The following is a 229019-nucleotide window of genomic DNA, read 5'->3' on the forward strand; positions in this document are numbered from 1 at the left end:
TAGTGATGTGTACCTTGGATGTAATGAAGGATGCATTTGGCGGCTTTCCAATGAAGCTCATGTGGTTCCTGCATGAAGCGAGAAACCATGCCAACTACAAATGAAATATTAGGGCGTGTATGGGTCAAGTAGATGAGACTACCCACAAGCTAACGATACAAAGTGGCATCAACTAGTGGAGAAGAACATTGAGCCTCAAGCTTGACTTCAGAAAGAAAGGGAGTCGGTGCAGGCTTATAATCAGCCATATGAAAGCGTGCAAGTAGATCAAGAGCATACTTGGGTTGCGATAGTGTAATCCCGAAAGGTGACTGTGAAATCTCTATCTTGAGAAAGTAGTACAAAAGACCCAAGTCAGTCATAGCAAATCTGTCATGCAAAGCAGATTTGGCCCTACTAATGATGGATGCGGTACTCCCTGTAATAATCAAATCATCAACATAGAGCACAAGTATCAAGTGAGAGTCATCCTGTCGCAAAATGTAGACATTCGGATCAGAATGACACCTGGTGAACCCTGTTGAGAGAAGAAAGGAATCCATCTTGGCATACCAAGCCCTGGGGGCCTGCTTAAGTCCATTGAGAGATTTCCTTAGTCTGCAAAACAAAGAAGTATCCTGGATGAAACCTTGTGGCTACTCCATATAAATCTCCTCATCAAGATCACCATGAAAAAAAACACTCTTCACATCCATCTAATGTACAACCCAACTATGAGCTGCAGCAATAGCAAGTGTCAAGCGAATGGAGTTCATCTTGGCTATGGGCACAAAGGTCTCAGTATAGTCAACACTTGCTACCTGAGAGAAACCTTTCACAACAAGCCGAGTCTTATACTTATCCACACTACCATCCGCAACATATTTGGTCTGATAGATCCACTTACATTGAACCATATTTCTCCCCTTAGGGAGATGGACTAAATCCCATGTGTTGTTCCTCAACAAGGAACTATACTCTTCCTCCATAGCTTGGTCCCACTCAGGAACCCCTGATGCTTCCCTAAATGTCTATGGATCGGAAGCGGTAGCAATGAATGCATGTGGAAGATCCTAATGTTGTGATCGAGTTCTCTGTGTATCTGAAGGATCCCCAACAAGAGAACTTGTGGACTCAAGTGTATGTCGAGCCCAACGAGGTCTAGGGGGAGGTGGAGAATGAGGCTCCTCAACAACAAGTGGACCCTGCGGAGGTGTAACCCTATGAGTCGGAGTTGAAGAAGTCTCATCATCTGAATCACTAGCATCACTATCCACAATGGGGAGAGGTGGAGGAGGTAGAGAGGCTAAGCTAGGAGAGCTTTCCTCAAAGTGAACACTCCTCTCAATGAACACCTCATGTGTCTCAGGATCCATCAATCTATATGCCTTAACACACTCAGGATATCCAACAAATATGCAAGACCGACTCTGAGGTTCCAATGCCTTGCGTTTCTGCAGAGGTATGCGAGCCCATGCTGGACACCCAAAGACTCTGAAATGTCTAACAATCGGTTTCCTATCAACCCAAGCTTCAAAAGGAGTAATACCTTGCAAAGCTTTGTGAGTGTTGGTGTAAATAATTATTCATCATGGATATTATTACACTTACTTGAGTTTACTTAGGATAAGGCATTTTCATAGTAGTTTGGGTATGAGACACTTGGGTGTTTGTGCCACATTGGGATAGTGTGTGTAGGAGAAATTCCACCTTTTATGGTGTTGATCTTGTTGTTACACTCCACTCTTGTTGTTACACTCCACATTCAGTGGGTGATCCACCTCATGTGGACTATTATATTATTTCTCCTACCTACCCACACTTATTTCCTACCTACCCTTGTTTCTTATTGAGCCACATGTCATGTTTGCGTGCTCACATATCCCTAGCCTTGCCTATATAAGCAAGCTCATCTACATTGTATGTAACTATGTAATTTGATTATTGATCATTTTCTATTGATGAGAATATAGTTTATTCTTGTCCCATATTATGTCTCTATTTTGTACATTTCATTGAGCTCTTGATCTTGGCAAAATCTCACATGGTATCAGAGCCATTGGGGCTTCATTGATTCGTCTTGAAGAGGCATTATTGCAACGTCAAGAGGCAGATCTGAGGAGCAGCATCTTTTGGAGGCGTCCTAGACCAGATCCGACCCCGCCATTGCGTCCAGAAGGCTGTTTCCATGAATTTTGGTTATAAAGTCGGCCTATTTTGGTGAGAAATTTTTTTTCTCCAATCTTGCTAGTATTGTACGGATTTCAAAAAAAAATTCTATATTTTTCAAAAAAAAAAAAATTATTTTCGAAAAAATTGTTCAAAAAAATCAAAAATCAAAAAAATTTCGAAAAAATTCAGAAAAATAAATTAAAAAAAAAAAAAATCAATTTTTGGGGGGTCCGCAGACCCCCCCCCGTGACTTGTCGTACTTGCAGGTCTGCGCGTGCAGGTCTGCAGACAGATCCGTACCTGTCGCCCGGGTCCACGCGTCGCCGCCCATGCAGGTCCACCGTCCTCCCGTCCCGTCGGTCTCTGCACTTGCTGCCGGTCTCCACGCCCAGCTCGCTCCCTGCCGCGCCCAGCTCGCTCCTTGCCGTGCCACCCATCGGGAACCTCCCAGTGCCTTCCACCGCCACGTCCCGTCCCGTTTCGGCTCCGCACGCAGACCGTCACCACCGCCACCGCACCGGACGCTCCCGCTGGCCACTCTGCATCTCTGCTCGACCGCCGGTCTCCACCCAGCGGCACCCTCAGCCTTCAGTGCCGCCTCTAGGAAGCACCTCTAGACGCCAACGCCGCCTCTCCGGCCATAGACCCTGCCACGCGGACAGCTAACCAGTCACCCAGACCGGCGAATCCCGCGTCCGCCACGTGGCAGGCGGCCACTGGCCCGCGGGCACAACCCATACACAGTCTTCCGTACGGCCACCACATCATCAGCTGAGTCATCCGCCGCGTCAGATTTCCATACAATGCCACGTAGACTTCCATACACACAGTCACAGTGCCACATCATCCGTACAGCCTGCACAGTCATCCGCCCAGTCAGTAGTCCGTACAGTACGGACGCCCAGTTAGCAGATAGGCGAAGTTTTTGCGACGGTAATACGGCCATCAAATTTAACATAGTGACTTGCTGACATCAGCGCCACATCGGCAAGGTTTGAAAATTTTGCAGGCCCCTCTCATTTGCATTTTTAATTTTGCAGTTCAACTTCAAATGGCCATAACTTGCTCATTTTTGCTCCTTTTTGGGTGCAATTTTTTTTGAAATGGGCTAGAATTTCATGCTCTCCGCAGTGGTGGAGAAAGTTTTTAATTTTGATGCACGGATTTTTCAGAAAATGCAGTTTTTGGTCACTGTACCTGAGTAATCCCAGTTTTTGCAACTTCAGAGGCTTCGTTTGGGGTCATACGACCTCCTTTTCAGGTGCCATTTTTTTTGAAAGTGCGTATTTTTTCGTCTACTTTCACATGATGCTATTAGATTGATTCCATTGTAAGTATAAATTGTACTTTCAGATTTTGGCCATTTTTGGCTCTCTTGGTACTTGTATATTTGCTTGAATCTCAGTTAGATTCATTGCACTATTGATTGAAGTCTCTTGTATCTCATTTGAGAAGTTGTAAAATTTTCATCATAAGTCCACTTTGCCTTGTTTTGCAAGTGGCTCATTGTAATCACACTAAGTATAAAGTGCCAAAATCATCACTTTGGGGGGGTACTTGATTGAGTGAATTTGGGGGGTGTCTCTTGTGCTCTTGTGTTCCTTCCTTTTTGCTGCTATGGGTTCTTCTAAGTTTCCTCTTTTAACTTCACATAATTATGCTACTTGGAAAATTGATGCATGGAGTAAACTTATGGAAAAAGGACTCACTCATTACATTGATGGAACTATTTTTGCTCTCGCTGATCCTAAAGCTGATCCAGTTGGTCACTTAGATTGGCTCACTAAAAATATCATGGCAATTGGTACCTTAAGAAAGTATGTATCAAAGGAGCTCATTTTTCATATTCAGAAATGTACTCTAATCAAGGATACTTGGCAAAAGTTTCAAGACTTGTATGGTCAAGTTGATGAGATTAGGGGATATCAAATTGATAGTGATCTCACCATGTTAGATCCCAAGAATTTTGATACTATACAAGATTATGTCACTAAGGCAAATGAGTTGAGGGCACAACTCAAAGATTGTGGCATTGATAAGAAGGATACTCAATTGACATTCAACTTGATAGGCAAGCTTCCACAAGAATATGCAGCATTTGTTTCTAGTTTCCAAACCCATAGGATGACAATGGGTTCAAGCTACAAAATGCCTACATTTGATGCTTTCAATGAAATGTTGATGATGGAACAAACTAAGTTGATAAGCATGGGCATTCTTAAGGCTTCTAAGTCTCAAGTATTAGTGGTAAATCAAGGGAACAAAGGAAATCAAGGAAAGGACAACTCAAACAAGAAGAAATGGCAATCAAAGCCTAAGGACAAAGCACCATCTTCTCCAAAACAAGGAGATTCATCCTCTTCCAAGAGAGATAATTCACCAAAGAGGGAGAGACCTACTTGTGCTTATTGTAAAAAGATTGGTCATGAGGAACATCGTTGCCATTCTAAGAAGATTGATGAGCTTACACATATCATCAAAAAGCATAACATTGATTTGCCTAAAGTCTACAAGAAGGATGATTCATCAACTTCCACTTCCTCACATTCAAAAGGAAAAGGGCAAGCATTCATGGCTTCTACAAGTGGAAAGACTCACTCTTTTGGAACAAGAAAAGGAAAAGCTCTATGTGCTACTATCAGTCATAATTCAGAGAGATGGCTTCTAGATTCAGGGGCTTCTCATCATATGGCATCTTCGTAGTCTATGTTCTCTACATTTGAGCCTTGCACCATGCCGCAGATTTTGATGGGCAATCATACATACATGGATGTGATTGGGAAAGGATCTATTGACATTGGGGATAACTCCTTCAATGATGTGTTGTGTGTACCCCACTTGACAAACAATCTTCTTTCTATCTATCAAATCACACATGGCGCAACTAAGAGAGTTGTGGAGTTCACACCTAACTCGGTTTTCATTAGAGACATGGAGACTAGAGCTATCATTGCGACTGGGGTGGTTGATCATGCATCTCGATTATACTCCTTTTCAGATTTTGTTGATGATGATGATTTCACATTTGATGATTCTACACATTATGATCACACTTATTGTGATGATTCAGATTTTGAGGAGAACTTTGGACACTTGAACATGGGGATTCTCACATGTGACCCCATTCTTGAGTCTTGTATTTCATCTCCTCATATTGATATCACATCACCTATTGAACCTGATGATGCAGATAGTGCGATAGTTTTTCCTTCATGTGATTCAGTGCAGCAGGATATTCATTGTCTTCCAGCTTCAGATTCATGGGATGATTACTTGACATACATTGCAGGTTTATTTATGGAATCCTACATTGCAGATTTGGGAGACATCATTGATGACATTCATCTTCTCTTTGATGAAGGTGATCCTTCTTCGATTGTTGCGAGGGCACACTCTGACCCTCTTGTTCATTCTCTACATGATCATTCTTTCGAGGTTGACATGATTGTGGATACTTATGTACAGTAGTTGGAGGAGGTCTCTTTATTTTTTGAGGAGACATGTGAGTCTTTGGGACATGTTCTACATCCATCTCCACTAGATCTTGGAGTTCCTTTTTCAGCAGTGTGGCACAGTTTACCACCTTTGGAGGGGGTATCTTTCAGCATCGACATGGGGACACTTGAGCAGTTTTCAGAGATTCCTTTCATCATGAGTTTTCTTCATACATCTTCCCTTCATGATTGGGGAGACTTCATGGATACACCTTTGGTTTTGTTTCTTCCTAAGGGGAGGAATGTTGTTCGACGTTCGTGGAGCAGTTTCTTCATACATCAAGCTTCTATCACTGGTGATGCTTTCTCCATTGAGGGGGGGTCACAGTTTGACTTCTCTTCTTCTCTCATATGGGGGGGACTTTTTCCTCACATGGGGTTTTGTTCTTCACATTCTTCTATGAGAGTTCTCTTGTATGTTTTCATCTCTCTTTTGGGGGAGGGTTTTTTTCCATTGGGTTTTTCTCTCTTTCCCCACTTTGTGAGAGATTTCATTGCATTGGTTTGCATGCATGTGCATTTGTACATGGGTACCTAACATGGCCTCATAGCTGGGACCCATCTTGCATTTCTTAGTTGCATTGTAGACTTAAGTGCATTCCCCTAAGTTGCACTTAAGGGGGGGTGTTGGTGTAAATAATTATTCATCATGGATATTATTACACTTACTTAAGTTTACTTAGGATAATGCATTTTCATAGTAGTTTGGGTATGAGACACTTGGGTGTTTGTGCCACATTGGGATAGTGTGTGTAGGAGAAATTCCACCTTTTATGGTGTTGATCTTGTTGTTACACTCCTCTCTTGTTGTTACACTCCACATTCAGTGGGTGATCCACCTCATGTGGACTATTATATTATTTCTCCTACCTACCCACACCTATTTCCTACCTACCCTTGTTTCTTATTGAGCCACATGTCATGTTTGCGTGCTCACATATCCCTAGCCTTGCCTATATAAGCAAGCTCATCTACATTGTATGTAACTATGCAATTTGATTATTGATCATTTTCTATTGATGAGAATACAGTTTATTCTTGTCCCATATTATGTCTCTATTTTGTACATTTCATTGAGCTCTTGATCTTGGCAAAATCTCACAGTGAGGAACCTGGTTTTGGAGGTGTGTGGTGCAAATGATAGCCTCTGCCCAAAAGGTGGGATCAAGAGAACATGCATGTATCATACATCTAGCCATTTCTTTGAGAGTTCTATTCTTGTGTTCTGCAACTCCGTTCTACTATGGAGTGTATGCGACAAAATGTTGAAGATCAATCCCCTCAAATGTACAAAAATCCTCAAGTCTTTTGTTCACATATTCCCTTCCATTATCTGTGCGAAGAATCTTCACCACTTTCCTGGATTGCTTCTCCACACAAGTCTTGAAGTCCTGATATCTGTCAAATACTTCACTCTTATGAATAAGAAAGTAGACCTAAGTGAAGCGGGAGTAGTCATCAATGAAGGTGAGGACATAACGGGCCTTACTAAATGAAGATGCTGGAAATGGACCTGCTACATCGCTGTGAACAAGTTGAAGAACTTCCAAAGCTCTCCAAGCTTTCCCTTTATCAAACTTTTGCTCAGGATGCTTGCCCATGGAACAACTTGACCATACACCCTCTGAAAAATTGATTCAAGGTAGATGTGTGACCATATTTTTAGTGCTGAGCTGCTGAAGCTAGCAGTAGTTGAGGTGACCAAACCGCTCATGCCATAGCTTACTTTCTGAATTTGAATGAGTAAGCAAGGCCCTAGAAGGTGAACTTGGCACAAAGTGGGAGAATGAATAAAGCCTTGAGTTGTCATTGACTTGTCCCACTGCTACCAAGGCATCATCATCAAGTTCCTTTACCACAACTGAATCTGGTGTAAACTCAACTTTTTTCCCATTCCCATAGTGAGTGATTTGGTAGATAGAGAGAAGGTTGGTAGACAAGTTAGGAACATAGAGAACATTCTCAAATGTTCCATCATCCATGTCAACTGAACCTTTCCCTTCAACCTCTACTTGTGTATCATCAACTATGTAAATGTGAGGTACCTTAGATGGCTCCAATGAAGAAAATTGCTCCTTTGTAGAACCCATGTGATATGAGGCACCTAAGTCAAGTATCCACTGTTGTGAAGAACTTGTTGTAGCCACATATGCTTGCCCTTTTCCCTTAGACTGCGAGGAAAAGGAAGGAGATGAATCCTTCTTTGTGTAGGCGGATGGCAAGTTGATGTTGTTTTTCTTAAGAAGATTAGTTAACTCATCAACTTGCTTTGTGTGACATCGATGCTCATCATGACCATACTTCTTGCAATATGCACAAGTTGGCTTATCCTTCTTAGGTGGTGTCCCCTTCTTGGAAGAGGATGAAAAATTGCCTTGTGATGGAGAGGATGATTGTCCTTTTTCCTGTTGTGGTTGTGACTTAGATTGCTTCTTCTTCTTTTTGGAATCTTTGCCTTGACTTCCTTGATTCCCTTGATTAGCCACCAAAGCCTTGGACTTTGAATACTTGAGAAACCCCATGTTCAACAACTTAGATTGTTCCAATATCAACATTTCTACGAATGCATCAAATGAAGGCATAACATAGGAACTCCCCACTGTCAAATGATGAGTTCGGAAGCTAGACACAAATGCTGCATATTCTGGTGCAAGCTTGTCCAACAAGTTGAATATCAACTGAGCATCCTTTTTGTCAATTCCACAATCCTTAAGCTTTTCTCTTAGCTCATTTGCTTTGGTGACATAATCTTGGATTTTATCAAAACTCTTGGGATCCAAGTTGGTGAGCTCATTGTCAATCTTATAACCTCTGATTTCATCAACTTGACCATACAATTTCTGAAACATATCCCAAGCATCTTTGATTGTAGTACACTTTTCAATATGAAAGATGAGGTCATCTGATACATACTTGCACAAAGTTCCAAGAGCCATGCAATTCTTAGTGAGCCATTCTAACTGAGCATTAGGATCAGGTGGTGCTGCTATTGTTCCATCTATGTAATGCGTGAGACCTTTTTCCATTAATTTGCTCCATACTTTAATTTTCCATGATGCATAATTATGTGGAGTTAAAGGTGGAAATTTATGAGGACTCATTGAAGCAAAAATGAAAGAGCACAAGGAAAGAGAGGCACAATCACACAAGACACCCCCCCAAAAGTGATGATTTGACACTTTATACTTAGTGCATGTACAATGGGCCACTTGCAAAAAATGGCAAAGTGGACTTCTGATTTCAATTTTATAAATGCCTCAATAAGGCAAAAAGAGACTCAAACTAATAATGCAAGAGATCTAAACTAAGATCCAAGCAATTTACAAGTACCAAATAGGCCAAATAAGACCAATATCTGAAAGTACAATTTCTACTTAAAATCTCTGAAATCTGATCATAGATTATGAAATTAAATGAAAAAACATGCACTTTCAAAAAAAATGGCACCTAAAAAGGAGGTCGTGTGAGCTCAAATGAGGCCTTTGAAGTTGTAGAATTGAGGATTGGACAGGTACAGCTGAGAGAATCTGAAAATTCTAAAAATCCTGTGCACCAAAACCAGAAAATAACCACACCACTACGAAGAGCATGAAAAATTAGCCCAAATCAAAAAAAATTGCACCCAAAAAGTGTTGGTATTTTGGTATGGTTTTGTCATTGATGTCAACACCTACTGAATACACCTACTTTGGAGATCCAGCAACATTCACCGACAAGCAGTAATTTGTGCAACAGTTACTGGTATATGGTTAACTGGCAGGATATAATGTTCACCGGTACCTGTAATGACATGGAAGACACTTGGTAATGTCGAAGACATCATGTGGACACTTTATTTTGAAGTAATAATCATTGGTATATTCATATTTGCATATTTGCTTTTACCGACAAATAGGTCCAGGTTATCTAGGGTTACACTGGCAGGTTTATCTTTTCCAGATCAACATGGCACGCTATGGTGATGATTTATTATTGTTGTAAATGCATTAAGCCGACATGTTTAATCGGTTATTGCATCAGATATTATATTATTTGTAAAATGTTTTTATTGTAATATCTTGTAGAGCCGACCTACTAAAATTGGTCTTAGGGTATGGTATAAATATAAGATCTTATTTGTAAGATCAAGTGTGGAATGCAAAAAAGATTTAAGTGAAGGTATATGCGAGATCAAGCAGAGGCATACATGAAGACATCATTTGAAGGTGAAGTTAGGTTTTTGTAGAAGCATATCAGCATTACACCGGTACTGAATCCAACATATGAAGATGCAATTTTGTGCAGTATATTCTTATTGGATTTAACCATCCAACTGTAGTTAGTGTGACTCCCATTTGTGATTGAGCAGTGAGCTCTAGGCTGTTGGCCTTTCTGCATGTGCAGACCCCTTTTTGTACACTTACTATCTGCAATAGTATCATCTGATTGTGGGTAAGGTTTCCCACCGTGGTTTTTCCCCTTACAGGGTTTCCATGTACAAATATTGGTGTCATGTGTTGTGGATGACTTTGTGTTTACGTTTCATGCATTAATTCTTACCGGTATAGCAATTTACTGTTAACACTGTCTACCGGTATACTTAACTGATTCACCGGTATTAAGCATTAAGTTTGTTAATAAGTTTTTGGTTTGAATTTATTAGACAACTAATTCACCCCCCCACTCTTAGTTGTCTTCGGGACCTAACAATTGGTATTAAAGCTTAGTCCTCTTTTTGCAGAAGTTTAACAACTTGAGGAGGTCCAATGTTTACTAATTATTTCAGGAAGGATAGTCCTAAACTTGATGGAAATAACTATGGGATATGGAAGATCAGAATGGAGACACATCTGAATTGCATCAGTAAAGACATCTGGGAAGTTACTAAGAATGGTTATATTGCTGTTGTAGCTGGTCAGACTGCTCCAACTACCCTAGCCAAAGATGAAGAAAATGATTGCAAAGAAAGAGAAGCACTCTTGAGCGCATTATCAGATCAACAAATCATGGGATTATCAGATAGGTCTACTGCTAAAGCTATTTGGGATCATTTGGAAACACTGAATGAAGGAGATTCCATAGTCAAAATTGCAAAACTTGAAAGTTTCTGAGTCAGGTATGAACATCTGAAAATGGAAGAAGATGAAAGGATTTTTGCTTTTATGGAAAGAGTAAATGAAATTGTTTTGGGTATCAAGTGTTGTGGAGGAACCTTGAGTGAGGATGAGATTGTTTCAAAAATCTTAAGAGGTTTGCCACCGGCATATAAAATGAAGGTTACTGCTATAAATGAGTTGAGAACAATGCCTAATACATCAGTAACTAGGGATACATTGATTGGAAAACTTTCAGCTTTTGAAATTGAGGAATTTGGTCCTGTTGCTACTATTAAGACTGATTTGGCCTTCAAAGCATCAGTATCATATGCTTCATCTTTTGACAAATCAGACTGGAGAACCTTTTATGCAAGAGAACTTGAAGAAACCAAGAAGGAAAATGAAGAGCTTGAAGAACTTGAAGCACTATTTGCAAGGAAAATGCCAAAAAGTCCAATTGGAAGTAAGTATGAAGGTAAAGCACCTTTTAAATGTTTTAACTGCAATAAGATTGGTCATATGGCTTCAAGATGCCCTGATAGACATGCTAGACTAAGAGAAGAAGCTAGAAGAACATACAAGCCTAATCCTGAATATCAGAGATACAGATTTAAGAAAAACAAAGATAAATCTTGTTACATTGCTGATGAAGGTGTGACTGATGATTCTGATGAGGATTCAATAGACAATGGATGGGTTTTTGTTGCTATAATAGAAGATCAATCGACACCTACTACTCAACCGGTAGAACAAGCCCTAGCAGCTAAAGTTGAATCAAAGGATGAATGGATTATTGACTCAGGATGCTCACATCATATGACTGGAGACAAAGGTAAATTCTTGAACTTTCAAGAATACAATGGAGGTTTAGTAAGATTTGGAGATGACAAAGCCTGTTCAATCAAAGGTAAGGGTTCAATTTCTCTTGATGGTAAACATAACACTGACAATGTCTACTATGTTGAAGGATTAAAGCATAATCTTTTAAGTGTTGGTCAATTAGTTGAGAAAGGTTTTCAGTTACAATTTAAAAATGGAAAATGCAAAATCATGAATAGAACTGGTTTGGAAATTGCAATTGGTAATCAAACTAGAGGTAATATCTTTCATTTGAATAACAATGAAAAGGCATGCTTAATTGCACATATAGATGAAATTTGGTTATGGCATAAAAGACTATGTCATGTAAATTTTGATTGCATGGTAAAAATCAGTACTTCTAAGGCAGTTAGAGATCTACCTAAAATTGTGAAACCTCAGAATACAATTTGCAAGGAATGTCAATTTGGAAAACAAGTTAGAGCTAGTTTCAAGAGTATTCCAGAAAAATCCAATAATGCTCTTGATTTATGTGGTCCAACTAATTATATTTCATGCTTACAAGGTGATAGATATTTCATGCTAATTATTAAAGATTATTCTAGAATGTGTTGGGTTACTTTTCTCAGAGAAAAATCAGAAGCACTTGGGAAGTTCAAACTATTCAAAGCAATGGTTGAAAATGAAACCGGTAAGAAAATCAAATGTTTAAGATCAGATCAAGGAGGAGAATTCACATCTAAAGATTTTAATACATTCTGTGAAGTGAATGGAATCAAAAGACAGTTATCAGCACCTCAGACACTACAACAGAATGGAGTTGTTGAAAGGAAAAATAGAACTATCTTGGATGCAACAAGAAGTATGTTATCAGAAGCAAATCTACCACATGTGTACTAGAGAGAGGCAGTAAGAACTGCTATCTATACATTCAACAAAGTTCACATCAAAGGTGAAACTGGTAAGACCCCTCATGAACTATGGTTTGGTAATATTCCTACTCTTAAGTATTTCAGAATTTTTGAAAGTAAATGTTATATTAGAAGAGATGAGTATATTGGCAAATTTGATCCTAGAAGTGATGAAGGAATATTTCTTGGTTATTCATCTAAGAGCAAGGCATATAGATGTTTTAATAAAAGATTACAGAAAATTGTTGAGAGTACAAATGTAAAGATTGATGAACAATTCAGAGGAACTTCAAGGTATATGGACTCTAAACCGAAAACAAAAGTTATGACAAATGAACCTACAATGAATCCACCAGTACAGAATGATGATCCAGTTACTCTGGTATCATCAGAGGATTCCATAGTAATTGAAGAACAACAACAGACTAAGACACCCCGGTATGTAAGACTGAATCATTCTGAAGATCAGATAATTGGAAACAAATTTAAAGGAGTTATGACAAGAGGAAGATTGGCAAATGAAGAGGTATGTCTTATTTCTCAAATTGAACCATTATCTATCAATGAGGCATGTGAAGATAAATTTTGGATTAAAGCTATGGAAGAAGAATTAGGACAAATTGAGAAAAATAATACTTGGACATTAGTTCCCTGGCCTAAAGATAAAAATGTAATTGGAACCAAATGGGTATTTAGAAACAAACTTAATGAAGATGGTAAGGTTGTTAGAAATAAAGCAAGACTAGTGTGTAAGGGATATTCTCAGAAAGAAGGAGTTGATTACAATGAAACCTTTGCACCGGTAGCCAGAATTGAGGCAGTTAGATTATTCTTGGCTTTTGTAGCTCACAAGGATTACAAAGTTTATCAAATGGATATTAAATGTGCATTTCTGAATGGAGATCTTGAAGAGGAAGTTTATATTGAACAACCTGATGGATTTTCTTTGATAGATGACAATAATATGGTTTGCAGATTAAGAAAAGCCCTGTATGGATTGAAACAAGCCCCAAGAGCTTGGCATGCAAGATTGGATAAGTATCTTTTAAAGATTGGTTTTACTAAAGGAAATGCAGATAGCAATTTATATTACAAAGTAACTAATGATGACATCTTGATTATTGAAGTATTTGTTGATGATATAATCTTTGGAGGAGAAGATGGATTATGTAAAGAATTTTCTCTTGAAATGCAGCAAGAATTTGAAATGTCTATGATTGGAGAAATAAAATTCTTTTTAAGATGGCAGATTTTACAAACTAATAAAGGTATATTTTTGAGTCAATCTAAGTACTTGAAAGAACTACTTAAGAAATTTGGGATGGAGAACTCTAAACCGGTAAGCACACCTATGACTACAAATGAAAAATTATCTCAAAGGGATGAATCTACACCTGTTAATCCAACTAGATACAAATCTATGATAGGAGGTTTACTGTATTTGACACAAACCAGACCTGATATTATGAATGCAGTATGTATAGTTTCTAGATTTCAAAGTAATCCTAGGGAAAATCATGAATCAACAGTGAAAAGGATTTTTCGGTACTTACAATGCACAACAAATCTTGGATTATGGTATCCTAAAGATGAAATTTTTGATTTATGTGCATATACAGATGCAAATTGGGTAGGAGATGTGGATGATAGAAAAAGAACCATTGGAGGAGCATTCTTTCTTGGAAAGAGATTAGTTTCTTGGTTAAGTAAGAAACAGAGTTGTACATCTTTATCAATAGCAGAATCAGAATATGTTGCAGCAGCAACAAACTGTACATAGGTACTTTGGCTTAAGCAAATGTTGAAAGACATAAAGGTAAAATGCAAGGAACCTATTACTATATACTGTGATAACACTGCAACAACTGATATATCTAAAAATCCGGTATTACATTCTAAAACAAAACATGTTTCTATCAAACTGAATTTTCTAAGGGAAAAAGTTGAAGAAAAAGAGATAAAACTGGTTTATGTGAACACTAAAGAACAACTTGCAGATATTTTCACAAAACCTTTGCCTAAGGAAACTTTTGAGTATCTCAGAGATCAGCTCGGAGTCATACCACCACCGATAGAGACTTAGATAGTTGATGATTGTCATCAACCAGCAGAATTAAATGGACAAATCTTTATTCCAGTATTTGATGAGGAAGCTACTTCAAAGGGGGAGTAGTTGGTATATTGAATTGGTTGGTATTTTGTATGAACTTGACCTTTTGTGACTTTGGCATTTGATGTCAAAGGGGGAGAGATATCTATGGAAAAACACATTATCTTTTAGTAAAAGAAATTTTTAAGGAAGAAGTTTTGAAAAATACATCTAAGGAGAAATTGGTATTGTTACTCCCAGGGGGAGAAATGGAGATATTATTTGGCATTTCTGTTCTGGCACTGTGATGGTTTTTCCATCTTGTGTTGCCATCAATGCCAAAGGGGGAGATTGTTGGTATTTTGGTATGGTTTTGTCATTGATGTCAACACCTACAGAATACACCTACTTTGGAGATCCAACAACATTCACCAACAAGCAGTAATCTGTGCAACAGTTACTGGTATATGGTTAACCGGCAGGATATAATGTTCACCGGTACCTAGAATGACATGGAAGACACTTGGTAATGTCGAAGACATCATGTGGACACTTTATTTTGAAGTAATAATCATTAGTATATTCATAATTGCATATTTATTTTTATCGACAAATAGGTCCAGGTTATCTAGGGTTACACCGGTAGGTTTATCTTTTCCAGATCAGCATGGCACGCTATGGAGATGATTTATTATTGTTGTAAATGCATTAAGCCGACATGTTTAATTGGTTATTGCATCAGATATTATATTATTTGTAAAATATTTTTATTGTAATATCTTGTAGAGCCGACCTACTAAAATTGGTCTTAGGTATAAATGTAAGATCTTATTTGTAAGATCAAGTGTGGAATGCAAAAAAGATTTAAGTGAAGGTATATGCAAGATCAAGTAGAGGCATACACGAAGACATCATTTGAAGGTGAAGTTAGGTTTTTGTAGAAGCATATCAGCATTACACCAGTACTGAATCCAACATATGAAGATGCAATTTTGTGCAGTATATTCTTATTGGATTTAACCATCCAACTATAGTCAGTGTGACTCCCATTTGTGATTGAGCAGTGAGCTCTAGGCTGTTGGCCTTTCTGCATGTGCAGACCCCTTTTTGTACAATTACTATCTGCAGTAGTATCATCTGATTGTGGGTAAGGTTTCCCACCGTGGTTTTTCCCCTTACAGGGTTTCCACGTACAAATATTGGTGTCATGTGTTGTGGATGACTTTGTGTTTATGTTTCATGCATTAATTCTTACCGGTATAACAATTTACTGTTAACACTGTCTACCGGTATACTTAACTGATTCACCGGTATTAAGCATTAAGTCTGTTAATAAGTTTTTGGTTTGAATTTATTAGACAACTGATTCACCCCCCCAGCCCCCCCTCTCAGTTGTCTCCGGGACCTAACAAAAAGGAGCAAAATTGAGCAAGTTATGGGCCTCCAAAGTTGACCCAAAAATCCAAACTACTCAATGGAGAGGGGTCTAAAAATTTCCAAAGAAAATGCTGACTGGGCAGAAGGTATGGATCCCAAAAATAATTTTCAATTTTTTTTTTTTTGAAAAAAATCCGAAAACTTCATACCGTACCCACTTGAATTGGGCAGAAAATTTCCTCCACACCCAAAAATCGATTTTCGCCAAAATAGGTCGAATTTATACTCAATTTTTATGGAAACGGCCTCCCGAACGCAATGGTGAGGTTGAAAATGCTCCAAGATGCCTCCAAAAAGCGCAGTTCCTCAGATCCAAAAATAGAAGCCTTCCATGATGTCTCCAAAAACCAATCAATGAAGCCCCAATGGCTCTGATACCATGTGAGATTTTGCCAAAATCAAGGACACAATGAAAAGTATAAAAATAGAGACAAAAGAATGACAAGAACAAACTGTATTCTCATCAATATGAGAATGATCAACTGAATTCACCAATACAATGAATATAGGCCTTCTTATATAGGCAAGGCCATATGGATGTACGAGCACACAATCATGACATGTGGCTCAATGAGAAACAAGGGTAGGTAAGAAATACTAGGGGTAGGTAGGAGAAATAATATAATATTCCACAAGAGGTGAATGATCCACCGAATGTGGAGTGTAACAACAAAACAAGACCACAAAAGGTGGAATTTCTCCTACAAGCTCTATCCCTATGTGCACACTTCCCTAAGTGTCTCAAATCCAAACTACGAAGAAATGCATTATCCCAAGTTAACTTAAGTAAAGTGTAATAATATCCATAATGAATATGTATTTACACCAACAACAACCCACATCATTCTTGACAAGTCATCTACAAATAACATGAAATATCGGTCCCTATAGAAACTCTTTGTCCTCACAGGATCACATAAGTCTGTATGAACTAAGTCCAACACATTCTCAGATGAATAAGATTTTCTACTAAAACTAGACCCGAACAACTTTCCCAGTTGGCATTCTTTACACATAGCATTTTTAGGTTTCATAATATCAGGTATGCCTCTGACAAACTTCATTTTACTGACTTTTGTTATGCTATCAAAGTTAACATGACACAGTCTTTTGTGCCACAACCAACTATCTTTTACCTTTGCCATTAGACAACTACCTACAATGGTGTCTAGGTGAAACAGATTACCTCTAGATTGTTTACTAGTAGCAATCAAACTTCCTGATTTGTCATTTATTTTGCATATTCCTTCATTGAATTCTAACTATTAACCCTCATTGTTAAGTTGTCAAACACTTAACAGACTATATTTTAGTCCTTCTACCCAATAAACATCTTCACAATTTGTTTTATCATTTAGGGCTATAGATCCCTTACCTTTTACTGCACAAGGAGCATCATTGTCGAATCTCACCGTTCCTTCATTATAGTCCTCCATGCTGAGGAATTTGTTTCTATCACCGGTCATGTGGTGAGTGCAACCACTGTCAATTACCCAGTCTCCACACCGGTTTGAACTAGAGATCAATTCCATATCACTTTCCTCTATTTTATCTTCCTTTACCACTACAAATGAAATTCCATCTCCATAAAATCCTTCTGATTCTTTACTGATAACTCCTCCTTCTGCAAGATAGCACTCCTTCTTGCTCTTGTCTTTGTAGCTTCTAAAATCATCATTTCTATCATTGTCAGGACATCTGGATGCAATATGACCCATTTTATTGCAAGAGAAACACTTCAAGGGAATTTTAACTTTATACTTTCCTTTTCCTCTTGGCAACCTTCTTGCTAATAGAGCTTCAATCTCATCGTGTTCCTGTTCGTCAAATAACAGGTTGTCACATTCATGAGAATGACCGGTTCTTGTAGTAGAACTGTTTCCAGTTTCTTTTCTTCTCCTTGTTGGTGCAGATATCATGGAAGCTTTGAAGGCAACATCAATCTTTGGTACACTATTATCATAGTTGCTCAGTTCGAAGGCAGTCAACTTACCGATCATTGAGTCAAGCGAAACACTAACTATTCCCAAGGATCTGAGTTCCTGAATTGTAGAAATCCTTATTCTAATGGAATTTACCACATCCTTTATTATTTTTCTATACTATTCTATATTTTATCTTTCTTGTATCCTCATCTCATCAAATTTGCCTGTTAAGTTGTCCACCTTGGCCTTTTGTACATGAGGATGTCCTCCATAGACAGTCTTCAGCTTATTCCACAGCTCATAGGTTGTTTTTAGATCTTGAACCTCATCATACTCATTATTGGATAGTGTGCAAGCAATCATATCCATAGTTGTAATGTTGTCTTGCCTTTCTTTGATCTGATCAGCAGTGAGAACCCCTATAGGTTCATTGTACTCTATGCTTATATGATTTCAGTATTGAACTCCTAGGGTTTTTTAGGTAGAGCTTCATTCTACCACACCATAAAGTGCAATCCTCCTTAGAGAACTTAGGACCCTCCTCTCACATTATCTTGGATCTTTCCTTAGGTTGTTAAGCTCTTCTAAGGACCAAGGCTCTGATACCAATTGTTAGTCCCAACCGGTGCTGAGAGGGGATGGGTGAATCAACACTTTATAGTTTTACAAAATTAAAACCTTTTTACGCAAGTCTGCACTAACTTAATATTCATGAATACAAATAGATATTGTAGGAGAACATGCATGCATGAAAAGATACACAATAACACCAAGATTTATCTTGTGGAAACCCAAATAGGAGAAAACCACGATGTGAGTAGAAACTCACAAAATTTTCACTCTTCTGGAGTACGCCTGGTGAGGAACCATCCCTGTTAGGAGATTACAAAGACACTATTAGGTGCCACTTAGTTAAGGGATTTTATTTAAGGATTGTTAGTGCCTTTACCCTGTTAGAGGTAGCCTTGTTGAAGGACTTAAGATCATCAATTAAGATGTCACCCGGTTAAGGGATTTTACAAAGGGACCTGTTAAAGTCCACTTGGTTAAGGAATTTTGAGTTGCAATGGTTACAAAGCAACAAGAATTTGATCTGCTAGAATAGCTACTAATAGCTTGATCAGATCACAATGAAATTCATACTCTATCTGGACCGGTTGTGTCTTCTCTGCACTACACCCATCCTCTACTCATACCCTGGGCTCTGCACTCTACCAGTCTACTTCACACACACATTGTTCTGCTAAATCATTTATCACTTCCTCACTCTTCACTTTGCACTTTGGATCGCCTCTCACAGGATTTGCACTTTGCAAATTTTTTGATTGAATTGTTTTGTATGAACTCAAAACACTTTATACACTCTCTGTCATCACCTTTAGGTGTTTCCTTAATCAATGCAATCACAGATATCAATAGATTTCAAATTCAAATCTTCTCGCTCTTTCTTTGCGTGCCCTGCAACAATCTTGCCAACTACTCATCCAAATCTGCCACTGCATCCCCCAAAAATAGTGACTTCTGGGTTGAGTTCAGTCTTTTAAAAGCGAACGAGAAAATCCGCAAGTAATCATGGCTTAACTGCATGATGAATGAGGTTGAATTCACCAACCTTTAGTTTGGCGTTAAAACAAACTCACCAACTCACCTTTTGCCATCGCAACTATGTAACCAATCATCTCTCTAAGATTTACGGTGACAACCTATCTTCCTTCTGCTTCACCAGTCTACCGATTCATCCTTTGATACCAGTTTGAATACTTCCATCAAGCCTCTTTTCTTGTTTGCCAATGAGGTTCCAGTTTGCATAGGACTTCAAGCCTTCTTGCCTAAGTCACCTTCTGTGACTTCATCATCATCAGAATAGCCAACTTGAAGATCTGACCTTAACACCGATCTTCTTGAATGACAGACCAGTTAGCTTAGTCTGTCTTCCCTTGATCCGATTGAACCTTGATCATCTATCTCTGATGCTTCTTCCATGTAGTTTGCCAACCATCACCTTTGCTACTGAGATACACCACTCCACCGGTCAGTGCTATTCATTAATGACAAATTTCAACTAATATATCGGTTCACTGGATTAACCAGTTTCTTCAATATTAGTAATGCCAACAGGAACTTGCTTATGTTGGAATCCTTTCTCTTAAAACCTACAAAATATTCCTTCTTACCCTTGGGCTTAAGTTTCTCTTCAATATTCATTGTATACCAACAAGAAATCCCTAAGGTTTCAATTATAAAATAATGTCATTTTTGTTCAAATATCATGTTGAAAATTGTTGGTGTACTAGAGGACTCAATGCTTCTTTAGATTTATTTATGCCACGCTTTACAAATAATACATAAAATGTGTTGATGTAGCTTTATACCAATCGATTCTTCTTTTGACGAAGTAATTTCCATTGAATGTAATTTCCTTTATATGTATCCTCAAGAAAATATTGTGCCTTTGTGTCCACAAAGTCTCCCTATATGGAATTCACCTCCATCACATCATCAAAGTAAATTTCCCCTCATTCTTCCTTGGCTAATAAGCTAGCCTCCCAACATGGTTGAACATAGGGTTTAACTTTTAAGAGGGGAAATGTGATTTAAAATATCTCATATATTGTTTATAGTATTTTCTTTTTTTAATTTTTGTCAACACTATTTTTTATGGTGGGGATGTCAAGGTTTACCCAGACTTTGAAGAGTCATACTACTAAACAATATTTAGAGCATTTTGGATCATCTACATGAATTTACTCATACTCTGATAATTTTCTTTATAGTTTATTATTAAGCAACTCCTTAAAGGGAGATGAGGTTTCAACAACTCATTCTTCATCAACCGTCAAACAATTGATGGATCTCTTTTCTTCAATGCAAGTCTATTATACCTTGTTTTACAAAGTAAAATTAATTAGACAATATCAAACCATTCAAATTTGTAACATTTTCACTTTAAAAAGAACAAGCCAACAAGTGATGTTTTCTACATATAAACTATTTAATTGAAGATTTGTGCTCTCCCTTTGTTGTGGATCATTGACATAGGTTACACAAAGTATTTAAGATTATTGTATAATAACTAACAAATAATGTGTTCCCATCTTAGAGTATAGAGATTTATAGGCAATCTCACATCGCCATAAATCGTAGTGATTTATGCTTTCAATTTTTTATTTTAATTTTGGGAGCTTTTTTTTCTTGTTGTCTTCTTGCCTTCTTGCCTTCTCAAAGAGTGTTCTATAAAGGATTTAGATTTATTCTTTTTCTTTTTACCTTTTGCAGCTATGCTACATGCCATCCTTATGTTGCTATAGTCTTAAACCAAGTTGTAGAAGAGCCTTTCGTATTTGTACAATTATAAAAAAATGTTGAAGGAGGCATGCATTTTGCAACAAGGACTATATAGTTTGTTTTTTATTAAAAAAGCAGTGAGAACAAGGGCACTAACCCTTTACATACCTGAACTATCAAAAATCATAGTACAGAGACAACACTATAACAACAAATAACAACAACTATCATAAAAAAGGAACCACTTCTTTTTAGTAATAAAAAAAAACAACAAGAAAGAAAAACAAACTACAGAGGTGTCTTGTGCACACCCGAGGCCTCCATAGTACTACTCCATTCATTAGATAGGAATCTGTAGAGGTCCCTACCCTCCATCTCATCCTCCTCGGTGTCATCATGGTGTTCCCTCAACAGAGAGAGGGTGAGTGCGAAGTTGTGAATAACCTACATATGAAATTTGTTCAGGCCCACCATTTGGGCTTCCCAAGCCGCCATTTTGTTCTTTAGCTGATTGACCTCCTGCTTGATAGACTGTAGATCGAGAATAGGGCCAAGATTTTCAATTCTCTGTGTAATATCTGAAACCTTTGTGCTCAAATTTTCCATTTGTTTTATAGTGGGGGCTTCCTGGGGGTTCTCAGCAGCCAAATCATCAGTAGTTTCAGTGGTCTCATTGTGCTCGCCGCCATCAATGGAGTTATCAATATCTTTAACTAGGTCCATCAGCGGGATAAAATGCATCACCTACTCAGCCAATTTTAGATCTACCTCCTAATTTCCAAGATCCAGAGTATTGTTATTAGGGATTTCCACACCCATAAAGCCCATAGTATCTATATCCATAGGGGTCATATCTTCAGTGGGTTCCTGGGTTTTCCTTTCAGGAGTAGTTATGTCAACAACACTAGCAGTGGTCGGGACAATGGGGTCCCTAGACATATTATCATTGTCAGCGTCCCCATCAGGGCCCCCCATATTTTTAGGGCCCTCCTCCTTGCTGTCCCCAATGGGGTCCTCCTTAGAGTCCAGATTTTCAATAACCGGGGTCTTCTTTCTGCAGCCTTTGGAAGCAATTCTAGAGGATCTCCTCTTAACCTCTGAATCCAGGGAGGGGTTATCGTTCTCAGCATCTTCAAAGGAAGAATTGTCGTCATAGACAATGCATTTGCATTTAGCGGGGGTTTTACTCTTGCCCTTGGCCAGGGAGCGAGAAACACTGTGGGAGGCAGGGAGAGTTAAACTAGGGGAGGCCCCCGATAGAGAAATGACCGAGGCATAGGCAGGAAGGGACATGGTGGCCATAGAAAAGCCCTCCTGGTGATATTGGAAGAATCTAGGGAAAGCCAAAGACAGGGCTGTGAGCTGCTGGGGAGTCGACATGGGGGCTGACAGAGCGAGAGATTCCTTGGGGGGCAGAGGGCCTCATGAAATTTATACAACCTGTATATAAGACCCTGGTGGAGGAGGAATGAAGGTTTATCCCAATGCTTTGGGTCCAAAGTATCCTTAACAAAGCACTCCAAGGAGTGCAGTAAATAAAATAGCAAGCAAAGCAAATCATTGTTGCAGAAGTGATTGAGGAGGGGAAAATGGTAATAGTAGAATACCTTATACCTGCCTTCGAGGGTGAAATATTTCATGATCATGAGGCAGATCATGTTCCATGGGTGCTTGAGCTCCTCTCAAGAAAACCCGCCTTGCAACTTGATAGGTTCCTCACGGTTACATAATAACCGCTTCAAACCCTCACTGTTAGCAACGTGACTGGTGCGCTTCCAGCGACGACCATCCAGGGTCAGCTCGGTAGCATGGGAAATAGTCTCCTCAGAGACATCAAAGGAAATGCCACCAACCGAGACCTGCCTTCCAGACCACGAGGAGGCGAAAGTAGCCGAGAGCTACTTGTTATGGCTCTTCAGACAATCTAGAAAATCAGCAATTCCAACCTCAACACAGAAATTCCAGACAAGTGGGTCATTTTTAAAAGCATTCGAGTTATCCGGTTCATATCTCACTCTGTTGCCCCCATTTCATCCACCAATAATGCTTCCTTAGTCATGAAATAGAGGAAATTGCAGAGACTCTTCGTGAAGCTAGCCCAGAAGAGAAAATGGGGAATGTACAAGCCCAGTTTCAATAAATGGGGAATGTGTGAGCCCAGTTTCAAAAAATGAGAAATTAAGTTGGGCACATGGGAAAACAAGAAGTCACTTTTAGTAATGATTTGCTGGAAACAAGGCAATAAGCACCAGCAGAAACTGGCGACAGCTAACATGTTTCCAAACCAGTTGTACTTCATCATGGCTTTCCAAGCCCTAGTGAAGTGCCAGCACAACAACACGTGCATCATCACCAGCCAGGCTGAACAAGTCACCACCTCATCAGAAGGGATCTGAGGAATATTCTCGTTATTTGAATTGAAACCACCACCGCCAGATAATCTCGAGGGAAAATAAGAGGGGAGAGGGAAGCATTTAGCAGGCATTCAATCATTAGTGGGGATTCTGGATTTCTCTTCCTGGAGGAGGAAGTTGACATGGTTTGGGAGAGATTTGTGACTCCTCCAACATCTCAGCCTTGAGAGGTTTAGGCCAATGGCAGTCATGGCATCTGCCACACGATTGCCTTCCCTGTAGATATGCATAACTCTAAATGAGTCAAGCCCGAAGATGAGCCTCAAGGTGTCCCTAATTGTTCCCTCAATTGACCATTCAGGTTGCCTGCATAAGCAGCAACGAGGACCCCCAGGTGCGATCTGATCACCCCACCACCAGCAACAAGGCCCCACCTGGTAGCCCCATCAAAATTAGTAGTCAAGGGGAACCAAATCGTGCATTGTCTTAGAAGTCTCTTAGAGGAGTCAACAAAGGAGAACGAGGGGGGGAGGTTCCAGCATCTGGAAATTCCCTAGTCTCAGGTAGAGGGGGGCTTGGAAACCATTCAGTTTTTAGAGACCAAGATGTTCTCAAGAATCAGATTTAGGAACCGAGCAAACACCTTTTCCACAGAGGTCTCTTTGTCTCTGAATATCCTATCATTTCGTTCCTTCCAAATACACCAGCAAACGTGGGGGGGAGGTCTGCTTCCACATCTGTTGGATAAGAGGGTTGGAAGAGGGGGCCCGGAACTCCTGACATAGATTACCCAAGTTATCGCTCATTACCCAACTGATATTGAGTTTGTTATAGACCATCCCCCAAAGATTCCAGGTGAAGGCACAGTGGAGGAAGAGGTGGGCAGTACTTTCTCCATCATCTTTACAAAGAATGCATTTGTTAGGGAGATGAAATCCCCTCTTGACCAAGTTGTCTTGGGTCAAAATTTTGTTGAGAAGGGCAGTCCACCAGAAGAAATTGACCTTGGGGAGGAGTTGGGGATTTCAGACCTCTTTCCAGATAAAGGAGACAACAGGTTCCTTGAGTAGACTTATATAGGCGGTCTTGATAGAAAAGTCTCCAGAGGAGTCCCATTTCCAAATAAGTCTGTCATCCCTAGGGAACAGGGGGAGGAAAATACCAGCCAAAAGCTTCTAGAGTTCTCTAGCAGTAGGAAGGAGCAAGGGGAGGTCAGTACAACAGTCCTCCAAGGCTTTCCAAGTGCAATTGCTGAAGTAGTCACTGACCCTTTCACCAAAGAAGCCTTTAGTAGCATCCTGTAACCGTCTCAGGGAGGGGGGAGAAGCCAGGGGTCCCTCTCCAAGCCAACAATCTTCCCAAAAAATAATGTTCCTGCCATTTCCAATAATCCACCTCAAACCATGAGATAAAGGGTCCCTGCAACTCAAGATGTTATTCCAAATTTTAGAACCCCTGGGAAGGCCCTCCATTTTCAAGACAGAGGAAAAATTCGCATTACCCAAGTACTTAGCCCTAATGATCCTACTCCAATCCGTATCCTTGTTCAGAAGTTTCCAGACAATTTTAGTCATAAGGGCCTTGTTGAATTTTGAGATCCTATGGGTTCCCAAGCCTCCCATGCCCTTGGGAAGACAAACTTTGTCCCAGTCCACCAAGGCGAGCCTCTTCTTTTCTTCCACTCCCGTCCAGAGGAAAGTATTTTGAATGTTTTCTAGCTTAGCAGCCATAGTCGCAGAAATCTTGAACGGGGAGAGAAAGTACATGGGGATCCCCTGGAGGGAGGAGGAAAGTAGTTGCAACTTACCAGCACTACTTAGGAATCTACCTTTCCAGCTAGCCAACTTTTTCTGCATTCTTTCAATGATAGAGATCCAAAAGGAATTAGAGACATCCTTAGCAGTCAAAGGGAGACCAAGATAGGTGCCAGGGAGGGAGGCCTTTTGACAACCAAGAATTCTGCAGAATTTATCCTGGAGTTGTGCATTAGTGTGGAAGAAGTAAATGCTTCTCTTATCATAGTTAATGTGTTGACCAGAAGCTAGAGCATAGGCGTTAAGAAAGGATTTCCAGGCCTTAGCTTCCCAAACAGAGGAGACACCAAAATGGATCATATCATCAACAAACTGTTGTAGAACATTGGGGGGCATCGTAGAAGCAGGCTTGATACCCAGAAGACTACCCCTACGAACCAAAGAATTTAAGTTAGAGGCCAACACTTCAACAAGGATGATGAAAAGGTAAGGGGATAGAGGATCCCCTTGTCGTAGCCCTCTGGAGGCCCTGAACTTCTCCAGGGGGTTTCCATTTAGCAGCACAACATAGGTGATAGTGGATATGCATCCCCTAATAAGTTTGTATCCAAACCCCATAGCTCTGAGAACTTTTAAGAGGAAGTTCCAATTGACCCTATCGTAAGACTTGGAGATGTCAAGCTTGAGAACCATCCCCACCTGATTACATTTATCCATGGAGTGTATAATCTCATGAGTAGAGATGACCGCATCTAGAATGTGTCGGCCAGGAACGAAACCCTTCTGGGATGGGCTAATCAAAAGATCCAAAAAAGGTTTGGCCTATTGACAAGAACTTTGCTAAAGATTTTATAAATAGTGTTGCAAAGACTGATGGGACAGAAGTCCTTGAGAGAAGATGGCTCTTAAGTTTTGGGAACAAGAGCAATGAAGGTGTGATTGAGTTTATTGAGGAGCCTTCCTGATCTAAAAAATCTCTGGTAGCTAAAACAACATCTGGGCCCACCACTTCCCAGAATTCTTGAAAAAAAACTTGGGGGAAACCGTTAGGACCCGGGGCTTTGAAGGGGCCCATAGCAAAAACAACAGACTTGACTTCCTCCTGAGAGACAGGCGCCAAGATGAGGTTATTATCTTCCATTGAGAGGGGTGGTGGGAGGCAGTTAAGAAGGTCCTCCCCAGAAGGGTCCCCCCGGTTAACATCCTCTCGAAGTAAGGTGGCAAAGTAATTGATAGTCAAATGACCCAAACTATCAACGTTGTTGACTACCATATTATTGTCAACTATGAGGGAAGAGATGTGGTTTCTACGCCTGTGGATAGAAGCAAATCTGTGAAAGAAAGTAGTATTTGTATCCCCCTCTTTGAGCCATTGAACTCTGGATTTCTGTTTCCAATATAGTTCCTCTTTGTGGGAGTTTTCCTTCCATTTCTATGGAGGGCAGCCTCCTCCATATGGGTGGCTTCCACGGAGTCACCTTGGTCAATACGCTCTTGTATAGCAGCCAGTTTGTTGTTGAGCTCCTTTTTTTGCTTGAAGATATCCCCAAAGGTGTACTTGTTCCAACCCCAGACGTTTCTTTTGATCAAGTCAAGCTTCCGGGCAATCCTGAACATAGGAATACTAGATATGTTGGTGCTCCACCAACATTTAATACAATCCTTGAACTCTGGATGAGAGTTCCACATAATTTCATACCAAAAAAGGATATTTCATCCTAGCAGCATTAGTGGTATTCCATAGGAGTAGGGGGATGTGGTCAAAGACCGTTCTGGGGAGGGTAGTGAGCTTCAAGGCTGGACCAATTTGTTAGAGTTATCTTGTATTAGCTAATAATTATTTATTTAATTATTAGTCTATTAAACTCTACGCTTAAGCTAAACTTAGGCATTTAATAAATATTGTAGGTATTTAATAATTATTAAATACACATTATCCCTTTAGGGTTTATTTAGGGTTGCACGCCTTTAGGGTTGCTATTATCCTTTTATAAAGATTGTATTGTACTTTTTCAAAAAATTGATTCTCTTTCTGAATGATAATCTTCTTCTTCAGAGCATTTATGCTTTTTTGCTTTATGTGTCTCCATTCTTCTCTTGTGACAGGTATTTGCATGCAGGTGTTCTTGGGATCTCTGAAGTTGTATTTCCTCAACTTCTTCATGGTATCAGAGCCTACATTTTTTGCTTCTTGTTCCTGATTTTTCAGAAGATTTTTTGGAAGAGGGTATCAAGTTTTTTTCAAAGTTTTTTATTGGATCTGGGGTAGTTGTTTTGTTTTTGATCATTTTGGGCTCAAACGAACCTCACTGTTGAGCTCAGAATGCCCCAAAACCCCCATTTCCATATAAAATTTGTCAATTTTTGACAAATTTGGGTTCTAAAATTTTTTCTTTGGTTTTGCCTTTTTTTGGCACGAATTTCAAGAAATTCGTCAAAAAAATCATTAAAAAAATCAAAGCAGTTTGGGCCAAAACAAACCTCACAGTTGGCTTCCAAAGAGTGTTTCCATTCATTTTGATATATAATTCGACCTATTTCGGTGATAAGTGCAGCTGGATTTGAGGGTTATGAAGTTAGGAAGGTTCATCCTCACAGTAGCTTGAACATAGAAGTGAGCATAGACCAGGCACGATTTGGATCTGGTGATTTCATCCACACCTACAAAGTGGCCAAAAGAGTTCCTAATCCATTTGAAGATGGATTTGTCCCAGTATTCAAGGGCAATCCCCGAGAGATGAACCCATACCGACGTCGTTTTTTGCAAGTTGGCCGCATGGTCAAAGCTAGTCTTCCAACGACAGAGGGAGAGGTTGTGACCAGCAACCAGAGAGGATGAGGGCAACATCCTCCTCGGTAGTGAATTTGAAGAGGAAGAGGGCGCCAATCATAGCATTGACAGAAACACTCCCCTTCAGCTTCCATTTGTCCTTGACCCATTTTCGGACCATCTCCACCGTGGGGCGCAGGGAGAAGAACTTCCCCACCAGGGTGTTAGCCATGTTCTATAAGATGCGGTCCAAAACAACGTCAAGGAGCTCAAGAGACATTCCCTCCTCAGATTGTGAGTAGACTGGGACTAATTTGGGGTCCACAGTATCTGACTTTCCAACCAACACGCTCTTCCATCCTTTGAGATTCGCATTAATAGCCGGAGGCTTCGAGGATGGAACAACCGACACAACAAGAAAGGGACGAAATCAGAAACCACGCCCGTGTCCTGAGGGCTCACCAAAGGAGAACTGTTAAATTGAGGCACCGCTAGAACGGAAGGAGGAACCGCAGTGGGACCAAGAGAAGATGTGGCAAGTATTGTCAACAACGTAGGGTCCAGAATGGGGACCATGGGTGGTGAGGGGAGATCCCCACCAGTAGCCACCACCATAAATGGTGAAGGTTTAAAATTTGAAATTGCAGAGCGAGATACTACATGGAGACAACATGCTTGTTTGAGTATTTTTAGATTTAATGTCTCTTACCTCAATGTTGTGACAATAATTCAATGGCTTCTAATGTTGAGTTGTGTATTGGGTTGACTAGATTTTGTGATTGTTATTGCCTTATGCAATATATCACCATCATTTTGTTTTCTCTTTGATTTGTGCTAGTTGTCAGATCCCCTTTTGAAATATTTGTCTTCTTATTTGATATCCTTGGCAATGCCAAACCTTCTAGTTTGGGTGTTATTTATTGGCTACAAAACATGCTATTTTTTTAAATTGTTGTTGACCTCCCAACTAATGACAGAGGATTAACATATTTTTATAGTCAATTCAAATCAATTAGTGTGCTACCTTCAACCTCATGTCTCTCCTTCTATAGTGTTTGATATTCATTTCTAAAACTAATTTAAATTATTAAGCATTTTCTTATGTTTCATTTAGTTGTTTGTGTCATTTCTAATTTTTATTGGTTGTTTAAGATGATGATGATAATGATTGGAAGATCTACTTTTCTTGACAACTTGACATGGCAATTTGCATATTCTTGACTATTTTAAGTCACATTGGGAATAGTTTCCTTGATTGAGCCATGTGTATCCAATGATGAGGCTAGCAACCATTGCTCCTATAATGTGTGGATTTGGTTTCAATCCTTTTTGGTGAAATTAGACAATGAGGGATTCTAGGGGAAATGGTATATTTGGCTAGTTGAAATAGCAAGAAGAATAGATGAATGATTAGGGAATCAATCTATTATTTTTCTTCCAAAGAATTTGGTTTACTGTAGCAACCCATACTAATTGTTGAGAAGCAGGTTACTAAAAATGCTTACAACTTTTTTAGCCTTACGTATTTTTTTAAAGAAGTTTGTATTAAGTTATAAGAAATGATACCTTATTTTTTACATCTTTCCATACCGTGTATGAGAGTCTTGTTTTAATGTGTAGGCTACTAGATTGGTATGTATTTCATTAAATCACCTAATCTAGTTTGCATCAATTTCTTAGCATGGTCTACATACAATAACCATCTAATCTAAGCCATTTTCTTAAAATAATGTTTTCATTAAACCATTTCAAAAGAATAAAATCATGTGAGTAAACAAAGACAGTTTGAACTAATTTGACAAGTCCAGCTAAAAATATATTTTGTGAACATTATGTATCTATATATGTGAAAATGTTATATTACATACAATTAAATTGTTCGTGATATAAATATCTATATTGTTTGTATGTGCTCTTGACATGATTTTTCAAGTGGCTTGATGAAATAATCAAGTACACATATTTCTATAGATGCTTATGAAAGCAATTCAAAAAGATCACATATAAAACCTCGTTCTATTTGAATGTTGTATATTAAAATCAATAACAATAAAATCTATACATTTAAAAATTCTCGTTCTTCTAAAAAAATTATTATTTTTCTAAAAAATAATTTAATAAAATTTGTAATTCAACATCTTCACAATTAATACATGTAATCAATGTGCAACTTCTAATTTTAGCACCACTTTCCCATTAACTATTAATGATACATAAGGGAAAATATTAATTTATTATTTATTAAATTATGTTATTCATTATTTATTTATTTATTTGTAAATATTATTTGTTAATCAATACATCTGAAGATGACCTATCTACAACTAATCCATCTAAAAGATACCTCTTTACATTTTTGAGTCTTCTTATAGATCTCTACTACACAATTGTAATATCTCATACCAAGTATTTATATAAGATTCATTTATAACCATAATACAAGGGTAGAATAAAGTTGCTTTATTATTGTATATTCAAAAGAATCTTGACATTCTTATTTATAAGCAACAAAGAATAGTTTAATTGCCACATAAATAAAAACCACCAAAACTAAGAATTGAATAGGTTAACCTAATTAACCCATAAAGATTAATGTTACATTCTTCTCCTTAATTTGAAGGGGTTATGGTTAAACCAATCAATTGCCTGAACTACTCAAACACCTCTTGGCCAATTATTTTAGTGAAAATATTTGTTGGTTAATCTAAAGCATCTTCTAAAGGAGCCAGTTCTAAGTCTTCCATTATATTGATTTTAGTAATACACTCAAGTTAACTCTTTGATTGGATTGAGATTGTTGCCTTGACAATTCTCAAATTTTAAGACATTGTTTGTCTAGACTTTTGAGGCCTACTACCTTGATATGCTCAATTTTTTGAACTTTTTTGTCAATTTTGGGGAAGAGTCAAGTAGAACCCTTTTTTTCATTTCTAGCTTTTAACCCAATGCACGACTAATATATCTTCAAATATGATGACTCAAGTTCTATCATTGGCCATCACACAAAACAATGAATTTGCATTCTTTAATCATCATTGCAATCACTCTATCTATAACACTAACAAAGTTATAACCAACAAGAGGCAAAATCCATAGATTCAAGTAATTTTGTTTGATCTACATATTTGGTAGTCTTAGCATGCTTATTATCAAATGGAAAATGGGCATATACAAATATCAATATTTGCAATGCCCTGATACCCCGACTCATCATCACTTGGATTGACAACAACTACATTATGAATAGACAAGCTTAAAAAACTCTCATACCAAAGCTCATCAATATCTACCATGTTGAGTTTATTATCAACTAGATCAATAACAACATCAACATCAAGATTGGGGCGTCTCTCCCCTTCCTTGAGGTGGGTTTGAGGGGTTGTTGATTTGACAGGTTTTTCCTTTTCGCTTATCCAATCTAGTTTTTTCTGGGGCTTGCTCCCTTTTTTTTTTGTATCTCTTACTGCCTGAGGGCTATTGTATAAGGGTCAACGCCTTTGTTATTGTTGCTATTTTAATCAAAAACATCATCAAGAGGAGACAAGCCACCATTTGAAATGGTTGATTAGATTCTCCTATATGCTTCTAAAAATAGTCAAGCCTTGGTTTGCCATATTGAGTGATTTGTCCGTCCAAAATGCATATCTCGTTGATTTGGTAAGCAAATCTTTAACATAACATTTTTTTGTAGAATGTGTTGACTACATGATAAACATGAATGAGGATCAAAACAATCACTAAAGATATGGTTTCAATTTCCAAAATGACAATACGTTTAGACTTAATGAGTTTTAATGCAAATTGATTTTGATTGATTTAACTTGTCAATTTCACAAGGCTAACAACCAACATGTGAAGACTTGACTATTATTTTGGATACCTCCGGAGACATTCAATTGAGTTTGAATAATTTTGGTATATAAAAATTCATAACACATATATACCCTAAACCAATACGATGTTTTTTAAGTTTTTTAACAAACAAATTAACACAAATATAGATTCAAGAATAGAAGAAGTAACAAATATTGTATCCTTGATGAATTTTGACAAGTCTAGACATGACACTATTATAATTATAATGTAGAAGAGAACTTAACATTTTCATATATATACACACCCATACACCTAGAGGTTGGTATTCTCTCCAACATTCTAATATCGATTCTCCCTATTTTTTATGCTTACATAAATTTATAAAAACAATAAACAATTAAACCATTAGTGTACAATGTAGACATGGTTGCACGTAAAAATTTGAATTTAAAATAATACACAAATTTATGTCCTTAAAAAAAATACCTTCTTTAAGCTAATTTAATTTCTTCAGAGTAATCTCATGCACACAATAACATTTCAATCTAAACTGCTTACATATTTCCTTCTTTCATGTCGTATTGAATGTTCCACACGAATCCTTCTGTCACGCAATCATTTCATGCAGACCATCTAATTCCAGAAGATGGCCCACTAACATGCAAACATTCATCTTTGCATGCGAACCTGACAAACATATTATATAGAATTGCAACCGGAATACTTAAACAGTCTCGGAGCACCATGTGAAATTTTGACTATAAATTATGAAACAAGTGTTATACAACCATATCCAGCTGTGCTAACCGCATAAAACCATCGGCTGCTTCACAGATTTTGTATTGGCGGACAACAATCCCAATATATTTACAAATGTACGGTTGGACATGAATGTTTTTGGAACGATCTTCAAATAACTATTGTACTTTGATGCCCTTGATAAGACCGCCTTTTAAGCCCCTTTCATCGCAGGCTTAGAGGTAGCATTTCATAATAAGAATCAAGGCTTTTTCAAAGTTCTTAAAAATAATTTTAAACCAAGTTCATGCGTGACACCTGGCAGGTTAAATGGTATGCACTCCACACTCTCTGGAAGGAATCCGCTTCCTTATGCCACCGCAGGATAAACAATGGCGCCGATTGTACAAGCCTTTAAACAAAGAATCGGAAAGAAAGAAGTAGCCAGCATGAGCAACGGCACAGAAATGAAGCATAGTCTGCCGAAATATATGGGTAACTATCAATTCAATATAAGACAGAATTAAACACTCATTTAATTGCACTCGCCACATTTTGATCATGATATGATTGAAATTGATCATGATTAAACTTTGGAATTACTGTGCTCTGATAGTATAGTTAGGCCAGGGAATGAAATGAGAGGGCAGAATAGAATTGCTTTATTATTATATATATCTGTATATTCAAAGGCAGCGAACAACAGTTTTACAGTCACATAAAGGAATATTATCTAATCTAACATTGGATAGGTTAACCTAATTAATGCATAAAGATTACTATTTGACAATGAAACCTCTCTTTCATAAAATTATATTGACACCGACTCGTAGAAAGGTTATCCCTAGCAGATTTATACATTTTTGAGAAAATACTGTGTCAATTAATAAAAACCATGTGATTACTAGCAGATCTAAAGATTTTTGTGAAAATGTTATGTTATGTGAAAAATCTGTTTCCCTAGCAAATTTAAAGATTTTTGAGAAAAAAACACCATGTCAAGTAACGAAACCATGTTATTCTAGCAGATTTAAAGATTTTTAAGAAAATGCCATGTCGAGAGACAAAACTGTTATTCCTCGCAGATTTAAAAATTTCTTAGAAAATGTTCTGTTGAGTGACAAAATCTGTTGTTCCTAGCAAATTTAAATTTTTATGAGAAAACAATCTCAGGTAACACAAGCTATGTTATTACTAGCAGATTTAAAGATTTTTGAGAAAATGTCATGTCGAGTGACAAAAACAGGTATTCCTGTCACATTATTTTTGATAAAATGCTATGTCAAATGTCAAACTAAATTATTTGACTCTTCGTAAACAATAGCAATTGGGGAGATAATAATCAAAACTAGATACATCTTACAGAAGCATGATCTTTGTATCATGCAATGATGAATAAGCTACATCTAAGGCAACATTTTTGTGACTCCATTACATGCAATTGTGCTTGCAATTGCAATGTTGACAATCATGCACCAGACATCATCATTACAAATGCATGCAACAGTAAAGCCCATCATGAAGGTGTGTACATTCTACATCACCAACATTGAATAGACAATAAAGATCCCAATCACGACAGGAGAAGATCATGACCAGCCATGGATGAGAAATTATCTCAATGGTCATTTATCAAATGCAGCTATGCATTAGACCATTGTCTCCTCTCTGCTTCCCCATTTTCATTTCTTCAATAAATATAACATTCTTCTGATTGGAAAGGAGGCATTAAGAAATATAGACTACATGCTTTTAGGAGTGCACTGAGTTATGGCTACATATGATTATACATTGTGCTGTACAAAAAATAGTGCATAATAACGTGGAGTATCTCAAACTAATCTATGTCCTTAAAAAAAGATACCTTCTTTAAGCTAATTTAATTTCTTCAGAGTAATCTCATGCACACAATAACATTTCAATCTAAACTCCTTACATATTTCCTTCTTTGATGTCGTATTGAATGTTCCACACAAATCCTTCTGTCACGCAATCATTTCATGCAGACCATCTAATTCCAGAAGATGGCCCACTAACATGCAAACATTCATCTTTGCATGCGAACCTGACAAACATATTATATAGAATTGCAACCGGCATACTTATACAGTCTCGGAGCACCATGTGAAATTTTGACTATAAATTATGAAACAAGTGTTATACAACCATATCCAGCTGTGCTAACCGCATAAAACCATCGGCTGCTTCACAAATTTTGTAATGGCAGACAACAATCCCAATATATTTACAAATGTACGGTTGGACATGAATGTTTTTGGAACGATCTTCAAATAACTATTGTACTTTGATGCCCTTGATAAGACCGCCTTTTAAGCCCCTTTCATCACAGGCTTAGAGGTAGTATTTCATAATAAGAATCAAGGCTTTTTCAAAGTTCTTAAAAATAATTTTAAACCAAGTTCATGCGTGACACCTGGCAGGTTAAATGGTATGCACTCCACACTCTCTGGAAGGAATCTGCTTCCTTATGCCACCGCAGAATAAACAATGGCGCCGATTGTACAAGCCTTTAAACAAAGCATCGGAAAGAAAGAATTAGCCAGCATGAGCAACGGCACAGAAATGAAGCATAGTCTGCCGAAATATATGGGTAACTATCAATTCAATATAAGACAGAATTAAACACTCATTTAATTGCATTCGCCATATTTTGATCATGATATGATTGAAATTGATCATGATTAAACTTTGGAATTACTGTGCTCTGATAGTATAGTTAGGCCAGGGAATGAAATGAGGGCAGAATAGAATTGCTTTATTATTATATATATCTGTATATTCAAAGGCAGCGAACAACAGTTTTACAGTCACATAAAGGAATATTATCTAATCTAACATTGAATAGGTTAACCTAATTAATACATAAAGATTACTATTTGACAATGAAACCTGTCTTTCATAAAATTATATTGACACCGACTCGTAGAAAGGTTATCCCTAGCAGATTTATACATTTTTGAGAAAATACTGTGTCAATTAATAAAAACCATGTGATTACTAGCAGATCTAAAGATTTTTGTGAAAATGTTATGTCATGTGAAAAATCTGTTTCCCTAGCAAATTTAAAGATTTTTGAGAAAAAAACACCATGTCAAGTAACGAAACCATGTTATTCTAGCAGATTTAAAGATTTTTAAGAAAATGCCATGTTGAGAGACAAAACTGTTATTCCTCGCAGATTTAAAAATTTCTTAGAAAATGTTCTGTTGAGTGACAAAATCTGTTGTTCCTAGCAAATTTAAATTTTTATGAGAAAACAATCTCAGGTAACACAAACTATGTTATTACTAGCAGATTTAAAGATTTTTGAGAAAATGTCATGTCGAGTGACAAAAACAGGTATTCCTGTCACATTATTTTTGATAAAATGCTATGTCAAATGTCAAACTAAATTATTTGACTCTTCGTAAACAATAGCAATTGGGGAGATAATAATCAAAACTAGATACATCTTACAGAAGTATGATCTTTGTATCATGCAATGATGAATCAGCTACATCTAAGGCAACATTTTTGTGACTCCATTACATGCAATTGTGCTTGCAATTGCAATGTTGACAATCATGCACCAGACATCATCATTACAAATGCATGCAACAGTAAAGCGCATCATGAGGGTGTGTACATTCTACATCACCAACATTGAATAGACAATAAAGATCCCAATCACAACAGGAGAAGATCATGACCAGCCATGGATGAGAAATTATCTCAATGGTCATTTATCAAATGCAGCTATGCATTAGACCATTGTCTCCTCTCTGCTTCCCCATTTTCATTTCTTCAATAAATATAACATTCTTCTGATTGGAAAGGAGGCATTAAGAAATATAGACTACATGCTTTTAGGAGTGCACTGAGTTATGGCTACATATGATTATACATTTTGCTGTACAAAAAATAGTGCATAATAACGTGGAGTATCTCAAACCAATCTATAACTCTCCATTCTACAACTCTTCTATCTTCCTATCCAAGAAGTTGTATTCTAGGACAAAGATAAAATAATATGGGATACAAGCAACCGGAAATAAAGATTAACCACTCATAACGGCCGTAAAAGTGGGTAATCTTGCAATAACTCATTTTCCATTAGTGTATCATATTCATTTTGGGGAGTCCATAGTACTTCCACTGCCTGTATTAAGCATACATACGAGACAATTAAAAATATCAGTGTATTAAAAAATGAAGATTAGAATTCAATAACTGATCAAACATGTTTCTAAGCTATGAAATGAAAAACAATTTATGTAACATAATTACCAATACTTGGCGTGATGGTATGGAACCCAATTTCTTCAAGGCCTCTTTCAGATCTGCACTACTCTTGATGATTGGTAACTTGTGCTCCCCCTCAGCAGCAACGAGGATGGTGACCTGTGATGTGAAGTCCAAACATAAATTCTTTCACTGAGCTAACTGATTAATGGTAGAAATTAAAACGCTAAGAACTTAATGTTAGCATACTGGACTTTTTGATTAATGCGCAGGTTCATTATAAGGAAATCTTGAGATACTAATTCAAATTAACGATGCTGGTAAGCAAGCCAGAAAAGAAATATTTGAAAAGAGAAAAACAACCAGTTGATGCTTCTTTACTCTTCTTACAAAATGCTACAAGGCTCTTGAGACCTCAGGCTGCATAAGGACTAAAACCAAAACATAAAACGCTTAGGATATCCTTTAATACACTTCTCTATTTGGAAGGTATTGGAAGGAAACTGCGAGTGTATGTATGGAGCCAGAAAATGCTACTTGAAATGGAAGAGGATACAGAATGCTAAAAACATTAATTGTGTCATCATTCCATGAAGAACATAAATTATATAAGATTTTATTTTATTTCATTGGGATATATTAGAAAGTATTAAGCAAATGCTTATAAAGCATTATATTTCCAGATAACCTCCCAAAACTTCTCTACGGGAAACTAACCTCCAAACAACTAACACAAAACTGACAAAACATTATAATTATTAATACTAAATCACTAAGGCGACTTTACTAAAAAAATTTAAACATTAGTTTTCAAAAAAATGTATACAAAAGAAAAAACTTTCACGAACACTTTTTTAATGTTTGGTATGAAAATTCTCCACTAAACAATAGACATAATATAAATCTAGAACAAGGCAAGGTAGAAATCCAAAGGTAATTGGCTCTTCCGGTAGGGAAAATGCAGCTGCGTATGGCTTTTCGTAATGTGAGACTAATGCCATAAATAGATATAACAATAAACATGTCTAGGGTTTGTTTGAGACCATAGTGTGAACAAAGAAGCCTACAAACAAGTGAAGAGTCCTTAAGAAAACTGAGGCTGATCCACATGTATCTCCTCACGAAGATCACCATATAAAAAGGTGCTCTTCACATCCATCTAATAAACTAACCATCCTTGGGATGTAATAAGAGAAAACAACTTAGAAACAAGACATGCCTTGTACTTGGCTGTTGACCCATGCGTTGGGTATTTGGTTCTATACACCAACTTACAATGAACCACCTTTCTTCCCTTATGGAGAGGTACAAGATCTTGTGTCATGCTTCAACATAGACTAATACTCAACTACCGTAGCATTGTTCTACTCAAAAATACCTGTAGCGTTTGCAAATATTTAGGATTATTTGAAAGGGCATTAAATACTGACTCTTGCTATCTACGAACAAGTGTGATGAGAATCTGTAGGATCCAATAGGGAAAAGACTATTCACCAAGAGGTCGTGTGGATGAGGAATGTCATCAACATAATCCTTAAGAATCAAAGAGTCTTCAAGTGATGAATATGGAGAAGTGAGAGAAAAGAAAGTAATGTTGTATCCATCTATGTGTAGTGCTCATCAATTTGGACATTTCATTGAAAAAGACATCTTGAGTCATGGGATCAATCAAACTCATAGGCCTTCACATCTTCATAATAGCCAACAAAAATTGAAGCTCGACTCTTATTCTCCATGGCCTTTGTAATGTCCCCATTTTGAAATAGGATTTAATAATAAATACTAACAATAAAATTAAAATATAAAAAAACAAAAATAAAATTAAAATTAGAATAATTAAAATTTAGTTAAGTTTAATTAATGGTCAAAAGGCATGAAATGAAAAGTTGTGACTCCCTCAAACATAATACAGATGCAAAAGCATATGGATTTCAAAGAATCGATGTTGTTCAATTAATCAAGGAGACAAAGCTCCTTTAAATAGAGTTACAAAGATGATGTTTCTAAAAGAAATAATTATTAACTAGAGACGAAATTAGAAACAACTTAAATGACCATTAATAACACAGAGAAAGATATTATTCTAATACCCTCCCTTAATGGTCATCGTTCTAACTACCAAGAGAAATAACAGAGAAGGTCTGGTTAAAAAGAAATCCGCCACAAAAAACACAAAGAACAGTAGAAAAAACCGCCTGAAAGAAAACCCTTTAGAAAAAAAAATTGAATTTCGAATTCTGAAAAAATCACAGGCCCTAGATTTGTTTTTGCAGTGATGAAAAATTTAATTCGAAATTTTTTAAAAAAAACAAATTTTTTCTTTCTGCTCTGATACCATAATACAGATGCAAAAGCATATGGATTTCAAAGAATCGATGTTGTTCAATTAAACAAGGAGACAAAGCTCCTTTAAATAGAGTTACAAAGATGATGTTTCTAAAAGAAACAATCATTAACTAGAGGCGAAATTAGAAACAACTTAAATGACCATTAATAACACAAAGAGAAAGATATTATTCTAATAAAACATGAGGTATAAAAGGGAGAAGAGAACTTCATTTGAAGAGGCATTTTTAATCAATAATCAGAAGTGCAGATCGATCTGATCTGAATAAGTAGTGCAGATCTGATTTGAATAATAAGACAACAATAAGGAGACACGACCCTTTAAATGGATGTCTCTTTCCAAAGAGATGTGTCTCCTTAATAAAATAGGACAGTATAAAAGGATATGGAAGGAAGGAGGAAGGAAGGAGGAAGGGAATTAAGGAAGGATTAATGGAAGAAGAAAGGAATGAGAAGAAAATAAGGAAGTGATTCTTTCAAAGGGGAGACCTGATGAAGGGTTGTTCCTCTTTTGAAGGGTGGTGGTAATTGTGAAAGGCTGTGACTATTGCAAAGGGCAGACATAGTGAAGAGGTCTGACTCTTCCTCACATTGGGAGATATATAATGAAGGTTTCATTTAAGGAGGACATCCAAGGGAGATCAATTTGGAGAATAAATTATTCTCATAGACAACAATGAAAAGTGGTGACTCAAATCTTCTGAAAGGTTATGACCCTTTCACCTATAAAGTATAAAGGGGAGATCACTCCAAGCAAAGCTCAATACATCATCACTCATCAATGCATCAAGATATCAAGCAATCTATGAATCAGCAAAGGTCAAATCAAACAATCTATCAATTTGCAAAGATCAATTCAACAAAATGGACGAACAAGCAATCAAAACAACATCAATCATCAATTCACATCTTGAAATCAGAAATCAATCATCAAATGTGTTTTAAAGAATCAATCAATCTATCAAATCAATCAATTTGTCATTCAAGCATCACTCTATCAAATCAACATTTGTTGAATCAATCACTCATTCGAATATCAATCATTCAACAACAATCCATCAATCAAGGAAAGCAATTGAATTAGTATCGATGCTCATAACGAGCAGATAAATCCATAATATAACAGCAATCAGGCCATAGATCAGATCAGATATTACTATTTGTTGTAGGCAGTAACATTCTTGTTCATTGTGTGATGCATGAATATATGTTTAAATATGTATGCCTGATATATGCAGCAATATAATTCTTTACATATTAATATAGGACAATATATTGGGCACATAATATCATATATATTGGACATAAGTAATAATATGAATTTCTAAATAGCAACCTTCAATCATGGAAGGTGAGGAAGGGAATACAAGGAGGGGGAATGGCTATGTATCCCTCACTAAGCACACCACCTCATATGAGATGGAAAAAAGCCACATGAGGCCAAGAGGGATAGGGTATCCGCCCTTGGGCCTAGGGTAGAGGTTCATTTTGGGGCACCCTATTGCAGTTTCCCCTACAACCCCCTGCACCAATTGATTGTTGGGATTAACTCAAGGGATCTTCAATTATAAGAGGGCAAGGAAGGAAAGCATGATGGGGTGAACGGCTATGGAGGCCCCATAGGGTACACCACCTTATATGAGATGGGGGAAGGCCACACAAGGCCAAGAGGGACAAGGAATCCGCTCTTGTGTAATGTACCCATTTTTCCATTGATCACTCAAGAATCCTAGATTTGCCTGTTGGTCATCTCTGCAGACAAATGATGGGGTTAAGAGATGTTTAGCTCACCAAGAGGAGCTATACTTAGTCAATTTTGGAGCCTGGTGAAGAATTATTCAATAAAGTTTATAATTTAATAGAAAAATTTAATAAAAGTAACTTTAGAAAGTTATAACTTTATTTACCCCTTGGCTCACTTTCCTAGGCAAGTGTTATAACTTAAAAGGTGGTCAAGTTAATCATGAGAAAGCAACCCTCAAGGTGGGCGTACTTTTATGAGGGGAGAAGATTCCATGGAATTTTTGGAAGATGCCAAGAGAAGTCGAATTAGGGTTGAGGAGGCTAAAAAGGCTTTGTACGTACAATTTGGCATTATTGGAGTTTTATTGTTTTGAGAGCATTTTGCACCTGCAGGTCTACAACGTCTATTGCAGGTGTCTGAACCAAATTGGAGACGAAAACCTTCAATTTTAGGCAGGTTGGACGATACCCCAGCCATTCATCCTTCTTCAGCACTCAGGAAAGATCAGTTTTCAGGCCATTCAAGGGTCAAATCAGGTTGATTTTTGTATCAGATTACTGGGATTGCAATGTCAATCAGATCTGAGCAGTTTGGTCACATTTTTCAGCAAGTTTAATACACATTTAAGCCAGCCGTACCTTCCCTAGGTCAGTCGTACCATCTTTGGGAGCTTGGGGTTGCAAATAAATAAATAAGGAGGTTTTTGGAGCAACTCTTGCTTGTGAAATCATTGTTAGGAGGTAACTAAGGCATATTGGTGGTCTGTTTGGTGAAACCCCAACATATTTGAATGATATCAGCAAATTAGAAAGGAAAAGGAAGCAATTTTGGTGATCTTTTCTGGCAAGATTTCAGAATAAGTTCCAGATCAACTATTCATCCATTCAATTGTTTTTGATAATTATTGTTTTGAAGAATAAAACCCTTTGGAGCAGTTGGAACACCTTGGGAGCTCCTATAGCAGCATTTCTCTTCAATAAAGTCAATAAAGAAGCCCTCCAGGCAAGGCATTGGACCCTTGGTAGGCCAATTTGGCATGTTAGTGTTGAAATTCAATTATTCTTTGCATTTGTTAATTGCTGTTAATAAATCAGACATTCTGAAATTGAGTTTCAGTAGTCATTTGTTATTGCTTGCATTTCCACACTGCCTTATACATTCTATCATCAAAAAAACCCCAAAACTACAATACACTCAAACTTCCTCAAGAAAACTCCTAGCTTCAATTCACTGGTCAAAGATTGATTTTGAAACAATACAAATCAGAATTGTGCCATTCCTAGTTGGCATCTTTCATCTTGGGCCAAGGATAGGGGATCATTTTTGGGCACCCAATCATGTTGCCTTGCCTCATGCCCATTATGGTTGAACTCCACATAATAGATTAGATTTATTACATGTTTATGAGTGTATGTTTTTAATCCTACTGATGGATTTATCTTTAGGATTGTATTTACAATATTTTTCTAACGTGATTGCAGGTTTCCAACAGAGATTTATCTTATCCTATCCTTGGGAGAAAATTATATCTCTAACTATATTATGTTCCTTGTTTATTTGGATTTTTTAGTTTAGGGCAAAATATAATGTGATCCAAAAAAGGGACATTACAGCCTTATACCAACCATATAGAGTGAATGCCCAAGTGTCACTATAAAACATTGTCAAGAAAGATACATTAGGACTGGCCAAATGCATAAGTACGATATAATCTAAACAAAACATAGTAGCCAAATTACGAAGGACAATATTGATATAAATGTCAATCAGCAGCCAACTTGAAGAGGATCATAGGAGTGAAAGCACTCAGTTTTGTTGAAGTATAGTGTCGGTCGGTATTTTACCGATCTGACTTAGACAACTAAGTTGTCTAATTGGCCTAAAACAATTTTGTTTCACCGATTAGTTATATTATGTTGTGATAAAATAATAATTAAAATATATTGTAAATGAATCGATTAAGATATGCATCGATTCTATGATAAAACGTATTAACTAACTCATAATAATAAGACGTGTTGATCAATGCTTAACCGATCTGAGGGAAAAGGCGTGATGTTTGGAGTAAGTCGTGATGTTTAAAAGACATCTTGTCGAGTATATAGAAACAGTCTCTCCCTCCATAAGCAGATTGTATGGCAGAAGACATAAGAATATAAAAAATACATTCACACATCTAGCATATCAGATTTATCCATCACCTACAGCAGTTCGTATTAGCAATACATCAAATTGAAGACACGAGCAGATCACGTATTGTTCAGTAGATCGTGTTCCTTATTCGGTGAATCTACTGTCATCTTCAAGTCTACATTATACAAACAACAATCAGTTTGAGTTCCTTCTTGTGATGTGATATCTCTATCTCCAGCATATCATCATTCATATAGCAGATCGAACTTATAGTTTGAACTGACAAATAATTTCGTAAACATAATCTGATCATTGAAAACTTAACATGGTATCAGAGTAGGCTTAAGCAATGACCAGATAAGATTTATAGAAGCAAGGTTATCTTCTACTATTGTCTTCAAGTTCAACTACCTCTATCAACGTCAAGATGGTGAATGGAATTAGAGTTGAAGACAGACTTGAGGGAGCATCAAACTTTGTATCTTGGAAGTTTAGAATTATGCTTGCCTTGGGGGAAAATGAATTAGATGAATTCGCGAAGAAAGCCATACAAAACCAACCGAAGAGGATGAGAAGCTTCAATGGAAGAGAAAGAACCATAAAGCAATGAAGATGTTGGTTGACTCGGTGAAAGATCACATCGTGCCAATTATCTCCAAGTTGGAGACAGCATATGGCATGTTCAAAGCATTAGAGGAGATCTATGAGATAAACAACACAAGTCGAGCTCTTGCACTAAAGCAACAACTTCACCTTGTCAAAATGACAAAAGGCAAATCCATCACCCCATACTTCATGAGAATTACAAAATTGAAAGATCAACTCTCTACCATTGGACACACTATAGAGAGCAAAGAGTTGACCGTGTTGGCACTCAATGGTCTCCCTTCTTCATGGGAATCATTTATTCAAGGGATAAGCGCAAGATCAAAACTTCCTAAGTTTGATCGATTGAAGATAGACTGCATTCAAGAATAGTCAAGATTGGTTACAGGAGGCATTGGTCAAAGTTCTACAAATGAAAATATTCATGTTCTTGCCTCGCACTCCTCAAAGAAGAAGGGTAAGAAAGGACACTCCAAAAGGAAGAAAGATAAGGAATCAAATGGTGCTCCTACATTCAAAACAAGGAAGGACGTTTCAAAAATCCAATGCTTTAGATGTGACAAATATGGTCACTATGCAATGAAGTGTCCAACTAGGACTATGCCTCAAGCTTCCATAGTGGATGTTGGTGAGACTCTTACACAAAAGGATTCAGATGGATTCATATTCTATTCAACCCTTTCAAGTAATGTGCCTATCGACCACAATACTTGGACAATTGATAATGGTGCATCTCGCCACATTACCAAATTTAGAGAACGTCTAAATAATTTAGAGGAGAGAATTTCAAATGAACAAGTGACCATTGGAGATGACACTAGTTACTCCGTGAAAGGAGTTGGTGTTAATGTATGGTAGTTTCGGTAAGATAAATGATTGAATGAGAGATAAATGAAGTCGCTCATTCAATCATTTATCCTATCGATAAACTATCAGGAAAACTTCAAGCTATTTCATTTGATGATCATTCTTCAGTTGTATATGTCCAATCTACTTAATCGATCAATATCGATAATCATATCATAGCATAGTATATCGGTTCGCATTATAACAGTGATCATCGATTATTATCGGGTTAACCATGTATCTTGATTTATATTGGATATCTTCATAGCAGTAAACAAATGATGATTATCGGATTGTTATCGGGTGGCAAAGTATGCACCACTTGGTTTATAACTATTAGTTAGTGATTGGTATCGGTCAACTTAGACATCGATTGACATCGATTAACATGTCACGCAAACACCGATTGGCATCGGTTAACATGCCACGTGAATACCGATTGGCATTGAACACTAAGTTACGTAGACCCCGATTAGTATCGGGCTGTTGATTAGAATAAACACCGATTGATAATTATATATCAAAGGGAGCGATCAAGTAATGTCTTGATCGGTCATGTCCATAAGACATGACCGGTCAAGGCATTGCTTGATAAGCACCTCTTGCATATATATATCAATCGATATTTGTGAGAAGGATATTGAAATTGATAAATACTCCTCTCACTTGCCATACAAAAGAAGATAGTCAAATATATAATATAAATAGATAATACATAGATAGAGAGAACACAAATTAGAATACATCTTGCATATCGAATTGTAAATTGAACATCATTTACATGGTATCAGAGCTATAGTTAAATCGAACCTGAGGCTGTTCAATTTTGCGGAAAATTCAAATCAAGCATATATTCAACATCACAATTCTTTCAATGGCTAGCGCTATCAGATTTGAAGACAAACTCGGAGGAGGTGATGACTTCTCAGCATGGAAGTTCAGAATTCAAATGATTCTATAAGAAAATAAAGTCGAATCATTTGTAAAAACTAAAACTGTAGAACCTGAGACTGAACCTGACAAAACAACTTGGAGAGAGGGAAATGAAAAGGCAATCAAAATCATAGTTGATGGGGTAAGAAATAATATTATGCCCATCATAAGGAAACATGAAACAGCCTTCAACATGTTCAAAGCACTTGAAGATGCATTTGAGATATCTAATGCCAGTAGAACCTTGGCTTTAAAAAGAGAAATAAATCACATAGCCATGATCAAAGAAGAATCAGTCAATGCCTACTTCATGCGAATATCTGCCCTAAGGGATGAACTGGCAACCCTTGGATATGAGATCCAAAGCAAAGAATTACACTCATTGCTCTAGATGGGTTGCCTAGCATATGGGAAACATTCGTCCAAGGCATCAGTGCAAGGGATGAATTTCCAAAATTCGATAGGCTAAAGGCTGATTGTCTCCAAGAGGAATCAAGGCAAAATAAGAAAGGGATCAAGCAAAAGAATATAGATGAAGATCTCCAAGTTCTAAATACGAACTCAAACAAGAAAAGCAAGAAGAAACAATTCAGAAAGAGAAAAAGTCGTCATGGCAAGAACACCTTCAAGAAGGACCTTTCTTAGATTCAATGTTACAGATGTGATAAATTTGGGTACTATGTTGCCAAATGTCCAGAAAGGGCTAAGAAAGCCACATTTGCCAAAACACGAAAATCTAAAAGGGAAGAGGACCTTGAGAAGTATGTACTCTATTCAACACTCACAAACCAAGCATCAAACAAAGTTAACTCCTGGGTGATCGACAGTGGCTCATCCAAACACATTATAGGATTCAGAGATGACTCTACACATCCAGTCAAAGGAGTTGGAACCTGCACCATCAAACTAAAGTCAGGTGTATCATTACAACTGAAAGGAGTACTATATGTTCCAGGCATCAAGAGAAATCTAGTCTCAATATCAGCACTGGAGGACAATGGATACAAAGTGACCTTCATGGACAACAGAGTATTGGCTTGGCCAACGAATTCATCCATCAAGAAAGCTAAAACGATTGGTCAAAGACAAGGCTACTTGTATGAGCTATGCATAGAGCCCAACTTAGTCCTAATACATGAAACTACAGATGCTAATGAAGTCTGACATAGAAGACTAGGCTACCTAAATTTTAGAGCTTTATCATCAATGGGAGACCTTGTCACAGGTCTACCTAAGTTAAAGCAATATCATTCAGGGGCATGCAAAGGATGTGCCCTAGGTAAAAATACTAAGGGTGTTTTTCAAAATAGTACTAGGAAAACAAGTAAAATTTTAGAGTTAGTTCATTCTAATGTATGTGGACCCATGTCCATACCTTCATTGGGGGGATTTCTGTATTATGTAATATTTGTTGATGACTACTCTAGGAAAACTTGGACCTACTTTCTGAAATATAAAGAATCAGAAGAGATCCTTAATAGGTTTAAAGAATTCAAATCACTAACAGAGAACTACTCAAGAAATAAAATTAAAACCCTAAGAACTGATAATGGGGAGGAATACACATCAGAATTATTTAAAGAGTTTTGTAAAAATTCAGGGATTAAGAGGGAGTTAACAATACCTTATAACCCTCAACAAAATGGGATAGCTGAGAGATAAAATAGGACAATCGTTGAAGCTGCCAAAGCTATGATTCTTGATCAGAATCTAAATGTCAATCTTTGGGCAGAAGCAACTAGCACTATTGTATATATACAAAACAGATGTCCTGACTCCCATCTTGAAGTAAGACCCCTGAGGAAGTCTTTACTAAATCAAAACCTGATATTAGCCACCTTATGATATTTGGATGCCTTGTCTATATTCATGTACCTAAGGAGAAAAGATTAAAATTAGAGCCTTCTGGAAAAAGGGGAATCCTTGTAGGATATAGTGAAACCTCCAAAGCCTACAGGATCTATATACCTGGTCAAAAGAATATTGAACTAAGTAGGGATGTGATCTTTGAAAAAGACTCAGCCTTCAAAAGAGCCCAAAGCTCTCTAGACCCTGAAGTCTATATCCCTACCCCTAGCATAGATAAAGATCCTACTCCTGAGCTTCAGAGGGAGAATCCTGAGGAAACTATAAATGAAACTAAGTGAAACTCAAAGTCCACCTAGAGAAAACCTCAAGAAAAGACCACTATGGGCCACCAAGACTGTAGCAGAAGCTCAGAAGTTTGTTGTTCCTTCAGGGACCTTCAGGGAAAGCAAAAGGCCTAATAAATTCACTAGCTATGTTGCCCTTATGAATGATCTCTCTAAAGCCGAACCAAACAATGTATTAGATGCACTTGAACATCAAGTATGGAAGGATGCCATGTCTGAAGAGTATCAGTCCATTATGAAAAATGATGTTTGGGAGATTGTTCCTAGGCCAACTAAGAAATCAATTGTTTCATCTAAATGGCTCTTTAAGATCAAACATGCTACAGATGGCAGTATTGAAAAACACAAGGCTAGATTTGTAGCTAGAGGGTTCTCACAAAGGGAAGGAATAGATTATGAAAAAACTTTTGCACCTGTTGCCAGGTATACATCAGTAAGAGTTGTATTAGCCATTGCAGCAGCAAAGGGGTGGAAGGTACACCAGATAGATGTTAAGACAACATTTCTAAATGGTGAGATCTCAGAAGAAGTCTACCTAGAGCAACTTGAAGGGTTTGAAATTCATGATGCAGAGTCTCATGTGTGTAGACTCAAGAAAGCTCTCTATGGGCTTAAACAAGCTCCCAGGGCCTGGTATGAAAAAATTGACACCTATCTCTCAGGACTAGGCTTCTCTAAGAATGATGTAGATCCTAATCTCTACTACAAAAGAAATAAAAGTGATATGCTAATATTGATTTTATATGTTGATGACTTATTAATCATAGGAAATGATCACCTTATAAATCAATGCAAGAAGATCTATCCAAAGAATTTGATATGAAGGACTTGGGACTTGTTGGTGTCTGTTTTATCATCTACCAAACATTAGGATAGGATACCCGAAGGCATTCTATCCTCTCCTGAAAAATCACTACTGATTCCAAGGTCTATATGTGCGAACAAGCGACTTTAGTGGAATAGCTTCTTGGGTAGTGTATGCTGAAATTTCAAGGGGGACTTACGTTTGACAAGTATCTTGAACTGCTGGACTTAGATGGATTTAGCAATTTTAGGCTCTTCTTCTCTTTTTTTGGGGGGGGATTTTCCGGGATTTAGACTTTCAAAAGAAAGGGGGAAAAGGAGATAGGGTTTGAGAAGGCTAATCTAAACCTACGAACTCTGGAGACGGTATCAACTGGGTGCTCTCGAGAAACCAAACCTTGCATCGCCACACTAGGGACAACTACACAAGGCCAGTGCAATCTTCAATGGGTTGTGCTTATGATCGAGATGTTGGGATGCACAAGGGATAGGCTCAGACTAACTTTGCACGGTAGAATGGAAATCATCCATTTATCAAAAGTATGAGCGGAGATACACCATCAATTGATACTTATCAGATCCTTCAATCAAATTAACAACGATGAAAGCAAATCTAGATTAATTTTAACTAAGTGTTGAGGCAATTGAAACCATGCAAATCATTCAAATAATAGAGATTACAAAGCAGCACACATGTAATATATTATCTGGAAATGACCTTAAGCAACAATACATCAAAAACCTCACACTCTCCAAATGAGAGGAGGTAGCCTTATATAGTTTTCAAAAATAAATGAACGTCTGAGACAAACAGTGATCAAGGGCCCAGATTGAAAGCTACAAACCCTAATTAGGGTTTCCCAAAACTAACTACCCTCGACCAATGAGAAAATTACATTTGGGACACTTGTCCTTCTTGCTAAAAATGAACCATCAATGAAAATAGAAGGTTGTTGCATTGTGAAGTGTGCCCTTCTAGAAGCTTCTGGATAAGTCAGGTTCATCGAATCTGGACATGCTGATTTGGAGCGATCTGATTGGTTGGAAGATGACGAGGCACCACCTCAACGTGTTGAATGTCTTCCTTGAATTTTCCAATTTGTGTCAAGAAATTGTCTAAGTATGGAAATTGGATTCCTTCATGTCACCATTTGATTATGCTTGGGAGCTTGTCTTTTTTTAATTTCTTCAGGAGATGAAATCCTTTAAGAAGTTGGAAATTTATTTAACTTTTCCATATTTTCACTACGTCTAAGAACTTTTCTTTCTTAATACCTTGAGATTCTTTCAAGTGCCTCGAATTTGGAGAAGCAATCTCTTCGCGAAGTATTTCTCATACTTAGCCAAATTTTGTCCCTCTCTATGCTCGGACGAACCTTGCTCGTGGTTCCGTCTTCAATTCTGAATTTGGCTTGAAACTCCATTTGTGTTTTCTGTGACGATCCTGCCTTTAGCTGCCAATTTATGTTGCGTGGGAGGAGGGTTAAAAAGCTCTGGGTAACCCCTTGCAAATATGAAATGATGGGATCAAGCTGTTCAGGCATACGCTGTGATCATGTCCTTCTTCTCGATACCCTGACATGCCCTCATCATAATTGAGGAAATTGGAATTTTCTTTGTGAAACATTTCCCATACTTAGCCAAATTTTGGCTATCTTCACACTCGAATGAACCTTGCCTGTGAACTTGTCCTCAATCTTTCGTTTGGCTTGAAACTCTAGCTGCGATCTCTATGATGATCCCGCTTCTATTTTCTCCTGCGACTTGTAAAACCAAAGGAAATCAAGTTAGAAATCTATCTTGGATTAAAGAAAATCGAGGTTGCAAATGGCTAAGTGTTTGGAAAATTTCACTTCATTTTCATACTTAGCCATAAAAATCGAATTTTCACCTTAAAACCCTCAGTCTTAAGGCTGGTTGTGGTTACCACCAAGTGTCAAAACTTAAAAAAAAAATTCATACTTAGCCAAAAAAATGATTTTCTTCCTCAAAAATTTTCGAAAAAATCATTTATTAAATTCTGGAAAATATTCAGAAAATTCACAATTTTAATTTCACCTCTGACTTGGATAGAAGTAAGGCTAGAATTTTCTCCAAAATATTCAGAAAATTCAGAAAAGTTTGGATGATTCTTCCTCATACTAGTTGCCTTTCTCCAGAAATCTGTAAACCTTTTGCCAAAAATATTATCCAACTTCCAGCAATATCTAGAATTTTCTCCAGATGATCTCCAAACTGACATACTTTACTAAACTCTCCTTAGTAACTTTGAACTTCTTGGTGTAATAATGAAGTTGATAATGAAGTATTTGTAGACAAGGTTAAATCTTCAAGTAAAACCCCTAAAATCATCCAACTCATACTTCTAATTTTAAAAAAAAACTTTCCATTTTGATTTAAGTTTGAAGATATTCATCAATTCTCCAATATTCCCTTTAAACAAAACTTTCCATTTTGGATTTATTTTGAGGATTTTTAAATAATCCTTAGATATTTTCTTCATTTTGGATTTAATTTTGAAATCTCAGTGGATTTTGTGACATCACTGGTATCTTGTTGATTTTGTTTGACTTTTCCATGCGTAGGTGGACTTTTGAAATTTATCTCCATCTTCTCCAAGGTATGGCGGACTTTGGAGACCTCTCCTCATGGCTCTCTTCAAGGCAAATTTTTTTGGCTAAGGCATGGGGCGGACTTTAGCCTTTGCTCCTACATGGTGAAATTTTGGCTAAGGCATGGGGCGAGCTTTGAAGGTCTCTCCTCATGGCTCTCCATCAAGGTGAAATTTTGGCTAAGGCATGGGGCGGACTTTGAAGGTCCCTTCTCATAGCTCTCTTTACCCTTGGTGGACTTTAAACTTGGCACCTCCTACCTTGCTTTCTTACTTTAGCGGACTTGGGAGAGGGCTCCTACATGACCTCCATCTTGGGCGGACTTTGGTGGTGTCCCCAACTTGGGCGGACTTCTATCACTCCTCCTCCTTAGCCTCCCAACCTTGGCGGACTTTGGAGGGCTCTCCTCCTTGGGAGACTTTAGGCTAGGCTCCCACCTTGGCGGACTTTAAACCCATCCCCTAAGCGGACTTCAAGCAACCTCCCCTTGGGCGGACTTTGGTGTTAGCTCCCCCATGACCTCTCTAGCCTTGGCGGACTTTAGACAAGGCTCCTTCATGAACTCTCTAGCCTTGGCGGACTTTGGTGGCTTCTCCACATGCTTGGGCGGACTTTGAGGCGCTCTCCACATGCTTGGGCGGACTTTGAAGAGTGCTCCCACATGACCTCCCAACCCATGGCGGACTTTGGAGGTCTCTCAAGAGGGCGGACTATATATGAAATATAACATTTAAGTATAAGTGGTATTTAAGTTATATTTCCTATATATTGTCAGGATGTTTGAGAGTGGTTTCGGGCCTCTAGGACTAATACTGCAAAATCTGGTTTTTGGAGGATTCTCCAATTTTCCAGACTTAGTCAAATTGCAAGATCAAGATGACATTCCAAACTTAGCCAAATTTCAAGACATTTGAGGATCAAGATGATTTTTCGAGCTGATTATCCTTTGAAGGTGCCATGACCCCCTAAAATATAGGAACTTAGCTTTTTGGGTCAAAACTTGAAAATTTTGGATCGCGGTCGAAGCAGGTTAGTGGTACAAGTGTAAACCCTAGGTTTGCATCCCAAAAAAGCAAAAAGCCTAAAATCTAGGGATTTAACTTTTTTAGGTCAAAACTTGGAATTTTCGAGTTTCGGTCGAAGCTGGTCAGTGGTGCAAGTGTAAACCCTAGGTTTGCATCCCGAAAAAGCAAAAAGCCTAAAATCTAGGGATTTAGCTTTTTTAGGTCAAAACTTGGAATTTTTGAGTTCCGGTCGAAACAGGTCAATGGTGCAAGTGTAAACCCTAGGTTCCCATTCCGAAAAAGCAAAAGCAGACATCCCTAAAAAATAGGGAAAACTTTCTAAAAATAGCCATACCGGAGATTGGGCTAAAAAGGCCAAAAACGAAACTTCCTAAAAAATAGGAAAAAGCAAAAAAGCAAACTTTCTAAAAATAGAAAGTTGTCCAAATTCGTCCAAATCAATTGCAATCTTCGTCCTTTGGCCTCTCTAAGCACTCTGGTGGTGTTCGCATTTCGGAATCACATAACTTGCAAAAACTAACTTTCAATCGTCAGGGCCTGAAATGCTCTGAACTGGACAAGGCTTGGTGAAACTGCAGCAAAAGGTCATAGGACACTAACAAAACCCTAGAAAGCAAGAAAAGAGAGGGTCCCCATTTGCAATGGGGCGATGTGTGAAAAAAAGTCACAACAGGACTCCTTCATTACTTCCTAGGATTGGAAGTATGGCAGAATTCTGACAACATTATACTAAACCAAGGAAAGTATACCTTGGATATTTTGAAGAGATTCGGAATGCTAAACTGTAGGCCCATGACCTCTCCTATGGAAACCAACTTACACAAACTTAAAGAAGCAGCAACAGAGTCACAACCCACTAACCCTACTCAATACAGACAGATAATTAGGTCCCTGATGTACCTAGTGAATACAAGGCCAAATATCTGTTATGCAGTTAATGCTTTAAGTCAGTTTATGTGTGAACCTAAGGAGATACAACTGGTTGTAGTAGAAAACATCATGAGATACCTACAAGGTACCCTAAACCTTGGTCTCAAATATGAGAAAGTTGATATAGACCTACATGGATTTACAGACTCAAATTGGGCTGGAAGTGTAACTGACAGAAAAAGCACTTCAGGGTGTTGCTTCAATCTAGGTTCAGCTATGATATCTTGGATCAGCAGGAAGCAATCCTCTGTAGCTCAATGCTCCACCGAGGCAGAATACATTGTAGCTTCTATGGCTGCTTGAGAGGCAGTATGGCTTAGGAAGTTGCTTGTGGGGTTGTTTGGAGAACCTATGAAACACATTGTTATACATTGTGACAATCAGAGCTGTATAAAACTTTCAGTAAATCCAGTGTTCCATGACAGATCCAAGCATATTGAGATTCCATACCACTATGTGCGAGATATGGTAGACAGAAATGCAATTCAATTAGAATATGTTTGTACAAGAGATCAAACGACAGATATTCTGACCAAACCTCTTTCTAGAGTGAAGGTTGATCACTTCAAAAAAGGTTTAGGTATGATAGAAAGGTAATTTGCTTTGTACTCTGTATTTACATATCAATAAGATGTTTAGTGTGTAAACTTCTTTGTCATGATAGGACATTTTAGATTTTATCCCCTGGGTTCATATCTAAGAGGTGACGATCTCTCAAGATAATGAACACCTATATGGAGACATTATAAGGTGACGATCTTATGATGTCCAAACCAGTTATCATGTTGGATCTCTGGTGTGTCATGGATGTGCCATGATTGTGTTGTGGTAAAACATTTGTATAAGATGTTAGTGCACATACCACAACTTGGATAAAGATGAGAATTGAATCTTTTCTCATATGATTATCCTTAAGTATTGTGTGTTTAGGCAATACTGATATCACATGCTTAGGTGATATCCTGTCATCGCAAGATTGACGTGATGGACATTTTGTATCACGTGTTTAGGTGATACTTCATATCATGTGATTAGGTGATATGATTTCCTAGAAAGTTAGATTGTGTAAAGAATACTAACCATCATTTGAATTGTGATGCTTGATATATTGTTTTCATTTATCTTACCTAGCTAAGAGGGAGTGTTAATGTATGGTAGCTTCAGTAAGATAAATGATTGAATGAGAGATAAATGAAGTCTCTCATTCAATCATTTATCCTATCGATAAACTATCAGGAAAACTTCAAGCTATTTCATTTGATGATCATTCTTCAGTTGTATATGTCCAATCTACTTAATCGATCAATATCGATAATCATATCATAGCATAGTATATCGGTTTGCATTATAACAGTGATCACCGATTATTATCGAATTAACCATGTATCTCGATTTATATCGGATATCTTCACAGCAGTAACAAATGATGATTATCGGATTGTTATCGGGTGGCAAAGTATGCACCGCTTGGTTTATAACTATTAGTTAGTGATTGGTATCGGTCAACTTAGACACCGATTGACATTGGTTAACATGTCACGCAAACACCGATTGGCATCGGTTAACATGCCACGTGAATACCGATGGGCATTGAACACGAAGTTACGTAGACCCCGATTAGTATCGAGCTGTTTATTAGAATAAACACCGATTGATAATTATATATCAAAGGGTGTGATCAAGTAATGTCTTGATCGGTCATGTCCATAAGACATGACCGGTCAAGGCATTGCTTGATCCTCCCCTCTTGCATATATATATCAATTGATATTTGTGAGAAGGATATTGAAATCGATAAATACTCCTCTCACCTGCCATACAAAAGAAGATAGTCAGATATATAATATAAATAGATAATACATAGATAGAGAGAATACAAATTAGAATACATCTTGCATATTGAATTGTAAATTGAACATCATTTACAGTTGGGACCTCCTCTCTTCAACTAAATTCAAGCATTTCCTTGAAATTGAATGATGTACTATTCGTTCCGGGAATTAAGGGAAATCATGTCTCCATATCAGCCTTGGAAGACAAAGGTTATTGAATCGCATTCATGGATGGCAAAGTCCTTGCATGGCCAAAGAAATCAAATATCAAGATAGCTCAAGTTATTGGAGTTCATCATGGATGTCTTTATAGACTTTGCACTCTTCGTCCTCAATCCTTACTTCATGATTCATCAAGTACTTGTGAGATTTGGCATAGAAGATTGGGTCACCTTCATTTTTGTGCACTACTACAATGGAGAGATGGTTACAAGCCTTCCAAAACTCAACCAAGAGCATGGAGGAACTTGCAAAAGTTGTGCATTGGGTAAGAACACTAAAGGTACATTTCATAGAAGTGAAAGTAGATCCAAATGTATTTTAGAGCTCATTCATTCAGATTTATGTGGTCCTATGTCTGTTGCTTCTTTGAGTGGTTTCTTGTATTATGTTATTTTTATTGATGACTACTCTAGGAAAACATGGATCTATTTTGTAGAAAGTAAAGAATCTAATGAAGTACTTATGAGATTTAAAGAATTCAAAGCTCTAGTAGAAAACATATCAAGAAAGAGCATCAAAGTCTTGAGATCTGATAATTAAGGAGAGTATACCTCCAATAATTTCCACAATTTTTGCATTGAAGCTGGGATTACGAGGGAGTTTTGTGTTCCCTATAATCCTCAACAGAATGGTGTGGCAGAAAGGAAAAATAGAACTATTGTGGAAGCAACCAAAGCCATGATCCATGACCAAAATCTTCAATCCTCCTTTTGGGCTGAGGCTTCTAGAACTACTGTCTATGTTCAAAACAGATGTAAGCCCTTCTCCTTGAGAGAGACTTGAGGTGTAAGCCCTTATCTCCACCCTTTGATATGGTTCACAGTGGAAGTCATGTGTGTGACACCATGACAACACCACGTGAGAGAGTCCGTGGTGATTTTCTTGTACTTGTGTGTTTACCTTTTGGATGAGCTATGGTGAATATCATTGTGAGGTGACGATCTCACAATGATAAACACTTGTACATCTTACCATCATTGTGAGGTGACGATCTCACAATAATGGTTGATATCTCGTGAGGTGATATCTATGGATATGCCATAATGGTGGATATCATGTGAGGTGATATCTATGGATAAGCCATAATAGTGGATATTACACGAGGAGATATTTATGGTGGATATCACGTGAGGTGATATCCGTGGATAAGCCATAATGGTGGATATCACATGAGGTGATGTCTATGGATAAGACATGATGTTTGTTATCACGGTGAAGTGATACCTACTCGTTCACCATCCATGGGAGTAGCCATGGTATTTATGTTCACTTGCATTCCCACTCATGGGTGTAGCCATGATGGATCCACCCTCTAGGAGTAGCCATGGTGAATGTCACTATGTGACTCAGATCTTGAGTAGGATTCCTCCCTAGCTAAGAGGGACAATTGAAGTATAGCGTCAGCCAGTATTTTACTGATCTGACTTAGACAACTAAAGACAATTTAGTTTCACCGATTAGTTATATTATGTTGTGATAAAATAATAATTAAAATATATTGTAAATGAATTGATTCTATGATAAAACGTATTAACTAACTCATAATAATAAGACGTGTTGATCAATGCTTAACCTATCTGAGGGAAGAGGCGTGATGTTTGGAGTAAGTCGTAATGTTTAAAAGACATCTTGTCAAGTATATAGAATCAGTCTCTCCCTCCATAAGCAGATCGTATAGCAGAAGACATAAGAATATAAAAAATACATTCACACATGTAGCATATCGGATTTATCCATCACCTACAGCAGTTCGCATTAGCAATACATCAAATTGAAGACACAAGAAGATCACGTATTGTTCAGCAGATCGTGTTCCTTATTCTGTGAATCTACTGTCATCTTCAAGTCTGCATTATACAAACATCAATCAGTTTGAGTTCCTTCTTGTGACGTGATATCTCTGTCTCCAGCATATCATCATTCATATAGCAGATCGAACTTATAGTTTGAACTGTCAAATTATTTTGTAAACATAATCTGATCACTGAAAACTTAACAAGTTTTAATATTTCTGCTAAAGTGGAGTTTGGTAAGAAAGGTTAATTCATAACATTGTGCCATTTTATGATAGAGACGAAGAGGTTTATTTAAGATCCCACTAAATATCAAGTTATACAAAATCAACAACACTTCCTTTTGAGGCCTAAACCACTTAGGTTGAAGATTTGGAAGTTATCAATTCCAAGCTTCACAAACTGAATCCCATTTGAGGGCTAAAACTCTAGCAATGAGTATTAGCTTTGTAAACAAATGCATGATGAAGCCTCAAACCAACTATTACCTATCTGGAAAAATTAGTTGAGCAAGTAGATAATGAAATACTAATTGAAGACAAGAAAATTAAAAAACATACTTGAAAACTGAGGAAAAGCTACAGTGGAAATGGGTTACAGAAGAGGTAATTGTGGGGAAGCTATAAGGAGAAGCTGGAGGACCTTGCCAGTAATTTGGAATTACAAAGAACCAAATTATTATTTGAATGCTCACACACCTGATAGGAGCAGAATGCAATATAAATCCAGTAGAAATGTCAACAAAGATGCTAAAACAGGACCGAAATACTCAGACGCTTAAGGAGATGCATCAAACAAGGGAGGAAGTAAATCAGACAAGCAGTTAAAAGAGGGTTCTTTTCATCTCACAGATCATGCCGCTTCAACTGAATGCATGGATACTACCTAGCTGTATATTGTCAATGAGATTGGAAACCAAATTGAGGCTATTCTAGCTGTCAATGATTCTGATCTGATACAATCAAAACTGAAATTTCTGCATATTGTCCTCTTGTTCCATACCATTTTAGTTTCCCTAAGGGCATTCCCTTGGTAGTTGGGGCTATAGTGTTTATGGGAAGCAATAGTGTACCAAATATGTCAACAGTATTCTGACTAGTGTAGGTTTCAAATATAAAATTTTAAAAAAACCTGTTTTAGAGTACCTACAACGGAATATGTTAATATATTTTGTTGTGGTATATTCTAAAGTTACAATGTCTAATACAATGGGTTATTTTTGGTCTAATGATAGACAGACTTCTTGTCTTTAGGGTGAAAGTGCCCAACTACTTGCTGGTATCTGGTTTTAGATTCTAAAGTTTCTATATATTTTGACATAATTGTATATGCAAATTTAACTCTGAGCCAGGAAACAAGACTACCAAATATAAGATGCAATTAATCAAACCAAAGAAATATAGTGATTTCTAATTGAACCTTGAATAATACGTAAGCATGTTGTTAAGAGAGGCACTTAAGATTACATTAAACTATTTCAGAATTGGAATTACCACAATATACTCATTTGCAAATACATCTGATCCCTTCCAAACTCTACTTGGCTGACGCTTCAACATCCTGTTGACATTGACCATTGTCTCTTCATCAAATTTTCCTCGCTCCTCTATTGACAGTTGATTGAAGCGCTCCTCACCAGCATCCATATTCCGCTTTATATCTGCCTGTAAAATCAAGAAAAGGAATTCAGCGCAGAGCTCACCCGCCATTAACACAACTTAATTCTCAAAACAACGAGAAACAACATTATATAAATTGTAAATACAACCCACAAATATATTTTTTTTTCTTATTCCTAACATTAATATAATCATCATTTATTCCAAAAAATTGACTGTCAGCACATGGTTCCTTTGTAAGTCATCATTTCTGTATATAAGCTCAGATATTTGGTGTAATAGAAATTATCAATCTCAAAGAAATTCAGCAATTGTCAGTCAGATACGATGCTAATGCAGTTGAGGACAAAAATGGGCTCTACTGCCTTTTGTAAAGCTAAGATCGGCTTGAAGAATAAGTAACGATTTCATATGTTCAACAGGTAAATATGTATTTCCTTTAAACACTAATGGTAGTTGAAACTAATAATCAGACACAAGTTATTGTAATGTCCCCAATTGGGACTTACTCTAATTTATCGTAGAATCCCCAAATAAGGTGTGGATTATATTTAGGAATGTAAATTGACAACTTTATATCTTGAATTAGAGCCACAATATTTCATAAGTATATAAACTGCTGTTTAATATATTTTATTCCGAGTCTGCAAACTTGGGTTTGATCGAATGCTTCTGATTCTCTTTCTTCCATGCCTCTCCCAAAGGCCAAAGTGCTGTTAATTTTAGTACTTTCAGATTAGATAACACTCAGAAAATTAGAATTTGTTTCTAACAAGGTTTAATTAGACTTATTGATTTTCAGATTTAAGCATAGTAAGAAATGAATGCATAAAGACAAGACCAAAATACCCTGGGAAAACCTCCTAAGAGGAAAAACCCAGCCAGAAAAGATCCTCAGATCTGATTATGGTTTTGATTCAATTGATAGTTACACACTTATCTGAAGTATAGAAGTTGCAGTCATAGAGAAGATGCTACAGAGAACTACACAGCTTGCTGGCAGTGATTATGATTTGCAGCCCTTTGTCTTGCTGTGATCTAGTTGATGATCTGCTGCACTTAAGTGGAGTTCGCTGCCACCTAACTGGTAATCTGCTGTGCCAAATGGAGTTCGCTGTGATCTGCTGTGCATAAATGAAGTTCGCTGCTATCTGCTGTGCATAAATGAAGTTCGCTGTGTTCTACTACAACAAGAGTTCGCTTGCCTTGCATTTGTATTTTCGCCCTTTTTCTTGAACTGCTTGATCATGTTATGAAGAATGTATGCTTTATTTATAGGAGATCAAACACCCCTAACCAAGTCGGCTTTACCCAATTAATTTGCAAATTAGTTTATTTAATTTCCTTTGTTGTAGAGGATAGGTCGGCCCTATCAAGGAGTGGTGTGAGGACCTTTAGGTGTAGCGTGGGGTCTTTTGGAGTGGCTGAAGAGTATAGGACCTGGCCCCATATATTGGAGAAGGGGCTGGTCCCCTTAGGCGGATTCCAATGTTGCCCAAGGCAATTGGAATCCGCCGGGCCCTAATTATAAACAACACTCCCTCTTAATTAGGGCAAAGAATCATAACCATAATCTTCCGTTTAGCACACAAGCATAGACTGGATCCACCTTGCATTGCCCGCAGAGGGTGGAGAGGATCTTTTTCTACCATCTTACATTGCCCGCAGAGGATGGTCAACAATTACACAAATACCATCTTACATTGCCCGCAGAGGATGGTTTAACAATTACACTTCTCCCTGAGAAGTTTTTACAATACCAACTTACATTGCCCACAGAGGATGGTTAATAATTACACTTCTCCCTGAGAAGTTTACAATACCACCTTACATTGCCCGCAGAGGGTGGTTAACATTTACAATACCATCTTACATTGCCCGCAGAGGATGGTTAATAATTATACTTCTCCCTGAGAAGTTTACAATACCACCTTGCATTGCCTGCAGAGGGTGGTTTGATACAACACAAAGTATCACTGAGATTGAGACTCCCTCTCAATTAGGATTTCATTTTCCACAATACCAAGTCTATCCCTGAAGTACACAAACTTCACTTTGGATAGAAGCTTGGTAAGAATATCTGCAACCTGCTCATCGGTGTTGACATACTTCAACTGAATAGCACCTCTTTGCACCATATCTCGAATGAAATGATAATGGGTTTCCACATGTTTTGACCTGTCATGAAACACTGGATTGATAAACATTTTAATACAACTCTGGTTATCACAGTGAATAACTGTAGGATCCCATGGCTGACCAAACAGCCCAGCAAGAAGCTTACGAAGCCACACTGCTTCTCTGGAAGCTACACTTGCTGCTATATACTCATCTTCAGCAGTACTCAATGCCACTGAGGATTGTTTTCTGCAAGCCCAAGAGATCACTGCAGAACCCAAGCTAAAACAAATACCGGAGGTGCTTTTCCTGTCTTTGACGCTTCCAGCCCAGTCTGCATCAGAATAACCTTCCAAGGTTATTGGAGTGTTAAGTGGATACTTCAGCCCAAAACCAACAGTGCCTCACAAGTATCTTAGGATATGCTTGGCTGCAACAAGATGAACATGTTTGGGAAAGCTCATGAACTGGCTAAGAGCATTCACAGCAAAACATATATCTGGTCTAGTGTTAACTAGATACATCAGTGAACCAATCAACTGTCGGTACTCGGATGGATCTGCAAATTCAGAGTTAGTTGCAAAAACACTTAACTTCTTTAAGTTAGATTCCATAGGAGTAGACATGGGTTTACAATCCATCATTCTAAATCTTTTCAAAATGTCAATAGTATACTTTCCTTGACTTAGAAAAATTTCGTTAGATCTTTGCCATACTTCTAGACCTAGGAAATAATGCATTAGACCTAAATCTTTCATTTCAAATTCTGAAGCTAGTTCTTTCTTGCATCTAATAATAAGTTCATCTTTACTAGTAAGAAATAAGTCATCCACATAAAGAACTAGAATTAGCATTTCATCATTGGCTACCTTAAAGTATATGTTAGAGTCAGCATCATTTTTACAAAACCCTAGACTTAGCAAGTATTTATCAATTCTTTCATACCATGCACGAGGAGCTTGTTTAAGACCATACAGAGCTTTCTTTAACCTGCACACATAGGTTAATCTATCCTGAATCTCATATCCCTCAGGTTTCTCAATATAGACTTCTTCCTCAATGACACCATTGAGGAAGGCAGTCTTTACATCCATCTGATGTAGTTTCCAACCCCTAGCAACAACAATGGCTATTATCGTTCTAATGGAAGTATATCTAGCAACAGGAGCAAATGTTTATTCATAGTCTATGCCTTCCTTTTGAGAAAATCCACGAGCTACAAATCCAGCCTTATATTTTTCAATACTACCATCAGCATTATGTTTAATTTTAAATAACCATTTAGAGGAAACAACAGATTTACCTTTGGGTTTGGGCACAATGTCCCACACATCATTCTTGATGATTGACTGATATTCTTAATCCATAGCAAGCTTCCAGACGTGATGACTTAAGGCTTCTTCAACGCTACAAGGTTCAGTTTCAATGAGATTACACATCAAAGAAACGTAGTTGGAGAATACCTGAGGTCTCTTAGTTTCACGGAAGGTGCCTCTGGGAGCAGCAAATCTTTCAGCTTCTTGAATGGTGTTCCTTACCCAGAGAGGCCTCTTTTTGGTAATGACAATGTCACTAGGAATATCAGTGGGATTCATGGGTTCTGGAGGGTCATCATGATCATCTTGAGGAGGAGGTTCAACTTGCTCCCTCTGAATCTCAGGGTTAGAATCAACATTTATATTTTGATTGTCATTAGCTTCATCAATAACACAAGAACCTTTCGATTTCTTAAAAGCAATGTCTTCTTCAAATGTAACATCCTTACTTACCTCAACGTACCTTTGACCTGGGATGAGAATCCTGAATGCCTTGGAGGATTCACTGTATCCAACTAGCATGCCTTTCTTTCCGAAGGGTTCCAACTTTGATCACTTTTCCTCGAGCACATGAACATACATGGGACTTCCAAAGATTCTGAGGTGACTAATGTCTGGTTTGGATCCTGTGAAGGCTTCTTCCGGGGTCATGTTCTTTAGGACACGATGAGGACATCTATTATGGATATACACTGCTGTTCTAGAAGCCTCAGCCCATAGAAAGATTTGCAAGTCTTGATCGTGGATCATAGCCTTTGCAGCTTCCATAATAGTCTTATTCTTTCTTTTAGCAACACCATTTTGTTGAGGGTTGTATGGTACACAAAACTCCCTCTTAATTCCTGACTCAACACAAAAATCATAAAAGCTATCGGAGGTGTACTCACCTCCATTGTCAGATCTTAAGCATTTAATTCTTTTACCAGAGGAGTTTTCTGTTAATGCTTTAAACTCTTTAAATTTACTTAAGACTTCATCAGATTCTTTAGATTTCAAGAAGTAGATCCAAGTTTTCCTAGAAAAATCATCTATGAAGATTACGTAATACAGAAATCCACTAGGAGATGCTATAGACATAGGACCACACAAATCAGAGTGAACAAGTTCTAGTTTGTCTTTAGCTCTATTTTCACTTTTATGAAATGGACTTTTAACATTTTTGCCTATAGCACAACCTTTACAAGTGTTATCATGAATTTGACTAAGTTTAGGCATACCTTTGACTAATCTTTCAAAGGGATGGAAGGGCTTGATAATGCAAATGTCCAAGTCTTCTATGCCATAACTCACAAGATTCTGGAGCCTCATTAATGAGGGCTTGAATAGGGTTAGTAGAGAGCTTATAAAGACTATAATATCTATGACCAATTATACAAGCAGATTTAAAATTAGCTTTCTTAGGCCAAGCAAGAACTTTTCCCTCAGAAATGCAATTTGATAACCTTTATCTTCTAAAGCAGAAATGGAAATTAGATTTCTTTTAATTCCAGGAACAAACAAGATATCACTGAGGTGCAAGGAAATACCAGAATCTAAATTCAGGGAAGTAGAGCCAAAACCTCTTACCAAATAACGAGCGTCATCACCAATTACCACGTGAAGGCTGGTATCCTTTTCAACTAAGCCTGAAAGGTGATCACAGTAACCTGTAATGTGTCTGGAGGCACCACTGTCAATCAACCATGTATTGCTATCTGAAGGAACACTGCTAGATAGAGCGGAGATGAATAAGAAGTCATCATTTTGTTCTGAGACTTCATTTAGGTTGGTTTCACTTTGGTTAGGGTTATTCTGACATTCTTTAGCATAGTGACCAAATTTGTCACATCTAAAGCATCGGACACATGAGGTATCTCTTGGTTTCTTCCAAGGGTGTTGGGAACTAAATAGTTTGAAATCCCTATTTCTTTTTGGATAAGGTTTCTTCCAATTTCCCCCTTTCTTGCATTGAGCTGCAAGCATGTGATGATCATCTACATGGGGACTTTTGGTTTGCCCCCTTGTGATGAGGCGAGACTCTTCTTGAATGCAATCATTCTTAAGACGATCAAGGGTAGGCAACTCAGTCCTGCCACTGATAGTTTGGATAAATGACTCCCATGAGTGAGGTAGACCATTTAGGGCAATCATGACAAGGTTTTTGTCTTCCAGGTTATGGCCAATTAAACCTAGCTAATTCTTTAATTCTGAAATTCTCATGAAGTAGGAAATAACAGAATCTTCTTTAGCCATTTTGATATTAAGTAGTTGTTGTCTTAAAGTAATTGCCCTACTGAGATTGTTAATTTCATATGTACCTTGTAAATGGCTGAACATTTCTCTTGCAGTGGTAAATGAGGCAATAGAGGTGACTAGGTGGTCTTTGACTAAATCAATGAGAATCTTCTTGGCCTTGACAGCATCCTTTTTGAATTGTTTTAGTTCAACAGCATCCGTAGGCTCAGTTAGCTCTTTCGCTTCTATGAATTGGAGAAGATCTTCTTCCTCTAGGGCCAACTTGATTCGAACTTTCCATGCAATGAAATTGAGATTCCCATCAAGCCTATCTTCAACTTTCAGCCCCATTGACCTGACCTGCAAAAACTACAGCAATCTGGAAATAAAGGCGTACCGAATTTTAAATCTAAAGATTGATCTAACCTATAGCTCTGATACCATGTTAATTTTAGTACTTTCAGATTAGATAACACTCAGAAAATTAGAATTTGTTTCTAACTAGGTTTAATTAGAATTATTGATTTTCAGATTTAAGCATAGTAAGAAATGAATGCATAAAGACAAGACCAAAATACCCTGGGAAAACCTCCTAAGAGGAAAAACCCAACCAGAAAAGATCCTCAAATCTGATTATGGTTTTGATTCAATTGATAGTTACACACTTATCTGAAGTATGGAAGTTGCAGTCATAGAGAAGATGCTACAGAGAACTACACAGCTTGCTGGCAGTGATTATGATTTGCAGCCCTTTGTCTTGCTGTGATCTAGTTGATGATATGCTGCACTTAAGTGGAGTTCGCTGCCACCTAACTAGTAATCTGCTGTGCCAAATGGAGTTCAATGTGATCTGCTGTGCATAAATGAAGTTCGCTGCTATCTGTTGTGCATAAATGAAGTTCGTTGTGTTCTGCTACAACAGGAGTTCACTTGCCTTGCATTTGTATTTTCGCCCTTTTTCTTGAACTGTTTGATCATGTTATGATGAATGTATGCTTTATTTATAGGAGATCAAACACCCCTAACCAAGTCGGCTTTACCCAATTAATTTGCAAATTAGTTTATTTAATTTCCTTTGTTGTAGAGGATAGGTCGGCCCTATCAAGGAGTGGCGTGGGGACCTTTAGGTGTAGCATGGGGTCTTTTGGAGTGGCCGAAGAGTATAGGACCTAGCCCCATATATTGGAGAAGGGGCTGGTCCCCTAGGCGGATTCCAATGTTGCCCAAGGCAATTGGAATCCGCCGGGCCCTAATTATAAACAACAAGTGCTGCATATATATCCCTTCAATATGAATGGGAGGTTATGTCTCTCCCAGCAGTCACCATCATTGCAAAGGTGGTGACTCTTTGTAACTAATTAAGTTGCTGTTGTTATCGCACCTGATCCCACATTAATAGCCTGTATTGATGCTGCATAAGGATCACTGTATGTAGGTTTTTGTGCTCTGTAATAATTTAATGCCTTTTGTATATTCCTTGTTTTTTCTAAATTGTCCTATGCATCAGCTATATATATGCTTTTGTTCAAGGCTGGGATACAGTTGGCCCTTAAATCTTTTATCTCAAGGCTAGATCAGCCCTAATTTAGACTTCTATAATGTTTATCTTGTCAAAAACCTAGGTCGGCTCTTACAAGCAATTTACCTTTTTGTCTTACTTTGTATTGTCTTTTCTTCCTTGGGTCAGCCCCATGCATTTATTCGCCTATATTTGATTAAATAAAGTAGTGACTAGGGTTTTTGAATGCTGCAACTAGGGTTTTGATGGGGCATGACAGTCTGCCCTTCCCAAAATTGCTTGACCTCAACCAGTGATCACAGGAGGAGTGATTAAGATGACTCCTATTATGAAAGAGCTTGGGTTTTGAAACTTCTAAGTTTCCTTTTATGAAAATCTATAACACATTCACTTTCATTGCGCTCCTTTGACATTATCACAAGTTGCCAACTTAAACAACTTAACCAAGGCATTGGAAATTTGGAAGGTTTGTAAATTTTAGACAAGTTTTCCTTTAGATTCACCCAATGTATGCACAATATCCTAGATATCTCTCTGTGTTAAATATATTAAGATGAGGATTAGAAGCGTGACACACATCTATGACCTCAAATGCAATTCATATCTTCTTGGTTTACTCTAGTTATTCTCATATCCAAAACATATCAGGTATGAACCAAACAAGGAGCAGAGACATAAAATCACAAAGTTTACACATAAAACACAAATTGTTAGATTCCTTTTCTTTGACTAGAATGTATCCATAGATTTACCCTAGTACTCCAACACATTAAGATTTGGAGAAGGAAGCATGATAGGTCCACCCAAAGCCATCCCAACACTAAGCTCAAAAGTGGACATTCACCCTCTTGGCCCTAGCGGCAGGCACATTGGACATCCACTTGGAGTGATCTACCTAGTGGGGTGCTTGTATCTACTTTTCCTATTCATGCATTATCCCTTCAATTCAATAGTCAATCATCGTAGAGTTGGGAGAGGAGGTTGAAATAGGGGGCCCAACCTCTCCTTATTGCTCCCATGAGTCAAGAAGGGGGGCTAAACCTACCTTGCTACTCATAAGCCACTTAGAGCTAGAAAGTGGACCTAACCCCATCTTGCTGCTCATAAGCCATTTAAAGCCACAAAGTGGGCCCAACCCCATCTTGTTGTTCATAAGTCATGTAGAGCCAAAAAGTGGGCCTAACCCCATCTTGCTGCTCATACGCCATCTAGAGCCAAAAAGTGAGCCTAACCCCATCTTGCTGCTCATAAGCCATCTAGATCCAAAAAGTGGGCCTAACCCTATCGTGCTGCTCATAAGCCATCTAGAGCCAAAAAGTTGGGCTAATGCCATCTTGTTGCTCACAAGTACATGAATTGCCTTTATTGTTATCATATTCATTTGCCTTCACAACTGTGTTCTTTATAGACCCATGCATTTCATGCACCTCTCCCCTTAAAAGACCTATGAGATCTTTGCATAGGTCACTGTGCTGACTGCAATTTGATGAAGACCTCTCATGGTGCCACCTCATTCACTGTTATGAAGCTCACCCTTAGCATTTGTCACTGTGTCATCAATGTCTTGATCACTGTCGTCAAGACCTTGTGTTATCATCATGTATGGTCCTTAGCAATATCTATGTTCACTTTCCTGCCACTGAATTTTCACTGTCATATTGTCATTCTTTGCTTTAACTGTCCTTGAAACTTTGCCTCTCAGCCATTCACTATTTTGACTGTCATAAATTGTCTTTTGTCCTTACTTGTTCATATCTTAGCCTCTAGAAGACCTATCTAATTGTCCTTTGTTCTTTCTATAGGACTGTCAACTCTTGAATACTATCTCCTTTGCAAATGCGGCTATTAAACACTGTCATAACAGATGCAAACCCTTAACATAATGTTGACTCTTCATTTCTCATATAACACCTCTCCTGTAGCATTTTGAACTCTGAATCCAAGCCTGCCTTGTAATTCTTCAACTGTGACTGTCATGTTTACTCATCACATGATGTTCTTTATACTTTTGAGAATAAACGCATGTGATGAAGATTAAAGGAATAAACACCTTCATAAGACATCATTCAAAACTTTTGTAATCTCCCCTCAAGCCGGCAAGAACAGTGCTTTGATACCATTTGTGAATCCCCAAATAAGGTGTGGATTATATTTAGGAATGTAAATAGACAACTTTATATATTGAATTAGAGCCACACAATTTGATAAGTGTATAAATTGTTGTTTAATGTATTTTATTCTGAGTCCGCAAACTCCGGTGTAATGTCCCCTTCTCATTAGTTCACGGACATTCACAGGATTGGCCTATCATTTGACCCTCGTAGGCCAAAGAGATTGATTAGGGGGTCGACTAGCAGTGATTTGCGGCTTCACATTTTTAGTCTACTCGACTTATGGCGAAATAAGGAGATTACACGTATTGTGAGATGTGTGCACTTTAATTATAATGTAATAATATTTTTAAGTGCAATTAAATTAATTAATGTGTAATAAAATAATAAAAGTGTAACAAAAGGATAAGAGAAGAATCTTCTAGAAGGAACCAATTGATTGGATATGTAAAGAATAAATAGAGGAGGTTGGTTCATTGTTCATCATCAGTTGTTTGGATATCTTCTCTTGTGTAGACTTGTGGAGCCAAGGGTTTCTGTAGATTAATCATTTGGGAACGAAAACTCCCTATGATTCGCATAACTAAGGAGGTGAAAGATCTTCCGAGGGGCTGCAGCTGAGAGTGGGATATACTCAGTCTTCCATATTGTGCCTATCGAGTTATTTGTAATTTTCATGGCAGTTGGGATTCATGATTTTTTCAGATTATCACTTTGGTTGTCCCAAATGCATCGATTCCTATTGAAGTAAGAGGGCGATTTTATTTGTAGATCATTGGAAGTGAAATTGGGTGAGAGCTGATCGATTTGCAGGTCTGAGATAAAAATCGACTTCTCCCTACATACCCTCGATTTTGCCATTATCTCCCTATTTGAGCATTGAAGTTCACTTTGGAAGACATCGCTAGCCTTAGAAGCATAAGGCGATTCTAATTGGGAATGCTTAAAGGGAGAAATAAGTAGAATATTGCATCCATTTCAGATCTGAGACAATTCGAATTAGACTATCAAGTTCCCACGATTTTGCTTACAGCTTTCCATATTGGCATCGAATCACATCAAGGAGGATAGCGCCATATTTGAGGGGTAAAGGCAATCAATTTGGGAGAAGAGTTGAAGGCTAGCAGCAGTCCATCAATTATTATCAGTCCATTTTCATTGCAGCGGGGGCGACTTCTGAAGACAAGTTCGATTTACAGATTGGAGGCTTCATAATCCATGATATTGCTTGCTTCTTCAAGAATCGAGTTAGGCGATCTTTTCCAGGTTCAATGTCAAACATTTATGCACTTATTTCAGTTAGTTGTAATAATCATGGCTGTCATTAGTCTTCAGAACTTCTGAGTGATAAGTGGGTAGAGTTTGGTCATGATATTGCTATTGTAAGAAGTCATTTGATAGTCATTTGAATAAGAAGGGAGGAATAAGGCAGCATTTTGATTATATGATTGTCTGAGCTTTCCTGCAAACTGTTTGATGTAATGTCAGCTAGCTGTAGGAGAATGATTGTGTGTCTAATTTAAGTAAATCAGTTGAATATGCATTCTTGGCAATCATACTATCATTCGTAGTTGTTCTTTCATGAGAAATGTGTGGTTGATTAACCTCTACTCCAATCTGAAAAATTCTGAGACACCCTATCAGCATAACACGCAAACATAAACCGCATAACACACAGATTGGAAAGTTAGTTATCAGCAAATATTCCTTGTATTTTCAATCAATCCACTGCAGGGGATATTTCATCTGGTTTGATCGAATGCTTCTGATTCTCTTTCTTCCATGCCTCTCTCAATGGCTGAAGTGCTGCATATATATCCCTTCAATATGAATGCGAAGTTATGTCTCTCCCAATGGACACCATCCTTCCAAAGGCGGTGACTCTTCGTAACTAATTAAGTTGATGTTATTGCACCTGACCCCACATTAATAGTCTGTATTAACGCTGCATAAGGATCGTTATATGTAGGTTTTTGGAATAATCGCTGCTCTGTAATAATTTAATGTGTCTTTTGTATATTCCTTCTTGTTTCTAAATTGTCCTATGCATCAGCTATATATATGCTTTTGGTTAGGGCTGAGTTTGAGGCAGGCCTTAAATATTTTATCTCAAGGCTAGGTCAGCACTAATTTAGACTTCTATAAAGTTTGTTTTGTCAAACCCTAAGTTGGCTCTTACAAGCAATTTATGTCATTATATTCTTTTTTGTCTTACTTTCTGTTGTCTTTTCTTCCTTAGGTTCAGCCCCATGCATTTATTCGCCAATATTTGATTATATAAAGTAGTGACTAGGGTTTTTGAATGCTGCAACTACTATTGATGACGGGGCATGATAGTTATCCATATCTACTGTTTTCACCATTAAGTGTTCATTTTCTATGTAACTCAATATAATGGTAACTCGCACCAAAGGCCTTTTCTTTTAAAAGGAATAGATTGTTCAAAACAAGAGATAAATGCAAACTATCTTCAAAACCAATTATGTGATGCTATTGAGAAGATGGGGCATCACATGTCTAAATTTTGCAAATGTTATCCCTGTTAAACCAGCAATCTTTTTGGCAAAGAAGAAAATGCAAGAATATATTGCCATGTTGTGTGCATTCACTGAATAATGCACTTAAAGAGATTGAAAAGTTCCAATGGATTTCAAAGCTCATTGAAAACAGCAAGAAAATACAAATGTTCATATGCAATCATCAGCACTCAAGCATTTCTTGAAATTTGGCCACTGTGGAACTTCTCAAACCTACTAACATGCAGCTTGCTTGCTTGTTCCTTCATTCTTCTTCACTTATGCAGACAAAGGGGATTTGTGTTCCACAATAGTTAGTTATGCATAGCCAACATATGATTTTTATTCTAAATTTAAATTTATATACATATTATTTTTATTTTTTTCATTACTGAGTAGTTGTCTCCCATTTTTCTGAAAAATAATACACCAGTATTCATGACTGTCTCCTGTACCACTACCCATTTGCTAGTAACTGATATATATGTTTATGTGTTAGCCCCTATTTTTGCATTCACGGGTCTTATTTTGTATTGGAATATTCATGCCATGATGGTATGTGTGCTAATTTTAGCATAGTTGGTGTGTCTCAGCCGAAATATTCTTATGTCTAAAGTATTCGAGTCTTTGAACCTTCATGTTTGAACCCAAAGTTTAGTTCATTAGTTCATTGAGTCTTTATGTATATACTATGTCTTGGTTTCGCCAAGCCTAACTTGTGCAGAAAGCTCGAGCGGGAAGTGAACTTGAACCACTAAACCTTCCTTGGTTCGTGAGTTCATTGGTTCAATGGTTCAGCTGTTCTTCATTTAAAGAGGGCACTTTGCAAGGCGGAGGTCGAGAAAGGGAAAAGACTGAAGTCACATAAGGAATATTCCAGGAATCTCGGTGATTTATTTGAAAAGTTTTTTCACAAGGTGGTAATCATTTTTCTGATAAGAGATTGCGCAAAGTATTATGTAATAAAAGCGGGTGTCAAAAGTGTCATCTCCGTCGTCACTCAACATGAGCAAATGAGTTGTGGTAATCATGATCGGATGTTTAGCCATTTATATCGTCTTTGTACAAGAAGATTTGTATCTTTATAAAAAAGGGCTTAATTAAGAAAGGCGGAGGTTCAATGCTGGGGGTAATTTTATCAGAATTAGCAGACACACAGTCGTATGAAAAGTGAGTAGAAAATCTTCGCCATCTCTGTTATTTTCATCCTACATGGAAGAAACTAGTAATTTTGTTGTAATAACTGTAGAGGGTGCAATTGCTTCTTGTTTTAATTTTGAAAATGAGACCTGTCCCACCAAAACCAGGGCCAAAATCTGGTCTAGGTTGTTCTCTTCCGGAATTTTGGGATACCTCCCTAGCTCATGCAGAATTAGATGAATTTATGGTTTGCGACTGTAGACACCCATTTCTGTCCACTTAATTAAATAGATATTTGGTATTTATTTGATTATTTAACCATTGTTCAACTATTATTTAACTTTAAATTTTATTAATTCACCCTAGCTATGTCCTTCCATTAATTAAATAAATTATTCAGTTTATTTGATTTTTCATTTGACCATGTTCTCACTATTAATTAAACTAGCAATTGCACCTTGGTGTGCAATGGGTACATCGGATAGATGCGGAAGATCAAGCAAAGAAAATTTTGGTCTTTTTTTTTTAACATTTGTGCGATACATCAAAGAGATAGATAAAGTGGTATTAGAATAGGATGATTGGGAGAGATGTGTTTAGAAATAGAGAGGGAGAGAAGATAGAGTTAGAGATGAAGATAGAAAAAGACAAGAAGAGGGAGAGGAAGAGGGAGAGAAATGGAATTATTAAATATTTTTTAATTGCATATGAAATTTTAAAATCAACCATTAATTGAAACAAAAATAATGGAAAATTATTTAGTATTTTTTCTTTCAATTATCACAATTATTCTAAGTTACCGGGTTCGCCCCTGGGACGCCCTGGTACGGGTCCGGTTCGACCAGGGTTCGAAAAACCCAGGGTGGGTTCGACCAGGGTCGAACCCAGTCGAACCCGGGGTCGAACCCAGTCGAACCCGGGCGGACCCAGTCGAACCCGGGCGGCTGGGCGGCCCATAAAGCTAAAAAACAAAGCAAATTTTAATTTTTTTTCAGTTCCGCCTTTTAAAAAGTGAAAATTATAACCTAAAAAACACTTCTAAAACACTTTATTGACACATTTCACCTCATTTGTGTTGCAAACAAATTTTTTATGAGAGCAAGTTGAAGAAAGGTTGAACAAAATTTGGCTTCCAAGATCAAAGAGGAGGAGTTGAAGACTGATTTTAGAAGCTTCAACAAGTGTTGCAGCATCATTTCCATACATTTTCAAGCTTCCATTGGCTGCAAGAGGTAGGTTTTCAAACATTTTTTTCCAACTTTTTTTGTTCACAAATTGTCAAACATGAAACTTGAATTTTTTTTCATTATTTAGTTTTTGTTTTTGAATATGTTTATTTTATTTCTTGCCATAGGAACTAGAATGGCATCTACATCTTCCTCCATTGGCAATGAACAAATAATTGCAAAACAAAGAAATGATCCAAATTCTCCCTTATGGAAATATGTGGACATTATAAAACAACTTCCGGGAGGTGGGGGATTCCGTTGGAAATGCCATGGATGTGATATTGAACGTAATAGTTCATATTATCGGGTGGTAGGCCATTTGTGTGGAATAAAAGGAAGAGGCATCAAAAAAATGCCCTGGAAAAAATGGTAAACCTATGCCAGATGAGATAGTGATGAAATATATTAGGGAGCATGAAGCGGCAGAAGAGAGGGAAGCTCGTAGATTGAACCAAACCGCATCAAAGAAAACAAGGGGAATGCAAGGCCCTTCTAATCCCAGTATTGTAGTAGAAGACCACCCCTTCTTTGCCACAAATGAACCTCAAAGTGAACCACCCTTGACACGTAAAAGAACAAAGGGGCCTTTAGAAACCGCATTCCAAAATGAGAGTAGAGACAATGCTGATCAAGATATAGTAAGGTGCATTTATGCAAATGGGTTGTCATTCAATGTTGTTCGCTCCCCATATTGGAAGCAAATGATAAAAAGTGTTAATGAGGCACCAAGAGGGTATAAGGGCCCCAGTTATGAGAAGGTACGTGGCACATTATTGGAGAAAGAGGTGAAGAGGGTTGAAGATGCATTGAAACCCATAAGGGATTCATGGGTTGAGACAGGTGTAACAATTGTTTCAGATGGGTGGAAAGATGCTAAAAACCGTCCCTTGATCAATGTCATAGCAGTGTCCCCTAAAGGGGCAATGTTTTTGAGAGCTGTGGATTGTGAGGGTCAAATAAAAGATGGCCAATTTATTGCAGAAATTCTCATCTCTGCCATTGAGTCTGTGGGACCTCGCAATGTTGTCCAAGTCATAACAGACAATGCAAAAAATTGTAGAGCTGCTGGTTTGTTGGTTGAGCAATGCTATGATCACATCTTTTGGACACCTTGTGCGGTACATTCACTCAATCTTATGCTACAAAGGATTGGGCAAAAAATAAAATGGATCAGAGATGTGTATGCAGAGGCTGAGGACATCCAGATGTTCATCACAAACCACCACATGTCTCAAGGGATTTTTAGAACCTATTCGAATTTGGAGCTATTGAAGGTAAGTGAAATAGTAATTTAATTTTACATTTTCTAATTTTTTTGAATTTTCAATGTTAATAATATCATTGTGTAAGCTATATTGTGTATTCTTCTTTAAAGTTTGGCTTTATTTTTTAATCATTTGGCATTAATTTGTGTTATAGGTTGCTGAGACCCGTTTTGCATCAAACACAATCGTCTTAAGACGACTTGTGAAAGTTAGAGTGGCACTATGCAATATGGTGATCAGCACCAATTGGACTGTATGGAAGCAAAGTAGCACTGAGAGGGCAGAAAAAATTAGGGATAGAATATTGAATGAGAAATGGTGGGATCTTGTTACATATCTCCTAAGTATCACTAAGCCCATCATGAGCATGATTTGCTATACAGACATGGATAGGCCTTGCATAGGTGAGATTTATGATGGCATTGATTCAATGCTTGAAAAAATAAAGGTCACTATAAATGAAAAAGAGAATGATCCTCAAGAGAAATTCTTCAAAGAACTGGAAGTAATTATTGTAGAGAGGTGGAATAAGATGACCACTCCTTTGCACCTTCTTGCCTATGCCTTGACACCTAAGTACTATAGCAATCAGTTTCTTGATAAACCAGGAAGGATTCCACCATGGAGAGATCTAGAGGTATCTGATGGGTATAAGGCAGCATTTCTTAGACTATATCTCGATGATGATTTGCGAGATGTTGTTACAAATGAGTTCATAGAATTCGCAAATGGGAATGGTCTAAGTGTTGATGCACTTCGTCATAGATCCAAGAAAGATGCTCATAGCTGAAGGTACTTCCATGGCACATGCTTCCAACACCTACAACCCCTCGCTATAAAAGTTTTATCACAAGTAAGTTTAATTAATTAAAATTTTAAATTTACAAGTTTTAGTTTATTTATAGTTTACTTTGTCTTCATAGGTTGCTAGTAATTTTATTTTTATTAATGTATAACTTTAATTGTTTACTTTTTCTTCATAGGTTGCTAGTTCATCTGCTTCAGAAAGAAATTGGAGCACATACTCTTTCATCCACTCAGTAAAGCGCAATAGGCTGCTATCAAAAAGAGCGGAGAATTTAGTATATGTGCATTCCAACCTACATCTTCTTTCACACAAACAACATGACTACACACAAGGGGAAACAAAGATGTGGGATATAGAGCCAGAGCATACTGATTTGGATGCTCGTGCTTCTCAGCTTCTTGCATTGACACTTGATGACTCGAAAATTGAGCCAACTTATAGTGCAAGTGCAAGTCGCATTGGCTCATGTAATGTCAATGTCAATGAGGAGGAGGAGGAGGAGGAGGAGGATGAAGAATGTCAATGAGGAGGATGATGATTAAACTTTAAGTTTATATTGTTGAAAGTTGAAACAATGATACTTGAATATTTTGTCATTTTGATATTAAACTTGATGTATATGATGCTATTATCAATTATGGTATGATCATGATGCTATGATTACAAGTTTATGTTTGTTTTGTTGTTCATATGATGCTATGTGACATGCATATTTTAATTCATGCTTATAGGCTTCACAAATATCAAAATATATATATATATATATAAAAAATTTACATGTTTTTGTACTAACGAACCCAAACGAACCCAAACCCCTTTTCAAAATTTTGCCGTACCAGCGTACCGGGTTCTTCAAACCCGAACCCGAACCCGAACCCGAACCGGCAACTTAGCAATTATTTTATATGAATTAAAAAACCATCTTTCAATTTAATTTTAATGTATTATTATGTGTAAAAAGATTACTTTATAATATAAAATAGGAAACAAAATATAATTGAAAATAAATGCATTTAAATTAATTAAATTTCTCAATACTAATGTAAAACAAAAAAAACTTAAATATAATCAAAGGTATATTAAAATTATTATCCATCATTTTCATCATACATTAACTTTGTCTTCATTTTCATCACATGTTCTCTTTCTCAATTCGTTTTGTGTGTATCTTGGAAGGATACTTATTATTTTTGTCTTACTGCAAGAAAAAAATACTGTTGGTGATGGGTCAGTCCCCGCCATTTGCTAAAAAATGAAAACTTGGAGCAATGTTGGAGCAAAGGACACATATGATACTAGTAGGATGCATTGTTGATATTTCATAAAGGTAAAAAATGTTGGTTTAATGAGGAGCAATTTTTTTTAATAGACTCCGCCTTTAATTTGCATATGCAACATGCAATAGATATAGTGAACCATGCATGCTTACAAAATGTTGAAGTTACTGATATGTGAATAACTAACTCACATAAAAGCACTTAACATTGTGCACATTAAAGATACTAAATATAAACTCTTATAAATAATCATTCCATTTAGATATCATTTTCGGCTAAGCCAAAATAAGCCAAGCCTATCAAAGTAATGAACACAATAGCATTAAAATTTCCTCACAACACTATTTGGGTAGATAATTGTGATCCTATGAGACATCCAATTGAGCATGATAGATTTTGTAAGGGGGTTTTAGAAGGCATGAGATTATAGCTACAAAATTACTGTTGTTTTTTGTATTAGTTATAATTGTAATTATTTCATAGAATGGTTATTATATTGTTTTTGTTTGTTGAGGTGTACTGTCCTCAAAGTTTTGTTCTCTATTTTGCCCAAAGAAACGGGACTCGGACTCGGCTCGGACTCAGCAAGGCCGAATCAGACTCGGAGTCAAACTCGGCTTCAGACTCGGATGGACTCGGGAAAGTGAAAAACTCAAGAAATTTAGAGATTTTTAAAGATTTAAAACTTGTTTCAAGCACCCTTTATTCGAATACACCTTAAAGACACAATAACATCATCAAACTCAGCTCATTTGATTACATACACAAGTATACATCAATCACATAAGCATAAACGCAAATTGTAGCTGAAGGAAATAACAAACATAGATATATAAATATTGTCAAATGTATACAATATTACAAAACTCATGGAATAAAAAATCCATGTCATCATATGATCATCATCAAATGTTTCATACAAATACCAAAGGTAAATACAACTACAAGCCTATGGCTCAGAGGAGCCAGCACGGCTGCACCCTCCGGCCCCGACCCCCTGCGAAGGCGTCTAAGGTAGGTCCTGGATGATTCGATAGCCATAGCCGCTCCCCGTGACACCATGCCATGCTCACCAACGTCAAGAACATCCGTGTCACTATCTGCCTCTGAATCTCCTATCTGTGCTCGTGCTCTTTGCTCCTCCTTTGCCATGGCTACAGTCTTAGGCTCTATATCTACCTGGTCGATCCAATCAGTGTCAAACTCGAAGGTTAAATTTTCCCTACTTCTATCGATGCAGTTTCCCCCCATATTTTTCGACGGGAGTTTGGGGGCAGCGCCCCCAAGGTGGGGTCAAGGGGCATACAGGGTGGGTCGAGGGGCAGTGCCCTGCAAGGCCAAAAAAACTTATTATTTAATAAAGGGGTTGGGTGTTATTTTTCTATTAGCTGACATGTTGTAACTCTAATTTTTCTCATTCTCAGGCAGAGGTTGTAGTGAACAAAGAGGAGACCATTGATTTTAAAAAAACTTTTTAAAATGTTTTTTTTGGTCATTTTACGTAACCCAACCAGTAGCCAAGTTTCAAGCACTGGACTTGCCGAGTTTGGCGAGTTTTTGCCAAACCGCCAACTCGGCAAGTCTGAGTCCAAGTCCCAGAGACTCGGCGAGCATGTCTCGGACTCGGACTCGTCGAGTCTGGCGATTTTCTGGTGATTTTCGTTTCTCTGCTCAAGAGTAGGCCTCACCTAAATAAGATACCCAATACACCTCACAAAATTGATTTCCAAGAAGAATTCAAAGATTTGATAACCATGCTTAATTGAATTGTAGGTGCCTCTCAAGCCTGCTTTTTTGACAAGTGGATGTTCTTCTTTATACAGGTGATTGTTCAAGGAAAGGGAATGTTCAATTGGGCTAGGGTTATCAGTAACAACCTAGATGTGCGGTTGAGGAGGCTAGTTCCTACTAAGTCATTCCACATGAGTTCATATGTTATATATTCTTTAGCCAGATGTTTTGAGTATGTAGGACTACCACACAAAGGAGTTGTTAGGAGAGGGCCCAGAGAGATAAGAGTATATGATTCTTATGCTCAATTGCATCATCCGCATAAGAATTACTACAAGCTAGTCAACGATACCTTCACAATGCATATCACCAGGACACTACAAGGAGGAATTCACCAAAGATTGTCTCCAGAAGCACAAGAACTTGTGAAGAAACATGGTGCATGGTTCATTCAATTTCCTAAATTCACCTACATTAGGATCTATTGATGTCCTTCACCACCTTACATGTTGCCAAGGTATCCTATGGATAGAGTAGTACTACTTGAAATGACTAGACAGTTGGCAACTTGTGCTAAAGCATCAAGACATAAGCATGGGAATGGTATCCCCATACCTATTTCACTGGGAAATTCAATTGAAGTATGTCCTAATTCTCAAGCAGCTGAAGATGCAAAAAAGGAACTATCTCTCTACTCATTCACATCTTTTGCCTTGAGAGAAAATTTTGATCCTAATGGTCATATGGAAGAAACAGTTGGGAAGAAGTACAAGCATGTATTTCAAGTAGAAGACTTTGTAATGTCCCCTTATGGGTTTAGGGATGCTTTAGCCATAATTAATCAATTTCAAGATACTTATGACTCAGACTGAATATATTAGGAGACAACTCCACCTTAGCATGCATCAAATCAATGATATTTCGCAAATCAATCAATTAAATATTCATAAATAAATTATTCGTCTATCAAACATCCCTAGTTCTTAATGTAAGTATCAAACCAATTGTAATGTCCCCTATTAGGAACATCTCCTTCCCCACTTCTTTAAACACAGACAGTCATAACAGAAAACATATTCTTCTTCCTGATATTAACTTAAGAGTTCTTTTGATTTATATTATAATATTTATTTGTCTGATCAAATCATTACTATATATATATATATATATTATGTATTTATATACTATTATTATTACATTCGTCTATAGAGCATTCCTCAGTTAATATCATAATAATAGTTATTATACAATTATCAACATTTATTTGTTTATTATAATTATTAGATTATTATCAGTATTTATTTATTTATTTATTATAATTTATTAATATTTTATTCATTAAATTCTGCATAAGAACATTATCGCACTTCATATATTAAGCATACGTATTAAGCATATCCCTGTGCATACTACCGAGAACAAAGATGTTACTGATAGAAATGTTGTCATTGATGTCAAAGGAATTTGGAGGATGATGAACATATTGGATGAAGCTTAGATGATTGTTAACTTATACAAGAGGTCAATGCATGCAAACATAGATCATCATTCGTGCTGCTACTTGTACACAAAATGCTCTTGGACAGAGCAAGACACATTAAACATTGCAATCTTATCAAATATAGACGCAGTTATGGAGCAAATCGAATTAAGGAAGACAGTGATTAAAGTAATCTCTATATGATACTTTGGTCAGTAGTTAATCCTATTAACTATATACAGCAAACAGTAAACAACATTGAGGACAGGATGTGATTCATATTAATCAAATATGCTATGCAAGACATCGACTAAAAAGTATGAAGACACCCGAACATGTGTTAAGGAAGCGACTCAATCCTTATGATTATATGGTCAGAGATCTTGGTAAAGACAGAAGGTCAGAGAATAAGACAAAACGTGGGACCCAGCAAGTGAATAAGACAAAAAATTAATATTGGCATATGTTTATTAAAAGTATTAAGGTATTATAGCACTATACAAATCAATGACGGCAAGGGTAGTAATAAGGCAACAAAAGATTTAAATAAGTCAAATATTCTCAAAGGTGGCAGCTATATATAAGACAAGATTTGTAGGGCCCACCTCCTTATTCCCCACTAAAAGGCAAAATAATCCCACGTATAAAGCAGTGGTCAATTCATTCAGTCTGAAATAAAGGTGAATACGTGGCAAATATCAAATCAACATTATAAATTATCAGAAGATGCACACTTGTTGTGATGGCAGCGATCTATTGAAGACAAAATGAAATGAAAATATAGTGGCCAAAGAATTCAATAGTATAAGTAGTCGATATGGTGAAAATGGAAACATTACGCAGCATGGCAAAGTGTATACACAGCAAATAGAGTGACTATGAAATAATTGAAGATGTGGTTCGTATTAAAAAGACAGAGGGCATGTCACAAAACAATACATTGGAGAGTTAATAATAAAGTTGTGATAGCAGCCACATGTTACGTATTACATGACAGAACGTAAGGCAAGGATGTGATTTGGTTATTTCAAATCAAATACGTGTTAAAGATTATATCTTAATGAAATGATACGATATGTCAAAGAGTTTTATGAAGTCGATTATAATATGATTTGTGTAATAAAAGTCAACTACAAATATTAACGAATCTGATAAATATATGATGAAAGGGTGAGATTGGTAATAAATGGTTAATATGAAAAGTTTCAGTTAATTTGTGACATCTCCAAAAAGGAGCAATAAGAGCTGTCCATGTTAAAACGGCTTCTAAGAAAAGTGACTCTTCATTGTGAAAATCACGTCTTGTAAAAGGTTATATTTAAAATCAAGGGACACATCCCTTTGTGAAGGGGCATAACAAAAGATATATATGCCATATTAAATCGGTGTTGAAGTGTGCGTAGAGTATCGAAAAAACAGAAGATCCTTGAGCTGTAAGTGCGTTGAGTGTCGAGTAAAATTATGAGAATATAAAATCAGTAAAAAGGAAGTTGTGTGGAGTAGGGAGTGAATAAAGAAATGTGAAAAAAAAAAGGGAAAGCGAGTAGTAGTGGAAAGTACGTAAGGAATAGATATTTTAATATCTATTCAGATCTGCAATTGAAGGATTAAAAGAAGATTACTAAAGGAGTTGGGATGCAGATATAAGAGAAGGTAAAGAGCAGACCTGTGGACAAAAACTGAAGGAATTATTATCAGATTTTATGAGGAGATTATATTGCAGATTTAAAGTAAATTAATGTGCAGATATATATATCAGAATTATTGTCTGATCTGAAAGAGATGTGAGAGCAGAATTGTAGCAGATTTGAGGAAGATATTATAGCAGATTTATATGAGTTTAGTGAAGATATTGTAATCAGTTGTGTAACAGATTTGTTGTTCATCATAGCAGTTTGAAGAAAGAAATTAAGTGTCCATCATCAATTGAGAGAGCAACATTGTTAAGGTGGAAATTCATGTTTATATCAAGTGGGTTGGTGCTCACTAATTCAAATTAGGAATTTAGTGCTTCCAGTGAGTTGGTGCTCACAAAATCAGGTTGGGGAGTTGGTGCTCACGCAATCAGATTGGGGAGTTGGTGCTTCCAGTGAGTTGGTGCTCACAAACAGAGTTAGGGGTTGGTGCCTCTAGTAGGCTGGTGCCTACAAATATTGTAAAAGAAGATTTATATAAAAGCATTTATTGCCATGGTTTTCTCCCGTAAGGGTTTCCACGTATATATCTTGTGTTCTACTTGTGTTCATATTAGTTAGATCACATATGAATGTTGGTATGCAATGAATATGTTAATGAGATAAGCTATATAATTGTGATTGAAGTTGAAAGAGTTTAAATTGGTAAAATTTGTTGTTATACTGATTCACCCCCCCCCCCCCTCTCAGTATAACCGTGTGCTCTTCAGTTACTGCCTGTAGCTTTATAACAGTTCTGTTCTCATTATTACAGCCTTCCGTATTGGTAATATTCCTTCCTTTTCGATCCCCATAGAATATGATAAACAAAAGTAAATTCCCCCCACCCTTTTGAAATGGAGTTGATCCTCATTAAATATATTGGTATCAAATGGTTGCATTCTTTGGGAGTAGACATATCTTTGTCAAGGACTAATTAATCTTTCTTAAGATCATACTCTTAAGATCATACCTTTTCATTATTCATGAGTATTTGTTATTTATACAGAATGACTTTTCCTCTTAATTGCTGCCTTGAATCACTATTATAACCGTTGTCTAAAGAGTAATCATCTTTTGAATAACTAATCGGTTGTTAGCTAATATATGTAACAAATCCCTTCATGGGTGGTGATATCAACAATATTTTGCTGATTACTATGTACGTGGTAATCTATGAATTTTATTGCTGACGGTAGTCATCCCTTGGCGAAAGCTAATATATTTGTATCGCTTAATATTCGTATCTTTCGGTTATGTGAATCACTGGCTTTAATGGCTTGTTATCACTGCTATCGTTGGCTCCATCAACCTATTAATAGAACCAATGTCTAATCAACTCTATAACCGATTCTTATATTTATCTTTATATTTATTAATTTATTATTTTATTATTTATTAAGAAAGAGATTAATACATATGATAGTTTAAAGGAAAGTTAGTTTCAAAAGTAGAAGGTTTATATAGAGAAGAGAAAGTTTTTGAGGCAAGGATTTGTTTGTTATTGCTGACGATTAACATTTAACCAATTTATTGACTAATTATCATTGTCTACAGCTTAGGGGACAACTCTGACACCCGCAGTCCCCTTACTCTTTATTTATTCTGCTGGTTATTGACGAGGATGAAGGCAGTTTTAATATTAGTTTTGTTACATATATTTCTGACTTTATTTATTATTATATTTGTTTATAATATTTCTAAATGTTTATGATAGAATAATTATTTATTTTATTTGGATATTTCAAAAATATATTTTATTAATAAATATTAATAATAATATTTAATAATTAAATATTAATAATTACAAATAATCATTTGTTGATTATATTAATTTATAATAATAATTGTTTCATTTAGATTATAAATAACGATCAAGGAGGGGACATGACAGTCCGCCCTTCCCGAATTTGCTTGTCCTCAAGCAAATGTTTATTTTAATTTCCTCAACTAAGTCATCTACCAACATGAGTTAAACAACACACCGCATATACATGGGAAACACGAAGCATACACATGGAAGGCACAGAGCATACACATGGAAAACACGAAGCATACATATATGCAAACACGGAGTATACATGTGAATACACACATTGTGAAATTTCTTTCTTGTTATGAGTAGAAACACAAATCAACACCAGCTTGATGCAAAAACATAAACACTCAATCTAGTTTGTGATCTCAGGTAGAGTATTTAAGAATTTCAAATGGAGTAAATATAATGAGTCTGATTAGCCATATCGACAAAGAGGATAGATAGCACAATGTTTGGATACTTTCCTCAAGTATTAATTAAATGGACATGGCTTAACTCCCTATTCGCCATTAATGAAAGAGAAAAGATTTAGACACAACGAGACATCCGTAGCGCTTATCAGGCCCAATAGCGGTACACTCCCCCTTGGCCCAACTGATGGCAAACTTTCAGTCATCCACAGCGGGTTGCCTTGACAGAGGCCTAGTTTCTGCTGACCTCATTGCTCTATCTCTCTCCCACACTAGTGGTGAATGTGAAGTATACATCTATTATTAGTCAATTTCTTTAAGATTATACTATTATCAATGAGATAATTCGATACTCATTCCCTAGTGAGACCAAGGAAAAGTAGGTGCAATAGGATGCCCATAGCGCTTATCAAGCCCAAGAGCAGTACACTCCCCCTTGGCCCAACTTGTGGTAGATCTTCAGTCATCCACAGTGGGTTGCCTACTTGACAGAGGCCTAGTTCCTGCTATCCCATGGCCCTATTCCCTTGTATCTTATTGGGTTTGGTATGCAATTTATCCATTCATCATTACTTACTAATTAATCCATGGTTTCTTTATGGGACTAATCCTTGTCATCTTAAAATCACATTAATAATGCAATTCAATAATGACTTGTAATTTCAATAAATATTTGTGTATGCATTAGCCTTCTCCGTATTCACTTCCTCAATGAGGTCAAAAGGATTTAGACGCAATGAGATGCCCGTAGCGCTTGTCAAGCCCAAGAGTGGTTTACTCCCCCTTGGCCTCAATAATGGCAGACCTACAGTTGCCATAGCGGTTGATGTACCTAACAAAGGCCTAACATCTGCTGACCTCATTGCTCTACCACATTTCCTCCCTAATGGTCCATATGGAATTTATGATTAATTTATTCTCAATTTAAATGCCAGCTTATTTGTTATTTTTTTTGTCATTATTATATATATATATATATATATATATATATATATATATATATATATTAAGTATTTTAAATGCCACATGGATATGCCTAGTTATCCGCTATTCTAATTTGAATTACTCTGAAGTCATACCCATTCAATATTTTATTTGGCTGATAATAATATATTTTAAATTTATCTTATGAGATGGAACCCTCGTTGCTTATCGGTCATGGTATTTGCCTCTGTTTATTGAGTAGAATAATTCGTTGATTCAATCTTAGCCTACAGGATGGCAAGATCATAGCTCTGATACCATTTGTAATGTCCCCTTATGGGTTTAGGGATGCTTTAGCCATAATTAATCAATTTCAAGATACTTATGACTCAGACTGAATATATTAGGAGACAACTCCACCTTAACATGCATCAAATCAATGATATTTCGCAAATCAATCAATTAAATATTCATAAATAAATTATTCGTCTATCAAACATCCCTAGTTCTTAATGTAAGTATCAAACCAATTGTAATGTCCCCTATTAGGAACATCTCCTTCCCCACTTCTTTAAACACAGACAGTCATAACAAAAAACATATTCTTCTTCCTGATATTAACTTAAGAGTTCTTTTGATTTATATTATAATATTTATTTGTCTGATCAAATCATTACTCTCTCTCTCTCTCTCTCTCTCTCTCTCTCTCTCTCTCTCTCTATCTATCTATCTATCTATCTATCTATATATATATATTATGTATATACTATTATTATTACATTCGTCTGTAGAGAACTCCTCAGTTAATATCATAATAATAGTTATTATACAATTATCAACATTTATTTGTTTATTATAATTATTATATTATTATCAGTATTTATTTATTTATTTATTATAATTTATTAATATTTTATTCATTAAATTCTGCATAAGAACATTATCGCACTTCATATATTAAGCATATGTATTAAGCATATCCCTGTGCATACTACCGAGAACAAAGATGTTACTGCCTGTAGCTTTATAACAGTTCTGTTCTCATTATTACAGCCTTCCGTATTGGTAATATTCCTTCCTTTTCAATCCCCATAGAATATAATAAACAAAAGTAAATTCCCCCCCCCCCTTTGAAATGGAGTTGATCCTCATTAAATATATTGGTATCAAATGGTTGCATTCTTTGGGAGTAGACATATCTTTGTCAAGGACTAATTAATCTTTCTTAAGATCATACCTTTTCATTATTCATGAGTATTTGTTATTTATACAAAATGACTTTTCCTCTTAATTGCTGCCTTGAATCACTATTATAACCGTTGTCTAAAGAGTAATCATCTTTTGAATAACTAATCGGTTGTTAGTAACAAATCCCTTCATGGGTGGTGATATCAATAATATTTTGCTGATTACTATGTACATGGTAATCTATGAATTTTATTGCTGATGGTAGTCATCCCTTGGCGAAAGCTAATATATTTGTATCGCTTAATATTCGTATCTTCCGGTTATGTGAATCGCTGGCTTTAATGGCTCGTTATCACTGCTATCGTTGGCTCCATCAACCTAGTAATAGAACCAATGTCTAATCAACTCTATAACCGATTCTTATATTCATCTTTATATTTATTATTTTATTATTTTATTATTTATTAAGAAAGAGATTAATACATATGATAGTTTAAAGGAAAGTTAGTTTCAAAAGTAGAAGGTTTATATAGAGGAGAAAGTTTTTGAGGCAAGGATTTGTTTGTTATTGCTGACGATTAACATTTAACCAATTTATTGACTAATTATCATTGTCTACAGCTTAGGGGACAACTCTGACACCTGCAGTCCCCTTAGTCTTTATTTATTCTGTTGGTTATTGATGAGGATGAAGGCAGTTTTAATATTAGTTTTGTTACATATATTTCTGAATTTATTTATTATTATATTTGTTTATAATATTTCTAAATGTTTATGATAGAATAATTATTTATTTTATTTGGATATTTCAAAAATATTATTTATTAATAAATATTAATAATAATATTTAATAATTAAATATTAATAATTTCAAATAATCATTTGTTGATTATATTAATTTATAATAATAATTGTTTCATTTAGATTATAAATAACGATCAAGGAGGGGACATGACAGACTTCTGGATGAATGTTCAGGATGATGTAGAGGTAAAAAGAAAGATGCACTCTAAATTGCCTTTGGATCTTATCAGGAAATGCAAAGTTTATAGAGTAGCAGATCAAGCACAAGACAGTGGTAGATATCTTCAATCTTCCTATGAGAAGGAAGACAAAGAAGTGAAGATAGATTGGGATGAGCAAGAAGTCGCAGACTTAAGAGCATTGATGGACCCAATCTTGAGTTGTACTCGTAGATGCATGGATGTCCAGCATCAAAAGTTGAAGGAACAAAACATAGCTATGACATTTAGCTTAGAAACAAGAACAGAAGGAGGAGAGACGAGTGCAAGTGAGAACACTTCTCATTCTAAGGGGTCAGAGAGAAAGGAGGGACCTAAAAAGAGAGAATCATCCAAGAAGAGACAAAAGGTGAATCTTGATAATCCCTCGAGTGCTTCTTCCAGACATGAACAGGAGATAAGTCAAGGAGAGGATCAAAGAGAGAAGGTGTATGAGATAGATGAGTCCATGGAGTCCATGGTACAGAATGATAAACAAAACAAAGGAAGGACACCTCAGCATTCGTCAAGTCAGCCTCTTCCTCTCCAACTTGATGTTAATGAGCAACAAAGAGAAAGAGATGACGATGAAGCGACATCTCCTTTTAGAGCCGAGAGGCTATTGCCTGAAGAAGTGCAGGTAAGAGAGGGAAAGTCTTCCATTCCAGATTGGCTTAGAGAAAGACTTACAAAGATAGTTGTGGTTGAAGATGAAGAGCAAGTATTTGATTTGGAAAGCCTTCTAGGCAATTCTCAAGAGGAGATTGAAAGGAAGAAAGCTACAAAGATGTCTAAGGTAATCAGAGAAGATACAGGATCCAGGAAGATACAGATAGCTACACCAGCAATGGACAAGTACGATGATGAGATCATGGCAGAAGAATATGATTTAGAGACATTTGACCTTGGTCCACTTACCTCCGAGCAAGCCATGGAAGATGCGACTGATTTAGTGAGGGCAGTCAATGATAAACAAAGAGAAGAAATAGAAAAGAATAAAAGGTTGGAAAAGGAGATTAATGCTTGGAGGAATTATTTTAGCCACCTTAATGAGCCATTGAGGCGACAGGATCCAGTAATCTCACCCTTCCAGGCACTCGCTCTTGAGTCAATAAATCAGGCAGAAAAGATGAAGAACTCAACCTGACTCATGGATACATGGATTGATAGATCCTACATGGTAGCCAAGGAATTTGTAGGAAGAATGATGAAAACAGTCAACAGGGCTATCCAGGTCCTTGAGATCATTCATAATCTAGTGGTAACTGTCGACGCATTCACTCACACTAGAGACATTGTCATCCCAATATTGCAAGTGGTAAGAAGGACATCAAGACAGGTTTTAGCACAAGAGAGGATAATTGATGGTGGAACCCATAATCTCCTACAATGGTCAACTTTGCTCCAAATTAAAGAAGCTCTATTCAAGGACATCAATAGTAGGTGCAGCCAAGTTGAGGACACTATTCTTCCTATTCAAGATAAGTTGTTTGATGTATTATGTGCAATCCTTGATAGAAGGATAGAGATTGAAATAGATGTGGATGTCCAAGAATTGGAGGATAGGGTCAAGGTCATTTTTTGTAGAGAGGAAGATATGATCACAGAAGAGCAGCGAGATCAGATGTATGCTACTATGTTCTTGATCAAGAAAACAAAAGAGCTAGAGCATGGATGGGAGATGACTCTTCTTGCGGCCTTTGATGAGGTCCTTCACTTGGAAAAGCAAATGAAGAACCTGCTCGAGACTCCCATTGCAAAGATTGAAGGGATTACATCCAGATTCATTGAATATGCCAGAAAGGAGCATGGAAAAGGGAACAAAATTCTAGAAGAGAAGTTGTTATGAAATGATGTGGCGATTCAATTCCTATTGGACGATGTTTGCTCGTTATTTGTGCCAATTTCTATTGGCTATGATATGATAATGCTTATCTAAATAGGGTTATTTTTGTAACAAACCCTTATTAGGGTTTAGGTGTCAAAATCTCAGCCTTTGATCTTTAAATCCAGGCCATTCATTGTATTTGAGAGTGCTATATAAGCTCTCACTCAATTCATTTCAGAAGTTAAGAGAAGAAGAAGAAGTTTATTAGCAGCAGAGAGAAAAGTAGTTATTCATAGAGAGTACAAATTTGGTGAAGAGAGAAAGTTGAACAATTGTTGTTATATTTTGCTATGAGATCAATGAAATATTGAAGTTATGGTGTTTTATTGCAATCTTTGTGGCTTCTTACATGGTTGTTTATCTTCTTGAATCACTCTTACTGAAGATAGTACTTAAATTTAGGAATTAGATTGAGTGATAAATGTTGTGTTTGATCTTTTAGTGAACCTCATAGTCCAAACCACTAGCCCCTTACTGATTGTAAGTGTGCCTTGTGTGGTCAACTGAAGATATTGAAATTGTTTAGGGTTCAATCATTACTTGAATATTGATATGTATCTATTTTCATTAATGATTCGAAAATCATAGAATTCCCTTAGAAGATCACACCGATTCCAGTAGAGTTGTTGTTCTATGGCGATATTGAGATTGGTAGAGTTTCACTAAGATCACCCTCCATTTAGTCATTTGTAGGCTCAGTTTAGCATAGCCCTCTCGAATCCCTTATCTTTTGCCTTTTTTTGAAACATTGGTTAGTATTAGGAAAATCTAGTTCCTCATTGGTAAATTTATAGAAAGTACATAAGGCCCCTTGATGAAACAACAAACACAACGAACATTGGTGCTTATCCACACATAGAGAACCTACACATTAGAACCTTGGAGTTGCCTCGATTGATCCATAAGCGAAATCTTCAGCATTTGGGGAAGCTTTGTTCAAGAGAGGATAAGGTACCTTTGGGTATTTTATTCTCTGTTTCATCGTGTATAAAAGACACATCAACAGTACCCAGGAAGAACCCAAGCCACACCTAGGAAGAACTCAAGCCGCACCTAGCAAGAAAACGAACCGTACCAATACCAGGACCCAAGCTAAACTAGAAGAACCTGGTAACTTAGTTTTAAAGGTTAAAATGACATAACGAATTAATCTACATAATCTAAATTGTAGATTAATTTAACAAAACCTCAATTGGTAAACTCTAGTGTAATACCATGAGATCATGTAATATTCCCACAAATTTTATTTTGTTTTTGATCACAACAAATACTACAATGCACCCATTAAAGTTAGAAAATATAATCTCAATACTGCTGAAAGTAACCCTTCCACTTTCTGATCACCAAGAGCCCAATGTGGGAAGGTGAGAGCATACGGTGATAAGGGGTTCGTTAGCTCATTGATCTTCGGAAATTACAATGCAACTACAATACTGGGCGGCAAGCCAGCCCCTTCCACTTTTCAACGGGATAAAGACCAAGAACTTAGCGGTAAACTAGACAAGAGAACAAAGAGCATAACCAGAACCAAATCACTCTATCGCTTATGCAGCGGGAGGACTTATACATAAAACTATCACTCAACCGCGTATTTCAGCAGGAGGACAATATCACTCCACCACTTACTCAGTGGGAGGACAGAAGTACAAATGAAATTACAAACACTAAGGCGGCCTAGCCAGCCTCTTCCACTTATGCAGTGGGGATTACAATGAGCACCTCAAGTCCAATAAGAGGTTAGTACTACTAACCAATGACACAAGATGATTACAATGAAGTACTACAAACATTCAATCATAGACTAAAACTGATTTCAGGCTAAAACATAAAACAACAATTCTGATATAAATACCAGCCGCTCCAGAAGGGCCAGCAACATCGAAATGCACACAACTCTTCCAAATCAAATCCAAAATGCTCACGAACTCAAGCGAACAACTGCTAAGACCAAGGCGAACAAACAAGAAGCACAAACCAGCATCAAAATCACCACACACTGATGGCACACAAACCAAGTCAACTCCAAAAAGGTAATGCCAACTGGGAATTTCGGTTTTCTCTCAAAACTTCCAACCAACACCAAATCAAACGCCCTATATTGCAAGTACAAAATTGTTCTAGCTAGGAAGCCTCAACTCTGAAGCTCAGTTTTGCTATTCATTTCGGCAGCATAACAATGCAAATTCTTTAGATGATCCAAATGAGAGCCCAAGGCTCTTATTTATAACTTTTTGCTCTCCCAAATTCAAATGCAAATGCACACAAATACGCCCAAATTACATGTCGCTTCATTACACCCCAAGGGCGCCCAAACACATTTGAAATATATTAAATATGTCCCCTCAAAGATGGCGTCCCCTTCCACTTAGGCAAGTTCGAACTTTGCCTAAGACAAAAACTTGCAAACAAAACATATAGTGATGCTCATGAAATAAGCTCGATTTCTCTTATGCCATTGACTTAGGAAAAAATGATAAAATCACTTGAATAAAATAAACTTCTATTTCCCAAAGTCGTCCAAAATATAATAATTAAATATTAACCTTAGAATGCATTGTTAATATTTAATAAATCATTTTGCACGCCAAATGCTCCTCAAAACCCAAATGAATTGAGGACTGAAGTACCGAACCATCCGCTGGACTGAACTGAATCTCTAAACTGCCCTGCTATAAATAGAACCACTTGAACTGATACTTACTAAAAATAGTAAGTCATGCAATACTGCTCTGAAAAACATAATCTTCACACCCAGTGACAAAATATGGAAAACTCAGTAAGAAAACATCATCCAAACAACCAACCACTAACTTACTAACAATAGTAAGTTCATGTTGCACCAACGTTTGAAACCCTAATACTTCATTCCACATAGCCTACGGGTCACTCAATAGGCCAATGGACCACTAAAAGCACATCATTGAGAAGGGGGCTTTACAGTCCGCCCTCCCCAAAATTGCTTGTCCTCAAGCAACTGTAAGACTGGATGCAATAAAATCTCATTTTCCCACCTAGCATCCTTTGCTGGCAAATTTTTCCACTTGATCAAGTATTCCTTGATCACCCTTCTCCTCAAAGAACGCTCCCTGAAATCAAGGATAGCTTCAAGAATCAAAACTAGCTCTCCCTCCTCATCAGGCAGAGGTAAATCCAAGAGCCTTCTTAAGACGAGACACATGAAATACATTATGAATCCTGTTGCTCGCCGGTAGATCCAAATCATATGCCACTTCTCCAATCCTCCTGTTGACTTTGAAAGGGCCATAGAATCGTGGCTTCAATTTCTCAACTACACTCTTCTTGAGAGTAGACTGTCTGTAGGGTTGGAGCCTTAAATAAACCATGTCACCCACCTCAAAGGTGCACTCAATTCGCTGCTGATCACCATACAACTTCTGCTGATTCTGCATATGCTCGAGATTGTCCCTTAGAATCCTCAAAATATCTTGACTCTGTTGCATCATGTCCTTCGCCTGAGTGGTTCTGCTATCACCAAATACCAAGTCAGTGAAGCTAGGAGCTTCATAACCAGATAGTGCCATGAACGGTGACATCTGGATGGACATGTGATAGGAGTTGTAGCAATACTCTCCTAGGTGAAGCCATCTCACCCATGCATTCTGCTACTCCAAGACATAGTTTTTAAGATATCCTTCCAACCACTTATTCACTATCTCGATCTGTCCATCAGTTTGTGGGTGATAACTTGTGCTTGGAGTGAGCACAGTACCACATAATCTAAAAATCTCCTGCCAATAATCACTTAGGAACTTGTTGTCCCTATCACTCACAATGTTCTTCGGTAACCCATGTAACCTGAACACCTCCCGAAAGAACACCTCAGTAACCTGAGCTGCTGTTAAAGAACTGGTGATGGCGAAAAAGTGAGCAAACTTAGTTAGTCTATCCACCACCAGATAAATGATATCCTTCCCCTGGGCCCGTGTCAACCCAGTGATGAAGTTAATGGATATACTTTCCCATTCTTGACAGGGAATGGGCAAGGGTTGTAACAAACCAACTGGCAGAGTGTGCTCATCTTTGTTTCTTTGGCATGTATGACACTCCTTGATGTACCTCAAGACATCATTTTTAAGTCCCTTCCAAAAAAACCTCTCTCGGATCTGCCTATATGTTTTGAGGTAACCTTGGTGACCAGCAAGGGGAATGTCATGGAAAGTCTTCAAAATCTTCTCCTTCAGCTTAGATTCAATCACAATGAAAATCCTTCCTCTGTATAGAATCAACCCCTCAACTGATTTGTACTTTTCATCATAAAAAATGCCCTCTATAATGCTGGTTGCAAACTGATTTTTGGCATAATCAGCAAGCAACAACTCCCTCCAATCAGCAGTGAGCTCGCACAGTGAGCACAAATGGGGCCTTCTAGATAAGGCATCAACCACTATGTTATTCTTCCCTTTAACATACTCAATATCAAAGTTGTAAGTCTGTAGCTTACTCACGCACTTCTGCTGCCTTTTGTTCAATTCTTTCTGATGCATGATGTGTTTAAGACTATTATGATCAATCTTAACAATGAACTTACTCCCCACAAGGTACTACCTGAACTTTGCAAGGGCATGCATTATGGCAAGCATCTCCTTGTCATATATCGAATATAGCCTTTCAGGCAACTTCCTACTCTCGAAGACTATACGATGCTTATCTTGCATGAGGACTGCACCAACCCCTTCTCCAGATGCATCACACTGCAATTCAAAAGGTTTGGTGAAATCAAATAGAGCCAAAGCAGGGCAAGAACTCATGATCCCCTTAAACTGATCAAATATTGTCTGTGCCTTTTCGGACCATTCAAAAACTCATTTCCTTGTAAGATCTGTGAGGGGGGCAGCCAACTGAGTGTATCCCTTCACAAACCTCCGATAAAAGCCACAAAGACCCAAGAATCCCTTTAAGTGTGTTATGTTCTCAAGAGGAGGCCAATCAATGATAGCTCTAATATTTTCAGGGTCTACCTTCACACCACCTGCACTGATAATGTGACCAAGGTAGAGCAATTCTTCCATTCCAAATTCACATTTGGATTCCAGTATGCTTAACACATCATCCAAGTGTTGTAAGTGCTCCTTCCAAGATTTGTTGAATATGAGTACGAACTTCCTCAGCTGTTTCTGGAAGATTTCATTCCTGCATGATTTTTTTTCAAAATGTGTCAGAGCCACCCTTCCAAGAGCATGTTGATAATCTCTTAGGGCAGAAAAATTGTTGTCATTCCTCCTTCCTCGCTTCATTTTTTGATTCATGAACTGATCCAGAGTGAGTATATCTCGGATCTCTCCAGGGAGAATAGCATACTCCATATAGTTGTTCCTTATTTCATCTGTTGTAGGTATCTCCATTTCAGTTGCTTGTGCTTCTCTTGGCAAGAAGACAGGTTTCAGAGGTCTTGGGGCTGAACCTCCACTGTTGCTCCCATTGTTAGTCCCATTTCCATTTCCTACAAGAGGATTAGAAGTGTTGGCTTCCGGTCCATTGTTAGGTTGCTTAGCGGTGCCAACAACATTCTGGTTAATTTTGGCCAGCAATTGAGACAACATATCCATCATGGCATTGAATTGTCTCTCAGCCTTCTTATCAGTAGCCTTATTTGCCATTGAATCCATTGAATCTACAGAATCCAATTCTTTCCCTCTGTTTCTCAATACCTCTGAAAAGGTATCTACTTCCGGCACTACAGGAATCTGAAACTGTTCTCTTATGTTCTCTGTTGTAGTAACAAACGTCTCTATCACTCATGGAGAATCCCGACCCCTCTGAAACTCACAGGCTGGCAAGAAAACCACCTCTGATACAATTGCAATATTCCCACTAATTTTTTTTGTTTTTGATCACAACAAATACTACAATGCATCCATTAAAGTTAGGAAATATAATCTCAATACTGCTGAAAGTAACCCTTCCACTTTCTGATCACCAAGAGCCCAATATGGGAAGGTGAGAGCATACGGTGATAAGGGGTTCATTAGATCATTGATCTGCTGAAAATTACAACGCAACTACAATACTGGGCGGCAAGCCAGCCCCTTCCACTTTTCAGCAGGATGAAGACCAAGAACTTGGCAATAAACCAACTAAGGGAACAAGAGCATAACCAGAACCAAATCACTCTACCACTTATGCAGCGGGAGGACTTATACATAAAACTATCACTCAACCGCGTATTTCAGCGGGAGCACAATATCACTCCACCACTTACTCAGTGGGAGAATAGAAATACAAATGAAATTACAATCACTAAGGTGGCCCAGCCAGCCGCTTCCACTTATGCAGTGGGGATTACAATGAGCACTTCAAGTCCAATAAGAGGTTAGTACTACTAACCAATACAAGATGATTACAATGAAGTACTACAAACAGTCAATCATAGACTAAAACTGATTTCAGGCTAAAACATAAAACAACAATTCTGATATAAATACCAGCCTCTCTAGAAATGGGCCAGCAACATCGAAATGCACACAACTCTTCCGAATCAGCTCCAAAATGCTCACGAACTCAGGCGAACAACTGCTAAGACCAAGGCAAACAAAGAAGAAGCACAAACCAACATCAAAATCACCACACACTGATGGCACGCAAACCAAGTCAACTCCAAAAAGGTACGACCAACTAGGAATTTTGGTTTTCTCTCAAACATTCCAAGCAACATCAAATCAAACGCCCTTCCAAAGGAATGATTGCCTAGCCTCTCCAATACGCTTCCGACAAGCCTCTACACAGAAGTAACGGACACTCAAGTAGAGATCTATGAACAGAAATCCGCTTCAGCCACTCCAAACCAGCAACACAAAAAACTTACCAAAACTCTAAAACTAAAAATCCTCACACCAAAATCCACTCTCAACACACCCACCAGCTAGGTACTATATTGTAAGTACGAAACTGTGCTAGCTAGGAAGCCTCAACTCCGAAGCTTAGTTTTGCTCTCCATTTCGGCAACATAACAATGCAAATTCTTTAGATGATCCAAATGAGAGCCCAAGGCTCTTATTCATAACTTTTTGCTCTCCCAAATTCAAATGCAAATGCACACAAATACGCCCAAATTACATGCTGCTTCATTACACCCCAAGGACGCCCAAACACATTTGAAATATATTAAATATGTCCCCTCAAAGATGGCGTCCCCTTCCACTTAGGCAAGTTCGAACTTTGCCTAAGCCAAAAACTTGCAAACAAAACATATAATAATTGAGGACTAAAGTGTCGAACCATCCGCTGGACTGCACTCAATCTCTGAACTGTCCTGCTATAAATAGAACCACTTGAACTGATACTTACTAAAAATAGTAAGTCATGCAATACTGCTCCGAACAACATAATCCCCGCACCCAATAACAGAACATGGAAAACATAATCTTCGCATCCAAACGACCAACCCCTAGCTTACTAAAAATAGTAAGTTCATGCTGCACCAACGTTTGAAACCCTAATTCTTCATTCCACATAGCCTACGGGTCCCTCAATAGGCCAATGGACCACTGAAAGCACATCATTGAGAAGGGGGCATTACAGTCCGCCCTCCCCAAAATTGCTTGTCCTCAAGCAACTATAAGGCTAGATGCAGTAAAATCTCCTCATTTTCCCACGTAGCATCCTCTGCTGGCAAATTTTTCCACTTGATCAAGTATTCCTTGATCACCCTTCTCCTTAAAGAACGCTCCCTGAAATCAAGGATAGCTTCAAGAATCAAAACTAGCTCTCCCTCATCAGGCGGAGGTAAATCTGCCTAAGCAACAACATTATGTCCAGGAGCCTTCTTAAGGTGAGACACATGAAATACATTATGAATCCTACTGCTCGCTGGTAGTTCCAACTCATATGCCACTTTTCCAATCCTCCTATTGACTCTGAAATGCCCATAGAATCGTGGCTTCAATTTCTCAACTCCACTCTTCTTGAGAGTAGACTGTCTGTAGGGTTGGAGCCTCAAATAATCCATGTCGCCCACCTCAAAGGTGCACTCAATTCGTTGTTGATCAGCATACAACTTATGTCGATTCTGTGTATGCTGGAGATTGTCCCTCAAAATCCTCAAAATATCTCGACTTTGTTGCATCATGTCCTTCGCCTGAGGGGTTTTGCTATCACCAAATACCAAGTCAGCGAAGCTAGGAGCTTCATAACCAGATAGTGTCATGAATGGTGACATCTGGATGGACATGTGATAGGAGTTGTAGCAATACTCTCCTAGGTGAAGCCATCTCACCCATGTATTTTGCTACTCCGGGACATAGTTTCTAAGATATCCTTCCAACCACTTATTCACTATCTCGATCTGTCCATCAGTTTGTGGGTGATAACTTGTGCTTGGAGTTAGCACAGTACCACATAATCTAAAAATCTTCTGCCAAAAAGCACTTAGGAACTTGTTGTTCCTATCACTCACAATGTTCTTCGCTAACCCATGTAACCTGAACACCTCCCAAAAGAACACCGCAGCAACCTGAGCTGCTGTAAAAGAACTGGTGATGGCAAAAAAGTGAGCAAACTTAGTTAGTCTATCCACCACCAGATAAATGCTATCCTTCCCCTAAGCCCTTGGCAACCCAGTGATGAAGTCCATGGATATACTTTCACATTTTTTGACCGAGAATGGGCAAGGGTTGTAACAAACCAACTGGCAGAGTGTGCTCATCTTTGTTTCTTTGGCATGTATGACACTCCTTGATGTACCTCAAGACATCATTTTTAATTCCCTTCCAAGAAAACCTCTATCGGATCTGCCTATATGTTTTGAGGTAACCTTTGGCAATGGTCAATACTGCTCTGAATAAGGTGTATCTAGCAACTGAAGCGAATGTCTCATCATAGTCTAATCCCTCTTTCTGTGAGAACCCTCTGGCTACAAATCTAGCTTTATGTTTCTCTATGCTACCATCTGCAGCATGTTTGATTTTGAATAGCCACTTGGATGAAACAACAGATTTTCCTTTTGGTCTAGGAACAATTTCCCAAACATCATTGTTTAAGATGGATTGATATTCCTCTGACATGGCATCTTTCCATACTTGATGTTTAAGTGCTTTTGATACATTAGAAGGTTGTGATTTGGAGAGATCATTCATTAAGGCTACATAGCTAGTAAATCTTCAGGGCCTCTTACTTTCTCTAAAAGTCCCTGAAGGAGCTACAAAGTTCCTTGCATCTTCCATAGTTTTGTGAACCCATAGTGGTCTTTTATTAGGGTTTTCCTGGGGTGGAATCTGAACTTCATTCTAATTCTCTTCTGAATACTCCCTCTGAACCTCAGGAACAGGATCCTTTTCTAGGTCTGAAGATGGAGCATAAGTTTTGACTCAATAGAGTATCTAGCTCTTTTGAAGGCTATGTCTTCTTCAAATATTACATCTCTACTAAATTCAATATTACTATGTCCAGGTACAAATACCCTATAGGCTTTAGAAGTTTCACTATACCCAACAAAGATCCCTTTTCTTCCAGAAGGTTCTAGTTTTGTTCTTTTCTCTTTAGGTATATGAATATAAACAGGGCATCCGAATATCCTAAAGTGAGTGATATCCGGCTTTATTCCAGTGAAAACGTCTTCAGGGGTTTTGTCTTCAATGTGGGAGTGAGGAAATCTATTTTGTATGTATACAGCAATGTTGGAGGCTTCTGCCCAAAGATGAGTTTTTAAATTTTGATCAAGGAGCATGGCTTTAGCTGCTTCTACAATAGTTCTATTCTTTCTCTTAGCAACCCCATTTTGTTGGGGGTTGTAAGGAACAATGAACTCCCTCTTAATCCCAGCTTCTTTACAGAATTCGCTAAATATGTTTGAGGTGTATTCCCTCCCATTATCAATTCTTAGGGTTTTTATTTTCTTTCCTGAAGAGTTTTCAGAGAGAGATTTGAATTCCTTAAATCTCTTGAGGATCTCTTTAGATTCTTTACATTTAAGAAAGTAGATCCAAGTCTTCTTGGAGAAGTCATCAATGAATATTACATAATATAGAAACCCTCCTAATGAAGGTACGAACATGGGCCCACATAGGTCTGAGTGAACTAGTTCTAAGACATTGCTTGTTTTACTAGAACTATTCTGAAAGGAACTCTTAGTATTCTTGCCTAGGGCACACCCCTTACATGTACCTAAATGGTATTGTTTTAACTTGGGTAAACCAGTGACTAACTTTTCCATTGAAGATAGAGCACGAAAGTTTAAATGTCCTAATCTTCTATGCCAAATTTCATTAGAATTTGTAATATCATGAAGTAGAGCTAGGTTAGGTTCAGTACATACCTCATACAAATAGCGTTTCCTATGCCCTATGGTTATAGCCTTCTTGATAGAAGAATTCTTTGGCCATGCCAACACTTTGCTATTCATGAAGGTTACGCTATACCCATCATCTTCAAGTGTAGAAACCCGGTTCCTCTTGATGCCTGGAATGAAAAGAACTCTGGTGAGTTGGAGAGACATGTCTGACTTCAACTTAATGGTGCAGGTACCAATGCCTTTCACTAGATGTGCAAAGTCGTCACCAATAGTTACCTCTTCATCAATCTCTTCTAACATGGAATCCAATAGTTCTCTATACCCTGTAATGTGTCTTGAAGACCCACTATCTATGATCCAGGTGTTAGATTTGTTGGATACTTGGTTAAAGAGAGCAGAGTAGAATACATGTTTCTCAGAATCATGCTCTTCCTTATTCTTTTTCACTTTTGCAAATGTAGCTTGTTGTTTAATTCTATCTGGACATCTTGCTGCATAGTGCCCATATTGATCACATCTAAAGCATTGAATATGGGAAACATCTTTCTTAGATGAACCTTTCTCACGGTGGTTCTTCCTCTTCTTGAAGTGTTTCTTCTTGCTTTTCTTGTGGGAGTTCACATTTAGGACATGGAGATCTTCATCTGTGTTCTTCTGTTTGATCCCTTTCTTGTTTAGTCTTGACTCTTCTTGAAGACAATCTGATCTTTAGCCAGTCAAAGTTTGGATATTTAGCCCTTGCACTAATGCCTTGAACGAATGTTTTGCATGTACTAGGCAAACCATCTAGAGCAATAAGTGTTAGCTCTTTTCTTTGGATCTCATATCCAAGTGTTGCCAATTCATCCCTTAGTGTTGATATTCTCATAAAGTATGCATTGATTGATTCTCCTTTATTCATACTTATATGATTAATTCCCCTCTTTAGAGCCAAGGTTCTACTTGCATTGTTTATTTCGAATGTGCTTTCGAGTGATTTGAACATATGGTGAGCAGTCTCATGTTTTGTCAGGATTGTCATAGTATGATTTCTAACGCCATCGACTATGATCTTCATAGCCTTTTCATTCCCTTCAATCCATGTCGATTTGTCAGGGTCATTCTCTGGTTCTTTGGATTCTTCTTTTATAAAAGATTCAACTTTATTTTCTCTTAGGATCATTTTTATTCTGAATTTCCATGCTGAGAAATTATCTCCCCCTTCAAGTCTATCCTCAAATCTAATAGCATTGGCCATGGAGAACTGTGATGTTTATAACCTTTGATTTGAACTTCTCAAGTTTGAATGCCTCAGGTTCTTCCAACCTGGCTCTGATACCATGTAAATGAAATTCAAATTTATGTTCAAAATCTAAAGGTTATAGATTTTGTCTCTTTTATTTTCTAAGACGACTTTCTTTCTATATTTACTTGAAGATATATTCAATATTTTATTGCTGGTTACTGATCGAAATTTCCTTTGTATTGCAGATCGCTGTATAGAACATTAATTGATTTTGATATCTTTCTACAGCACTCGAATGGCATATATATATATATATATATATATATATATAACCTTTGATCAAGGCATGCCTTGACCGGGCATGTCTCTTGACATGTCCAATCAAGACATGTCTTGATCATATGAAGTAGATGTTGTTTCATAACAAATAATAACAAACTTTGTTTATACCCGATACCAATCAGTGTCATTTCAGATGCTAATGATTATTGATTAACCTGATAACAATCGGTTTATTATAAGTGCAGATCGATAACCAAAATCGGTGATAGTTATCATACACAATAACTATGATATGCAATATTAATACGATCTGATTTGAAAGTTATGAACACAATCATGGCATAAGTAATATGATCATAACACGATCAATGGCAAGTTTGTATATGCTGTTTAAGTATCGATATATGCAAATCGATACTTGAAATCATGAAATATATATGAAGATGATTATAACAAGTTTATAAAATCAAACTGATTGATCAACATAAAGTCTACCATTTGTTTTGTAATTTCATCGATAAGGTAGATGATTGAATGAGAGATAAATGAAGTCTCTCATTCAATCATTTATCTGACCGATGCTACTTAGTTTCAACATTGCCTCTAATCAATTCAAAGAACTTTGCAAGGAGAATGGTATAAACAAAATATCACTCCCAAGGAAGCATGGTCAAGAACAAGACCATGTAAATATAATAATAAATATATATATATATATACTTGTGAATTTTTAGTTGTGTTGGTTTTGCACTAATTCTTAAGAATAATAGGAGGAAAGTAGATGCAATGAGTAAAATATATAAATTCATTGGCTATAGCAGCAATTAAAGGCATTGATTTTACTTGATGTCTCTACAACGAGGATTTTGATTAGTAGAGATGTGGTTGCAAATGAGATGTTCTTCTCAAATGATGACAATCTATAAATAGTCTTGTATGGGAAAGCTGGAAGCTTCTACTGGTAAATCTAGTGTGAAAATTAAAAGAGTCTAGAAAAAAATCACAGAACTACAAACATCAAAGGGGTTGAGTTATGATGTTGGAACTGAGAACCCAAAGAAAAGCCAACATGGTAAACTGAAAAAGCATTACAATAGTTTGCAATTTGTATGATGTTTGGCAGGATGAAGAACTAGATGATGAATAGGCTAATTCCCAACATTTAGAGCAATCTCAAGAAAATGAGCAAAGAAGACCAAAATAGTATTATAACACACCGAAGGATATTCAAGAAGATGAAATGTCAAAACCAATGGAAGACTAGTCTACACAATTGACAATACAACTAGTGCAAAGTGATAAGAGAGTAAGTTTTGCTCTTACACCTTGTTTTGCAGGTAGTTGAACCTTGCATGTATGATAGACCAAGCAAAACCCTATATGGTAGGATGCCATGATGATGGGGTTTCAAGTCTTGATGAAGAATAATACTAGGTTACATCCTAGATCAATCTTTATATACCAGGCTGACATATAAATATCAATCAACACCTTCAAGATTTAGAATTTAGAAGAAGTTCTAATCCAAAGCTTTATATAAAACTCAATGGTGATAACATTGTGATACTAGTTATTTATGTCAATGTTCTTTTGAACAATGGCAACAAATCCAAGTCAATTCAAAAGGTGAAACGAGACCTTTTTTCTATTTTTGAAATGACTGATCGCAAGATCCTGCATTATTATTTAGAAATATGATTTTGGCAGCTTAAGAATGCTATGCTTTTATCAGAAACTAAGTATGTCAAGAATCATTTGATCCTCATCAATCTACAATTAGATATATCTTTACTCTTAGATCAAGTTTAATTTCATGATAGAGAAAATTATACTATACAACTGACCCTTCTACTGAAGCAAAACATAAGGCAGTTATTGGGACAAGATGTGAAGAAATGTAGCCATGAAGAATTTTTGTCAATCTTCAACATGGTACCATTACAGTGACTTTTACTATTTTGTTACAATAAGGGAGTTCTCAAGATGATGACAAAGAAGAAAATCTAGACCATCAAGCTCACACCAAGAATATTGAGATCCATCATTATTTCATCTGACAGTTTGTCAATAATGAAGAGATTTGTCTTTATTATTTACCTACAAAGGAGCAGGTTGCAGACACAATGACTAAATTGCTTAGTAAAGATAAATTTGTCAAATTTAGGGATAAGCTTGTAAGTGTATCCAATTTAGTCATTAAAGGGGAGTATTACATAACACATATTTAGGCAGCATAGGTACTAGATATAGTTGTTTTCTGTTGAATTTTGCTTAATAATAGGCAACTTGTTATATAGTTTTTTGTTTGTATTCATAGAATGCTAGCATTTATATAGCAGCATTTTCCCATGTAATATAATGGCCTGTGCTTTCGATCTAATAGAGGTAGGATATAACACAGAGATAAATATTACAAATGCAATGCACATCTAAAACATAAATGTTTGTTATTCATGTCAGAGAGATTTTATAGATAATAACTGTTATCACCAGTGTGACTAGCTAAAAGTAAGTATAATCATAAATGGGAAATTACTGTAATTACTTAAGGTAAAAATTTATTTTTTCAGTGTTTACAAATATTCTCTATTTAAATATTTTCCAACACAAAGCAAACCTCAAAACTTAGGAAATGATTCTCTTAAACAACAAAAATTATATAATTATATTATTTAGACCATTTCAAATTTTCAACAAGAAGCAATTCATCACAATTTTAATAAAATATGAACAAGAATATAGCATCCAACAAAATTCAAAAGGTGGGCTCAAGCAGATCCTGACTCGATACAGGGGTAAACGATTGCATTTAAACCATTTTTTCTTTTGGGAAGGGCATACCAATTAATAACCTTAAATTTAAAAGTCTGTGTGTTAAGCATACCAATGAGTAACCCGAAATGCAAAAGTCTGGGTGTCGAAGCAAAGCCAGAGAAGTCTCTGCAACCAAATGAAGAATAATGTAAAGGAAGCATTAATAACTTAGAAGTAAAAATAATCCAAAAGAAACACTAGTTAATGAATAGGAAATAAAATAAAAAATAAAAAGAATTGAGCACAATAAATATCGAAAACCAAAACACAAAATTTAAAAGAATCTAGATTTCAATATATTCTGAGATAAATTTATAAGTTAAAATTTGTTTTAAATTAATAATTAAATTTCACCCTATAATCTAAAATTTGTTTTAACTTTATAATTAAATATTCACAATTTGATTTAACTTAAAGCGTCTCTCTCTCTCTCTCTCTATATATATATATATATGTATATAAATAAATAAGCTAAAATTTGTTTTAACTTGATAATTAGATCAAGATTTTACTTTTGGATTTGACTATGTATGTTTTTTATTGACAACATTTCAAATCAAACTCTATGATCCATCATCAAGGCAGATAGCTAGAGAAGAGAAGTGATAAATTGTTAGCAGACCAGGCAGAATAAATTAAAGATGCCAGCTAACAATCTATTTATTCTGCTTGGTCTGTTAACAATCTATCATTTCTCTTCTCTAGGTATCTGCTCTGATGATGGATCATAGAGTTTGATCTGAAATGTTGGCAACAAAAACCATACATAATCAAATCCAAAAGAAAACTCTTGATATCATTATGGACTCTACGAATTTCATGAATTTAATTGATGATTAAAGTTTCACTCCCTAATTTAAATTTTATATATATATTCACTCTAGAAGCTAAATTTTGTTTTAACTTCCACACAGCAAGGTTGTAACTTCATGATCATTTGAATGTTCTGTAAACAAGTTGGTCCTACAAAAGAACAATATTTTGAACAGAGAATAAATATACAATGTAGTTTTCTGATTAATACCATCTACATGATAACTCAATGATGAACGGTGAGTACCAAACCGGTACTGAGAGGGGGGGGGTGAATCAGTACAAGCACAGAAACTTTTTCCTAACCGGTTTGACTGCAAACAGTGAACTTGACTGGCAATCACTAACACCGGTCAGAACCAGATTACTACCGGTTAAACACAATGCTACTGGGAAAGACATAAACCGGCAACACTTAGCTTTCCATACAACCTACTCCCTCATTTCCACTTTATCCTTATGCATAAACAGATAATCTATCATCAGAGATACAATAATTTACTAGCATAACATGATTCACCGCTTGACAGAAAATAACAAAGCATCACATGAAAGAGGCATCACACATGACACACATTTTTTTTCACGTGGAAACCCAACGGGAAAAACCATGGTGGGAATGAATACCCACAAGCTGTTTTTGAACTCTTTAGAAGTCCGCTCTGTTAGGAGCCTAGTCCGGTTAAAGATTGTTACAATAGGTTCTGTTAGGAACCGATCCTGTTAGGGATCACCTGGTTAAGGATGGCTAGAATACCCGGTTAAGGGTTAAACCCTATTAGAGGTTACCTTGTTAGAGGATATTATGAACTCAATGGCTTTGAGTCACCCTGTTAAAGGATTTACAGCAAGCTGGTTAAAGCTACCCGGTGAAGGGATTTTCCAACTGTTGTAGTTAAAGATAAACAGGTATTACAATGATCTGGTAAGCACTCAATGCCAATGCAGATCCGCTTTAGTTCCTTCCTTCTACACACACACTATGCCGGTATCAATCCTCTTATCTGGTCTGGCAAGAATCACGTATCTCTGCACTTAGATACACACACAACATTTGCCAACAACCTCAACATGAAACACGACATCGACCTTATAGAACACAGATAGGTCGGCAATTGATCGGTTCAATCCTGACCATTGAGCACTTTGCATTTGAATACAACGGTCTTGAACAGATCTCAAGACATTCTCCATCGTTCATTCTTCACCGCTTCATGGAGGCGATAACCCATCACGCGTTCTCCACCGTTTGCAAAGACTTTGCACATTCTCGAGGTAGATAGGATCAATCTCCTTCATGCAAGATCCTTCACGTACACGAGGCTGACGTGGCAACACGATCTAATCTCCATCACAATGCTAACTCATCACACAATGTCATCGGTTGAATCACACAGGCTTGGAACACTTCAATCGGAAACCTTGAAGCTAAGACTACCAACCGGTAGTCCTACCACATTCCATGTACCGGTTCTCGTTCCGACATACCGGTTCCGGTTCACAACATCATACCGGTTCACTTGGACAAGCATACCGCTTCACTTATTGCACATATACTGGTTTACACCACCATACCGGTTCTCTTTGCCAGTTGCTTAACTTCAATATACCGGTTCACTTCTCAACATATTGACATCAATGACAACATACAATATCATCATGTCATCATACTCTTGCACATATGCCAACACTACATTTGAATGCACACAAAAGTAATGTTCAGATATTACCATGAATCTGCAACGATATACTGTTCATGGATGGACAGAGTTTGAGAATCATCATGTTTCAGAAGACAGTGCATTGTGAACCCTAAATCAACTATTATCTCTGCAAATGATGCATTGTAAACCTTCATCGAATACCTTATTATCTCTACAAATGAACAAACATAAGTTATGATATAATGCTGTTGTTGGTTAAGTCAGTTTGAATTAGTTGACAACTTTCAGTTTATAACTACATTGTGTAACTATCTCTGACTGCCGTGAGGAGACTTCGGAGATATGTCACAAAGTAATTAAAAAGAACATTCATATATTCACGACAAGACAGCAGTTTGGTCACAGTTGACAGTTGTAAAAGGTTTAAGACAGTTAGAACTTCTTAACTGAAATGGAAGTTAGTTTCTTATCAGTGGAGGAGAAGGACTTGTATATATATGTGAGATGTTTGTGTGTGAAATAGAGATATTGGACTTGGTGAAAAAATATCTGGGTGTGCGTGTGTTATTGATAAGGAATGCAAAGATCTTATCTTGTTGATAGAATAACTTGTTTAGCATGTTTTAATTCAAGTTGAGAAAGGAGTATGCTTCTTTTATAAGAAGATCAGAGGTTGGATAAAGATTATATGATTGTGTGTTGCTGTCATAAGAGGAGTTTATGCTGGTAATGTGAGTATTGTGATTGAGTATATAGTACTATATCCAACTGACAATGATCCTTGCAGTGATGTAAATCAGGTATAACAGTTTATCATATTTTCATTAAGTTTGTTCTAAAGTTGAATGACAAAGATTTGCAGGGATTGCTGATAGAAGTTTGTGATTCAGATTATACTTGCAGAATTCTATTCACTCAGTTTGCAGAAAGTTTATTTGCAGATCATTTTATACAAGATATCTGAAGTAGGTGTATTTTCAGATTGGAATCACTAGTCTAATTTTCGGTTTGTCAACACTTGCTTATCAGTTCTAATATTGTTAAAAGAAATTGAAATCAGTTGTAATTTGCTCTTGTAACATTCTTAAAGTTGGTGCTTTAAAGTATCAGAGTTGGTGCTCTGATCATTGGAGTGTGGTGTTGGAAAAGTTGGTGCTCCCATAAGGAATTTGGTGATTCCTTGGGGTTCGTGACACTGGATTAGGACAGTAGATTCTAGCAGCATTTTCTCACTGTGGTTTTCCCATCCTGGGTTTCCATGTATCTTCTTGTGCATTGGTCTTACTGTGTGGTGTATCTCTTTCAAGTTTCAGTTTCAGATTATTTTAATTCAGAATTCATTTTAAAGTTTTTAATAAGTTCATCAAAAGATTTAATTGATTCAGGACCTAAATTTTGTTTACTACTGATTCACCCCCCCTCTCAGTAGTAAAACTTGTGTTCTACATACATACAATTACATACATATAAGCTAAAATTTGTTTTTACTTAATAATTAAATTTCACTCTATAAGTTCAATTTTGAATATATTTTTTAATATATATAGAAACATTTGAAAGCCTCAAGTTTTTTTTTCTTCCCTATGCAATTGCCATGAATTTTATGCATAATTAATATGAATTGTGTAAAGAACCTATTTTTAGGGTTTAATTTTTCAGGCTAAATTTTATTTGAGTAGGGTTTTAAAAAAGAATAATCTTAATATAATTTTTTTATAGGAAACCATAGCTGCAAATTGGAAAATAAAAAGAGTTATTTTTTGTTTCTTTTGCTACAACTATTTTTAATTTCATTTTCTACAAACAAAATAATTAACACAAACTAAAGGAGGCTTTGATATCATGTAAGAAACCTTAGATCTTTGAGTGTAATTAAAATTTTGAAAAAATACAAGAAAACAAAGTTTTATGGTAGGGGAACCAGAAAACCATAAAAGTAAAAAACCCCACAAGCATCTTAATAATGAGAAAACTTACAACAGTGTTTGAACATTTATGAAGTCATAAGCACCTGATATTTCAATAATCCCTCCCTTCTTATTCAATGGCCTCATAGAAAATCTCTTTCCTGCAATTATAGTATATATTAAAGTACTCACAGAATCAAATTCTCTCTTTATATATCCCATAATAGGAATTCTATAAAATAAAGGGTGTAAAGGTGAGTCTCCAAAATTTGGAATTTGGGAAGTTGTAAGGCATTTATTATTTGACTAATGACTTAATTAATATTGAAAAATTATCTTAATTAATTAAATATCTTTTATAATATATCATATGCATTTTTATATTTAAAGTTTCAACCCTATAGTTAGAGCCTTATTAATGTTATTTAAAACCACTAACATTAAATGTGATCCCCTACTAAACATTATGCTCTAATACATCATCATTTATATATTAACAAGTATGCGTTTTTTTATGTTTCACTACAGTGATGAAAAATTTTGCAGCTAACTCAAAAAATCATGACACAAATCAATTGAGTGAGGATTGGATGAGTAGTTGCTAAGCGCCTCACTTATAAACAAGTGTGACCAAAAACTCTCCTGATGTTGGATAATTATAGGCTGCAGCCTGAAAATATTTAACACTATTTTTTCCTCATTTTCTAATTTGTGCTCGTGCCCTTCATTCTATAATGTTCCCTATTAGGAGATAGCCTATTTTCCAATAATTAAACGCATCTCATCATACTTATTATATTTTATTATGCATTTGTTAGCTCTATGGAAAAATTGAAATCATAATTCGATGTTGTATTAACAAAGGAGACGAGGGCTCCTTAAATAAGCACTTACAAGCAAAGTTTCTAAAACAGAAACGAGAGATCGGAAAGAAACATTCTAAATAAGAACAAACTATGGAAAGGAAATATCCTAAACTAACTAACCAAATGACCATTATAGAAACATCACATAATTACTTTGATACCCTCCCTTAATCGTCATTCTACTAACTACCCTAAAGAATGCTTGACGTAATCTGCAAGTCATTTGGCCACGAATGCATAGAAGTTTGTCCCCTTCTCCTTAAAATGCTCTGAGACATGAGCCTGTTGTTGAGACCCTCCTTGGTTCTACAAAACTTCTCAACATGACCAAGTTTACCATAATCCTTCCACCACAATCCAGCCAACATGATGTTGGGCAACAATGCCATCCCTCCCTTTATCTAGAGACATCAAGATCAGCTTCTCAAAACTAGCGCAAAAAACCCATCATGGTTTTTTTTTAAATAATATCAAAAAACCCAAAAAATAGTAACACGCTTCATGTTTTTTTGTGGAAAAAATCAGATAGCCCTCTAGCAAAGAAAGAACCCACAATTTTTGTGTGAAAAAATCGTGCAAAAACTGAACAGAGACCACGATTTTTGAAGAGAAAATCATGCAAAAGCCTTCATATTTTTTGTGGAGAAAAATCAGAAAACCCATTCACAATTTTTGAAGAGAAAATCGTACAAAACCCCCAATCTATTCAAAAACTTTACTCGTGTCCATCATGAGTAGTAAATAGAAATAAAAATTCCCTATCAAGCCAAACCCTTCCATGTTTTTTTTGTGGAAAAAAATCAGGAAAACTCATGAATTATATTACTATAAAAATTCACCAAAAAAGAACCTAAGCTTTGATACCATGAAATGATAATTCGATGTTGTATTAACAAAGGAGACGAAGGCTCCTTAAGTAAGCAATTACAAGCAAAGTTCCTAAAACATAAACGAAATACCAAAAAGAAACATTCTAAGTAAGAACAAACTATGGAAAGGAAATATCCTAAACTAACTAACCAAATGACCATTATAGAAACAATACATAATTACTTTAATAACAATTAGCATACATCATACAAGGGATAATCAACCTAATGATCAATCTTAGTGGAGATTGGGAAGTATCTTTGTTAGGGTGCCAAAATATCATCCTCCACAAGTAGTGCCTTTGTATGATGTAGCATATGCCTATTCCACCATAGGCCTTATCCATTACCTTTGTATGATGTAATTCCACCGTAGGTTTTATCTACCTTGCGAGGTATTAATACCACCTTTCGCTAACAATTCCACATCCAATCCTCCATGTGGGGCAATAGGTAAAGATTAAGAATTCAAACTAGTAGCTATTTTATCTTGTATTGCATGTATGTGGTCCTGTTCCAATTTATTAATAATTCAACATTGATTATATAATTCTCTATTTCAATATAAATAAGCATATTCAGATATATAAATATTGTAAATGATGTTCAATTTACATTCAATATGCAAGTTATATTCTATTGACTAATTTTATTATTTCCTTAATGTATATATCTGACTATCTTCTTGTTTGTGGCCAGTGAGAGGAGCATTTAATATTTTATATGTCCTATCTCACAAATGCCACTCAATATAAGTATGTAACAAATGAGGCACGGGCAAGCAATGCCTTGATCGGTCATGACCGATCAAGACATTACTTGATCGTGGCTCTTTGTTTATACTAAGCAACTGTATGTTCCACGTTAATGCCAATCGATGGGAGTAGTATTACAACCGATGTCTATCGGTGTTTGCTTAATGCTAACAGCTGATAGTTATCGGTGTGTTAGCCTTAACAACCGATAGCTATCGGTGTAGACTAACACACCGATAACTATCAGTGATGTTATATTGTCACCCGATATATCATATGCAACCCGATAACATATGCAGCCCGATATATTATATGCAACCCGATATTTAATTGGTGTTTTTCATTTAATCATTTATTTAATATTATTTATGTTAATCAATATACATCTAAATACAAGATTTAATAGATCGATGAACATAACCAAAATATATAGTATGATTATCAATCCAAATGTAGAATGGCTATTAAAGAGGAATTAATTGCTTGAAGGTTTTATCATAGTTTTCGATATGATAAATGATTGAATGAGAGACTTCATTTTATCTCTCATTCAATCATTTATCTTACCAAAGCTATCATGCGTTAACAAATATATTATCACTCCATATAATGGATAATTTTATTTATTTATCATTCATCTATTTTTATTACTTAAATTAGCAACTTACATTTATGAACCATAATGCATACCACAATTATGTTAAAAAATGGACAGCTGCATAAAAGGCCAAATGCCAATATTAATAGAGAATTCCCTTATAACGGTTGATGCCAGATTCATCCTTATCAATGATGCCTTCTGACCAATCATTTACTTTAATCAAATTTTAATTACATTAAATTATATACTTTTATATTTTTATTTTTATTTTATTTTTATTCTTTTGTATTTTAATTTTATTATTATTATTTATTGATAAATTATATTTCAAAGTGGGACATTACACATTCTTTGATTTTTAGGTGATTTTGACCCCTTTAAGTGTAGTTTTTCTTATTTTTCCTTTCATTCTTGTTGTGTTCTCACACTTCAAGTGTTTTAATATTTTGTGTATTTTTATATTTTTTCCTTTTCTTCCTCCTTTTAAAGCAAGGTTTTGCATCTTTAGAAGTTTTTTGTGTTTATTAGTAAGTCTACATCTTTTGTCTATGCAAATAGAAATGGAATCTGCAATTAACCATGGTAGTGGCAAGATTGGTGACCCCACTTAGAGGCATGGCACATGAGTACATGGATAGAAATGATAGTGTGGAATTATGACGCTTGAGGATGAGAAAATGCATCAATCACCTCAAATATCACCTTGCATGAATCCCTAATTGAAATATCCAGTCATGTAAATTAGTGGAACCCAAGACTACTTGAGAGATGAAAGCTGCATTCCTTTGAATAGAGAGAAGAAATTAGAAAAGAAGAGGACGATTCAAGGAATTGCAGCTATGATCAATTCTCTTAGGAACATGGAAACTGGTGTGATGGGATTTTGTCTTGATCTACAAATATGGAGCCTAGGTGCAATCACACTCATGGGGGTTCTTTATCCCTCATAATACTCTAGACTCCTAGTGTACAACCTTTACTCAAAAGTACTAAATGGAACTAGAAAAGGTATTATGGAGTGACGATGTCATGCAGTAATTTTTGGATACTAATTTCACTATAGCTAAAAGAGTACAAGGCACCTGGTCCATATGATTTAAGTGGAACCTTTTTGGAAGAAGTCGTTACAAACAATGTAACGTCCCCACTTTAGCGAAATATAATTTAATAATAAATAATAATATCAAAATTAGCATACAAAAGAATAAAAATAAAATTAAAATAACAATATAAAAGAATATAATCAAATATAATTAAAATTTGATTAAGTTAATGAAAGGTCAAAAGGTATTTATGAAAAGTTGCGACTCCCCAAATATGAGGCATAAAAGGGAGAAGAGAACTCATATGAAGGGGGGATAATTTGGGAATCAAAAGTGCAGATCTGATTTTGAAAGGTCATTTCCCTTTCAAAGGGCAGAAATAATGAAGAGTTGCACTCTTTCAAAGGGTGCTAATGGTGAAAGGGTGTGTCTCTTGCCAAAGGGCACACATGATGAAGAGGTGTGACCTCTCCATCACATTGAGAGATATAAAAGAAAGGAATCAAAAGCATCCAGTGGCATGACCATCGATCAGATAAGATAGAAGAGCAGTTAATAAGAACTAGCTCTCAAGCATCGATTAGCGCTAGGAAAGGCAGATCGATCAAGAATGAATCCAAAATGAGCCATCATAGGGGAAAGTCTGCATTAATATTGGCATTTGGCCTTTTATGCAACCGTCCATTTCTGAACATAATTATGGTATGCATCATGGTTCATAAATATAAGTTGCTAATTTAAGTAATAAAATTAGATAAATGACAAATAAGTATAGTTATCCATTGATAAATGACAAATAAATATAGTTATCCATTGTATGGAGCATAGCAGCATTAATATTTTGGGGGAAAATCGGCAAACCAAAAGTATAAGATTTTTTGAAAAAATCGGATTTATAAAAAAGGTAAAAATTGTAGAAAAACAATCAAAAACTACTTTTCTTACATATTTAAAGACATTTCCATAGCATAGAGATATTCAAAGCAAATAAAATAGAGAGTTCAACCCATGAATTGTAGAAAATAGATTTTTGTAGTTTATATTTATATCGCAGATTACATTGCACAGAACATACCACAACAGCATAAATAATAACTTGATAGTGACAGTTGTCAAAATGTCCATTATAATACAGTTTGGGACTTTATAAAGTCAGCCTATAAACTAAGTACAAACTACAAAGTTTGTGGTTTTTCTCTATGCATGCCTTTAATGTTATGAACATTTGCAGACTAGAATAGTTGATTTTAAGAGATGGCATACTATCTCGTTTGAGGTTACATTTATTGATTTACTCATACGTCAATCAGTTAATCAACAACAGTATTATAAAATAGCTAAGTTGCTAGTATGGGTATGGGTACAAGATCCCACTAAGTGGGGGTTTGGGAGTGGAGACCTTAAAGGGTTTGAGAAGTAGAAATGATAAGTTGCACAAGGTGTTAGATGTGACAAAAAACCCAACAATTGAAGAGAAATGAGGAAACATTTCGTTTCCCCGTGGACCGGAAGTGGGGATTTAGAGGCTATGCCCCTGAAAAAAAAAATAGAGAAAATGAGAAAAGAGAGAGTGAAGAGAGCAAAATGATCTTTGTATTGGGTGAAATAATGCGTTTAGAGGTATTTTAGAGTTTTTGGATGCAAAAAAAAGTCAGAGATGATAAAAATAGGACAACAAAAGGAAGATGGCAGGTAAAATAATATCTAATATTACAAACTTATGAGTTCTACTATAAATATTATCACGTACAAACATCAAAAAGAATCACATAAGTTGTCGAAACCAATCTCCATTTTCAACTAAAACTGATCATAATGTCTAAAGCCCATATTAGGCTTTAATATGAACACTTGGAATGTTATGGTGTTTTTTGGCGAGAAGAACATTCAAGTATTTGTTGGCCAATTGAAAAATAACAGGGCATGTAATAGAAAAACAAGGAGTCCTTCAGTTGGATAACTAAATTATAAAAAAATGCAACAAAGAAACAACATTGACAAAAATGAATACCTAGAATTTCTGCCTATTGCATCACTAAAGAACCCTCTAATTTCCATCAATTCTTTGCTCTTCCGCCACCAAGAACACATTGAAGACATCACACGACATCAATTATAAGACATTCATAGGGTTTTTTCATTCTTTTGAGGGTTTTTTGTGGGTTTCGTGTCAATTTTAGGGTTGCTTTTGCAATTTTTGCAGCCAATTATACCCAAGATTTAATTGCAATTTGAACACAAAAAACTGTGGAAAATTGTTGACCAATTTTTCCACAATTTTTTGGGGAAAAAATTGTGTCCTTTCCCAACTCACGATTAATTGTGATCAATCGCAATTTTTTGGCAATTATTGCTTCTTTGGTATTAATTATAAACTATAGGGGTTCGCTCCTTCCCTATCAAAGTGCCATCTATAATAGTGCATAATAGTATTAATTTTAAGGCAAGTGTCAAATATTAATTATATACTTGTTTGCAACAGAATCCATGGGGTAGGGTGTGCACAGAGCTTAAGTCATATCAAAGCTGCAATTTAAAGTAGATTTGCCAACTGCTTTGACACTATCTTATATGCCCCGCAAAATTTATGATGATTGAGGCCCTTTCAAATTCCATTGATGACTGCCATTGTTCCTCCCACTCCTTTATTTAGGGATTTTCAAAGCTCAAAAAGAAAACTAAAGGACAAAATAACTAACTGTTTCAACATTGGTTCCACATAGACTTTGATTCCATCTCAGATTGGCCCTATTTATGAGAAACTCAGTAATTTAACAAGTTTTTCTAAGGTTTTGCGAATTTTTAAAATGATTTTTTTCACTTATTTTGCTAATTTGGGGGGTTTTCAACATGATTTAAATGCAAAAAAATGTTGAAAACTATGTCAATGATTGGTCAACAATTTTTTTCATGAATCAGGATTTTTTTTGAGGAATAAATTGGTTGGCTCCAGGATTTATTTGTGAATATGATTATTTATATTGAAATAGAGAATTATATAGTCAATGTTGAATTATTAATAAAAATAAATAGGGACCATATGAATACAAGATACATTAGTATATTACTAGTCTAAATTCTTAATCTTTACCTATTGCCCCACGTGGAGGATTGGATGTGGAATTGTTAGGGAAAGGCGGTATTAATACCTCACAAGTTAGAAAAGACCTATGGTGGAATGGACATGTGTTGCATCATATAAACGCAATGGATAAGGGGTACGGTGGAATGGGCATATGTTACATCATACAGAGGCACTACTTGTGGAGGATGGTTTTCTAGTGCCCTAACAAAGATACTTCACAATCTCCACTAAGATTGATCATTAGGATTGATTAGGGATTGGACCTAGCTATGTTGATTATCCCTTGTATGATATATGCTAATTGTTCCCTAGAGCTAACAAATGCATAATAAAATATAATAAGTATGATGAGATACGTTTAATTATCGGAAGATAGACTATCTCCTAATAGGGGACATTACAAACATAGAGGTCATAGTGGAAGATCAAAAGCAAATTTGGCACAAAAGGGGTTGCATTATTCTGCTTGATGGGTAGATGGATGTTAGGAACCATATGTTGACTAACTTCCTAGTAGTTTCAAGTGAACAATTGGTGTTGTTGAAGTCAATTATGAAAGAAATCTAGGCCTCGACTTTAGAAAGAAGCAATGGAAATTGATACAAATCTAAAGAATCATTAGTAGAGTACCAACAAGAGACACAAGATATGCCCTAGGAAAATTCATGGAGTAGAAAAGCCTAGCAAAAAACCACACCCAATGTATCAATATAACAAGATTTTTACCAGTTTAAACTTTATCAACCACAATATTTACTAAATTCCAACAATCATGCACATAAGAACACAATACACAGTGTTTACATGGAAACCCTAATGGGAGGATGTAAATGATGTTCAATTTACATTCAATATGCAAATTATATTCTATTTAAAATGATCTTTATATATATTACTGAATTAATATATGAATCTGACTATCTTCTTCTTTGTGGCAGGTGAGAGGAGCATTTATCAATTTCTATATCCATTCTCACACATACCATTTCACATATATAGTGGGCTAGGTACGTGTTGTGACGTATTCACACATCGCCCCATTGCTAATGGGGACCCCTCCTTGTTTGCTTTCTGGGGTTTGTTTTCTAGGTTTTTTAGGGTTTTGTCTGTTAGCTTTTGCATTTTGAGCGTTGTCAAGGGGATCGCTGGATAGCAGGCTCTACTTGAGCTAGGATGAGTCAGTGGATGCTCCGAGTTAGGGTTTCCTTCAAGGTCTTCCTTAGGCTTAGTTTTTGCTAGTGGTGTCCCGTTTGAGTCCGAGGAAGTCAAAGAGTGGTTGAGCAAATTTGGCAAGGATATAGAAGGAAATGGATCTAGGATCAAGTCTAAGTCAAAGTCAAGTCAGTTTGGAGGTGAATTAAGCCTACAAAGAGGAATTTCGCTCCTGACCCTTCCAAAGGGTCCAGAGCGAAATTCATATTTCCTCTATTCTGCTCTTTGGCATGACCAAATTTGTAACTTCTAAAGCATGGTTTGGGGCCCTTGGGCACATGTTTGCCTTGAGGAAGAGGTTTAAGACTTTGAAATGATGAAAATCAACCTGGGAGGAGAATTTTGCTCCTGACCCTTCCAAAGGGTCCAGAGCAAAATCCTCCATTTTACCCTCTCTCGGCCCTAAAAACCTAGTTTGACCCTGCCTGGACCCAGTTTGGTGATGGATTATCTTGATAGTAAAAGGAAGAAGTTGATTTGATCAAGTTTGGAGGAGAATGAAGTGAACCTAGGTGAGAAACTAGCCAAGGATATGATTTTCGCTCCTGACCCTTCCAAAGGGTCCAGAGCAAAAATCCCATTAAACCTCAATTTCTCACTTATCAAGGCCAAGTTTTGAGTCCTAAGGCATGTATGGAAGTATTTTGACTTGTTCTAAGCCTTAGAGAGCGACTTGAGGTGGAGGAGATGAAGGATTTTAGCCAAGAAGATGAATTTCGCTCCTGACCCTTCCAAAGGGTCCAGAGCGAAATCCACTATAAACCTCTTTTGCTACCTTGTTTGGGATCCAATCCTTGTTCCTTAGGTAGAAAATGATCTAAGTGTAAAGCGGAAAATCGCGAGCGAACCCTAAGTGTTCCCTCCACCACTCCAAAGGGGAAAGGGGGGGTCACTTAGGATTGTCGGTTTTTCACTTAGGAGAGACTTTACATTCAAAAGAGGGGTTGAAACCCACAAGATCCAATCCCACACAATGCGAGATTGGATTCTAAATGAGTTTCAAGGGTTAAGACAGCAAGGCTACCCTCTTTTGTAAAGAATGTAGATAGAAAGATTAAGCTAGGAATGCATGAAAAGTGAGAAAGATTCGCTTATAAACGGAGATAGGAATATAGGATGAAGCTGCAGACCTAGAATTAGCAGTAAAATATCGAGACGGCGCTGTCCTGCAAGTTTGAGTGAAAGTTGACGGGACGATGGCGCCCGGCGTGCACACGGTCCTCCGAAAAATCCGCGAAACGAAGGGGGATCTGTTCGTCTCTGCACAAGGATTCCAGATCTTCAATTTCAGCCGCATACCTGCAACCTACACACAGAAAAGCGAAGACGATTGGGGGGTTAGGGATTAGGGGTTTGCCCTTAGGTCAAACCCCGGTTTTGGAATTAACCAAGAAATGAGAATGCTGTAAATGTAAATGATTGTAATGTAAAACAAGTACTAGTACCTTGTTGTAAGAATGTTTGTATTCTTACATGCGAAGGTGTAGATGTTGTTGTTTGTTGTATGTTGTATGTTGTAGTATGTGATCTCCTCTTCAATGGTTGAATCCTTGTCTTGAATGCAACACTTAGCCTTGAATGGAGACTTAGAATGATCAATTGCTTGAAGGAATGCTTGAATGCTTGAATGCTTGAATGTTTGAGTATCGTTTCCACCTTTTTTTTTCTCATCCCCCAAAATGAGAGAGGAAATGTAGTTTATATACTTGCCATTTAGGGTTGATAGACTGATTTTTCCGACCTTAGGCCGACCAGGAAAGATTATTTTCCAATTTGCAAACTTAAAGACCCGAGGTCCCAAAAGAGACCGGGCCCAAAATAGGGCCAGGGACCAGGGCGCTGGGCGCTCTGGTCCCACCTCCCGGGACAGCAGGGTGCAAGGAGGGATCAGGCAGGGTGCTGGAAAAATGCAGTTTTTGATGTTGTGGACAAGTTTCGGGGTCTCCATTCAGGTTCAGTGTTGCGTCACCATCGTGAAGACCCAAATGCGGTCGAAATTGCAAGTGTCGCAATTTTAGGACGCTACACTAAGTTTGCTTCTTGAGGTAGTTTGAAGTTGGAAAAGTGAGTGATCAAGCCTAAACTAAGATTTTCGCTCCTGACCCTTCCAAAGGGTCCAAAGCGAAAATCTTCCTAGACCTCATTCCCTTCCTTGTTTGACCAAATTTGACATTCAAGACATGATGAAAGGGAGATTGGACATGTTTTTTGCCTTTGAGAATGTTTGAAGCGTTGAAGAGTGAGTATTTTGTCCAAGAGGGTGAATTTCGCTCCTGACCCTTCCAAAGGGTCCAGAGCGAAATTCCTTGCACACCTATTTTTTGACCTTGCTTAGACCACAAACCTTGTCCCTTGGGTGAAGAATGATGTTTAGCTACCTTCTAGAGAGGATTGGAGGTGAAAAAATGAAGGATTCTAGCCTAAAAAGTGAATTTCGCTCCTAACCCTTCCAAAGGGTCTAGAGAGAAATTCTTGAAAGCACTCATTTTCCCTCTAGCCATAGTCGGGATCTTGGTGAAGATGCAAGAGAAATGATCTATGTTTGCCTCTCAAAGAGGATTGGAGTTGGAAAAGTCAAGAATCAAGCTCAAAACATGATTTTCGCTCCTAACCCTTCCAAAGGGTCCAGAGCGAAAATCCTTATATCTCTTGTTTTCTTCCATGTTTTGGCTAGGCATTGGCATGATGAAGGAGGAATTAGTATGTTCTTGCCTTGAGAGGGAGTGGGATGATTTGGAAGATCAAGATTTTAGCCCAAAAGAGAATTTCGCTCCTGACCCTTCCAGAGGGTCCAGAGCGAAATTCCTTACAAACCTCATTTGCTACCTTGTTTGGGCTTGAAACCTTGTTCCTTAGGTGGAAAATGATCTATATTTGCCTCCAAAGAAGATTGACGTTTGAAAAATGAGCAATCAAAGCCTAAATCAAGATTTTCGCTCCTGACCCTTCCAAAGGGTCCAGAGCGAAAATCTACCTAAGACTCATTTCCTCCCTAGTTTGACCAATTTTTGATGTCCAAGGCATGTTGAAAGAGAGAATGGGCATATTGAAATCCTTAGGGATGTTTGAAAGCATTGGAGAATGAGGGTTTTAGCCAAGGAAGGAAATTTCGCTCCTAACCCTTCCAAAGGGTCCAAGGCGAAATTCCTTGCAAACCTATATTTTCAACCTTGCTTGGGCTTAAAACCTTGTTCCTTAGGCGGAAAGAGATGAAATTTTACCTTGCAAAGAAGGTTGGGATTGAAAGAATGATGATTTTGGTCTAAAACAAGATTTTCGCTTCTGACCCTTCCAAAGGGTCCAAAGCGAAAATCCTAAAACCCATCCTTTTCTCCAAAATTTGCGCCAAGCCATGCCTATACCAAGGTGAGGGATGCCCTTGAGATTGTCCTTGAATTGAGTTTTGTCTCCAAAAATGATCATTTTGGGCTAGAGGAAGAAATTCGCTCCTGACCCTTCCAAAGGGTCCAGAGCAAAATTGTGCAAAACCTATCTTTTCCCTCAAATTTATGCCAAGTCTAGTGTGGGTCAAGATTAGAGGTGTCCTTGGGCATGTCCTTGAATTGCCAAGAGTCATCAAGTATGAAGAAATGAGCTCAAAACAAGAAATTCGCTCCTGACCCTTCCAAAGGGTCTAGAGCGAAAAACACTAAAACCATCCTTTTCTCCAAATTTTGTGCTAAGTCAAGCCTGGACTAGGGTGAGAGAAGCTATTTGGAATGCCTTGGAAAGATGTTTGATCACCAAAGATGCAAATTTTGAGCTAAAATTGGAATTGCGCTCCTAACCCTTCCAAAGGGTCTGGAGAGAAATTCTGGATAGGTCCTGTCCCTGGCTGGGTTTTTGAGCGAATTTGACTTTTTAGGCCTTGTGAAGATCAAACCAATGATGCCAAGTTGGGAAGTGGATTCAATGTGAGGGAGTCCAGATGAAGTGAAGTGAAGAAAATGAAATTGGGTGTGGATAGGCAAGCAAAAAGTGAATTTCGCTCCTGACCCTTCCAAAGGGTCCAGAGCGAAATTCTTCAAAATCACTATTTCCCCTTTGTGTCAAGACAAGATTTTGATTCCTAAGGCATGAAAAGACTAGAGGGAGGTTATTTAAGCCTTGTAGGGTGAATTGAGGTAAAGAAAATGTAAAATGAAGCCTAAAGAAGGAATTTCGCTCCTGACCCTTCTAGAGGGTCCAGGGCGAAATTCCCATTATCACCTAATTTGCCCATGTGAGAAGCTAGAAGGATGGATCCCTAGACTTTGTTGGACTAAAACAAGCATATGCTCACCTTTCGGAGGATATTGGAGTCAAAAAATGGAGTGAGGCCTAACCAAGAAAATTCGCTCCTGACCCTTCCAAAGGGTCTAGGGCGAAATTCTTATAGGGCCTGTCCCTGGGGAGAATCTTGAGCAAACTTCATTTTGATGTCTTCCTGTTGATGATTTAAGGTAGAAAATGCTATGTTAGTGACCTTAATCATCTTTTGGTTTGTTTTGCAGATGAAAGAAGACTAGGCCAGGGCAAGGACGACCTCCTCCAGTCCAGCATCATCGAGGACGACCACTTCCAGCCCAGCATTATCAAGGACGACTTCTTCCAGTCCAGCATTTGAAGGAAAGGTACACCATCCATCCTGCACATCAAAGACAAAGGAGGTTAAAGCAAGGGTCCATTGGAGAAGCAGATAGTTTCAAGAAGAGTTAATTAAAATTATCTTCTCAGCGTCATCAAATTGAGCATCTACCAAGTTACAAGTGTCTGACAAGGTGGCATCCCAGTCATCACTCCTCCAATCGGATTGGTCCACCTCAGCATGTCCAGATTCAATGTACCTGACTCATCAAAGATGACACTAACTTCGATGTACCTACCCCGGTTATCCATTGGTTGAATATTCTAGAGAAGACATGTGTCCAAATAATGCAATTATTTCATTGGCCAAAATTGGGCTGGTTGTAACAAACCCTAATTAGGGTTTTCATTGTAAAATCTTGGCCATTGATCTCAAATTGATCTGAGCCATTCAATTGTATTGAGAGCGCTATATAAGTCCTAGCTCCTCATTTGTAAAGGCGAACAATTAGGAGGTTAATAGTTAGTTCATAGAGGTTAGAATAGCTAATGATTAATAGCAAATAGAATGGCAGTTAGAGTAGAATAGAAAGAGAAGGCAAAGATTGTTGCCAAGATGTTGTTGTAAAAGACTTGTAAACTTCATTGAAGAAATGGTGAAATCTATGGGTCGATTCAACAATTTGCATGGTCTCTATACTTCTCAGATTTGATTTCATGTTATTAGATGAGTGGAAGAAATGTGTTTGATTGATGGTGAAATTTGTATATCCATACTACTAGCAGTTTGTTGATTGCAGACTTGCCTTGTGTAGTCAACTGGAATCATTCAGCTTAAGCCTAACTTCAATTGTCGCTCCTTCACTGATATGCATCAGCCTGATGGTGTCTATGCCTGTAGCGATGATCTGAACATCATAAAGCTTTCCTCCGAAGATCGCACTAACCTTGTGGAGATGGTCCTGGCATGTCAAAACAAGACTTAGTTAGAATTTCATCAAAGGTCATTCATTGCTCCTACATTCTTAGTGTCAGAATTAGATCCTTCCCTCGCCCTCATCTTTTTTTCCCTTTTTTCAATAATCTAGGCTAGTGAAATCCTATGTTCCAGCAATATTCAAAGTAAATCAGACGTTCATTTATCAAGTGTAAGTCCCCTTGTGACTCCAGCAAAATCACATCATACCACAGAGAGCTTATCCACACGTAGAGATCCTACATAACAGAACCTTGGAGTTACTCTAACTGATCCTTAGGCGAGATCTTCAGCAGTCGGGAACTTTGTTCAAGAGAGGATAAGGTACCCTTTAGGTATTTTATTTTGTGTTTGGTCGTGTACAAAAGACACATCAACAGTGCGGTCAAGCGATGCCTTGACCGACCATGTCTTTTTGACATGGCCGATCAAGACATCACTTGATCGTGCCCATTCGCTATAACAATAGTGCCTAGTGTTTATTAACCAAGCGGTGCATATTATATTTGATAACCATCGAAGTTATACCGATCAGTGTATGGTTATAACTTATATTAATGCTTCGAATGTTTTCCTTAACACCCGATATCAATCGGTGTGAGTTTATTACATCTGTCAGATAACAATCGGTTCAAGCATAATCATCAATACTAATTGATGTTCAATTTACCGATAATCATCAAATCGGTTTCGCAATGGTTATCCCGATTTGCTAATCGGTGAATGCAACTAGTATAATAGATTATCAAATCGGAATTCTATGATAATAAACAATTATGTATAAATAAAGAATGCTTATCAATTGAGGACATGATGATATTCATTTTAATAATCGATATGATAAATGATTGAATGAGAGACTTCATGTATCTCTCATTCAATCATTTATCTTACCGATGCTATCTATGCATTAACACTCCCTCTTAGCTAGGTAAGATAAATGTAAACAATTATATTCAAGCATCACAATTCAAATGACAGTTAGCATTCTTTACTCAATCTGACATTCTAGAAGATCATACCACCTAATCACATGATATGAGGTATCACCTAAACACATGATATAGATGTCCATCACGTCAATCTTGTGATGACAGGATATCACCTAAGCATGTGATATCAGTATTGCAACACGCAATACTTAAGGATAATCATATGAGAAAGATTTAAATTCTCATCTTAGAAAATCATATCACCTAATCACGTGATATGAAGTATCACCTAAACACGTGATACAAATGTCCATCACATCAATCTTGTGATGACAGGATATCACCTAATCACGTGATATGAAGTATCACCTAAACACGTGATACAAATGTCCATCACATCAATCTTGTGATGACAGGATATCACCTAAGCATGTGATATTAGTATTGCCTAAACACGCAATACTTAAGGATAATCATATGAGAAAGATTTAAATTCTCATCTTAGAAAATCATATCACCTAATCACGTGATATGAAATATCACCTAAACACGTGATACAAATGTCCATCACGTCAATCTTGTGATGACAAGATATCACCTAAGCATGTGATATTAGTATTGCCTAAACACGCAATACTTAAGGATAATCATATGAGAGAGATTTAAATTCTCATCTTATCCAAGTTGTGGTATGTGCACAAAACACCTTATACAAATGTTTTACCACAACAGAATCATGGTACATTCATGACACACCAGAGATCCAACATGATAACTGGTTTGGTCATTATAAGATTGTCACCTTATAATGTCTACATACAAGTGTTCATTATCTTGAGAGATCGTCACCTCTTAGATATGAACCCAGGGGATAAAATCCAAAATGCCCTTTCATGACAAATAAGTTTACACATTAAACATCTTATTGATATGCAAATATAGATTACAAAGAAAATTACCTTTCTATCATACCTAAACCTTTTCTAAAGTGATCAACCTTCACTCTGAAAGAGGTTTGGTTAGAATATCTGCAGTTTGATCTCCAAGGGAAAAAACCCTCCTACTTGAGGGAGAAAAACCCAGCATAAAGTGTCTTCTTTATATATCAAATATGTCTAGCAATAATGCAAGATACAGGCCCAATATATGTTGCTTCACTCCTTGAAGCAAATTTCACAAGAACAAATCTGATTGGCCTTCTTCACAGGATCGATCTGCTCTAACTAATATATAAACTGCTTTTCACATAAATTGAATGGATCAGAGAATGAGTTTGCATCTTCTATATATATGAGGGAGGCACCCTTTCACAAGGGGTCGGTCCTCAATGACACCATATGTCTCTTCACAAGCGTGGCCACTACAACATCAACACTCCCTCTTAGCTAGGGAGGAATCCTTGTTAATAATATAGTCATGAAATGATATCCACCATGGCTACTCCTAGAGGGTGGAACACGATTCATCATGGTACTCAACATGATAACATCCATCATGGCTACTCCCATGTATGAGAATGCATATGAACACAAGTGCCCATCACAGAGTTGCTCAACGTGATGTTTTCATCTCATCATGACGTTCACTATGACTACTCCCAGAGGGTGGAACAAGAGCCTTCACCTCAAACTTCTCCCTCACAGAGAAGAGTGTATTAACAAGGGCTTGCTCCTCAAACTTCTCTCTCACAGAGAAGAATGCATTAAGCATATCTTCATGATGGTGTGGCTCCCTCTGAACCTGATATCAACCTTCTGACCTCCTTGTCTAAGGTTGCTTCTGATGAAATGTTAGACTCCCTCTGGATCTGATATCAACCATCTGACCTCCTCTTCGAAGAACCAGATCGCAAGGACAAACTATATGGGCTCTTCTTCGATAAATACTTACCGCCATCAACTCAGTCCTATGACTGCAAGCATCGAGTTCTTTCTCCCTTGAATGAAATTTCTTATACTTCTTGGTCTATCCTTTCTTTATCTAGAAAGATCACCTGCAAAACATGACTTATAGAACTCTAGCATGTACTTAGCAAGTTCACCACTAGTAGCATAAACAAGAGCCCCTATGGTCAACATTGCTTCCACATGGACTGTTGCACTTCTGCAGGCAAATACTTGTTTATAGATGGAAATGCAAAATCTCAGAATCTCCACTAAAGTCCCCTCCATATTCTTCCTGAATTCTTCATCACACATAGTACTTCAAAACTTTATAGCCTAAAGAGCAACAAGCTCTTCATCACTTTTAACTGCTTTTGTTGTGATTCTAAAGATGTCCTGCATGTAAGGGGCAAGTTTCTCATAGTACGTTGAAGAAATTGAAACAAGATATTCAAATGTAGCTTGTCGTGTGCGGACACCTACTGACAATGTTGATTCACAAATAACACGCATAATGTAATTGCATGAATTAATAACTACATATGAAATTCATGACCATTAATCAAACATGGATTACTTATCTCTTTGTTTATTAGTCTTCCTCGCAATCCAGCAATTGTTCATTCCTGATTCTTTGCACTTGAAGATTTAGATCTCATTTGATGGTTGCTCTTTGATACACATACTTCTAGTTGTTGTGTTCATCTGACATAACTAGGATCTGTGAGATGTTGAGCCCATATGCAACGCACAGGACACTCAGCAGTATCAATGTGGCATCGATCTTCCTCAATAATCTTCCCAGCAATACATTCAAATGAAGATCCTTCTCTGCAAATCTGTACATGCTATGGAAAGAGAGTATCGAATTGGTTTTGTCTACAGTAAGACCGTCGCTTCTCATGTCGCTCACTGACTGGCAAATATATGAGTATTGTTTCCAATGTTGTGGCGCTAGCGCCAAACAACATTAAAGATAAACCTTAATGCCCAATTCAATAGATGGAACTACTAATCACAAAAACTTGCTAAGCAATTCGATACACAGACAATCCATCAAATTTATGTCAGATCGAGATCTTGCCACCTCCCTTGAACTTTCGTTGTTGATCAATTTTTTTTTTTTTTTTTTTTTTTTATTATTACTTCAGCAATTTGCTCTAGTTTCATAAAGACATTTGTGACTGCATCTTGTCTACATGTAATTGGATCGTCCAGAGGTGTCTATTTCCGGTCATCTTGAACGTCTACTTCAACTCCCTTCTCAAAAACAAATGAAACGTATTTGCGTGACCCTACCGAGAAAACAAGATGAAGAGAAGTCTCTCCATCTTCATATTTGTTTGGAGTATTTATCAACTATTTTCCTCCATAGCATTCCTCTAGCAAAAATCCTTCTTTTCCAACCGTCTAGGAGCATGGCCACCGGCTACAACGATTAGAAGCTTGTTTAGAAGATCATTATTTCCGATCTGGTTGTTGCTCTTCCACATTGCATTGCTTTGCAGTGTCTGCTTGGAAGATGGAAGATCATCTTTCCCGCATTTTGATGCTACATACTCTATCATCTTTGTAGCGCAACCGTATCCGTAACTGTGTTCACGGGGTGTGTGTACTATGTCATCACCTCTGCAAAAACAGCTTGTGATAATATCTATGAACTTATGTTTCATTACTCTATGAATGTGATAGACCTCTTCATGCGGCATGTTCAAACCCATCCTCGTACAGAAAGACACTTGACAAGATAATCTTGTCTCATAGTAGGAATGCCCGACGATTGATCATACAGTCGTTGTTGTCTGATGATAACAAGGCACTGCGAACAAGTGTTCATCCAAAGTGCACTGGTTACTCTTGTGATCTTATGGACAGTTAGAGACACATATCTGCCATCAAACTTTGACTTGCAACCTTCCTTGTTGCCTTGCTCGATTCACATAGAATCGCTCCCTGGTGATTCCACAAAGGACTTGGCTCTTAATGTGCAAACTGCAGTTGATTCCCTGAGAGTAGAGTCGATCTCCTTTAATATCCAAATTGCATTAGAATAGGCAATCGGGATATCCGAATCACCACACTCAAAAAAGTTCTGACCTAGACGAGGAGTTTTCTGATTGCTTCAACAAATCTGATAGGATCTTCAAATCTGATGGCGCTACCCATTAGAAGAATTTTGATGTTGAATATATGCTTGTTTGAATTTTCCACAAAATTGAACAGCCTCAAGTTCGATTTAACCTGGCTCTGATACCATGTAAATGATGTTCAATTTACATTTAATATGCAAGTTATATTCTATTTAAAATTATCTTTATATATATTACTGAATTAATAAATGAATCTGACTATCTTCTTCTTTGTGGTAGGTGAGAGGAGCATTTATCATTTTCTATATCCATTCTCACACATACCATTTCACATATATAGTAGGCTGGGTACGGTCAAGCGATGCCTTGACCGACCATGTCTTTTGGACATGGCCGATCAAGACATCACTTGATCGTGCCCATTCGCTATAACAATAGTGCCCGGTGTTTATTAACCAAGCAGTGCATATTATATTCGATAACCATCGAAGTTATACCGATCGATGTATGGTTATATTAATGCTTCGAATGTTTTCCTTAACACCCGATATCAATCGGTGTGAGTTTATTATATCTCACCAATAACAATCGGTTCAAACATAATCATCAATACTAATTGATGATCAGTTTACCGATAATCATCAAATCGGTTTTGCAATGGTTATCCCGATTTGCTAATCGGTGAATGCAACTAGTATAATAGATTATCAAATCGGAATTCTATAATAATAAACAATTATGTATAAATAAAGAATGCTTATCAATTGAGGGCATGATGATATTCATTTTAATAATCGATATGATAAATGATTGAATGAGAGACTTCATTTATCTCTCATTCAATCATTTATCTTACCGAAGCTATCTATGCATTAACAGAGGAAACCACGGCAAATTAATGCTTTTATATAATTCTTCTTTTACAAAGTCTGTAGGCACCAACCCCTAATTCAATTTGTGAGCACCAACTCACTAGAGGCATCAACCTCTCATTCACTTCGCGAGCACCAACTCACTAGAGGCACAACCTCCAAATCAGAACTAGGTTCCACTATGATTGTTTCTTCTTCAACGAATCATGGACAATTCCAAACTTCTTCACAAAATATGTCTTCTGCAATTATTCACTTCATGATGACATCATTTCTCTTCTTACCAAATTTGCATTACATTGAGGAACACATCTTAAACTTCTTTGTATCTTCATGAACTCCTCACAAAGTTGCTATAAAATCTTCTCTAAATTCTGCTATAATATCTTCTTCAAATTTGCTATAATTTCCTTCATCAAATCTGCTATAGTCTTTTCTTCAAAATACTATAGCTTCCTGAAATATGCCAGACCATTTTTTTCAATTTTTCAATTACAAAAAGTAATGCAACACACATCCGTTAGGGTTAGCAGTTAAACCAAAACGATGCGAAATACAACTCTAACCAAGAATGTACACCAGGATCCCAAGTTGGGCAAGGCGTGAGCATATGGTCAGAGGGTCTTAAAGCATTCTGAAAGTGACTCTAACCAAGAATGTGCCCAAAATGGACTAACATATGGTCAGAGGATCTTAGTGCATGGTGAAAGCAACTCTAACCAAGAATGTGCCCAAGATGGACTAACATATGGTCAGAGGATCTTTACAATTACAACTGCTGAAAGGAAAACTCGACACCAAGCATGTGCTTTCAAACCCAGGGTGGGAATGGAGCTACCATATGGCGGAGATGCTAAGAACTTAGAAATGGAATTAAATGTAAATAACAAGCGTGAAATGAAAATGAGAAGAAATGCTGCCAGTACTACTGTTCAGCTTACAATTTGATAGTGAATGCTTGCCAAGATCATAAGATTAAGACTATACAATGTTGCAACAATATAGAAGACTCTCCCGGGCTTAACAAAAATGATAAGTCCAAGAAATTCTTCTCAAGGATCAATCTTAATATTCTGATTTATGACAGACCTGCACTTGAAATGCTTAATCAGCAACACCATGGAATCACTAAAATGCTCATTACTCTCTCAATACTAGTCCGAATTACCCAAAACCAAAAGCAATGGCTTCCTATGAAGGAGGCGACCAAACCAATACCAAGAAATCAGACATTAACCCAACAGATTATTTAACACGAACCCCAAGGCAATTCCCAGCAGTGATGCCAAGCAAGAATGGCGATTCTTCTCTATAAAATAAAACACTTCATATTAGAATCTGCAAATTTGGACAAAGGAGCGCCCAGCCAAAACAAGAGGAAATATGCAATCCACAAAATGAATATGTTTTTGTTTTGAAATATATGAGTGAAACTACAAATCTGCCCTGCTAACCGCGACTCCCGAAAATGAAATGAAATGCAAATAACCGAACTTCCAGCACAACTCAAGCTACAATGCAATCCTCACTACAAACTCTCACCGGCCAAGCTGTATAGACAATTTGTTGAAATCCGAAGGAGAGAACATGAACCAATCACCTCTTTCAACAATAGGTTCCATCGCACATACACGATGTTACGACATCCCTACCTCATTGCTGACCCAAGGGAAATCTATTATGGAGCCCTAGATCATCTTACCGCCATGTTCGTAAGGACACATCCTATACCAAATGACCTAAACGCAGCGTACGCGAAAGCTATTGAAGTCAGTAAGCACATGGGACAGAATATTACTGGGCCACTATTACATATGGGACCTGTCGCAGCACCAAATCAAATGCAAGCAGTTGGTATGGCATTGGCCAACCAAACTCCAGTTATGAATCCCATCCCACAGGCAACATATCCTAATGTGCAGCCGGCAAACCAGTTGGTGCTTCATCTCGGAGTTCCACTTTCACAAGCTCCACCAGCACAACCTGTGTACCTGCAAAACGCAACAAACTCATCAAGAACACAGGAAGAAAAGGAAGAAATGAAAGAGTTGATTGAACAAGTCAAAAAGCTGTCAACCGAAGTAACTCATCTAAGGAATCAGAATAATCAACTCCAAAGCATGCAGAGGGTCAACCACGGCCAACATACAAACAATCAAAATTTCCAAGGAAATAATAATCAGGGTTTCAGGAACAATTATCAAGGAAATAACAACCAAGGCTTTCAGAAGAGACCATGGAATACTGCTCCTAATAATGGAAACGTGGTGACGCCATTAGATAACCCATCAAATTCCCAAAATCAAGAAAGTCATCCTACCAGTAAAGTCTTTTTAGCAGAAGCGGCCCTGTCCAGTTGGTGTAGACTCCATAGTATAAATCAGCATTCTGAGTTGCAGTGTCCTGAGTTCAAAATCGCAGCCGACATATTCCAGCAAGAGATGCATAGTAATGATCCACCTGAAAATCCACCCACGACTGGATATGAAATGGTCCCAACTATACGATACGATCAGGCCATGATTGTTGAAAGCTACAGATATTCACAAGAAGAAGATAGTCAGACTCAAAATGGGAGATTTCCACCAGAATCTGCTAACGGACCAATGGTACCTCCAGGTTCCCAGTTTTCCCACCTGCATCCGCAAATGGACCCATTGAAGACTCAGAATATTATTTTCCACCTTTGAACAATAGTGTCCTAGTCGAGGGAATAAAGGAGGTATTCCACCAGTCTTCAGGAGGTGTGAACCAAAGGGTATATCATAGAAATCAGAGAAATCAGGAACCCCTAACTACATCCATTCCTCCAAACAATTTCTCTACTCCTCCGGATCCACAAGCCAGTAACAATCCAAAATATCCACAACACACACAAGGATACAGACAAAAGAATATTGCACCCCCCATGGGCAATGAAATGAAAAGATTGGCCACGTTGGTGTTAGAAGAACTCAAGAAAGTTAAAGTTAGTCTACCACTCTATGAGTTGCTAAAGATCTCAGAAATCAAAGATGCAGTGATCAATAGCTTAAGTGAGTCTAGTACAGTAAGGTCAAATGTTCAGGACTCGGCCAACAAAGCTCAAGCTACCATCAATATGACCCAAGAGGAAGCCGACAACAAAGAGCAACCTGAACAAGACGAATGCATGGTCCAGACCATAGCTTTCCCAGCCAAAAAAGAAGATATGTTGGAAGGTAAGGTATTACTTAAAAGGGGAGAAGCTAAGAAAACTCAACCTGCCATCAAAGAAAGTCTCACCGCTAGTCAGATTCTTCCAGGAAAGGAGGTTGCCGTTAAGAAGGATGTGGTCAAGAAAGGGAAATCTCCAAACAAAACCGATCACTCAAAAGAGGAGGGCCTAGTAAAGAATGACAATCTGAAGGTCAATGAAGTGAAACATCAAGAACACAGTGGAGATTCTTCAATCCTTTCCCAAGGAAAAGACGAACCCGCCCCGTTCCTGCTATCAGTCAGAATTTTTGGGAAATTACTACATAATTGCCTTTATGATTCAGAAGTTCCAGCAATGTGATGCCCTTAGCTGTCTGTCAGAGATTAGGAATAACTCCCGCTCCTACCAAAAGAAAAGTCACTCAGCTAGACAAGACAGAAGTTCCAGTCATGGGAGAATTGAACAATATCCACATGCAATTGGCTGCGGACCCAAGGGTTCAAATCTTCATAGACATATCAGTCGTAGATATTCCTAATTCATATGGGATGCTTCTGAGTAGAGATTGGTCACGAAAATTTAATGGGTATGTGTCAACTGACTTTGCACATATGTGGCTACCATGGAGAGGAGTCCCAAATCAAATCAAAATCGACAGCACTCCGAGACTGAGGCTTATGATAACTGAGTATGGGGAAGACAATGAAGTCCTGTTCTTAGAATCAGATTTAGGGACATACAAACCTAAAATAGGTGAGGTCCTGATGATACAAAACATACAAGACGGAGATGGTCAGCAAGAAGTGATAGAATCTACAGAAATTGTTGTGGAAAGTGACCAAGGATCCGACCAAGAAGATGACGGAATGTTTGAAAATTTTAGAAAGTTCGTACATAGAAACATACAGCAAAGTGTGCAACTTGGTAACTTGGCATCCGTTCAAGATCTGCTCCTTCCCAACTGGTGTAGGATACACAATGCCATCCATTCAGAACTATCCTGTGCTTTGTGCCAGACAGCATTGGAGCAAGTGTACAAAAGAGTCCCACAGATATTGATTATGGAAGAAATGGAACATTCAGAAGATGAAAGCTCCGCGGAAGACGAAACTCTATCCGATACATCAACCAAAGGCCAAGAGAATGTAATATGGACACTAAGGTTCGATGGATCTAAGTCCAAACAAGGATCCGGAGCAGGATACGAATTAATTAGCCCAACAGGGGAGACTTATCTTGCCGCTCATAGATTACAATTTCCTTGTACCAACAATGTAGCTGAATATGAATCCTTGATTCACGGGTTACCGATGGCTATCAGAAAGAAGGCAAAAATACTACAAGTATATGGAGATTCAGAGATAGCTATAAGACAAATCAGGAGGCAGTATGTCTGCCATGACAAGAGGCTGACCAGATACCGAAATCCAGTTTGGGACCTCATCGAGAGTTTTGAGGCCTTCAACATTAAATCTATATACAGGCATCAAAATCAAGTGGCTAATTCCCTTGCACAAGCCGCCAGCTCTTTGATACCATTGGCAATGGAAGGATTAAAGAAGTTCACGGTAGAATTAACATCAGTACCTTCAGTCCCGGATAACATCACCAACTTTCATGTTTTCGAAGACGACAAGCACATACTAGATTTCTTAACCAACACGGATGTCTTCCTAGCTCAAATCATTGATGAAGAAGAGGCCGAGGGGGCAGAATTGGATGCGGAAGGAATTCTGAATTTGAAGACAAACACTATTCCAAAAGGAATGGTGGAATTAGAAAGAATCTTTGATCCTGACAAATTGAAGGAGATGAAAAGCCACAGTATGGAAGGAAACACATGCGACACAATCAACGTTGGGGATGATGTACAAGTTAAAAATGTGTTCATTGGAAAATCCTGCACCGCACCAGAAAGAAATGGAATCCTGAAAAATATGAAAGATTTCCCAGACGTCATCGCATGGAGTTATGAAGACCTCAAGACTTATGACACTACAATTATCACTCACACAATCCCTTTGAAGCCAGGAAGCAAACCATTTAGGCAGAGACAAAGGCCAGTTAATCCTTTATTCGAACCTCTGATATATCAAGAAGTTAAGAAGGTGCTCTCAGCCAAGATCATCTTCCCGGTAAGACATTCGACGTGGGTCGCCAACCTGGTTCCTGTCAGAAAGAAGAGTGGAGAGATCAGATTGTGTGTTGATTTCAGAAATCTCAATCAAGCTTCAGAAAAGGACAATTATCCGCTACCATCGCTGGATGAAGTGTTGCAGATTGTCAATGGGTCGCAGATGATGTCTTTTCTAGATGGATATTCAGGATATAATCAAGTTTTGGTTGAGCCTGAAGATCGACTAAAGACCGCTTTCACTACCAAGTGGGGTACATTTGCGTACAAGAGAATGCCCTTTGGACTTATCAATGTCGGGGCCACATTCCAAAGAGCCATGGATATCGCTTTCAGTGACATAATTGGAAAATGCATTATTATATATATGGATGACATCACAGTTTTCTCCAGGAAAAGAGAAGATCATGTGGATGACTTAAGAAGAGTCTTCCAAAGGTGCAGAAGATATGGTGTATCTCTCAACCCAAATAAATGCATATTTGGGGTAATAGAAGGAAAACTTTTAGGACATGTCATTTCAGAAAGAGGAATCTCCGTCGATCCTGAAAGAGTAAAAGCTATATCCACTATCAATTTGCCAGCTAGCAAGAAGGAACTCAAATCATTCTTCGACAAGATCAACTTTGTTAGAAAATTCATCACCGGATTTGCTGAGATAGTCAGACCTTTGAACGAAATGCTGAAGAAGGATGCAAAGATCGAATGGTCGCCACAAGCCAAGAGGGCATTCGAGGAGATAAAGACGGCAATTGCAGAAGCGCCAGTATTGATCAGTCTTGATTACCTCAAGCCCTTCTACCTGTATTCCTTCGCTTCTGACTACACTTGTGCCGCTATCCTCACCCAGAGAAGTGAAGAAAGGGATGAAAATCCAATTGCATTCATGAGCACCCCACTGAAAGATGCAGAACTCAGATATCCCAACATTGAGAAACAAGCATACGCGCTGGTAAAGGCCGTTAAAAAATTCAGACATTACCTCTTAAGGGCCAAGATTTATTCAATAGTGCCAGATGCAGCAATCAAGACTCTTCTCATGCAGAATGAACTAGGAGAAAGAAGGGGCAAGTGGGTTGCCATTATCCAAGAGTTTGATATCGAAATCCAGCCCATGAAACTTGTTCGAGGACAAGCTTTGGCACAAACATTGGCAATTGATGGACCCGGATTAGTCCAGCAAGTTTATGAATTGGAGGATGTCACCCCCGACGAATGGTACAAAGAAATTGTGACATACCTGCTCAACAACAAGTGTCCTGCCCGCATGACACCCACGCAGAAAAGAGCACTAAGAATAAAGTGTCAACATTATATGCTTCAAGGATCTGTTCTATATCGCAGGAATCACGAGGGAATATATCTGAGGTGTGTTGGCAAAGATGAGGCCAAACAAATAATTGAACATTTTCATTCCAAGTTTGGGACCGGACATGGAGCCAACCTCGCTACAGCACACCAGATCCTGAGAGCAGGATATTACTGGCCTACACTTTTCAAAGACACATTTAATCATATCAGGACTTGCCACACTTGCCAAGTCACAGCTTTCAGAGAAAGAAATCCGGCCATGCCATTGAACCCAGTAATCGAAGCAAGACCATTTGCCAAATGGGGAATGGATTTCATTGGTGTCATCAACCCTGCATCCTCGGCACAACACAGATATATCATCACTGCAACTGATTATTGTACCAGATGGTCAGAGGCACAAGCACTCAAAGTATGCACTACTGAAGCCGTAATTAAATTCCTGGAAGAAAACATCATCACGAGGTTTGGATGTCCTTATGCGTTGGTTTGCGACAATGGCTCCGCCTTCACATCATTAAGATTTTCAAATTGGGCTTTCGAGTATGGAATAACCCTCAAATTTTCATCAAACTATTATCCTCAGGGTAATGGGTTAGCTGAGTCAACTAATAAGAACCTGCTCAGTGTTATCAAGAAGCTACTAGAAAGAAGTCCGAGAGAATGGCATACCCAATTGAGATTTGCTCTCTGGGCAGACAAAATAAGGACCAAGAACGCATTAGGGATTTCACCTTACTTTCTGGTTTATGGCCAAGACCCAGTCTTCCCCATGCAACTCAGGATCCCGACTTTGAGATTTATTCAGGAGTACATGGAAGACACTGATGTTGTTTAGGCCCGATTAACACAGTTAATGAATCTTGAGGAAAAGAGAGATCAAGCATTGGAAAAATTTGCAAAACATCAAGGAGTTGTGAAAAGATGGTTCGATCGACAAGCTAAAGTCAAGGCGTTCCGGATCTCAGACCTTGTCTTATACTGGGATAAAGCACACGAGAAAAAGGGAGAACGTGACAAATTTGATAAGCTTTGGAAAGGCCCTTATCAGATTTCAGAGATTTTGGGAGAGAATGCATTCAGATTGAAGACTCTGACCGGAGAAGATGTCCCATTGCCTGTCAATGGGAGGTATCTCAAACATTATTTCCAGTCTTAGGATGCGGAAGGCCTTCCCTTGTACATAGCTAGTTTAGTTTGCTTTTATTTGTTTTGTTTTCGTCTGTTTTCCGCTTTGGTTTCCGGGTCTTAGTTTAGGTGTTTTGTCTTAGTTTAGTTGTTTGTCCTGAGGGGTATCCATTTGAAATGGGGAGATTTTGTTATGTAACACTCTGACTTCTCGCTAGGTTGTTAGTTGCATTTGGACAATTATGAGGTCTTTTGGGAATTACAAAGGGGTTTCTTTTGATAAAACTTTGAGTCAGGCCGTATTTGCAATGAAGCAAGATTAGCTTATTGAACTTAGCTATTTTGTCCTCCAGTTATTATATCTTTTCACACTTATAATCTCCGAGTCATTGTGTTTTCTAGGCAAAGCTGTGATCGGTGAAAAATCTAAAATCTGACTTCAGCGCCACCGCAATCCTCAAACCCTAGTGAGCTTCACTGTTCACGAGCCAAAAGAATTGACGGAACTGAAAAGCAGTATCAAAAGAAAAAAGATGAGAAAATGAAAATGAGAAAAAAATCAAAAGAAAAGAAAAATGAGCTGACAAAGAAATATCAAATTGGCTAAAGGGGAATATACGAGTAACTCCATCGGGGCTATAGACGCCTGGCTGGCAATGGAGCAATGTTCGTGAGCTTGCGGCGATAACCTCGTCGGGACTATGGACGTCTGACTGGCAACGAGGCTCTATCCAGGATGCTTTTGGAGTCCAGATAAACTACGTAGCTTATCACAGGGGACCTGGAGGATCATGATTGTCTTGTTGAGGGGAATTAACTCATTTGCACACACATGGGTAACTGTGGACTTGATACTTTGTCTCAATATGGGGATCTCTTCTTGTAAGTGTTGTTTGACTCCTTGCTTTATTGAGGGAAGTTCTCTGAGTTTTCTTCAAGAAAGATTGATTCCCAAATGTTTACCAACATTTCTCAGTGGTGTCGCCAGATGTTGTGACCATTTCACACATCGCCCCATTAAAATGGGGACCCCCTCTTTTTTGCTTTTGTTTTGCCTGTTCTTCTCTCTGCTTTTAGGGTTTTGAGTAAGTGAGTGAGTCGTCTGGACTAGGATTAAGCCTTAGGGTTTCCTTTTGATATTTTCAAGCCGAAGTCCAGTCTAATTTTGAAGATTATTAAGCATCCTCGCGTAGATTGAAATTTTGAAATAGGATGAGCCTGCCAGGAAGTCAAGTATGTCTCAGGATGAGTCCAGTCAGGATTTTGAGGGCAAATTCAAGTTAGGTCTAAGTGTTAGCATTTTAATGATTAAATTATACATTTTGTCTGGGCAAACTTTAACCAAATTTTGGAAGCAAGGTAACCGATTCCGGGCCTTGGAGATAACCTAATTATGCCTTGTGAAGTGATCTGAGGACCTAATTTTTTGATATTTTGGCTTGAAAAAGCAAAATCGCTCCTGTCCCTCTCCCAGGGACCAGGGCGAAATTGATATTTGGTGCATCTTGGTTATTGACTTGTTTTATTTGTTTTCTGCAGGGTCGCCAGGGGATACAATCGGACGTGAATTGAAGATTTTGAAGATTTTGAAGACTCAAAAATGACAAGTTTTTAAAGTTTAAAGCCAAATCGCTCCTGTCCCTCACTGAAGGACCAGGGCGAAATGGCTTACTTAGATCGTTTTGGGCCTCATTTGATCGAACTGAAGCATCAAGGACGCAATGAAGGATGAAATGAGCATAAAGGAGTATCCAGACTTGGTCGTTGGCAATGAAAGATTGAACTTTTGGCCTAGCAAGACAAGTTCGCTCCTATCCCTCACCCAGGGACCAGAGCGATTTTCTTCAAACACACCTTCTTGGACATTTTTTGGATTTGGGCTCTTGTTCATAGCTTGCAAAACGATGATATCTTTCCCAGCAAAGGAGATTTGAGATGAAAATTGTAAAGATTTGACCTTTAAGACAAAAATCGCTCCTATCCCTCACTGAAGGACCGGAGCTTGATTTTCAAATTTGCACTGTCCTTGCAGGACCAAGACAATTTTATGATTGGAAGAGAGCAAGAAGGGCACGTTTTGTCCATTGAATATAATTTGAGTAGTCGACAGGCAAGGAAATATACCAAGTTGCAAAAGGGCGCTCCTGTCCCTTGCTGAAGGTCCAAGGCGATTTTCTAAAAGGTGCAATTTTCTTGCAAAGACGAAGCAAGCTTTGTGATTGAAACGAATAAAAGAAGGTATTTTTAGCCCGTTGAAGATAGTTTGGAAGCCTAACAAAGGACGGATGAGCTTGGATTTGCAAAATCGCCCCTGTCCCTCACTGAAGGACCGGAGCTTGAGTTCCTAAATTACATTGTCCTCACAAGATTTAAGTGATTTCGCGATTTGAGGAGGACAAGGAAAGTATGTTTTGCTCGTTGAATATAACTTGAATGGACCACAATGAAGAAAATCAACCTAAGTAACTAAAGCGCTCCTGTCCCTCACCCAGGGACCAGAGCGATTTTTAAAAGGAAGCTCCTGTCCCTCACCCAAGGACCAGAGCGATTTTCTCAAGAGACAAGTTTTTGGCAAAGGTGAAGCAAGTTTTACGTTTGGGATAAGTAAAGGAAGGCGTAATCGCTCTATTGAAGATAATTTTGAAAGATTGCAAAACACAAGTGGAGCCTATAATGGCCAAGGCGCTCCTATCCCTCACCCAGGGACCAGGGCGAAAAATGCATTATCAAGTCTTCCCTTCCAAATGTGGTCGAATCCAGGCCAAGGCACATGATGATGATGATATTTGGAATACTTCAAAGAAGAACAAAGTTGCAAAGACCATAAAAACTTGATGAAATAGGCTAAAATGCATGGGCGCTCCTGTCCCTCACCAAGGGACCAGAGCAAAATCTTCAAATTTGCCTTATTGCCTAACATTTTGGAGTGTTACTTTCGTTTGCAAGACTCAAGATGGATTAAGGAACAATGTTTTACGCCTTGAAGATATTTAGATATTGATATGATTAAGGATTTGTGCCATGGACTAAAGATCGCTCCTGTCCTTCCCTGGAGGACCAAGGCGATTTCTATAAAATCAATCATTCCTTTCCAAAACCACGTCAAGGCGAGATTATGCAAAGTGAAAAATGTCCTTAGGAAGATAATGAACAAGGAATTAACCTCAAAATCGACAATTTTAAGCTCAAAAGCAAAAATCGCTCCTGTCCTTCACTGAAGGACCAGGGCGAATATCCTTGGAAGAGCTCATGTTGTATTGGAGAAACGAGTTAGGCATGCATAGAACAAACAAGGAAGATCATTGATTGCCCTGCAACATGAATTGGCGATTGGAAAAGACAAGGACCAAGGGCAAAAGGTGGATCGCTCCTATCCCTCACCAAGGGACTAGGGCGAAAATGTTTTAAGATACACTCCTTCCATAGATGGAATAAATCAAACTCAAGATTCCAAGCGAAAAGGCCATTTTGGACGTCCAGGATAAGACTTTGAACGTGAAAAGCAAGAAATACAAGGCTAAAATGCATGGGCGCTCCTGTCCCTCTCCCAGGGACCAGAGCGATGTTGTTAATGTCCCTTATTCCTCCCATGCTTAGGCGCCAATATTTTTTAAATTGCATTAAATGCCTAAATTCGATAAAACTTTGAAATATTTTAATTAAAATTGGCATTTAATGAGTTCACATAAGGCATTTAATAATTAATTAAGCCTTTTAAAAAAATCGAAATTTTAATTGCAAAGGCATTTAAATTAATTATTATTAAAATTAAATGAAAGGAGTGCGCTTGGGGTATTATTTTTATATTTTTATAAAGGTCGGCCTCCTCTTTTATTTAATTTTTATTTATTTTTGCCTATTTTCCAAGTCGGCCTATGGGCAATTGCAATGCATGAGCGCCTATATAAGAAAGGTATTTTGGAGCATTTTAATCCATCATTCAATCATTGTTTAAATGCAATTTGGAGAAGTGCGAATTTTGATCCAAGGAGAAGTGCGAATTTTGATCCAAGGAGAAGTGCGAATTTGGTTCTAAGGAGAAGTGCGAATTTTGAACCAAGAAGGAGTGCGAATTTTGTTAGAGGTGGGGCGAGTTTTCCTCAAGGCGTTGAAGACCCACAAGGTGGTGAAGTTGATGAAGGAGGCGCATTTGCTAAAGGACTTCAATCTTCATTTTGCCTAGCGAATTTCTTAATTTTTGCATCGTTTTTAGAGCTAGTTCTCAAAAGAGAGGTATGGCAAGATCTCCCTCGTTCAAATTTTGAAATTTTGAATTTCCAATTGCATAGTCATATTTAGGAAATGATAATTCAAAGACTTATCATGAAGTTTCCTAAATTTTAAAACTTAAATCCAGTCTATATTTCTACGTTCCAAGGTATATTGCTCATTATGAAATGTTATGTAGGTGTCAAGATGGCGACCCCAAAGGCAGGAGCATCCACCAGTCGTCCGGCCCTCATGAAGGAAGATCAAAGGAATGAAGAAATGGAGACCAAGATCGTGTCAAAGTGGAGCAGCATTGGAGATACCAACTTGGGAAACTTCAGTGTGAAGAAGTTTCGAGAGGTCCCTTATATTGGAAAGCCATCACCTGTCGCAAGGAGAATAATTGAAAGTGGCATTATCAAGGCGGCCGACTTCCCTCCAGCAATCCACTGCCATGAGCTGATGATCGAGTGTGCCCGCCATTACGACCCACAGTCAAGATCGATCGTGTCCAAGGAAGGAAACACTTTGGCTTATCTTTCAGAAGAGGCTATCAGTGAAGCTCTTCATCTACCAGAACATAAAGATATGATTTACAAAAGCTTGGAAGGAGCTAGATCCATGTACGAAGATGATCCAGACACTTGCTTGAGCATCATCAACAAGAATTGGTTACTCAAAAGTCGTCCTCGCCTGAGCAAGATTCCCAACACACCACATAGGATCAACTTCCAGGAGGAGTACAGAGATTTGATAACCTTACTCAATCGAGTTACAGGGGGTCCTCAAGCCTTCTATTTTGAGAAATGGATGTTCTTCTTCATCCAAGTGATAGTTCAGGGAAAAGGAACAATTCATTGGGCTAGAATTATTAGCCATTGCTTGGACGTGCAGTTGAGAAGACTGAAGGCTACTAAATCCTTCCACATGAGCTCATACATCATATATGCCTTGATCAGGAGTTTTGAATATGCAGGACTACCTCACAGAGGAGTGATTGGAAGAGGACCTGGAGAAGTTAGAGTTTGTGATTCTTATGTTCATTTGCATCATCCACCAAGAAGTAACTACAAGTTAGTCAATGATACCTTCACGATGAACATCACCAGGACACTACAAGGCGGGATTCACAATCGGATATCTCAAGAGGCACAAGAGCTTGTAAAGAGGTATGGTGCTTGGTTTATCCAATTCCAGAAGTTTACATATATTAGAGTTCATGGGTGTCCTTCACCTCCATATATGTTGCCAAGATATCCGACAGACCGGATAGTATTACTTGAGGTGACTAGGCAGTTGGCAGCTTATGCAAAGGCATTCAGACACAGGCATGGAAATGGAATTCCTGTACCTATCATACTAGGAAATTCAGTTGAGGTATGTCCTAATGCTCCAGCTTTGGATGATGCAGAAAGAGAGTTGGCCTTATATTCATTTTCATTCTTTTCATTGAGGGAGAATTTTGATCCTTATGGGTATATAGAGGAGACAGTTGGTAGAAAGTACAAGCATGACTGTCAGGTAGAGGACTTTTGGATGAATCTCTCAGATGATTTAGAAGTAAAAAGAAAGATGCATTCCAGATTGCCTTTGGATTTCATCAGGAAATGCAAAGTTTACAGAGTGGTCGATCAAGCTCAGGACAGTGGTAGGCACCTCCAGTCATCCTATGATAGAGAGGACAAGGCAGTAAAGATAGATTGGAATGAACCTGAGGTTGTGGACTTAAAAACTTTGATGGCTCCAGTTTTGTCCTGTACTCACAGATGGGTTGATGTGCAACATCAAAAGTTAAGGGAGCAGAATATACCTATGACTTTTACTTTGGAGGAAAGATCGACAGAAGGAGGAGCAAGCGCAAGTGAAGGCCATCCTCATCCTAGAAGCACAAGCGAAGGCAATCCTCACCCCAGAAGCGTAAGTGAAGGCAATCCTCATCCTAGAGGTGTGAAGAGGAAGGAAAGACCTGAGAAAAGAGAATCTTCCAAGAAGAAGCAAGAGGCCAATCGAGATCGCTCATCCGACACATCTTCTCAACAAGAGAAGAGGACACTTGAAGTGGAGGAATCTATGGAATCAATGGTCCAGAATAATAAACATGAAGAAGGACAGGCATCTCAACGTTCATCAAGTCAATCTCCCTAGGTCAATGAGCTACATGAAGACAAGAATGATGATGAAGGGACATCTCCTCTCCGGAAAGAAGAGCCATTGCCTAAAGAAATACAAGTTAGAGAGACAAGGTCCGCTATTCCAGATTGGTTGAAGGAGAGACTAACAAGGGTGATTGTGATCGAAGACGAAGATAATGTGATTGATTTAGATAGCCTTGTTGGAAATTCTCAAGGAGTAACAGAAAAGAGAAAGGCCACCAAAATGTCCAAGATGATCACAGATGAGACAGGGTCCAGGAAGTTACAGATAGCTACACCAGCAGTGGACAAGTACGAGGGTGAAATCCTTGCAGAAGAATATGATGTAGAAACCGTTGAGCTTGGTCCACTCACCACTGAGCAGGCAATGGATGAGGCAACTGATTCATTTGAGGCACTTAAAGATAAACTTAAGGAAGAAATGGAAAAGAGTAGAAAACTTGAGAGAGAGAGAGGTGCTTGGAGAGGCTACTTTAGCCACCTCAGTCAACCTTTGGGACGTCAAGATCCAGCAGTATCTCCTATGCAAGCACTTCCCCTTGAATCAGTTGGTGAGGCAGAGAGAGTTAAGAGCCTGGTCCAGCTTATGAGCTCTTGGATTGACAAATCCCATATAGTTGTCGTTGAGTTTGCAACAAGAATGATGCAGACCATTCATCGGGCTTTCCAGGTCCTTGAGATCATCCACAACCTAATGATAACAGTAGCCGCCTTTGCTCATACTAAAGATGTTATCATTCCTGTTCTTCAAGTAATCAGGCAAACACCAAGGAAGACCTTAGCACAAGAAAAGATAATGGATGGAGGAGCTCATAATTTACTCCAGTGGTCTACTTTACTCCAGATGAAGGAAGTTCTTTTCGAAGACACCAGCGCCAAATGCAATCAAGTGGAGGTCATCCATCCAATCCAGGACAAGGTGTTTGGGGTTTTATGTACTATTCTTGGCAGAAGAATCGAAGTTGAGACAGATGTGGATCTTCAAGAGTTGGAAGAAAGGGTCAAGGTCATCTTTTGCAAAGATGAGAATGTTATTACTGATGAGCAAAGAGATCAAATGTTTGCTACTATGCTCCTGATTGAGAAAATCAAGGAACTCGAACCTGAATGGGACGCAGCTCTTCTCAAGGCCTTTGATCAGATTATTCACTTTGAGGAACGAATGAGGAATCTTCCCGAGATTCCTATTGCTGAGATTGAAGGAATCGTGTCCAGATTCATTGCATATGCTAAAAAGGAGCATTAGAAAGGGAATAAGGTTCTAGAAGAGAGGTTGTTATAGATGACATGGCACCTTAATTGTCATTGGTCTATGTTTCCTAGATTTTTGTGCCGAATTAAATATTTGGCTATGCATTTAATATTGTTCGATAAAAAGGGAACTTTTGTAATAAAACCCTAATTAGGGTTTAGGTGTCAGAATCTCAGCTGTTGATCTTCTTTTGATCTGGGTCGTTCATTGTAATTGAGGGTGCTATATATACCCTCATTCATTTTCATTTTGTAATTAGAAATAGAGAGCAATAAGAAATAGTTAGAAGTTTAGAGCTTTTGGAGAGAAGAAAGTTATCTTGTAGCAAGATTGAGTTTTGAAGAAAGAATTTCAAACAATTGTTGTCTATTTTGGCTTTGAGATCAATAAAATATTGAAGTTATGGTGTTTTATTGCAATTCTTGTGGCTATCTTCATGGTTGTTTGTTTTCTTGAATCATTCTCAGTCGAAGTGGTACTTAAGTTTGAAGGACTAAGTGTTGGGCTTGATTTTGGTGAGATTCACGTTCCAAACCACTAGCTTCTTACTGATTGTAGGAACGCCTTGCGTGGTCAACTGGAGAGACTTGAATTACTTAAACCTTCAATCGTCATTGAGCTTTGGATATGTGCCTTTGTGGTAGTGTCTATGATCCTTGATGAATTGAAAAATCATTTGTTACCTTAGAAGATCGCATCAATTTCAGTTGGGTTGTTATTTCATGGCAATATTGAAATTGGTAGAATCTTGCCAAATCTAGCCTACATTGGGTCATTCTTAGGATTAGATTAGAATTTATCCCTTGCAAACTCTACCTTTTGATCTTTTGAGAACTTGTTAGTTTAGAGAAATCTTGTTCCTGCAGCTCGGAGGACGTAAGGCCCCTTGATGAAACAGCATTCACAACGACCACTGGTGCTTATCCACACGTCGAGACCCTACATAAAAGAACATTGGAGTCACCCTGATTGATCCTTTTTTGCGACATCTTCAGCAATCAGAGGCTTTATTCAAGAGAGGATAAGGTACCCTTGGGTATTTTATTCTGTGTATGATTGTGTACAAAATACACGTCAACACAACCCCAATACCATTTCGGCAGAGTAACATTATATTAGACATAAGATGCCCAAATGAAGGGAAGAGGCCTCCATTTATAAGCTTAACAAGGAATCTTAAGAGGCTTCTAGAAAGTGCGCCCTAATTTCACATTTGAATTTTCCTCCAAGAGATGGCGCCACTTCTAAAAGCTTTAATTAACCTTTATTTTAATTCACTTATCTTCATAAAGTTGGCACCCTTTTTCATAAGCAAGATTTTAGACCTTAGGAAATATTAAATCCCTTCCATGATGCGTCCACCCTTGAAGACCACATTATTTAAATGAAATGAACTTATCTCTCCAAAAACATCCCAAGGCCAAAAGTGACAAAGCCAACTGAACCAACTGAAGAAGAGAACCAACTGTGCCAAAATAATTAGGACCACTGCCAGAAATAGAATTTACTAAAAATAGTAAATTCCAAAAAGTGCTCGGAATGCAAAGCCGGATATACCACTGCAAAGCCCTCTGAAAACTCAGATCCAAACTCTAATTCACGAGCAACAACAACCTCCAAAACTGGAAACCCTAATTTCACCCATTGAGTAGCCTACGGGTCTCCGAAATAGGCCATCGGTCAACTGAAACATCATGCCTGAGAAGGGGACGTTACACTTCCCTCTCAATTCTGTTAAGTCTGATCATAAATCTCTTACAAATGATCTTAATTTCCTATTCAAAATCTGATTATTGTCTCCACATATTCTTCTTATCAAGTCTGAAACAACCTTCTTATATAATGCCTTGGTGTATATCTGATATATATATTTCTTATGCACACTCCTTTTTTAATAAAACAAAAACTTATCTCTTTTTATATCCCATCATATGTCTTTTAGAATGGAAGCGACTCTTCAATAAAGTCGTTCCCTCTTATTAACAGCTTTTAATTTTCTATTAATAAAATCACACCCTTTCTTGGCAAATATTAATCATCACTTTTCATTCTTTGTTTACAAACTTCTCATTACTAAAATATTAATCATCACTTTTCTTTCTTTGTTTACAAACTTCTCATTACTAACTCATTACTAATCGTTGCATAATATATCATCGCTGCCCTTTAGTTTACTAAGAGTTACTTTTATAAAATTGCTGTTATTTGCTACCTTTCATAAGCGCCGCCTTCTCATTTGTCTTTTTCTGTTTTTTTGTCTTATCTGTTTTCTTTTTCTTATCTGTTTTCTTTTGAATGCTTATTAATACTTTAAAAACACCATTTTATGTAAGGTAAATGTAATTGTTAATACCATTCACTATTTTCACAATTAACTATCTTTTTATTCTCTAAATGAGTTGGTCGGCATGTGACTTGTCTTTGAATAATCTTCTCCTTACTAAATCACTGTCCTTTCTTTATTGTAATTGCTGCTATGTTGATTGTCATCTTGTATGTGTTTAAACTTTAATATCCATAAACCTGTCAAACGTATATTAATGTTTACTAATATGGATATAACTTTGTCAGCCATCATATCTTAATGTCTATTAACATTTTGATCATGTTTCTTGCTGTTTAGTCATCTCTCCTCCACAAGCATTGGTTTCTTAATCATATTGCTGTATAGTAATCATCTCTTTAATGAATCAATCAGCATAATAATTATATTTGCTCTTTGACAAATCAGTTAGTAATTTCCTTGTGTCGTTGGTTAGTTTAGCCAGCCATGCCGCCACCTGTTTGCAGATTCATTGTTTTCTCTTTCATTTGCATCATGATAATATTTAGCAATCTCATCCATCTTCTCACTTTTGACAAAGATTTATTTGTCATCAATGATAATGATGACAACCTTTTAATCACTCTTACACATAGAATCTTACCTTTGACATCAATGACGAAATTGAACGATTGCAACTGAGTGCCCTTGACATCAATAACAATCTTTCCAACAAATCCTAGAGGTTGGAAGATTTGGATCACATGTTAGTAGTCCATCATAATCCCACAAAATCATTTTTGCAAGCCTATGAACACTTTGACCAACAAAGAGAACGTTTGCAGGAAAGGCTAGGACATCTAGAGGCTATGACATTCAGTCCAAAAATCGAATATTCCTTCGTAAGTCTTGTTGTGACGTTTTCACACATCACCCCATTTTAAATGGGGACCCCCCTGCTTTTTAGGCCCTCCCAGTCTTTCGGCTTTGTTTTTTGGGTCTTTTCGCAGTTGTCTCGTCAGTCTCTCCGCTTTGCAAGTGTTCGAGGGTCAAATTGATTAAGTCTGCTTTTCGTTTGAGCAAATTTGGTTAAGTCTAGGACTAGTTTTGTTAATTTTTGGGTTTTGGCCTTTTGTCCTAGATTTTAGGGGTTTTTGTTAGGGTTTTGAATAAACTAAGCATACAACTGGAATCAGGACCCTTCAAGGAACCTCCTAGTTAAATTTGAGCCAAAACTGAGCAACTTTCTATTTTTAGAAAGTTCCTATTTTTTAGGGATTTTGTTGAGTCCCGGAATGTCGTCATTTTGCCAAAAAATCAAACTTACTATTTTTTAGTAATTTCTATTTTCAGTAGGTTTCTATTTATAGTATGTCATTACTGTGTCCTGTTTTGGGGTCTAACGCTGACATTCTGAAAGTTTCTATTTTTGGAAAGTTTATTTCTAGCAGGACAATTCTAGCAAGGTGATGAAGATCAAGCATCCATGACTACTTCTAATTTCGAAAAGTCAGAAAGCAAACAGGATCAATCAAAATGGCTAAGTGTTGGCATCAAGTCTTGAAATGGAAAGCTCAAAGAATCATCCAAGTCTGGAAAGTAGCATGAAAATCCTTCAGCAAATCAATTTAACATCCAAGCCAAGAAGAGGTCATGGCGCCAAACTAAGGGAGTCAAGGAAGAACTCCAAAGTGTAAAATTCCTCCTTCATGGCCAAAATTCGCCCAAGAGGATAGGGCACCAAATTCAAGGGATGGTGGATAATTCAAGCAAATTATGGATTCCTCCTTCAGTGTGAAATTCCGCCCTAGCACTGTGGAGGGCGCCAAAATGGAAGTCTCATGGAGGATTCAACATTCAATGAAATTCCTCCTTCAGTGCAAGTTAGCACCCAAGATGAAAGGAAGGCACTAGGAGTGAAGTGTCATGGAAAATGGACAAAATTGTGAATTCCTCCTCCTCGGTGATATGGCGCTTGAACACTATGAAGGGCGCCAGATTGAAGAATTCTTGGAATGCGCAGGGAAGTTAGTGAATCCTTGACCAAGTCCAAATATCGCATGGAAGTAAAGGAAGGCGCCAAATTGGGGGATGCAAGAAATCCATGGAAATGTTAAAATTCCTTCCCTAATGACAAAAGCTGCCTAGGAACAGGGGAAGGCCCTAAAGTAGTATCCTCATGGACAATAGACAAAATGATGAAATCCTCCTCCATGTTGAATTTCCGCCCAAACACTTATGAGGGCGCTGTTGTTCTCAAAATCTGATTCACTTTAAAATCCTTATAGTGATATGATAACTCTCTATGCAGAAGAGAGATTAAAGAGAAGGAAACTTTCAGGACAACATATGACAAGGTTTGATTAACCTTCTACACTTCGAACTTATCCAAAGTTCAGGCGGGTATACCTTTGTGAATTGAATTCACACTTTTAAAAGATAAATCCACAGCAAACCAGTTCGAAAACCAGTGGATCTTATCACCTTAAAACTAACTGAAACAAAGGAATGAAACTTATACTCATGTTCAGTATTGATCTACAAGATGTATAGAAGATAACCTTAATAGATATCAATGCCTTATCCAAGGTCACAGAGTCATCTAAGTTCAAACAATACTTCCACAATCAAATATCTCCACATATTCCATGAGTTTGGCTTCTGCAGATCCCTATACATGCCTGACACACATAAGAATTTATTCATACCAGACTAAACTGTGTTCATCAAAATTCAAAGTATCCCACAAAGAATTTACTGGTAAAAATGATTCCTGCGTATTTAATTCCCCTCCTGAAGAGAAAAGCTAAGAAACATATCTACTGAAAGTTGCCTTACAACCCATATTCAAAAAAGAATAACCCTAGATTACTCAGAATGAAACAGTAAACATTTGCAAACATACTTGAAGACAAACAAAGTTTTAACTCAAAACCAATGGTCTGTGTATTGATATTTTTTCTGAAAGTATCACAAAAATATTTGAATATTCTCCATCAAAACTCGAAAAAAAGCTCAGATAAATTTCTGCAGCGTTTTCTTACAATTCCTTGCAATCCCTTTTTTACTAGTCCTGGTATCCATTTATAACAATATGGATGCACACACAGCTTCGGACTTTCCTAGGAGAGTTTGTTACAATCATTACTTCTTAAGAAGAAGTTACAAAACCTTTTACAAATGCGGTTACAAGTCTCTTTCAACATCCGCGGCTTCTTCCTCTTGTTGTTCTGTTGCAACATTTTCTAACTGCTCCACATCAAGCACTGCATATTTTCTTGTCCATTCCTGATACACCTCATCAGCAGGCCATGAGAAGTTAATTACTTTTGCTTTTGTCTTGGCTAATCTTTTCCAAGAATTCCTCATTTTATTGACCTCTGAATTCAGGAAACCATATGAGATTTGATTTTCTCAATCTCCTCAATTGTTTTGACAAATATGGAAGCATCCTCTGATTTAACAATTCCTTTTATTCTCAGTGATAATTTGGCTTCCAATTCCTTAAGCCATATTTGTTTGTCCTTTAATTGGGTTGGGCTGACAAAACCTCCTGGGAGTAATTCAAAAACTTGATCAGTGTACTCTTTCTTGTACAAGTTGATCTTTCTATCTGCATTATCTACTCCTTCTGCCAACTTTACTAAATCCTTTGTCATATCATTGGTGGATTTAATAATGGATCAGCCCCTGCCTCATCATAGGATACACAAATCAGTTCTATATCCTGCTCTCTGGATCTCCATTTATCAAAAATAGGCATTAATACAGCCTTGTCCCCATTTAACTCATTCCACATTTCCAAAATCTTACTCATGTTGTTATACATTAGTGAAGACGCTATAGTATCAGCAAAACTTAAAATTGTAGCCTTTACTCTATCTTCATATTTCTTTGCATATAGGGCCTGAACCTGTTTTAAATTCTCCAACTCATGGGGAGTGATCTCAATCAACTGATAACTAGAAGGTGCTGGAGATGGTGGGAACTCAATAATGGGGCTGGTAGGTGGAGGTCTTGCAGGAGAAGAGGAGATCATCAATGTTGAGGACTCACCTTGATGGTATTGTCCTACCAACTGGCTTTGTAGCTTGGCGATGATGCTATCTTTACCCCTTACCTCTTCCTTGGCACTGTTGTAAGCTTTCAGAATTGTCTCCAACTTAACTTGGAGATCTGCCTTTTCCTTAGCCTCTCTTTCTGCTACTGCAACACTAAACTTTGCAATCTCTAGCACAATGCTAGCAGCTACCACTACCCCAGTGCTCTGCACTCTTTTCACTATCATTCCTCCAAGGTAACTTGACCCTGGGGTGTCCTTATTCCTCTTATTTTCATCTCTTTTAAGAGACCACATGACCAGTGCAGCTATCTTTGCTGAAAGTGACTCCCTCCATAGGTTTGGTCTCTTTTCTTACTGCCTCTAAAACCAAGGCATCTGCTATGTCACATTTGGGGAGAATGAGTACCCCAGCCTGTGCTACCATGTCTCTTCCCTGCTCGGGGGTGATAGTCTTAAACTCATCAACCATTTCTTGCTTTATCTCTTCCTCCACCACAGCTGGATCCTTGTGGGGCTGCTCATCTTTCCTCTTTTCACACCTAGCATTAAATTTATCAGTGTTCTGCTTCCACACAAATTGCATGAAAGCTCCTGATGTGACAAAGTTATTATCAGCCAAGAAATCCTCATTGGCTTGTTTGATCTCAGGATCCCACTCCTGGCCTTTGAACTCATTAGTAGTGATGTTCATCTCAGCAGTAAGGGGCTCTTCTGGCATTCCCTCTTCCACTTCATCATACGTGTATGCTATCTCTCCAAGACTGCCTAACTGTAACAGTTGCTCAGCTGTTGCCTGTTCATCTCCTATATGAATAGGGGATTGAGATGGGGATTACAAGGGTTCATCAGATTGTACTTCCTTTCCCACTCTTTGTTTCTTTGGGCTATCTTGAATGTCAATGACATCCTGTATCTTCCTCTTCCCTTTTGAGGTAGAAGGCTCCCCTGTTGTTGGCATCAACACACTGTAGTTGGACTTCTTATGCAACATGTAATCACTAGGAGGGATTGCTCTGGTAGATGCAGACCTATTTAGAACCAGTCTTGCTTTCTCAGGGTTGTTCTTAATTACAACCTCCCTCTTTTCTTTCAATGTTTGCATCACATCCTCAAACCAAAGAATTAAGAACTTTATCTTCTCTTCAAAGGGGTGAAAGCTAGACAAAGGGTCATAGCTAGTGTCAAATTGGTGCACAAAGTCTAAAGCCTTTTTGTAGGCCACCCACTTTTCCTTCCTCAGCTCTTGCTCATGTAAATCAAACTCATTACTAATGAGGTCTTCAGGAAACTGGAATTGGTGGGGTCTACCTCTGCATATTGCCCTCTTTCTGAACATGCCATTGAAGAAATCTTCAAGGTCAGCACACCGGGATACTACAGTTGATAAGTGGTACAGTTGAAGGAAATCTTCAAAATACTTCCAACCTCCTTTAATTATTACAAATTGATGTGCTATGGTAACTGTAGGGAAAATGGTCCCTTTACCTCTGCCTGTTAGCTCTACCTCTTGCACACTACCAATCTGCCTGAGGATCTCTGCAATTCCCACTTTAAGAGGGACCTGATAGGGTAACAAAAATGGAGTGCCTTTGAAACCATATACTCTGAAAACTGTGGAGACAAGGTATAAGTAGATATCACCCCAATTGTGGACAATTTTAATATTCTCAGCAAACTCTTTTGGCCTAATGAATTCCAAAAGAACCTTAGGGACTCTTGGATTCTCTGAACAGATAAGAGTCCTAATCTTAGATGCAAAACACTTATCAAACTTTAAGAAGCTTGCATCTTCTCTGTCCCACGACAGCACTGTACTCCATAATTGCACTGGCATCTTCTCTCCATCTTTCTCTTTCACAATATCCATTCCACTTGCAAAATAGTCACCACCCTTGAATAAAAATAAATGCATAAAGAGGGAGTACCATCCAAAAGGCCTATCCACTTTCCCATTCTTTATTCCTATCAAGCCTTCATGGATGGCATCAGTGATATAGGAAGCATAATCAAAGGTCACTGCCAAAGAAGGGTTCAAAATTTGAGCAATCATTAACATGTAATGAGTTAGCATATTTGCCTCAGCATCTTCTCCTAAAATTTGGCAGAGTGACCAGTATAATCCTTTGGCCCTAAGGGTGAACAGATTTAAAGAAAAAGGCTCCTCAGTGTTAGTTCCTACAACTGTTAACCCGCCTATCTTCACAAAGAATTCTTTAAGAGGCCCATAACTAAGGTGATTCCTCTGCACACTGTAAACCTGAGCTAGTGATTTAAAGTTAATAGGCTCTAAAAAATTGGTAAACTCACTAAGCCCAAAAGCATTTTTGAACTCATTATTTATTTCAATAAGGGTTTTCCCACTTATATCCTTAACACTTCTTGTGATTGGGTCATAATTGTGTGCAATCTGAGTTAGGAGATCCACATCCATGAATACTCCAGGGACCACCAATTTGCCTACGTCCAACTCCCAGATGTTGTTCATTGCGGCTAGGGAATTTCTCATACCAAATCCAACCTTAAATAATCCCAACCCAGACAACCCAATTTGAGGGTCTCTTAGCCAGATGCCCTTGTCATACAATCCCTCTCCTATCTTTAGGCGAGGAGCTCTTGGCACTGATTCCTTTACCTTTGCTGCCACATTAGTTGACATTGCCAACTGTTCTAGGAAATCATCACAAATAGCCCTCTCCTAGTAATTAACCTTTCCTGAGAATTCTCTTTTAGGTGCCATCTTAAAAAACTATGCAAGCAATTTAGTTACTAGCCCCAACTGTTCTGTAACAAATCAAAACCCCAATTAAAACACACTGTCAAGTAATTGCCAAGCAAGAGTACAAGAGAACCTGTTTTTGGCTTGAAGAAATCCACTCTGCAACTGAAGAAATTTGCTCTGCAACTGTTTCTTTGCAACAACTTTTCAAAATGATGCCTTCATTCAATTGATCCGAGATCATATACGGTAGTCGGGCTCTTAACTGCGACATGGATACCGCATGCTTCGGCCATCCTTTCAGAATTGAATTCATAGAAGAATTCGAAAATTTCTCTCCAACGGGTCATAACATACCTATATATTTTCTTTTCGCTCTTTCGCCATTTCGCAGAGCATAACATCCTAGCAATTTCGCCAAACGAAATCACACCAACCGTCCGATCAGATGAGACTTGATCGGTCTTTACACTGTTTTAACCTCTTTGCCTTTGCATCGGGCCCTACCTCCTTTTCGCCATTTCGCAAGCTTTATCCCGCGAGCACTTTCCTTTCGCGAAGCTACGCCAAGCGTTAGATGGAACTATAACCGCCCGGCCTTTAACTCCTACCAGGACCGTCAACTTTTTCACTAACCGCGCCTCATCTTGACGGCTAACGGTTTTTCGCTATTTCGCAGAGGTTAATCCGCTTACATCTTCAGGCCACGAAACAACGAGAAGCATTGGATCAATCTTGAGATGACCATCTTTTAAGTGAGACCTTTATCTGGACATTGTTTACCCCACTTATTCACTGGTTAACAAATGCCACGTGGCACTCGGCCATTAGCCCTGGAAAACTCTTCGGGTTTAGTTCAGAGTCAATCACGTGTCTTACTTCCTGCATAACCGCCGGTTACACCTTGGCGGGCCCTTAATCACCTTTTCAAACTATGTGTCAATCGACACATCACCATCAAGCTTTACAAGAAGTAACAAATGTCATTCCACGTCATGTTGGGAAGAACCTCTCTTTCTCTTTCGCCATTTCGCAGGCCTTAATCCTCGGTTGATTTGCAGCCACGAAGCAACGAGAACCCTTGGATCAAAACAAAGTTGATCCTCTTTTATCTTTATGCTTTATCTGTTCTTCGGGCCCACTAGCTCTTTCACCATTTCACAGACCTTAAAACACTAGCACCTTACCTTCACGAATTCACACGAATCGTTAGATCATATCAAACTTACCTGATGCTTAACAACCTACTTGAATCCGGCATACGTGGATCGTCTGACTCAGCTTTATCCACCTGGTGTCTAGTCATTCCCGAACTGACATGTCAACTTTTTATTCGCTGAGAAAAAACATCGGGATCCACCTCATCCTTGCCACCTGTATCTGCCAGGTCACTTCTTATCCCGCAGCATGACTCATCTTCTTGGACCCACCCGTTAGTCCTTAAATCCAATTTGCTAACCACTTTGATTTTCGGCCAAGTGTCATTATCTTACTTGCCATCTCAACTAGTTGGACTGCTTGCTTGGAATGCCATGTCATTTTGCTGTTTCGCAAAAGCTATCTTTCGAGCATCTTTCTCCTGCGAAACTGCGCTAGCCATTAGATATTTGAGGACCTGCGCATCTGTTATGCTTCTTATGAACCTCTTTTGCCCGGGCCCAAAAAACCTTTCACTGTTTCGCAGAGCATAACATGTGAGCATCTATCTCCTACGAAACAACGCGAGCCGTTGATTTCTTTTAAACTCGATCGCCTTTTAGCTGTGGGAAAGTCTTCATCGCTGGGTCCTGCCAAACCTTTTCGCCATTTCGCGAAAGGTAATTTACTCGCTCATTTCGGCCACGAATCAACGCCAGCCGTTAGATTCAAAGCGAGATGGAGCCTCGTTAAACTTGATCTAATGCACACAGTCGAACATGCTTTTTTCCTTTCGCTATTTCGCATAGCTTAACACACCCGCAACTTCGCCTAACGAAATAGCGAAAGTCGTAGATTCATCTGGAAGTTGCGTGACACTTAATGGACCCGACAACATTAGAAGGACAAAGGCATTAAGCGTAGATTTTTTACAATTATTTAACGACCGCCTAGGTAAATAACAAGGGGGGACACTTCACACAACCCCAAGACCCATTACTTAAGTGAATAAAGTAACGCAGGAATAGATACCAGAGGGTTTTGATCAGACATTTGAGCGATTAAAACTAAAAAACCTTAACCCTTAAAGACCTAACACAGATTTGAAGCAATTAATAGCATACCTAACTCAAAATTTCAAAAAACCTAGCCAATCATGGGAAAAGAAAACCCATTTCTTAAACACTAATAACAGGCGCCAAAATTGAAGTGTCATGGAGGAAAGAAAAGGTTGTGAATTCCTCCTCCATGGTGAAAATCCGCCTAAGCACTCAGGAAGGCGCCAAAGTCAGCAAGTCATGGACAATACAACATTCAATGAATTCCTTGACCAATGCAAAAATCCACCCCAAGCCAAGGAAGGGCACTAAAGTTGATATGCCTTGGAGAATGCCCAAACTCATGAATTCCTCCTCCATGGAGCATTTGTGCCCAAGCGTTCATTAAGGCGCCGAAACACACAAGGCGTGGAAGATGGACAAAAATTCAAGATTCTAGGGAATGGAGGGATCTACGCATTGGTTAATGAAAGAGATATCAGAATGGTTAAGACATGGAAATGATGAATTCCACCATGCAAAATGAATTCCATGCTCAGGATTGAAAACTGACGAAATTTGGCCCAGGTATGGAAAATCCAAGAAGGTTCAAAATTCCATCACCAAGTGAGATTTGTGCCTAAGGAAGGTACTAGGACGCCAAAACTCGGTGGTCATTGAAAGCTTCAAAATCACAAAATTCCTTACCAATGCAGAATCATTGCCCAAGTCCAAAGGTAGGTGCCCAAGTCAAGGTATCAAGGAAGAGCATGGAAAGGATGAATTTCCTCTATCAAAGTCAAAATTCCAGGCCCAGTCAGGAAGTAGTGAATTTTCTAAGGCATGGAAATAATGAAATTCCTTACACCAAGCTGAATTCCACGTTCCACACCTAAGTTTGAAAGTTCAGGATGAAAATTTCCAAGGCAAAGAAAAATTTCGAGGGTCAAGGAAGAATGGAAATGCAGAAATCTCCTCAGTGGAAATTTTGAAAAATCTATTTTTCGACACCAAATATCGTCGGAATCCGCAATTTTTTGCAGCTTTGGTCTCGTGAGAGAGTTCTCTCTCTCTTGGACCTAAGTCCTAAATTTTAGGAAAGTTCCTAAAAAATAGGAGATATTGAAAAATCATTGAAAATCTTTTCCAAAGCAAGGCAAGTTCAAAAACTTCAAGAAAATACTTCCAGAGTCGGAGATTCTCCCTCTTGAAGTTTTCTCTCTCTAGGATTTTTCCCACCAAGTGGCAGCTGAGTCAACGGACGCTGAATTAATGAAGCATCTCTTTGCATGCAGCCGTCACATTTATGGCATTATGGCAAATTCCTTCTGCATGCAGCCGCCACATTCAGGAGATGATGGTGCATTTATGGCATCATGGGTGATTTTTTGCATAAGGGTACATTCATGGCATTTTGGGCCAATTTGATGTAATGGGATGCATTTAATGCACAAATGGATGCCATTTTTGGCTATTTGGAATTAATTGTACATGGGCTTCATGGGTATTAAATGTTGATTCCCACCTTGTTGCATCTTGAGTGGAGAATCTTTTAGGGGGAACCCTAATTAGGGTTTTGCATGTAATCATGGCTTGAGGCCTATATAAAGGGGTGACCCCCTCATTTGTAAAGGGAGGGAGCTTTGTATGAAATTGTTGCAATAAGTTTTTGAAATATTAACAGTGAAACATTGTTCTCTGATGGTGTCCACTTAAGTTATTTTTTCAAAACTTGCATATGGTTTCACCTTCCTCACTTAGAGTAGAATTTTATTTTCTCAGTTGTTAGTATAGTGCTTTGATTTCAATGGAAAATGTAATGGTGTCTGATGAATTTCCATGGTTCATACTTTTGCATCTTGCTAATTGTAAGTTGCAGTGTAAAGTTAGCCTAAGCCACTAAACTTGTGCTAAGTTCGGTTGTGGATAGTCGTTTGGATTGCATTGTTTTGGGTATTCAAATGCACTTTCTCAATATGAAAATCCTTTAGCATCCTCAGAAGATTGCACCAGTTCTTGTTAGCATTGCCCTTAGGAATAGATTTAGATCCTTCTAAACCCTTTCCCCTTTATTTTCAGTTCATTTTAGTCCGTTCGAAGCAGCAGCATCACAGAATTGCTATATCCGATGATGGAGTTCCAGCCACAGCAAAGAAGTGAAATAACGATGCAAATGTAAGGCCCCTTGGATTACCAGCAATCACATCAGCCAACTGAGTCACGTTCGTAGCATAAAGGAACCTTGGAGTCGATTGTTTGAAATTCTTGCAATCTTAGCATGCAATCGCACTTTGTTCAAGAGAGGGTAAGGTGACCGTTGGCAACTTTATTCTGTGTTCGACGTAGTCATAAAAAACACGTCAACAAGTCTGCAAACCCATGAAGGACTAGAAACTTGAAATTCTTTAATGCAAACAATCCAAATCTTTTGAAAACAAACTCGAATTAGGAACCGACGAAACTTAGCCATCATTTCACTTTGAAGCAACACTCTCAAAGACCAAGATAAGGAACAGGAGAATCAAGGGATCAAAACCAAACCAAAAGAAAAAAACAAGAAGAGGGATCCACAATTTGCCAAGAGCAAAATGGGATGTGTGTGCAAAGGACAACACGATGATATGGAGCCAATGTTTTCTAAAGAAGAGATCACTGATTTTGAAAGAGAAGCAGAAAAATGGGCAGCAGATCTAGAGGCCTAGGAATAAACAGAAGCAAAAGCGTCAAGAGGGATTTCATTAGATGATGATTATAATATGTTTGAAGATGATATTGTTTCTCAAAAGGAATCTTCACCATCCAGCTCGAGAGAACTACCACTAACTTTAGTCAAAGGAAAAATAATTATCATATCAGACATGAAACTATGATGTGCACTGTGCTCTTTCTTTTGGTCTACAACTAATAGAAAAACTACCTGAGTTCTTCAAAGCCAATATTTTGTATCTTATTTAAGTTTATATTATAAATTTAGGAACTTTTTTAATATCTTGAGACTTCCCCAAGTCCAAGCTTTTTTACCATGTTAAATCTACTTCACTTTTGTGATTTTGTTAAGTGTACACAGAAATGGTCTAATCATGCTTCTCCCAAAATGTCGTAGAAATCCAAGTATTGTTGGCATGATTAGATTTCAGAGTCATGCAATTTGTTTTTTGCAAACATGTAGCCTGTCAAGTTATTGTAGAAACATTGAGAACACACAGATTTACTCCCGTCTTACTTCACTGATGTAACAATTTTGCCTTGTGGGTCAGCACTTAGAATGAATGCTCAGAAGAAAAATTATCCTTAAGTAATCCTACTTGTGTCAATGTACACAGAACTTCATAGGCAACTGCCCACACACAACTCCAAACAGTGCCTCTACCTTTTTTGTGGATATGTGGCCCATATATATCAGTAATATTTTCATTTATGTGTAAATAGTTCATAGACATGGCTATCCTAACTAACCATTTACAAAGTGAACCCTAGTTTTCATTCATCAAATTAGGTAAGCCAAAAAAATGAAAAGAAAATAAAACCTCACAATGCATTTAATAAACTATCCCCAAAATTTCACAAGTTATACTTTCAATACATGGGGCAGAAACATGAGGAAGAATACAAAAAATGTCATTCTAAAGATGTATAGAATACATGCAGAGGATATGGCAAAAAATAAATTAATAGAAAAAACTGAAAAACTGCATGTAAAGATTAGAATGATGATAAAATTAAAAGCTTTCAGTCAGAGAATATTAGCTCTCAACCTTATTTTCGTTCCAGTTCAAAATGGGCCCTCCATACACATGTCATGCAATACTGAAAATACATTTGCAACCTTTTTCATTCAAACGATTAAAAATGTTGAGTTCGTTGGGGATGGAATCTTTTCCCCAACTGCTCAACCCATCTTTGTCTATGGCATTTCCAAACAAAATATAGAATTACAATATAATTTGTCTTCGTTTTAACTTACGTGTGATATTTACTAATTGAAAATCATGGGAAACAGAATTGTAATACTAAAATCACATTAAAAAAATAAATTGAACACTAAGCTTCTTGACTACCAAATAAACTTTTTCCTCTTAGAGTCTTCACTTTTAGTTGTTCGGCCAACCATCCAGGCAATAAGAAAAGGCACTCATAAAATCACTGGAGTGATATGCAATGCACTTTGATAAATTGCTCATAAGATGCAAATGATGAGAATTTGTCACATTTGGAGACTACACTAATTGAACTTTCAACTTTAGGTGTGGCAGAAATCTCCGAAAATTATAAAATAACAGAATTATAGAAATTTTGATATCATACCTGTGAGCAGAAGATGAAGGCCTTCTGGAGTAGAGGTGTCTGCGTTTTCAGCAATATGATCAAGTTCTTCTTGAAGTGAACGCGCCATACCTAACAGTCCAACCTAAAAACACAATTGGAAAGAAGCATTCAAATTTCAAAATAGACCAAGTTTCAGAGAAGAAGAAAATGAGTAAAATAAGCAAAGTTAGCCAACCATATAACAATATGCAAACGGACCAAAACAGTTAGCAAAACCAATTTGGAACATTATGCAAAAGTTAGTCAATATGACTCATGGAAAGCTTTACAGTGCACACAGTTGTGGATGTGTCAGAATAAAACCCAATTACCAAAGGCAATGGAGTCTTAATACTCAAAAGTAACAAAAAAGTAGTTTATTATATGAAAAATGCAAACTCTTTGAGCATTGATTTACTTGGTTTAGATCCGTATGAAAACGAGGTGTGTAATTAAGCAATATCAGTTTCCAGTATAATGCAAAAAGATATAAAAAAGTGTATAAGCCTGCTTGGATGGTTTCCTGAAGTAGTTCCATGCTTTGCAGAAAGTGGTGCCAGCATTCCTAGAAGCTGATAAAGTCCATTACAACTGGAAACTGAAGATAGGAAATGTTCCTGGGAATCATAGCCAGCATATATTTTAGAAACTATACTTGAAGACTCATCTCAAAAGGAAAAAATCTCAACAATAGAGCAGATGAACAGCCAGGTATATACCCTGACTCTGAATCCTAAGCTGTTGAAAATTTGTCAACACTGTCTCCATTTTACTTGAGAAACAAGGGTATGAAATTGGAATATCTGGAGCTTAAGAAAACTTTTCTTCTTTGAGAACTTAAACCATCCTGATTACTTACATAGACAATAAAACCAGCAGACAGAAAAGACACTAGCCATGCTACATAGCATAAAGAGGTCACAAAACCACCAGTACAAATACTGAATGGGAGAAGAAAGAAACCAGAAGATGCATGACAGAAACAACAACCAAAAACCAAAAGGTGAACAACCAGCATCAGGTATTGAGTAGGTAAAACCAGTACCAATCTTTCCTATCAAGGCTTCCAAAGCTTCTCAAGAGTCATGAGCTGGAAAATTCCAGTTAAAATAGCAATCATCACGGGCCTCCACAGAGCCTTCAAAGCATCCAAATATTTTTGGCATTTCCTTATCTTCTAAAAGCTCATACAAGCATTTCATCCAGAACTATTTGCTATCCATGTCCATTTCTTTACTCCTGGGGACATTAAATGGCAGGATTATCAAAGTCCCTTACTACTTCCAACCTACCAAAATTTGTATCCTTTTGATAATTTGTATGATATCATGAATGCCAAGTTTCAATTTTGCAAAGGTAATCACGTGATTTGGATTTTTATGTTGTTGTTGGGTAATTAAGCAATAAGACATTTAATGTAATTAGAGTTAATGACGGCAGTTAACCTGTCGGTTGCTGACAGTTGACACCGGGTAACTGACCGGTCACCTTTATATATTAGCGAGTCCTTGGTCATGGAGACAGGGTTAGTATGGTCATTGTCATTGTACTAACATTATTATGAATCAATGAAGATCTGAGTTTCTTTATATTCTGTCATGTTGTATTCTGTCATGTCTATTATTTCTGCAATGCATTGAATTACACTTTATTGGCAAAACATTTGGCGCCGTTGCCTAGACAGACTCGGGAAAAGGAGCGGATGTCGTACGGACACGATGGGCCTACCCACGAGCGAGATTAACCCTGAGGAGGACGATGCACGAACAGAGCTCTACGACGAAGAAGATACTACAGCGAGGGAATTTTCAATCTTGCTTCAGGTGGCCATCGAAACCTACGTCCGAAGAGAGGCCACGGAGGCGGAAGTTCCAACAAGTGCCGTGTGGACCGCACTGGAAGTTAGCCCTGCGATGAATCAGTTGATGAACCACCTCCCCCGATTGCTCGCACAGGCTTCACTCACACAGCGGGCTCGCCTGGAGGAAATTGCTTGCGAAGAACGACGCCAACAGATCCTCCTACAATATGAAGAAAACAACCGTCATTGGGAAGCGCAACAAGATGGCATGCGACGGGACACTTGAACCTTGAGCCGTACGAGGCAGAATAAAGAACAATCATTGTAATAATTATGTCCTATTGTTGACATAGACTTGTATCCCACAAGATGAATGAATAAAAGTGTTCTACTTTTTATATGTCGTTGTTATATATTAAGCCGTACGGGAATTAATGCCCAATACATTGAATAAAGGCAAAAATAAGCAAGAGTATATAGATGAATGTGCAGTAGCCCAACATGCCTTGATCCTTGAACAGCAAGCGGAAAGGCGACGAAGGTATAAGCGAAGGGAGGAGGAACGCTCCGAAGGGGACGATGAGGTCGACGGCCACCCACGGAGTCGGGAGGAGTTACTTGCGGAAACCCGCCGCAAGATAGAGTGTACTAAAACTCAATTGAGGGACTTGAGGGACTTGTCACGCACACCAGAGGCTAGGAAAATTCCACGGAGTGGGGAGGAGGCAAGGGAGGGAGAAGACACCGAGGCTGCCAGGAGTATTGGAGGGACACCGGGGCACGGCGGTCAAGCACCTCTTACAGGATCTAACCCATCCGGAGTAGGACAGCAGCCACCAGTAGTAAAAAGACAAGGCATGGCGCAAAAACAAAAACTTCCAAAGTTCCATGGGGACGGGAAAGAAGACCCTGTCCGCCACTGTCACACTTGTGAAACAATTTGGGGAGCGAATGGTGTTACCGATCAGGACGAGTGGGTAACACAGTTTCCCGCAACCCTAAGGGGCGTGGCCATCGACTGGTTCTCCGATACGGAGAAGGCTAAAATTAGCACATGGCCTGACTTGAAGAAGGAATTTCAAGCGGATTTTTGTCTCCTAAGAGACGATAATGAGATCGTAGCCGAAATTTCCGGCACGAAACAGAGGAAGAACGAGACGGTTCGAACCTACAACCGACAGCTCAAAGAGCTGCTAGGAAAAATGGAGAACCAACCCGCAAACGGACTGAAAAAACGGTGGTTCGTGAAAGGTCTGAAGACGTCTCTTAGACGGAAAATGAAGATCGTACCTCCCTCTTCATATATCGATGCCTATAATAGGGCAATGGATTTAGAAAGCGAGCAAAAGACGTCCAAGAAAAAGAAAAATAAATCCTCGTCAGACGACGATTCCTCTTCTGACAAAAGCAATAGCAGTGATGACGAGTCTAATCGGAAGGTACGGGCTCTCCAGAAAGATATGGAGCGAATGATGAGAGAGATGAAGGTGACCAAAGGAAGCATAAGCAAAGCCGACGAAGGGGATTTATGGTGTACGGATTGCTGCAGCGACGGACACACCAAGGGGTCTTGTCCGAAGAAAGCATTTTGTGATATTTGTCAGATTGCTGGACACCTTACCAAGGAGTGTCCGTACAATATGAGGACCCGTAACCAACAAGTTCTCTTTATAGAACCATCTACGCCAGCCGGCACATCCCAGCCTGCGATCAACAATGCGTCGTCTGGCGGCTATTGGAACAACAGGCGAGGAGGAAGAGGCAATAATAATAATACTAATAATAGAAGCCGAATCCAATACGACGCTAAAGGGCGGCCGATGATACAATGTCAGGCTTGCAACCAATGGGGGCATTTTGCCAGGGACTGTACAGCGGAGGAAGTGCCACAAAAACTTTGCAAGTGGTGCGGTCCGGGGGCCCATGACGATGGCAACTGTCCGAAATCTGGAGTGAATTTGTTGAATGTAGAAACGGAGGATGTGCTCGCCATAACAAGATCCAAGACGAAAACGGCCACTTACCCAGATCCTCGTACGGAAAAACGAAAGGCACTGGAGGTATGAGCGGAACTGGAGAAGGAGATGTCGACGAACAAGGACGCACACGGGCTTGCAGGTACTTCTCGCTCTGGAGCAGAAACAAATATTATAAACCAACTACTACAGGTCGAGATACCCGTCAAAATGAAGGATCTCCTAGAAAGTATGCCACACTTGCAGACGGCACTTCTGCAATCCGTACTGATAACCCCAGTCGGTCGACCAACACATGGAAGGGACAACCTTGGCGAGACGGCGGCAGACCCATTAGCCCTGACGATCAACAATGGTAGACACCCAGCAATGGTGGAAATGGGTATACTAGGCACCATCTTGACCGACACCATTGTCGACGGCGGGTCAGGAGTAAATGTCTTGCCAGAGGAAACATGGAAAAAATTGGGCAAACCTACTCTCTGGCCGTCCACCTTTAATTTATTGGGAGTAGACCAACACAGCATCAAGCCGCTTGGTACACTCATGGCGCAGCCAGTGACGATCGAAACACAGCCATTCGTCTTGAACTTTGTGGTCATCCCATTGAAGAATAAGGGATATGATGCCATCCTTGGCAGAGGCTGGCTGGTGGCGGCAAAAGCAAACCACAATTGGAAAAAGAACACCTTGTCCATGGAAAAGGCCGGCAGAAGATATATCATTGACCTCAAAACCCAACTGGTCAATGAAGAGTTGGCATCAGAGTCAGAGTCCGACGGGGATGACGGTACGGACAAAGGGAAGGATGGCAAGGAACCAAATGACGAAGCCATCTAAGGAATTCAAGCCTGTTCTGAGGACGAGACAGATTCTTTGAGAGGGCTCTTCCATTGGCAAATGGAAGACTATGAATTATTGTACGGGTGCAATGTGCTGGAGATCGAAGAAGAACCTGAAGAGAACAAGTTCCCGCCAGAGTACAGACAATACAAGGAAGGGGATGCCCCTGTGGATGACGCACCAGCGCACCAGTTCGACAAGAGTAAGCCCATAAGGTACGAGGAATCCGCACTTAAAATTACAAACCTTGGAGAAACTTCAGAATAGAAAAATATTCTAGTCGGCGACGACTGGAATCCGGTCTTGAAGACAACGGCGTTCAAAATTTTCACAGAGTACAAGGATGTGCTTGCCTGGACATATAAAGACCTCAAAGGGGTACCACAAGAACTTTGTGTACACCGGATCCCTCTGGTTCCCGGAGCCATGACTGTATGGAAGCGGCCATACAGGATGAACAAAAATTATGCCGCTAGGGTAAATGACAAAATTGACCGCATGCTCGAAGCAGGAATCATCTTCAAGGTCCAGACCAGCGAATGGGTATCACCCATTGTGATATCCTTGAAAAAGGAGGCCGATCAGATAAGAATCTGTGTAGACTTCAGGTGTTTGAATGCTATCACAATTGAAGATCCATTTCCCATACCATTCACAGACACCATCCTCGAGGAAGTAGCGGGCCATGAAATTTATTCATTTATGGATGGATTCTCGAGATATAATCAAATTTCCATTGCAGAGGAGGACAAATCGAAGACCACCTTTGTCGTAGAAGATGGCATCTATGCATACAACCGAATGCCATTTGGGTTGTGCAACGCACCAGCTACCTTCCAACGGATAATCCTCCATATTTTCGACAAAATGTCCATAGGAAACTTCAAAGCATTCTTGGACGATTGGTCCATTTACAGCACGGAAGAGGCACATCTCGCTGCACTTGGCGAATTCATGGAAAGATGCCGACGAGCCCGCCTCGCCCTAAATCCCAAGAAATGCAGATTTATGGTGCCTCAAGGCAAGTTACTAGGGCACATCGTCTGCAAGGCCGGACTGAAGACTGACCCTGACAAGGTACGGGTCATTGTGGAGATGGAGGCCCCCGACGATGTCACTGGCGTCAAGTCATTTCTTGGACACATTGGGTATTATAGGCGGTTTATTAAGAACTTTGCCCAAGTATCATACCCACTTGATATGCTGACACGAAGGGGGGAGCTGTACATCTGGGGGACGGCCCAAGAAGAGGCTTTCCAGGAGTTAAAGTCACGGTTGGTAGGTGCGCCAATCCTGACATATCCAAACTGGGACAAAGAGTTCCATGTACATGTCGACGCATCCAACTTTGCCATAGGGGCCACACTGGCGCAGGTTGGCAGCCACAGGCTGGACCACCCAGTGTATTTTGCAAGCCGACTCTTGTCAAAAGCAGAGAAGAATTACAACACGACGGAGAGAGAAGCCCTCGGGATGGTATACTCCGTCCAGAAATTCCAACATTACCTATTGGCGACACCATTCACATTTTATGTGGATCACCAGGCGTTGATGTACCTGGTGAACAAGACAATCATCCAGGGGCGGATTAGCCGATGGTTGTTGCTGTTACAAGAATTTACAATCAACATCATTGTCAGACCTGGCAAGAGCCATGTCATCGCCGACCAGCTATCACGGATCAAGTCTAGAGAGCCGGCCAAAGGTGTTAACGAGGATTTTCCGGACGCCCATCTCTTCCGCATTGTCGTCCTTCCTGCCTGGTACACGAGTGTGGGCGAATACTTATCAACTTCAAAATTTCCTAAGGAAATGTCGTCAGGCGAAAGACGAAAACTTGTACTAAGAAGCAGAACGTTCCAACTTATAAATGGCCTTCTCTACAAGATGGGACCTGACCAGATCCTACAACGATACGTCTTGGAAGAGGAAATCCAAGGAGTCCTGAGAGAAGCACATGAAGGGGTTGCAGGAGGACACATGGGACCGGACACGATGGCAAGGAAAGTCTTACTAGCAGGCTTATGGTGGCCGACAGTGCATAATGACGCCAGAGAATGGGTGACAAGTTGTGATACATGTCAACGCGCTGGACGACCGTTAAAGAGGGATTTTATGCCACTCAACCCGTCGAATGCTCAAGAGTTGTTCGAAAGATGGGGGTTAGACTTCATTGGTCCGTTGAAACCAAGCTGGGCCCGACGATGTAGATACATTGTCGTGGCAACCGAATACTTGACCAAATGGGTCGAAGCGAGGGCCTTGGCAGACAACTACACCGTTAGTACGGCGAGATTCATTTATGAACAGATTATAACCCAGTACGGAATACCTATACAATTGACAAGTGATAGAGGAGGGCACTTCGTAAACCACATTATCCGGCTGTTGACAACCGAATTCAAAATTTTCCATTCTCTATCAAGTCCGTACTATCCTCGGGCAAACGGCCAAGCTGAGGCGACCAACAAAATCATGGTGTCAGTAATTTATAAGTCCTGCGGGGTTGAGAAGGAAGACTGGGAGGAGCGTCTATCGTCGGTACTTTGGGCGTACCGAACAACTTACAAGGTAACCACTGGGCAGACACCATTCCAATTAATGTACGGCCAGGGGGCTGTGGTGCCAGTGGAATTCATGGTGCCAAGTCTCAGAATTGCCATTGACGACAGGTTAGGCGACATGGAAAGCCTCCGGGAGAGACTATACGCCCTGAATAAGTTGGATGAAAGACGGACGATGGCACAGTGGGCGATGGAGACAGCTCAGCAACGACGGAAAGCCTGGCACGACAAACATTTAAGAAGGATGCAATTCACCCCGGGGCAATTGGTATTGAAGTTTAATGGTCGAAATGAAATTAAGCCAGGCAAGTTCAGGGTAAAATGGCTAGGTCCCTTTAAGATTCGTGAAGTTGGCACGAACGGAGCCATCAAGCTGTGGACAATGGACGGGATGGAGGTGCCTGATGCTGTAAATGGCTCCAAGTTGAAAATCTATCACCAACGGAGGCAAGAGACGAGGTCCGCCCAGGCGGACAGGTAAGTGCGGTTGTATGGAAATGACCATACGGTAGGTCTGTACAACCCCGTACGGTGCCGTAGGAAAAAAAAAACGAAAAATTAAAAAATATAAAAAATGCTGTCATACGGAAATAACAGTACAGTAGGTTTGTACGGTCATACGGCACGGAATTTTTTTAAAAAAAATTTAAAAATTTAAAAAATCCGTACGGTCGTACGGAATTGAGTTTTTTTTAAAAAAAAAATAATTAAAAATAAAAATAAAATAAAATTAAAAATCCGTACGGTCGTACGGAAAAGGTCGTACGGACGTACAGAATTATGTTTTTTTTAAAAAAAGAAAAAAGGGACGTACAGAAAAAAGTTAAAATTTTTTTTGTCATTAAGTGTTTATAATGAATACTCAGGAAATTGCCAAGTTAGAAAATTGTCGGGTTATAAAGACGTCCGTATTGACAAATCAGCTACTTGCCAGTTAGAAAATTGTCGGGTGATAGCCGTATAATCAAATCAGCCGTACCACAGTAGCAAGGCAAATCCGTACAAAACGAAAGACAGTTAAGGCTCGAAACAGTTACAAATCGAACCCCGGACAAGGAATTTTTATTTTATTTTGATTAATGGCGATTGAACCTAGGGGATTGAAAAAGCTAGATTGGAGGAAGAAATTGCAAGAAAGAGAAGAGCAAACCAAGAAGGAAGCCAGAAAGAAACCTGCTGTACCAATGGGCGACCAAGACAAGGGCAAAGCAATTGCACAGGATGCAGGAAAGGGAAGAGTTACACAGGTCACCGTAGATACAATTCTATTCGAGGGTTTGGCTGGAAAGGTGTGCAGGCAATGGTGGGAAAATGCCACGAGCCCGTCAGATATTGAGGTAAAAATTGAATTAGCAAAAGCTAGGGTCCATGATGCTATTCAGATGCCCATTTTTAATATTAAGGAATTCGAACCCTGCCTACGACAAATGATTTAAACATATGATCCTGAACTTCGCACATCGTCATTCAATTTCCAGCACACTGACATCATGGTTTCATTTAAGTCTGATGATTTTGAGAGAGTATTTGGCATTCTTGACAAGGGTAAAAAGATTGACAAAAAGGTAACAAAGTTGTCCGAGGAAAGAAGAACCCAGCTATTAAAAGAAATGTGTAGGGACAACTTGACTACAGAAGAATGGAGTCGCATCCTGGATCCGAAGGGAAGAGGTCTGAAGAAGACATTTTTAAAATCTGGCATCTGGCAATGTTTACTTGACGTAGTACAGAGCAGGCTGACTAGCGCCAGCAGAGCGTCAAACGCAGCAGTACCTATGATCGCATTGATGGCAGGACTCAGAAAGGGCACGGTGTATGATTGGGCCAGTCTACTGTCAGACAGAGCCCACAACTGTATGATGCTAAAACATAAAGTATTTTATATGTCACATCATGCTATCGGATTATTTTTAGATTCCGTGCCACCACACCGTAGAGGATGGCAGCCGCGGGATAGCATTGACTCCCTTAAGCCAACTATATTTTATTGGTCAGAGCTGGATATTTTGACTACCGCCGAGGGACAGACTAGCAGGAAGAGGAGGAGACAGGTCCACGTAGTGGTGTCGGCCAGTGACACGGATTCAGGACGACATGGCACTAGTGAGGAGGAAAGTGAGGGGTCGGATGATTCAGAGGAAGATAGCACCTTCAGGTTTTCACAGACCGTGCAGCCAGTACCGCCGCAGGAGACCCCCACCACTCAGACAATATCGTTGGCAAGTGTACCGAGGGGGCATCGTGGAATGCCTGGAGGGGGAGCTGGCAGGACCGGCCAGGTGGTATTTACTCCAGCATTCCTGACCGTCGGAGGAGAGGGAGGACCATTGGCATCATCTGGAGTCACAGTAGGTACCATCTCTACCATCTCCATACCTGGGTTTGGTCAGATGCATCCTCGGCCTCCACCAGTCCAGCCATCACCAGTCACAACCAAGATGACGACACCAGCGAGTGCACCAATACGCATGCCCGTCATCCTGACGGAACCTAGGACAGAGGAGGCCCAGAGGACGGTCGAGGAGAGGCCGGCGGGGGACGATGTCGATTCATGGCTAGACAGATATGCGGCTCTACCTTCATCCCCATGCAGGCAAGCACCACCCACACCTTCCTACCCTTGTATTCCTTCACCTCCAGGGGTTATCGACTTGGATAGTGGCACTAGAAAGCAGGGCGATAGAAAGACACCGCTGGTGGAGGAGGGGGCGGTATCACCGTAGCAGCAGCATCAGGTTGGACGGATTGGAGAGGGGAGACCTACTGCCATGGTGCAGTTCTTAGCTAGGATGGAGGAGGAGGTTCAATTACTGGTTGCCTCGACAATAGAGGAGTCTGTCGGACAGCTCACTTTGCGGAGACTCCTTGCGTTTGCTACATCTGGAGTAGCAGTGGCATTTCAGCAGTGTTTTGAGTAGCATGGATGGCCGACGCTTGATCTTCTAGAGATGCGAGCAGAGTGGTAGAGCTAGGAGGTGGCCGGAGGGAGTCAGACGGATTGAGCAGGCTGTACGAGATAGGTATCTCGAGCTTCGAGAGACTCAGCTCAGGGCAGATAGGGCTCAGGAGGAGTTGGCCACTCGAATCTCTGCATTGGAGACAGAGTTAGAGCAGCAGCGCACCCATGCTAGGGTACAGATGAGATCCTTGCCACCGTGAGAGGAGAATTGAGTACCGTGTAGGCAGAGTTGGCAGTGCAGTCAAATGAGAGAGCCTCAGCAGAATCGAGAGTTGCTACCCTGGCAACCGAGTTGGAGGCGAAGCATCAAGAATTGATGGAGGCAGTGTTTTGAGTGAGGAGTTCCCGGGTGCGGCAGTTGCAGGCTGAGCAGGACCTCCGATACCAGACCGACCAGGTGGTACAGCTTCGGGAGCAGTTGGCAATAGCAGCCCCAGCCCCTCCACCATCAGGGACGCCTCCCTTACCCCCTCAGTAGTCTATGTGTAGTTGTTATTTTGTGGGGTTCGTAGTTGCTATCTGTTGTAGGCATATCATTCCCATTTTGTTGTCTGTCGTCCGGAGACGACATTTCTTTTTGAGGGGGATGATGTTGTCGGGTAATTAAGCAATAAGACATTTAATGTAATTAGAGTTAATGACGGCAGTTAACCCGTCAGTTGTCGACAGTTGACACCGGGTAACTAACCGGTCACCTTTATATATTAGCGAGTCCTTGGTCATGGAGACAGGGTTAGTATGGTCATTGTCATTGTACTGACATTATTATGAATCAATGAAGATCTGAGTTTCTTTATATTCTGTCATGTTGTATTATGTCATGTCTATTATTTCTGCAATGCATTGAATTACACTTTATTGGCAAAACATATGTGAGCAGATGCAATAACTCAGAAAATGAAAGAGTATATGAATTGATTGAACAAATAAAATTTATTTCTTCCAAATGCATACAAACTGTAATAACAGAGTTCTTCTTACATTTTACAATAGCAGAAAATAAGTTTATTAGTACAGAAGTATAAATTCTGACCTTTCAATGCATGCATTACCCTAAGAGCACCATACCAGATAGCAGAAATACACAGCAGCAAATATATATTGTATGTTCTCTCAATATTGCCCAGCACGATGGAAAGCACTTAGCCGCAGCAAATTACCAATATCTGATTTGCATCAACTAGAAAAGTCCCACGATTTGGTATAATGACCAGCAACTCCACTATCACACCAGTAGAAGCTTCATTTATTGTAGCGAAATGCTGTTGGGTAACAATAGCTGCAAATATGACCATGATCTGCTCAGAACCTTCATCCTTAGACCTTCATGTCCAGCCATAGTGCATTTCGACCTTCAAATAAACCCTCATGCACCAGGTTAAAGCCTCATGCCACTCTATCAAGCATTACGCACCAGCTATAGCTCCCTTTGACCTCACAAAACCCTGGTATTCACTTCAGCGAAGCAGAATGAGACACATCAAATAACAAGCATTGGCTGTGACTAGGAAAATGTAGGAAAATGACCATTTGACCATGTATTTTGTCTTTTGTTTTGACTACAACTCCCTTTTAGAATGGCATCTAGACCAAGGCTTCAATATTATCCATGGCTTGCCAAAAAACGGCGTCCAGCTTCAAATCTGTTCGCCCTTTCCTCAAATCAATTTCTTATGGCATCCACACGTATTAGATGAACATTTGCAATATCTTCAAAACTTTGTATATTTGTGTAAAATCCCGGATAATTTTTTTTCCTTTTTAAGTGCAATAAGAATTACAAACAAAGACATAACCCGTTAAGGTTAGAAAATTTAATCTCAATGCTTGCTGAAATTGCAACCCTTCCACTTTCTGATCACCAAGTGCCCAATGTGGGAAGGTGAGAGCATACGGTGATAAGGGGTTCGTTAGCTCACTAATCTACTGGAAATGATAAAGCAAGTACAATCTTGGGCGGCAAGCCAGCCCCTTCCTCTTATCCAGTGGGAAAGCAAGGAACTTGGCAGTGAACCAGCCAAGAGAACAATACTACAAACACAAATCACTCTACCGCAATGTTTCAGCGGGAGGACTGAATTACAAATTACTCAACTCAACCGCTTATGCAGCGGGAGGATCATTACAACCAATATCACTCAACTGCTTATGCAGCAGGAGGACTGAATTACAAATTATCAGATATAGGCAGCAAGCCAGCCTCTTCCACTTTTCAGCGGGATATGAAGATTGATAGACTTGAAAATCACTGAGAGGGGGAGGTGAATCAGTGACACTGAAAATGAAACTACTTCAAACACTAACCGATAGATGAACTTAACAAAGCTTTTAAACACAATGCATGCAATCCAAAATGATATAACAGCATCCACAATAAGTAAACCATCCACCATAACACAAGTGTTTGTACGTGGAAAACCCAAATAGGTAAAAACCACGGTGAGATAGAACTCACAAGTTAACTATCTGCTGAAATAGGTAACTGGCCGGTTAAGGTCTACAAAGTTCTCTGCCAGGAGCGAATCTTGTTAGAGATCCCAAAGCTTGTTTAAAAGTTATACCCTGTAAAAGGTAGTACCCTGTTAGGAGTAACCTCGGTAGAGGATTTCTGAATCCAAACTAATGGATCACCTTGTTAGAGGATTTGAACAATGAAGCTTGTTAGAGCTTACCCGATTAGGGGATTTTAATTTTGCTGTAATTGTTAAAAGACAACAGGATTTGTTTGCTCTGTCTAAATAGCACAATACTTGCTTGATCAAATCCTTTAAAGCGCATTCAACACTGCTTTTCCAACATAACGCCTTTTCCCTTTTTCTTTTCTTCGCTTCTCATCATCATACACATATATGAAAAATAATTCATTGTGTTGTCAATATATAGATGTTAAGATTTCATGTTGGCCTCTAGAAATCATAACACAATTTCCTAAAAATTGTCTGTGGTGATAACTCATCACAAAATCTACGAATACCGGTTATAACACTTAATACCGGTTAGAGTTAAACCGCTTGTCCTTGATGCTTCTGAGATAGTTTCCGTTGGATCTTCATGTTGATGCTGAGACATATATAACCAAGTGGTTATCTCCATGCATGTACTGGTTGTCGCCAAGTACCGGTTAGAAATAAACCTCTAGTATACCGGTTGTAGTATAAACAACTTGAAGTCATACTGGTAGACAATATAAACATATGCGTGTGTATGTGTTTCATCAATGACAACATATGATGAATTCATTACAATCATCATCAAGCCAACAAAGATTACAATCCAAAATGGGTTAGTAGTACTACTACTTAACCTTCAATAAAGAGGAAAGTGAGAGTAGAAGTATATTGCTGAACATAAGAGATGTTGATCATCAAACTAATTCAACACCAAAAACAACAGGCTGGAAATGCATAACCAGCAACCCATAAACTCGCTAACTTACTCATATCTCGCTCAAAACTCTCTCAATTCACTCCAAATCACTCCCAAACCAATACTAGACAAGCAGCAACTAAGACAAACCAAAAGGGAGCTACAAAAAAACTTCAAAATACCTTGCATGCATCCCAATGCACTCTCTAAAACCCACGCCTAGCTAGAATATTTCGATTTGCATTATTAAAGTCAAAACTCAGAGAAAAGTGCTACAAACTTACAAGATGTATCGCCAACAGAAAGAAGGAAGATTGAACCAATACCCAGAATGAGGTATGATCAAAAACTTGCTTTAGCCACAGGGAAACCACCAACTCCAGAAATCACTCCAAACTCCAAAAACATTGAAATATGCAATGAAAATATCATAGATTACAGCACACAGCTAGGTACTATATCTCAAGTACGAAACTGGAAACACTAGGGAGCCGCACTCCGAAGCTTCAAAGTTCATATGCCAATCCGGCAACATAACGATGCAGATTTTCAAGATGCCAAAATGAGAGCCCAAGGCTCATATTTATAACTTCATGCCTCCCCAAATGCAAATGCAAATGGTGCCCAAACTCAACTCAAATTCCCTTTCATTTCGTTTCATGTCTCCTCCAACATGGCACCCACTTTCCTCTTCCTAGGCAAGTTCGAACTTTGCCTTATGGTGGCGTTTTTTTTGCAATATAAAAACATAAAACAAGAGATGTTTTATCCTCCCCATTAGACACCAGAAAATACGCCTTTTGACTTAGGAAAATAACACATGGATATCAATTAATTATTTTTCCCTAAATTATCCTCAAAACATTTAATCAGTAAATGCAAATATATAAATATTAAACCTTTGACAAGGAAATAATATTTAATTAAATTACTTATGACTCCCATACTAATCATTAACCAAAACCAGGATGAAGCGGAGTAACGAAGACCATAAAACTGTTGCAAGATCAAGACCCTATCCATTGCCGAAAATAGAAATGCTCCATACTGCCACTTACTAAAAATAGTAAGTCATGAATTACTACTCCGAAAAGCTTGATCTTCGCACCCAGTGACAGAGCATGGAAAGCTCCATAAGACAGCATCATCCAAACAGCCAACCCCTAACTTACTAAAAATAGTAAGTTCTCGCTTCACCAACATTTGAAACCCTAATTCTTCATTCCACATAGCCTACGGGTCTCAAGAATAGGCCAATGGACCACTGAAAGCACATCATCGAGAAGGGGACATTACAGTCCGCCCTCCCCAAAATTGCTTGTCCTCAAGCAAGTGTAAGGTTAGATGTGGTAAAATCTCCTAATTTTCCCATGTAGCATCCTCTGTAGGCAAATTTTTCCACTTGATCAAGTATTCCTTGATCACCCTCCTCAAAGAACGTTCCCTAAAATCAAGGATAGCTTCAGGAACCAAAACTAGCTCTCCCTCCTCATCAAGCGGAGGTAACTCAGCTGAAGCAACAACATTATGTCCCAGAGCCAACTTAAGGCGAGACACATAAAATACATTATGAATCCTGCTGCTTGCCGGTAATTCCAACTCATACGCCACTTCTCCAATTCTCCTATTGACTCTGAAAGGCCCATAGAATCGTGGCTTCAATTTCTCAACTCCACTCTTCTTGAGAGTAGACTGCCTGTAGGGTTGGAGACTCAAATAAACCATGTCGCCCACCTCAAAGGTGCGCTCAATGCACTGCTGATCAGCATACAACTTCTACTGATTTTGTGCATGCTGGATATTGTCCCTGAGAATCCTCAAAATATCTTGACTTTGTTGCATCATATCCTTCGCCTAAGGGGTTCTGCTATCACCAAATACCAAGTCAGTGAAGCTAGGAGCTTCATAACCATATAGTGCCATGAATGGTGACATCCGGATGGACATGTGAGAGGAGGAATTGTAGCAATACTCTCCTAGGTGAAGCCATCTCACCCATGTATTATGCTGCTCCGAGACATAGTTTCTAAGATATCCTTCCAGCCACTTATTCACTATCTCGGTCTGCCCATCAGTTTGTGGGTGATAACTTGTGCTTGGGGTGAGCACAGTACAACATAATCTAAAAATCTCCTGCCAAAAAGCACTTAGGAACTTGTTGTCCCTATCACTCACAATGTTCTTCGGTAACCCATGTAACCTGAACACTTCTCGAAAGAATACTTTAGCAACCTAAGCTGTTGTAAAAGAGCTGGTGATGGCGAAAAAGTGAGCAAACTTAGTCTATCCACCACCACATAAATACTAGCCTTCCCTTGAGCCCGTGGCAAACCAATGATGAAGTCCATGGATATACTTTCCCATTTTTGATCGAGAATGGGCAAGGGCTGTAACAAACCGGCTAGCAGAGTGTGCTCATCTTTGTTTCTCAGGCATGTATGACACTCCTTGATGTACCTCAAGGCATCATTTTTAAGTCCCTTCCAAGAGAACCTCTCCTGGATCTGCCTGTGTGTTTTGAAGTAACCTTGGTGACCAGCAAGGGGAATGTCATGGAAAGTCCTCAAAATCTTCTCCTTCGGCTTAGACTCAACCACAATGAAGATCCTTCCTTTGTATAGAATCAACCCCTCAACCAATTTGTACTTTTCATCATGAAAAGTACCCTCTATAATGCTGGTTGCAAACTGATTTTTGGCATAATCAGCAAGCAACAACTCCCTCCAATCAGCAGTAAGCTCGCATAGTGAGCTCAGATGGGGTCTTCTAGACAAGGCACCAGCCACAATGTTATTCTTCCCTTTGACATACTCAATATCAAAGTCGTAAACCTGTAGCTTACTCACCCACTTTTGTTGCCTTTCATTCAAGTCTTTCTGATGCATGAAGTGTTTAAGACTATTATGATTAGTCTTAACAATGAACTTACTCCCCACAAGGTATTGCCTGAACTTTGCAAGGGCATGCATTATGGCAAGCATTTCCTTGTCATATATCGAATACAGCCTTTCAGGCCCTCTCAACTTCCTACTCTCGAAGACTATAGGAAGCTTATCCTATATGAGAACTACACCAACACCTTCTCCAGATGCATCACACTGCAGTTCAAAAGGTTTGGTGAAATCAGGTAAAGCCAAAACAAGGCAGGAACTCATGATCCCCTTAAACTGCTCAAAACTGTATGTGCCTTTTCGGACCATTCAAAAGCTCCTTTCCTTGTAAGATCTATGAGGGGGGCAGCCAACTGAGAGTATCCCTTCACAAACCTCCGATAAAAACCACAAAGACCTAAGAATCCCTTCAGGTGTGTTATAATCTCAGGAGGAGGCCAATCAATGATGGCTCTAATCTTTTCAAGGTCTACCTTCACACCACCTGCACAGATAATGTGACCAAGGTAGAGCAATTCTTCCATTCCAAATTCACATTTGGAGTCCTTTGCAAACAAGGACTAGGTTTCCAGTAGGCTTAACACTTCATCCAAGTGTTGTAAGTGCTCCTTCCAAGATTTGTTGAATATGAGTACGAACTTCCTCAGTTGTTTCGGGAAGATTTTGTTCATGCATGACTGAAATGTGTCTAGTGCATACGTCAAGCCAAAAGGCATGACTAGGAACTCAAAATGCCCAAAGTGGCATCTGAAAGCAGTCTTCTCCACATCTGAAGCTCTCATCCTAATCTGATGATACCCTAACCTTAGGTCAATCTTAGAGAAGAACATTGCACCATGTAGCTTGTCAATGAGCTCATCAATTCTCGGAATAGGATACCGATTCTTAATAGTTTTCTGATTCAGGGCCTGATAATCCACGCACATGTGCATGGTCCCATCTTTCTTTTTCACCAAAACAACAGTCGAAGCAAAGGGGCTTTTGCTTGGCCATATGTAACCCATGTCAAGCAACTACTGGATTGCTTTCTCAATCTCATCCTTCTGCTTCTTGGGATACCGATAAGGAGTAGTCATAACCGACTTAGCTCCTTCTTCAAGCTCAATGATGTGTTTTGCACCTCTCTCAGGAGGTCTACCAGGAGGTGGGTTTTCAAACACCTTACTCCTCTTGGTTAACAAGGCTAAGCTCTGATTCTCTTTTAGTGGTTCGGAGGGCATAACCATGACCTTACTTTGGTCCGTGATCAATGCTTGAATGTCTGCGGAATAGCTGCCCTTGTCTACCAATGGATTTGATGGCATTATCAAACACTCTGCTGCCCACTCCACCTGGTTATGGCGGATCAGCCTTTCCATCCTCTTCAAAGATACAACTCTAAGTCCACCATTCGACATTCCTCTCAATACCACCTTCTTCCCTTCAGACATGAATTTCAACTCCATGGTTTGCAAGTTTAATGTAATCTCACCAAGAGATCTCAGCCATTGAATTCTGAGGACTGCATCATCAGTCCCACCAATACTAACCACAAAGAAATCATCTCTAATTTCATGATTTCCCAACTTCAGAGACATGTTGGAAATCATCTGGTTGCAGGATATAGTGGAGCCATCTGCTACCATGACTTTGAAGCCCTCTACCTCCTCTGCCACTAGCCCCCTCTTTGCAACAATCCTCTCATCAATGAAATTATGAATCGCTCCAGTGTCAGTGAGAGCAATGACACGATGCTCTCCAATCACACCCCGAACTCTAAAGGACTCATTCTTGTGAATGCTCAACAGTTGAGCAACCACTCCTCTATCTTCTGACTCAATTTCAAGCCCTTCAAGAACCTCTTCATACTCGTCATCCACCATTTCAGTTTGTTGTTCTAAAATTTCAGAATCCGATCCATCTACATGATAGCACTCCATTTGATGCAAATTGCCCTTCCCATGACACTTATGTCCTAGGGCCCAAGGTTCTTTGCAAGAATAGCAAAGATTCTTCCTTCGAAGCTCTTGACAGAGCTCATCATTCATTCGCGAAGGAAACCTCTTGGTCTGATTTGTAAATTTCTTCTTATCCTTTCGGTAAGGGAAACGCTTGGACTGAATTTTGTTCCTTGAGGCAGCCAGCTCCATGCTTCGAGATTTCTTAATAGCTTCTGCCAAGGTGGGCGGATCAAATGCTTTAACCAAACCTTTCAAAAGTTCCTTTTCGACTCCTTTGAAGTGTGATCCTTTCTTTTCAGCTGAACAGAGCATTGTCAATGGTCTCAAGGTCAAGTCCCCGCAACGCTCCTGTGCAACCCAAGGCTTCTGGATGCTTTCATAGCTTCTCGCTTCGACGAAATCGGGAGCTGTATTATGAGAAGCAATCGGACAAGCAAATTTTGATTCCGAAGAGTAGAAAGGCTTTGTCTTGGTCGCTCAAGAAAGCGATCGTTGGATTTCTCTGGAATAAGTACAAAGTACAGAAAAGTGTTGTCGAACTGGATGATATTGCAACTGAAGGTCTAGTTATTCGAGTTCTTACTTATGTCTCTCTTGAAGATCATTTGACGTTTGTCCTGGGATGGGCACTGCAGCTTAGCACTCTGGCACACCCTGCTTCAGGTGGATTTTTGTCGCATTTATGTGGTTGGTCCATCACTTTGTTGTGGATAGTATAAAGGCAGTTCTTCAAATGATGCTTTAGCTATGCACGGAGGAGATATTGTGGACAGATGATGAGTGATGGTGATGGCCAAAGGCCTCACAGCCATCAGATCATCACTTGGTGCTTCGGTGTGATCAATCCAAGTGAATGGAAATTCCATTGCTGAGCAAAATTATAAAAGATAAGTACTCTTTACGTTTGAATAATGTTCATGAATTTTTCATTGTCATGCTACATCATTGAATAGTGAATCATGTATTGACATTTCCCCTGACTATTGTTATCTCTCTTTTAAATGCTTCCAGGACGAATCAGAGATTACATTCAAGGAAGATTGCTTGCATTTCTCCGCAGAGGAAGAATCAGCATTCAGAGGGAGTCTAACATATCGTCAGAAGTAACCTTGGACGAAGAGGTCAGATGGTTGATATCTGCTTCAGAGGGCGCTTGACGCTTCAGCTTCAGAGGAAACATGGCATTTCAGCTTCAGAGGGAGCTTGACATTTCAGCTTCGGAGGGAGCATGACATTTTAGCTTCAGAGGGAGCTTGACATTTCAGCTTCAGAGGGAGCTTGACATTTCAACTTCAAAAGGAGCCATGTCATCATGAATATTTGGTTAATGCATTTTTCTCTATGAGGGAGAAGTTCGAGGTACAATCCCTTGTTAATGAGTTCTTCTCTGTGAGGGAGAAGTTCGAGGTGCACTCCTTGTTAATGAGTTGTTCTCTATGACGGAGAGGTTCAAGGTGCAATCCCTTGTTAATGAGTTTTTCTCTATGAGGGAGAAGTTCGAGGTGCAATCCCTCGTTAATGCATTCTTCTCTGCAAGAGAAGTTTGAGGTGAAAGCCCTCGTTCCACCCTCTGCAAGTAGGCATGGTGGAGATGCATTCTTCTCTGAGAGAAGTCTGAGGTTAAAGCCCTCGTTCCACCCTCTGCGAGTAGCTACGGTGGATCCACCCTCTGCGAGTAGGCATGGCGGATCCATCCTCTACGAGTAGGCATGATGGATGTCATGGAAGAAATTCCATGATGTACTTTTGTTTTTCCACCCTCTGTGAGTAGGTATGGTGGACCCACCCTCTGCGAGTGGGCATGGTGGATGTTATGATTTAGCACTTGTGCTTGTTCACCCTCGGGGAGTAACTATGGTGAATGTATTGTTTCATGGGAGTAGCCATGGTGATAGCCACTATGTGACTTGGTTATTCAGAAGGAATCCTCCCTAGCTAAGAGGGAGTGTTGTTGTGTAGCTAGGTCGGATCCCTTCTAGGGCCGACCTAGTGCACAAAATGCCAAGTGGCCTATCGACCTTAGCATTTGGATATCTCAGTTGTATGAGTCTAATTTGGGGCATGCCCTATTTGGGCGAACCACTTGTGTGTAACTTGTGATTAAGTTAAATGTAACTTGCATCTAAGGAAGACTCATATGTAACTTGTTATATATAGGTCTGACCCTATCCTTGGCGCCAAAAGTATATAGCCGACTTGAGGTCTATTAGGAGGTATTGATTCATATATATGCAGGCTCATCAATAGACATGAATTCTATAACATGAAGGACATGTATTGTGCTCGGGGGTGACGATGAGAGCATATCGTCTTGTTGATGTGTCTTTTGTACACGACCAAACACAGAATAAAATACCTAAAGGTACCTTATCCTCTCTTGAACAAAGTTCCCGACTGCTGAAGATCTCGTCGAAGGATCAGTCAGAGTAACTCCAAGGTTCTGTTATGTAGGATCTCTACGTGTGGATAAGCTCTGTTATGTAGGATCTCTACGTGTGGATAAGCTCTCTGTGGTATGATGTGATTTTGCTGGAATCACAAGGGGACTTACACTTGATGACTTGAACGTCTGATTTGCTGGAATCACAAGTCCTATTTACTAACTGGAAGACAAACAAATGGCAAAAGATGCAAAGTTCAGGAAGTCTACTCTACTACCTAGAATGCGAGAAGATGGATGAACGACTAGGTGGAGTCCTACTGGGCTAGGTCTCACCATCAGGCTTGAACAATCTGACACCAACTCAGTGCGATCTTCTAAGGGATGCTTCCAATACGTTCAAATCGTACACCATCAGACACTGATCACCATTCAAGATAATGCATGAACAATAGATGTGTACGACTTAAGATTAAGCTCATTTTATGCCAATTGACCACACAGGGCGCACTTACAATCAGTAAGAGGCTAGTGATATGGACTAGACGGATTCCACACAGGTGCATTCAACAACTTCTTTCATTCAATTTAATTATCTATCATCTAAAATGAAAATTCAACAAGAGACCATGCATATTGCAATGAAACAACACACTTCACCATAACTTCAATGAAAATGAAGTTTGTTTACAATCACTGGCAACAATTTCTTGCCTTGTCCTCCTAATTTAATCTAATTGCTATTCTATTAGCTGACTATTCACTATTTCTAACTATTCACCCCACTACTGACTATTGACTAACTATTAGCCTTTACAAATGAGGAGCCAAGGCTTATATAGCGCTCTCAATACAATTCAATGGCTCAGATCAATTTTAGATCAATGGCTGAGATTTTACAATGAAAACCCTAATTAGGGTTTGTTACAACCAACTCAATTCTGACCAATGAAATAATTGCATTATTTGGACACATCTTCTCTGGAATATTCAACCAATGGATAACCGGGGTAGGTAAATCGAAGTTTGTGCCATCTTTGATGAGTCAGGTACATTGAATCTGGACAAGCTGAGGTGGACCAATCCAACTGGAGGAGTGATGACTGGGATGCCACCTTGTCTAACACTTGAAACTTGGTAGATATTCAATTTGATGATGCTGAGAAGCTAACTTTAATTAACTCTTCTGAAACTGTCTGCCTCTTCAACGAACCCTTGCTTTAACCTCCTTTGTCTTCAATGTGCAGGATGGATGGTGTACCTTTCCTTGGAACGCTGGACTGGAAGATGTCGTCCTTGATGATGCTAGACTGGAGAAGGTTGTCCTTGATGATGCTGGACTGGAGAAAGTCGTCCTTGTCTTGGCCTGGTCTTCTTTCAACTGCAAGACAAACCAAAAGATGATTAAGGACACATAATAAATTCATTTCAACATAGTATTTTACACCTTAAATCATCAACAAGAAGACATCAAAATGAAGTTTGTTCAAGATTCATTCTAGGGACATGCTCTATAAGAATTTCGTCCTGGACCCTCTAGAAGGGTTGGGAGCGAAATTAGCATTCCTGGCTCAAATTGTTCTCACTTTGCAACCGTACTTGCTTAGATACATGCCCAAGGACGCCCTCATTCTCAACCAACACCAATCTTGATGCAAATTTGGGGCAAAAGAGAGGTTTTTAAAAATTTCGCTCTGGACCCTTTGGAAGGGTCAGGAGCGAAATTCACCTTTTAGGACAAAATCTATCATGTTTCCACTCCAAAATACCTTCCAAGGCAAGCACACACTAGTTTTCCTTCCTCCAGAGCCCAGGGATCCACACCTTGACCTCTATCATGAGCAATTTGAGTGAAATTGGGAATTTCGCTCTGGACCCTTTGGAAGGTCAGGAGCAAAATTCTTGTTTTAGGCTTATTCCTCCATCTTCTTCACTTTCAATTTATCTTGCAAGGCTTAAATAACCTCCCTCCAGTCTTTTCATGCCTTAGGAATCAAAATCCTATCTTGACACAAAGGGGAAATAGTGATTTTGATGAATTTCGCTCTAGACCCTTTGGAAGGATCAGGAGCGAAATTCATTTTTTGCTTGCCCATTCACACCCAATTTGACTTTCTTCACTTCATTTCATCTGGATTCCCTCACATGGAATCCACTTCCCAACTTGGCAACATTGGTTTGATCTCCACAAGGCCTAAAAAGTCAAATTCACTCAAAAAACTAGCCAGGGACAGGACCTATCCAGAATTTCGCTCTGGACCCTTTGGAAGGGTCAGGAGCGAAATTCCAATTTTAGCTCAAAATTTGCATCTTTGGTGATCAAACATCTTTCCAAGGCATTCCAAATAGCTTCTCTTACCCTAGTCTAGGCCTGACTTAGCACAAAATTTGGAGAAAGGATGGTTTTGGTGTTTTTCGCTCTGGACCCTTTGGAAGGGTCAGGAGCGAATTTCTTGTTTTAAGCTCATTTCCTCATATTTGATGACTTCAATTCACCTCCAAGACTAAGGACACATTGCCTCACTCCTATCTAGGCCATAAAAATCAAAATTTTAACTTGTCTTGCAAAGAAAGTAGGTGATCCTAGGATTTTCGCTCTGGACCCTTTGGAAGGGCCAGGAGCGAAATCCTTGGTTTGGGCTAATTTCCATCATTTTTCAACATCAATTAACTTCAAAAGGCAAGAACATGTCTCCTCGCACCCATCCAAGCCATGAAAACCTAACGTTTGACTAGACTTGCAAGGAAAATAGGTGATTTTAAGATTTTCGCTCTGGACCCTCTGGAAGTGTCAGGAGCGAATTTCTTCCTCTAGCCCAAAATCATCATTTTCGGAGACAAAAATCCATTCAAGGGCAATCTCAAGGGCTTCTATCATCTTTGTCTAGGCCTGGCTTGGCACAAATGTGAGAGGAATAGGTGGATTTTAGAATTTCGCTCTGGACCCTCTAGAAGGGCCAGGAGCGAATTTCTTAATTTAGGCTTATTCTTCCATCATTTCAAGTTGAATTCACCTCAAAAGGCTAGAAAACACTTCCCCTCTCACATCCAACCCAAGTTTGACCTGATTTTGCAAGGGAAAATAGGTGGCTGAAGAATTTTCGCCCTGGACCCTTTGGAAGGGTTAGGAGCGATTTTCATCATTTAGCTCAATTCCTTCAAACTTGATAATTATTGACCATTCAAGGACATGCCTAAGGACACCTCTAATCTTGACCCACACAAGACTTGGCATAAATTTGAGGGAAAAGATAGGTTTTGCACAATTTCGCTCTAGACCCTTTGGAAGGGTCAGGAGCGATTTTCCTTTTCTAGCCCCAAATCATCATTCTTTCAATCCCAATATTCTTTGCAAGGTAAAATTTCATCTCTTTTCCCCTAAGGAACAAGGTTTTAAGCCCTAGCAAGGTTGAAAATATAGGTTTGGAAGGAATTTCGCCCTGGACCCTTTGGAAGGGTCAAGAGTGAAATTTCCTTTCTTGGCCAAAACCCTCATTCTCCAACGCTTTCAAACATCCCCAAGGATTTCAATATGCCCATTCTCTCTTTCAACATGCCTTGGACATCAAAATTGCGTCAAACAAGGAAATGCATCTTAGGTAGATTTTCACTCTGGACCCTTTGGAAGGGTCAAGAGTGAAAATCTCATTCTAGGCTTGATATTTCATCTTTTATTGCTTTCCATCATTTCTCAAGGCAAGAATATGTCTATCCCTCCTCCATCATGCCTTGGACACTAAGAACTTGGCCTAACAAGGAAGAGAATGAGGTCCATGAAGATTTTCGCTCTGGACCCTTTAGAAGGGTTAGGAGCGAAAATCATGTTTTGAGCTTGATTTTTTCATTTCTCCAACTCCAAACCACTTCAAGAAGGTAACTAAACATCATTCTCATGCAAGGAACAAAGTCTTAAGCCTAAGCAAGGTCAAAAAGGTAGGCTTGTAAGGAATTTCGCTCTGGACCCTTTGGAAGGGTTAGGAGCGAAATTCACCTTCTTGGCTAGAATCCTTCATTTTTTCAAAGCTTTCAAACATTTCCAAAGTCCAAACATGTCCACTCTTCCCTTGAAGATGCCTTGCAAATCAAAATTTGGTCAAACTAGGGAGGAAATGAGCCTTAGGAGGATTTTCGCTCTGGACCCTTTGGAAGGGTCAGGAGCGAAAATCACAATTTGGGCTTGATTGTTCATTTTTCAAACTTCAATTTTCTCCTGGAGGCAAATATAGATCATTCTTCATCAAAGGAGCAAGGTTTCAAGCTAAAACAAGGGAGCAAATGAAGTATATAATGAATTTCGCTTTGGACCCTTTGGAAGGGTCGGGAGCGAAATTCTCTTTTAGGCTAAAATCTTGATCTTCAAAACCATCCAAATCCATCTCAAGGCAAAAACATACTAATTTATCTTCCAACATGCCTTAGAGACCAACACTTAGTCAAAATTAGAAAGGAAATGAGAGCTACAAAGATTTTCGCTCTAGACCCTTTGGAAGGGTCGGGAGCGAAATTCACTTTTGGGTTTGATCCTTGACTTTTCCAACTCTCATCCTCTTTGGGAGGAAAACATAGATCCTTCCTCATGCATCTCCACCTTGGTCCTGACTCTTGCTAAAAGAAAAATGAGTGTTTTCAAGAATTTCGCTTTGGACCCTTTGGAAGGGTCAGGAGCGAAATTTGACATTTTGGTCTCTCCGTCAGGATCATTTTATGGAATATAACATTTAAGTATAAGAAAGAAATGTCACTTATACTTTAAGTTATATTCCATATATACTGTCAGGATGTTTGAGAGTGGTTTCGGACCTCCAGGAGTTATATTGCAAAATCTAGTTTTTGAAGGATTCTTCAATTTTCCAGACTTAGTCAAATTTCAGGATCAAGACATTCCAAACTTAGCCTAATTTCAGGGCATTTGAAGATCAGGATGACATTCTAGACTTCATCACTCACCAACTCGACCTAACTCAGACCTTCAAGGATGATACTCACTCACCAAGCAAGACACAATTAGCAACAAGAGCAAAACCAAGCCCTAAGGAAGACTCCCAAAGAAACCCTAATTTTGGGGCCCCAAAGACTCAACCTAGCTCAAGCAGAGCCTGCTATCCAGGTGATCCCCCTGGCGACACTCGAAAAGCAAAGGCTAACCGACAAAACTCTAAAAGACCCAGAAAACAAACCCTAGAAAGCAAAAAGCAAGGGTCCCCATTTGCAATGGGGCGATGTGTGAATACGTCACAACACATCTATGGTTGGGAAGGCAATAGATCTGATGTTTGCCTGTGGTTAATGAGCACTACCTTTAAATCAACACAAAGGCCCTTGAGCTAGTTCATAGTGATGTGGCAGGGCCATTCCCATCCTTATCTTTCAGTAAGGCTTGCTACTTGCTCACATTTATTGATGATTTTTCTAGATACACCAGGGTCTACTTTCTTCAAAAGAAATGAGAAGCTTTTGAAAGATTCCAAGAGTTCAAGGCCCATGTTGAGAAACAATCTGGGAAGGTAGTCAAGATTCTCTGCACTGACAATGGCAAAGAATATGTGAACCAATGCTTTGAACAATTTTGCACTCTTGAAGGGATAGATCTGCAACATACTATCAACTATACACCTCAACAAAATGGTGTCGCAGAGAAGAAAAAGAGGTCCCTAAAAGAGATGGCTGGTTGCATGATCCACGCATGCTCCCTTGCACTTGAGTATTTGGGCAGAAGCTATCAATCGTGCTACTCACATCCAGAATAGAGTTCCACATAAGGCAATAAAAGGAATCACTCCCTTTGAGGCTTGGTGTGGTAGGAAACCTATTGTGCATCACTTCAAAGTTTTTGGCTCTCTAGCATGGGCACGCATCCCTCTAGAAAAGCGCAAGGCCCTTGAACCTCAAAATCGGCCTTCTATCTTTGTTGTTAACCGGAACCCTGATGAGGTAAAAGGATATCGTCTTATGGATCCTAAGACACATGAACTCTTCATTGAGCAAAGTGTGCAATTGAAGGAAACCTCTCCTAGCTCCTCCTCACCTCTTCCTCCATCGCAGATTTAGATAGTGACTCGAAGGATTTTCCTCAAGCTACCTCTGCTCACAAAGTTGATCATGAGGCTTCATCTTCCTCTTCACAGAATTTAGATCCTAAGGCTGAGGATTATCCTCCATCTCCACATAAGCCTCGTTGGGCTTGTCAGACACTTGAGTCTACGGGCACTCTTGTTGGAGATCGCTTAGATTCTCAAAAGACTCAATCACAACATCAAGACATCACACATTCCTACATTGCCACAACTTTAGATCCACAATCATTTCATGAAGCATCAAGTATTGCTGAGAGGGATTTAGCAATGGAGGAAAAGTACAATTCTTTGATTCAGAACAACACTTGGGATCTTGTTCCACTTCCTATGTAAAGAAAGATGGTTTGATGTAAGTGGATCTAACGAACAAAATTTGCAACGGATGGATCAATTGACAAGTTCAAAGCATGGCTTGTGGCCAAAGGTTTCTCACAAGTTCCTGGTGTTGACTACACTGAGACTTTTGCCCTCGTAGCCAAGATGAACTTCATTTGTGTGATACTTGTTATTTCTACAGCTCATGTTTGGGTTGTACATCAGATGGATGTGAAGAGTGCATTTCTTCATAGGGATCTACATAAGGAGATTTACATGGAGCAGCCACAAGGATTTGTTCAGGATTCTTCACTAGTTTGTCACTTACGGAAGTCTCTCTATAGCCTCAAGCAAGCCCCACGAGCTTGGTATGCCAAGATGGACTCCTTTCTTCTCTCAATTGGGTTCTTTGGATGCCACTCCAACCCGAATGTCTACATTCTAAGACGGGAGGATGCTTTACTTTTCTTGGCTATCTACGTTGATGACTTAATTATCACTGGGAGCACTATATCCATCATTGTAGATGTCAAGACTACTTTGCATGATAGGTTTTCCATGACCGACTTGGGTCTCTTGCATTATTTTCTCAGGATTGAGATCACATAGTCTTCTTATGGGATCTCTCTTGTGCAGCCCAAGTATGTTCTTGATCTTTTGAGCTCATTTTCACATGGCAAATTGTAAGCCTACACCAACTCCCTTTTTGTCTGGAGTCAAGCTAGAGGTGCAATGTTCCACACCACTAGTTGATGCCACTTTGTATTGTAAACTTATTGGTAGCCTCATCTACCTAACTCATACTCACCCTGACATTTCATTTGCAGTTCGCATTGTTTCACGCTTCATGACGGAGTCAAATGAGCTTCATTGGAAGGCTACCAAGCGCATCTTGCACTACATACAGGGCACTCCAAGGTCTCAGATTTACTATGCTGCAGGCACAAGTTCAGACTTGGTTGGATACATAGATTATGATTGGGTTGGTGATCTTGATGATCACAAGTCCACATCTAGCTACAATTTTCACCTTGGTTCTGGTCTCATCTGTTCACACAGAGCAAGCAACAGCATGCCATTGCTCTTTCTTCGACTGAGGTTGAATGTCGAGGGGTTGTAATGCCGCGACTAAGGCTATTTGGCTTCAAAATATCCTCACCGAACTTGGTATTGTTGATAGGTGTTTTATGACCATACCAACACAGAAAAGAGTGCCAAAGGACACTCTATCCTCTCTTGAGCAAAGACTCCTTGTATGCTAAGATTGCGAAGATCATAGAGGCGACTCCAAGGTTCCTACTACACACATGTGACTTTATGTTGGATATGAGCTCATTTGGCTTGATGTATTTTGGTAATCCGAGGAGGACTTATGCAAGGTGAATCAATCCTTTAAGAAGACTTGGACAATTTTGAACTCCAAGGAAATATTACGGATGATTGAGTAGTGAGAAGTGCTTTGAAATGTTCCAACGAACTATGCTGAAAATAAAGAGAGTAAGGGGTTGAGAAATTCTATTCTAATCTTAAAGAACTTAAAAGACAATGATTGTTTAGGTGAAATCGACGACACTTTGCTTCGCCAACTTAGACAACTATGCAAAGGACGTGCAATCTTCAAAGGTTGTGCTAAGAAATTTCACATCATCAATGAACACCATCAAGAAGAACAATGCCCATTCAATGGTTGAAATTAAAAATCCACATAAAAGGCTTAGACCAACCTTACACTAGAAGTAGAAATCATCTATTTGCAAAAGGTATGAGCAGGTGGTCTCACCATTAAACAAAAATATCTGTCTTGTTCATCTAATAACTTGAAAGCAAATCTAATCTACTTGAGGAAGAGTGAACCATGCAAACTCCCCAAACGATACAAGTAATCACCAAAAAAATTCAATGAGATACTTTTATTCTAGTATTTTCTAGCAACAATTTCACAAAATTCTCCCTTTTTACAAATGAAGGGGGTGAACCCCTTTTATAGGCCTCAAAAATGTCAATGAACAACCAAGATTGAAAAGGAATCAAGGGCTGAGATTACACCATGCAAAACCCTAATTAGGGTTTGACTAAGAATAACCCTTGTGGCGCAAGGTAGTGAGTCGAGTAATTAATGAGGGAACAATACACCCACTAAGTTATTGCCTAAAATAGCATGCCCACTATCCCTCTATCTAGTGGCAAATGCAATGAATTGGGTCATGACTATTTCGAGCTTGCCCACAAAGACACTTGGCATAGTCTCAAGTTTGTACTCCATAATGGCCACATCCTTTTTACACATGCTGAAAATATTTTCCCATCTTGACATTGCAACCTAAGTTCTATGCACGATGCTTGAGAATATGGAAATGTTCTCCAGATCATCTTCAAAGAAAGATTTCATGTAAAAGAATTCCTTCAACCTACTTCTCAAGTTATCTACTGCCATCTCCTCATCAGTCAATCTCTTTGTGAACAACGCTTCGAGTGTATTAAGGGTTCCTTCCTGAATGTTCTTAATTACTTTCCTCAATCGAACTAACTCTTCATTTGACTTTTCAAAGAATTCCTTCTCGATGGTCACTACGCAATACCATTGAGGGCAATGATATGCTCCATTTTCCCCTATGTCTTCACCATCTATTAGTGCTTGCCTAGGGATTTCAATTAAAGCTTCCAAGCATGGGATGGTCTTATCCTGGTAAATGTGTGTATCTTCCCATGCTTCATCTACATTCAGTATTTTGTCAAGAATAGCTAAGACTCTCCCGTATATCTAAGCCAAATCCTCAATGAACTTACATGTGGCAGTGTAAACGTTCTTCCCCCATTTCTTGGTGCCTTGGGTGATCTTCCTCATTTCTTCAAGGCCATCAATAGATTCTTACGGAAGAGTTCTAGGTGGAACAAATGCATGATCTTCCTACCCAACTGGATGCATTAGGTGTTGCACATAGCCACACAAAGCTTTGTTCTCTCTTTTCAATCTCTTGTATTTCTCTTCCATCTCATTCATCTATTATTTCAATGCCTGAGAGGAATCATCAAAAACTTCTATTAGTGTGCCCTGGTAGCATGTACCAGATCAACTGTTGTTACATCATATTCTTCTAGAGTGATTTCATCCCTAGCTTTGTCTAATTCTCGGTACTGCTACATGTAGAATTTTGGATCCTGATTCATTCTTGGTGATCTTTGAGAATTTCTTTGCCTTCTTCTTCTTCTTCTCTATTGGCTTATTTATTCAACTTAGAAATTCCTCCAATTCAAGTGCACAATCAATTTCTTCTATGAGATCCTCTCTCATCCTTTCCCTTAGCCATTTTGAAGAGACTAACTATTGATCATGCAATTGTAACTACTCCTACTCCTGCATTATTTCCTCATGGAATTCTTCATCAGGAATTCTCAAATATCCAACTTCTACTATTTCGAGACATTCTTGGATATGAAGATTTGTATCCAGAGGGAGTTCTTGCTCTGCATTCCTTTGTTGAGTAAATTTTCTGGAAGCATCGACACTTTGTGTATCTTGTGCCTTTGGAGTCATTTGGCCCTCTTCCTGTGACTCATTCCTTGTGCTGAATCCAGTTATTCCTCCTGTGAAGAGGTTAACTTCTTGCACACTCGAGGAATTATCAAGTGAGGTCTATGCTTCTTTTGATCTATTCCTTTTATGTTGTGGTTCTTCTCGCGGGACATCCTACCTTTTCTTTGATTGCAAATCCCGAGCAATGTTCTTTTCTTTGCCATGCTTTATTTTTTCCTTGTGGATTTGTTCCTTCTTTGGCTTCAATTCTCAATGATTCCTTAGTTGCTTCATCCTATGATTCGAGATCTCCCATTAGATCATAAGTCAGGTGGACATTCTTTGTTTTCAGTTTGTTGATTTGACGCTTCACCCAAAGTCTTGTGAATTTTGTAACTAGCTTGCTTAGTGTGTCAAGATCAAAAATCTCAAGCTCGGACCAATTAGGTGGTAGGACTGGCTTGCCTTTCTCTTTTTCAAAGTCAGGGTGAAAATTATTCACATCTACTTCCACTTGGTCTGGCACCGGGAGGAGTTCACATATCCTTATCATCTTGAGGGGTATCCTAGAAAACATTCTCTTTCTAACCTCATATTCATCCAAGGCATTAGCCCTGGTAATCCTCGAGTTGCATCTTATGCCTATGCCTTATGCTAGCCACCATTTTTATTCCATGATATGGATCAAATTCTGACCTCGCCATGTGATATGTGAGGTGGAAGAACCGTAGTTCCTCCATTGACTTTTCCGTTGTTGATGGTGATGGGCACACTATCAAAAACTCCCATGATGATTGGGAACTCAATTCCACCTTTCTTCTTTTTCTAGATTTTGTCATAAGCTATCAATTGCTTTGTCACTTCGAGCGATACCATTTTATCAATCGGGTACCTTGGGAGCCTATAAGGATAGGAAGAGAATCCTTGAAGTTGGATGTAAGTGAACCTTGGGAACTAGATGAACCATGAGCTATACCTTTTTTATCAATTTCCTTGCTTCTTGTGACAGCCTCAGGTGAACGCCACCTTGTAGAAACTGAACAATATGCATGGTGAAGGCGTCGTTAGCTCTCCTGAAATTAGCAGTGTTGTACAAGTGTAACAGAGAGTAGCATTCGTAGACTTTAAATTGTCCTAGACCACACCTTATGGGCCCTTTGTTCATTAATCCGTTGAATCTAGCCATCCTTGCTAGCATGTACACAATGTACGAACCAATGTAAAAGGACTGAGAATTCCTCAAATTCTTCAATTGTTCATCCAAATTGTTACTAATTAACCTTGTGCAATCCACGACCTTTACTCATCCATCACTTCCTCGATGAAGTAAAACATCCATGGCTTGAAGATGAATGCCTACGGGCATCACATGACTCAACTCCATAGCATCATGAGGTCACTATATACTTTCTTAAAGTCTATCCCGGTAAGCTTCTTAGGCATCTTGGAATGATGGGGCTTTGACTTCTGCATCCACTTACAGTTGATGACACCTACGCATCCATCAACTCCAGAATTATGGAGCCTTGATGCCCTTTCCTTTGTTTTGTATACCATGGAATGATACATGGGAATCCCAAAAGCTTCAGCAATCACCTCAGCTGTGAGATTCACCAAAAACTTACCATTAGGAGCTACAATTGATCTTCGCTCGAAGTTGTAATACTTTGCACATTCCATGATCAATTATGGGCACTATATGGCAGGAGGGAAACCAGCCACTGCCACAATTCCACTTCAAGTCATTTTCTTTCATGCATTTGTCCTTGCCTGGTGTGATTTTGTGCTAGAGGGTGCACCTAAGGCTGGGAGAAGGATTTTCTCCATACTTGAGTCAAATTTCTACCATTTCTTGTCATTTAGGAGATAGGCACATTATAGAGGGAGAGGAGGAATTTTACTTGCCTTAATCAAATTTTGGAGTTTCCATGCCTTTTGAATGCTTGGGCACACTTTGAGGGTAAAGGAGGATTTTAGACTTGAGGAAGAATCCTTCCCTTCTTGGGATTTGCAATCCTAGAGGCATTCTTGGCGCACTTTGGGGGTGAAGGAGGATTTTTCCTTTTGGGAGGAATCCTCCTCTTCAAGTAAATTGCACCCATATAGAATTATTTGGTGCATTTTGACCCTGGGGGAGGACTTCTCCATGATGGGTGCAATTGAGACCCTTAAGTGGATTTTTCAATGCCTTAGTCAAAATTCTCACTACCTACTCTAGTTGTTCATTCCACCAGACTTGGGTCTAAATACCTTGGTCTTTCTTGCAGTCAACGCTCACCTATTGCCAAAAATAGCAAGTTTGTCCAAACACAAAATTAGGGCAAATGGGGACACGGTGAGACTTACTAAAAATAGTATCCCTCCATTGCAATATCATTCTGAGTTGTAAGAGCAGACATAACCAGAAATAAACCATAAACAGAAATAGCATGAATTTGTCTGTATTAACAGCGATTAGTTAAGAAGTAGAAAAGACAATGCGAAAGGGCACCTCTTTTCAAGAGCCATGACCGCTGGAAAGGGCATAACCTTTCCTTCCTAATCAAAGAATATATATAGAAACACCCAATTGGAAGGAAGGGAGGGCAAGAGGACACAATCGATCTTCCAGCAGAAGCACTCATATAGCAAAGACAATCAAACAAACAGCAGAAGCAATTCAGGGTTATCCTGTCATACATGAGCAGATCTGAAGCAATGAAGAATTAGACTCTAATAGTTAACCTGGGACGAGATTTTGTTAAGACAAGATCTGAGGTAAATTATAGCAGATTTCTGAAGGATATTTATGTGCAGATTTCAAGATCATTATAGCAGACTTATGAGCAGATATATAGCAGACTTGTGAGCAGAATTTAAGGATTATGGCAGTAATCAAACCAGAATTACATCTGCATCAGCAAATGCAATCATATCTACAGCAAGGCAATCTGTTATAATATATTAAATTACTTTATGAAGAAGTAATATTCCTTATATATATTTATATATGTATATATGCAATCAGAAATATGATTGAATCTAAATATCCATACGCTGATTGATCATGCGGAAGGACGGGAGTGCAAGGAGGGTGAACGGTGAAAGATTCTTGACTAGGTATGGCGCCTCGTAAAGAGGTTAAGGACCACGAGGCCACCTCATGATGAAGGTTAAGGACCACTTGTGGCCAAGGACAATAAGGTCCTGACCTTGGGGCTAGGGTTGAGGGTCAAGTGCACCCACCCTACTATCTCCACATTGATCAATTGTTGAAGTGAATCGATCATACAATGTGAGAGGTTGACATGATTGTTTAGTCCCTACAGTGAGGTTGGTAAACTCGCGAATAAACAGAAGTATTCAACACGTACCAACAACATATGTAACAGGTACATTCATGTATATTAAAGCATAAATAACAATTACAGGAAACACAGATATGGCAGAATTATGGTATCTTTAGTTCATTCCAAATGTACCAGTACAATGCTATCTTGTCGAGGTTCCATCCATACACTATATAGACCCGACGGTCACAACCTATCAGCTACCAACTACCCCACAGAAACCTATCGGCAACTCATACATAACAAAACATAAACACCCCAAACAACTATAAACTAACAAGTGTTATTAGCCCCTAACATCACCCCCCCAAAAAGTAGTCGTCCTCCAAACGACTAGAACAAACAGGAGCTAGAACTACAAAACAAAAGACACTAAGACTTATGAGGGGGAGGAGGCATCCCTGTCATGGCCGAAGAAGGAGGTTGTCGTCTCGTGTGGAGCCGGAGGTTCTTCTCAGCAGTCAGTTGTTGCTCACGTGCCTTCTTGACCATGTGTGCAGCCTCCAATAATTTCTTGTCCTTCTGCTCCACCTGCAAAGTCAAGTCAGCCACCTTCACTGCAAGTGCCTTCGACTCTGCCTCCTGCTAGCTGCAACAGGCGTCATAAGTGGCCACCTTCTCCTCCAACTCAACCCTCAAGTTCTCCACCATGGCCAACTACACACGTTGTTCCACCTCCTCCAATCTCTCGATCTACAGTTGTTGTTCTTGCTGCTCCATCTTACTTCGTCTCATCTACAAGTAGACATCTCGGAACAACCCCTCCATACTGCGCAAGGTGGCTCCCAAGGTGCCAATTCCCTCCACCAGTCGCATGTGCTTCCACTCCTGCACCATCTCTAGCGTCTCGGGTCTGGCGGTGTGATGTGTAGACCTGCAAGTGGTCCTCTAGACCCGCTATCCTCTACATCAATGATTTTTTGGTCATGTCTACTTCCCCCAATCTCCATGTCCTTCTCTGCGGCCATCATCTCATCTTGAACCTGATCTATGATAGGAGCGGCCCTGTGTTGTGTCTCGCCTTGTCCAACTGCCATGTCGTGTGATGAAGGCGAAGTGGGAAGGTGAGGTGCAAGTGCGAACTGCCCAAGCCACCCGTCCAAGGATGCATCTATATCATCGTCAACTAGTGCACCCAACACCACCAACTCCTCCTGGCCATTCCCTCCTTCAGTATCTGCCATCAGTATGTCCACGGACTCATTCCCGTCGGGGGGTGTTGCACTGCCCTCAACTGCTACGGTCACCTCCTCCATACTAGTACATGTACTAGTACCTGCCTCCTATACGACTACCTCCTGACTCTCATCATTTCACACGGTGTCAGCTTTCTTGGCATGCTACACATCCATCCCTACCACTATACGGTCCACCACTACTGTGCCGCCTAAGTCTCCGCTCGTACGGTCTGTTGGTCCACTAGTATGGTCTGTTGGTGGTACAGCTTGTGGTTCTAGTATGGCCAGGCCTATCTGCGGCAACGGCACCCGCCTTTGTGCTGGAGGTGCCCCTTCACAACTTTCCTAAACAGAACTCCTACTAGTCTCACGTCGCCTACCGAGCTAGCCATTGTGAGAGCTTCCTTGGGTACCAGGTGCGCGGAAGGAGGCATTTTGGGGGGTGTAAATTTCACCTGAGTGCTTCTCCACCGTACTCGCAACCCTCCATGCTTCGGTTGCTCTCCTTCCTCCTCCCCTTTGTAATGTCCCTAATAAATAAGTTGCAAAAAGTAAATTTGAAAGAATATTAATTATTTTATATTAATATTCCATTCATAGATTAATATAAATAATTAATATTATTAAAGCATTGTTGAACAAAGTGGAATAAACATCGTAATTATTTAACTAATAGTTCTTAACTATTATTTAAATAATAAGGTAGTTTCCTATGGGAAATAATAAAACCAACTTATTTTGAAAATAAAAGCATGGCATTGCATTGGACGTGGATGCCTAAATGAAAATGATTTGTTATCTACGTGATAGGATACACATCGAATTGAATCAGATTGCCTTTCATCAGTTTTTGACTGGCCTATTTGACGCAAGATCTCGAAGTAGAACCGTGTTTGACCGAAGCAGCGGAGTAACTAATGGAGTGAGTCCTTGTATGTGATGCGGGCACGTGAGTTTCCTTACACGCGAGACTGTTACAAGACCACCGGAAGCTAGGTGAATACGACGCTCAAACACACTCCTTTTGTGCCCCGTAACTCGATATTGGGTTGTAGCGCATGGTTGGTATTGCCGTGACAGGAAGTCGCGGTCCTCGCGTAGAGGTAATGGAAGTGTCACCAAAAATGATGCAAACCATATTGATTTTGTGCTCCAGATTGGATCGTGCAAATTGATTTTCCAGTGGGATTGGGAGCGGGTGAATTGTTGGCTACTGTCGGTGTCTCCGTCTGCATTAACCATCGGTGAATGTATGAAGGCTCTTGGTAGTATTATGCAACGTGTTTGGCACCAACGTGAATGAACAACCGGCAGTCACAACTTATTTATCAGGTGCATCATGAAAAGAAATTTTTAACCCATTTCCTGGTGGAATATTTTATCAATTGATATCAACTTCCTTGAATAATGATTGTTCAATTTCCTGTTGGCAATTGCTATGTTTATCAGTAAATATGAAAGTAGAATTGAGACGTGTATTAAACAATAATATTGTTTAATGTATTCCAATAATCCACCGGCTATGTTGAACCATACGTGTCTGTTATATCCTGAACATAAATCTATCTGCAAACCAATCTTAGTTGAGGAATTTTACACCCTTCCTGTTGCTATGACTTCGCTTCTTCTTCTTCCTCTCCTCTGGCATTGTGCAGTGCCATGCAAAATCCCTTATCCCCACTCTCTTGTTCCTTTGCTTCCTCATATGATTCTTCCATGCCGCTATCTTCTTCCACCTCTACTGCTACGTCCAACTTCCTCCTCTTCGCTCGTTGCATGGCATCTCCAGGGGTGTCCAAGTGAACATAATAGTGCATGGAGGGTTTGTTGGGTTCCACCCTATCGCGTGGCTCAAAAGTACCCCACATTTTTTAGGGTACCTGTGTACGTACCGCATCCAGAAACAAACTAATGGCATGGTGGCACATGTAGAATGTTTTATGCTCTAGGTTGAGGAAATCATGAATCCTCTCCGATAAGAGTTGTGCCCAATTATAGACCTTACCACACTTGATGTCGTTCATCAGTCCTATCATCCAGATGGTTGTCAGATGCTCGGTTGGCCCCTGTGAGTTTGCTTTTCACCAAATCCATCAACATCCTCCATTCCCCAAGTGCAATGAAAGCACGCTTCAGTCCTCTACTATTATTTGTAGGCCAAACACTCTTCCACTGTTCTTCTGTCAAATCATCCCTGCACACCAACTCTAGCAACCATTTATTTTTCTCCCTAATGAGCTTCTTGGTTGGTTTCGCTGCAGATGCTCCCTTATCAAGTATACCAAATACCCTCTTGAAGCCCTTAGCTTCGAAAGAAATCCTTACTGTGCAACCTTGGAACTTAATAATGGAGGCTCTCTCATGGCGGTTGTATCCGGACACCATAGTACGAAGCATAGGTTCAAAATCCTTAATATTAAACGTCGGCATCTGGATGGCGCAGTCCACTTGTGCTTTTCGGAGAGAATCTTTTATCACATGGTCTAAAGGGTTTCCCTCCCACCAAGTACAGCATTCATTGCCGGTCACACTCTCAAAAGCCACACTTTCTACAGTGATTCCTTTTGGGTCCTTCTGTATTTTTGGCCTGATCTTCACCTTCTTGTTGTTGCTGCCAGGCTCCATAGCTGTCATGGTGGCGCTATGGTTGCCTCGCCCTCCACGCTGATTTTTCCCTTTGTCACTTTCTGTTCCCTGGTCGTTATTATAACTATTTGAATTTGTTGCGCGTCTGGGGTCCCTCCAGCTAGTACGGACCATCGTACCGAATTCCCTGCCAAGCCTGTTGTAATGCTTGCACGTGATATTTCCAGACCGTACGACTTCTTCAACTTGTACGAAATCTACCCACAGCTCCGTATGGAAGGCTCTAATTCCTGCATAGATGCCTTCGATTCTTTTCTACAACTGCTCCCTGCGTGTACAGATGCCAACGCTAAATTGATTGTACGGTTGTTGACCATACGAGGTACACGCCCCCTTCTGTTGGTCGTACGATCTTTCATGTTCTTCTGCTAGTATCCATACGCTATCGTCGGATCGCTTTTCTCCCTGCCATGTCTAACAAATGTTTTTTTGTATGGAACGACCCCCATGAGTTCGTACATGTGCGATGTACGAACTCCCTAGTTTGTTGGTCGTACACCATACAGATTAAACTGATGCACTTCGCATACCACTTCTCCTACCATGTCCGTACGTGTTGACCGTACGAGCTCCGAATTGGTTCGTATTGATGAGTGTCGACCATACAATCTTTGCTCGGGTAATTTACAATGTATGGATCCATATGATCCTGTACTTCGACTTCTACCTTAACTCGATTTTCTTCCTTTGCAAATTCTACTTCTACAAATTCAATTCCTCCTGTGTAAAGTGTAAGAAATGGGCTCTTTGGGGATTTTATAATCATTTGCACTTTCCAAGGTTAGGGTTAGGCATAAATACTATTAATTTTTTATAAAATAATCTCCTTTTTATTAAATGTATCTTTCCTTTATTTACTTCCATCATTTTTGCCTTATCTTTTAATTTTCTAATATTTGCTAACCCTATCCCTTTTGTTTCCCCTTGGATAATTTTTTAAAATCTTCCCTCAACAATGTTTTTGAATTCAATTTCTTGTACCTTCAACTTACTACGGTATCCAAGGGCCCGTTTTTGTCGTTGTTCTCTCCCTTTTTGATCTTCAGAATATCTTATCTCCTCTTCTGACACTTGTACATAACATTTTTGCTCCCTTGGCTTCCTCTTCGACGTACGGATACTGGAGTTTTTCTTCGCTTTTCTCTTGTTATTCATTATGATTTCCTTCCATCTTTTATCTGGTCCTTTGTTGGCATCCTCGTCCTCTGTGTTCCTTTTCACTCCTGAAGGATCGTCTTAAGACCTTAACTTAATCTTCGAATCATGAAGCCACATACATACATGCGGCAACCTCATGTAGCATTCTTTTGCACAACACATCCCCACGTACTCCAGATCCCATATCTTATCCACCAACAAAGCAAGCCTCACTCCCTTGTACCGCTCGTCAACGTACCGGCCTACGTACTGTTGGTGCCACGTTACCCTTTCCCCATTCACCTTCCAGGGTCCTACGGGGTTAGGTATCACCCGGTACAATGAATTTGGTCCGGCCTCCAGTTCTCCTGGCTGGGAGGCTATGATGAACAAGTCTTCGATTTTCAGCACCCTCTTCAAACAGGGACGTAGTGTTGCCCCGTATTCCTCTAGATCAATTTCTTCCTCCAGGTTTGCAGGTTCCCCTTCCTCATTTGTATTATTGGCTTTCCTCTTGGCTTCGGCTTCTTCATCGATATCATATGTTACATACCCCTCTTGAAGGCCTTCATATGGAGCCCTCTTCCTCCAATGACCTGAAATCCGTACCCACTCAGTTGGGTCCTGTTGACGTGTATTTTGTACACTGCCTAACACAGAATAAAATACCCAAGGGTACCTTATCCTCTCTTGAATAAAGCCTCTGATTGCTGAAGATATCGCGAAAAAGGATCAATCAGGATGACTCCAAGGTTCTTGTATGTAGGGTCTCTACGTGTGGATAAGCTCTCTGTAGTACGATGTGATTTGCTGGAATCACAAGGGGACTTACATTTGATGCCTGAACTTCTGATTTGCTTTGAATATTGCTGGAACACAGGCTCTCACTAGCTTTGACTTGAAAAAAAGAAAAAAAGACGAGGGCGAGGAAAGAATCTAATCCTAATACTAAGAATGTAAGAGCAATGAATGATCTTTGATGGAATTCTAACTAAGTCTTGTTTTGACATCGCGGGACCATCTCCACAAGGCTAGTGCGATCTTCGAAGGAAAGCTTTATGATGTTCAAATCATCACTGCAAGCATAGACACCATCAGGTTGATGCATATCGATGAAGAAGCGACAATTGAAGTTAGGCTTAAGCTGAACGATTCCAGTTGACTACGCATGGCAAGTCTGAAATCAACAAACTGCTAGTAGTATGGATATATGAATTTCACCATCAATCAAGCACATTTCTTCCACTCATCTAATAACATGAAATCAAATATGAGAAGTATAAAGACCATGCAAATTGTCGAATCGACCCATAAATTTCACCATTTCTTCAATGAAGTTACAAGTCTTTTACAACAACATCTTGGCAACAATCTTTGCCTTCTCTCTCTACTCTACTCTAATTGCTTCCAACTATTCCTAACTATTCTAACTATTTTCTAACTCTCTCTGCCTGATGCCTTTACAAATGAAATGCCAGGGCTTATATAGTGCCCTCAATACAATTCGATGGCTTAGATCAATTCGAGATCAATGGCCAAGATTTTACAATGAAAACCCTAATTAGGGTTTGTTACAACCATTACATAACATTTAATGCTCGACCAATGAAATAATTGTATTGCTTGGACACATGTCCTCTCTGGAAAAATCGACCAATGGATAGCCGGGGTAGGTACATCGGAGTTTGTGCCACCTTCCATGAGTTAGGTACATTGAATCTGGACATGCTGAGGTGGACCACACTGACTGGAGAAGTGATGACTAGGATGCCACCTCGTCTGACACTTGTAACTTGGTAGATATTCAACTTGATGTTGTTGAGAAGCTAGCTTTAATTAATTCATCTGGAACTATCTGCTTCTTCAACGAACCCTTGTTCTAACTTCTTGTGTCCTTGATGTGCAGGATGACTAATGTACCTCGCCTTGGAATACTGAATTGGAGAAGTCGCCCTTGATGACGTTAGTCCAAAGAAGGCCGTCCTTGTCGATGCTAGGCTGGAGGAGGTCGCCCTTGTCCTTGCTTGATCGTCCTTGATCTGGCTTGATTTTCCTTGAGGAGAGTCTTCCGACTTGTAGATCTTTCGAGCTTGGAGTCGCCATCTTGATACCTACACAACATTTCAAAATTAGTAATATATCTTGAAATCTAAAAATTAAACTTTAAAAGGAAGATTCAAGATTTTAATTAGGAAACTTCATGATAAATCTTGAGTTATCATTTCCTAATTTAGGATTTTCAAAGCAAAAATTAAATCTTTAAAAAATGGTGCCAAGGTGATTACGCCATACCTCCACTTGGGAATTAATTCTAAAAAATGATGCAAAAATAGGAGAATTCGCTAGGCAAAATGTAGATCAAGACTCCCTTTAGCAAAATGCGCCCCCTTTAGCTTGGAAAAGAACTCCATCTTCCACTAGCTTCTTCAAGATCTGGAAATTCGCCTTCAAATGTCTTCAAAAATCTGGAAATTATCCTCCAATCTAGCAAGAAATTTGCCTCTTCAATAGCGTTCAAGATGAATTTCGCCTTCCTTAGTCTCCACACTTGGTAGAAATTCGCTCCACACAAGCTAGATTTCGCACCTCCTTCCTTGCTTCTCCAAATCGCACTTGAGAGGATGATTGAATGATTTGAATTGTGAAACAACACCTCCAATATATAGAGCGCTCACCTTCTACATCTCTCCATAGGCCGACTTGGTGGAAAAAATAAACAAAGATTAATAAAAGAATAAGGCCGACTTTATAAAAACATTAAATAATACCCCAAGCGCCCCAATTTTATTTTTAAAATAATAATTAATTTTAAATGCCTTTATAATTGAAATTTCGATTTTTTAAAGGCATGAATTAATTATTAAATGTTTTGCGCACTTATCAAATGTCAATTTAATTTCAAAAATATTTCAAAGTTTTATCGAAATTGGCATTTAATGTGTCATAGATGATATTGGCGCCTAGGCATGGCAAGATAATGGACATCAACAAGATCGCTCTGGTCCCTGGGAGAGGGACAGGTGCGCCCTTACACTTTAGCCTTGCAACTCTTGTTTTTCACGTTCAACACTTCATCCTGGACGTCCAAAATGGCATTTTACTTGAAATCTTGAGTTTGATCTATTCAATTTTTTGGAACGAATGCTCCTTAGAACCATTTTCGCCCTGGTCCCTTGGTGAGGGACAAGAGCGATTTTGCATTTATAAGCTCACTTGTACTTTGCTAGCTTCGAAAATTATCTTCAACGGATCAATTGCGTCTTCCTTCACCCACCTCAAACGCGAAACTTGCCTTCCTTTTGCCAAAATCTTGTCTTGAGGGAAAATCGCTCTGGTCCCTTGGAGAGGGACAGGAGCGCCCTGGCCTTTATGAGCTCATTTATGCCTTGTTAACTTTCAAAACTATCTTCAATGGGTTGATTACGTCCTCCTTCATGCCTTTGATGTCTCCATTTGTCCAAACAAGGTCAGGAATGACTCCACTAAGCTTTTTCACCCTGGACCCTTGGTGAGGGACATGAGCGATTCGCCTTGGACCCTTGGAGAGGGACAAGAGCGCTTTTCGCTCTGGAACCTCAGTGAAGGTCAGGAGCGAAATTTGACTTTTCGAACTCTCTATCAGGACAATTTTAATGGAATATAACATTTAAGTATAAGAAAGAAGAAACATAGAAGGGTCTTTCTTATACTTTAAGTTATATTCCATATATACTTTCAGGATGTTTGAGAGTGGTTTCAGACCTCCAAGAGTTATATTGCAAAATCTAGTTTTTTGAGGTTTTTTAGTTTCCAAACTTAGTCAAATTTCAGGATCAGGACATTCCAGACTTAGCCAAATTTCAGGATCAGGACATTCCAGACTTAGCCAAATTTCAGGATCAGGACATCACTCAAGCCGGACTTGCTATCCTATTGATCTCCCCGACAGCACTCAAAATGCAAAGGCTAACTAACAAAACCCTAAAAGACCTGGAAAACAAACCCTAAAAAGCAAAAAACATGGGTCCCCATTTGCAATGGGGCGATGTGTGAAAACGTCACAACAGGTCCCCAAACTACGCATTTGTCAAGTGTTTATGGATCCTTGGAACCGCAACACCTTCCACCCGATTCGGCACAAGTCATTCTTCCATGAATGTGAGCGGTTTCGCCCAATCTTCATCCCAACGATAAGGCTCTGCTTTCACCACAGGGTCTTCTTCCACTTCCCTACTCTACCCAATGGTCCAATCTCCTCTTGTGGCATATCCCAGCATGTTGATCGCTATCACAGGTTTGTTTCGTTCTCTGTAAACTTTCAGTTTCGAACCATTCACCGGGTCTCTGATTGGGTTGTCGTCCAAGGTAGATAGCTTTACTGCTTCGTTCTTCCCGACCTCCCTGATCTTATAGGGTACAAGCCAACGAACTTTGAACTTCCCTGGTCACAGTTCGTTATGGCCGTTATACTTCAAAACCAACTGCCCAGGTCAGAAGTTCACCCGTCATAGGTGCTTTTCATGCCAAAACTTTTGTCGCCGTTGCGCTACCTCTGTTGCCCACTGTGTCATCATCCTCCGTTCGTCCAATTTCACCAAGCTTTCAAGCCTTGCATTCAAACTCTCTTCATCACCAAGTTTGTTGTCCACCACCACCCGCAATCTTGGTATAATATACTCGACAGGTAACACAACCTCCTGCCAGTACATGAGTTGGAACGGAGTATGCCTCGTAGTGACTTTGTAGGTTGTGTGGTAAGCCCACAGTACTTTCGGCAACCATTCTTCCTAGTCCTCCTGCTCCAACCCGCACGACTTATAGATTATTGACACCAACACCTTGTTGGTCGCCTCTACTTGTCTGTTTGCTCGGGGGTAGTACGAGCCAGAGAGATTGTGGAAAATTTTAAACTCAACGGTCATGATACGGATTACTTGGTTGACGAAATGCACTCCCCGATCACTTGTGATTTGAAGGGGTATCCCGTACCTGGTGACAATCTTTTTGTACAAGAACCGTGTTGTACTAGGAGCAATGTTATCTAGTAGGGCTCTTGTTTTTGCCCACTTGGTTAGGTACTCCGTAGCGACCACAATATATTTGCACCTATGCATACTGCTAGGCTTCAAGGGTCCCACAAAATCCAAACCCCACCTTTCAAATAGCTCCTACAGCTGGGAGGGGAAGAGGGGCATGAAGTCCCACTTGAGTGGTTTCCCTGCACGTTGGCAAGTGTCACACCCGACCACCCACTCTCGAGCATTAGTGTGTAGAGTTGGCCACCACAGACCGTCCAGAAGTAATTTTTGTGCGGTTGCATCCGGTCCCATGTGTCCCCCTGCTAATCCGTCATGTGCTTCCTTCAAGACACCGAGGATTTCCTCCTCCATGACACATCTCCTCAAGATTTGATTAGGTCCCATTTTATACAAAAGACCATTGATCAGTTGGAAGGTCTTACTCTTCACTACCAATTTCCGCCGTTCCCCCAGCGGCATCTCCTGCAGAATTGTGGAAGTAGAGAGGTATTGGCGATCTTCTCATACCACGATGGTAGTACTACAATCTGGAACAAGTGTGCGTCCAGAAAGTCCTCGTCACCCCTTCGGCCTGCTCCCCTGACCTAATCCGTGACAGTTGATAGGCTATCACATGAGACTTCCTTGGCCGCACAATAATGGTGAAGGTGAATTCTTGCAAGAGCAACAGCCATCTACTTACCCGACCCTGGATGATCATTTTATTTACCAAGTACATCAGTGCCTGATGGTCCACGTAGAACGTGAACGGGGTAGCCAGCAGGTAATGGCGAAACTTTTGTACAACGTACACCATTCCCAGTGCCTCCCTCTTCGTTGACTATAGTTCCGTTCAGCCCTCGACAAAAGTTGACTGGTGAAGAAGATGGGATAATCAAGTCCCTATGTCCCCACCTATGCGAGGGTGGCACCAATGGCGAAGTTGGAGGCATCCACGTGTACGTGAAACTCTTTGTTCCAATCCGAGTACACCAGGAACGGTGCACTCACCCGCCGATCCTTCAGTTCCCTGAAGGCTCCTTCCGGCTCTGTACCCCATATGAATGGCTCCCCCTTTCTTGTCAGCTTGTGCAGGGGGTAGGAAACTTGTGCAAAGCCCTTGATGACTCTACGGTAGTAGCCAACATGGCTTAGGAATGACTTCAGCCCCGTTAGATCCATCGGACTCTCCATATTGATAATCACCCCTACCTTGTCCGGGTCTGTCTTTAGTCCTTCCTTGCAAACAATGTGGCCAAGGAGCTTTCCTTGTGGCACCATGAACCTGCACTTCTTCGGGTTGAGAGCTAGATTATCTTCTTCAGCAATACTTATTTGGTTATACCCAGAGAACCCATCCAGAAAGGGGTATATCTCGTGCCCAGCTACTTCTTCCAAGATGTTGTCCGTGAACGGTATTGGAAAGGGATCTTTGTTTGTTACTGCATTTAGACACCTAAAATCCACACATATCCTTCTCTGGTTGGCCTCCTTCTTGAGGGAAATTACAATTGGGGAGACCCAGTCACTTCTCTCCACCTTGAATATGATCCTAGCCTCCAGCATTTTGTTGATTTCCTCATTCACTTTGGCAATGTAGTTCTTGTTCATCCTATACGGCCTCCTTCGTACGGGTTGGGCTCCTGGTACGAGGGGTATGCAGTGTACGCACAATTCCAGAGGTATCCCCTTCAAGTCCTTGTACATCCAGGCAAAGACGTCCTTGTACTCAAGGAATATCCTGAAAGTCGCCGCCTTCAGTACGGAGTTCCAATCATCCCCTATGAGTATCACCTTTGGGTCCTTGTCCTTACCTAGATTGACTTTTTTCACATTGGTTTCCTCGTACTTGATAGTTTTATCCCGTTCAAACTGGTGGGCCGGTGTGTCATCCACACGTGCCACCCCTTCCTGGTACCTACCATACTCAGGAGGGAATGACAGCTCTTCCGTACTGCCACTTGATTCCCCAATCTCGCATATCTGCAACATGTGGCACTCCGGATGGAATACCTCGTAGTCCTCCATCTACCAATGGAAGAGTCCGACCAATGAACTAGTTTCATCTTCAGAGCATTCGTCCAATTCCAACACTCCTTCCTCATTGGGTTCCATACCTCCTCTGCCTCCTTCGGAACCCCACTCCATTTGTTTGAGTCATCCGAGTCAGAGTTGGATGATGCAAGCTCTTCACTAACAACCTGGCTCCTCGGGTCAATCACATACTTATGACCCTTAGTCTCAATCGAGAGTGTATTCTTTTTCCAATTTTGATTGGCTTTGGCCATGATCAGCCACCCCCTTCCGAGGAGGGCGTCGTACGCTTTCCTTTCTAGTGGAATGACCACGAAGTCCAGAAAGAATTGTTGCGTACCAATCACCATCTTTTGTCCCATGAGAGTCCTGAGGGGTTTGATGTCGTGTTGATCCGCACTGACAAGGTGGAATGTTGGTGGCCAGAGGGTAGGCTTGCCAAGACCCCTCCAAGTTTCTTCCAGCAGTACGTTGACACCAGACCCACCATCCACAATGGTGTTTGTGAGCTTCTGCCCCATTATCTCCATCTCTACCACGGAAGGTTTCCATCCAATGCTTACTATGAACAACATAGGGTCTATGGCATCCATACCAAGTTCCGTCACTGGAGCCGTACTAGATGGTTTTGTCGCCGTTCGGTGTTCTTGGTTGGCAATGGTGTCACCGACTGCATTTGTCAAGGTCATCCTCAACTGCGGTATGGTTTGTAAGAGGTCGGATACATGCACAGGTATAGTGGCCTGTAACATCTGCTTAATGATAGCTTTTTCCGGTCCCGACCAAAGTGGAGTACTGGCAGCCTAGTGCGAGGCCCTCCGCTCTTCTGCCATCGCACGTTCAATGTCTTCCCTGGCCTCTCGGAGTCTTTCCTTCTCCGTTCGAGGGTTAGGGTACGTGGCTTTCTTACTTTGCAATATTGTGATTGCCAGTACATCTTCCTCCAGTTCCTTTACCTCCAGCATATTCACCCCCTTTTGCTTTGGACACTCGGTGTCCCCGTGATTCCCTGGACCGCACCACTTACACAACAAACTCTCCGTACTGTTTCCACTCTGACATTCCCACGCAAAGTGACCCATTCATTACATTTCCGGCATTGGATCATGGGTCGTCCTTTGGCGTCATACTGAATTTTACTCCTTGGAGAATTATTATTAGACCAGTTGTTGCCCCGCCAGTTGTCACGGTACCCTCCAAGAGAGGCGTCTAAGTTTGCTGTTGGCTTCAGAGGTGTCACTGGCAATGTGACTTGGTCGAGCTAGGTGAAGAGCACTTGGGTGCTCTGTGCTTTCAAGTTGTACGGGCATTCCTTGATGGAATGTCCCATTACTTGGTAGATGTCATAGAAGGCTTTTCGAGGGCAACTCCCCTTAGTGTGCCCTTTTGTCTTACAGTCGGTGTACCATAGTTCCTTTCCCTCCTTGCCATTTTCTTTGTCAGTCTTCAGTTCTTTCATTATTCTCATCATATCCCTTCGGAGTGCTTGTATGGTCTTAGACTCCCCATCATTGTCTTCATCCGTACTATCACCATCACTCATTCGGCGCTTCCCTCGGGATGTCTTACTTTCACTTTCAATATCCATCTCATGGTTGTACGCTTCATCATATGACGGCGGAGGGACCACCTTCATCTTCTGTCTGAGGGACGGTACCAACCCTTCGACAAACCATCTCTTCTTCATTTTGTTCAGTAGTTCCTTTAGCCTTCAGTTGTAAGCCAAAACACTTTCACTTTTTCCCTGCTTGGTATTGTAAATCTCTACCACAATTTCATTATCATCACGTAGGAGTTTGAATTCCTCCTGGAAGGCCTTCTTCAAATTGTTCTATGATGTTTTATGATGGGCATCAAGGTCCGTATACAAGTCAATTGCTAATCCTCGAAGGGTGGTCGGAAATGCCTTCAACAAGTAATCCTGGTCGTCTTGGTCGTTTGCCTCCCAGATGGTTACGCATGTCTTGCAATGTTGCACAAGGTCCTCCAACATGTCTCCCATGAACTTTGAAAGCTTCTATTTCTCTAGGGTGTGTGCCATTGTCTTCGTCTAGAAAGTTTTATGTAGCGCCTAGAAGCTATTATATGCCTGGAAGGTATTATGTGCCTGGAAGGTACCATACGGTTTGACCGGATCGAACCATATTGCTCTGTCCACGAGCCTTCTACGCATCCACCCCCATCCTCTGCACTTTGGTCACCCTCACTCCTATAGTCCCTCCTTCTCGGGGTTTCTGGGTGAGTGGCCTGGACGGCGAGATCATCCTCCGCTACGCCTGGCAGTGGCAGGGTCCTAGCAACCCCTACCAACTCGTTCCACGTACACAGTTTCTGTCCCTCCCGACTACAGCTCCGACTCGCACTCCGACTCTTGCTTCGCCTTTCCGGACTCTCCCACCCTTCGGCAATCTCTCGCAACCGACATCTCCGTTCATTTTGTTCTTTGATCCGTAGGGATCTCCATACAGACCCCTCACCTGCTTCTCTATTGACACCAGTACGTCGTTGGTCCTTGTTGGGACGTAGGGGCATTAATTGTGGGGGGTACGGCGTCTACTCGTATCCCTCTCTTCTTTTTCCCTATGGCTCCTTTCTTCGTACTACTGTAGGATTTGGTGCCGACAATGTTCCCGACTAGTTTCTTCTCTTTGCTCCTGCCATTCAATGAGCTTCCGTGCCAGCAGTCTAGGAAGGCTCACCAGAAGATCAAACACGGCAGAATTTACTGTGAGTTCCTCACGTATCATGCCTTCAAGAACCACTCTCTCCTGAGTTTCTCTCTGCACGTACTAGGTGACGGAAACATCCCACAGTTCCACCAAATCCCCCATCAGTTGATCCTCTCTGGCTTCTGCCTACGTGGGCTCCTCGTGTGTATCACCTTCAATGACTATTAACTGCTACTGAAAGGGTCGGCCCATTAGTGGTTACCGCCTACCGCCATATTGATCTTCGAAATTTGAATCGGCAACGACGCCAAAATGTTTAGTCCCTACAGTGAGGTTGGTAAACTCACGGATAAATAGAAGTACTCAACACGTACTAACAACATATGTAACAAGAACATTCATGTATATTAAAGCATAAATAACAATTACAGGAAACACAAATATGGCAGAATTATGGTATCTGATTTCATTCCAAATATGCATGTACAATGCTAGCTTGCCGAGGTTCCATCCATACACTATAATAGACCCGACGGTTGGCCAAGATGCCAACCGTCACAACCTATCAACTACCAACTACCCCACGGGAACCTCTCAGCAACCCATACATAACATAAACACCCCAAACAACTATAAACTAAAAAGTGTTATTAGCCCCTAAAAATGATGGAGGGAACGGTGTGAAGCCCTCACTAGTACACCACCTCATGATGATGGTTAAGGACCACATGTGGCCACAAAGGATAAGGTCCTATTGTTGGGCCTAGGGTAGAGGATACTTGGGGCATCTCATCATATCTCCCAACACAACCCTCGTTATGGTTGAGCTTCCATGTAATCATTGAGATTTGTTGTGTGTGTGTGTGTGTCTATATATATATCCAAAATAAAAACTTACTAAAAATAGTAAGCTTGTTCAAACTCAAAATTAGGTCAATCGTAGACACAGTGAAACTTATTAAAAATAGTAAGTTCATGAAAAGCACTCAAAAACTTCACCAATAGGCCCTTTGAAAGATTTTACCTTTTCCACTTAGTCAAATTTCACTATGCTCTTGAACCCTTATGATCACAAACCTCTTCTCTCTGGATTTGCAAGACATAAACCTTAAAAGCAGATGACAATCGCTCCCAGACTTAGCAAAGATCATCAATATATACCTCTTTATCAAACTAGGGAGGTGAAAATCATAACTGGATTATGCAAAGAAAATTGCAGATCAAACTTGTAAAAACTTGCAAAGTTTCTGTAAAATCATGTCATCCAAGCAAAGGAAAATTGCACAATGTTTTTTAATTCAAAAATCATGCAAGTTTTTTTTGTGAAAAAATCGCTATCTGTTTTATGTAGAATCGTGGGTTCATTTGAAGAAAAAAAAATCACAGCTAACGAATCGGAGAAATCACGAGAGTTTTGTTTGCTATACAGGTTTGTCCGATAGATTTCAATCATGGCTGGGAAAAAAATGATGGGACTTTTTCAATGATAGCTAGGGAAAGGGCAACAAGTTTTCAGTATGACTAAATTTTTTCTACTAAATCTAGTGCTATGGGTTCGAACGACTGCAATGTCCCCTTTTGGGATTGCCCTAGATTTCACCCTAGAATCACAAATTCCATTAAAATGAGAATTGTAAGATAGCTAGAGATATAAATTTACCAACTAAAAGCCTTTTAACAAGAACTATCCTGATTTCGGAGCTGCAATCATATCAGACAATATTGTATATGTATATATAATTCATAAATCCAATTAACTATTAGGGTAAATAATCACACATATGAGTACAAATAGGTATAATCATCATAATTCATCAGATAAGCCATGTTACATCTGTACTCATTCTTAGTATTCAACCACAATAAGTTTGAATGAGGGAGCATGATAGATTGGCCCGAAGCAATCCACACACTATGCCCAAGAGCAAACACTCACCCTCTTGGCCCCAAGTGGCAAGCACATCAGACATCCAGCATGGGGTGGTCTACCAAGTGGAGTGCTTGTATCTGCCCTCCCTATTCATGTCTCCTTATTCATCCTCTTATGACTATATTTTCTCCAACAATCAACTATCGTAGAGGTTGGAAAGGAAATCACAATAGGGTGCCCGGAAATCCTCCTATCTAAGCCCAAGATCGGACACTCACCCTCCTAGCCCCAAGTGGCAGGCACATCGGACATCCATCATGGGGTGGTCTACTTAGATGGTGATCTTGTATCTGCTCCCCTTTCTTGCATTTCCTCCTCTTCTCCACATGATTGCTTGCCAGGTTACAGATAGATTAATGATTTAATATATGCATTTCACATTATCACACTAGTTATTGATTCCACTATTTCATAATACTATAATTGTAGAACATAAGATTATTGTAGTTTATATTCTTTCAGTATGCTGTTGCAATTTAGACAGATCTGACTTGATGCTGATTTCCTCTTTGGATGCTGATCCCTGCTCTCTTGGATGAGTGCTTTTGCTGAATGGTTCAATCTATCTATTAAATTGCATGATATTGTTTGCTTATCAATGTTACTTTTGAAAATGATTCATTGATGCCCTTTTGCAGATCAGACTGTCTTATATTTCAGATCCTTTTCATGATCCCTTCTTTCTGTATGCAGATTATGTGTATTCTAATTTCTGATATGATTCTCCTTCTGCTATTTCTGCTTTGGTTCGTCTGCTCTCAATTAAATTAATTCCCCTTGCTTCCTCCCTTTTCAACTCCTCCTTATCTTCTATATATACCTCTTTCAAGGGAGGTGATCCTTCACCAAAGTCGGCCTTATTATATAAATTTATTTTTAACTCGCCTTGTTAAGGTCGGCCTTAATTATATAGTGATTGCCCTTTCTTCTATATTGTTGCATTTGACTTATAAAAACCCTAGGTCGGCTCCTTAAGGGAATTAATCCAACTCAGCCTCCTTTATTGAAATGCAATTATTTTATTTTTATTTTATTGTCTTCTTTCTTGGTCAGCCCTGCTCACCTGAGTTTATGGCTGCAACCTTATTTATATGGCCGCGATTTACCTTATTGACGGGACATGACAACAACCCGCAACAAGTTTATGACCATCTCGTGCCATATCATCTATAGTTTTATAACTAGTTTTTTGTTGCAGTTTTAAACCACAATGGGTTTACAATAAACAGCATCTAGGGTGAAGTTCTAACCCACAACTAAGGTTCACGAGCTATTTAGTGGTTAAGGCAAAAGAAAACTAGGATTTGAATACAATTGCAGCAAGGGACTTTACAACAATGAGCAATTTGTGTTCAGTGATTCAGTTATGGACCATGGTATTTCTGCGAAAGGAGAGGAATAAAATGAAACACAAGAAAAGTAGAACCTACAAATTTTTACCAAAATTCTCTGGTAATGAATACGAGGCTGGTCTTCCACTAGGGATAGATATTTCACCAATCTTTAATGTTGTTTATCTACACTCATATATAGGTAACGACACAGTTGCTACAAATGATGAGGATGTTACAGATATTGCTGTTTGGATTGACCAAATTCCAGAACAAGGCAAAGAAAAATTTGATAAAAAGGATTGTGAAGAAGACAAAAAATAGATGTTATAAAGAGTATTTTATAAGATGGAAAGGAAAGGGACTTGCAGAGTATAAATGATAATCTAAGCAGAGTTTTGCTCGTTTGAACAAAAGAACATTTCAATTCCTATGAACTCCAAGAGAAGGGATCACGTTTTTTCTATACCTTGGATATCTGACGCCGGCACACCTTCAGATCCAAGAGCAATCCACATCAAACAAAAAAGTGAAAAAGAAGAAGAGAAGTTTTTCTGTTTTTGTCCTATCTGTTTTGTCTATGGGTGTCTGAAATGGGGCAGTAAATTCCAAGTTTTTATTTGAATAGATGGTGAAATAAATTTTCTCGTTGGGTGTCGATGTCAAGATCCTTCTGTTGAATGACTGTCAAAGCAAATCAGATTTTATTTAATCCTCATGATTTCAAATAGTTTCCAAGCGGTGCAAACAGGGCCCATTAAAAAAGACAACCGTGTTACATTTGGAGGCAGCTTCGTCTGCCTGCAATTGAAGGACCGCCTTCCTCTGTCTGCAACAAAGATCTTTTTGTTGGCTGCATATTGATCAGCAGAAAGTAGATTGGCTGCTTATTAATCTCCGAAGTGTAGGTCTGAGTGACCAAGTTTTGAGGCAGAGTATTTGTGACATCAGCATAAGTGTCTGAGTATTGCTGTGATCCAAGGTTATTACTTTTTTTTTCCCAGTATTGTTTTGTTTTGAATACATTGTGACTCACTGTTACTACCTGTGTGGCTTAATTTGGACTAAGACTACCTTGTGTTGAGGCACAATCTCATCGGCTTTGAATTTTAAATTCGTAAGCTTTAATAAACACTACGTTCAGTTCTCATTGAATTGTTTTCTAGCTTCTGTCGTGTAACTTTGGTCTGCGTGGTTGGGGTCTGTTGGTATTTTCACCGATCCGCTCCAGCTTTGGCACCAATTTAACCATGGTCCTCCCCCTCAATTAAATATGAGTTTATAGATTGACTCAAATTATGCAGCTGAATCCAAAAAGCAAAAACTAAATGAAGATTATCATCATTCTAGTCACGAACATAGGTACAGAAGTTGAGCTAAGTGGAGCATGAGAATACAAATAAGCCAATTACCATCCTACACATGAACATAGGTACAAAAGTTGGACATACCTGAAGCTTGAGAACACTTGTCTTTTGTGATGACACAAACAATCCTGAATTCCCGCGGTCAGACAGAAACCCAGCCACTGAAACAACTGCAAGCAAACCCATCAAGATAACGAACAGACCAGACCCAGCGCCAAACCCAATACCATAACTGGGCCTGACAAACAAACCACCACCGAAGCCAAAAGGCGAAGGAGCAGCATATGGTGTAGTATATGAAAAACTGGGACCTGAATAGGTCCTAGATGAATAATCTCTACTGCCTCGGCCAGAAGAAAATGCACTTCCACCCATTCTTCCTCCCGAGGCAGCCATGGCTGCTGCAGGGTCATGTGCTAGGAGAATCCCTACCAAAATCGCAACCATTGCAGGTCTCTGCAGGGCCTTTAAAGCATCCAAAACTTGTGGGGCTGAAAACCCGAACACGCATTTCTGCGCCAGCCATTTCCTGCCTTCCTCCGTCTTGGGAAAAATTAACTGCATGTTTACTTTGCACACGCCAGTATTTCTTCTGCTCTCCTTAATTGCAGGTTTACCTTTCATTTGTAATCTCTCCCCAAACGCGCAGCAGAATTTAAATGGGTTGGCTCCTAAGCCTGAAGTTTTATTTGTATACTGACATATGTTTAGCTTTACCCTTCCGTCTCCTACAACTCCTGCAATTGCTTCCAAATTGCACAAAATTGCTGCTCCGGCCATGCTTACCAATAACCTTTTCCAATTCTTGTTAATTCCAAAGAACTGTTGCAGAATTTCACAGGTTATATTTATGTTTGTATCGAACTCGAAGCAGCTAACTTAATTTTGTTACCGAATTAGCGAGCACATTGAGCTCCCATCTTGTTCCAATCTTGCTTTCATTCATTTTCATCCACTAAATTGAGATTACATGGAAACCATGAGAATTTAAGGACCCACGTTTCTCCTTTTTTTTTTTTCCTTTGCCCATCTGGCAGATGGAATTCTGCGTCCACATGATTATTTATCATTTTAGATATCTCAGCTTTCTCGAATTGTCTGTTAGTGTTGATATAATCCGGATCTCTTTCCAACTATAGAATGAGCACGGAACTAAACGGGAGCGATCTCCCCCAGTACAAGACTTAACTTTAAAAAATATTTTGCATTAGAATTTTTTTCTTTAGATGTTTACTATTGGTTAATATTTGTTAAGGTTATAAAGTTAGTTATCTAAGAAGGATGATTTAAGAGTGCGAGTCTTCACCATTTAACAAATTCTGTAAAGTATTTTTTAATATGGGAGAAATTTATGTAAAAGATACAAGAGATCTATCATTTTGTAGATGTATTTGTTTGAAAAAAAAATTAATCATCTATATATAAATTAAATAACATCTTGTATATGCATGTTAATATTTAAAAAATATGTATTAATTTATTTATGTATATTAAATTTCTAATTTTTTAATTGTAATTATTTTATTAATGTTAAAGCATTCATATCATTCAAGCTCGTTAATGGGCCTTGATGAGTTGATCCATCTAACAAAGCAAAGGAAAAGATTGAATGGATGAAACCAGAAGAAGGGTGGATCAAGATAAATTTCGACAAGGCCTTGAAAGGAAATTTGGGTCCATCTAGGGCAGGATGTGTCACTTGGGACTAGTGTGGAATTTACTAGCATGGAGTGTATAGAAGCTCGAGGAGGGGACCAACAATGAAGTTGACACAAAAGTAGTCTTGCTCGTCGTAAACTTGGTGAGCAAAATTTTGGCTTCCAAAATTCATTTGGAAAGTGACTCACAAATAATCACTAATGCTATCATCAAAGGGGAGATGCAGAGTTGGAAAGTGAATAAAATTATTAAATATAAACTTGTTTCATTCCAAGATTTCAAAATCTCTCATATTAGGCAAGAGGGAAATGAGGTGGCTGATAGGTTGTCCAAGTATGCGATGAATTTATTGTGCGAAAAAGAGGAGGAGATTTGGGACAGTCTTTGAGTGGTGGTCATCGAAGATGACAGCATACGGGTAGTAATGAACATGTCTTGACTAGACAGGGCATTGAATACAATGCCCCTCCCAAGATAATTGGAACGAATGTCATATTTTAAAGGAAGGGTAGGTCATAGCCTCATTCCATTGAGGAAGTTGGCAGAGAAGGCCAGAGACATTGTTATTTGATATGGGGGTAGATTTTTCTCTAAAAATCACCAAACAAATGATAGCATTCTGGGGGAAGATATCTAATGACAAACTACGAAATGTGTGTAAAATTGAAGATCCCATGTACCTTCAGGTGGTGGAGATGATGCTCAGTGATGAATTCATAAGGGCGGAGTACAAATATCAAATAGATATAGATATTGCCTCCCTCTTTTTAGCATGGTGTTTGGAATTGGGCAACAAGGAAGAGGTTGACTGGCTCATGAACTAGTGCATAAGAGATGAATGGTGTTGGTGTGTTGGGGCCTTTGTGGCTATTGCCAAACCAAGAGAGGGATTTGTTACATTGGGAGGAGATTGGCTCCACATAATAGAATGTGCATCTCTACTATGACCCTTCCTCATTTGGAGTGCATCTTGTGATAAGGAGGACCACAAAGTTGAGGCCTAGATTGGCTAGATTTTTTTTAAAGGATACCTCCAGGCTAGGGAGGCAGAAGAGAGCAAAGGGGGTGGTGAAGGGAAGAAGGCGAGAAGAATTTGGGTGAAGTTCAACAAGCATGACTAAAGGGACGGGTGGCAATAGACATAATTAAGGAATGAAAGATAGCATATATGTTGGTTTTTTGTTTATAGTATGGTAGTATAATCAAGTTGGGTGGGTGTATATGGTGTAATTTTGGGGAGGATTGTAGAAATTTCATTTGTAGAAACAATAGAAGCTTAGAAAATGTTTTTTGTTATTTATTGTCAATAGAATTGTTTGTATAGTGGAAATGTGAAGATGATAAGAGATGAGATTGAAAATTTGTACAAAAATTTAAAAGTAATACAAACAAAACCATTTACCAATAAAAGAAAAAACATCCATATCATTCTTAGTTTCATTTTTATATATATAAATAATATTAGCCACTAATTTATTTAATATAAATGAATTAAAGAAAATAAAAATGATGTATTTTATATAGATTATTTTTAAGATATATAACTAGTAGCAATAGGAGATAAAACATTTAATATTAAATTAAGAAATATTTGTAGTAGTGTTAGGTTGTAATTATGGTTATAATTGATTATTTTATTTAACTTCGCATTAGTAAAACGAAAATAGTACAATACTCAAAAAAAGGGAGGGTGGTAATTATTGTTATAATTAGAGTTGAACATTTAGTTTTAAGTTAAGAAATAAGAACTTTTCAATTAGGTTAGTGTTAAACAATAATATAATAGTATCATCAAAGAAGAGCATGAGTGAACATGTATCATAAAGTTTGAAAACTTAAGAGTATTAGAACAATATGTAATGTGGAAAGAGACAACGTAGTGCACTATTATGATAATTAAAATTTGATATTGAGAAATCTATGTTAATTATAACAAAATTAGTACATGTGCTTAAAAAAGAGAGGTTTTTTTGCAAATTTCTCACTTGCTATGACCTTAGCTTCTTCCATAATATAAATGAATTTTATTGATTGTAAAAGATATGTCATAATTTGAAAGAAAGGACAACCAAATAAATTTAAGAAAGGGAAGCATTTGGTTTCTCTTAGTGACGCTATGAAAGGAAGTGGTACTCCTAAGGGTAAGAGGAGTAAGAGGTTTATTATCAGTCCTCCTGTGACTAGGTCGGGGGTTGTGAAGCGTGATCTTCAAAGTAGTTTTGGAGAAGGGAAGTCTTCTCCGTCTAGAGGAAAGAGGGGAGCCTCGGTCTCCCCTCGAGAGAAATGAGAATTATATCTTGGAATGTTAGGGGCTTAAATGCCCCTAACAAGAGGCGCTTAATTAAGTCCTAGATGGACTTAGTTAAGTGTGATATTTTCATGTTGCAAGAGACAAAATTGTCAAAGGAGTCTGCTGATTTGGTTTTTTCTTCTTGGAGAAAGTGGGAATTCCTCTCCTCTCCAGCTTGTGGTGCATCAGGGGGTTTGGCATTGCTTTGGAATAACTATAACATTGAGGTTGAACTAGTTGCTTCTACTGTAAACTGGATGTTGGCCTTAATTAAAAGCAAGCTTTCGAAGGTTAAGTTTTGGCTTTTTAATATTTATGCTCCTTCTGGTATTCAACGGAAGTCTAAATTATGGGGAGATCTTAAGAGAATTTCCTCCCCTTTAAGGCATGGTCCCTTTATAATCTTTGGGGGGGATTTTAATGCTATCACTGACTTGGAAGAAAAGAAAGGAGGTATTCTTCCTAATAAAAAAATTATGGAAGACTTTGGGATGTTCATTAAGGACATGGGTCTTTTTGATTGTCAGTTTCAAAATGGCATTTTCACATGGACAAATATGCGAAGAGTTTTTTCTCAGATTGCGAAAAGGTTAGACCAGTTTTTGTTATCAAATGTTTGGATTGATTCAGAGTTCGAATTTTTTTCCTCTATTCTTCCAGTTTCAGGGTCAGATCATTTTCCAATTTCCCTATCAATTCTGGAATAAAGCTCCTTTTAAGTCACCCTTTAAATTTGAACCTATGTGGTTTAAAGATTCTTCCTTTTTGCCTTTGCTCAAAAAATGGTGGAGTTCTGCTCCTTATTGCTCTGGATCCCAAATGTTTCAGATTGTTAAGAAGTTGAGATTTTTGAAATTTAATATTAGAGAATGGAATATCTTGCATTTTAAGAACATCTTTCAAGAAAAACAGAGGATTCAAGATATGATTGAATGTCTTAATTCACATGTGATTCAACATGGTATGGTGCCTCTTGTTTTTGATGAACTAAAATTGCTAAAAGTAGAGCTTGAAGAAGTTTTGTCCAGAGAAGAAATCTATTGGAGACAGAAATCGAGGGAGATCTGGCTTTCAGATGGTGATAGAAATACAAAAAAAATTCACTCTTCAACAAAAATGAAGAGAAGTAAAAATAGGATATCTTGTATTGAGTGTCCAAATGGCAAAATTTTAACAGAACGGGAGGATATTGCTTCAAAGGCAATTAGGTTTTTTAAGTCACTGTTGTCTTTGGAGCATGGAGATCTTCATAATAACATTTCTTCTAATATTCCTTCTTTGGTATCTTTGGAAGATAATAAAATGTTGATGTCTCCTTTTTCTTTGGATGAAGTTAAGAATGTTGTTTTTGCAATGAACCCTGATAAGGCTCCAGGACCAGATGGCTTTACTCCTTTATTTTTTCAGAAATGTTGGGATTTTGTGGGAAATGATGTTTTATTGGCCCTTGAGGAAGCTAGAAGGAATAGGTATGTTTTGAAAGCGCTTAATAATACAATGATTGCAATTATTCCTAAAAAAGAGGTTACCAGGACATTTGCTGATTTTCACCCTATTGCTTTATGTAATACTTTGTACAAGATTTTTACCAAGGCTATTTCTTTAAGGTTGGATAAAATTTTACCTAAGATCATTTCTTTAGAACAAGGTGGTTTTGTTCCAAGAAGGGAGACAACAAAGGGAGCTATAGTGGCTCATGAGGTTCTGCATTCTATTTCTACTCAGAGAATCTCGACCATGATCCTCAAATTAGATATGATGAAAGCATATGATAGAGTAGAATGGGGGGCGTTGTGTGTTGTTCTACTTAAATTGGGCTTTTCCAAGGCATGGGTCAAATGGATTCATGCTTGTATTTCTTCTGCAAGGTTCTTGGTTCTAATTAATGGCTCCCCTTGTGGTTTTTTCTCCTCTTCTAGGGGTTTGAGGCAGGGGGATCCCCTATCTCCTTTCTTGTTCATTCTTCTAGCTGAAACGTTTAGCTGGGCTATAAGAGCCGCTAAGCTGGGAGGGCTTTGGAAGGGAATTAGGATTCGGAATGTTCCACAAAGCATTTTGCATTGCTTGTTTGCAGATGATACCTTGTTATTTGGTCAAGCCTCTTTGGGTGAGGCAAGAGTGATAAAGGGGATAATACAAAATTATGCATCCTTTTCTGGTCAGAGAATCAATGTTGATAAGTCAAAGATTTTTTTCCTTCATGCTTCACAATTAGATCAGGATAGATTGAAGATTTTTTGGGGATTTGCATCTGGAAATCTTCTTTGTTCTTATCTTGGTATACCTTTCTTCATTAAGCAAGATAGAGTTGAGTTTTGGGATAAGATCATTTCAGTTATCTCTAGAAGGATCCTATCCTAGAATCATAGATGGTTATCTTTGGCTGGTAAGATTGTTCTTATTAAGTCTGTCCTAAATGTTGTTCCTATTTATCTCATGTCTGTTTTGCAGTCTCCGAAAGCGGCTCTTGTTAGTTTGCAAGATACTCTTAGGTCCTTCCTTTGGAGTAATAATAAAGATGGTAAGAAAAAACTCCCCCTGGTAGCATGGGATAAAGTTTGTTTGCCTAAAAACCTTGGGGGCACAGGCATTAGGAGTCTGGAAAGTCAGAATTTAGCCTTAGGTGCTAAGTTGGTTTGGAAATTGTATGAGAGACCATTCTCCTTTTGGGCACAAATTATGTTTTCTAAATATTTAAATAATGGACCAAGAGAATATGTTTTTCAAGTTTCTAATTTACCATTTGGTTCAGCTATTTGGAATTTTCTATGTAAATGTAGATCAGTGATTTTGCCTCATCTCTCATGGATTGATCATAATGGTAGAAAGGTCAGGTTTTGGGAGGAAGTTTGGAATGGACATCCCCCTCTGGTGAACTCGAGGGATTGGTCTCCTTTAATTTCCACTCTTTCTTCCCTTTGGGGTGTCTTTGTGGCTAATTATTTTGAAATTGAGTAAAGTAGGAATCTTAAGGTGGCAAAATGGAAATCAAATGAGTTTTTAGATATTGATCAAAATGTAAAATTGGAATATGAAAAGATGTTGGTGGAGAGAGTCATAATTCCTTCTGATGCTGACGATGAGCTTATCTGGACAAGGAATATCTCTGGTAAGTACATAGTTAAGGATGGCTATAATTCTCTCTTGGTTGCTAAAGATTTATCTACTTGGCCATACAAGTTGTTTTGGCATATGGCTTGCCTCCCAAAGGCTGGTGATTTTGCTTGGTTAGCAGTGCAGGACAGGGTCCTTACAGGAATGAGGTTGGATAGGTTGGGTATTACTGCAGTATTTTCTTGTGTATTTTGTAATAAAAATTTAGAATCCTTTACACACTTGTTTCTTCATTGTGATTTTGCCTATGCTTGCTGGCAGTGGTTGTTTGAAAAGCTTAATCTTTCCTTTGTTATTGGTAAGGATCTCCTTTCCCACTTTAGAGCCTGGCCTCTCCTGTTTGCCTCATCTTTCTATGCATGTCTTTGGATTATTTCTCCATCTATTGTGATTTGGAATATTTGGTTAGAGCGTAATAATAGGATTTTTAAACAAAAAAGTTCTTCCTTGGCTGAGGTTTTATTGAGGATTGAATCTTCCATCTCTGAAGTTGCTTTGTCTTTTATTTATAAGAATTTGGAAACCCTTACCTCTTTTTCTCATTGGGATGGTAGGGTAACTCGAGTTTGGAGAATGTTATCAGTCCTACCTTCTCATGGATCTATTTTAAATAAGACTAATGCTATAAGTAAGTGAAATTTTGCTTGTTGTAAACCTCCTCCGCAAGGGCACTTTAAATTGAATTTTGATGGTGCTTCTCATGGGAACCCTGGCCTGTCAGGAGCAGGTATGGTAATTTATGATCCTAAGGTAAGATTTATTCAGGCTCGTTGTCATGCGATTGGTTTCAAGTCTAACAATTGTGCAGAATTCTTTGCTTTGTCCTTTGGTTTGGATATGGTTATATCTTTGGGAATTAAGGACTTGATAATTGAGGGTGATTCTATGGTTATTATTCAAAGTGTCATGAAAAAGAAGTCGAATTGTTGGCAATTACAATATATACTTGATCATATTTTGCAAAAATTAGACTTTTTTGATTCCTTCTTGATTTCCCACTGTTATAGGGAAGTGAATAAGATTGCAGATTTCTTGGCTAATTTAGCCATTGACAGTGATGCTAATATGCGGGAGGTAAGTGTGGATGAGATCCCTTCCTCGGTTTTGGAATTTTTGAAGTAAAGAAGGGCATAGTTGTTGTCTTCATCAACCTCCTTATTTAGTGTGGCTTTTCTTTGGTGTGGGTTCTGCTATGCTTGATCACAATGTTTATTTTGACAGGGTGTCTGATTATGGTTTCATTTCTGCTATGTGGTATCATTCTAACTAGTGGTTGGAGAATTGTGTTTCAGAGACGGGTGGTTCAGACTGGTGTTTTTTTGGCAATAATGGATATGCATCCTTCAGTGATCATACTTTAATCTTCCTTCTATATACTTCTATTGACGGCTTCCTTTATATCTAATGCGGCTTATGAAATTGGGATGGGTTTTTTGATGTACTATGCCAATGGGTATTTGGTATTGGGTAGATAGGCTTGTGTTACTTAAGCAATACTAAAGGGTTTTCTTACTGGTTCTTTCCCTTCAGTGCTTTTTGAACCAGACACTGTAAAAAAAAAAATTTAAAATTTAATATAGTTTAGTGGTTCTATCCACTTTTATCAAAAAAAAAAAATTAAGTATAGAGATTACAATATAATGCTATTAAGAAATTGTTATAGTAAGAAAGAGAAGAAAATGATTAATTTGAGTAAAACAAAATAAAAGTATAAGAAGAGAATTACAAACCTTGATAACATTGTTGATGTAGAATTTTATTTAATTTAAAAGATCAAAACATCAAATTGATTCTAACTCTTTCAATCTCTCTTCTTCTTGTTTTCGTTTGGCAAGTTATTTTCCCTTTTTTATTTTTTTTAGTAATGATCATATGTGAATTGTAGTATAACTCTTAAACATTCTAAAGACTTTACACGAGACATAGCCACAAATGCAATTCCTAATATTCTTGCAGCTCCTATATCGATAATGGTTTTTTTAAAGTGTCAAATCTTATGATTTGTGGATTGTTAATGTTGAAGACAATACTAATGGTATTTGTATTGTTGAACCTATTTGTATTGTTGTGATAGGAACAATTTTTAGGTTGCGATCTAAAAAAAGAATTCCTAAGTAATTTTCAAACTAAACCATTACATATGTTGGTGTCTATGGTGGCACAATTCTTGGTTTATATAATATTTTGAATGCACCTTAGAGCTCCATTTGCAAGACCCGCTTCTATCCATAAATTTGAAGTTAACACGACTCTTATATTTTTACTAATCAATAATTCTATATCGACTTCATCATGAAGCAATTGCTTACTTTCAATGGAAACTTCCGACTATTGATACAATTCTGTGGCCAACTAGATTTTTCAAATAGTATAATGTTATCATGCTATGATTATGAACATTGTCATTTGTCAAGAACAAATGAATTTTGTTGTCATTGAAGTCTTCATTTCTTGGTGGTGTGATATTGCAACTAGTTCTTGTCATTAGCAATTTTCAATGATCAATTTTAGAGTTTGCATCTCTTAGATTTTATGGATTTGTTGTTGTGACCAAAATCTATGTCAATATAATGAAAGATTTGTACAATAATAATTCTGATAAACAAAAATCAGTCCATTTATCTAAGTCATATGGAGAAACAGATAGAAATCTAGGAAATACTCTAATAATTGTTATTTTTGGTCTAGACTCTCATTTGTTCTCTTTTATTTTATTTTTAACTATATATCCTTGATCTAGCTGCATCAATTAGTGTAATTGATTTTATAGAGAAAGATTTTTTTATATGCATCAATGAAAGATTTTGTGTGATCTTCGTTATTATCTTCATTAGTTATAGCTATAGGTTTGAAAATCTCATGATATACATTATATTCACAAATACTCTATTGCTCTCTACCAAAGGAAGTTCTAGCAACATGTGACATTTTTCTTGAGCTTCAATGGACCTCTTTCTATAATTGTTTTAGTTAGAAGTATCTTATAAGTTGTTGATCTTAAATCAATTGGCTTTTCTATGTTTGCAATGTACATGCAGAGCATTTAGTGACATGTTTTAGATCTTTTTTGCTTTTGTCTACTTTCACTACATGCTTTGTGATACAGTTTATTAATACATATTATGAGAGAACAAGATGCCAATCTATATTTGCTCTGCATGTTTGGAGAATGGAATGATTGTGTGATTTCACTTTGCTATCATTTTTTTTTTGTTCAAGTTTTTTCTCTCTATTTTCGATACGTTCATATAATTTTGATCCTTCTAAATGTGATGGCTGTGAAACATTATACCTAAAATTATATGAAAAATGTCTAGTTTAATAATATGTCTATAACAAATTAATATTGTATGGAATCAATCATGTTAAGTTCTTAACTACAAACCAATTTTCTTCATTTTTTCTTAGGCATGCACCCTCCTTACACATTGTATGTCTTTTTACGGTTTTTAGAATCTCCTTGTAGTCTTGAAGAAAAATTGTCTCAACAAGTTGCCTTGTGTTTTTAAGACATGAATGTAGAACAAAATTTTGGCATGCCTACAATTGGAAATGTTAATTTAAATAGTTAAATTTATCGTTATGAATGTTTATTTAAAAATATTTCAAATTAATTTAAAATTTCTAAACTTAAACTCACCTAAATACTTTGTAGAAGAGGATCTTCACTTGGATTCCATGCATGAACAAACCAATGAAAATATGTATCAACAATCTTTTTTCTTCATTTGACCAATCAAGATTTTTTATATTCAGTGAACCATGTACCCATATGACTACATGCACATGTGGCGATCCCCTATATTGCCACATGTTCCTAGACTAGTAGTATTTAACATTCAAACTTTTTTCTAGCGTTTTTTTTAATCAATTGTCATCACTACATATAACATGGGACTATATGAGGATATTTAATAACATTCTATTTTTTTCATACATGAGATTATCTTACATTAGTAGATGGACTTCCTAGCATCAATGCATGCAAATATGACTAATACAAATATGTTGCAACAAGTGTGAAGAAAATTATTGGTGTACAATTTGGTGAAGCATGTTAGATAATTTAACTCCCTTCGTTTATCCCTATATGATCTTGTAATCCTCAATTTTGTTATGAAAAGCATTATTCTATTTGCTAAATGTGATTTGATAATGTGATCCATATGTTCACAAATCTCATTGATGGTGATGGGTGTTTCTTGACGACTTCTTTTAACAAATATTGTACTTGAGTTTTGTGCACAGTGTCTCATTATCATGTTCATCGTGTAGTATCTAAATCTCGAATGTTCTCCCAAACCATGATCTTTATTTTGAATTAGATGCTTGAAAAGTTGACGAAGATGTACTTATCATAATCTTAGTTCTAAACAAACACATCAACCATCAAGAAACAGTGTTGTAAAGGTCATATCAATTAATCATGTAGCTATATATTCACTAATTGAATAAGAATCATTTGCAAACACTCAATCAATGTTCATTGAAATGCATCTATGTTGTTGACCCATGCATGGATTAATTTTGTTTCTCTTTGGGCATTGGGTGGTTTGAAATCTATTTATGTTATATGCTCAATTATATTTTTCTTATATATTTCCACTATTTGATCAATAGATACAATTTGATTTGAATCTCAATCAAATTCTATATGCATTATGTTCAATTGGTTGAAAATATTGTCACATCTCGTTCTGTTTGTTTGCATTTATTATTACAATAAACAAGTTGAGACTATGGATGATTATTCTATGAATGTTTGGTCATGCATTGATATATTTTAAATCAATGTTAATTATAAATATATGAGATTTAAATTGAAATAATAATGAAATGTTATCATGAGCATGTGCTTTAGCTATGGTTTTATGGACTAACCTATTAACAAAAATCTGATGTAAATGAGTGTAGGAATATGTCAAAGATGAGAGCTTGGTTGAGGTATAAGTGTCTTAGCCACCCGATTATGATCAACATGATGAAAACCCAATGTACTCTCACACTTACCTAATTGCATGCAATTTGCATTCTGAATTATTAATATTGCATTTTATGTTATTATGATGCATAATTTAATTTGAATGTTATGTTTAAATGATGTTTATGAAAAATATATTTTGTTTACATTGCATTTGTTTTAGATGACTAGATGGGGAAAATAAATCATCTTCCTTTATTTTATGCCATTACTCTCTTACGTTGTGCAATTATTTTATTTAGTAAAATAAAATGTTTGCTATGTCAAATGCAAATGTCTTCCTTCCATGTTAAAAATACGTGTTTGTGTATATATATTAAAACAACATGTGTGTGTGTGTGTATTATATTCATAATAATAAGGGTGTGTAGTGCAATTTTCAAATTAAAAACTTATATTTTGAATTATTGAACTGTATGAATGCCAAAATTGGCTAATTGGCTTTCAAATCATGTGTCATGCATGAAACAAAGATAATTTTGGAAAAAGATTCATTGAATTATGAGCTCCACTTGGGAGTTGATATGCTCGCGCATCCCTCAATTTAGGGCATTAATTATGTCATAAAACAAGTAAATGTTTCTCATTTGTTACTAGTCAATCAATATTGGAAAAGAGCAATAGTTTCTTTGAGAGCATACCAAGAAATTTTGGGATCTAATGGAATTTTTTAGCACAATTTGGAGCTTAGTTTTGGGCTTACCTTTTGAACTTTAATTGCACCTCTACACAACAGATTGGGGGACTCTTAAAATAACAATTGGAAATGCATATTACAAATAATTGCATGAGATATACAACAAAGAATTGGAGAGCTTCCTTTGCATCGTTTGGGCCAAATTTGGAGCTTAGACTTGGAGGTTTGTGGAGCAACTTATTAGGTGGAAACTTGCATTGTTTTATACTTTAACCTTTTGGTTCTCCACTTAGGTGAATTTCATATTGTTTATCTTGCATTGTTGATTTGAATCGATGCACTTACGATGTTGCATGTATGTTTTCAAAGCCATGGTTAATTTGATATGCATCTTTGTATGTATGTATGTATGTATGTGTATGTGTACATACATACATATAATCCATAAAGTATAGACTTATAATCATTGTTTACTTTAGTTATCATGAAAATTATGAAAGTTTTGCTTTCTTGTTGATTCTATAAAATATGTTTGCATGTATATATGTGTATACATATACATTTTATGGACTGAATGACATAGATGATCTTCTCCAATCTCTTTTTCAAATATTAATGGCTATATTATGAAATCAAATTTTTCTATAAAATCAAATTTGTTTATGAGCATAAAAAATTAAAGTAATCTTTATTTTGAAATGGTAGTACATACCCATATACAAATGTGTATATATAACTACAAAACCATATATACATATGCATATGCATACATACAAGAATTTGCTTTTAGGTAGAAATTACTCGCTTCTTTCACTCTATGATTGAAATCTCTTTGTTTTCTATTACACAGCAACATGATTATATTTAGGAAAACTTATAGTCTTACATTTAGTTATGCATGAAAGATAGTTATTGCACAGAATATACATTAGAATATAAATCATGTTGAACTTACTATTTTGTACATGAAAAGAAATAAGCAATTTATGCATGATTTCACCATTAGAAAATGAATGCATGTAGTATCATGATGTTATCATTTGCATGAAAAGAAAAAAGTTAGTTTTAAGAGCATATGCATGTTTTTCTTTTTATGTATTTTAATTAAGAAAGTAGTTATTTTCATGTATATGATGAGTTTACCTTTCAAGATGGGTGTTGAATAAGGGTTAATAGATAAGGTTAATCGTTTTTTTTGGTAAAAAACCAAATATTTTCAAGTGCTTTGGTCAAACCCAAGTTTCCATTGAAATAAATGAATGTTTTCTAGCAAACTAATATTGATATGTTTCTCTACCATATCAAAATAGTAGTACATTGTTTATGTTAGAAATACATGTAGATATGTCAGATTGCATCAAGGTTCCCTCATGCCTATTATTTCTAGGTAGTTAGGCATTTCGTATCAAGTTAGATATTCTTTGTGTTAGGAAGAATTTCGAGAAAGCATAAACTTCATTATTGGGCAAAAAAGTGCCTAAGTCGTGTTCTTGTATCCAAGACTTATCCTAAGGGTTAAGGAACAAAATTAGATATAAAATTAGCATTAGTATTGGGGCTAGCATTAAACGATTAGGGTTATAATTAAGGTTAGGGTTAGAAATAAAGTCAATTTTATGGTTATGATTAGGGTTAGAGATAAATTAGTATTAGCATCAATATTATTGTTAAGGTTAGAGTTATGGTTATGATTAGGGATAGGTCAAAATGTCATAATTATTTTGAAATAAATTTAAAATCTTTTTTTTTTCATTTGGAATAGGTGAAGTATTTCACCTTGTAGCTCATCTAGCAAAGGAGTAGAATAAGTTAAATTCAGAAAAATATTTTTTAATGACGTAAAATTTTAAATCAATCAAATACAAAGTATAATTAAATCAATATTTATATTAATAGTTAATAAATAAAAATATTTAATGATATTTATATTAGAAATCAATTATGTAGTCTTTAATCAGTTGTGTGAACTGTGAAAGGCATGTGAGTGCCCAAATCAGAAGTCTATTCGTAACAGAGGAGTATGTGTATGAGGCAATCCAGGGGCTGATGGGGATCACTCTTAATTTCAACATGCACTGGTGCGATGCACTAGTTTATGAAGTGGTGGTGCTTCCCATAGTTGATATCATCGACTCAAGAGAGCGGTTCGTTGAGCTATTGTGCGACTTTGTTAAGTCGTCTGTGGGAAATATTGTTGCCAATGGCATCCTCGGCTTGGATGAAAACACAAAGGTCAGCATACTGAAAATATATTTCTAGCTAGAGTACTATTTGCCTTCTGATTCTAGTGAGGATGCAAACAACTTTGAAGAGGAAGAGGTGGCGGATGGGTTGGATTCTGAGAATAGCGACCAGGGCAGCACAACCCAAAGAAAATTGGAGAAGGCGGAAGAAAGGGAGTGAATGCAGACCTTCATAGAAAATGCCTGGGAGATATTCAGGTGTGCGATCTTGAATGGGAACATAGATCCTTTCAGGCGCGTTACTAACTCCGACGATTGGTGGTTCCCTGCTGCCTCTACTATGAATGTTATTAGCCTTGGAGAGTATGCAACGTTGATTCTCCAAGCTATTCGAGGTGAATAATTGTTTTGCACTTAGTCACTGCCATGTCTCTGTATATGTTAGTTATTTAGGTCATCTACTCTGGTCTTTGTCTCTAAGGTTGGTGTTGTTATCAATCGTAATTTCAGGTCCTATGGTTTTATAGACGAGCGATTCACCCACCTTTTGTCATATGTGGGTGATGGTACTTAATGTAATTTTTAGCATTTTAATAAAGGGCGCTATCCCCATAATTGATAGCACTTACCTTAAAAAAAAAAATTATGTAGTCTTTAAGTTCATTGACTCATGTTTCATAAATAATTATTTAAATAATGAGAAGCATGAAATGTAGAATTGTAATGTCTCTAAACTAGAATGGCTACAAATTATGCTTTTTTCTGGTTTTTTAAAACAAAGCAAAGAGAACGGTAAACTAAAAACTAAAAACAAATACTCCAAAACCCTCAACAATTTTTCAAACGATTTGCCATGATTAGATTGGACTTGTATTTGCACTTAGTTTGTATGGTGTTCAAAGCTTGACAAGCTCTCACACTCTCTCATATACCAGAATCAATCACAAGGGCTTTCATGTTGGTGTACAATAGCACATTACTAAGTTTTAAAGCAACATATTTAAGCCTTGAAAAATTAAGTCAAGGCTACTTGGATATCAGTTAACCTTTTTTTTTTCGCATGGCTAATATTTGATCTCAACCTTAGACTGTTGTAAAATCATTTGAAAGAGGAAGCTCCAATCGTGAAAGATCATTTACGAATTTGATTATTGATCAAATGTAATGTCAGAAAGACTCTGCATGCACATGTTGCACACCGATTGCTAGTAGCACGAAGATTAAATGCAACTAGTGTTAGGGTGAAATCAATGGTTTAATTTATCGCTTCAAATTGCATTTGGCAAAAGAAGCAAGAAATAACACCACAATTTGCACAAAATACCCTACATATGTCACATATCAGGAAAATAAATTCTTGATGCAATTTTTTAGAAAAGGGCAAAAACTGAGTTTGAAATAGGTTCTAATTCTACAGACATTAGGAGGAAACAACTGGATGAGGAAAACGGTGCACAAGGACTTTTCAAGGTATTTGGGTCCACCTTCTTCTCCAACACGTGGCCCAAACATAGGTGCAAGAAACATTAATGCTTTCTTTGCACTTTGTATTATACTAGGATCCAAGAACACTTCGGATGGTACATGATGGAGAAAAAATGTCCATGAACAAACAAACAAGGCCATTCCAATTTTTTGGTACTCTTTTAGCTTGCCATTCTAAGTTGTCAAATCTCGAAATTCGCAAGGTATGGTGCATTCTATTACAACTATAGCTCTTGGGTTTTAAGTCCCATCTTATGAGACATTGAGGGTTGGTATGTTCAATGATGCAGTACCAAATGTTAATAATGTTAAAGAGCATCAATTAGAGTGAGCTAATAATGGTTGCACCATTATGTCAAATGGATGGATAAATAGAAGGAACCAAACCCTTTGGTAGCACCTCAATTTCTGTTCAAAATTATCATTCATTTCAATGATTCCATCTCTATCTTAAGTCCTATCAGGGCCTTAAACCCTAAACCCCAAACCCCTAGCTTGTAAAATTTTCTTTGTTTCCAAAGCCTAGTGTTCTATGTTTACAGTGACCAGCGATGGTGGGTATCTAATTTTAATTTGTAACTTTATGTCGTTTATGTCTTGTCGCTTACTGACTCCTTTTCCTAGAGACTTAACCAACCCATTTTTATCTTGTCCCTAATTTTTCCATCTCCTTGAAGATTTAGATCAACAGTCTACAAAGCCCCGCAACCCTCTAGCATATAAGAGCCATCAAGCCCCCAAGAGCACATGCACCGTCTGATTGAAGATGGGGCTTGTTGGAGGTCAAAGACAAGTTAGTGCATGGTGGAGCTTTCTGATTGGTGTGGGGCATCGAGGAGCTATAAGTGTCAAATCCTAATCACACCCTTGATGTTTCACAATGAAGATACATGTCAAGTTCGACCCTAGCACAAAGCAAAGGCTTATAAGGATTATAAGGTACCCGATCTTTTAATATCCGCCATTCATTCTCACACGACCATTGTAGATCAACGACACATATTCAAAGATGGCAAATAGTTGTACAAATATGCAAAACTTTTGCACACGGATAGGAGTTAAAGCTGAATGAGTGTAGTAGCTAAGATTGTAATCATTGCTAGCTAATAAGAGCATCTACAAGACGATTTTAATCCAGAAAACTGCAGGCACTCGATTGAATTTACTAAATTGAGCTTTGAGTGAATTTGTAGAGATAATTAGGGTTTTTGCACGTGATATAGAGTAGAGCTGACTGCGACTTGTGAATTGGTCAATTTCCTAGTTTGTTATCATCTTCCTTTTCAGAATTGCATGTCCAACTAAACTGTGAGCAATAGGAGTGAGCTAAGTAGTGTTTGAGCCAGTTCAGTAAGACCCTAGCTACAAAGTATAAAACCCTAGCCCGTCAAAATAAGCAGAAAGCCTCTATGTGTCTACTCCAACAATAAGAATAATAACTCTAATTAAAGTCTCAACCCAAAGTTTGGACATTCATCTGGTAAAGTTACTATTTTCATGGCTAGTGCTAATTTGATTGTCAACCCAGAGACGTAATACTTGAAATGGGTCTGCACTATATATGCACTAAGTTCCTTCAATAACTATTCTGCATTATTGTAGCAACTAACATTATGCGAAAAGGAAAGGCAAAAATGGAAATTATGGAAAGGATATAGGAAAAACTTCTACATAGTATTCATAAAAACAGTGTTGGAAAGATCTAATATGGATAACCGAAATTACTCTGTTCTAACTTGGCTGCGGGAACAGTCAGT

The 229019-nt window shown here is 38.5% G+C and overlaps 1 protein-coding gene across 2 annotated transcripts; it reads right to left on the reverse strand.

Annotated features, from left to right (window-relative positions):
• Positions 1-35010: 35010 nt before the first annotated feature.
• Positions 35011-211945, reverse strand: LOC131037898 (uncharacterized). Of its 2 annotated transcripts, none has more exons than XM_059220133.1 (6): positions 210998-211945; positions 157673-157775; positions 102723-102778; positions 58333-58503; positions 36906-37019; positions 35011-35146 (listed from the first exon to the last, which is right to left on the reverse strand). In XM_059220133.1, exons 1-6 carry the CDS (start codon positions 211691-211693, stop codon positions 35105-35107), a joined length of 1182 nt encoding a protein of 393 aa, XP_059076116.1. In that variant the 5' UTR covers positions 211694-211945; the 3' UTR covers positions 35011-35104. The 2 variants fall into 2 exon arrangements, with proteins under 2 accessions (XP_059076116.1, XP_057826124.2); XM_057970141.2 differs by lacking the exon at positions 35011-35146 and adding an exon at positions 35962-36777.
• Positions 211946-229019: the final 17074 nt, after the last annotated feature.

This window comes from Cryptomeria japonica, chromosome 4, assembly GCF_030272615.1.
Source record: "Cryptomeria japonica chromosome 4, Sugi_1.0, whole genome shotgun sequence".
Classification (NCBI taxonomy): domain Eukaryota; kingdom Viridiplantae; phylum Streptophyta; class Pinopsida; order Cupressales; family Cupressaceae; genus Cryptomeria; species Cryptomeria japonica.

Coding starts and splice junctions, on each gene's coding strand:
- LOC131037898 (XM_057970141.2), bottom strand. CDS start 211,693: ATGGCCGGAGCAGCAATTTTGTGCAATTTGGAAGCAATTGCAGGAGTT. Junction 58,504..102,722: donor GCATTTCGGGTTACTCATTG/GTATGCTTAACA, acceptor TTGATTTTACAG/GCAGATATAAAGCGGAATAT. Junction 37,020..58,332: donor TTGCAAATGAGTATATTGTG/GTAATTCCAATT, acceptor TTCACATCACAG/GTCACCATCCTCGTTGCTGC.